The sequence below is a fragment of the Cygnus olor genome, chromosome 27 (assembly GCF_009769625.2).
Source record: "Cygnus olor isolate bCygOlo1 chromosome 27, bCygOlo1.pri.v2, whole genome shotgun sequence".
Lineage (NCBI taxonomy): Eukaryota > Metazoa > Chordata > Aves > Anseriformes > Anatidae > Cygnus > Cygnus olor.
The window spans coordinates 1-279,977 of NC_049195.1; the positions used below are offsets into that span (position 1 = coordinate 1).

General features: G+C 49.9%; 12 protein-coding genes and 1 long non-coding RNA gene across 44 annotated transcripts; 8 read left to right on the forward strand and 5 right to left on the reverse strand.

Annotated features, from left to right (window-relative positions):
• Window positions 1–33,301: 33,301 nt before the first annotated feature.
• On the reverse strand, window positions 33,302–34,925 carry LOC121060613. The gene is made up of 2 exons (XR_005814894.1): window positions 34,563–34,925; window positions 33,302–34,418 (listed from the first exon to the last, which is right to left on the reverse strand). It is a non-coding gene; the product is annotated as an uncharacterized LOC121060613 (long non-coding RNA).
• A 4,594-nt stretch (window positions 34,926–39,519) lies between these two features.
• Window positions 39,520–53,834, reverse strand: LOC121060381 (dynactin subunit 2-like). Of its 11 annotated transcripts, XM_040538104.1 has the most exons (11): window positions 42,856–43,817; window positions 42,334–42,402; window positions 41,747–41,815; window positions 41,009–41,158; window positions 40,872–40,937; window positions 40,749–40,787; window positions 40,566–40,643; window positions 40,264–40,335; window positions 40,041–40,143; window positions 39,853–39,944; window positions 39,520–39,740 (listed from the first exon to the last, which is right to left on the reverse strand). In XM_040538104.1, the coding sequence occupies exons 1-11, from the start codon at window positions 42,889–42,891 to the stop codon at window positions 39,654–39,656; spliced, it is 861 nt and encodes a 286-aa protein (XP_040394038.1). In that variant the 5' UTR covers window positions 42,892–43,817; the 3' UTR covers window positions 39,520–39,653. The 11 variants fall into 11 exon arrangements, with proteins under 11 accessions (XP_040394038.1, XP_040394040.1, XP_040394035.1 ...); XM_040538106.1 differs by lacking the exons at window positions 41,747–41,815; window positions 42,334–42,402; window positions 42,856–43,817 and adding exons at window positions 51,047–51,205; window positions 53,697–53,834; XM_040538101.1 differs by lacking the exons at window positions 41,747–41,815; window positions 42,334–42,402; window positions 42,856–43,817 and adding exons at window positions 51,047–51,205; window positions 53,444–53,670.
• A 73-nt stretch (window positions 53,835–53,907) lies between these two features.
• Window positions 53,908–58,726, forward strand: DUSP11 (dual specificity phosphatase 11). 10 transcript variants are annotated; one of them, XR_005814807.1, is made up of 9 exons: window positions 53,908–54,069; window positions 54,164–54,239; window positions 54,770–54,901; window positions 55,505–55,628; window positions 56,196–56,256; window positions 56,585–56,641; window positions 56,776–56,851; window positions 57,029–57,110; window positions 58,157–58,212. XR_005814807.1 is itself a non-coding variant. In XM_040538112.1 (9 exons), the coding sequence occupies exons 1-9, from the start codon at window positions 54,035–54,037 to the stop codon at window positions 58,413–58,415; spliced, it is 939 nt and encodes a 312-aa protein (XP_040394046.1). In that variant the 5' UTR covers window positions 53,908–54,034; the 3' UTR covers window positions 58,416–58,726. The 10 variants fall into 10 exon arrangements, 9 of the variants coding, with proteins under 9 accessions (XP_040394046.1, XP_040394050.1, XP_040394047.1 ...); XM_040538112.1 differs by lacking the exon at window positions 57,029–57,110 and adding an exon at window positions 57,161–57,289 and having other exon boundaries at window positions 56,585–56,631; window positions 58,157–58,726; XM_040538116.1 differs by having other exon boundaries at window positions 56,585–56,631; window positions 58,157–58,292.
• Window positions 58,727–59,119: 393 nt separating this feature from the next.
• LOC121060379 (STAM binding protein) lies at window positions 59,120–74,408 on the forward strand. 5 transcript variants are annotated; one of them, XM_040538095.1, is made up of 10 exons: window positions 59,120–59,231; window positions 60,608–60,848; window positions 66,992–67,067; window positions 67,697–67,792; window positions 68,527–68,902; window positions 69,537–69,661; window positions 70,615–70,752; window positions 71,894–72,006; window positions 72,412–72,511; window positions 72,974–74,408. In XM_040538095.1, the coding sequence occupies exons 2-10, from the start codon at window positions 60,634–60,636 to the stop codon at window positions 73,028–73,030; spliced, it is 1,296 nt and encodes a 431-aa protein (XP_040394029.1). In that variant the 5' UTR covers window positions 59,120–59,231; window positions 60,608–60,633; the 3' UTR covers window positions 73,031–74,408. The 5 variants fall into 5 exon arrangements, with proteins under 5 accessions (XP_040394029.1, XP_040394031.1, XP_040394032.1 ...); XM_040538097.1 differs by having other exon boundaries at window positions 59,151–59,260; XM_040538098.1 differs by having other exon boundaries at window positions 59,175–59,231; window positions 60,418–60,848.
• ACTG2 (actin gamma 2, smooth muscle) lies at window positions 73,765–80,846 on the forward strand. Its single transcript, XM_040538100.1, has 9 exons — window positions 73,765–77,845; window positions 78,589–78,760; window positions 78,847–78,975; window positions 79,061–79,171; window positions 79,502–79,586; window positions 79,670–79,831; window positions 79,914–80,105; window positions 80,322–80,503; window positions 80,605–80,846. Exons 2-9 carry the CDS (start codon window positions 78,635–78,637, stop codon window positions 80,746–80,748), a joined length of 1,131 nt encoding a protein of 376 aa, XP_040394034.1. The 5' UTR covers window positions 73,765–77,845; window positions 78,589–78,634; the 3' UTR covers window positions 80,749–80,846.
• A 521-nt stretch (window positions 80,847–81,367) lies between these two features.
• Window positions 81,368–83,838, forward strand: DGUOK (deoxyguanosine kinase). Of its 2 annotated transcripts, none has more exons than XM_040538504.1 (7): window positions 81,368–81,469; window positions 81,546–81,655; window positions 81,779–81,945; window positions 82,285–82,432; window positions 82,521–82,636; window positions 82,802–82,901; window positions 83,074–83,838. In XM_040538504.1, the coding sequence occupies exons 1-7, from the start codon at window positions 81,421–81,423 to the stop codon at window positions 83,134–83,136; spliced, it is 753 nt and encodes a 250-aa protein (XP_040394438.1). In that variant the 5' UTR covers window positions 81,368–81,420; the 3' UTR covers window positions 83,137–83,838. The 2 variants fall into 2 exon arrangements, with proteins under 2 accessions (XP_040394438.1, XP_040394439.1); XM_040538505.1 differs by having other exon boundaries at window positions 81,395–81,469; window positions 81,779–81,927.
• A 4,425-nt stretch (window positions 83,839–88,263) lies between these two features.
• TET3 (tet methylcytosine dioxygenase 3) lies at window positions 88,264–111,106 on the forward strand. 4 transcript variants are annotated; one of them, XM_040538146.1, is made up of 10 exons: window positions 88,264–88,331; window positions 100,475–102,488; window positions 105,349–105,439; window positions 105,800–105,893; window positions 106,496–106,704; window positions 106,885–107,035; window positions 107,514–107,603; window positions 107,722–107,859; window positions 108,394–108,730; window positions 109,139–111,106. In XM_040538146.1, exons 2-10 carry the CDS (start codon window positions 100,520–100,522, stop codon window positions 110,899–110,901), a joined length of 4,842 nt encoding a protein of 1,613 aa, XP_040394080.1. In that variant the 5' UTR covers window positions 88,264–88,331; window positions 100,475–100,519; the 3' UTR covers window positions 110,902–111,106. The 4 variants fall into 4 exon arrangements, with proteins under 4 accessions (XP_040394080.1, XP_040394081.1, XP_040394079.1 ...); XM_040538147.1 differs by lacking the exon at window positions 88,264–88,331 and adding an exon at window positions 93,404–93,473; XM_040538145.1 differs by lacking the exon at window positions 88,264–88,331 and adding an exon at window positions 96,870–97,250.
• A 5,690-nt stretch (window positions 111,107–116,796) lies between these two features.
• On the forward strand, window positions 116,797–117,972 carry BOLA3 (bolA family member 3). The gene is made up of 4 exons (XM_040538153.1): window positions 116,797–116,938; window positions 117,043–117,166; window positions 117,367–117,455; window positions 117,813–117,972. Exons 1-4 carry the CDS (start codon window positions 116,903–116,905, stop codon window positions 117,876–117,878), a joined length of 315 nt encoding a protein of 104 aa, XP_040394087.1. The 5' UTR covers window positions 116,797–116,902; the 3' UTR covers window positions 117,879–117,972.
• A 186-nt stretch (window positions 117,973–118,158) lies between these two features.
• Window positions 118,159–123,744, reverse strand: MOB1A (MOB kinase activator 1A). The gene is made up of 6 exons (XM_040538152.1): window positions 123,624–123,744; window positions 122,074–122,240; window positions 121,164–121,257; window positions 119,856–119,989; window positions 119,568–119,731; window positions 118,159–118,968 (listed from the first exon to the last, which is right to left on the reverse strand). The coding sequence occupies exons 1-6, from the start codon at window positions 123,635–123,637 to the stop codon at window positions 118,891–118,893; spliced, it is 651 nt and encodes a 216-aa protein (XP_040394086.1). The 5' UTR covers window positions 123,638–123,744; the 3' UTR covers window positions 118,159–118,890.
• On the forward strand, window positions 123,740–131,142 carry MTHFD2 (methylenetetrahydrofolate dehydrogenase (NADP+ dependent) 2, methenyltetrahydrofolate cyclohydrolase). 2 transcript variants are annotated; one of them, XM_040538150.1, is made up of 8 exons: window positions 123,740–123,916; window positions 125,761–125,945; window positions 126,830–126,952; window positions 127,431–127,583; window positions 127,663–127,770; window positions 128,152–128,244; window positions 129,253–129,378; window positions 130,208–131,142. In XM_040538150.1, exons 1-8 carry the CDS (start codon window positions 123,828–123,830, stop codon window positions 130,345–130,347), a joined length of 1,017 nt encoding a protein of 338 aa, XP_040394084.1. In that variant the 5' UTR covers window positions 123,740–123,827; the 3' UTR covers window positions 130,348–131,142. The 2 variants fall into 2 exon arrangements, with proteins under 2 accessions (XP_040394084.1, XP_040394083.1); XM_040538149.1 differs by lacking the exon at window positions 123,740–123,916 and adding an exon at window positions 123,992–124,113.
• SLC4A5 (solute carrier family 4 member 5) lies at window positions 130,830–154,387 on the reverse strand. Its single transcript, XM_040538154.1, has 23 exons — window positions 154,258–154,387; window positions 151,802–151,962; window positions 151,489–151,644; window positions 149,798–149,893; window positions 149,386–149,441; window positions 145,746–145,903; window positions 145,568–145,655; window positions 145,233–145,387; window positions 144,685–144,828; window positions 144,322–144,496; window positions 143,867–144,000; window positions 143,481–143,752; window positions 140,633–140,694; window positions 140,097–140,297; window positions 139,601–139,714; window positions 138,748–138,909; window positions 137,618–137,796; window positions 137,445–137,517; window positions 137,237–137,305; window positions 136,796–136,969; window positions 136,428–136,589; window positions 134,967–135,034; window positions 130,830–134,146 (listed from the first exon to the last, which is right to left on the reverse strand). The coding sequence occupies exons 1-23, from the start codon at window positions 154,308–154,310 to the stop codon at window positions 133,981–133,983; spliced, it is 3,078 nt and encodes a 1,025-aa protein (XP_040394088.1). The 5' UTR covers window positions 154,311–154,387; the 3' UTR covers window positions 130,830–133,980.
• A 10,353-nt stretch (window positions 154,388–164,740) lies between these two features.
• LOC121060574 (tetraspanin-15-like) lies at window positions 164,741–232,965 on the reverse strand. 4 transcript variants are annotated; one of them, XM_040538483.1, is made up of 10 exons: window positions 232,961–232,965; window positions 226,895–226,899; window positions 217,666–217,878; window positions 210,179–210,364; window positions 194,290–194,364; window positions 191,571–191,666; window positions 185,104–185,217; window positions 177,824–177,877; window positions 177,122–177,238; window positions 164,741–165,248 (listed from the first exon to the last, which is right to left on the reverse strand). In XM_040538483.1, exons 3-10 carry the CDS (start codon window positions 217,750–217,752, stop codon window positions 165,027–165,029), a joined length of 951 nt encoding a protein of 316 aa, XP_040394417.1. In that variant the 5' UTR covers window positions 217,753–217,878; window positions 226,895–226,899; window positions 232,961–232,965; the 3' UTR covers window positions 164,741–165,026. The 4 variants fall into 4 exon arrangements, with proteins under 4 accessions (XP_040394417.1, XP_040394416.1, XP_040394418.1 ...); XM_040538482.1 differs by lacking the exons at window positions 226,895–226,899; window positions 232,961–232,965 and having other exon boundaries at window positions 217,666–217,896; XM_040538484.1 differs by lacking the exons at window positions 185,104–185,217; window positions 226,895–226,899; window positions 232,961–232,965 and having other exon boundaries at window positions 217,666–217,900.
• A 12,151-nt stretch (window positions 232,966–245,116) lies between these two features.
• On the forward strand, window positions 245,117–265,881 carry TACR1 (tachykinin receptor 1). The gene is made up of 5 exons (XM_040538441.1): window positions 245,117–245,966; window positions 259,044–259,238; window positions 263,372–263,522; window positions 263,815–264,011; window positions 264,407–265,881. The coding sequence occupies exons 1-5, from the start codon at window positions 245,566–245,568 to the stop codon at window positions 264,696–264,698; spliced, it is 1,236 nt and encodes a 411-aa protein (XP_040394375.1). The 5' UTR covers window positions 245,117–245,565; the 3' UTR covers window positions 264,699–265,881.
• The last annotated feature ends 14,096 nt before the right edge of the window (window positions 265,882–279,977 follow it).

Consider the following 279,977-nt stretch of genomic DNA (forward strand, 5'->3'; position numbering starts at 1 on the left):
CCCCCGGTGACCCCCGGCAGGCCTCAGTGCGCCCGGAGGACACACCCTGGCGACCACCACCGGGCACCCGGGCGCCGTGGAGGACCCACCAAGGTAACCCACAGCGGGCCCCCGGTCGCTCAGGAGGACCCACCCCGGTGACCCACAGCGGGCCCCCCGGGGCGCCCCGGAGGACCCACCCCGGTGACCCCGACGGGCCTCCGGGCGCCACGGAGGACCCACCCCGGTGACCCACAGCGGTCCCCCGGACCCCCCGGAGGACACACCCGGTGACGCCCGGCGGACCCCCGGACGCCACAGAGGACCACCCCGGTGACGCCCAGCGGGACCCGGTCGCCACAGAGGACCCACCCCGGTGACCCCCGACGGGCCCCCAGGTGCCCCGGAGGACCCACCCGGTGACCCCCGGCGGACCCCCTGGGCGCCCGGAGGACACACCCTGGTGACACCCGGCAGACCCCGGTCGCAGTGGAGGACCCACCCAAATGACCCACAGCGGGCCCCTTGGCCCTCTGGAGGACCCACCCCGGTGACTGCCAGCGGGACCCCGGGCGCCCGGAGGACCCACCCCGGTGACCCACGGAGGGCACCCAGGCGCCCCAGTGAACCTACCCCGGTGACCCCCGGCGGACCTCCCGGCGCCCCGGAGGACCCACCCCGGTGACCCCTGGCGGACCCCGGTCGCCCTGGAGGACGCACCCAAATGACCCACAGGGGGCCCCTTGTCTCTCCGGAGGACCCACCCCGGTGACTGCCGGCGGACCCCGGGGAACCCCGGCGGGCACCCAGGCGCCCCAGAGTACCCACCCCGGTGAGCCCGGCGGGCCCCCGGGCACCGTGGAGGACCCACCAAGGTGACCCCCGGTGGGCCCTCGGGCGCCCCGGAGTACCCACCCCGGTGACCCCCGGCAGTCCCCTGGGCGCCCCAGAGTACCCACCGTGGTGACCCCTGGCGGACCCCCGGGCGCCCCGGAGGACCCACCCCGGTGACCCACGGCGGGCCCTGGGGCGCCCCGGGGGACACACCCCTGTGACCTCCGGCAGGTGCACAAGCGCCACGGTGGACATACCCCGGTGACCACCGACGAGCCTCCAGGCACCCTGGAGGACCCACCCCGGTGACTCACAGCGGGCCCACGGGCTCCCCGGAGGACCCACCCCGGTGACCCGCGGCGGACCCCCGGACGCCCCGGAGGACCCACCTCGGTGTCCCCCTAAGGGCAACCTGTGACCCCGGAGGACCGACCCCGGTGACCCCGGCAGGGCCACGGGCGCCCTGGAGGACCCACCCCAGTGACCCCCGGCAGGTGCACGGGCGCCCCGGAGGACCCACCCCGGTGACCCCCTGGAGGACCCACCCCAGTGCCCCTGGGCGCCCCGGAGGACCCACCACGGTGACTCACAGCGGGCCCACGGGCTCCCCGGAGGACCCACCCCGGTGACCCCCAGCGGACCTCCGGACCCCCCGGAGAACCTACCCCGGTGACCACCGGCGGACCACCGGACGCCCCAGAGGATCCACCCCGGTGACCCCCAGCGGGACCCCCGGACCCCCCGAGGGACCCACCCCGGTGTCCACCGATGGACCCCCGGACGCCCCGGAAGATCCACCCCGGTGACCCCTGGCGGGTCTCCGGACACCCTGGACGACCCACCCCGGCGACCCCCAGAGGGCCCCCGGACCCCCCGGAGGACACACCCCGGTGATGCCCGGCGGACCCCCGGACGCCACAGAGGACACCCCGGTGACCCCTAGCGGGACCCTGTCGCCCCGGAGGACCGACCCCGGTGACCCCCGGCAGGTGCACAGGCGCCCCAGAGGACACACCCCGGTGACCCCGGCAGGTGCACAGGCGCCCCAGAAGACCCAACCCGGTAACCCCCCGACGGGTTCCCGGTCGCCCAGGAGGACCCACCCTGGTGATAGCCGGCAGGACCCAGTGCGTCCCAGAGCACAAACCACGGTGGCCCCCGACGGGCCCCGGGTCGCCCCGGAAGACCCAACCCTGTGACCCCCGGCAGGTGGATGGGCGACCCAGAGGAACCACACCGGAGACCTACAGCGGGTCCACGGGCTCCCAGGAGGAGCCACCCTGGTGAACCACAGCGGGCCCACGGGCTGCCCGGAGGACCCACGCCGGTGACCCCCGACGGTTTTCCGGGGGCCCCGGAGGACCCATCCCAGTAACACCCAGTAGTCGCACGGGCGCCCAGGAGGACCCACACCAGTGAGCCACAGCGGGCCCAATTGGCGCCCGGGAGGACCCCGGGTCGCCCCGGATCACTGACCACGGTGACCCCCGGCGGGAACCCGGGCGCCCCGGAAGACCCACCCGGGTAACACCCGACGAGCCCCCGGACGCCCCGCAGGACACACCCCGCTGATCCCCGATGGCTGCACGGGCGCCACGGAGGACCCAAACCGGTGACCCACAGCGGGTCCACGGGCTCCCAGGAGGAGCCACCCCGGTGAACCACAGCGGGCCCAAGGGCTGCCCGGGGGATCCAACCTGGTGACACCCGACGAACCCCCCCAAATGCCCCGGAGGACCCAACCCGGTGACCCCCGGCAGGAGGACGGGTGCCCCGGAGGACCCACCCCGGTGAACACCGACAAGCCCCAGGGAGCTCCGGAGTATCCACCCCGGTGACCCCCGACGGGTCCCCGGGCGCCCCAGAGGACCCACCCTGGTGACACCCAGCGGACTCCCGGTCCCCCCGGAGGATCCACCCCGGTGACCCACAGCGGGCCCCCGGGCGCCTCGGAGGACCGAACCTGGTGACCCCCAGCAGGTGCATGGGTGCCCCAGAGGACCCAAGCCGGTGACGCCCGTGCGCCACGGAGGATCCACCCTGGTGACCCCCGGCGGGCCCCTGGGCGCCCCGGAGGACCCACCCCTATGACGGCCAGCAGGCCCATGAGCGCCCCGGAGGACCAACCCGGTGACCCCCGGTGGGCCCTAGGGCGCCCCGGACGACCCACTCTGGTGACCCCAGGCGGGCCCCTGGTCGCCCTGAAGGACCCACCCCGGTGACCACCGGCAGGTGAACGGCCGCCCTGGAGGACCCACCCCGGTGACCACCGGCGCGCCCCCGGTTGCTAAGGAGGACCCACCAAGTTGACCCCCCGGCAGGTGCACCGGCGCCACGGAGGACCCACCCTAGTAACCCAGAGCGAGCCCCCGGTCGCCCCAGAGGACACACCCCAGTGACCCCCGGCAGGTGAACGGGCGCCCCGGAGGACCCACCCCGGTGACCCCCGACGAGCCCTAGGGAGCTCCGGAGTATCCACCCCGGTGACCCCCGACGGGTCCCCGGGCGCCCCAGAGGACCCACCCTGGTGACACCCAGCGGACTCCCGGTCGCCCCGGAGGATCCACCCCGGTGACCCACAGCGGGCCCACGGGCGCCCTGGTGGAAACGCCCGCTGTCCCCCGGCGTTCCCCCGGGCGCCCCGGAGGAAGCAACCCGGTGACACCCGACGAGCCCCCGGACGCCCCACAGGAAGCAACCCGGTGACCCCCGGTAGGGGCACGGGCAACTCGGAGGAACCACCCACGTGACCCACAGCAGGTCCCCGGCCTCCCCGTGGGACTCACCAATGTGAACCCCGGTGGGCCTTCGGGCACCCTGGAGGACCCACCCCGGTGACCCCCAACGGTTTTCCGGGGACCCCGGAGGACCCATCCAAGTAACACCCAGTAGTCGCACGGGCGCCCAGGAGGACCCACACCGGTGAGCCACAGCGGGCCCAATTGGCGCCCGGGAGGACCCACCCCGGTGACCCCCGACAGGTTCCCCGTCGCCCAGGAGGACCCACCCCGGTGACCCCCGACGGGTTCCCGGTCACCCCGGAAGACCCACCCCGGTGACCCCCGGCGGACCCCCCCGGGCGCCCCGCAGCACCCACAACCGTGATCCCCAAAGGTACTCCCGGCGCACAGGAAGACCGACCCCGTTGATTCCCGGCGGTTCCCCGGGCGCCCCGGAAGACCCAGCGCGGTGACACCCAACGAGCCCCCTAATGCCCCGCAGGACCCAACCCGGTGACCCCCGGAAGGTGCACGGGCGCCCCAGAGGACCCAAACCGGTGACCCCTGGCAGGCGCCCGGGAGGACCCATCCCATTGACCCCCGGATGGTGTACGGCCGCCCCAGAAGGGTCACACCGCAGACTCCCGGCAGTCCCCAGTGCGTCCCGGAGCACAAACCATGGTGACCCCCGACGGGCCCCAGGTCACCCCGGAGGACCGACCCCGGTGACTCTCGACGGGTTCCCGGTCGCCCCGGACGACCCACCCCGGTGACCCCCGATGGTTCCCCGGGCGCCCCGTAGGACCCACCCCGGTGACCCCCGGCGGGCACCCGGTCGCCCTGGAGGACCCACCCCGGTAACCCCCGGCAGGCCTCCGGGCGCCCTGGAGGACCCATCCCGGTGACTCCCGGCGGGTGGACCGGTGCCCCGGAGGACCCACCCCGGTGACCCCCGGCGGACACCCTCCCCGTTTGCCCCGCAGCACCCACAACCGTGATCCCTGACGATACACCGGGCGCACGGGAAGACCGACCCCGGTGACTCCCGGCGGGAACCCGGGCGCCCCGGAGGAACCTCCCCGGTGACTCCCGGCAGGTGCTCGCGCGCCCCAGAGGACCCAAACCGGTGACCCCTGGCAGGTCCCCGGGCGCCCCGGAGGACCCATCCCATTGACCCCCGGCTGGTGCACGGCCGCCCCAGAACGGTCACGCCGGAGACCCCCGGCAGGCCCCAGTGCGTCCCGGAGCAAAAATCATGGTGACCCCCGACAGACCCCGGGTCGCCCCGGATCACTGACCACGGTCACCCCCGGCGGGAACCCGGGCGCCCCGGAAGACCCACCCGGGTGACACCCGACGAGCCCCCAGACGCCCCGCAGGACACACCCCGCTGATCCCCGACGGGTGCATGGGCGCCACGGAGGACCCAAACCGGTGACCCACAGCGGGTCCACGGGCTCCCAGGAGGAGCCACCCCGGTGAACCACAGCAGGCCCAAGGGCTGCCCGGAGGATCCAACCCGGTGACACCCGACGAACCCCCCCAAACGCCCCGGAGGACACAACCCAGTGACCCCCGGCAGGTGGACGGGCGCCCCGGAGGACCCATCCCGGTGAACCCCGGCGGACACTCGGGCGCCCCGGAGGACACACCCCAGTGACCCGCGGCAGGTGAACGGGCGCCACGGAGGACCCACCCCGGTGACCCCCGGCAGGTGAACGGGCGCCCCGGAGGACCCACCCCGGTGACCCCCGACGAGCCCCAGGGAGCTCCGGAGTATCCACCCCGGTGACCCCCGATGGGTCCCCGGGCGCCCCAGAGGACCCACCCTGGTGACACCCAGCGGTCTCCCGGTCGCCCCGGAGGATCCACCCCGGTGACCCATAGCGGGCCCACGGGCGCCCTGGTGGAAACGCCCGCTGTCCCCCGGCGTTCCCCCGGGCGCCCTGGTGGACCAACCCCGGTGACCCCCAGCGGACTCCCGGGCGCCCAGGAGGACCCACCCCGGTGACCCACAGCGGGCCCCCGGGCGCCTCGGAGGACTGAACCTGGTGACCCCCGGCAGGTGCACGGGCGCCCCGGAGGACCCATCCCAGTGACCCCCGGCGGGCGTCAGGGCGCCCAGAGGACCCACACCGGATAGCCCCGGCGTCCCCACGGGCGCTCCAGAGGACCCACCTCGGTGATCCTCGGCAGACCCCCGGACGCCCCGGAGGACCCACGCCGGTGACCCCCGACGGGCCCCCGGGCGCCCTGGAGGACACACCCAGGAGACCCCCAGCAGGTGCACGGGCGCCACGGAGGACCCACCCCAGTGACTCTTAGCGGGCCCCTGTCGCCCCGGAGGACCCACACCGCTGACCCCCGGCGGGCGTCAGTGCGCCCAGGAGGAACCAACCCGGTGACCCCCGGCGGGCCCCCTGTCGCCCCGGAGGACCCATCCCAGTGATACCCGGCGGACCCCCGGTCGCCCTGAGAGGACCCACCCCGGTGACCCTCCGCGGGCCTCCGGGCGCCCCGGAGGACCCACCCCGGTGGTCCCCGGCGGAAGTCCGGGCGCCCCGGAGGGCCCACCCCGGTGAACCCTGGCGGGCCCCCGGGCGCCCCGGAGGACCCACCCCAGTGACCGCCAGCAGGCCCATGAGCGCCCCGGAGGACCAACCCGGTGACCCCCGGTGGGCCCTAGGGCGCCCCGGAGGACCCACCCCGGTGACTCCCGAAGGGCCCCCGGCGCCGCAGAGGACCCACCCAGGTGATCCCCCACGGATCCACAGGCTCCCCGGAAGACCCAACCCGGTGACCCCCCGGCAGGTGGACCGGCGGCCCAGAGGACCCACCTCGGTGACACCCGGCGGACCCCCGTGTGCCCAGGACCAACCACAACCGTGATTCCCAACGGTACTCCGGGCGCACGGGAAGACCGACCCCGGTGATCCCCGGCGGTTCCCCAGGCGCCCCGGAGGACCCAGCCCGGTGACTCCCGGCGGGAACCCGGGCGCCCCTGGAAGACCCACCCCGGTGACACCCGACGAGCCCCCGGACGCCCCGGAGGAAGCAACCCGGTGACCCCCGGTAGGGCGGTCACAGGCGACTCGGAGGAACCACCCACGTGACCCACAGCAGGTCCCCGGCCTCCCCGTGGGACTCACCAATGTGAACCCCGGTGGGCCTTCGGGCACCCTGGAGGACCCACCCCGGTGACCCCCGACGGTTTTCCGGGGACCCCGGAGGACCCATCCCAGTAACACCCAGTAGTCGCACGGGCGCCCAGGAGGACCCACCCCGGTGAGCCACAGCAGGCCCAATTGGCGCCCAGGAGGACCCACCCCGGTGACCCCCGGCAGACCCCCCCGGGCGCCCCGCATCACCCACAACCGTGATCCCCAAAGGTACTCCCAGCGCACGGGAAGACCGACCCCGTTGATTCCCGGCGGTTCCCCGGGCGCCCCGGAAGACCCACCGCGGTGACACCCGACGAGCCCCCTAATGCCCCGCAGGACCCAACCCGGTGACCCCCGGAAGGTGCACAGGCGCCCCAGAGGACCCACGCCGGTGACCCCTGGCAGGCCCCCGGGTGGCGCAGAGGACCCACCCCGGTGACCCCCGCCAGGTGCACAGGCGCCCCAGAGGACACACCCCGGTGACCCCCAGCAGGTGCACGGGCGCCCCAGAGGACCCAACCCGGTAACCCCCGACGGGTTCCCGGTCGCCCAGGAGGACCTACCCCGGTGATAGCCGGCAGGACCCAGTGCGTCCCGGAGCACAAACCATGGTGGCCCCCGACGGGCCCCGGGTCGCCCCGGAAGACCCAACCCGGTGACCCCCGGCAGGTGGATGGGCGACCCAGAGGAACCACACCGGAGACCTACAGCCGGTCCACAGGCTCCCAGGAGGAGCCATCCCAGTGAACCACAGCGGGCCCACGGGCTGCCCGGAGGACACACGCCGGTGACCCCCGACGGTTTTCCGGGGGCCCCGGAGGACCCATCCCAGTAACACCCAGAAGTCGCACGGGCGCCCAGGAGGACCCACACCGGTGAGCCACAGCGGGCGCAATTGGCGCCCGGGAGGACCCACCCCGGTGATCCCCAGCGGGCCCACGGGCGCTCCAGATGACCCACCCCGGTGACCCCCGGCAGGTGCACAGGCGCCCCAGAGGACCCAAACCGGTGACCCCTGGCAGGCGCCCGGGAGGACCCATCCCATTGACCCCCGGATGGTGTACGGCCGCCCCAGAAGGGTCACACCGCAGACTCCCGGCAGTCCCCAGTGCGTCCCGGAGCACAAACCATGGTGACCCCCGACGGGCCCCAGGTCACCCCGGAGGACCGACCCCGGTGACCCCCGGCGGGCACCCGGTCGCCCCGTAGGACCCACCCCGGTAACCCCCGGCAGGCCTCCGGGCGGCCCCGAGGACCCACCCGGTGACCCCCGGCGGGCACCCGGTCGCCCTGGAGGACCCACCCCGGTAACCCCCGGCAGGCCTCTGGGCGCCCTGGAGGACCCATCCCGGTGACTCCCGGCAGGTGGACCGGCACCCCGGAGGACCCACCCCGGTGACCCCCGGCGGACCCCCCCCGTGCGCCCCGCAGCACCCACAACCATGATCCCTGACGATACACCGGGCGCACGGGAAGACCGACCCCGGTGACTCCTGGCAGGAACCCGGGCGCCCCGGAAGAGCCACCCCGGTGACTCCCGGCAGGTGCACGGCCGCCCCAGAACGGTCACGCCGGAGACCCCCGGCAGGCCCCAGTGCGTCCCGGAGCAAAAAACATGGTGACCCCCGACAGACCCCGGGTCGCCCCGGATCACTGACCATGGTGACCCCCGGTGGGAACCCGGGCGCCCCGGAAGACCCACCCGGGTGACACCCGACGAGCCCCCGGACGCCCCGCAGGACACACCCCGCTGATCCCCGACAGGTGCACGGGCGCCATGGAGGACCCAAACCGGTGACCCACAGCGGGTCCACGGGCTCCCAGGAGGAGCCACCCCGGTGAACCACAGCGGGCCCAAGGGCTGCCCGGAGAATCCAACCCGGTGACACCCGACGAACCCCCCCAAACGCCCCGGAGGACCCAACCCGGTGACCCCCGGTAGGGGCACGGGCGCCCCGGAGGACCCAACCCGGTGAACCCCGGCGGACACTCGGGCGCCCCGGAGGACACACCCCAGTGACCCGCGGCAGGTGAACGGGCGCCACGGAGGACCCACCCCCGTGACCCCTGGCTACCCCACGTGCGCCCCGGAGGACCGACCCTGGTGACCCTGGCAGGTGCACGGGGGCCCCAGAGGACCCACCCCGGTGACTCCCGGCAGGTGCACGGGCGCCACGGAGGACCCAACCCGGTGACCCCCGGCAGGTGAACGGGCGCCCCGGAGGACCCATCCCGGTGACCCCCGACGAGCCCCAGGGAGCTCCGGAGTATCCACCCCGGTGATCCCCGATGGGTCCCCGGGCGCCCCAGAGGACCCACCCTGGTGACACCCAGCGGACTCCCGGTCGCCCCGGAGGATCCACCCCGGTGACCAACAGCGGGCCCCCGGGCGCCTCGGAGGACCGAACCTGGTGACCCCCAGCAGGTGCACGGGTGCCCCGGAGGACCCAAGCCGGTGACACACGGCGGGCCCCCGGGTGCCCCGGACGACGCACCCCGGTAATCCTCGGCAGACCCCCGGACGCCCCGGAGGACCCACGCCGGTGACCCCCGACAGGCCCCCGGGCGCCCTGGAGGACACACCCAGGAGATCCCCAGCAGGTGCAAGGGCGCCATGGAGGACCCACCCCAGTGACTCTTAGCGGGCCCCTGTCGCCCCGGAGGACCCACACCGCTGACCCCCGGCGGGCGTCAGTGCGCCCAGGAGGACCCAACCCGGTGACCCCAGGCGGGCCCCCTGTCGCCCCGGAGGACCCATCCCAGTGATACCCGGCGGACCCCCGGTCGCCCTGGGAGGACCCACCCCGGTGACCCTCCGCGGGCCTCCGGGCGCCCCGGAGGACCCACCCCGGTGGTCCCCGGCGGAAGTCTGGGCGCCCCGGAGGACCCACCCCGGTGAACCCTGGCGGGCCCCCGGGCGCCCCGGAGGACCCACCCCAGTGACCGCCAGCAGGCCCATGAGCGCCCCGGAGGACCAACCCGGTGACCCCCGGTGGGCCCTAGGGCACCCCGGAGGACCCACCCCGGTGACTCCCGAAGGGCCCCCGGCGCCGCAGAGGACCCACCCAGGTGATCCCCCACGGATCCACGGGCTCCCCGGAAGACCCACTCCGGTGACCCCCCCGGCAGGTGGACCGACGGCCCGGAGGACCCACCTCGGTGACACCCGACGGTTTTCCGGGGGCCCCGGAGGACCCACCCCAGTCATACCCGGCGGGCCTCATTGCGCCCGAAGGGGCCACCCTGGCGACCCCTAGTGGGCCCCCGGGCGCCCCGGAGTACCCACCCCAGTGACCCCTGGCAGGACCCAGTGAGTCCCGGAGCACAAACCATGGTGGCCCCCGACGGCCCCCGGGTCGCCGCAGAATCCCCACCCCGGTGGCCCCCTGCTGGAAACCGGGCGCCTCGGAAGACCCACTCCGGTGACCCCCGACGGGTGCACGGGGGCCCCGGAAGACCCAACCTGGTGACCCCCCGGCAGGTGGACCGGCGGCCCAGAGGACCCACCTCGGTGACACCCGGCGGACCCCCGTGTGCCCAGGACCAACCACAACCGTGATTCCCAACGGTACTCCGGGCGCACGGGAAGACCGACCCCGGTGAACCCCGACGGCTTCCCGGGCGCCCCGGAGGACCCACCCCGGTGACCCCCGGCAGGTGCACGGGCGCCCCAGAGGACCCACCCCGGTGACCCCCCGCAGGTGCACAGGCGCCCCAGAGGACCCAACCCGGTAACCCCCGACGGGTTCCCGGTCGCCCAGGAGGACCTACCCCGGTGATAGCCGGCAGGACCCAGTGCGTCCCGGAGCACAAACCATGGTGGCCCCCGACGGGCCCCGGGTCGCCCCGGAAGACCCAACCCGGTGACCCCCAGCAGGTGGATGGGCGATCCAGAGGAACCACACCGGAGACCTACAGCGGGTCCACGGGCTCGCAGGAGGAGCCACCCCGGTGAACCACAGCAGGCCCACGGGCTGCCCGGAGGATTCACTCCGGTGACCCCCGGCGGGCCCCCGGTAGCCCCGGAGGACCCACCCCGTTGACCCCCGGCAGGTGCACGGGCGCCCCAGAGGACACATCCCGGTGACCCACAGCGGGCCCACGGGCTCCCCGGAGGACCCACCCCGGTGGCCCCCGGCGGACGTCCGGGCACCCCGGAGGACCCACCCCGGTGACCCCCGACGGGTCCCCGGGCGCCCCAGAGGACCCACCCTGGTGACACCCAGCGGACTCCCGGTCGCCCCGGAGGACCCACCCCCGTGACCCACAGCGGGCCCACGGGCGCCCCGGAGGACTAACCCCGGTGACCCCCAGCGGACCCCTGGGCGCCCAGGAGGACCCACCCCCGTGACCCCCGGCAGGTGCACGGGCGCCCCGGTGGACCCACCCCAGTGACCACAGCGGGCACCCGGGCGCCACGGAGGACCCACGCCGGTGACGCCCGGCATACCCCCGGGCGCCCCGGAGGACCCACCCTGGTGACCCCCAGCGGGCGCATGGGCGCCCCGGAGCACCCACCCCGGTGACCCCTGGCGGACCCCCAGGCGCCCCGGAGGACCCACCCCGGTGACCCCCGGCGGACGCACGGGCTCCCTGGAGGACCCAGCCTGGTGGCCCCCGGCGGACGTCCGGGTGCCATGGAGGACCCACCCCGGTGACACCCGGCGGACCCCCGTGGGCCCCGGAGGACCCGCCCTGGTGACCCCCGGCGGGCCCCCGGGCGCTCCGGTGGACCCACCCCGGTGACCCCCGGCAGGTGCACGGGCGCCCCCGATGACCCACCCCGGTGACCCCCGGCAGGTGCACGGGCGCCCCGGAGGACCCACCCCAGTGACACACAGCGGGCCCCCGGGCACGCCGGAGAACCCACCCCGGTAACCACGGGCGGGCCTCCGGGCACCCTGAAGGAACCGCCCCCGTGACCCCCGGCCGGTGCACGGACTCCCCGGAGGACCCACCCCGGTGACACACAGCGGGCCCCCAGGCGCGCCGGAGGATTCACCCCGGTGACCCCCGGCGGGCCCGCGGTAACCCCGGAGGACCCACCCCGTTGACCCCCGGTGGGCCCCCCGGCCACCCCGGACGACCCACCCCGATGACCCCCAACGGGCCCCCGGTCGCCCTGGAGGACCCACCCTGGTGACCCCCGGCGGGCGGAGCGGCGCCACGGAGGACCCACCCTAGTGACCCAGAGCGAGCCCCCGGTCGCCCCAGAGGACCCACCACGGTTACGCCCGGCATACCCCCAGGCGCCCCAGAGGACCCACCACAGTGACCCACAGCGGGCCGCCGGGTGCCCTGAAGGACCCACCACGGTGACCCCCGGCCGGAGCACGGACGCCCCGGAGGACTCACCCCGGTGACCCACAGCAGGTCCCCAGTCGCCCCGGAGGACCCACCCCAGTGACCCCTGGCGGACTCCCGGTCACCCCGGAGGACCCACCCCGGTGACCCCCGGCGGGCCCCCTGGCGCCCCGGAGGACCCACCCCGTTGACCCCCGGTGGGCCCCCCGGCCACCCCGGACGACCCACCCCGGTGACCCCCGACGGGCCCCCGGGCGCCCCGGACGACCCACCCCGGTGACCCACGGCAGGTGCACCGGCGCCACGGAGGACCTATCCCGGTGACCCCCGGCAGGCCCCCGGTCGCCCCGGAGGTCCCACCCCGTTGACCCCTGGCAGGTGTACGGGCGCCCCGGAGGACCTACCCCGGTGACCCCCGGCAGGTGCCTGGGTGCCGCAGAGGACCCACCCCGGTGACCCCCTGCGGGCCCCGGGCGCCCCGTAGGACCCACACCGGTGACCCCCGGCTGGCCACCGGGCGCCCTGAAGGACCCACCCCGGTGACCCCCGGCGGGTCACCGGGCGCCCTGGAGGACCCACTCCGGTGACGCCAGGCATACCCCCGGGCGCCCCGGAGGACCCCCCCGGTGACCCCTGGCGGACCCCCAGGCGCTCCGGAGGACCCACAGCGGTTATACCCCGCGGACACCCAGGCGGCCCCGGAGGACCCCCCCCGGTGTCCCCCGGCGGTAACCCGGGCGCTCCGGAGGACCCAACCCGGTGACCACCGGTAGGGCCCCTGGGCGCCCCGGAGGACCCACCCCGGTGACCCCCGGCGGGCCCCAGGGCGACCCGGAGGACCCACCCCGGTGACACCCGGCGCACCCCCAGCAGCCCCGGAGGACCCACCCCGGTGACCCCCAGCGGGACCCTATCGCCCCGGAGGACCCACCCCGGTGACCCCAGGCAGGCCCCTGGGCGCCCCGGAGGACCCACCCCGGTGACCCCCGGTGGGGCCCCGGTCGCCCTGGAGGACCAACCCCGGTGACCCCCAGCGGACTCCCGGTCGCCCCGGAGGACCCACCCAGGTGACCCTCGGCGGGCCCCTGGTCACCCTCGAGGACCCACCCCGGTGACCCCCGGTGTGCCCCGGAGGACCCACCCCGGTGACCCCCGGCGGGCCCCCGGTCGCCCTGGAGGACCCACCCCAGTGACCCCCGGCGGGCGCAGCGGCGCCACGGAGGACCCACCCTAGTGACCCAGAGCGAGCCCCCGGTCGCCCCAGAGGACCCACCACGGTGACCCACTGCGGGCCCACGGGCGCCCCGGAGGACCCACCCCGGTTACGCCCGGCATACCCCCAGGCGCCCCAGAGGACCCACCCCAGTGACCCACAGCGGGCCGCCGGGCGCCCTGAAGGACCCACCACGGTGACCCCCGGCCGGAGCACAGACGCCCCGGAGGACTCACCCCGGTGACCCAGAGCAGGTCCCCAGTCGCCCCGGAGGACCCACCCCAGTGACCCCCGGCGGACTCCCGGTCACCCCGGAGGACCCACCCCGGTGACCACCGGCGGGCCCCCTGGCGCCCCGGAGGACCCACCCCGGTGACACCCAGCAGGCCCCCGGGCACCGCGGAGGACCCACCCCGGTGACCCACAGCGGGCCCCCAGGCTCCTCGGAGGACCGACCCTGGTGACCCTGGCAGGTGCACGGGCGCCCTGGAGGACCCACCCCGGTGACCCCCGGCGGGCCCCCGGGCGCCCCGGAGGACCCACCCCGGTGACACCCGGCGCACCCCCGGCCGCCCCGGAGGACCAACCCGGTGACCCCCGGTGGGCCCTAGGGCGCCCCGGACGACCCACCCCGGTGACCCCCGGCAGGTGCACCGGCGCCACGGAGGACCCATCCCGGTGACCCCCGGCGGGACCCCGGGCGCCCCGGAGGTCCCACCCCGTTGACCCCCGGCAGGTGCACGGGCGCCCCGGAGGACACACCCTGGTGACACACAGCGGGCCCACGGTCTCCCCGGAGGACCCACCCCGGTGACCCCCGGCAGGTGCCCGGGCGCCGCAGAGGACCCACCCCAGTGACCCCCTGCGGATCATCGGGAGCCCTGGAGGACCCACCCCGGTGACCCCCAGCAGGCCCACGGGCTCCCCGGACGACCCACCCCGGTGACCCCCAGCAGGCCCCAGTGCGTCCCAGATCACACACCCCGGTGACCCCCGACGGGCCCCTGAGCGGCCCAGAGGACCCACCCCGGTGACCCCCGGCAGGTGCACGGGCGACCCGGAGGAGCCACCCCGGTGACCCCCGGCGGGACCCCGGGCGCCCCGGAGGACGCACCCCGGTGACACCCGGCAGGTGCACGGGAGCCCCGCAGGACCCAACTAGGTGACCCCCCCAAGGGTGCACTGGCGCCCTGGAGGACCCACCCCGGTGACACCCGGCGGGCCCCCGGGCGCCCCGGAGGACCCATCCCGGTGACCCCCGGCGGGTCACCGGGCGCCCTGGAGGACCCACTCCGGTGACCCACGACAGACCACCGGGCGCCCCGGAGGACCCCCCCCGGTGACCCCTGGCGGACCCCCAGGCGCTCCGGAGGACCCACCCTGGTGATACCCCGCGGACACCCAGGCGGCCCGGGAGGACCCCCCCCGGTGTCCCCCGGCGGTACCCCGGGCGCTCCGGAGGACCCAGCCCGGTGGCCAGCGGAGGGCCCCGGGTCGCCCCGGAGGACCCACCCCGGTGACCCCCGGCGGGCCCCCGGGCGCCCCGGAGGACCCACCCCGGTGACACCTGGCGGGCCCCCGGGCGCCCCGGAGGACCCACCCCGGTGACCCCAGGCGGAACCCCTGGCGCCCTGGAGGACCCACCCCGGTGACCCCAGGCGGGCCCCTGGGCGCCCCGGAGGACCACCCCGGTGACCCCCGGTGGGCCCCCGGTCGCCCCGGAGGACCCACACCGGTGACCCCCAGCGGACTCCCGGTCGCCCCGGAGGACCCACCCCGGTGACCCTCGGCGGGCCCCTGGTCGCCCTGGAGGAACCACCCCGTTGAAACCCAGCCGGTGCACGGACGCCCCGGAGGACTCACCCCGGTGACCCCCAGCGGGTCCCCGGTCGCCCCGGAGGACCCACCCCAGTGACCCCCGGCGGACTCCCGGTAGCCCCGGAGGACCCACCCCGGTGCACTCGGCGGACCCTGGTCGCCCCGGAGGACCCACCCCGGTGACGCCCGGTGGGCCCCCGGTCGCCCCGGAGGACCCACACGGGTGACCCCCAGCGGACTCCCTGTCGCCCCAGAGGACCCACCCTGGTGACCCTTGGCGGGCCCCCGGTCGTCCTGAAGGACCCACCCCGGTGACCACCGGCAGGCCCCCAGGCGGCCCAGAGGACCCACCCTGGTGATTCCCAGCGGGCGCACGGGCGCCCAGGAGGACCCACCCTGGTGACAACCGGCAGACCCCGGTCACCCCGGAGGACCCACCCCAGTGACGCCCGGCATACCCCCGGGCGCCCCGGAGGACCCACCCCGGTGACCCCCCGTGGACAACTAGTCGCCCTGGAGGACCCACCCCGGTGAACCTCAGCGGACCCCCGGGCGCTCTGGAGGACCCACCCCAGTGACCTCCGGTGGGCTCCCGGGTGTCCTGGAAGACCTACCCAGGTTACCCCGGCTGGCCCACGGACGTCCCGGAGGACCCACCCCGTGACGCCCGGCGGGCCCCAGAGCGCTCCGGAGGACCCAACCCAGTGACCCCGGTGGGCCCCGTGTCACCCCGGAGGACCCACCCCGGTAACCTCCGGCGGGACCCCAGGTGCCCCGGAGGACCCACCCCGATGACCCCCGGCGGTCCCCCGGTCGCCCCGGAGGACCCACCCCGGTGACCCCCAGCGGGCCCCCGGTCGCACTGGAGGACCCACCCCTGTGACCCCAGGCGGGCCACAGGGCGCCCCGGAGAACCCAACCCGGTGACCCCCGGCGGACCCCGGGCGCCCCGGAGGACCCACCCCGGTGACCCCCGGCGGGCCACAGGGCGCCCCAGACGACCCAACGCGGTGAGGCCCGGCATACCGCTGGGTGCCCTGGAGGACCCACCCCGGTGACCCGCAACAGGCCCCCGGGTGCCCCGGAGGACCCACCCGCTGACCCCCAGTGGACCCCTGGGCGCCCCGGAGGACCCACCCACGTGACCCCTGGCGGGCCCCCGGGCACCCTGGAGGACCCTCCTGGTGACCCCCGGCGGGCCCCCCAGCGCCCCAGAGTACCCTAACGGGTGACCACCTGCGGACCCCGGGCGCACCTAAGGACCAACCCAGGTGAGCCCCGGCAGGCCCCCGGGCACCCTGGACGACCCACCCCGGTGATCCCTGGCGGGCCCCCGGTCGCCCCGGAGGACCCACCACGGTGAGCCCCGGCGGGCCCCTGGGAGGTCCGGAGGACCCAGCCCGGTAACCCCCGGCGGGCCCCGGGGCGCCCCAGAGGACCCACCCCAGTGACCCCCGGCAGGACCCCGGGCGCCCCGGAGGACCCACCCCGGTGACACCCGGTGAGCCACCGGTCTCCCCGGAGGACCCACCCCAGTGACCCCCGGTGGGCCCCTGAGCGCCCCAGAGGACCCACCCAGGTGTCCCCCAGCGGGCCCCCCGGGCGCCCCGGAGGATCCACCCTGGTTACCCCCACCGGGTCACGGCATGCCCCGGAGGACCACTCCAGTAGGACCCATCGAGGATGCCCTCTGGAACAGGCTCCCCATGTAAGGAGTCACTGCACCAATCCTGTCTGAATTTAATAAGTGTTTCAACTCTGCGCTTAGTCACACGGTCTGAATTTTGGGGTTGACTTGTGTGGTGCCAGGAGTTGGACTCGATGATCCTTACAGGACCATTCCAACTCAGGCTATTCTGTGATTCTATACCCGCCTTTTGTTTCACTGAGAATTCAGGCCCTCACAACTGAAGTTTCTTCTGGATGGTGTTTCTTCTGAATACGATAATTTCATTTCCCTTTTGAAGAGTTACAAGGATGTAGTAACAAAATCAATGGCCTAAAACAGTACCTGACGCATAGGCTACTTTTCAGCCTGCAGCAGACTATAGGTATGATATTATCATTTCAGACAAATGTGATCTATGTAATGCGAAGTGTTGTCTTTCTACCTTGTCAGCTGCTGGCAGACCTAGAGAAAGAAAAAACAAAAGTTGTTAAAATTAAAAAGTAATGCTTTTTTAGGACATTTTACCGAATATGTAATATTGAGTAGTAACCAGACAACAAATGAAAGGGAAGATGAAACAGTAGAAGGTACTTGCATGGCCTTAATTTACATGGCAATTGACAACAACCTCAATCTGCAATGATTTATAAGTGCCTTACACCATTCACCCTTGAGACAGAAAAATGGGATTCCCATATTATGTAAGGGGAATGCAATCCCTCTCAAAATACGAGAGTCTGGGCTACGCGACTGAGTACTGAAAATCTTAAGACTAGGCAGCACCGAAGTCAACTGAGAAGGGAGGATGAGTCTCTCTGGATGTTCACGTAACAGAAAGGAAACTCAGATTTTAGCCCTAAGCAGCTATTTTTAGAGACTGGCTGGGAAGCAGTTCTTTTCAAGCCAGGGACCATTTCAGCATACTCAAAGGTAAAAAACAGTTGACAACTCTGTCGAATCGTGTTCCTGGCGAAAAAATTCTGGGGACCAGATCTGGGGACTATCTAGTTTCAACCCCCCTGCTCTGGGCAGGGTTGCCAACCACTAGAGCAGGCTGCCCAGAGTCACATCAAGCCTGGCCTTGAATGCCTCCAGGAATGGGGCATCCACAACCTCCTTGGGCAACCCATTCCAGTGCCTCACCACCCTCTGAGTGAAAAACTTTCTCCTAATTTCCAACCTAAATCTCTCCTGTCTTAGTTTAAAAACATTCCCCTTGCCCTATCACTACCAACATACGTAAACAGGCATTCCCCCTCCTGTTTATACGCTCCCTTCAAGTACTGGAGGGACGCAATGAGGTCTCCCTGGAGCCTTCTCTTCTCCAAGCTAAACAAGCCCAGTTGCCTCAACATTTCTGCATAGAAGAGGTGCTCCAGCCCTCTGATCATCTTAGTGGCCCTCCTCTGGACCTATTCCAAGAGCTCCACATCCTTCTTGTGCTGGGGGCCCCAGGCCTGCACACAGTATTACAGGTGGGGTCTCACAAGAGCAGAGTAGAGGGGGAAAATCACCTCCCTCTCCCTGCTGGCCACCCCTTTTTTAATGCAGTCCAAAAAAAGAAAATTACTCAGAAAGAGTAGTCAGGCATTGGAACAGGTTGCCCAGGAAGGTGGTGGAGTCACCATCCCTGCAAGTGTTTAAGGTTGGACATGGTGCTTAGGGACATGGTTTAATGGGTGATATTGGTGGTAGGGGCACGGTTGGATCAGATGATCTTGGAAGTCTTGTCCAACCTTAATGGTTCTGTTATTCTATGATTCTGACTTTCCTGAGGACAGTCATAAGCTGTGAGTAGGAGCTCAGAGCCATTGCCAATGGGTTTTCATTTTCCAGGGCTGGCAGGGGGCAGGAGATAGGCCTTATCTTGGCCCATCTCCTGCCAGGAGACAGGCCTGGTCCTTGTACCAGGCCTGGTCCCCAATACGAACTTTTGAATCATAGAATCATAGAATAAGCTGTGTTGGAAGGCACCTACTAGGATCACTGAGTCCATCTTTGGCTGTGTTTAGCTCCACTCATGCTCTTGGGCCAGCCCACATATTTCTCTCTGGTCACAGCCCCCAAGTCCTACCAGAGATGTCTTCCAAGACTGTGGAGTAAAAGGTCAAAGGGACCTCTCTGGTCTCATCTCTGGGATGGGAAACAGAGCAAGTGTGGCGTAGAGACTGTAATGGGTAAAGCTTTGTTTGTTCATTAAATGTTGCTGATAGGGGGGTTTCAACGGTTGACTGCTTATACCCCCAATATCCTGTTGAAGGAAAAAAACAAGTATGGGAACTTCCTGTTATGTTAACAATTGCAATAGAAACCAGCTCCAAATAAGGGCAAAATGGCATTCCTCCTTGCATGGGAACACACACACCGCAGCAAAGTCATGACCCCAACGCAGAGGAAGACGACAATCTTCATCCCCACGACCACCAGAGGACTGATGAAGACCCCCTAGCAACAGGCCGCGCAGTTGTAGAAGACACCAGGATGTGCTACTAAACCCAGAACTACTAGGCTATAAATCGAGACTCTGGCGGGCTTAGGTGTGCGCTGTTGGCGGAGCAGGAGACTCCCCAGCCGCCCATTGCTGTTTTACTTATCGCTGCTTGCCGAATTGCTCAAATAAATTGAAATTCGATCTACCCTACCCACGATGTGTCAGGAATGATTTCTACGAGAGGCAGGCACTGAGTGCTGACCAGCCAGGGGGGTCTGGCTGCCCCTCCAGCTCCTGGAGTCCTTGTCTGTGGGTCCTGCATATGCCAGCAGGACCCTCCCATACGTTGTTTTTTGTTTGAGCTGGAGCCCAAACCGTGGAGGAGAGTGCTGTGACCATGGTAAGGCAGATGATGAGATGGACAGATAGACTCATTGTGCTGAAACCCATCTAGGACCGGCTCCTGTTGAAACACAAGCACAACCTTGGCCCCAGGTTATTAGAGAGTAGGGCCATTCCCATTGATTGGTGCTTAGATTTTTACCATGACTTGTGCCCTTTCTTTAAATGAGTTTAAGGTATTATGATTTAAATGTTTGTGAATTGGAGGACCTTCCTCTGTCCATCGATTTAAAAAAATAAGAACATAGCATGCTTTAGCTATCTTTTCCTGGGGGGTCATACCCCATACACCCCCTTTTTTGTTTTTGAAGCATGGCTTTTAGGGTACCATGGGCCTGTTCAATAATTGCTTGACCCATGGGAGAATGGGCTATACCCATCAGATGTTAGATACCCCACTGCTGAAAAAAAGTGGGTTGCGTGGGCCACATGTCCTGGCCCATTATCTGTTTTAATTATTTTTTGCATTCCCAATGTCACAAATACTGACAGAAGATGTTTACACACATCCTTTGCCTTTTCTCCTGCATGGACAGATGCAAAAATACAGGCAGAAAAGGTATCAATTGAAACATAAACATAGCAAAGTTTTTTGAATTCTGGCAAATGTGTAACATAAAAAACAGTCCTTTAAGTCTATTACTGTCAATGTCCATGACTGGGGGAGCATAGCTGGAGATGGCAATCCTGGTTGAAGTGCTCCCATATCTTCCATGACTTCGTTAATTTTTCTCAAATCATTTAACAGTCTCCATTTTCCATTCCTTTTCTTGATTACAAACACCAGCAAGTTTCAGGAGCTAGTCATGGGAACAATATGTCTCGCTTTAAGTTGTTAAGCAACTCAGCCTTCAGGCCCTATGTATCCTATTCCTCCCGGATCGAAGGGAAACAGATCCGGCTCCTTTTCTGGGGAGCCCGATGGTGTAGCAGGTGGATCAGTGGACGAGCCCCCACTGTCTGGCAAACCACATGTTTCTGACTGTGGTCCCACATGGCTCTTCAAGGCCTCAGAGACTGCTCGCCAGATGCCGAGCAATCCAGGTGCAACCTTGTCGTTTTTAGTAGCAGAGTCCCACAGCTTGACCTCAATTTGGTCCCACATTTCAGGATCGTAAACTGTCTGATTAAAGGGAATAAACTGGAAGGTTACCAGGACATTCTTTGGTTCTAAGGACATATGGTTCCCATAGCACGCAACTGCTTACCTTCGGTCAGTGAGGGGCAGTTGTGTGCATGTGTTGTGGTTTAGCCCGGCTGGCAGCTAAACACCACACAGCCGTTCGCTCACCCTCCCCCCTCCCTCTCTGGGATGGGGGAGAGAAACGGGAAAGTGAAGCCTGTGAGTTGAGATAAAGACAGTTTATTAAGACAGGAAAAATAATAACAATAATAATAATAATAATAATAATAATAATAATAATAGTATTAATAATAATAAAGTGTACGAAATAAGTGATGCACAATGCAATTGCGCACCACCCACTGACCAATGCCCAGCCTATCCCCGAGCAGCTGGCCCCCCCCCACCCCTGCTAGCCACCCCTATATATTGTTCAGCATGACGTCAGATGGTAAGGAATACCCCTTTGGCCAGTTTGGGTCAGCTGTCCTGGGTCTGTCCCCTCCCAGCTCCTGCTGCATCCCTAGCCTGCTCACTAGCTTGACAGAGCGAGAAGCTGAAAAGTCCTTGGCTTAGTGCAAGCACTGCTCTACAACAATTAAAACATCAGCGTGTTATCAGCACTCTTCTCATCCTAATCCAAAACATAGCACCCTACCAGCTACTAGGAGGAAAATTAACTCTGTTCTAACTGAAACCAGGACAGCATGGGTCCGCTTCTCTCAGCTTGAGCTTCCTTTCAGCTCAGGTGCACTTCTTTTCAGCGACTTTCAGCATTAGCTTCCCCTCAGCTCAGGTGAGCTTCCTTTCAGCGACTTTCTGTAAGAGCTTCCTTCCAGCTCGGGTGCGCTTCCTTTAGGCGACTTTCAGGATGAGCTTCCTTCCAGCTCAGGTGAAGTAAGAAATGGATGCTAAAGGGATTTCTATAGGTACTGTAAATTAATCAGGACTGAGACAGGAGGGCTCTGGGAGATAAGGGATTTCTATAGGTATTGTGAACTAATCGGGACAGGACTGAAACAATGGAAATGATTTCCCGGAACTCATTGTAATAAAGACCACCCTTTTGAGGTGAGGTTATGAACATGTATAGGCGATCCCTTACCTGTGTAACCCCTACTGTATAAATACAAGATGAACTACTGTGGTGGGTGCACACGATTGTGGTGGGACTACCCCCTGTGCTGCCCAGCACTGAATAAACATACCTACTTTACAACTTTACAGGTTGTGGAGTCTGTTTTCCGCAAGTCACAGGTGCACTTCCTTTCAGCAACTTTCTGTAAGAGCTTCCTTCCAGCTCAGGTGTGCTTCCTTTCAGCGACTTTCAGTATGAGCTTCTCTGAGCGGTTTGCTGAGTTCAGCCGAACCTATCTTCATGAGGCGATCAGTGTCCCTGTTCCTGTCCTGGTCCCTGTTCTGTTAGCCTGTCCCTGTTTCTGTTCTTCACGCCCCTGTTCAGGTGCCATTTGTGGCGTAAAACCCACACGGACACCAGGGTTCTTTTAGGATCAGTAACTGCTACTACTTTATTGATGACATAACTTCATCTCCTGAATCACCCTTCTTTGTTCCTTCTAAACTCTTTACATTCCTCCTGGCCTCATCGTTAAGAGTCCGATGTTATCACCAACCATGGGGCTTGTTGACCCCCATGGCCACATTCCCACAAGCAAGTGCCTGGCCCTGCACTCCAGCCCACTGCTGACATTTTATGGGCAGGGTACAAGGCAGGTGGCACCATCCCTGTAACCACAGACACATGCCTGCACCCCATGTCCTGTCATGCTCCCAAGGTAGCGGCTCCCCCTTTGCTGTGGCTCCTGACCCAGGTGCAGGCACAATTGGATAGAGGATGATGAGTTCCAGGACTCACTGGCAGGTTTATTAACCACAGGAGTTCCATCCAGTACAACGAGCAGTGACATGAGGGAATAATTTGGGGTGCAAAGGGAAGGGGGAGGCCTGTGCCCGAACAAGTGAATGCTGAGCTGCAATTTCAAGTTCTGGCTCCATATCAAGGTGTACTACTGATGCACCCCTCTCCCATCCCACAGCCCACCCCACCCCACCAACCCTTTCGTATTTCAGTGCATGACTGGCTGTGAGCTGCACCCATGACAGCTCCTACACAAATTCTACAATCTAGCTTACAACACTCACAACTTTTTCAGCTTTGATGTGGACAGCAGCCACTGGAAGAGGTGGCAGGAGAGCTAGCTGGTGGTGTAGGTTGAGAGGGAGTTCAACAGCTTCACTGACTTTCCTGCAACACTGCACCACCGCAGCACCTCGTCAACATCATCTGCATTGACCACATGAAGAGATTCCTTGAGTATAGCAGGGCGGCTCTGGAGAGATGAGGTGAGAACACCCAGACCACACCAAGGCCCACTTCAAAGTCCCCCACTGCAGCTCCCCCAAACCCTTCACTCTTGCCCCCCAGAGCCTTTGCCCACATGCGCGACCCAGCTCGGCTCCTGCTAGTCTGTCGCGTCACTGGCTTGTACCTATGGACCAACAGTGTTGTCTGGTTATGGAGTGGCCAGGAGGTGCCACCAAGACCGGCACTCAACACCAGCACTATCCTGCCCATTGCCAACCTCACCTACCAGCTCCACAGCATCCTGGCCATGGCCTCTGGCAATGGGCACACTGATGCTTGCCACATGTGCCACTGCAGCACAGGCTGATCTGGAGAGTACACAGAGTTGGGAACATGGGGATCAGGCAGAACCTGAAGGCAGTCTGTGCTGTGCCTCTGGAGACTGCTGGCCTTTTAGAGGCTTCACTTGGTTCATCTGGGAGTGCTCATAGTCTAGCACCTTTTCTGACAGTTCTTGCCTTGGATTTACTGACATGGAACCCTTCCTTAGCTCTCTGCTAGGAGTCAGTGCTCATGCAGAATTGCTGGTTGTTTGTGCTCACTGCTGTCTCTCCATTCCTTTTTTTTTTCCCCAGGAAATTCTGCACTTGACAAGGGATGCAATTAAAAAGGTGCTTTAAAACTACATTTGGATGCCTGACTGGGCTCTGAAATCCATAGGTCTGCAGACAGACGGTTCACTGCATTCAGCTTGTGTCTGACACTCCCCAAAGCAACAAGCTCTTCATTCAGCCTGAGAAACACATCATAATTCACTGCTTCTGCTAATCTCTGGCCTGTCCTAGTGAACTTCTTTCCATATTCATTTCAGGTGCCACAACTGATGTGGAGAGGACATCCAAGAGTTATGGTGGGCAACACAGGAAGAACTGGTGGCTTTTTCAACTCTTCTTTTCTTCTGTAAAACATCCAGAGACTATATTGCAGGTATTGCAAGAGAAATTTTGACAGCTGGTTTACTTTCTTGCTTTCTGGATGGGAGACCAAGCACAAAAGAATTCCCTTTTGCCCAGTTGTATCACTCAGCCCCACAGTCTTCACCACATTATTGACACCTGCCATTGCTCCCAGCACTGTGCTCCCATCAGGAAGGGGACTGAGCAGAACCCAGTATGCTGAGGAATTTTGTCCTTGGCAGCCCCACTGGCACACCTTATCTCTGGTCTCTTTCTAGTGTGGGTGGGAGTAATGTGGGTGTGCCGAGCTACGGAAGCTGCTAGAGATGTTCTCTGGTCCCCCAGCACTGATCTGGGCAACCAAATCAACCTGAAGAATTCCTGAAATGCATTCACAGCTCCAGCTCAGTTTTTGAAGGGTGATGGAGTGACATACACTAGGGAGACCACCCTGACTCTGTAGGCATTGAGAAGGCAGAACTGGATTGGGAAAGGCAATTGAGCCTAGACACTGTCTCAAAACTTGTGCAACCTTCTGTTCATAGACTAGTGTTTACTTACGAGATGAATTGCGACCTATAGAGAAGGCAAGGTCTGTAGCTCCCTGCTGAACAGCCAGATCTGTTGGCTCTCTGACTGCCTTGCCACTGACGGCCACTGGCTTTCTCATTTCAGGCCAGTATTTCCCCAAGCGGCTGCTGGGCCTTCCGAGGATCTCAAGGCCACATGGTCATACGGTTGCCAGTGAAAATCTGGCCAACAGCTTCCCCATCTGGCCTATCTCCAAGGCAGTCTCTCCTTCCAGGGAAGACAGCAGCACCCCATAAGAATTTGCTGTCTAAGTCTCTACCTGGCATTTCTTTTTGGGAGGCCCTGGCCCCGAGGACTAACTGTGCCAGAGAGGTCCTTCTGGTGGTGTGTTCCCTCAGAGATCTGTGGATTGGTTGCTACTGAGCACCGCATCCTACCAAGGGGCACTGAAGACGCTTGAGCATGGTTATACACATCTGGAGGCTGCTTCTGTGCTTCTCAGCCAAGAATCTGTGAGCAACTGCTCCAAGTGCCCTAACTTGGGTTCACCTTCACTTGTACTAAAATACTACTAGAGCCAACAGAGGTGGGAGGGGGTTCCCAGCTTTAGCCTCAGCATATTCCTTTTTTGACGGCCTGCTTGAGCCTGACCTGCTCCCGTCATCTCTCGTCTTTGAGGGAGTGGATGAGGACAAAGCAGAAACTCTCCTTGAGCTATTTGTCTATGACATGGACAGAATGAGTGCTCAGACCTTCCATGTGTGGGCATGGCAAGTGTGTGTGGGCAGGATGGCAGGGAGGAAGGACCAGTTTTCTGCAAGTATCTGGAAGAAAGAGTTCAGATGATCACTCAAGTCACCCTCTGCTTTCCCATATGGCTAGCTGCTGCTGGGAAGATGAGGCAGTTAGCCCACCTTTGGAAGTGCTTTCCTTTTCTTTCTGGTAGAGGAGAAAAAAGGGAACTAGTCCCCCTTAGGGTGAGGAGGGAGAAGTGGTCTCATGGAGGCCTTGTTAGTGTTAGGTCAGAGGTTGGACTAGGTAATCTTGGAGGTCTCTTCCAACCTAGATGATTCTGTGATTCTCTGAGAATTGCTGGTGGGAAGGAAGACTGCAGACATCTGTCTCCATCAGCAGGACTGTCCCAGTGTCCCAAGGCAGCCTAGGGAGCAGAGCAACTTTGGTTTCCACAACTCTCCTCAGCAAGCCTCTGAGTCCAGGGCTTTGCTTTCTAAGCACAGAGGGTGCCGCTATGGCCCTGGTGAGAAAGGGCCTTCTGGTTTCCCTTGCTTCCTCTTCTGTCAGGGCTGCCATTTGATTCACAGCAAGGGGGTGCTAGCAAAGGGAGATACATGGATGTGGTGTGGCTCTTCCCACCTGAGTAATGATGCCTCCCCCCATTTTCTTTTCAGAAGGAGCCTCCCAGAACTTTCCATCATATTAAATTGCAAGTGCGAAGCAACTGGGGAAACCCAGAATACACCTGCATCTATCGAGTGCAGGTTCATGGGCAGACAGCAAAGCCAAAAGAGTTTCTTAAACAAGAATAATTACATTAAAAAGATGTGGCAACTCAGTTTCATGTGTTTCAGCCAGCCTTGAGGGTGATATCTGAAGCAGTGTACTGGGTTTATGTGACAAGGCATTGGTAGCTGGAGGGGGCTGCAGGGATGTTTTGATGATCCCAATGGTTGTGATCATTAAAATCACAGCTGTGTCTCCACCAATTAATAAGACAGAAACAAGCTTTCTTAGGCATTGTGGGTTTTTGGTGAATTCATATTCCAAATTACAGTCTGACTGTAAGTCTATCCAGTCAATCACGGAACGGGGCCTATGTGGCAAGTTTTTGGGGGTGTGGGGATAGAGGCTGCAGGGGTGGCTTCTGTGAGCAGAGCCCAGCAGCCGCTGGCTAGATCCAAGGCAGCAAGTGATGCTGATTGGGCCTCTGTGAGAGCATATTTAAGAAAGGGGTGTGGGGGGGCGGGGGTGGAAACAACTGCTGTGCAACAGCAGCTGGGAGAGCAAGGAGTGAGAAACGGCCCTGCAGACACCAAGGTCCATGCAGAAGGAGGGCAGGAGGTGCTCCGGGCGCCGGAGCTGAAGTTCCCCCGTGGCCCATGGAGAGGCCCCTGCTGTACCCATGGTGTACCACAGTGGAGCAGATTTCCACGCTGCAGCCTGTGGAGGAGCCCACAGCAGAGCAGGTGGATCTGACCTCAAGGAGGCTCTAGCATGTGGGGAGCCCACACAGGAGCAGACTCTGGGCTGGACTGCAGCCCCTGGAGAGGAGGCCACAGTGGAGCATGGAGCTGCCGCTTGTGGAGGGCCTATGTGCGAGCAGTCCACTCCTGTAGGACTACATCCCATGGTACGGATGCATATTGGAAAAGTACTTGTAGAACTGCAGCCTGTGGGAAGCCCACCTAGGTTCAGTTTGGGAAGGATATCCTTGTCTACAAACTGGAGAGACGTGGATTTGACATATGGACCACTACCATATGGTAGATAAGGAATTATCTGAACAGTCACATTCAGAAAGTTGTAGTCCAGCTGGACTCAATGTCCAGGTAGAGTGGTGTTCCTCAGAATACTGGAACCAGTACTATTTGACATCTTTGTTAGTGACATGGACAGTGGGATTGAGTGTGCATGTCATCAAGTTTGCAGATGGCACTATTGGGTTTTAGCCCCGGCAGGCAACTAAATACCACACATTTACTCACTCACTCTACCCAGGTGGAATGGAAGAGAGAATCGGAAAAGTAAAAGTGTGAGAAATCATGGGTTGAGATAAAGACAGTTTGCTAGGTAAAGCAAAAGCTGCACATGTAAGCAACGCAAAACAAGGAATTCATTTGCTGCTTCCCGTCGGCAGCAAATGTTCAGCCTGTCCCAGTCTCCTCATGCATAATGGTTTCCTGGGAAGGCAAATGACATCACTCCAAATATCCATTTCTCCCCCACCCCCCTACTTTCCTCCTCCATTACCCTAGCTTTTATTCCTGAGCATGACTTCATATGGTATGGAATATCCCTTTGGCCGATTTGGGTCAGCTTTCCTGGTTCCATTGCCTCTTAGCTTTTTGTGCACCCCCAGCCTCCTCACTGGCAGGGTGGTATGAGAAGACGAAAAGTCCTTGACTTAGTGTAAGCATTGCTCTGCAACAACTACAACATGTTCATGAAAAATCCCAAACACAGCATCATATGAGCCTCTATGAAGAAAATTAACTCTGTCCCAGCCAAAACCATGACAATATCCACCCCCTATTCCATACCATTTCTATCATGCTCAGCTCTCACACTTTCCAATCCTACCTCATTAATCACTGTCCTCCAATTAATGAATACACAGGTATCATTCCCTTAGTCTATGGACCATCCCTGTAAAATGTCCATAAAAAATCCACTCAGTTCTTTTACTCCAAGACTTACCTTGCATCTGTTATGATGGTCACTCACAACAGGAGAGGTGGTGTGCTGTCTGAAGTTACTGGATGCTGAAGCCAGCTCAGATCAGGTCACTGCTTTTCTTACACTGCTTCTTGTGAGGCATCCTCCATTGGCTCAAGTGGTTACTGCTATAGGACTTCCTCAAATCATATGTTAGAACAGTATAAAGGCATATCCATCACAATCTCCACCCCTTGTCCTTCTGGACCAGGCCATAGGGTTAAACATTGCAGTGAACTCCTCCCCTCACCCCTGCTCCAGCTTGGCCTTTTCCATTGACCGCAGTCTTGTCAGAGGTCCCTTCAAATATCTGCTGTGTCGTGGTCTTATCCTTGGCCACAGATGCTTCAAGGTATTCTGGCATGGCATTGTCCAAGGACACAGACACTGCAAGGTGTACCTGCTGTGGCATGGAGTTCTTCACAGCTACAGATGTTTTGAGGTGTACTTGCTCTGGAGCTGACTTATCTGTGGCCACGGACACTTTGGGGTGTATGTGCTCCCATGTGGACTTGTCCACAGGTCACAGTCCCTCTGGCTTGAGTTCATTCTGGAGTTCCAGCCTGTCCAGTACAGCAGCAAAGGGACGGTGGCAATGCCCTGGCCATCTGCCAGCCCAGATAGGATGTAGTTGTTATCAAAATGTTCCCAGGCAAACCAAGACAATAAGGAGTACAGAAAATGGCAGCAGCAAAAGTAGCCACTAACAAGCAGTGGACTCTAACATACAGTAAGGAAAGCTAGCCCTGTGTTGAACACAGGAGCCTGCCAATTAGCAGCTAAACAACTATAACATCTATAAATTTGGCCTGGATTTCCACGCTCCAATCAAATCTGTCATCACCTTGAACCCCTTGTGCCCCATATTGTTCACCAGAAAGGACTGTTTTAGCTTGTTGTGGTTTAACCTGGCAGGCAGCCAAGCACCACACAGCCATTCACATATTCATTCGCCTGCACTGTTCCTCCTGCTCTCTCCCTTTCCCCCTCCTCTGCCCGCCCTCCTCCTCCTAGTGGGATGAGATGGGGGAGAGAATTGGAATTAAAAAAAAAAAAAGTAAAAGCTCATAGGTAGAGATCAACACAGTTTTAATAGGAAGGAAAAGGAAGGGAAAAATAATAATGATAACAATCCCACTACTACCACTGCTAACAGTAACAATAATAATAACAATAATAGAATATACAAAGCACAAAATACACAATGCAATTGCTCAGTAGCCATTCACACACACACACACACACACACCGGCCTAGTTCTAATTCTGAGAAGTGCCATGTGTAGTGCCTGATACCAATACATATTGGTTTCTTGACAGATTTTAGCAATCTGTTGTTTTATCAAATGATTCATTTTTTCCACTTGGCCACTCGCCTGTGGCCTATACAGAGTGTGCAGTTGCCATTCAATCCCTAGCATTTTGCGGACTTGTTGGGTTATTTCTGCAGTGAAGTGTGGTCCCGTCAGATGACATTACACCAAATCTCGGTATAATTTCATTCAGCTATACTTTGGACACTTCTCTAGCTTTATTAGTTCTACACGGGAATGCTTCTGGCCATCTGGAAATGATGTCTGTTAGTACCAATAGGCATCTAAACCCCCCTTTTCTTGGTAGTTCGGAAATATCAATTTGCCACTGTTCCCCAGGAACATTTCCCTTCCCTATTGTTCCCATTTGGGGTTTCATAGAATCATAGAATCATAGAATATCCCGAGTTGGAAGGAACCCGTAAGGATCATTGAGTCCAACTCCTGGCACCACACAGGTCTACCCCAAAATTCAGACCATGTGACTAAGTGCACAGTCCAAATGCTTCTTAAACTCTGACAGGCTTGGTGCCGTGACTATATCACTGGGGAACCTGTTCCAGTGTGCAACTACCCTCTCGGTGAAGAGACATCTTCCTGATGTCTAGCCTAAACCTCCCTTGCCTCAGCTTGACACCATTGCCGCGGGTCCTATCACTGGTGATTAAGGAGAATAGGTCAGCGCCTGCCCCTCCACTCCCCCTCGTGAGGAAGTTGTAGACTGCGATGAGGTCTCCCCTCAGCCTCCTCTTCTCCAGGCTGAACAGGCCAAGTGACCGCAGCCGCTCCTCATACGTCTTCCTCTCTAGGCCCTTCACCATCTTCGTCGCCCTCCTCTGGACACTCTCCAACAGTTTTACATCCTTTTTGTACTGTGGTGCCCAGAACTGCACACAGTACTCGAGGTGAGGCCACACCAGCGCAGAGTAGAGCAGGACAATCACTTCCCTCAACCGACTAGCAATGCCGTGCTTGATGCATCCCAGGATACAGTTGGCCCTCCCGGCTGCCAGGGCACACTGCTGGCTCATATTCAACTTGCCATCTACCACAACCTCCAGATCCCTCTCTGCGAGGCTGCTCTCCAGCGTCTCATCACCCAGTCTGTACATATAGCCAGGGTTGTCCCATCCCAGGTGCAGGACCCGGCACTTGCTCTTGTTAAACTTCCTGCGGCTGGTGATCGCCCAGCTCTCCCATCTGTCCAGATCTCTCTGGAAGGCCTTTTCACCCTCAGCCAAGTCTACAACTCCTCCAAGTTTGCTGTCGTCACCAAATTTGCTCAAAACACCTTCTAGTCCTACATCCACATCATTTATAAAAACATTGAAAAGGACTGGCCCTAAAATGGAGCCTTCAGGGAGTGATCATCCGCCAGCCTGATGTGGCCCCATTTACCACAACCCTTTGAGCCCTGCCTGTCAGCCAATTGCTCACCCATTGTATGATGTTTTTGTTTAGTTGTATGCTGGACATTTTGTCCAGTAGGATCCTATGGGAAACCTGTCTGTGGGTTATTTTTAAGACATATGATACATTGTTTCAATACCTGTCTGACAAGGGTATAGAAATCATGTACTATCCATTTTCTACTCAAAAACTGATATAGTATTTCAGCTCCCCAGCATGTTTTATTATGTTCTTCAATTACCATCTGATATAATAGTTTGGAGGGTATCATTTATTTGTGCTAAACCTGTAGGTAATATTTTCCATTTACATCTTCAGTTAATTGCTTATTGATCTTAGAATATTCTATTTCATTCTCTAAAGCTGTTGTTAATGCTTGGTTTTCTGTTCCCAGCACTCGCACCAAAATTTGACTCTCAGATGCCCGTTCTGCCACCCCTTTGTCTTCTGCATCAGCCAATCTATTTCCTCTTTCAATATCAGTATCTCCTGTTTGATGTCCTTTACAGTGCATAATGACAAATTTAGTAGGCAGGTATTCTGCTTGGAGTAACTTCAGTATCTCTTCTGCATGTTTAATTGGTTTCCCCTAGGATTCCCTTGGGATTCCCCAAGAGTCCTCTCTCTTTCCAAATTGCCCCATGTGCATGCAGACCAAAGGCATATTTTGAATCTGTCCAAATGTTAATTCTCTTTCCTTTTGCCAGCTCACAAGCTCTTATCAAGGCAATGATTTCTGCCTTTTGGGCTGATGTTCTGGGGAAAGGGGCTTCGCCTCAATTTACCTTATTAAATGTTGTTACCGCATACCCTCCAAGGCAAACTCCCTGGCAGATGAAGCTGCTGCCATCTATATACCAATATACCAATATAACATCTTCTAGGGGTGTGTCCTTTAAGTCTGGTTTGCTGGAGTATACTGTTTCCACGGTCTTGATGCAGTCATGAATGGGTGATCTGGAAACTTAGTTACTGAAGAAAGATGCTGGGTTTACAGTACAAGTGACAAAAAATATATATATTAAACTAATAGTCCATTCTACACATTCCTTTTCTTCAGTAGCTATCAACAGGTCATGTACGTGTTGCAACAATGTCCCCCTTCCTGAAGGGGTTTTCCAAGCTTCAAGATCACAGGCTAGTTGGTTCCCAAATACGGTGGAGCTATTCTTAAACCCCTGTGGTAACACAGTCCAAGTAAACTGAGTTTTTCGTCCTGTATTGGGATTTTCCCATTCAAAGGCAAAGAGTTTCTGGCTTTCAGTCACCACAGGCAGACAGAAAAAGGCATCCTTTACATCTAGTACCATCAACCAAACTTGACTGTTTTCTAATTTTGTCAAAAGGTTATAAGGGTTGGCTTCTACAGGGTATAAATCTTTTGTGATCCTATTGACAGCCCTTAAGGCCTGGACTATACAATAGGTAGGTTCCATCTGTCTTTCTAACTGGGAGGATAGGTGTACTATATTCCGACTCACATTCTACTAATAGTCCATATTTAAGAAAGTTATTGATTATTCTTTCCATTCCCCTTCTGTCTTCCACCTTTAGTGGGTATTGCTTTTGGCATACCTTGTAAGTGTTTTCCTTTAAATCAATTTTTACAGGTACTGCATTCTTCGCTCTCCCAGGTATTCCTGTAGCCCAAACTCCTGGATACACCTGGTTCATAATTATATCCATCCAGGGAGTCCTGTACGGAAATTTCTCTGGACTCGCCAGGGATAGACTTAAGATTTTAATATGTTCATCATCCTTAACTTTTATTTCCATTTTCCCTTGTTCAAAAGAAATTTTTGCATCCAATTTTTCCAGCGAGTCCCTTCCTAACAAGGGCCTTGGTGAATTGGGTAAGTATAAAAATCAATGTATTCCAGTCATTTTTCCCAATTTAAATTTCAAGGGTTTCAAAAAGAACAACTTTTCCTGTCGGCCAGTTGCTCCTCTTACATTTACAGACTCAGCGCTTTCTAGAATCAATTTTTTGTTTATCACAGAGAAAGAAGCTCCGGTATCGAACAACAACAAAAAAATCCATGCTTCTCTTCATTCCCTAGCTTTATTTCAGCCAGCGGATCCACTAGGGTAGAGCCCCAGGTCCCCATCATCCCTGCTCTGTGAGGGCAACTGTTGCAAGTTTATCCTGCAACCTAGGGCAATCTTTTTACCCAAGTCCTTCCTTCTTGCAGTACACACACTGGTTCTGTCCTAATGTTCCTCTAAACCCTCCTAACATCCTTTCTTTACCTTTTTCAGTTCCCCCTTGCCCCCTCCCCCTTCTCTCTTTCTGATCTAGTACAGCCACTGTTTGCCGTAGCTATCACCTTAGATAACTTCCGTCCTTCGCATCTTCCCTATTCCTAAATACTTTCCATGCTGCATTCAATATCCTTTCTGGGTCTCCCAAGACTTGTCTCTCCAATTTCTGTAATTTCTTTCCGATATCAGGGGCTGGTTGCCCTAGAAAGAGGCTAGCAAATTGCCTCTGTTCATCTTCTAAGCCAGATCCAGATTGGTATGTTTTTTCATTGTATTTTGAAGTTGGTCCAAAAATTCCGTAGGGGTTTCTTTCAGACCTTGTTGGATACTATATAGGGTGGAATGATTAATAGCTTTTGGAACAGTGTTCTCAATTCCCAGTTTAATCAGATTTTCATATTTACATAACTGTTCATAATTTCCAGGGTGATTAGGGTCCCAGTGGGGGTCAGTCAGGGGAATGCAATCGTCTACACTTCCCTGAGTGGTCCCATTGGCAATCTGAGCTTGCACATGAATTCAGGCTGTTTTAAGAATTAGCTTCTTTTCTGTTTCCATCATCTCCCCCAACATTAGATCAATGTCTCCCCAGTCTGGATCCTGATTTTTTTTTTTTCTCTCTATTAAGTCTACCATTGGTTACAACACTTAATTAAGGCCTTACGATTAACATTTCCTCCAGGTGGCCGGCCAATGCTCTTCCAATGGGCCAAGATACAACCCAGAGGTGTCTTTTTATCAATAGTACTCGAAGTTGCTCCCATTATGATGTCTTTTCTCAATATCTTACACTTCATTCATCTCCAGCCACATTCCTCACAGAATAGCGGAACCGCGGATCAGGACTCCTCACTTGCTTCACAGTGATGCTGCGTGTCACTCACACAGCATAATTACACAATCACACAAAGAGGCCCTTTACACTTTTCACTCAAGGAACACAAAACAATAATCACTATATAAATAGTAACACACTTATTACAAGAAATTTCCCAGCATGAATCGTGATCCGTTAAGCGTATTCCGTTATTCAATGTCAAGAACATATTCAAAGTGCCAGAACAAATCCAAAACTAAAACAAAGTTAAAACAGCATACCAACTAAATCACATGTACTTCAAATGACTAGTAGTACGGCACCCAATGCAGAAGGTCTACAAAACAAGGTACTAACTAAATCACATGGACTCCCAGTGACAAATGGTATGGCACACAACATAGAACGTCTACAAAACAACGTACTAACTAAATCACATGGACTCCAAGTGACTAGTAGTACAGCACCCAACAAAGAATGTCTTGTATGCTTTATGGGTACCTTCCAAAACAACGGTATACTGACCAAACCGAATTCCAAAAAGAATACCTTTGCAAAAGATGGTCCTTGTCTGTCCCCACGGTGAGCCAGCTGAGGTGAGGAGTCCCTCCAAGAACCTCCCGGGGTGCATCTAGAGAGTCCCACATCTCAGCAGCTCTGGCAGACGGACAGAGAGGGTCCTATCTGGGTCGCCAAACTGATGCAGTGAAAATTCAATAACCAGTTATTAAGCAAGTATTCTTTATTATAGTGCCAGGTGTGGGGGGGATCACTCCACCTAACACACACACCAAGGGTTACTGGCAGTGTGCTTATATTAGTGGGATATATACATATTCACCTAATTTCCTGTAAGTCTCTTGCATATTCATTAGGTCTCTGAAGAATCATTAACATAGATTCCCACCCCTATTCACATGTGTACTGGAGTCCTTGGGTGGTCATCCATCATACTCTGATGGTCTTTTGATGAAGGCCAGAAGTCTTCCTCGCTGCTAAACTTCTGACCTTTCCTTTCTTTAACAGACTTCAGCAATCCAAGCAAGTTCTTGCTGGTTCCATTATCTATGCATACAGTCTTTCACTCCCTTATCTTTGGGGTCTTCCTGCCTTTTGGTCAACATACAATTGTGTTTGCTAAGACCTACAGAATCAACATCCTTTGTCTTGTTCCCTGTCTCAGTGCTGTGTTTTGGATTTAGGATGAGAATAAGGTTGATAACATGCTGATGTTTCAGTTGTTGCAGAGCAGTGCTTACACAGAGCCAAGGTATTTTCAGCTTCTCATGCTGCCCTGCCAGCGAGGAGGCTGGGGGTGTACAAGACTCTGGGAGGGGACAGAACCAGGACAGCTGGCCAAAAAGATATTCTGTACCATATGACATCATGCTGAACAATAAAAGTGGAGAGAGTTGGCAGGGGGGTCTGCCATTGCTCAGGGACTGGCTGGCCATTGTTTGGCAGATGGTGAGCAATTGCATTGTACATTACTTGTTTTGCATATACTATTATTATTGTTATTATCATTATCATTATTAAGTATTATTTTCACTTCCTTTTCTGTCCTATTAAACTGTCTTTATCTCACCATATGAGTTTTACCTTTTTCCAGTTCTCTGTCCCGTCCCACTGGAGCAGGGGAGGGTGAGTGAGCAAATGACCATGTGGTGCTGAGCTGCCTACCAGGTTAAACCACAACAGACACCAAGCTGTGTGGTGTGGTTGAAACACTGGAGGGAAGGCATGCCGTACAGTGGGATTTGGACAGGCCTGAGAAGTGGGCCTGGCAAACATCATGAGGTTCAACAAGGTCAGGTGGAATGTCCTGCACCTGGCTTGGGGCAATCCCAAGCACAAATACAGGCTTGGTGGAGAATGGATTGAGAGCTGCGTTGAGGAGAGGGACCTGGTGGGACTGGTTGATGAGAAGCTCAACATGAGCTGGCAGTGTGTGCTTGCAACTGTTGTAGTTTAGCCCCGGCTGACAGACAAGTACCACACGGCCACTCACTCATTCTCCCCAGGTTGGAGGGGGAAGAGAATCAGTGCAAGAACTCATGGGCTGAGATAAAGACAGTTTGCTAGGTAAAGCAAAAACCATGCACGTAAGCAAAGCAAACCAAGGAATTCATTCGCTGCTTCCCATTGACAGGCAGATGTTCAGCCACTTCCAGGAAAGCAGGGCTCATCACGCATAACAGTTTTTGCGAAGATAAACACCATCACTCTAAATGTCCCCTCCTTCCTTCCTCTTTACCCCAGCTTTTATTGCTGAGCATGATGCTGTGTGGTGTGGAATATCTCTCTGGTCATCCAGGGTCGGCTGTCTTGGCTCTGTCCCTTCACAGCTTCTTGTGCACCCCCCACCTCTTTGCTTTCAGGGCAGTATGAGAAGCAGAAAAGTCATTGGTTCTATGCAAACACTGCTCTGCAACAACTGAAAACATCAGTACGTTATCACCACTATTTTCATCAAAAAGCCAAAATACAGCATTGTGTGAGTTTCTATGAAGAAAATTAACTCTATCCCAGCCAAAACCATGACAGCAGCCCAGAAAGGCAACCGTATCTTGGGCTGCATCAAAAGCAGCATGGCCAGCAGGTTGAGGGAGGTGATTCTCCCCCTCTACTCTGCTCTCATGAGACCCCACCTGGAGTACTGCATTCAGCTCTGGAGCCTCCAGCACAAGAAGGACATGGAACTGTTGGAGTGAATCCAGAGGAGGGCCACGAGGATGATCAGAGTCTGAAAGAGGTGGGGATGTTCATCCTGGAGAAGAGAAGTCTCTGGGGAGACCTTATAACAACCTTCTAATACCTAAAGGAGTCCTACAGGAAGGCTGAGGAGGGGCTCTTCATCAAGAAATGTAGCGATAGGACAATGAGTAATGGTTTGAAACTAAACAAGAGAAGATTTAGATTAGGAAGAAATTCTTCACTATGAGAGTGGTGAGGCACTGGAACAGCTTTCCCAGAAAAGCTGTGAATGAATACCCCATCCCTGAAAGTGTTCAAGGCCAGGCTTGATGGGGCTTTAAACAACTTGGTCTAGTGGGAGGTGTCCCTGCCCATGGCAGGGGTCTTGAAACTAGATGGTCTTTAAGGTCCCAACCCAACCCATCCTAGGATTCTGAGATTCTATTTAAACCCGCATAAGAGAGGAGATGATTGGAGGGCAAGTTATTTCCCCCTAACATAAAAGCATGATGAAAGGTGGTTCTACAGCCCCACAAAGTAAGGAGGGCAATGGGGAGAGTTATTTCCCCCTCCAAAGGAAGGACAGGAATGCAGGGAATTATTTACCCCCTCAAGGGGGGGCAGGACGATGGGGGGAGTTATTCCTCCCCAACTCCCCAAAAGGGGCAAAGGTCAACAGAGGAAGTTATTTCCCCCATCCTGAAAAGAGATCAAGGCCATGGGCGGAGCTTTGTTCCGCTTTAAAAGGGAGGAAGAGAATAACAAAGGGTTGAGAAGGGACATTTTTTCCCCACTCCAACAGAAAATGAGTGCTGGGGTGATTTATATCCCCCAAATGGAAGAGGTCTCATTCCTCCCCCTGAAGAGAGGAGGGCAATGGTGGAGTTCTTTCTGCCTTGGCAAAGGGAAGGGGCAATGCGTGAGTTATTTCCCCACCTAAAAATAGCTGGGCAGTGCATCTCTCTCTCTCTCTTGCTCTGTGTGTGAGAGAGAGAAGCCCCCACAAAGGAAGTAGGGTGAACGTGTGGAGTTTTTCTTGGTCAAAACGAAAGAGGCAGTTGGGGGGAGGTTATGTACTCCCCCTCCAAAATGAGGAGAGAAAAAGGGGAAGATATGGTGGAGTTCTTTCCCACTCAGCAAAGGGAAGAGGATGATGGGGGGGCAGTGTCCTATCCCCTCCTCCCCCCCCCCCCACCAGATGTGAGTAAGGTGATAGTGACAGTCAGGGGGGTCAGATGTGGCGGGTCAGGTATGTATTTACCCCTGGGGAAGGGGACAGAGAGCATTTGCCCCAGTGCAGCAGGAGGGGATTACCCCCCTTTGGGTGCTGGACGGAGGGGTGTTTGTCCCTGGGATGAAAGTCAGTTGCCCCCAGGGCAAGGCAAGACAGGGCAGAGGAAGAGTAGCTGCCCCTGGCAGGAAGGTGAGGCATTTAGGTGCTGCCGGGGCACTGCAGAGCAGTATCTTTGCCCCAGGACCCCACTGGGCACCATGCTGCTGGGGGAGTGGGGCCTGGGGGAACTTGGGCAGTGATGGTGGGACATACCGAAATGGGGAGAGCAGGGCTGGGGTGCTCTGGGGCCATGCCACTTGCTGAGGGGCAGTGGGTGCCCCTTGAACCCAGGTCATGTCCTGCCTTTTGTGGCTCCAAGTCCAGATCCACTCAGGGTTAGTTTAGCGTGAGATTCCTGCTCACCTAACAGCATGTGTGTTCCCCATCCTGTCCCCTTGTACCAGAACTAATCATTGCTAACAGACTGGGGGAGCACATGAGACCCCATCTGGGCTGTCTCCAAGCACATGGGTGCCTCCCATTCTCACAGCCACACTATATCCTGCCCCATGAGTGGTGTAGTGGTTTTACCCAGCTGGGCAGCCGAGCTCCACCACAACCTCTCACTCACTCCCCCATCCTCAAAGGGAAAGGGGAGAAAATACGATGAAAAGGGCTCAAGGGTTGAGATAAGGACAGGGAGATCACTCAACATCTACCCTCATGGGCAAAACAGACTCAGAATAGGGAGATGAATGTAATTTATTACCTAACAAGCTAAAGCAGTGAGAAACTTTAAATAAAGAAGTAAATAAATAAAAACACATTTTCCCCATCCACCCTCTTCTATGACCTCATCCTGAGTGGTGCAGGGGAATGGGGAATGGGAGCTGCAGTCAGCCCATAACACTTTGTCTCTGCCACTCCTTCACAATCACTCTCTTCCTCTGCTCCACATGGGGTCCCTCCCATGGCATGCCATCCTTCCCAAACTGATCCTGCGTGCGCTTCCCACAGGCAGCAGCTCTTCAAGAACTGCTCCAGATATGGGTCTGTACCACAGGGTCCACCTGTCAGGGGCACACTGCTCCGACATGGGTCCCCCACAGGTGGCAGCTCCCCCCACGTCTGCTCCTGTGGGGGTTCTCCACAGGCCGCAGCCTCCTTCAGGGCACATCCACCTGCTCCGCTGTGGGCTCCTCCACGGGCTGCAGCGTGGAAATCTGCTCCGCCGTGGGACCCATGGGCTGCAGGGGGACAGCCTGCTCCACCAGGGGCCTCTCCACACGCCGCAGGGGAACTTCAGCTCCGGCGCCCGGAGCACCTCCTGCCCTCCTTCTGCACGGACCTTGGTGGCTGCAGAGAGCTTTCTCACTTCTCGCTCTCCCAGCTGCTGTTGCACAGCAGTTTTTTCCCCTTTGTTAAATATCCCCTCACAGAGGCACAAACAGCATCACTTTTTGGCTTGGCTCCGGTCAGCACCATGTCCCTTTGGAACCGGCTGCAACTGGCTCATATCTAACATGGGGCAGCTTCCGGACTCCTCACAGAGGCCACCCCTGCAGCCCACTGCTACCAATACCTTGCCATATAAACCCAATAAAAGTCGCCAAGTGGAGACAATGCCCCTGGGAGCTGCAGCTTTCTGGCAGAGCCACTGGATTGAATGGAACCAGGAGGCTGTGATGGGTAGTGCTTGGGCTGCAGTGGGGGTGCTTGGTGGGGGAGGGTGTTGTATGCACCTACAATTCAAAGATACATTTAAAACCCCGCAACTAGGCCCTGCTCACATCCCACAATCCTAAGTAAATGTCAACACCAAAATGTCTTGAGCCAGAAAAGTTTGTGGTTTTTTGGAGGGGGGGAGAGGGAGGGGAGGACACAGAGAAGGAGCCTCTTTGGGTGGGAAGGATCCCAAGGAATCCAGGCAGCAGGAATGCTCAGGGGGGCTCTGGGGTGCTGTCACTTCTGCAGCTTCCTGATGCTAGCTTCTGTCTCAGCAACGTTTCCCTCTACAAAGGCCAAGAATTCTTTCATTGTCTTCTGGACCTGCAGGGTTGAGTAGGGAAGGGGGTGAGTGGAGAGTGTGGGGGGAGAATATGGGGATTCCTTCCCACATCCAGGCCCAGGTCCAGGTCCAGCAGATGCTGGTGGGACTCACCACCTCCAGCAGAAAAGTGTTGACCTGGAGAGCATCAGCTATCTCCTTCTGCATGGTTTCCATGTCCTCAAGGACCTGCCCAACCTGTGTGGCTGGAGGGAGACAAAAACTCATCAATAGCAGTAGCCTCCACAGAAGTCCTCTGTCATGCCACGCTGCTGTCCCCAGCATCCCCTCCAGCCCCTCACCTTCCTCGTGCAGGTCCCTGAGGGTCAGCAGATACTGCACCACATCAGGCAGGCTGCTGGCTATGGGGTCCCAGTGCTGCACTAACTCATATGTCTGGTGGATCTGGAACAAGGGGTGGAAAGCAAGGAAGGTGGGTGTAAGCACAGTCTGCAGGAGGGCTCTGAATAACCTCCTCACCCCTCCTGGGTTGCTTTTGCTAGGGTCCACCCTATTTGCTCTTACCTTGCTCTGGCTGTTGGCGCATTGCACCATTGCTTCATGCTCGGCAATCTCATTCACCTTCCCCAGGATGCTCTGGGAAGTAGAGAGCTGTGAGAACCCAAACCTAGCACTGTCCACCCACAATTTCATGGCTGTCGCCAGTGTGGACCTGTGGCTGTCCTATGACCCTGTGCCACCCACCAGTGGAGCCAGTGTACACAGCGCTGGTGGGGGGCCGTAGGGCTCACCCCCTCCCTCCCTTCCTCCCTTCCTCCCTTTCTCCCTCCCTCCCTCCCCATGTCTTTCCCTCCATCCCAGCCCACCTTCAGCCGGGCCTCTATTTGGTCCAGCATGACCTCATCCAAAATGTTCACCTTGGCCTGCAGGATCTGCGCAGTCTCCTGGGGATAGAAAGCAGGATGGTGGGGGGCAGGCTAGTGCCCTGGGCTGCCAAGTGCCTTGGGAAGGGCATGAGTGAAATGCCCCCAACTCTGCTTCCAACTCACCAGGAGGCTGGAACCCATCGGCTCAACCAGAAGCAGATTCTGGTGTGGAGGAAAGTGGGGCGTCAGTGGGGAGGAATGGGGGGGTGGAAGAGAGTGGCAGGGCAGGAGTGCCTGTCTCCCTACCTGGCTGATGGGCTTGCACTGCACTGTGGCTTCCAGCTGTGCCAGCCGCTTCTCCAGCTCCATTATCTGAGAAATGAGGGGTGAGAAAACAAGACAGCACATTTTGGGCACAGTGCTCTCTACCTCCCCACACTCACCTTGGCATCCAGGGCAAACTGGTCTTGCCCTGGCCTCCAGTACACCTCAAACGTGACCGTGTCTCTGATGGATGTCAGGGCCTTGGCAGGGCTCTTCACTGGTGCTTCTTTCCTGCATTTTGCCAATTCTTCAGCTGCTGCTGCAGGCAGCTGGGTGAGGGGAAAAGGGGGGCACAGTTCCTTGGCACTGCCCCACGGGGATGCTGGCATCCTCCCTCTGCTGCCCCCCACTTGCCAAGCTGCAGCCACAGTATCCTAGGATCACACTCACTTGGCCAGCAACGGGCACACAGGGATGGGCGCAGCAACCAGACCCCATGAAGGCTGTGTGTGGGAAGCCAGTCCCCCAGAGAAGCCAAGGGGATGGAAGGGGCTGGCCAGATCTGCCTGCTTCTGCTGCCCTTGCAGTGCTACCTAGGACAAGGATCCTGGGGATGGTGACCAGTTCTTGCAGACCCCAAGAATGGGGAGAGGGATGCCACCCAGCATGGGCATGGTGCTGTGCCCTACTCTCGCTCCTTACTTCCCCGCAGCAATGGCAGGCTGACAAATGGCTGGTGGGCATGCTTCCCTGAGGCATGGAGCCATGAGGGGACGCAGCACTGAGGAGACACATGCAGGGACAGGAGCCACTTCCCTGTCCTGGTGATGCTCCCACTGAGCCAGATGCCTGTGGGATGGGGACACCAGCACCCCGGCTCAATCCTGCCCTGTGGCACAGCCCTGGCAAAGCCTTACCGCCTCCAACTGGGCCTGGTCGCCTTTGAGCATGTCACCGGTCTCATAGACCTCTGGTTCGTTCCATGCCTGGGGCACAAACAGGCTCAGCTATTCAATGTCTATTTCTCATCAAATACCCCCCAAACTGCCCCAAACACCTTCACATGGTGCCTCTGCCCACACACACCCTGGCATTTCCTTGGCCTAACATGCCCCAACTCCCCAGGGACTCCTCAGCTCTTATGGACACCCCTGATGTCCCCAAGCCCCTACTTCCTGCCCCTGTGCCCCCAACACCCCCCCCATGCCTGGGTGCCTGACAGGCACCCCCACACCTGCAGCCACCCCAACCCCCCTGCAAGTCCCAGTGCCCTGGGGTGTACAGTCGGGGGAAAATGGGGGGTGGGGGGGGAAGGGGAATATGGTGGGTGCAGATCAGGGTGAGGGACATGGGGCTGCACATGGGGGGATACATGCGAGTAAAAATGGGGGGGGCACACAGGGGGGCATGGGGGTTTCTCTTCTTGGGGAGCCTGTTGGTTGTGCTCCCAGATTGCTGCCCTTGCTTGTCCCTGCCCTGTGGCATAGCCCCGGCAAAGCCTTACCGCCTCCAGCTCAGCCTGGTGACCCTCAGGTGTGTTGCTGGTCTCATAAACCTCTGGTTCATTCCATGCCTGGGGCACAGTTTCAGCTGTCTATTTTTGCCATCAAACACCTCCAAACAACTTTGGATGGTGCCTCTGCCCTCACACAGCCTGGCAGTTCCCTGGCCCCCCACACCCCATCTCCCCAGGGACTCCTCAGCTTTTCTGGACACCTCCGATGTGCCCAAGCCCCCACCTCCTTCCCCCGTGCCCCCAACACCCCCCCATGCCCTGGTGCCCGACAGGCACCCCCACACCCACAGCCGCCCCAACCCCCCTGCAAGTCCCAGTGCCCAGACTCCGACAGCCCCAACTACTCCCCTCTTCCCAAACACTCCACTTACTGCCCAGCTGCCTCAGATCCTCCCAGGCAGCTGATTCCCCCAGCTCCCCCCTGACCCTGGCATCCCCAGTCTCTCCACAGGCCCCACGTCCTCTCCCCTGACCCCCTCCGGACACCCCAAGGCCCAGCCCCGCACGCACGATGCCGGGCAGGTCAGCAAACTTGGGTGCAGCCATGGCTGGGGGGGGTCGCTGAGGGGCCCGGTTCTGGGGCAGTGCAGGGGGTGCCAATGGGGCCGGCTCCGGGCTGGTGTCGGACAGGGCCGGCAGCTGCTCACAGCCGGGGCTGGCACGAGGCAGAGCTGAGCCAGGGCAGGGGTGGCTGGGTGGAGCCACTCTGGGAGGTTCTGCGCTTCAGGGCATGCTGGGAGGGGTGGGGGACGCGAGCAGACACACGGGGCTGCTTCTGGGCAGGCTGGTGGCCTCAGGCAGCGGAGTAGCTAGGCCAGACATTTGTGCCAGGATGTGGTGGAGGGGGGTGGGCTGGGTGTCATTTTCCTGTGCCTGTCCCTGTGAGTCTCCAGGTCTCCCTGTGCCTTGGGGTGGTGGGGGAACTGGACGGCATGGCCCCAGGGCCAAATTCTGATTGCTCGCACAATTAAGGGTTTACTTTCACCAAACCCTCAATTGTGTACTGTCTTTGGGGTTACAAAGGCACTGCATTGCTATTTGAATTTATGATTGATAGAGTGATATGCATTGATTGCAAAGGATAAGAAGACTCTCTCCCACAAATATTTGAAAGTATACCAACTCAGCCTCCCATTAGTCTTAACTCCTTCCATCTTCAACACATGTCCTTACATAATTAAAAATGTGGGACAACAACGGGTTCTCTTTAACCCTAGTTGGTTTCTAAAAAGGGTAGAGCTAGCGCTGCACATTAATATCTCAGAAATCAACTCAAAATGTACCACCTTTTTGAGAACTGCCCACACCAGCTGGTTAGCAGAGTTACATGGATGTTCTCTGAAACAAACTTGACACATGCCACAAGATGCCACTGGGTTATTGGGAACAGGCTTGGGTATATTAAATAGCATTGATGCCAACATCCTAATGAGTAGAATAACTGCTACTACAGACGACCTAAGGAAATTGGAAGGACCAATAAGATCATCCTTATAGGCCTTAGGAGCAAGTCAATGACTTCTATGTGACATTTTACCCCATTGGGAACAAATTGCAGAAAATGATCATCAATTAATTGTAAATGCCCCTGGAAAAACTCAAGGTGATACTTCCCTTGCCTTGAGCTGCATCTAAGCACAGTTATGGATACAGTCTGTAGCAGCAGCTATTATTAGAGAGGGAGAAGGAGGAAACTTACCCCCTGAAATTTGGAAATTGATTTGGGATAATGCTTCAGAATTTGAAAAGGAGTTTCAAGTATGGTGGCAATTAGTCAACTTTACCTATTATGCAGAAAGTGATAAATTATTGCCTTTATACTTAACATAAGTAATGCCACCGTACACAATGTATATCTGATCATTGCATTAGGACTCAATCATAATGGAACTCTACTTTATCCTAAGGAGCATAATGTATGGGCCCATAAAAAGGGAGGAGTGGCAGACATCAATGATGTAAATGCATGCATTGTGCACGAACAAAAAGGCTTCATTTGTGAAAGTAACATGCTCGAAGCCCAAGACATTTGTCTTGACACTGAACAAAATATTTGTCACTTCAAGATACATCCCAGTGAAACCCCTGAAACTGTACTTGTATATATTGGGAAAGGCTGCGTTTGCATGAGAACCTACTGTGATTCTATAGTCGTAGATAATACTACTGCAGATACAAGTAATCACTCCAATGTTTCTGTTTGTATATTTACCAAAATTCTAGGACATGATTTTAGTTACTCAGTTCCTGTCACCTCTTACCAACTTATTACATGCAAGTATACTCTACTTCATGACTTGCTGCTTACTCCAATTGGAATGTATGTTGCACTGGTGAAGAAATTACTGTTACATGAAGATTTAAGCATTTGGTGAAACAAGTTCAAGAAAATGGACAAAAGACTCTGATTACTGTCCACCATGATATAAAGGAAAAACACTGCATGTTGGAAAGAGTAAAGAAGGATGAAAAACACCTCTGGTGGGACATTTTGTTTGGATGGTGGCCAACCGCCACAGGAATTTTCAACAAGGTGCTTCACCCTGTTACTGTTTTATTAATACTCATAGCATTACGTTTTATACTATCACTAACTTTGTATGTTAAACTTTGGATTTTGATGAACTATTTAGTATCCCTACAAGACGTACATGTACTCAATAATCCTCATCCCAAGAACATATGTGATACACCCGATACATTCCAAATGTCGTGAAGCTTGAGTGACTATAGTCACAGGGTGGATTACATGGAATAATTGCCTGAGGTAACTTGGAAATTAAACTGATATTCACATTTTAAAGAAAAGGTACAGTATTGAAGAAGCTTCCAGGGTTGAGTGTAGCTGCTCTACATAAAAGTTCCCTAGGCCTCCAACCTTATGTGATGTTGATCACACTGGGGGAACCTACCCCTTCTCCAAGTCTTCCAGTTCACCAATAACTTGGGGAATATTGACCATGGAACTGACCCAAACTTGTGAGGCTATATGGAAAATGCAGAATTGTACCAATCTAACATGGCACACTGAGGAAGGGAAGTGTGTCCTGCAGTGGACTCTTAAGAAAAATGAAACCATAGATAATTGCAGTATCACTAAGCCACCACTAAAGTTTAAGGTTGGTGGTGAAACAGCTGTGACAATTTATAGTCCTTCTGGGGAAACACCATACCATGAGGAATGCATATTCCTAGGGTGTGGGGAGCACCATAGCATGGTGACTGGTATTACATACAGACTACTGTCTGGTGTATTAATTGTGATGAGACCATTGGATTACTGGACACTCCCATACAGGTCAATATCCAATATGCAAACTTTAATATTTCTCATTCAGATAGCCCAAAATATTGAAGTTGGAATTGTACTAAAGTTTATAATTGCAGCATTTGAGAGGCTGAAATTCAGATTCTGGGCCTGGTAGCTCAAGTCTCCCGAATAGGTTGTATTTGTTGTAGCTATACCACCTCAGTTAATGACACTTGGTCTCATTTGACTAACAATGATACTTGGTTTGATCTAATTTGTTCAGAACTCACTATACCCTCTATGGGACACGCTCTGTGTGTTAATAGTGATGGAACATGGACTACAGACTTACCTGTGGGAGGTCAGGAACACCAACACATGTTGGGGCTCTTAACCCTTTGTCCCCTCTGGAGATAACAACCCCTTCATCCTTGGGGATGAAGCAAAAGGGAATCAAAAGACCCTTGGCAATACCCCAAGACAGGGACTGTAGTTGGATGGGCCCTGGAATCAATTTTCACGCCTCAAGTCACAGCATTCCAGAATTGAAGGATGTTGTATAACTTCACCAGACAGACTGAAGCACTGGCTAGTGCAGCTCCTGTTGGGTTGGAAGAATTAAATGTGCAACTACAGGCCACATCAAACATGGCACTACAGAATAAACTGGTGTTAGATTTGTTATTGTTGCATGAAAATGGAACGTGTGGTACTTGCATTTGGCCAACAATACTTGCTGTATCCATATACCAAATGTAACACAAGACCCTAATGAACAACTATACAGTATGAGGCATGTGGCAAAAGTGAGAAGAGACCCTTAGAGAAAGCATGGAAGGAGGATGGTTGAACAAACTTTTGCATGGATCAGAATTCCCACTATCAGGATGTCTTGCTTCTTTATTGCAATCTTCATTGACACTAATCATTGTAACTATTATGTTTTGTTTACTATTATCTTGTATCAAATCTATGCTAATGAGGGTGTTGAATCATCAAGTGCACATGGTGGCTGGATGAATCAATTTAGAGGTGCAGCCAGGTGGAGACAAAAAAAAAAAAAAACTAACATAAGGGGATACCCCTAGGATTGACTTTATCATAGAATCATAGAATGGTTTGGGTTGGAAAGGACCTTAAAGATCATCTAATTCCAATCCCACTGCCATGGGCCTGGACACCTACCACTACACCAGGTTCCTCAAAGCCCCATCCAACCTGGCCTTAAACACTTCCAGGGATGGGACATGCACTACTTCTCTGGGCAATCCAATGCATTGCCTGAAAGAATCCCTCTCCGTCTGTCTTGTAGGCCCTCCTTAGGTATTGGAAAGCAATTATAAGGTCTCCCCAGAGCCTTCTCTTCTCCCGGCTGAACAAGCCCAACTCCCTCAGCTTGTCATCGTAGGAGAGGTGCTCCAGTCCCTTGATCATCTTTGTGGCCCTCTAGAATCATTCTAATACTTCCATGTCCTTCTTGTGCTGGGGGCCCAGGAGCTGAACGCAGGGCTCCAGGTAGGGTCTAATGAGAGCAGAGTAGAGGGAGAGAATCACTGCCCTCGACTTGCTGGCCACACTGCTTTTGATGCAGCCCAGGGTATGGTTGGCTTTCTGGGCTGCAAGTGCATATTGCTGGCTCATGTCAAGCCTCTCGTCAAGCAACACCCCTAGGTCCTTCTCATCAGGGCTGCTCTCAATCCATTCTCTGCTCAGCCTGTATTTGTGCTTGGGATTGCCCTGGCTCAGTGCAGAACCTTGCATTTGGCCTTGCTGAACCTCATGAGGTTTGCACAGGCCCACTTCTCAGGCCTGTCCAGGTCCCTCTGGATGGCATCCCTTCCCTCCAGCATGTTGACCACACCATACAGCTTGGTGTCATTGGCAAACTTGCTGAGGGTGTACTTGATCCCACTGTCCATGTCACCGACAAAGATGTTGAACAGCACCGGTCCCAGTACTGACCCCTGAGGAACACCACTCGTTACTGATCACCTGGACTGTTTGGCCTCAGCAATTTGAGTGTGACCATCCAGCCAATTCCTTATGCAATGAGTCATCCATCCATCGAACTCATGTCTCTCCAATTTAGAGACAAGGATATAATGGGGGCCAGTGTCAAATGCTTTGCACAAGTCCAGGTAGATGATGTCAGTTGCTCTTCTATCCACCAATGCTGTAACCCAATGTTACCAATGCTGTACAATGCCACCAGATTTGTCAGGCTTGATCTTCCCTTGGTGAGGCCATGTTGTCTGTCACAAATCACCTCCTTATTTTCCATGTGCCATGTGCTGCTGTGCATTGATTGGAGAGGAGCAATGGCGGCAACCCTTACAAAAGGCAGTCTTAGGGAGTGCTAGTGAGCAGGAGTGCAGCAACCAATGCACATAGCATGGACAATAAATAGGAAGAATTAGAGATCTGTGTGCAGTTGCAGGGCTTTGATCTCACTGCAATTACAGAAACATGGTGGGATAGCTCACATGACTGGAATGTTATCGTGGATGTCTATGTGCTTTTTAAGAAAGACAAGCCAGTAGGGCAAGGTTGCAGAGTTGCTCTTTATGTGAGAGACCAACTGGAATGTATGGGGCTCTGCCTTAGGGTAGATGACAATAAGCGGGTCGAGAGCTTATAGGTAAGGCTAAAAGGGCTGGCTAACATGGGTGATGCTGCTGTGGGTATTTACTACACATCACCTGATCAGGAAAAGGAAATTGCCGAGATGTACAGACAGCTGGAAGTAGTCTCACGATCACAGGCCCTGGTTCTCATGTGGAACTTCAACCACCCTGACATGTGCTGGAAAGGCAACACAGGTAGGCACAAACAGTCCAGGAGGTTCTTGCAGAGCACTGATGACAACTTTTTGACACAGGTAGTGTATGAGCCAATGAAGAGAGGTATGTTGCTAGACCTTGTACTAACAAAGGACTGATTGGAGACACAAAGGTCGGCAGAAGCCTTGGCTGCAGTGACCATGTGATGATGGAGTTCAGATCCTGCATGGAGGAAGCAGGGCAATAAGTAGGATTGCAAACTTAGCCTTCAGGAGAGCAAAATTTGGCCTCTTCGGGGACCTGCCAGGAGGAATCCTATGGCTTAGGGCCCTAGAAGGAAGGTGTGTCAGTATTCAAGCATCACTTCCTCCAAGCTCAAACTGGTGCATCCCAATGGGTAAGAAGTCAAGCTAAGTGGGCAGGAGACCTGCATGGATGAGCAAGGAGCTCCTGACAAAACTCAAATAGAAGAAATTGTACAGAATGTGGAAAAAGGGACAAGCTGCTTGGAAGGAATATAGGAACATTGTCAGAAAATGCAGGGATGTGACAAGGAAGGCTAAGGCCCATTTGGAATTAAGTCTGACAGGGGATGTCAAGGACAACAAGTAGGGCTTCTTCAAATACATCAATAGCAAGATAAAAACTAGGGAAAATGTGGGCCCGTTGCTGAATGGGGGTAAGTGCACTTGTGATGAAGGATACAGAGAAGGAAGAGTTATTGAGTGCCCTCTTTACTTCAGTCTTCACTGCTAAGGCTAGCCTTCAGGAATCCCAGACTCTAAAAACAAGAGAGAATGTCTGGAGAAAAGGAGACTTTCGCTTGGTTGAGAAGGATTTGGTTAGAGAAAGATGTAGAGCAAGGGGGACAGGAGACCTGTGTGGATGGGCAAGGAGCTCTTGGGAAAACTTAAACAGAAGAAAGCATACATGATGTGGAAGAAGGGACAGACCACTTGGTGGAATATAAGAACATTGTCAGAGAACGCAGAGATGCATTGAGGAAGGCCAAAGCCTGGTTAGAATCAAATTTAGCAAGAGATATCAAGGATAACAAAAAGGGCTTCTTCAAATATATAAGCAGCAAAAGGAAGACTAAGGAAAATGTAAGTGCACTGCTAAATGAGGCAGGTGCCTTGGTGATGATGGATACAGAGAAGGTGGAGTTACTGAATGCCTTCTTTGCTTCAGTCTTCACTGCTAAGGCTAGCCCCCACACACTACCGAGCCCAGAAACAAGAGAGAAAACCTGGAGAGAGGAAGACTTTCCCCTGGTTGATAAGGATTGGGTTAGAGGTTATTTAGGCAAGCTATACACCCACAAATCTATGGGCCCCGATGGAATGCACCCAAGGGTGCTGAGGGAACTGGTGAGCATTATTGCTAAGCCCCTCTCTCTCTATCATCTTTGAAAGGTCTTGGAGAACAGGAGAGGTGCCTGAGGACTGGAAGAAAGCCAACATTACTCCAGTCTTCAGGAAGGGCAAGAAGGAAGACCCAGGAAACTACAGGCCAGTCAGCCTCACCTCCATTCCTGGAAAGGTGATGGAGCAGCTCATCCTTGACGCCATCTCTAAGCACATGGAGGAAAAGAATATGATCAGAAGCAGTCAACACGGATTCATCAGGGGAAGCCATGTTTAACCAACCTGATAGCTTTCTACAATGAGATGACCGGATGGATGGATGAGGGGAGAGCAGTGGATGTTGTCTACCTTGACTTCAGCAAGGCTTTCAACATTGTCTCCCATAACATCCTCCTGGGCAAGCTCTGGAAGTGTGGGATCCATGAGTGGACAGTGGGGTGGATCAAGAACGAGCTAGATGGCAGAGCTCAGAGGGTTGTACTCAACAGTGCCAAATCTAGTTGGAGGCCAGCAGCTAGCAGTGCCCCCCAGGGGTCAGTACTGGGTCCAGTGCTATTCAACTTACTCATCAGTGACTGAGATGAAGGGACAGAGTGCACCCTCAGCAAGTTTGCAGATGATACAAAGCTTGGCGGAGTGGCTGACACACCAGAGACCTGTGCGGCCATTCAGAGAGAGCTGGACAGGCTGGAGAGCTGGGCAGAGAGGAACCTTATGAGGTTCAACAAGGACAAGTGCAGGGTCCTGCACCTGGGGAGGAATAAATCCAAGCACCAATACAGGTTGAGGACTGACCTGCTGGAGAGCAGCTCTGCGGAGAGGGACCTGGGGGTTGTGGTGAACAAGTTAACCATGAGCCAGCAGTGTGCCCTTGTGGCCAAGAAGGCCAACGGGATCCTAGCCTGCATCAAGAGGAGTGCGGACAGCAGGTTGAGAGAGGTGATCTTCCTCCTCTACTCAGCACTGGTGGTTAGGCATTGGAACATGCTGCCCAGGGAAGTGGTGGAGTCACCATCCCTGGAGGTATTTAAGAGATGTGCAGACGTGGCATTTAGGGACATGGTTTAGTGGTGGACTTGTAGTGTTAGGTGATGGTTGGACTTAATGAACTTAAGGGTCTTTTCGAACCTAAATGGTTAAACAATTCTATGATTCTATGATAAAATACCTATGTCAGGTTATGTACCTATGTATCTGTCACTGATACCAAATGCATCAAACTGGTTGCAGAAGTGGGGGTGGAGGTCCTACTGACCTCAAAGGGTCTAATTAAGGAAACTGATCTCAGAGAGACTGGTACGCACCCACTCCTCCCTGGAAAGAGTCCAGACAGGGGACCAGAGTGACGGGCAGAGTCTCACTACAAAGCTTGTCCCTGTCACAGCAAGGTGGAGCATCGCAGAGTTGAGGAGCTGCTGCTGCAGCATCACAGAGTTGACCCGGCATTCCAGCAAGGCTTCAGCCTGTTGAAGGAGGAAAAAGTCATCATCATGGTCATCACTGAGGGAAAAGAGCATCTGCAGCACGGGACGTTTCTGAGAGAAAAGCCCCGTTTGGGGTAAAAAAAAAAAAAAAAAAACAGGCTCTTTTTATATCATTAAGCCGGAAAAGGACATAGGCACTGCCACTTCAGGTAACAAAGAGATGCTGTGCAGTTCTATCATCCTCCTGAGACAGCCAGTAGGTGATGATGCCATTTTCACTAAACAGTTTTCTTTCACACATCAATTCTCAATTTCTCAGGCCACTTTCCTCTTTCTTTTTTTCCACCTTCTCAGGTGAAAAGTTGTTCCCTGGTTTCTCAGTTTGCCCTTATTGACAGCATCTTCAGGATGTCTCTGGTCCTCAGGTGCCCAGCTGCCTTTCCAGGATACTGGAGCCCTCAAGGAGGTCCCTGATTCCGAGGCCAAATTCCCAGGTTGCAGAGGCCAAGTCCCACCTGGGTTTCCAGACTGGGGTTCCAGGCTGGGAGGCATTTTCTCCTGTCAGGGTGGAGCAGCCATGGAATGTAAGGACTTGCTCATTGCAGTCAGGCTACCTGCAGAGCTGCTCCATAACCATCCCAACAATTTCCCATCTCAGTGATGGTTCCCCATCCCAACACAGTATCTAGAGTACTGCATTCAGCTCTGGGGCCCCCAACATAAGAAGGACATGGACCTTGCATGTCCATGGTGCAAGTCGTTGCAGGACATGGTGCAGGTCCAGAAGAGGGCCATGAGGATGCTCAGAGCACCTCTCCTACGAAGAAATGCTGAGGGAGCTGGGTTTGTTCAGCCTGTAGAATTGAAGGCTTCAGGGAGACCTTACAGTGGCCTTCCAGTACCTAAAGGGGGCCTACAGGAAAGATGGGGAAGGACTCTTTGTCAGGCAATGCTGTGATAGAACAAGGGGTAACGGCTTTAAACTAAAAGGGATTAGGTTTAGATTAGATATTAGGAAGAAATTCTTCACTATGTGGGTTGTGAGGCACTGGAACAGATTGCCCAGAGAATTCATGGATGCCCCATCCCTGGAAATGCTCAAGGCCAGGCTGGATGGGGCTTTGGGCATGGGATGGGGCTTTGGGGAACCTGATCTAGTGGAAGGAATGGAACTAGATGATCTTTAAGGTCCTTTCCAACCAAAACCAGTCTATGATTCTACAGTGTCATATCCTTACAAATTTCCATCCCAACAATGATTTCCTATCCCATGATTTCCCGTCCTAATGGTTTTCTCTCCCCACCATGACTTCCCATCCCAGTGATGATTTCATATCCCAACAACAACATCCAGTTTCCAGTCCCAACGTTTTCCTGTCTCAACAGTGAATTCCCAACGCCCCATCCATCCATCCTCTCCCATAGCAGCCATCCCCACACCAATTCACAGGGTGGGCATGAGGAGCAGCAGCGGGCTACGTTCAATCCTCCCTCTATATCCCACTTCACGAACGACTTCAGGCAGAGCCTTTACGAAGTGAACACCTACCACAGAATAATTTAATAAACAAAGCAATGACTAAGAGAAATGACAATTAATAAGAAATAATTTTCCAATCCAAGCCATTTGCCACCCCAACAAGCAGTTCTGATCCCCCAAATTTCCCATCTAGTTACCTGAACAGCTTCATGTCTCAATAATTGTTTGTGATCCAACCCCCATTTCCCATCTCCGAAATCACCCAACCCAACACATCCCCGTGCCAACAATTGCTAACCCCCATTAGGATTTTTGGGGAGGGGTGACTTTTGGAGGGGAAGGGATGGGGCCAGGGGTGGCAGCCCTGGGACACTGGCGTTTGTGCTGCCCCATCCTGCCCTGCGGGTGGGCGTGGAGGGGCTCGGGGCTGTTTCGCCCTCCTGCTCTGCGCCCCAGGGATGCCCGTGCAGCTCCCAGCTGTGCTGCAGGCAGGGCCGTGGCAGCAGCACCAGGCCGTGGTGAGAGAGGAAGTTAGAAGAATCTTAGCAAATAGATAGAGCGCTGACAGTTAAACTAGTGGATGCTACTTAGTGTCTTTGCTAACTGTGGTGCATTGTGCAAATTAACTAAAGCAAGAAGCCTCGGGCCCCTTACCAAGGTTAGTCCTCTGATAAGAGTGTGAGCCTGTCTTAAGAAACTGGCAGAACCTGGTCCTGCGGATGGACAAGAGCCAAGGCGCAACGGAGTCTGCGCAGAGACAAGAGGTCAACTAGCGGTGAGGAGGAAGAGTCACCAACCTTCATCCCCACGACCCCTGACGACCACCACCAGGAGACACTGCGCAAGCGCAGACGGCAGGAGCTCATGGAAACGACTTCTTGAACTAATTTCAATATGAAGCGGGGACGAGTCACGTGTATGTATAGGCGCATTGTGAAACGTCACGCACGTGTAACCCTTTGCTGCGTATAACCAAGGCAAGTTGCCGCGTCGCATGCGCACGACTTTGGCGGGACTACCCCCGTGCTGCCCCGCGCTGAGTGAGCGTACCTGCTGTACAATCTAACTGCCTGTGGAGCCCATTTTCCGCACGGCAGTGGGTGCCCAGGCGGTGCCGGGGGAGGCGGGCGGGAGGCGTCCCGCTGCTCTGGGGGTGCTGGCAGCCAGTGACGTCGCTGCCGCGGGCGGTGACGTCACGCCGGTACCCTGGCAGTGACGTCAGTGCTGGGAGCGCCGTGCCGGCGGGTGCCGCTCCGTGCCGCCAGGGGGCGCTGTAGCCGCGGCCGGACTGCGGCCTCCCGGTGCCGTGCGAACGGCGGCCGCGCGGTGTCGGGGCGGCGGAAGCGGAAGCGGTGGCTCCGCCGCCGTTGGGCCGCGCGGTTGTCGCCATGCCGGGCCGCGGGGGTTGCCGCGTACCGGAGCGGTGGGTGCCGCCCCCGGGGCACCCCGTCCCTTCCGGCAGGGGCTCGGCGGGAGCGGGGCCCCGGTGGTTGATGTTCCTCTGCTTCCCTTTTCAGGTGGACCGACTACGTCCCGCTGGGCCGGAGGCTGCCGGGTACCCGCTTCATCGCCTTCAAGGTCCCCCTGAGGCAGGTGAGCGCGGGCAGGGGGTCGAGGGCGGCCCCAGGCGGTTGCCGACGTGGCCGGTGCCGCAGCAGGCCCCACGGCGGCGCCCGAGCTCTGGTGCCCCCCCGTCTCCGAGGGCTGGCGCTCGCTCGTGGGTGGCCCCGCAGGGGCAGTGGAGCTGGTGGCAGTGTGCGGTGCTGCCTGTGCACCTCCACGGGAACCGGGCCCATTTTAAAGCCCTCGCCAAACTCGAGCTTGTTCCTCAGCATGTTTGCTGCCCTGTAATGTTTTGTCGTAGTCCTTAGTCGCTCCTGGAATACCTTAGCAGAACAGTCCCAAAACGGTAATGGTCCAGAGCTTGTTCTGGTTTGGCACAATGCAACACAGACATGGGTCTGTGCTTGATTTTGGCCATTTGTGTCTTTTTCCTTTTTTTTTTTTTTTTTTCCCCAAAAGGATGATCTTCAGGAGGTTGGCAGTGCAAGCCTCCTCCCTCCATTCACCAGTCGCAGTGCACCTACATTTAATGTCTGTCATTGAATGTTATTTTCCCTCAGAGTTTTGATCACAAGCTTCATCCAGAGGAGAGATTTTCACCTCGTGACCTCATTAAGAAAATTAAAGAGCAAAGGGAAGAGCTGGGCTTGATCATTGACCTGACATACACAACTCGCTACTACAGGCCAGAGGTCAGTCTTGGTCGCATTGTTGGGAAAGTAAAGTTCTCTTAAAGCCCTAATATTGCTAATAAATGAGAAGAAGTTTCTTGTAAGAAGGTGACTTTAAAGAGCATGTGGCACTCAAATCCTCTGGAAAAGGGATGAGGTTGAGCATTGCAGCGACATTGGGATGCAGTTTTCATCCTTGATCAAGTGCAAGACTGTGGTCTTCAACTCTTCTCTTTTTACAACCATCACAGGTTTGGAGGTACTGTAAAGATGTTTTTTTACAGGCTCTCCTGAATTAAAAGCTGATTACAAATATTTTTTGGCTTGTGGTATCGCATGTGTGGATATTAGTTGGCAAAGTTGTTCCAGCTTCTGTGTGTGCTTTGTGCTTCCAAGGAAGGAAGGAGCAAAGGCACAGGGAACAAAAATGCAAATAGGTTGCTCTGGAGTATTGATAAAGTTTAAAGAAATGAAAGAGATTTTTTCTTACCTAAAACTGTGTTGCCAGTCTTCTGGGCTTAGTTGGAAGACTTGTCTTCTTGTATCTTCTGTCACAGGGTTCTCTAATTAGTGAGAATCTTCGCACTTTTTTATAAAATTATTGTCCTTCTTTGTTTCTTGTAGGAGCTACCAGCCACACTCTGCTACTCAAAGATCTTGACAATGGGACATGAAATACCAAATAATCAGACCATTTTTCAATTCAAGAGTGTTGTAAAAAATTTCTTGAGAGACAATAAAGACAACGGTAAGTGTGGATTTTCCTTTACGTTAACAAGTGCTGTTGATGGGAAGGGCACGGAAGACTTGGGGTTGGCAATGTTCTTCATTAACCTTTGTGCACAACATGAATTTCCCTTCCTCATCTTGGCATGTATATGTCGAGGCAGTAGTGAGACCAGTTTCTTGTAGTAAAGGAGTTCATGCTGGCTCGATGATAATTAGCAGCGAGTCAAGCGTTAATTGAAATTGAGACTGTGTCTAGTCTGCCCATAAATACTGATCCTGTTTTGGTAACAGGAAGCTGTTAGTGCTCAGGAAATGCAGGCCAGCCTTTCGTAGAGCTTTTAAATATACCTTCCATGCAGTGAGCTGTGTGACCATGCAGATGAGGCCACAGAATTAAATGAGCTAATGAACTAAAATCAGGGGTGATAATTAGACACAAAGGTGGTGCTTTTGTTACACGATCAGTTCAGTTTATCTGTGCTGGTGTCCCTGTTGAAGGACAAATGTAAAATGGGCTTCTTTTGCTCTGATTTGGTTTTGGAAAAAGAACACTTCAAAAATATAAACTGATTACCGTGTGTTACAGATAAACTTATTGGAGTGCATTGCACACATGGCTTGAACAGAACTGGCTACCTGGTTTGTAGGTGAGTTGTCCTTGGTCAAACTGAATTAGGTGGTGGTATTGCCGGCTTCATGTTGCTCGAGAAGGAAATGTTTTACTGCTGCAACAAGAGTCAAGTGACCTGTGTAATCCCCAACTGGCAAGAATATGAAGCTTTTAAGTTTAGAGAAGGTTTTGTTGTTAGGGGTTTGCTAAAATCAGGGATAAGAAACTACAAAATACTGCTACTAGATTCTGGCTTGTAAACGAGCTCTAAAAACTTCCCACCACTGTATTTTTGAATTGTGTCTGATCTGTCAATATCTCTGTAGTTAACTGTGTTATTAGAGCTTTCTCGTTAATCTGTTCAGGTACCTGATTGATGTTGAAGGCATGGAGCCAAATGCTGCAATAGAGTGTACGTACATGTATGTTCTTCTTGTCAAGATGCAAAATGTTATCATGGGCTTGTGATTTTAGATGGCTTCGGGCTTGTGATTTTAGATGGCTTCAGGCTTTTTCCAGTGAAATGTTGTTATAACTCAGACTTTTCTCTCTTCAGTGTTCAACAGAGCTCGAGGGCATCCTATTGAGAGAATGAACTATATTGAAGATCTTCAGAAAAGATCTGGAAAGAAGTAAGCCTTTTGTGTGCCTGAGTGCACACACAAAGTGAGAACTGCTGTCAGGATATAGATAGATTTTAAACTTGCCTAGCTCCTGCTGATGGAGGTCAAGTGGAGCCGGTGAATAAGGAGGAAAGCGGGCAGTTGGGACACTGGGAGCTAAAGATCTCCTATGTGGCCTTTTCACAGGCTTGCTGCCGTCCTAGGGAGGAAGAATGTGAAGGGGAGTTGATTTACATGTAAAAGAGCTGTTATGATCACTTGACAAATGGTATGTAGGCCCAGTTATGACATAGAGATTTATTTAGAGATCTATTTAAGGAATTGCGGACTAAAGAATTTGGGCTTGGACCTCCTCAAGGGAAAAGCAGACGCTACATCAAACACGAGAAAGCAGATGGTTGAACATCACCCGCACCATTCAGAACAATTCCCGTTAGCAATGCCGAGGTAGGTTTTTTTGCTTCTTGCCTCTATACATACAGTATAGCTGAGCAGAGAGAACAAAAAAGGCTGTTTACTTATTTTTAAGAAACTTAAACTTGTGGTTTTACAAGTCTAGATGCAACTCTGCTACATACGTGACAGCATCTGTTGCCCTGCCATTTTTGGGAGCGAGTGAAGATGGGAATCTCGCTCAAGCTTGTTAATGTTGAAGTGTTCATTGTGCCTGCAGCAGCATGTGCAAAGCTCTTTGCCTCTGAATAATGTGCTTGTACCTATAGATTTGTAATAACATCGCTGACAATGGTGGTGCTGGTTCCTGTTAAGGCTGCAATATTCTCAAGCTAAGATACTTCAGGGGCAAGAGCACTTTTCTTTGAGTCTCGTGCTGAGCAAGGCAGTTCTTCACCTCAAGTGAAACAGAGGCTCTTTTTCTGTCATCCTATCTGGAAGAACGATGGGGGAGCAATAAATGCCGTTAAAGAGCTTCCTCTTTGCTTGGGGCATGAGCTAGGCTGGGCTTCACTGGGTGGTGTGGGAGCTGCAAGAGCATCTCAGGAGCAGATGTAGCCAGTGCCTGTTGCTGGTGGGACAGTGGTTTATTCAGCCCTTATTTTATGGGGCATACAAGATGCTTTCTTTCGGAAACTTCCCTTCCTGTGGCACAGCTGTAAGAAAGCAGCTTGTAGGAGATGAGCTGACAGCTGGCTGTTCTTCCCGGCTGTCACATCTTTCAAGCTGGGGCAAAAGGGACTGGGTAAACCCAGAGGGCTGAAGACGTTCTGAACTTTTCAGCCTTTTCAGTCTCTGCGTACACAGAGCGACTGAAGGGGATTGAATTCTCCTCATACTGACTTCCAAATCTTCTTTCAGAAACTCTGGCTGTACCAAGAAGAACCGCAAGCAAGGTCACAAGGCACCCACACAACACCAGGAACTTGTGCACAAACACAGGGTGGCTGAGCAAAGGTGGCCTTGCAGTTTGGGACCAAGAAACTGTCCGGTTTCGTTGCCTTACAACATGCAGCACAACAGACTGTGCTTCCCAGCTCCGAGTTCCCAGCACCAATCACAGGAAATGCACATGGCCAGGAAACGCAGGCGGTGGCGTAGGAAACCTGTGACAGTGTAGAAACATACACCAAAAGCCAGAGCTGTTTTTTTCACCCAGGAGGAGCTCTGCGGCTGGTTGAATGAGTGAGTTTGCTGTGGCATCCACCAGCTGCTGAGCTGGATGTTGGGAACTGCAAGTGAAGGTGTTCGTAAGACCAGTACAGCTCTCCTTTTTTTCCTTCCTTTTTCTTTTTTTTCTCTTTTTTTTTTACCCTTTCTCTGGGTACTTTTTACAACTGACATAGAATTTTTGAAATCCTGTGTTCAAATACCAGCCTCCTCAGTTTATCGAGAGATGCAGAGAATAAATGGAATTGGATTGGTCGTAAAGAAATGTCCTTGGGAACATGTCTGTAACTTTCAACAGCGAGGGCTTTTCTTGACGATTTACTTGACAACGTGAAGAAACAGGACCTGGCCTGTCACTAGGTGATTTCTTTTCTTCTCATCCACTTTTGATAAATTTCTGCAGCGCGTACGGTTTTTGTGCTGGCTCAGTTCGTCCAGCTCGACGGCAGAGAGGAGCCCAGCGGGCCTTGTGCTGAGGGCTCTTGGGAGGGAGCGGCCCCTTTAAGGTCCGGGCCGCTCTGCTGACGTCATGAAGCCGGACTTCCGCCCGGCCCGCCCCGCACACACACCCCCCACGTAGCGGTGATACGGGACAGGAAGCGGTGGCCGGGCCGGGCGGAAGGCGGCTGCGACGTGTGCGGATGCGGTGGCGGCTCGTGATTGGCTGCTGAGAACGAGGCGGGGAGGGCAGGGCCAGGCGCCAACCCGGAAGCGCGGAGGGAGGGACTGAGGAGGCGGCGGCGGCGACGGCTCCGTCCCGGCGCAGGTCGGGCTCGGGCCGGGGCCCCCCCGCAGGTGGCCGTGGGGGCTGGGGGTGGCCTCTCCCCGCCCCCTCCTCGTCCGGGGGGCGGCGGTTGGGGGGGCCGGTAGCTGGTTGGGAAGTGTCTTTCCTCTCCCTTGGGGGAAGCGGGGGGGGGGAGCCGCGAGGGGACCGCGCCCCCCCCGGGGGGCCAGCGGCTGCGGGGAGGCGGCGCTGGCCGGGGGCACGGCGGCGTCCCACGCTCCCCGGGATAGGGGAGGCCGGGTCCCGCCCGCAGCCGCGGCCCTGTCGGGTGCCGTAAGGGAGCGGCTGGGGGCAGCGGTTGCCGGCTGGACCCTGTCCCGCAGGCCTTATTTAGGGAAAGAGCGCCCCTCCCCTCTGAGGTGAGGCCTGAGAAGCACCAGCCCGCTGCAGCGAAAAAGGGCTTTTCCTCCGAGGTAACCCCAGAAAGGCAATGCGTCCGCTGCTTGGGGTCGCTGGGCAGCGTTTCGCTGTGGCTGGGACCTTTCCCCCATTTAGGAAGAAGCTGTGGGGAAGCCTCACATAGCCGGAAGGTTTAGAAGGCGCTCTGGTTTCAGCAGCGTGATTTCATAGGAAATTTAACCCTTGCGATGATCTGAGGGGGCTTTTCCAGGGGAGCTGAGCTTTCAGTGTAAGGGAGAGTGCTGAGGAGACTTTTGGGGCTCTCTGCCCAGGTGATTTCAGCATTTCCTTGGCTTCAAGTTTGTTGGCTTGTGCCGTGGCTTAGGAGGTGTTTGTAGGAGCTAGGCAGAAGGTAGATACGCAGATCAGGTTGAGGTGCATTCGTGGCGTGATGGCAGTGCCTCCCACAGCACAGGGAACAGAGGGATAGTGCCTGTGCCTGGGCAAGAGCAATGTGGGCTCGAGCTTGATGGGTAGGGACAGTTCTGCTGAGCAGCAGCGCCCAGAAGCATGGCCTGCAGCCCTCATCACTGCTGTATAAGTGAAGCAGTGGGTGCTGCCATGCAAAAACCCTGCGCAAAGCTTCTGCTGCTCAAGTCCAAAGGAAATGCTTTTGCCAGTTTGCCCCAAATTAGCGCGTGGCACTGGTGGTGTTACATGGAGAGACAATTAGCAAGGAAGAGCCATTTTGGGTAGGATTCAAATTGGTCAAACCCTGGGCTGAACTCAATTGCCGAGGACTGATCTTGAATTTGTGGCTGTCTTTCAGGTTGCAAAGGTAAATATCCAAGTGCTGTGTCCAAAAAGAGCCTAGCTTCCCCCAGATTTTTCTCTCAGAACTACCTGACCTGGGTATTAAGTGCTTTTCTGCTGGAGGATGGGCTTCTTTAAAGGAAACTGGACGAGATACCTGGTCTACTACAGTGGTTTTGACACACTTGACTTTCCTCCCACTGCAGAGTAAGTCAGTGCTGCAGCAGCGTTGATGTGCCTCATTATGCCTGACCATGCCAATGTCAGCCTCCCGCCAGAGGAGCGTGTCCGAAGCCTGATCCAGATGGGGAGCGCTGTTGAAGTGAATGAGGATGTCCCACCGCGACGCTACTACCGCTCTGGCGTGGAAATCCTCCGCATGGCGACGATTTACTCAGAGGAGGGAAATATTGAGCATGCCTTCATTTTGTACAATAAGTACATCACGTAAGAGCAGCTCTGCTTCATTTGCAAGCAACCTGTGTTGGTGCAAGGGGCTGTGGGTTTTATGTTGCGTGTTTTGAGTGTGTACAAACATGGTGAGGTCTTGCGAAGCTCGAAGAACCAGGTTCTGTCCAGAGTTTTGCTGCTTTGAATTGCAGAGGCAAAGATACAACCAGCCTGGTTCAAGTGACCAGGAAATGTTGCAAAGGTGTGAGGTAGAAGCACAAAAAAACACTGTTCACTGCTTTGCAGGATGTAGGTAGAAATTCTCTTTAAAATCAGGCTTGCCTTGTATTCCTCTTTCCCAGAGCAACTCCTCTCCAGCGAGAGAGGTGTTGGCTCCCTGTGGCTAGGTTGATCTCGATAGCCATGATGTCATGTAGATTAGCAAGGATAAGTGGCCAAAGATCTCGGTATCAGGTAGCTCTCTGGAGCAGATACAGGCTGGTTCCATGGTCCTTTGATAAACCAGTTTTGGAGGAGAAGCCTGCTTTATGTCTAAGCTACTACAACCTTTTACAGCAGGCAGCAAATTCCTACTTCAGTGCAGAAATCAGTTATGTAGCATTCAAGGTTTAGTTCTACTTCTTGGAAATAATATAATTCCATCCCTGTTATGCATGTACGTAGGCACCCACACCTTTTTGAGGAATGATGTGAGGAAGAGTACTGAGTTTGAAGAACCTGACACCGGTCAACTGGCTTGAACAGTGCGTGAGATCCATGGGTCCTGAGTACCCTTCTAGAAAGCCCCAGGTTAAATATAAACCCATCCAAGACCCTGTATGGTATCATAGCTGCTGGGTCTCCAGCTCAGGGGCTGTACATGTGGACAAGTGCACAGACATTCTTGCTGCCACCTCTGCAGCTGGCCAGGAACAAGCCATCTTGGGTCTGAAAGCCACGCTGCTGAGCATACACCGTGCCAACGTGGTGACGTGGTATCGGGTCTGGCTTCTGTCTGAGCAGCTCAGAGTAAGAGAGAAGCAAACGCATGCCTCTAGATGCACCTGCCTGTGCTCACAGGGCTGAAAGTTGTGACCCTCGGAAAATATCTCAATGGCACCGAGTATTCCGTTCCTTTAGGCTTTTTGGCCAAAATCCTCAAATCCTCCCATCTTTACCCAGTTTCACTCAATGGCCAAAGGGCTGAGTCTGCTCTCTGCTTCGCTACCTCCTTATCCAGAAAGAGCTTGGCATCTCCATGGGCATTTTCCTGCCCTGCGTCTGTGCACAGGGTTCCTGCCTCAGCCTCTTTAAACCCAACACATTTTTCTTCGATTAGCGTTGCTTCCCACATTGCACTTCCTAAGCTTTTATGGTCATAGTAGCGAGCGCCCCAGGAGGCTGCACAGGGAGCTGGGAAGTGTAAAACCCGCGGGAAGTTTTCCAGGCTGGTTACGTAGCTGGGGCTGAAGGAGAAACTCTTCTCTAACTAAACAAATGAACTAAACGTGCCTTCGCTGTTTCATTACAGCAGTAAGTGCAAGTGTGTTTTCTCTCCAGTAGCTTTCAAATACTTGCGGCATTTACGTTAGCCTGGCTGCTGGGCTGCAGGAAAGGTGAAAAACTGGAAAGTCACTATTAGGTCTCCCCAGAGCCTTCTCTACAGGCTGAACAACCCCAGCTCCCTCAGCCTGTTTCCATATGAGAAGTGCTCCAGCCCCTTGATCATCTTCATGGCCCTCCTCTGGACACATTCTAATACTTCCAGGTCCTCCTTGTGCTGGGGGCCCCAGAGCTGAACACGGGGCTCCAGGTGGGGTCTCACGAGAGCGGAGCAGAGGGGGGACCTCATGAGGTTCGCCCAGGCCTGCCTCCCAGGCCTGTCCAGGTCCCTCTGGATGGCATCCCTTCCCTCCAGCATGTCAACCATACCACCACACAGCTTGGTGTCATTGGCAAACTTGCTGAGGGTGCACTTGATCCCACTGTCCATGTCACTGACAAAGATGTTGAACAGCACCGGTCCCAGTACTGACCCCTGAGGAATGCCACTCGTTACTGATCTCCACCTGGACATTGAGCTGTTTGACCACAACTCTTTGAGTGTGACCATCCAGCCAATTCCTTATGCAATGAGTCATCCATCCATCAAATTCGTGTCTCTGCAATTTAGAGACAAGGACATAATGGGGGTCAGTGTCAAATGCTTTGCACAAGTCCAGGTAGATGATGTCAGTTGCTCTTCCTCTATCAACCAGTGCTGTAAAATGCCACCAGATTTGTCAGGCATGATCTTCCCTTGGTGAAGCCATGTTTTCTGTAGTTCCCTGGGTCTTCCTTTCTTCCCTTTTTAAAACAGGGATTGTTTCACCTCTTCCAGCCAGCAGGAACATCACTAGACTGCCACGACTTCTGAAATATCGTGGACAATGTCTTAGCAATTACATCCGCGGGTCCTGAGGAAACTGGCAGAGGTATCTCATCAGGCCCCATTGATGTGTGCACATTCAGGTTCTTTGGATGGTCTCAGACCTGATCTTCTCCTACAATGGGTGGCTCTTCGTTCCCTCAGTCCCTGCCTTTGCCTTCTGGGGCCCAGGCCATGTGGCTGGAGCTCTTGCCAGTGAAGACTGAGGCAAAAAATTCATTGAGTACCTCAGCAGCCTCCATATCCTGGGTGACCAGGTCTCCCATTTCTTACAAGAAAGGGCCCTCAATTTCCTTAGTCCTCCTTTTATCACTGATGTACCTATAGAAGCCTTTCTTGTTGCCCATGACATCCCGGGCCAAGTTTCATTCTAAAAGGACTTTGGCTTTCTGTACTTGATTCCTGGCTGTCGCGTTAAGGGGTGTAGCTGATTAACCGTTCCAGGTCCGGTCAGATTCAGGGTACTGAACTATCGTCATGGATTCACCAACAGTGTAACACGCCCGTCCTCTAGTCACGTTCAATGAGATCACGGCTAGGAACAATGCAATTAAGTGCAATTTATTACAGCAACAGGTACACAGGGTACACAGGTTCTTTGGATTGCCAGTGATAATTTACTGTCTGCAAAAGCAAGCTAGCATGCCTGAAATGCACAGGTGCACAGCCTGGAAATTAACACATTAAAAGGCACAAAGACTCTAAAGATTTCTAAGTTTCCACGGAGACACCTCGTATGACCAAGCGTTCAAATCTCACCCAAAGGCATCTCGGGGGGGGGGGGAGGGGGGGGAAGGGAGGCTCAGCCTGTCGACTGATCCCAGAAGTCAGGAGGCCCTCATGATGCTATATTCCCTCGTGATGGTATATTTCCTTGTTATGGTATCTTCCCTAACATCCCCTTTCTCTTAAGCCAATTTATATTATTTTCTGTCTTTTAGGTGGAGCTTGAGTGACTCTAGTCAGGCATACCTCAGTTACGATTGGTGCAAAGTTTTCTCACTTTCGTTTAAAGGTGTAGGCTCCGAGAAATTCAGAGCGCGTGCTCAGTGAGGGGTGGTCGCGCCTTGGAGGCGGGTAGCTTTTGGGATGGAGGTGTGTTTTGGTATTATAATGATATTATAATGAGCAAAAGTTCACTGGAGTACAGCATTTTGTCAAAAACATGACAGGTCGTTGGCTCAGGGTAGCAAAAGTGCAATCTATCGGTCTCGGTGACCGATACAAGAACGGTCGAGTCCCCCTCTTGTCACAGAGCCTAGCCACGGTGTCTCCGCTCTGCTCTACACTCCGTACTGTGCCTTAGAGCCAGCACACCAGGTTCCCCCAGTGCGGTAACATCTAAGGTTGGAAGCGCAGGGAATGCTCAGGTAATGCAGCTATGCTCTAGCCTGAAAGCCTCTTCAATGCTGTACGTTTTCTTTAAAATGTGAGTAGTAGTTTAATTTTCCTAGTCACTTTAGGCAATTACTCCCCACTGGCTGCTCAGACAATGTCTCTGTATCCCTCCCAGGCTATCTGTCCTTGCTTCCATGCTCTCTAGGCCTCCTTTTCTTGCTTGAGTTTGGCCAGGAGCCCCTTGTTCCTCCATGCAGGTCTCCTGGTGTTTTTGCCCGAATTCCTCTTTGTTGGGATGCATTGCTCCTGAGCTTAGAGGAGGTGATCCCTGAATATTAACCAGCTTTTTCAGGCCCCACCCATGGTACTCTACCAAGCAGTAGAATTTCCTGTGGTATTTGGACTCCTGGTTTGCCTGTGTGGCTGTGAGCTGCTAGGATTGGCTCCAAGAGTTTGTGTGGGGTGTTAAAGGACTTGAGAGACACTGACTTGGCACGTGTACCATAGTAGTGCTTAAAAATAGCCTGTAATGTGGCTACTCAGTGCCAAGCAGCTGCTGCTCATAGTGGACTTGGGAGCAGTCAGAGGTTTGAACAAGCCCAAAACTTCTGGCGATGGGAGCTGCAGGTTTAAGTCCCGCCAAGCCTCAGCTGGGCTGTGGACAGGAGTCATGAAGCATTCTTGCCCTTCCTCTGCCTCCTTCCTCAGCCTACTGCTGCATGGTCTTGCCTCAAAGTCTTCCTCTGGCTGCCCAAAGCCCTTGCTGTGTCCTGCTATCCGTGTTTCCCCCCGTTCGTGACGTGTGGGAAGCCAGCTGCCTCTGCTGTTTTTTCCATCCTCTCCAATCCAGCCTCTGCTCTTAATCCTTTGCAATTACTCCCTTCCATTTTAATCTGCAATCTCTTGGCAGTGATCACAGCCTTGTTTTGTCCTCTTGACACAGTGACCTACTTTGCAACCACCAGCTAGGAGCAGGGACCTCACCAGTGGTTTTGGATGGAGTAGCAGCTTCTCTGTGGTGTGACGTGTTTGTGCCAATCCTATGGTGTCTGGCAAGAGCATCCTCACGCCCTCTGTGGCAACCAGGAGCCGGCTTTGCAAGAAGTCCTCACTTTTCCCAGAGGACTGGGGTTTTAAAGGAGCTGGGTTTATTGCACACACAGAGACCTCGCAGTGTGAGGAACATTCTCACTCTGTTCCTGCTGAGTCTTTCCCACTTGCCTCTGCTTGGTTTGTTCATGCTGCTCCCTGAGGCACAGTCTAGTCCTCTCTACCCTTCTTCCTTGCGTACGTGCATGAGGCTGCTTTCTACTTATTGCTGTAGCTGAAGGAGCTGGGGGACATCCTCCTTCAGATGCTGGAGCGTTGTAGCAAAGAGCCAGGAAGCAGGGCAGGTGTTTTTGCATTGTATCCAAAGCTTTGCAGGTGCTTTGTCTCCTAGCCAAGCCCTTGTCTCCTGATAAGCTTGCTGTGACCTCACTCTGAGCACACGGTTTAGTGCACCACTGGGTGCAACACCGGGTTTAGTGCTCACAGAGATAACTTAAGGATGCCTCAGGCCTGGGGAACTCTACAGAGCTGAGCAGGAGTGAACCTCTCCGTGTCTATGGGCTTTTCACCTTGCTGGTGTGCTTGCAGTGCTCTTTCTCCGTGTCTTCACCTTTGTGTCCTGAGTTGCTCCCTGGAAGTTGGTGGGAGCTGTTATCCTGGCTACTGAGAAACCTGTTCATAGCTGTGCTGGGAGCAAGGTGATGTTGAGCTCAGTCTTGAAGTCTTAGAACCAGCCCTGCTGCACAGAAAGGTCTGAAATACTGCCCTGTCTTCCCGGGATTGTCATGCAACAGAGCCAAAAGACTTCTGATATAGCAGCTGAGGATGTTGTGAACTTGCTTTTAGCCTACCTGCAGGTTTTCTTTTCACGGTCTGAGTTAATTTTCCCATCTCTTGCAGAAACTGTTTTCTTCCCCCATGCAGAAGGATGGTGTGAGCAATGAGTCAGCTGAATCCTTGAGTTTGCCTGTTCTCCCCTTGGGTGCTCACAGAGGTGTAGGCAGGTGCCCAAGGACCTTCCTGAATCACTGCCAGTGTCCTTGGTGTTTTAGACTGGTTTATCAATGTTTCTGTTTAAAACAAACGTATTTATTCCTGAGGATCATCCCCAAGCCTGGGTGGAAGAAAAATCCTGTGCAAGGTGCTATCCTAGGATTGAACAAGATTCCCTGTGTGTCATGAAGAGCTCAGAAGCGATGGGGGGTTTCATGTAGAAAGGCAGACAGCCATCCTGACTGCAGGAGCAAAGCGCCCAGGGAAGTGGCGGAGGAGGGATACTGCGCTGGAAGGGAATGAACTGTACCCCCCAAAATCCCACTTACTGTGTCGTGCTTGCCCCTTTCTGCTGGGATTCAAAAATGCAGTTTCTCTCCTGTGTTTACAGGCTCTTCATTGAGAAGCTGCCAAGGCATCGTGATTACAAAACCGCTGTCATACCTGAAAAGAAGGAAACAGTGAAAGTAAGTAGTAATGTTGCCAAGTGTTTAGTGGCTGCTGTTGGAAGTGATTTAGGGTTGTAGATCGTGGGTTTTGGTGGCTCTGGGAACTGCACAAAGTCTGAGAAGCCTTGGCTTGCCCAGGCAGCCATGACCCCTTGGGAGTTATAGTTTGGGCTCTTACTCCATCGTGCTTGTGCAGGGCTGGCTGTGGTTGTATCCATCCAATTTACTTTCTGTTGAGCGCTGGGGCTTCCTTTCTTTCATGTTAAACTCTTTGCTTTTTAAACACTGTGTGGCTTTTCCCTTTGTGGTAGCTGGGTGCAGTGGTCCTAAAGAGACTTACCAGGGGATCCTTGGAGATTGCTCACAGCCACAAGAAGCTACTGCTCCTCTGCTCAGCATTGACTAGAAGAACAAAGGACTGCACTGCCTAAGCACTTGCTCTGTGTTGGCTGGTGGTGGTGCTGTCTGTGCCACACTGCTACAATGTGCCTATCTGCATACTCTCAGCCCATGTGCCAGTGGCGCTGGAGCTGCTCAGGATCTTCCTGCCTTGTGAAAAAGAACAAGGTTTAATTCTTGCATCCATTCTGGTCCTGTTTTTCTTGTCCTGGGGCTGTTGCACTTATGATTGTATTTTCTTCCTTCAGAAACTGAAAGAAGTAGCCTTCCCCAGAGCTGAAGAGCTCAAGAAGGAGCTGTTAAAGAGGTACGCCAAGGACTATGCTAAGTACAACGAGCAGAAGGTGAGTGAGAGTAGACTGGAGGCTTGTCAGAAAACCCAGAAAACCCTCAGCCACAAAGAGCTTGGAAGAAAGCAGGGCTCCAGGGCTCCCTGGGTGCTAGAGAATGTGAATTCTGGGTGGCCTGAGCTTACAGGGTACTTCTTCATCACCTATGGCACAAGGCTGTCCCAGTCATGTCTCTGCTGTCATTATGTAGGTGAACCTGTCATAGCATCCCTATATGTCATTTCATAGCACGTTTTGGAGGCAGTCTAAGCTGGGACTGTTACTTGTTTTTTTCTCTTTGTCCCAGTGTGAGGTCTGGGTCTGAGTCATAACTCAGAAACTCAGCTCATAGCAGCATGAGTGAGGACATGGGGTTCTGTGTGCAAAGCAGAAAACTCTGCAGTCAGTTTTACTGTGATTTTTCTATCTCCGAAATAGCACTTTCCCAATCTGGAATTATAATCGCACACAAGGGGGTAGGTAAGGCAACAGTTTACTGCTCTGGTCTAGCAGGCTTTGCTGATGGAAGTGCTGATTTCTGTTTTGCAAGGTGAAGATTCTGCGCAGGAAGTACTTTCTGTTGGTTACCTTCTGCAGACTCTTTAGAAGTAGTCTTGCTGTGATTGCTGAGGGTCTACAGGCAGCAGGTTCAAAGCTACAGCTCTAAAGGAATGGCATAGGCTCCATATTCTACCTTGGTCTACTGTTCCCCTATCTGGTGGTGTCCTTTGGCATATTTCTCCTTACAGAAAGAGGAGGAAGAGGAATTTGCACGCAACTTGGCTTTGCAGCAGCAACTGGAAGAGGAGAGAAATCGTGTAGCCCTGATGAAGCAGCAGCAGGCAGAGCAAGAGCAGTTTCATGTCTTTGAGGAGATGATTCGACGGCAGGAGCTGGAGAAGGAACGTCTGAGGATAGTGCAGGAATATGGAAAGCCAGAGCCAAGTCCAGAGTCTCTGGATGGACCCCTCATCCCTGACATGGAAAAGCCCCCAACTGATTTAATCCCAAAGGTTCCTGCCTCTCCAGTTCACCCTGCAAGTCCATCAGTGGAGATTGTCTCACCCAAACCTCCTGTTGTGGACAGATCTTTGAAACCTAGTGCTTTGGGGAACACAGAAAACAGTTAGTACATATCAGTGCACCCTTCTCCCTTTCTGGGTCTGAGCCAAACGCAGCTGAGGAGCTGAGCTTCTTGTCTGGCTTTTGGAAGTATCTCATCGGAGCTCCATCCCTTCTGGGGATTTGGTGTTCCAAGTTACTGGATGTTCTCCTGCTGTCCAGCAAAGGTTTGCAGGGCTGGGAAGAACTGTCTCCTGTTGCTAATTGGGCCCCAGTCTCGCTACTGATCAAAAATCTACAGTCTGTTTGGCTTTTGGTCTTCCTAGTAGCTTGACCAAATTCTCTTCTTTTTCCAAACATGATTCTGAAATACTGATTCAGATGTTTCCAGGTGACTGGTTCTTGACCAGAGAAACATCTTTAAATGACATTTTTTGAGCATTTGTGTTTTCATTTTTTTTTAACGAAATGCTGCTTTTGGCAGACTTCTAAACATCGTTCTGTGTATCTCTTACCCTATTTTGAAAGAGGTATTAATGGTTAACTTTATCTGTGGCTGCCACTGTAATTGTAAACATTAAAATAGTTTGTTTGCAGGCTGAAGTTTTTCGGTCTAGTCCCTTTAGTTACTGACCTGAGGGAATATCCCTCTGGTGTCCCCAGCTATCATTGCTCATTGTGTTCCTAATTCCCACAGTTGCAAGCATGGATGCCCTTCGCCAGGTCATTGTCCCTCGGGAGCTGTGCCAGAAATTCCTCCAGCTGGCTGATACCAACACAGTCCGAGGAGTGGAGACATGTGGGATCCTCTGCGGTAAGCTGGTAAGGTGGTAATACTAATTAAGAGCCTTTAAGTGGTGCAGAGGCCTTTTCTTAAAGTGTAATAGCTTTGGAAGTGGCTAGAGGACCCTGACTTTGCTGTGAAAGGACATAGTGCAGTTTCACTGATGACGAGGATTTCATATGAGTGTTAGGGCTGGTCTGCCTCTCCTTTTCCTCCTTTTTATGTGAGGATTTCCTCAGGCTGTATGTGAGGAGTGTATGTCAATGTGAGGTGACAGCTACCAGGTCCCTATTGATGTTCTGCTTCCTTTCTCACTTCGATGGCTCTGCTGATTACCTGCCTCAAGTGCTCCTTTGTTGGCCATGACAGGCAGCTCAGTGAGTTGTCCTTTTGGTACCAGCAGGACTGGGGTCCCAGTTGTGAGCTAGGACGCTCACCAAGACGAGGCTGTGCAAGCACAGGCTGAAGACAATTCTTCCTCAGAGAGTTTGCCCGCACAGGTTCATATTGGCAGCTCCAGCCTATGCCCCGTCAACTGGGGCTGTTACGCTTAGAGAAATTTGCTTTCAAATTAAATAGCTTGGTGTAGCAACTTTCTGCAATCCAGCTGCTTGCAGATGCTTGGTGACTATTTAAATATGAGTCATCAGCTCTTACTGAGTGAGGAGATTTCCTTTGGTTGGGTGTCCAGGGCTTCTCTGAGTTCTTATGGGTATTCTGCATGGCAAAGCCATGGCCAGCTCATACTGAAAATCTAGGACTCCTTTGTCAGTAGCCTGCAGTACCATTTCTGTGACCTGCACAAGGATGGTAGATGCACTCGTGGGCTTTTTTCTAGAGCTGCTATTTCCCTCGCTGGACCCCTGAGTGATGAATGCAGAAATGCCTCATTCCCAAAGCTTAGGAAATTACCTTGCACCAGTGGACCGTAATAGTGTTTCCTCTTTGGGGGGTGTCTGGAGGGTAACAGCCTCCCTGTGCTGCCTTGCAGATGAGGAATGAGTTCACGATAACCCACGTCATCATTCCCAAGCAGTATGGAGGCCCTGATTATTGCAACACAGAGAATGAGGAGGAACTTTTCCTGATCCAGGACCAGCATGGCCTCGTTACACTTGGCTGGATCCATGTGAGTCTCTCATCTTCACATCCAGACTGGCCTTGTATTCAGCTGTGGAGAAAAGGGGTGCAGGAAGGTGGGTTGGTGAAGGAGGATTTACTGGAGGAGAAAGCGTGGAGCTGGCAGCATCTTTTTAGTTGGATTTCTCTCTCTAGTGCAGTCTCTGTCACAACTCACACTGCTGGAGAAATCCAGGCCTGTTTTAAGTTCAGATCCCTTCCTAAAGCATCAGTCCCTTTGGAAATTAGATGTTGGGCTTGAAGTTCATGCAGCTAAAATCAGAACATTGCAGCCTCCTACATGGAGCTCCTGCTGTCAGTGCCTGGACTCTCCAATGATGCGTCCCTGTGGGAGCACAGCTTTTTGCAGACAGCTGTGTGCTGCTCTGCTGCGGGATGTGCCAGCTCCAGATTCCTCCACTGGCTCCAGTGCTGCCCTGCTGCCTGTCCCCACAGAGCCTTTGGCAGTCGGATCGATGCCAAGCAAAACGTTTGGTGCTGCTGAGTAATCTCTCGAAAGCAGCAGCTGCCTCAAAGGTTCTGACAAATAAATGCCTGCTGGATGTGCCTGATATGTGTAGGGTGTCTGCTTCCAGTGTTAACTCTTCAGTGATAGCCCTGTAACATCCAGGGACCCTCAAGAATACCTTTGACCTAGTCTTGGCAGCAAAAACCTAACAAGCAAAAGGAGAAAAGGGGAAAAACGTTTCTGCAGGAGTTAGGCTATAAAATCTAGCTCTCAGCCAGAGCTGGGGAAGTTGGATGTTGCCTGTGATTGTACAACTCTTGACCATCTTGGTGCAATGGGTTATCTTGAAGTTTCATGGCAGTATTATATGCATCTGGTGCCTTAGACGTAGCTGCACTGCAGAAGCATGTGAAGTGACTGACTTGCATTTAAAGCAAGGAAAGTGTTGTGCATTAAAATATGAATTTGCATAGGACGTTGCCAGAAATGTAGAGTATCTGCTGTACTTTTTCCAAATGGGAAGGAGGAACAGATGTTTTGGGGCAATCCAAAGCCACTTTAAGTGTGCACGCAGGTCCGCTGTGCCTCTTCTCCATTAGGACCTCCACTTGGCAGCCGCAGTCTGTTTGAACTAGTTCTCCAACCCTGCTGTAATTTCCTCTCATCTTGTCATGTGTTTCAGACTCACCCCACGCAAACAGCTTTCCTCTCCAGTGTGGACCTGCACACACACTGCTCCTATCAGATGATGTTGCCGGAGTCCATTGCTATTGTGTGTTCTCCAAAATACCAGGAGTAAGTATGGTTATGGGGAAGGACAAGGCTTTCCCTCTGCCTGTGGCTGGACAGGAGGTCTCTTCAGCAAGTTTTGAACAGCTGTTCACCATCACCTTTTTTCTGTTGGATTCCTGGTGTAGGAATAAAATGTTAAGTGATGTGATAAAAGTTTTACCAGAAGAGGCTGAAAGAGTGTATGATCCAATGGCTCTTCTGAGCTGGTTCAGGGAGGGTCATATCTGATTGCCCACCCCTGAAAGGAGGCCAGTCTGCAGCCACAGACTCGGAGAGGAGCATGCTGCAGCATGTGTTGTACCTTGTGCTTGAGACAAGCAGACTCAAACATGCTCTTTCAAACACAGAAGCAGCTGCTTCTATTTGCAGAGGCTTGAGTTGTACAGAGCATGTGTTTATTTGCTCTAGGACAGGGTTTTTCAAGCTGACAGAGCATGGCCTGGAGGAGATCTCTTCCTGCCGGCAGAAAGGATTCCACCCGCACTCCAAAGACCCTCCTCTCTTCACTGTAAGTCACCCCACAGGGCACCTGGGGCTGTAGTACTGTATGTTAGCATATTGGACACTTCCCTTGAGTTTATATCTGTATCGAGATGCTATGCTATGGCCCAGGACAGGAGAGATTCTGTCAGGGATTTGCTTCTCACTAGAGTTGAGGTGCAAAAGATTTCTGATTTGATAGCGTGTGTTGGAGGTGTGATGCAGAGCACTTATCCGTAGAAACAGATCCAGGCAGTAGCAAAGGTTTGTATTTGAGGGAGAGATTTGTATTTGTATCCTGCAATGATCTCTTCATTGTACTGGGCGGGGTGCTAGTTTTGGTCTGTCTTGGTTTCTTCCCTGCAAAGAGAGAGCAGTCCTGTGAAATCCACTGGGTGCAGGTTGCCTCAGGAGGTTGAGGAGACTCACCTGAGCTGTGGAAATATCTGAATAACACCCTGTCCCTTCTTTCTTCTCCTCTCTCTTCCAGACCTGCAATCACGTGTCAGTAGTCGAGAGAGATGTGGTACTGATGGATCTCCGATAGGCCTCTTGCCTTAACCGTTTACTGTAAAACCATCTTACCTTCCTTCTATGCCTAGGGAAGTTTTTCTTTCCTCCTGTAGCAGATGATTTCTACTGTGTAATGACCCCCCTTCCTTCCTGAGTAGTCACAGTGAAATCAGTTCCCTGACCTCAGTGGGAGCATGTGAAATCTTGTTGCCTGGTGTTGGACTGGTGAAGTGGTGTTGAGGTTCAAGGTGTAGGGAAAAGCTAACTGGAAATTCAGACAGAAGCTAACACTGAAGCAATTGCTTAATCTGTGGCTTGACCAGCATCTTGGGGGGTTCCCTGTGAATTGCTGCAACCTTGAGGTGTGAAATCACTTCAAGTGCTTTCTGAAGTGGGACTTGCCCAAATTAACCCATACTTCGCTTTGCCTCTCTTTCTGGGTTGATAAATTGTGGCCTGAGTGTGGCTGGTTGGGAGTAGATGAATCTTTGCTGTAGTTTAAAATCAAACCTTCCTAACACCTCTCACCCCAGTCAAGAGCCCATCCTTGCTGACCAGTCTTCTGAGCTAGAACATGTCCTGCTTGCTGGTGCTGCAAGGTTTCTGCCCAGTGAAGCAAGAAGGGGCCCAACCATTGTGCTTTCCCCTTCCTTTGGGAAACACCTATTTCGGTGTTTTCGGGGAGAACGTACCTGGATGCAGCACTGCTTAGTTCTAGCAATGTTGAGGAGTGAGTGTCTCCTTACTTTATTCCTTTTCCTGTATGGAGCATTCGCTCCAGCTGTTGCACTGGGCTGCCCGGTGGGGGCTTGGGTTTGGCTTGTGCTGGCAATCCAGTGGAGGAGGTTCTCCCATCTCTTGGCTGCGCTGTTGGTGGACTCCACGACTGATACACACCCCAGGACTCAGCTGCTTGCCCAGGCTTGTGGACAGGTTGTGCTCCTTCAGTCCTCAAACACTACCACTCCCAACTGCCTCTTCAGTTCTCAAAGTCTCTCCTTGCCAAAACAAGTGCTCCGTGACATCACTGTTATGCAGTACCCCAGCTGGGGACCTTCTCTGAATTACTCATATCAGATGACAAGCAATGATTTTGCTTCCCTTTGCTGTCTGTGCCGAGCTTCCACCCTCACTTATGCTGGTTTTGAAAGGGAAAAAGTAGTATTGAAAGGTGGAAAGTTATCTTGCCTCAGAGGACTGAGCATGATGTACAGCCTTTCCACATTCTTTGGCAGGATGCTCTGATGATCAGCACGTGTCCATGTGAGTAAGGGAAGAAAAGCAGGAGCTGCCTTTCCACCTGGGATACGTACATACATGTTATATAGGTCGTGTCCATGTACTTCTAAATACAAAATGGCAAACAAAATTTGTTGGTGTACAGCTTAATACAGAGGGATTGTATTATCTCCTATGGACTTCTCTTCTTGCTTGTTTTCTTTGAGCTAACTTGTTGGGCTGGCAAGGTGTAGGGAGTTTCTGAGAGTGGTGAGGGAATCAATTTATTTATGTTTTTTGTTTATTTGCAACAGCCACCTCCTTGACTCTTGTGTGACAAACTGCTGCCGCAATCATTTTTGCAGTTTTGGAAACAGACTCCTTGTGGCAGCAGGAGGGAAGCGGTGGGATTTCATGGCATCCTTAGGAACTAACTGTGAGACCTAGTTTATTTTAACTGTTCTCTGAGGTGGGTTATGCTGCCTTGACGTAGGGGTATTCATCTCACAGCTGTACATGGAAGGGAGCAGTCCGCTCTCCAGCCTGATGTCTCCTGAAGCAGCAATCCATTCAATTTCATGGTGCATATCACAATAAATTTGTCTTAAGTCCTTATCCCTGAAGGTCTTGATTTTTGAGCTGACCCCAGCATCAACCAGAGAGAGCCAGGGAGAGGAGCTGGTGGCAAATCACTGCTTCCTTTGTAAGCTGTCCCAGTGACCAATAAACCCTGCTGGAGAATTTTTCAAATTCCTTGCAGTGTGGCCCCACGCAGGAGCTGCGCTTCTCATGTCAGTGGCTGGCTGCTGCCTCACACCCTGCCCTGCTCTCAGAGCTGTTTTGTGTGTTTTTTTTTTGTTTGTTTTTAATTGCATTTTTGCACTTAGGGTCACTGAGTCATCATTTTTTTGCTTTGGAATGAATTCTGAAATCCCGAGTCCCACCAAGCCATCCCATCTGTCCAGCTATGGCAGGGCTGCTAGTGTTTGAGCAGATGTGACTCTGTTATACCTTAAGATCACTCAAAATGGGGTTGAATTTGGTATGAGCTAAGCCTAAATGAAACCATGATTTGCAGGAATTTTTGTTTTCTGCAACAATGAGGGCTGAATGTTTTGGGGGGCTTACCCGCAGGCAGGGAGCAATGCTTTTCTCAGCCTTGGGCACTGGAGCAGACTCAAATCCATGTTAGAGCTCCCATTGCCGGCTTCTCTATCCTCAGAGAGGCGGCTGGAGTAGTTTAAAGCACAAATGTTACCCATATACGGAGGTGCTGAGGGTTGGCAGTGCGCAGGGAGGTCTGAAATCTCCCGGCCAAGTTCAGCGGCTGGCTTGTGTGCCCCCCCACCCCCCCCGCTTCCCACGTTCATCGTAGCCAGGCCAGCCTTATGTGCACCGTGGGATGCTTTGCGTTCCTGTGAGCATCCCGGGGCAGCCGGCGTCTCCCCCTGCAGCTGCGGGACAGCCAAACGCCAGCAGGGCTGGCGGCTGGATTGGCTGCGGTGGCCGAATCTTTCCTTTTTAGGCTGTGCGCCTGCTCCAGCTCAGAGCTTTGCCGCAGCAGTCCTGACTTTAAACCCCTTGTGCTGAGGCTTTGGGATGGTTCAGGTCCTGGTGTGGGGAGTATTGCAACGTGGAGACAACCTGCATGTCCCTGGGAAAAAGGAGGGATTGAGACAGCTGGGAATTGTCTCCAGCTGTCAGGGGCACAGCGGGTTTGTGGCCCCACGGTTTGCACCCCCCACACATGGAAACGGCTTGGTGGCTTTGGGCACAGTCCCCCATTTTCCCATGGTGGGACACAGTCATGCAACCAGCTCCATGGGGCTGTGGTCCCCCACCTCCACAGGCTGCATGTATGGGCACACTGGGGCCTGGCATCTGTGCTGCCTTCATCCAGCTTTTTTTTTTCCTCACTCTGCTGTATGGTTGTGGGGTTTTTTTTTTCGTGTGTGTGTGTGTTTTTTTGGTGTTTTTTTTTTTCCAAAATGTCATATATGGCAACCTTTTGCCTCAGTGACCTCATGCTTGGCAGTAGGCCAGGGGACCCAGGCTAGGATGTGAAGCTGCAGTGGGCTCCCTACTTGAGCTGGGAACACGCAGTGAGAACACTAACAAGTGCACAGCCAGGGTCCAGGGGAAAAATCCAGCCCAAATGAGCTGAGGTTTCCCCCAGTGAAGGGGGATTACCAGGGCAGAGCCACTGATGTGGGACATTGTTAGAGGTGTGGGTGAGGTGGCCGTGCCAGGGAGCCACTGCGTCCCCATTCTGGCCCATGCAGTGACAGCTCTGAGGCCAGAGGGACTGTCAGGACTCCTGTGTCCGTTTTGGAAGAGTGACTCCGCAGCTCTTGAGTCCTTATTGCTGCATCAACATCTCAGCGTTCCTGCCCTGAGCATGGGTTGGGACCTGATGACACAAAGCGAGAGGCAGCACCTGCCTTGACTGCCCTGTGCATCAGTTTCACCATTTCCAACCCCATAACTCTTGGAGGCAGTTCTAGGGTGTCTCCACTGCCTCCTCCCAGCCCCAGGAGCTCGGGGAGAGGCCCCAGTATGGGACTGCTGCCCTTAAAAAGGCACCAGGGAGTTTAGCAAACACTGGTGGGGCGGGGTGGGAGGCAGGGGCTCATTGCCTGCCCCAGGGGCAGCCCCTGTGCTGCAAAGGGGCAGGAGACGCAGGGACAGCACCCACACACACACCCCACCCCACCCCTAGGGTGGGCTGTGCTCATCCTGCTTCTAAACCCTCCTGGGGTGGCTGTGAGGGCTCAGTACACCAAAGGTGTGGGGCTAGGCTTTGAAGAACAGCATCAGGCTCAACGACAAAGGGATTTGTGGCCAGGACGTGCAGTGCCAGAGGAACTTTTTAACTACTGGGACGTGGGCAATGCTACCAGCAAGCTGGTAGATGCTACCCTGAGCATCTTTGGCTTTGCACAGAGCTGAGCCTCCCTCCCCCCAGCCGCTATGGGGCACTGGCACCCCAAAAGCCCAAAGATGGGAGCAAAAAGAGTGGGAAAAGTCTCAGGGAGGAACATCTCCCTGGCATGGGATGCTGAGGGTGCAAGGGACCAAGTCCAGTGCCTCCTTGGAGGCTGCAATACACCAGCCCCATCACCTGGTGTGGTTTTGGTGTCTCAGGCATGCTAAATGCACAGCACAACCCCTCCCCCTCCCCCCCCCCCCCCCAGCCACCTCCCTCCCAGGCAGGGTTGGTCCCACCAGGGTCAGAGAGGGCCAAAGGCCATCAGACGTTGCCCCATGAACTGGAGGTAATTCCATTTCAGTTTTGCTGGAACGTCACTTATAAGGACTTGTGTCTGGCTTGTTTATCAAAGCATAGCATAAAAGGAACAGACTCACCAATGGGTTATTGCCTCCCAAGCATCCCCACATAGATTTTTTTTTTTTTATAATAATTAACTGTGCTGGGTCCTACCATCAGCCCAAGGTCAATTTAATGCAATAAAACACCTTATATGGCCATATGGCTAACACACCATCACTTAGCCTATTTAGGGTCTTTGTTTAGAGAGGATCCGCCTCTGAGGTTTCACGGGCTCGCTGGTATTTATACCAACGGCACATCGGGACTTGGTCCCAGAGGAAAGGAGCTCTTGCGTCCGTGGTGAGTATTGCCCAGAACTGATTTCTCTTTGCTTGCAGGAACAGGAAGGAAAAAAATGCCCTGTTTCCCCCAGGGGCTTTGGGGTGCCCTAGGGCTTCTGGAGTAGCCTCAGCTCAGTTTGCACAGCACAGGGAGGTGCAAAACCCAGCACGACCCCTCCGGCCAGGGTCTTCCGCAGAGCTGAAGAAAGCTGGGCTGCAGCCAAAGTGGGTCATGCATTTCCAGTCATGGAAAATCCCCACTTTTTTTTTTCTTTAATATATTTTTGGGCTATTTGCCTGCTTTCCTCCAGTCTGGAGAGTGCATCCGAACGTTTTTTCCCATTTTGGGGAAAGGCTGCAAGGGGCCCTGCTGCCACTGAGATGGGATCGGCAGCCACTGGACAAGAGGGCATTGCCTGCCTCCCTGCTGCCCGCTTGGGGGGCACTGGCTTGGGACAGCAACACCGGAGCTCCCTGGCAACAAGCCAATGGCATTGAGGCTTTGGAACCAATTTTGGTCGTCGGATGGCACAGGAGGAAGAAGTAGCACTGGCACTGGGGTTGGCCATCGCCCCGCTCTGAGCATCGTGGCCTGTGGAGGATTTTGCAGAGCCATGCATCCCCACAGCTGAAGCTTCCCCTGCAGCAAAAGGACTCAAACCCTCAAATTACCGAAAGCCCAACCTAGTAGCACAGCGTAACCCTGTCTCTCCCTCTCCTCACCACCGCATTTAATGCTTTTTCCCTCCACCCCCACCCCAGCTTTTCCCCCAGGTCCCCCTGAACACCAGCCTCTCCCGACCCCACCATGTGCGAGGAGGAGACCACTGCTCTGGTCTGTGACAACGGCTCCGGGCTCTGCAAAGCTGGCTTTGCCGGTGATGACGCCCCTCGAGCCGTCTTCCCCTCCATCGTGGGGCGGCCTCGGCACCAGGTGGGTACCTGGGGGTCTCTCAGCTCTGCTCCTTCCTTTAGTGGCTTAAATAAGGCTAATGCGGCTGTCTCTCCTGGTGGTGTTAGGGTGTCATGGTAGGCATGGGGCAGAAAGACAGCTACGTGGGTGATGAGGCGCAGAGCAAGAGGGGCATCCTCACGCTCAAGTACCCCATCGAGCACGGCATCATCACCAACTGGGATGACATGGAGAAGGTGAGAACCTCCACGGGACAGGGAGCTGGCAATGGCTCCAGGTTCATCCCATGGGAAGACCCAACTTGTTCTCTGCCTGCCATAGATCTGGCACCACTCCTTCTACAATGAACTACGTGTGGCCCCTGAGGAGCACCCCACACTGCTGACCGAGGCACCCCTCAACCCCAAGGCCAACCGTGAGAAGATGACCCAGGTATGGTGCTGTGCCTGCCACGGGGCGGCCCCTCCACCCAGCTGCCCCATGAGGGTTTTGGGGGGGGGGGGGAGTTGCTGAGCATGGGGGGGACCCGTTCAGGGAAGTGATGGGGGTGACAGGAGCAGGCAGGGGTTAAAGCTTTGTGCTGCAATAAGGGCAGAGATCTCCACAGTTAGCTCACAGGCCATGCACAGGCTCAAATGTCCACACTGTGCACTGACCCACGTGTTTTTCAGTGCAGTGCACAGCCTCACGGTTTTTGGTGTAATGCAATGTGGAAACCCATGTCCCCAGCTAACTCACTGCCTTTTGCACCCTTCCTCGCAGATCATGTTCGAGACCTTTAATGTCCCTGCCATGTATGTTGCCATCCAAGCTGTGCTTTCCCTCTATGCATCTGGCCGCACAACTGGTGAGTACCATGTGTGGTATCTGCCAGCTGGGACAATTTGAGATGCTGTTGAGCCCCATCCCTTGCCACTCTCCCCTTCCCAGGCATCGTCCTTGATTCTGGGGATGGAGTCACCCACAATGTGCCCATCTATGAGGGCTATGCTCTGCCCCATGCCATTATGCGTCTCGACTTGGCTGGCCGTGACCTCACCGACTACCTCATGAAGATCCTCACTGAGCGGGGCTACTCCTTCGTCACCACCGGTATGGGGATGGGGAAGGGGGTGCTGGGGTTGGGGGCCACCACTGAATGTGCACTGAAACCACCTGCCACTGTCTTTTGCAGCCGAGCGGGAAATTGTGCGCGACATCAAGGAGAAGCTCTGCTATGTGGCCCTGGACTTCGAGAATGAAATGGCCACAGCTGCCTCCTCCTCCTCACTGGAGAAGAGCTATGAGCTCCCTGACGGGCAGGTCATCACCATCGGGAACGAGCGCTTCCGCTGCCCTGAGACCCTCTTCCAGCCCTCCTTCATTGGTGAGCCCACCCAGTATTACCCCACCACAACAGCAAGCAGGTGGTGATTTTCCAGTGGTGCTCCGCAGCAGTGTTTCAGGGTGTCCCTGCAGTGCATGCACCCCAAATGCACCCAAACTGTGGGATGAACCCACGGGCAGCTCTTCTGGGGAACGCTGAGGGGTAGAGGGGGGGAAAGGGGAATGCTGGAGAGCTGACAGCCACCTTCTTCTCCAGGCATGGAGTCCGCTGGCATCCATGAGACCACCTACAACTCCATCATGAAGTGTGACATTGACATCCGCAAGGACCTGTATGCCAACAACGTCCTGTCTGGTGGCACTACCATGTACCCTGGCATCGCTGACCGCATGCAGAAGGAAATCACAGCACTGGCCCCTAGCACCATGAAGATCAAAGTAGGTGGGGGGGAACATTCAACCCCCAACCCTCCCCACTTTGGGGCAGTCTGGGGGGTGCGGTGGACTCCATCCCGCGCTAACGGCCTATGTCTTGCCAGATCATCGCCCCACCGGAGCGGAAGTACTCGGTGTGGATTGGCGGCTCCATCCTGGCGTCCCTCTCCACCTTTCAGCAGATGTGGATCAGCAAACCCGAGTACGACGAGGCCGGGCCCTCCATTGTCCACAGAAAATGCTTTTAAGCACCCCCTGCCCGGTGCCTGGGCTGGGGCGCCCTGCTCCTCCTCTGCCCCCGCTGCTCCTCCCTGCCGCCCACTGCGCAATAAAACCTTTTCTCCAGGCTCTGCCCCTTTTCTGAGAGATTTTGGGTTGTGTGTTGTGGGGTGGGAGGGATTGGGATGGGAGGCAGGGGTAGTGGGGGAGGAGCAGAGGAGCCCTGACCCCCGCTCCTCTATTGGCGCCCCCGGACTCATGTTCATGCCCTCAATCTCTTGGTGGTGCCCTCAACCCTATGGGGTCGCCCCCAACTTGATGTCGATGCCCCCAGCCCCGCGCTGCTGCCCCGAACCCCACGGCGATGCCTCAACCCCCCCCCCCACGGTGGCAGAGCCCTATTGATCCCCTATCGATCCCCTATCGATGCCCTCAGCCCGCGGGGGCGGCCCCTTCTCTCAGGAGGCGCCCCAAACCTGACGCTGGAGCACCCCGGCCCCGTGGAGGGGCCCCAACCCGCTACCAGCGCCCCCGCCGCTGCCCCCTCCCCGCCTCGGGGCCGGGTCCGGGGCCGGAGCCGCCCCCTTCCGCCCTCCTCTCCCCCCCCCCCGGGCGCCGCCGGGCCTTTAGAACGTCCTCGGTGCGTCCCCAGGACGTCATCAGCCGGCGGCCGTGACGTGCGGGGCGGGAGCGGCGGCGGGATGGGGCGGTGCGGGGCAGCGCTGCGCCTGGCGCTGGAGGGGAATATCGGTACCGGGCGGCGGGGGCAGGGGAGGGGGGGGGCGCCTCTCCGTGCGCGCGTGACCGCGCCTCTCCCTCCCCGCAGCCGTGGGCAAGTCCACGTTCCTGCGGCTGCTGGGCAGGGCGTTCCCCGAGTGGCACCTGGTGGCCGAGCCGGTGGCCCAGTGGCAGAAGGTGGCAGCGGGTGCCGAGGAGGTGAGGGGCCCCGCGCCGCGCTGCGGGTCGCGGAGAGGGGGGAAGCGGGGGCTGGGGGAGACGGCCCCGCGTGCTGCCGTGGGGTCGTGCCATCGCCTGCCCCCGCCCCCCCCCCTTCGGCAGGCTCCCGGCTTCGGCAACCTCCTGCAGCGGCTGTACCAGGAGCCGTCCCGCTGGTCCTTCACCTTCCAGACCTTCTCCTGCCTGGGCCGGCTGAAGGCGCAGCTGGAGAGGCCGGCGGGGCCGGCATTTCCCGTGCAGGTGTTCGAGAGGTCTGTGTACAGCGACAGGTGCGGCGCCCCACAGCCACCCCTCGCGTCCCTTACGGTGTCCGGTGTGACGGGAGCAGCCCCGCCGTTGCTTCTGTGTTGGCCGTCACAGCCTGGCCGCTGTCCGGCAGTAGCACTGCTGGGGCTTTGCGTGATGCCACGTACCCTTGGGTGCTTCGGGCGATGCCGCACTGATGCTCAGGTGCTTGCTGAATAGAGCCCGTTTCTTCGTGCTACAGCGTGGAGATGCCGATGTGTTCGCCATGCTCCTGGGCTCATGGGTTCCATGCTGGCCATCATCGTGCCACGCGTACTGCCTTCCCTGCGGCTTGCCACCCTGTCCTCTCTGTCCCTCCCTAGGTATGTCTTCGCAAAGAATCTCTTTGAGACCGGCCACCTGGACATGCTGGAGTGGGCCATCTACCAGGAGTGGCACTCCTTCCTCCTGCAGGAGCTGGGTGACCGTGCCACCCTGCATGGCTTTCTCTACCTGCGGGCCACCCCACAGGTGACAGAGCCCTTGGAAGGAGAGGGATACGGGACGTGTTTTCTATTCGTGGGGTTTTTCAGGTGCCTGAACTGTGTTCGCCTTGCAGAGGTGCCTGGAGCGGCTGTGGCGGAGGGCGAGGGTGGAGGAGCGGGGCGTGCAGCTGCTGTACCTGCAGCAGCTCCACACGCAGCACGAGCGCTGGCTGCTGGAAAGGAGCACCAAGTGAGTCCTGGTGGGGATGGCACAGGGCTGCCGTGACATCCAGCTCCTCCAAACCCATGAATATCGGGGGGTTTGGGGGACTGCATTGCTCTATCCTCTTGAGGCAATGCCATCGGGCACCCAGCCCTGGATATCCCTTATTTTTGACCTCCTCCTCTTGTACAGGGTGCATTTTGCAGACATGAGGCACATGCCCATCCTGGTGCTGGACGTCAACGGGGACTTTGAGCAGGATGCAGCCATGCAGGACATCCTGATGGTGCAGGTGTGTGGAGTGCATGTTGGGGCTCTTTTGTGGCTGGAGTTGGAGTCAGCATCGTGCTGACCTCCAAGCTTCTTCTGTAGAAGAAGCAAAGCCGGTGACAGACCAGGGATGCTCTGTCTGGTTGCCATCACAACGTCCTTTCCCTCTTTTCAACTTTTTTTTTTTTTTTCAGGTAGAGTCTTTTGTGAAGTCACTGCAAACCCAAACTGTGCCACCACACCCTGACCCCTGCTGAGCCCCACACCCCCAGAGCTACCAAACCCTACTGCAAGGACAAGGGAACAAACCTGGGTACTGCTCCATTTGGGGGCTAGAGGAATATTTATTCCACCAGTGGCATGGAATGCTTTTAAAAGAGTATTGGGAGGTGCAATGTGACACACTGGGAGACCCATTCCCTGCAGCACTGCTGTCTCCAACACATCTGTTGCTGCTCAGCAGGGATCCACAGCTGCTCTGCAGCATGGGTTGAACGTGCTGGTTCCATTCCAAAGGAAAGAATCTTCGTGCTTTTATATGTGTTTCGGTTACATCAAAACCCTGTTACTTTTTTGTTTGTTTTTTTTCCCCCCCCCCACATAAATTAAAACCAAAGCTCTTCTGTGCTTTGAACCAGGGAGGGGCATGGGGGGGAACTTGCTCCCTGCACTGGTCTGGAAGTTGAGGCTTGAGTGGGGGTCACCCCCCTAGTGCCACCCACTGAGGACAAAGTCACCCAGGGAGGGTGTTGGCCCCATCTCTCCCTTTCCTTGCAGCCCCCTTCTGGGGGATGGTGCCAGGATTGCTTTTCTGGGGAAAATGTTTGGAAAGTTGCACGTGGGGGGGAGTCTTCAGTCTCTTAAATCCCCTTTCTCCAGGGCCAGGTGAATTTTCCCCCTAAGTGGCTTTTAGGGCCAGGAATAGCTCATGCATCAATAAATAATAATAATTATTCAAAGGGGCGTTGTTTCTCCTATTTTTATTCTTCCTGAGCATTTGTGGCTGATGAGAGTTAGGGACCCCAAATTGCTAATTGGCATGGGGGCAGAAGGTGCCCAGATGTGTTTTCTGGGGCTGTGCTGGTCTGGGGAGAAAATAGGGATTTGATGCCTTCTCAGTGGATGATGCCCAAGCGGTGGGTGCCCCTTTATGGGGGCCCCTTGGGTTGTGGGGGCCTCTCCCAACACCAATGGGATGCGAGGCCCACTTGAGGGTGGCTGCAGTGGTGTGGGCGACCCTACATAAAGAGGGATGGGGTGGGCCTGAGCAAGTGGGATGGGGCACCGGGCCTCACAGCATTTGGGGGGTAAGGCAGGGTATGGTGGGACAGGAGGTGCAGTGCCAGGATTGGGGAGGCCACAGCAGCCAGGTTGCTAACCCCAGGGTTTTCTTGAGCAACCCCATGATAACAGTGGAGCAGGACCTGCACAGACCCCACTACCAACCCTTCAGTAACCCCTGAGTGCACACTGACGTGGACCCACACCTGACAACCATTACAGCCAGTACAACCCTGCAGTATCGATCTGGCACAGCCCAGTGGTGGACAACCGTACAATAACAACAGAGTGGCGATGCCAATGCGGACCCAGAGCTGACAACCTTACAAGAATAACCTGGTGCAACCCCACAACTGACAACCTTACAATAGCAACCTGCTGCAGCCCTATGACCGATGACCCTACAACAACAAACCGGTGCAGCTCCATGGCTGACAACCCTACAATAACCTAGCGCTGACCCACAGCCAACAAGACTACAGGAACAATTTAGCACTGACTGACAGCTGACAACCCTACAGTAACACCAGAGTGGGGGAAGCTGACACACCCACTGTCAACAATACTACAATAACAACCCTCTACAGACCCCCACCAACACCCCCCCCATTCCCATGCATCCCCCACAACACCACTAGTGTGCCCAGCCTCTGGGAGGGCCATCCCCTAGACTCCCAAGGCTTCAAGGGGCTGGGTCCCTCCCTCGCCCCCAGCAGAGCCCAGAGTGGGAGCTGCAGAACAAAGGATGCGGCAGCAGCAGTGTACATCTCCTTGCTGCGGGGCCCAACCGGGGCACCTTGCATCCCTTCCCTGGCCCGCTCCTCAGCCATGCACTTTGCTCTGCACCAAACCTCCCACTTTTGGGGCATGCTCTGTGCCACCCCCCCTTTTATTTTTTCCAGGTAACACTCAATATACCAAGGGGGGCATGGATGGATGGACATAAAGTTGCTGCTGTGCTGCAGGCTGAAGTTGCACGGCTGAGGAAGGCTGAAGTTTTGCAAGGATTGGTGCCGCAAGAAATAAAAAAAAAAGTGGGGAGGAGGGATGGAGGAATTGGGAAAAGCTGAGGGTTTGCAGGGGTGCCAGCACCCGGCTTTGCAAAAAGTTTGAGGGTGCAGATGCTGTCTGGTTGAAATTGTGGCTTGCTGTCTGGAAATCAAAGTTGGGCCCTTGGCAGGGTCACATCGCTCCAGAGCTTCCCCCTGTCCCTGAAGAAGCCACAGCAGTGGGGGTGAAGTGAGGTATCCCCCCCCCCCCCCCACCTCACTGGCTGTGGAGAGGGGTGGGAGATGGGGACAAATTTGACACCAGCGGCTTGGTGTGATGAAGATGTGAGGAGCAGGGAAGGAAGCTGCCACTGCTTCACTTGGAGGTGAGTGCTGCCCTGTCCTCCCCACCATGTACATTTGGGGTGATCAGGGGCAATTCATGCTGCCGGTGGGGACTTGTCACTGCGAGAAAGCGCAACTGGCAGGGGAGGGCAGGGGAGGAACCTTTCTGGTGTTTTTGTTGTTGTCATTGTTTTTTAAGGTGTTTGCATACAAGATAATGGTGTTCCCTTAAAGGCAGCTGGGATTGCTTATTCTGCCCCCAAAATCTCAGCTGGTCCTTGGGGTGTCATCACAGCACCACCACATGGCAGGTGACAGTGGAGGTGTGTCACAAGGCAATGAGAAGTCTCCTGCACTTCAACTTTATTCTTCTTCAAAATTTGCTTATTCTGTCAAGTATTGGTGTTAAAAGGGTAAAACACTGTGCCACCCCACTCACCCATGTCGTTGGGGGACCTTGTGAGAAGGGGACAGCCCTGTCCCTAGGCCTCCCCAACCGGACAAGCATCCCAGGCACCGACTGCTAAGCCAACAAGTTGCGGCAGTTTCTGTACCTGCATACCAGACCAAGATCACAGCACTTTTCTCCCTCAGTTCTAGTTTTACTGGTTGGGGTGGGTGCAGTGAGATGATTTATTATATAGCATATATGGTTCTTAACCACAGGGGATGACAAAGAGTGGCCCTTCCTGGTCCCTTGTGTACGGTTTTGGGGGAGTTCCTGGCTTTTTTGGTTATTCAGAGTGGAGTTTTTGCTCCTAGCAAAGCTTTAAGCCAAGAGGTAGGGATGGGGCAGTGCTCCCTGCTTGGCTTTTTAGGTCTCAAAAAGTATTCCTCCTTTGCTTTTCAGGGCCTCACTGCTGCTGCAGGTGGATGAGCAGCTGCCCAAACTGGCAGGATTTTACCTTAAAACTGCAGGCAACATGCCAGCTGAAGTGGCTGAGAGCAGCCGAACTTGAGGACCCCCAAGTCCCGCCCAGCACACTTTCTGTCCCCGCATTGTAAATCAGACCTTTCGCCTCCCAGCAGGAAGGGCTTTGCCCTTTTGAAAAAGCCATCTGTGAAAAATACATCTGTGAGCCTGGACTTTGGGGCTGCCTTTCTCCATCGCTGCAACTTAAAAGGTGGCTTGGGAAGATGCTGCAGGGGCCAGTAGTAGCAGCGGAGGGGCTTCCTCAGGGTCTCCCTGCGCCATGGGGCAAGAATTGCTGGTGGGTCCCTGCGCGCCCCAGGCTCGTCCTCATGGCCTCAGGGATGTGCCTCTGTTCCCATGTCCTCCCACTTCTCCCGGGGGTTTGGCGGCACCGGGACCGGTTCTGCCCGTTCCTCCAGACACGCTGCCTGGTGTTGCCAGCTGGTTGTTGAACCTCCCTGTGCTCAGCATCATTGCCCCTCAAACAGTCGAGCTGCTGCACTTGTTCCTTTTCCTTTGGGGCTTCTTCGAGCCCCAAATATTTTTGCAAAGGAAGATGCTGGAGGCCAAAATTTAGCTTCACTCAGTGGGCTGGCAATGATGCCTTCCCCAAATGGTTCTCCCATCTTCTCACTCCATTGCCATAAATAATGAGCATCTCACCAACAGCTCATTACCAACACCAAAAAACACACAGCAAAGCCCTGCTTGGGTGATTCCTACCAGCTCTGGGGGAGCAAACCCCAGTGGGAAACCCTGGTGCCAAGGGGAATGGGTGCACCAACCCACAAAACATTTTTATGGTGCCAGTGGGCCAAGTTGCAACCAAAGCGCCTAAATGAATTTGGCAGTCTTTCTCCATGCCAAAAGTTGCAGAATAGGCATAATCTCATTGAAAGCATTACTAAAAAAAAGTTTCTGAATTTGTCTTCTGGGCAAGGGAGTTTCCCTGGTTTGTGTTTGCTAGCAGAAAAAGCTGTGAAATTGCCCCAAACTGGGACGAGAAGGGTGGCATTGCTGAAAACACGTTGGGGTGATGGCTGGGAGCAGCCAGGGCACAGCACCAAGGCTCATCCCATTTTCAGCCATGCTGTCATCCACAGGACATTAAGACGTCCTTGTTTGACATGGTGCAACGTTCACCCGTGTCACTACTCCCACCCTGAAAATATTCCAGATTTAGGCTGTTGATGTGATCGGCTGGGCACCGGAGGAAGAGGGTGGGAGGAAGGAGGCATCTGCACTGACTAAATCCACTTGTAATCTCACAGGGCAGCAAGCAAAACAAACGGTGGCAGGACCTGTTGCATGGACTGGCAGCTGAGGTGGGTACAACTTCAGCCACTTCGGAGGTGGCTGCAGGGCCATCAGCCACGCTGCACCTTGCGAGGTGCAAACAGGAGGGCCCCAGCCCCACGCACGGGTCCATCCACGCTCCCATTTATTTTAGCCAAGGTGCGGGCGAGCCGCCGCCATTTCAACAGGGCCCGGCCCCGTGCAGCCCTAGCAGAGACGCCAGCAAAGAGCTCGGGGCCGGGCACGCCGCCCCCGGCTTCGCACCTTCGGGGTTCGGCACCCGCGGCTCGCTTCCAGCGCGTCGCTCGGTCGCGAACCGCTTTGTACTGCCCAAACCCTCTCCTCCCGCTGCGCTCGCCCCGGCTGGGCCCCGAGAAAGACGCTCCCGGCGCCTCGCGGAGGGGCTCCGCGGGGAGCTCCTCGCCCAGCCGCCCCTCCCCGGGGCGCGGCGCTGCCGGCGGAGGGCGCGGGGGCCGCGCCACCGGAGCTCCATCCCGGCCGAGGCCGCGCGGCGGGGCGGAGGCGGGGCCCCCGCCCCCCCCCTCCCCCCCCCCCCCTCCGCGCCGGGGCGGGCGCAGCGCCGCACAAGATGGCCGCCTCGTAGCGGCAGGGGCAGCGGCGGGGCGAGGTAGGGAGCGGCCGGGGCCCGCCGAGGTCGGGGCGGGGGCGGCGCGGCTGCGGCCGGGGGGCAGCGCGGGGCGGGGGCGGGCACCCCCGCGTCGGCTGCCTCCCGCGTGGCCCCCACGTGCGTGGTCTGCCCCGGTCTCCCCCCCCCCCCCCCGTCCCCGGAAAAATAACGATTTTCTGCTTTTTATTTATTTATTTATTTTAATTATTCCCCCCCCCCCCCCCCCGAGTCCATCCGCGAGCTCGGCCGGCGGTGGCAACAAGGGCTGGGAGCTGGGGGCTGGTGTGACGTCACGCCGCCGTCACGCCGCCGGTGGCTGCTGTCAGCCCTCGCCGTGAGGGGCCGGGGGTCCGGCCTCGCCTCCCCCGCCGCGGGGCTGCCGGGGGGGGCAGGACGGAGGTGGGGAGCAAAACGTGGGTTTCCCTCCGCCGCCCCTCGGGTCATCCCGGCGCCGGCAGCAGCGCTGGCTCCGACTGGCCCCGGGGAGGTGGTGGGGTCACCATCCCTGGTGGGCTTCCAAAGACGGAGAGCTGAGCGATGTGGTTTAGCGGAGCGCTTGGTAGCGTTAGGTCAGAGGTTGGACCGGGTGGCCTTGGAGGTCTCTTCCAACCTAAGCGACGCTGTGTGATTCTGTGGCAGCAGATGCTGGTGGTGCTGGGGGACAGCCCCCAGTGGGGCTGCCCAAGCCTCCAGTCCCCGCCGGTGAGCGCCATCAGCACCATGTGCTGGGACGGTCTGCATCAGTGCCCGTGGGCACCCGGTGGGTGCTGGTGTGGTCGTGTTGTGCTGGGGAAGGAAGGGCAGCCTAGGGGCAGAGTCCTCGCAGGTGGTTGTGGTGGCCCCATAAACATCCTCAGTGCTGCCCTTTGGAACCTAATTCACTGTGACATGGCTTTTTTTTTTTTTTTTTTCCTCCTGGATTCTCTACCTGGAGCCGTTATTGCAGGTAACTAAGGGGAGAGGTGACTCAGAGGAGGAGCTGCTGGGACCTTGGGAAATCAAAATGTACACCAGCACCTCCCCTGTTAGGCATTGTTAGGTTGGGCTTTCCCAGCCCTGCCAGGTACAGGGGTGGTGGGGCATCGGCATGGTGCATCTAGGACATGTGGTTGTGCTGTGGTCTGCACCCTAAAGAGCCTTTCGTGGGCTGTCCCTGGCACACTGGGAGCAATCTTTCCCCATGGCTGGGGGTCCTGGTTCCTGGTCCCCTGCCTGCATGAGGTGGGGTTCCTGGTCCCTGTCACTGTAGCATCAGGATCCCCAGTCCCCAGCCTGCGTTTGCTGGGCTCTCTGGTCCCTAGACCCACGGCATTGAGATCCCTGCTCCCTATCCCCACAGCACTGGTGTTCCAATCCCTTTTTGATGTGTGCCAGAGTTCCCTGGTTCCCATCCCCACTGCATCAGTGTCCTTGGTCACCTGGTTGTGTGCACTGGTGTCTCCATCCCTATGGCATTGTTGTCCCTTGTTGCCTGACTCTGCATGCCAGGATCCCTGCTCGCCATTTCTGTAGCATCAGGGTCCCCGGTCCCCAGCCCTATGGCATAGAATCATTAAGGTTGGAAAAGCCCTCCAAGATCATCTGGTCCAACCATCCCCCTACCACCAATGTCACCCACTAAACCATGTTGCTAAGTGCCACGTCCAACCTTTCCTTGAACAACCCCAGGGACGGTGACTCCACCACCTTCATGGGCAGCCCGTCCCACTGCCTGACTGCTCTTTCTGAGAAGAAATGTCTCCTCATTTCCAACCAGAACCTCCCCTAGCGCAACTTGAGGCCATTCCCTCTAGTCCTGCCACTAGTTATCTGCAAGAAGAGGCTGACCCCCAGCTCCCCACAGCTTCCTTTCAGGTAGTTGGAGAGAGCAATAAGGTCTGCCCTGAGCCTCTCTTCTCCAGACTAAACAACCCCAGTTCCCTCAGGCGTCAGGGTCCCTAGTCCACTGCCCACGTGTACCGTGTACCCACGTGTACGTGTACCTCAGTCCTCCTGCCTGTGTGTGTGTGCTGAGGTCCCCCCATACCCGCAGCACCGGAATCTCCATTCCCTGCCCATGCATGCTGTGGTCCCTGTCCATTGCATCCCAGTTCCTTGTTCCTTGTGCACTTTTCTAGTGGGACAACAGTGCCAATGCTTTCTGTCATGGTCCATGCACTGTCCCCACTGCAGTCTGGGTGACTGACGGGGGCACTCCAAGTGCCACCCCTTCCGTGCCACTCTTGGGGCTCTGTTGCCTCTTTCATCTCTGCTTTGAGATTGGTGCAAGAGGGTGTCAGACCCCCCCCCTTCTTTTTTTTTTTTTTTTTTTAGAGGATAAAAGAATTTCTGTGCCCCCCCCCCCTTCCCTGGGCTAGGATCCAAGGGGAGATGAGGAGATGAAATGAAATGGGAAGAGGCTGGAGGTGAAACAACTGTGAGCGGCTCTGTCCCTGCTACACATCTGCCTGTCACGCCGGTGCCAGCACTGAGAGCCGCGCTTTCCCAGCCACAGCCCCATCCCTGCATGGGTGAGGGATGCACAGCAATGGGACCACAGGTGCATTTCTGCTGTGATGTCATAGGTGATCCTGTCCTGGCAACGATGCAGTGTGTTTGTTTGCTTCAGCTAAAATGGCAGTTCTTAGGAAAAAAAAAAAAAAAAAAGCTCTTCTGCAAATCTACTCACTGCATCTTTTTGATTAAATGAGGTTTTGCTGTCGAATGGTGGAGTTGGAGACTGGGAGCTCCCAACGCTGCAATTTCCAATGCAGCCAAATGAGGGAGAGGGGGGGTTGGGGGGAGCGGGGTGTGGGGGGGAGACCAACCCACTCCAAGCCCTCCAAACGCTGTAAAAAATTGATTGGAGCAAGTTCTAATTACTGCAGTCATCAGCGTGGAGGCTTGGGGATGCTGTGTAATGTCTGGAAGGCTCAGCTCCAGCTCACCAGGCTGCAGTGCTTGTGACTGCTGGTGGCATGGCCACAGCCACCATGGTCCCCAGAGCAGCTCGTCACTCCCGTATGGGCAGAGGGAGCAGGAAGCCGTAGGCCAACACAAATCCTGTGCCAGAAGGCAATGGGGTGCAGGAGGAGGTCGAGAGGCAAGAGGGCAAAATGCTTTAAAGACCCCAAGCCTCTTCGAAGCCCCGTCTGGCATTGCAATTAGAGCGCTTGCATTTAAAGCCTCTGCATTTAAATTTGTTGCAATCAAACCTATCACAATTAAAGCCATCGCGGTGGGAGAGTGGGGCTAACTCTCCTCTTGACAGATGCATGCACAGAGGCACCTGCTGCCCCTTTCTTGCCTGTCCCCAGGCTCCTCGCCTGCAGCCTCAGCCTCTCCGAGCCGCTGGCAGACGGTGCTCCCGGCCAGAGCACGCTGCCTGCCCGCACATGGCTTTTTTTAGGTTTACAAACATTACAGCCCCGTGCACACGTTGCTTTCCCCCTCCCTTCCCGTGAGTCATCAGCACCGTCACCAGCGCCAGGGAGCGCAGGCCAGTGAATCTGGAGGCGGCGTCTGCGCTTCCCCCTTGGTGCTGATGACCCCAGCAGAGGAAAAAAAAATAGAAATTTGGTATTTTTTTCCCTTCCCTTTTTCGGTGGTGGAAAAGGATGACCAAGATGAGGAAAGCTCAGTGGCGGCTGTGATGCCACATCTGTTTACCCCCACTTAGGCATCATCCGCGATGGGGTGTTTTTGAAGAGGATGGCAGCCCCAGCCTCCAGATCATGGGACTGCACACGTGCAATGCCAAACCTTGTGATTTTGGACCTGGGCAAAGTTTCTCCCAGCTGAAATGCGAGTGCTGGTGTCACCTGCCTGGCTGTGGTCAGAGCCACATGTTCTGCCTGTCGTGGGACAGAGTGTTGGCCGCTCCAACAGCGTGCACAGAGATGCTGGAGCCCCCGCAGCTGAGCTCATTGCTGGCTGATGTGGCAGTGGTGACTCAGCAGTGTCGGTGCTGACTCAGCAGCACTGCAGACCCCAGGAGGCAGCCGGGGTGGGAGGGGGCTGACATTTTTTGGTAGGAAAAAAGGGGCTTTTGTGCAGCATGCTGCAAAAGAGTTGTGCCAGTGCTGATCGGGAGCGGACAGAAAGAACGTGATGCAAATGCGTTCTTGTATGGAGAGGCTGCGCTTCAGGGTGCTTCTCCACTCCTGCTTGCCTTTCACAAGTGATCTTGCTTCAACATTGCTTTTAGGAGAGATACGTCGGGTCTGACTCTGAGCACATGCCTGAGCCCATACATAGGGCAGAGAAGGGGCTCAGTCTGCTAGACCCTAATTAACCTTTTGGTGGGAGGTTTTATTCCTTCCCCTGTCTGGGGACTCATCTGTGCAGTGGTGCTGGCTCCCGTCCGCCATGCTGGGGTGAGTATGGGGAAATACTACTCGTCAGCCTTGGCTAGGGAGGATGGTTTGTGAAGGGATGTGGCCATCGTGATGTCCCCTTTGGGGGTGGCAGCTGCCCTGCACTACTGGGCTTTGCTTTGGCTGTGTGCGCTACAGGGGTTGGAGCCAAACAGGAAAACGCAGAGCCTCTTTCTGTGCTTCCACCCCATGCTTTCAAGAAGGAGGATTTCAGCCTGAAGCTGGGGCGGGTGGTGAAAGGGGAAGCGGCTGTCCCCGTGTCCCCGCACCAGCAGGCGGAGCAGGATGCGACCCCAAGAGGCTCTTCCTGGACGTGACTTGGTCCCCGTCACATCCGCTCCAGGGTTTCGGGACCCCCCTGGCCCCAGTGGGGCACCCAGGGCAGCCTCGGTGTCATTTCAGGGTGAGTCACAGGGGCTGGAGAAGTGGCTTGAAGGAAGCGGGGCACTGCAGATGCACTGCGCTGGGTGATGCCGAGCCTGCCCCAGACTCAGTTTCTCCCCAGGTACTTTTCCCCGTCGGGGACTGGTCGCAGCAGTGAAACCGGCTGGTGGAGCCGGCGCTTTCCCTGCGCCCAGACTGGGCAGGGCCAGGCTCCCACTCGTCTCCTGGCTCCTGCCCGCCAGCCATCAACGCTGCCGACATGTTTGAGCTTGCCACACACATGTTCCTCCTCCTCCTCCTCCTCCTCCTTCTCCTCCTCCTCCTCTTCCTCCTCTGCTGAAAGCTCAGGCTGCTGACTGGTTTCACGGAGCAAGGAGCAGGGCCGGGGCTGTGCATCCCCCAGGTACGGTGGGACAGGGTGGGATATGGGGAGCCAAGCGCCAACAGCACAGTGCAGGACCCCCTGCTCCAAACAGCCTGCAGAGCCCTGACAATATGGGTGCAGGGCAGCTTCGCACTGAGACTACCAGTTCTTGAAAGCTGGCCAGTTTCTGCACCCTGCTTGCAATGCAAAGTAATTGGGCAAGGGGGAAATTTCCCCACTGGGTTGTTGGTGGTAGGGCGTGGGAGGGCACTGATCCCCGTCCTGCCACAGACAGTGGCACTGATGAACGGCAGCAAAAAGTCACCCAGCCCCACGTGGGTGGCTTGGGTGGGATGGCAAAGTGCTGTTAGCATGGGCAAGACACTCAGCTGGGCCCAAGGCACTTCTGCGTTTCTGCTTACCCCTTCCCCTTCCCTCTTCCCCTTTCCCTTCCCTATTGGAGCACTGCTTGCCGCCAGCCAGCGTTTTGGCATTGCCTGGCCAGACCCGGTGCCAATCTGGTAGCTGAACGCCTGCACGAGAGGAGTCAGCTGTGTTGGAGCAAAGATGCTCCAAGAAACAAAAATAGCGCTGTTTTTTTTTTTTTTCCCTCTTTTTCTCTTTAAAGAGCTCTTCTCCCCTCCCTCCCTCCCCGCCGGCCAGAGCAGCCTGACGCAGCCTGGCAAACCATTCCCCCTCCCTTTGCCATATGCTTGCTCCTGGCTCAAGGCTGTGATGGGAACGCTAGCCATGGCTTAACCCTGCAGCTCCTGGAAAGCTGATATGCTGCTGTGCCAAGCATCCTTGCGGTGGGGCCGAGCATCCTGTCCTGGGGCTGAGCATCCCACACCGTTATATCAGGGCTTGGTGCCACGCTGCAGGTGTCCCCCGTTGCCTGGCTGGAGTGGGACCCTGGGCTGCTTGCGTGCAGGGGTATGAATTTTCCATCCCAGCTTTGAAAGGCATCCAGGGTGGATTAACAACAGATGTTGGCGTGCAGCCATTCCTGGTTGGGGTGATTTTGGAGGAGCTGCTGCATCCGAGCAATCACCTCTCCCTTGCTCCACACATTAAGGATGCTGCAGCTGGGCAGCTCCTGCTCCAAAATAGCCACTTTTTCACATCTTTCCCTTTTGCTTTGGAAGGCCATGGTGCTTTCCCATTGGTCATAGTTTGGCTCAGCTGGGAAAACCCTTTTCCTGGAGCCCCAACGGGGAGGATGGGGAAATTTCCACGTGGAAAAAAATCCCCCATCTCCATTGCAAGCTCCTGAAGCCGATGCAGCAGGAGCCAGGAGTGAATATATTGCATTGATTTGGCTTTTTCCCCCTGTGAGATGGAGAAGGGGGGGAACGGTTGTCCCTGTGCCATCTAGAGCAGGATTGCGGCTCTGGGGGTTCCCAAGGGGATCATACAAAGCAGGGATGGGCTCTAATGTGGCTTCCTGTGGCACAAATCAGCCCCGTGCCCCCAGCCTCGGCGCAGCTCTGGCTTTCCTCTGGGCTAAATGAGGACAGGAGTGAGCAGCTCAAACCCAGCGCTGGGGTCAGACGGGGCCATGGAAACAGCTTGGAAAACAAGCAAGCCGGTGCTGGGAGTACGCCGGGAGGGGCTCCCACGGGCACAGCACGGCTCTGTGAGCTCGCCAATTTGCTTTTCCTGGGAGTGTTGCATCCGCTTAGGGCATCCACGCCACTGGGCTCCTCTCCAGCATCCCCCACTGGTAGCACGGTGGCATTCAGTGACTTTCTGCGTCCGGCAGAGCAGCACAGGTCTCCAGCAAGTCTCTCCCCAGGGTGTAACTTCAGCAGCATGCCCTTCCCTGAGGGTGCTCGTGGGTCTGCAGCTGTGCCATGCAAACAGAGGAAAGCCCTTTAGTGACAGCAGCCATGTGCTTTGTTATTGTAGGGTTGCCTGCGCTCAGGGATGCTCACCCACCCTGGGCTTCACCATCACATGGGGGCCCCCACGGTGCCCCTGAGCCCAGAGGATCCCAGGGCTGGCTGCCAGTGGAGGAAAACCATGAGCGCAGCACAGGGCTGGCAGCCAAGCAGCCGCCTGCCTCTTGGCCGGCCCTGGCTGCTGTCTCTTGGCGGCTCCCACTGACCTCCCAAAAACCCCGCTGTGCCCTGGCTGATGGTGATTTCAGTGTTGCATTTCCCCCCTGCACTGATGCACCCTTGGCATCCAGGTCACCCACATCTCCATCTCCTAAATCCTCCACTTACAATAGAGTAATTTGCAGTGGGACGAAGCAAAGCGTGCACTGAGCTGCTCCAGTCTCTCCCCAACTAAGCCCAGCCCTTGCAAAATACGTTGAGGCAAGGGGGATTTAATAAATACCCAAAATATCCATATAGAGGATTACTACTTCAGCACAAATTCAGGGGTTGGATGGGCCCTATGGATGTTTTTCAAGCGCAAGGGATTTAAAACCGGTTCTTTGCCTGTTGTTGGGTTGTTGTTTTTTTCCTAAACATGTGGTTTGGAGGTGGCAGCGCGTGATTTAGGACAAGCAGGAACATGGCAGGAAGGCCTGCCTGCTTGTTTGGGGTGCTTTCATTTAATTTTTCTTATAAGGCCGTGGGGATGTTTAAAATAATATTTTGAAAAAGAGGGAGGATTAAAAAAAAAAAATAAAGAAGAAGGAGAAAAAGCAGTTTTGAAGCAGCTCTGGCTTTGCCAGGGCAGGCAGGATAGGTAGAGGGATCGCTGTCTGTCCCTCCGGACAGGCAGATCCTGGCTTGTCCCCTGAGATGGCTGGGGTGGCAGGGTGATGGGGCAGCACCATCCAACTGTGGACAGATGTTGCCTGTGACATTCCCTGCTGGGACAGATCCTGCCAACATGTGCCAAATCTGCCCTGGGATGGCTATGCTTCTGTCCCGCACAGTGGCTATAGCACTGCACCTGGTCACCTTGTCCCTGTAAGAAGTTGCTGGATATATGGGGCTGTTGGGTGTATAGGGTTGCTGCATGTATATATATATATAAATATTTTTTTTTTTTTGCAAGACATACAGATTTGCAGGATGTATAGGGCTGCTGGATGTGTAGGCTTGTCGGATATGTAAGTCTGCTGGATATATAGCTTTCTGGATATAACAAGTTGCTGGATATATAGGGTTGCCTGATATATAGGGGTGGAGGTCACATAGGGCTGCAAGACCTGTAGTGTTGCTGAATATATAGGGTTGCAGGTTATACAGGTCCACAGATTGTATAGGTTGTTGAATATGTTGAACAATTCGCCGTACGTATAAGGTTGCTGGATGTGTAGGGTTGCCAGATATAAAGGTCTGCTGGATATGCATATTGCTGGATATAACAATTTGCTGAATATACAAGGTTGCAGGATACATGGGAGTGCTGGATGTAAAAGGTTGCTGATCACATCGTGTCACTTGATATATAGGGGGCTGCAGGGTCGATAGGGCTGCAGGACCTATAAGATGGCTGGATATACAGGGCTGAAGGATGTGCAGGGCTGCAGGATATACATAGATTGCTGAATGTATGGGTGACTGCATGTGTTGGGCTGCAGGATCTCTAGAGGGGCTGGAGGGGTGGGACCCCCCCCTACCAAGGCACCCTTTGGGCCCAGGCCAAGATGTCGGGGTGCTTTCGGGCGAACGCGCAGCCCTCCGCCATCCGTCCGTCCGTCCGTCCGTACGTGCGCGCGGCGCTGGGGCTAATGGCTCCTCCAGCTGTTTGCAGGGGGCGGGGAGGGCTGGGGCGGCTGAGGCTGAAAAACTCGTTGCGCCTTCCCTCCCTGGTGCCATCGCTGCTGCCGGCCTCACCGCCCGCCCCGCAGACGTAAGTGCCTTGTGCCCCGGCCGTGCCAGCCCTGCTCGCCGGCACCGTGCCCCCGCGGCGCGGGTACCGATGGCTGCAGACCAGTCCTAGGGAGCACAGCCCAGGCTGGAAAGCATCCAAGCAGGGCTCTGTGTGTGTTGTGTGGTGTGGTTGCCGCTGCTTTTTGTTGTTGTTGTTTTCTTCCCCCCCCCCCCCCCCCTCCGTTGAAGGCATTTAAAACAGAAGGAAAAAATTAAAAAAGGGGGAAAAACAAAACAAAACAAAAGATAATTATTTTCTTCCTCAAAGGGGTTTTCCCCCTTTTACAAAACACCGAGGATCCAAGACGGACTGTGCAGTAGCCAAACAACTGAGCTAATCTGAACCAAAAGGCTTGCTTTTCTCTTTATTTTAATCCCCCCCCTCCCCCCCCAGCTTTTATTATTTCCCGGGGCAGGCGGATGGAGGTTTGGGCAGGCATTGCTTTCCGTGGGGAAGTGGGCAGTGTGGCAGAGGAATAGGTGCAAACAGCGCTGATGAATGGATGGATTTCCTCGTCTGCTGCTGGAGTGAGTTGGGGCTGGGTTGTTGTTGGTGGTTTTCGGGATGAAAATCCCATGGGGCCATAAATGCAGCTCCCACTGTGCTTGCCCTCCACCCTGGTGGCGCTGGGAACAAAAGGAGCCGTGTGGGAGAGCCAGGAAAAAAAATGTATTTTTTCCCCATGGATTTGGGGATGGTGGCAGCTCTTGGATTAACCCTTTGGGAGCACCACAGGATGCAGCACTGGCTCAGCGCTGACAGGATGGGTTTTGCCATGCATTTGCAGGATGAACTTTTTTTCCTGCATCCCCAGCCTGATTCAAGAACCTGATTTATTGGATGGAGCAGTGTAGTGGCAGGGACAGTGTGAGGGCAGCCCAAGCTGCTGTCCCATCCTGACCCAGTGGCTTTGCTGTGGTGTTTACACCAAGGGGTATGAGCGTCCTGCCAGCTTTGGGGCAGGTGGAGGTGATGCCTGAGGGATGCATGCAGGGGGAAAAGATTCTGAAGCTCCATCTGGATGAGGGCAGGTTTGAGACAGGGCTTCCCTGTGAAACCAGTTATAGAGGAGGATTTGGCAAGGTCTGGGGATCCAGGCAGGGTGGGGAAGCTCCTTATCTCTCTTTGCGGCTGGCCCTGATGCCTTGGGAGGTTTACCCCAAGGCTGGTGCCTTCGCTCACTGATGTAGTGACGGATGTAGTGCATGGCTGGCGACAGTAGCTTCAGGGACATCCACATTTGGGGTGCATTAGAAGCGTCCCCAGCTGTTTTCTGGGGCTTCCCGTGCCCACATCCACCTGGTACCCCCAGAAAACCCTTGGGGCCAACGTTCGCTCCACGCCCAGAGCTAAACAGGTTTTACACCATTTCTGCGGGCTGGCGTCACCAGGGACGCTTCAGGGCATGAGCGTTCCCGCTTTGAGGGGGTTTCATAACATTTTCTCCCTGCCACTGTGTACTGCTTGGGAAAAACCTTGGCTGGGGCGGCAGCGTGGGAAGGACGGACAAGGCTGTGTCTTCCTCGCACCATGTTACTTGGCACGGGGCGTGGAGGCAGCATGTCCCCACCCTGCAAATGAGCAGCAATGCATTTGCTCCCTGACCTGACGGACCGGTCCCTTTGCTCATGGCTCCAAGCTCCAAGTCCCCATCACCAGCGAGGAGACGGCACTAGAGCCCCTTGAAAGCAGTGGCAGCCTGGGGGTATGCCCCATGCCAAGAGAGGGGCAGCACCAATTTGCACTCACACTGTGCTGGTTTGTGCTGCCCATGAGTTTTGCCCCCCAGGTTTTCTCCCTGGGGGGGATTTTTGGGGCAGCGAAGTCTTGAATCGTGCAGGGAGTGGTTGCTCTTTGGTTTTGCTGCAGTCAGCAGTGTTCTTATCTGTGTCGAAACCAGCCATGCTTACGCGCACATGTTGCTCTTCATCTCTCCCTGTAGACTGCTCATGTGAAAGCTACAGGGCTGGCATTGGAAGGGTTAAACGAAGCTCCTCACCACTGACAGCTTGTTCACACACCAGAGCTGTACTTTGGGGTCTCCTGGAGCATCAGGGCTGTAGGTCCTTCCTGTGGAGCCAGTGCTGGAGGCAAGAAGTTCTGCCTGAAGCCTTTGCTTAGTTTGTCCATTTTTTTTTCCTAGTGAGCTTTGCTGTATTTTTAACTTACAGGAAGCTTTCCCGTTACCAGCAAACTGCTAAACGTACTGCACCCAGTCCTCCCTGGCATTAACTGAGGGGGGAGAAACCACCAAGTGCAGAAATGCCTCCCTGCTTCTTGCAAAGCCCTTGTAGGGTCTTAACCAGGATGTGTGAGCCCTGGCACCAGGAAGATGGGCTCCCTGGATGTGGCTGGTTTGTCTCCGGGTGGGCATCTCTGACAGGTGGCACAGGGGTGGTTTTCTGGATGCTGGTGCTGTTGCTCCATGTTGCTGGGGTCTGGCCAGCTGTGCTGACATGGGTTTGGGTTATTCGAGGTGAAATCATCCCCATGCTGCCCCTGCCGCTGGCACAGACAACTTGGCGGCTTCTTTCTGTGGCGGAGGACGGCTTCTCCAGGTGAAACGCTCCCAGACAGGATATTTGCCCAGTTTCCCCCAACCTTCTCTCCATGATGCATCCTTCAGCAGTACTCGGGCTCAGTGCCCCATTGCTAACTTCATTGCTGAGCCCTGGAGCTGCAGTGACCTTATCCAATGCTCAGTGCTACATTTGCAGGGGATGAAGGAGCTCATCCTGAGCCTGATGGTCTTTGCTCCGTCTGGATGCAAGCAGAGCAAAATGCTTTGCAACAGCTTCATCCCCACTGTAAGGAGTGGGTAAAGTGAGGTGAAGCCCCACGATCCCATGGCGCTGAGAAGGGGGTCCCAAGGAATGCATCAGCAGGGCTGGACCTCCTGAAAACAGAGCTGGGAGCGGGATGCCCTCCCATACACCCTGTCTCATCACACACTCCGCAGGTGGTGGAAATACCGAAACATCCCATGAGCAATTTTGAAACTGGGTGGCGGGTGGTGGGAGACGTGGGTGGCATGGGGCCGGGAGGGGTGCGTGGGGGGTGAAAAGAGGCGGCTGCATTTCAAGCTGTGGGGCTCTGTGGTAAAATGGGTGAAAGACAAAAGTTGCAGGGGTGGGAGGGGGAAATTGGGCGCATGTTGACTGTTGCAAGTGCTGCTTACAGCTCTCCACTCTCCCCATTCTCAGACAGGTTCGGGGGGCGACCCAGTTGATGGCCCCAGAAGAGGCCAAATGGAAGAAGGGCTGATTAACTATGTCGAAGAAAGAAAGCTGAATGAGGGCAACGGGCTCAGCCTGGAGAATGGGGGCCAGCCAGAGGTGGGGGGCAGCACGCTGATGGAGCCGAGCAGCTGGCTGCCTGGCCAGCCGGCCACTGCTGGCAAAGCCCATCTGGAGGATGCCAGAAACCTGGTGGCCTTCTCGGCAGTGGCTGAGGCTGTGTCCTCCTACCGGCTGCCTCCCCTGGACTCTCCCTCGCTGCTGTACAAGAAGTTTGACACCGAGATGAGCAGGGGAGGGCTGAGTGAGGTGCTGGCGCCGCAGGACGGTATGCCACGGGGAGAGGACCTGCATGCCCTCAAGGCTGCCCTTGCCTTGGCCAAGCATGGCATGAAGCCCCCCAACTGCAACTGTGATGGCCCTGAGTGCCCCGACTACCTGGAGTGGCTGGAGCAGAAGATCAAGTCGGCTCTGGGCGAGGAGCCGGTGCCGGTCTCCCCACCACCCCCTGAGAAAGGTGCTATTGTTCCCCAACCGGTGCTTGAGACCGCTGAGCCATGCCCATCGGACGGCCTCCCCTTTTCCCAAAGTGCACTGAACATCGCCAAGGAGAAGAACATCAGCCTGCAAACAGCCATTGCCATCGAAGCCCTAACGCAGCTCTCAGCCGCGCTCCCGCAACCCAGTGGTGATGGGCAACCCCCAGCCCCGCCGCCCCCTGGGCCCCTTGTCCCACCAGAGCCGGGGCCCCGCTTCCTCACGCAGCCCGGTGCCTCACCAGAGCCACTTTTTGGCACGGTGCCTCCGGCAGGGACCGGAGACCCCATGGCAGAGCTGGAGCAGCTTCTGGGAAATACTGACTACATCAAGGCAGCTTTCAAGCAGTCCGAGGCTGGCAAAGCCCCCGCAACAGTGGCGTTGAAGCCCCCCGAACGAGCGCTTGCCAAGGACGCGGCAAGCGGCCCCCGCGTGCCACCACTGCCGCAGGAGCCCAATTTGCACAAGAAGACGCAGCTGGTCCTGCAGCAGCATCTCCATCACAAGCGCAGCCTTTTCCTTGAGCAGAGCCTAGCCGTGGCCCCCCCAGAGCGGCCGCCTGGCTGGTGGGCACCCGGTGCTCTGGCTGGGCCACCCAAACCCTTTGAAAAGCAGGCCAAAGAGAAAAAGAAGAAAACGCAGCCCGAAAAGCCAGCCCGCAAGCAAGTGCAGATCAAGAAGCCCAAGCAGAAAGACTCACAGCCGCTCTTCCTGCCCCTTTGGCAAATCAGCCTGGAGGGGTTTCGGGCACCTGCTGAGCCCCCAGCTGAAGAGATGCAAACCGAGCCGCCACCACCTGCCTTCCCGCTCCAGCAGTCTCTTGCACTACCCCTGCCCACCACTCCCAATTCTCAGGAAAGGGGTGCCCCTGGGGGGGGCCCCCAAAGCCACCTGCCGATGACACCGAGCTCGTCTGGCTCAGAAGAAGCGCTGTCTGCCCCACCAGCCCCCATTGTAGTGGATGACAAGCTGGAAGAGCTCATCCGGCAGTTTGAGGCTGAATTTGGGGAGAACTTCAACCTGCAGCCTCCTGGGACAGCTGAGCTGCGGGGGGGTCCGGCACCAGCCTCACAAGTGCCCCCCACTGCCAGCACCACCACCTTGGCCTCTGGCAGCTCTCCCCAACCTGTCTCCAAAAGCTTTTCACTTTCACCAGGGAAGGGACCGCTTTTGGAGCATACCTTTTCTGCACGGTCCCCCAAGCAGATCAAAATTGAGTCTTCTGGTGCTATCACCGTGGTGTCAACCACGTGCTTTTACTCTGAGGAGAGCCAAAACACTGATGAGGCAGAGGGGACACCCACCAAGGATGAGGTGCCACTGACGCCAACCCTCAGCGGTTTCCTGGAGTCACCACTGAAATACCTGGACACGCCAACCAAGAGCCTGTTGGACACCCCAGCCAAGCGCGCACAGGCAGAGTTCCCCACTTGTGACTGTGTCGGTGAGCAAGCAGCTGTGCTGGGGGGCTTGGGGCAATGGCAAGCATGGTTCAAGCTGTCCAGAGTGGGATTTGGGGTTTGCAGGGTGGGATTCCCCTGGATAGGTAACAGAGTGATGCCACAATGCCAGGAAAACAGTGGGTTTTTTTGTTAAGGGTTGGGGATGTCACTCTTTTTGGCTTTGTGCTTGTTCCTGCTCCTGTTTTGCACCACCTGTTTTGTCCTAGGATCAACATACCCACACAGACAGTATCTTGGGGTCCAAATTTGAAAAAAAAACGCACCAAGATTTGCTCCTGGGTTTGCTCCCAAATGGGAGATGGGTATTTTGGTCTCAACAGTATCTGTGATTGGGGAGGACTGAGACTGCTTTGCAGCTTTGTGTGGATTTTGTTTTTACAGCAAAACCCCGAGGCTGCAGAGACCTCATGCGTTGGTTGTGGGGTACGTTTGGTCTTTCTCTTCTTCTCTCTTATTTTTATGGTGAGGTGGCCAAAGCCAAGTGAGCGTGGCATTACTGTGGTGGTGTCTGACTTGGTTGTGCTGGCGCAGGCTGGAAGAGCAGCAAAACCAAAGCCTTGTTGATTTTACCTGTGCTTAGTCGCTCAGCTAAATCCCATAAAGGGGCACATGCTTGCCCCAGCACCACCAACCTGCCTAGAACCTTGCCTTGTTCTTACTGCTATTTTAAGCTGAATTAGCTGGAGTGGGTTACTCAAAATAAGAGCGTCTCTTCTTGGCTTGTGCTGTTTTAGGGGCCATATTTGCCGCCAGGACGCTGTTTCTTTCGGTTGCTGTCCCTGCCAGGATGTGTTGAAAGACACAAAACTCTGGGTTTGGTGTTGTTTTTTTTTTTTTTTTTTTTTGCTGGCATTTGTTAGACTTTGCAGGAAGTGTTGGAGAGTTCCCGCTTGGTCTCTGCAGTCCATCTCCTTCCACTGTCCCCTTCTCCACAAGTGCAGGGAGCTGGATCTTCTCCCTCCAAATTTAAACTGGGAGGAGCAAGGCAAGGATTTGGGGTCAGTGAGTGCGGGAAAACCAAGCCCCTGTGCTACTGAGAGAGGTGGCCTCGGGCCAAGCACAAGCTGCACTTTATTAGCGAGGCATATGATTATTTATTTATTTGCTTGTAAATGGCAGCAGTAATTAGCCCAAATGACACTGAGCAAATGAAAGGCTTTTCTGGAGCTGCTCAAACTTAACTTGGAGTTTTACTTCCATTGCCAGGAAATGTTTGCGTTGCTTTTCTTTTTCAGTGTGGTTTAGAGGTCTGGGGGGTGGGGGGGATTTCCCGCCTCTACCTTTCCCCATTTTCTCAAGGAAAAGCTGTGAGAGAAAGCAATTAAGTAGGAGTCGGGGCTTGGTGCTTTATTAGGTGTCTGTGCTGTTAGACACTGTAATAAAATCAGCTTTCGCTGCGTGTCCTGTATTGATCTCTGTCTGGACAGCTGCAGCCCAGCTGAGCCCTGCTTTCTCCTAGCCCTGGCGCCAAGCCAGTTAGACATGACAGGAATGAAAATCATGGGGCTGAGAGCCAAGGGATGGAAAGACAGACCAGCCCCAGCCCGCCGTGCCGGATGCATCTGACCCAGTGGTGCTGGAGCATCCCTGTGCTCTGGGGACTGACCCTTGTGCTGCTGCAGCTGCCCGGAGCATCCTTTAGTTCCCCATCTGGCACCTCCATGCCCTAAAAGCCCTGAGGGGGTTTGCTGCTGGGGCTATGTTGCTTGCGGGCTGTAGCCCAAGCATCCTTCTGCGGTAGTGTGAGCTTGCTTCTGCCTCTCCCCTGTTGAGCAGCTCCTGCCTTGCACAGGCTCAGCCAACTCAGAGCATCCCCACATCCTCCAGGCAGTCCAGACAGCAGGCGGCAGCAGTTTTCAGCCCTAAAATTACCTTGGGGTGGTTTCGATAGCATCCGGCTGGTCCAGTTGCAGTGTGCGGGGCCAGGTGGGTGAACATCATGGGAGCAGGTGGGCAGTGAGCAGAGAGGGTCCGAGGGTTTGTGTGCCGAAGTGGCCGCTGCAGCTCATCACTTCTCTTCAGAACGCAGCGTGCTCGGGTGGCCCAAGCAAATCCCCCGTGCCAGGGGGCAGCAGGGAGAGACGTGGTGGTGGGAAACACCTGGGCAATTAAGTGGTTTGCCCTACAAGGCTTCAAAAATCAGATCATGTTGAAATCCTGCCACCATTTCAGCCCTCCCGTGTGTGATGAAACCTCCCTCCTGCCTGTCCTCCCTCCCCACATGTCTCAGCCCCTGCTGCAGGGAAAACCCTGCATGGTGGAAAGCTCGGCTCCTTTGCCTGCTTTGAAAGAAGGGTCAGAAATGGAGACTCACTCCTCTCTCATTAAAAACAAGTTTATCCATTAACTATGCAGGATTCTTGTAGTTTTTGGCCTCTCTCAGGGCTTCACCCCTCGCTGTTGTATGCATTAGCTCAAGTTGCTCCTTGCTGGGGGATGGAGCATAACTGGGGCTGTCCCCAAATGGGTTTTGCAGTGATTTTCACCCCAAAAGGAAGGACCCCATTGTCCTCCTCTTCTGCTGCAGAAGCACCTATAAGGAGGAGGAGTATGGAGGTTTTGGCACCAGTGCTTGCCAACATCGCGGGCTGCCTTGGGGGTGCAGAGGAGCTATAAATCCAGACTAAAACTTCCCCAGTCCTAAAACACTCAATGCCATATATTGCAATTGCAAGCAAGGGTGCCTGCTTAGGCTCCCTTAGTGGGGAAATGCTTGATTTTTGGTGCAGAAGTGCTTCATATGAGTGAATTTGGCATCCATGGGGTCAGAGCGCCCTGTGGACATGCAAACCCCAAAATCTCTGTCTCCCCCTCCCCCTCCCCTCTTCCCTTTTCCTGCAGAGCAAATTGTGGAGAAGGATGAGGGGCCGTACTACACCCACCTGGGCTCGGGGCCCACTGTGGCATCCATCCGGGAGCTGATGGAGGAGCGGTAAGGGCCCCGTCCCACCCCAACCCCTTGCAGACAAAGGGGAGCTCTGATGTTGAGGACCCGGAGCCATCAGAGAGGGCTTTGGGGGTTTCCTGAGGGCAAGGGGAGGGCTCGAGAAGGTGTGTGGGGCCTTGTGAGGGTGCATGGGGCTCTGTGGGCACACATGTGTCCTCATGAGGTCATGTGCATGCTTGTAGGTGCTGGTGGGAGCCCGTGTAGGCATGTGGGTACTCATGACGGTAGGAGTCCCCTTGGTGGATTACATGGGGGTGAGCAGGGCCTGTGAGGTTGCATGTGGCCCTGTGAGTGCCTCTTGGTCCTCGCCAGGGTGTGTGCAGCTAATGTGCGTCTCCCTGGCAGGTACGGTGAGAAGGGCAAGGCCATCCGCATTGAGAAGGTCATCTACACTGGGAAGGAGGGGAAGAGCTCCCGGGGCTGCCCCATCGCCAAGTGGGTGAGTGCCTATGGCCCCTAGGCCTCCTCAAGGCACCAGTGTAGCAGAAGGGGTGCCTGGATGGCACCACCTAATGTTGTCTTAGGGGTCCCTGGGCCTGTGCGTCACACTTCATCAGTGCCACTAAATCAAATCCATGTCTGGGGGACTGTTAAAAAAAAAGAGGAGTTTTTTAAAGCCATTACTACTTGTCCTATCACTACACTCACTGTTTCTCCCTTTCTGTCCCCTCTCTGCCTGGGGACAAGGAGGTCCCCCCTGGTGGTGGCCATGGGAGGCCAGGGCAGGATGCTCGAGCTGCAGCAGCCAAAGAGAAAGGAAAAGCTGCAGCCACCCCCAGGAAAACTCTGCAGGGCTTCCCGCACTTGCCCAGTGGCACGCACTGAATGGCACATCCTCAGGGTCAGGCTGGCAGCATGTCCCCCTGGCACCCCAAAACCCATGGGGAGGATGTAACCATGGGAGCACTCACAGCTCTGCTGCCCAAATCCCTGAGGGATGATACAAAGGTAGCTGGCACCCACTTTTGGGGGCCTTCTTGCCCCCCATCCTGGGAAACATATCCTCTCAGGGCAGTCTGATTCGGCCTGGCTGTTTTCCAGGTGATCCGGAGACACAACCAAGAGGAGAAGCTGCTGTGCTTGGTGCGTCACCGGGCCGGCCACCACTGCCAGAATGCCGTAATCATCATCTTGATCCTGGCCTGGGAGGGCATTCCCCGCACTCTGGGTGACACACTATACCAGGAGCTCACTGACACCCTCACCAAGTATGGCAACCCCACCAGCCGTCGCTGCGGCTTGAACGATGAGTAAGTGCCACCATGCCGGCTTGGGGAAGTGGGTGGAATGGCGACAGAGGTGTCCCTCCCCTATTTCTAAAACCAGTGGAGGAACTGCCTACACTCCACCCAGGCTCGTGTCGCGTTCCCAGAAGGGGCTGCCCTCACTGTGCCAGCAGCTGACGCTCCTTCTCAATGTCCCTCCTGCAGCCGGACTTGTGCGTGCCAAGGCAAAGACCCCAATACCTGCGGCGCTTCCTTCTCCTTCGGCTGCTCTTGGAGCATGTATTTTAATGGCTGCAAATATGCCCGAAGCAAAACTCCGCGGAAATTCAGGCTGGTGGGGGACAATCCCAAAGAGGTGGGTGACACAGGCATAGTGGAGCAGTAGTGGAGGGTAGGGAGAGCGGGTTCCTTTTAACCCTGGCTCCAAATTTGGCAAGGAGAAAGCATGAAAACAGGGTACCTTGTGGTATTTTTGATGAAATTGTGGGGAAAAGAAAGTCAGTCTGACCTGGTAAGGCTCTCACTGACGTCCCAGGACTTTGCTGCCAAGAGCCGTTACAGGGTGACACAAATGGGGTCTCCCTAGAAACCCCAGGGAGATGGCAGAGGGCTCTTGGGCTGAGCAAGCAAAAGCACAAGAGACTTTGGTTGGAGGTTGAACAGCCAAGATGTCACCGGAAATTTGGGCTGTGCTCTTTACGTGATGGCAGACGTAGCAGAAAGAGTTGGACACAAGGTGGTGTACAGGGGCTCCACCCCTAATTGCATCCCCACTGCTGAAACCCTTGAGTGATGTCCTCCTGTGCATCAATGCTTTCTCTTCCCTCTTGTAGGAAGAGCTGCTCCGGAAAAGCTTTCAGGATTTGGCCACTGAGGTTGCTCCACTTTACAAAAGGCTGGCACCACAGGCCTACCAAAACCAGGTATCTGGCCACTTACTCATCCTCTTGTGGTCTCCACAACCTGTCAGTCATCAGAAACAGGAGTGGGGTGGTGGTGCACAGATTTCAGGCAACTGGAGCCCTTTCCTTCTTTCTCTAGGTTACCAACGAGGATGTCGCAATAGATTGCCGGCTGGGCTTGAAGGAGGGGAGGCCATTTTCAGGGGTGACAGCATGCATGGACTTCTGTGCTCATGCTCACAAAGATCAGCATAACCTCTACAATGGCTGCACAGTGGTAAGCAGGCGCTGGCATTGGTTTTCGGGATGGTTCCCCATTCATTGCTGCCTTTTTGAGCTGCTCGACATCCAGCTGGACCCCGCAGGGAGTGCTTCGGAGTGGAGATATCTGAGCCTCTGTCACCCCCCTTCCTAACTGCATGATTCTGGTGGCTGGTCGTCGGTGTTTGCACTCATGGAGCAATGCCCTTTTTGATGCTGAAATTGCTTAAGAAAGCAGAAAGGACCCTCAAATGAAAACACTCACATCTGTGGGGTGCTGAAGCTATCCCTGCTAGATGAAAGCAAAGCACTAATCAGAACTGTGTGTTTGCTCTTGTCTGACCCAAACCCCATGGGAGGTTTCCAATCAGCATCTGGGGAGTGGTGTGGGCTGGGGGGGGTGCACCAGTGGAAGCCTGGGAAGCCATCAGGCTGGTATGGATTTGTGTTGAGGAGGGGATTTTGCCCTTGTCCCCCCTTGGGCTGCATTCATTAGCATCTCAAGGGTTTGGCAGTCCTGGACACTCATGGCACCCTGCGCTCCCCCCAGGTCTGCACGCTGACAAAAGAAGACAATCGCGTGGTAGGGAAGATCCCCGAAGATGAACAGCTGCACGTCCTCCCCCTCTACAAGATGTCCAGCACAGACGAGTTTGGCAGCGAGGAGAACCAAAACGCAAAGGTGGGCAGCGGGGCCATCCAGGTGCTCACATCTTTCCCCCGTGAGGTCCGCAAGCTACCTGAACCTGCCAAGTCCTGTCGGCAGAGGCAGCTGGAGGCAAAGAAAGCTGCCGCAGAGAAGAAGAAGCTGCAGAAAGAGAAGCTGATGACACCAGAGAAGATCAAGCAGGAAGCGCTCGAACTTCCCACACTCCAACAAAATGCAGGTAATGGGAACAGAGCTGAGGTCCCATGGCCCTAAGCTGTCCAGAAAGCATGTGAGGGGATGTTCCCCTGTGGCTTCTGGGGGGTAGTGGTTGGAGGCTTTCTTGGGCCAGAGGTTGCATGAGCGGCACTGAGTGCGGGCTGGCATTACTGGCTCATACTGTGGTGCCTGCATTTGCACCATGGCTTTTGGGGTACCTGCACTCTTGCTGCAGCTCAGCTCATGGGTATGAATTGCTGCCAGCACACTGAGTGATGCTAGTTGCAGCTGAGCTCTGTGCTTGGCCAGCAAGCCCATTGGTGTTGGATTTTTGAGACTGACTTATTTTTCTGGGGCCTGGGGTCCTTGGTCCCTGCTGATGGCCTCCTCGGCCAGCTGGTCACAGTGGCTGTGTGTGCTGTGCCCGCAGGTATGGCGTTGAAAAGTGGGATCCCCCCACAGCCGCTGAAACCTTCCATCAAGGTGGAGCCGCAGAGCCATTACAACGCTTTCAAGTACAACGGCAATGCGGTGGTGGAGAGCTACTCGGTGCTGGGGAGCTGCCGGCCCTCCGACCCTTACAGCATGAACAGTGTTTACTCTTACCATTCCTACTATGCACAGCCCAATCTGCCTTCTGTGAATGGGTTTCACTCAAAGTTCACGCTTCCTTCCTTCGGGTATTATGGTTTTTCCAGCAACCACGTGTTCCCCTCGCAGTTTCTGAATTATGGGGCAACTGAGAGGAGTGAGAGCTGGGTGAACAACACCTATGAGAAGAAGCCCAACATCCAGGCATTGCAGGAGAACCTCAACCACACCTACAGGAACACAGATTTCCCTGAGCCCATCCCACACAGTGTCCGGAGTAAAAACCATCACCAGCGCACCTACGAGCGGGCTAGCCGGTATGCCAGCCAGCAGAAGGCAGTGGCTGGGGTGCACAGGACTAGCACGGGCTCAGAGGAGGCACCGCCATTTGCACAGAACTGTTTTGGCAGCAGGGCCATCAAGCAGGAGCCCTTGGACCCCCCACCCAGCATTGAGCCCTTTCCCAGTGCAGCAGCGGCTGTATCCAGCACTGGCCTGGCCCTACCAGCTGTCCCTGTGCCAGCTTGTGGCGGGGGCCCAGAGCAGCATTGGAGCCCATACAAAGTGTCCCGAGGTGCATCTTCTCCCGAGAGGACTAGTACGGCAGAGAGCTCGTGGAGCAGCCTGGTGCCAGGTGCCAGCCCCGCAGGCTCAGGTGGACGAGAGAAGCTGAGCGCCTTTGATGCTGCCGTGCGCTTGCCGCTGCCAGAGAAGCAGTGGCCCGATGTCCTGTCAGGAGAAGCAGCAGCAGCATGTGGATCTAGCTTGCTGCCAAAACCATGGAGCCCCTGCAAGCTGGGCGAGGCAGTGCTGGCGAGTGCAGGCACCCCAACCCTGCGGGACAAGGGCTGGGAGCTGGGGCCGCTGGGCTTCAGCTCGGCCCTGCCAGGGCTGCCCAGCTTCCCCGAGGAACCATGGGGCTCAGCCAAGGTGGAGGAGCAGAGGACACCGGCGCCCATCCCAGGGCTGCCTGAAAAGGCGTGGGAGGCGGCAATGCGTGAGAAGGGTGCGGTGGGGTCCCGACAGGAGAAGCCGTGGGATCCTTTTGGCCTGGAGGAGGGCATCGAGGAGCTGCCAGAGAAGGTGGTGAAGGAGGAGGAAGAGGAGGAAGAAGAGGAAGAGGAGGAGGAGTGGTCAGACAGTGAGCACAACTTCCTGGATGAGAACATTGGCGGTGTGGCTGTGGCGCCTGCCCATGGCTCCATCCTCATCGAATGCGCCCGCCGTGAGCTGCACGCCACCACTCCGCTGAAGAAGCCCAATCGATGCCACCCCACCCGCATCTCCCTGGTTTTCTACCAACACAAGAACTTGAACCAGCCCAACCACGGCTTGGCACTGTGGGAGGCCAAGATGAAGCAGCTGGCTGAGCGCGCCCGTGCCCGGCAGGAGGAGGCTGCACGCCTCGGTCTCCAGCAGGACGCCAAGGCCTTTGCCAAAAAGCGCAAGTGGGGTGGCGCATTGGCAGCAGAGGCGCCCAGCAAGGAGAGGAGGGACTTGGTCCCCACGCGGCAGGCGGTGGCTATCCCCACCAACTCCGCCATCACTGTGTCCTCCTATGCCTACACCAAGGTGACAGGCCCCTACAGCCGCTGGATCTGAGGCGGAGGCAGCTGCTGCAGCCCATCTTACCTCAAAGTCAGCAGCACTGGAGCACCGGTGTTGCTTCGTGGTGCTTTCTCCTCAGGCATGGGGGAGAAGAAAAAAAAAAAAAACACAAAAAAGCAAAATAAACCCAACACATGCTTGGAAAAAATGAAACCAACTCGGGTGCAAGCCATTGGAAAGCTGCACTTGGTGAGGAGTAGGGAAAAAACAAAGGAACAATGCTCTTTGGCATTTTTTGGTAATCTAATATTTATATCTCTGTGTTTTTTTAATCTATCCTTGTGCACTGCAAGAATGGAGAGAGAAGTTTATAGCGTCCTTTCACAAAGGAGAAGTTTTTAATTCCACTTAAAACATATTTATTGGATTTTTTTTGTTTTACTCCAACAACAACGACAAAGGTGATCTTCAAAAAAGAAGCAAACATAAACAAACAACAACAAAAAAATACCCAGGAAACAACCCAAACACCAAACCAGCTTAACAAAGCAAGAGGTGAATCTCTCCAGCTCCCACGCATGGAGACTAGCAGGGATTGCATCTGAGAGTCACCTGGAAACGTGTGCTTTAACATCAGCTGGACACACTGAACATCTGATTTTATTTTTTTTCCAAGGACCTACAATACTTATTTTGCAACTCGAGGAGTTCTTTCTTACAGAGACGGGAGGCCCACTCGCAGGCAGTACGTCCTGGAATGGTGCGCTCACGTCTGGCTTTTTGCTGCTGGCGAGCTTGGCTCTGCCAGGATGGCGCTTTTCCTGGCACTGGAGACTTCAGGACACCTCTGGGCTCAGAGCACCGAGGTGAGGACGCTGCTCCCAGGGAGCTACGCTTATGCTCAGATCTGGGGGCTCCTTTGCCAGTGGCCCCAAGGAGAAGAGGAGCAGCTCAGCGGTGGCTGCACCTCCAAGGAGCCAATTGGAATAAAAAACAAACAAACAAACAAAAAAACAGAAAAAAAAAAAACCACAGAACTGTGAATAGCTAGTGTTGCTCTCTGTACATCACTGTTGCTAAAGTCTGGTGCTTTCACTCTCTGGGGGACTTTCTCCATGCGATCGGCTCTGGGAAGAGTGAATCCAAGACTTGACTCTCCAAACGTGCCAGTCTCATTGTGCATGCAAGTGGCCTCTCTGAGCGAGCCAGCTTGGTGGCAAGCACTGCTTGAGCGTGGCACTATTCTCTCCCCAGGTGCCATCATCTCTCCTTCCTATGGATCACCGTTCTTCCCGCAAAAACAAACAAACAAACAAAAAAAAACAGAACAAAAAACCAACAGCAACAAAAAACCAACAACAACCACGTGGTGCTTTTCAAACAATCTCACTTGAGGCTTTTCGCCTGCCTCTGTCTCCCAAAGCTGTGCTGGGGCAGGCGAGCTCTCATGCGGCTCTCCAGGCAGGTGGTGTGGCAGGAGCTGGGGCCCCACCAAGACCGAAGCTGGGTGTCAGTGTCCCCAGTCATTGCTTTTGCACTTTCAGGTGCCTTTTGGAGAGCGGGTGAGCGAAAGCCAATGCCATCACCGTGCAGAAATCACCTTGTGTTTACTGAAACCCTTGTTCCTTCCGCACTGGCACAGATTAGCAGGATCTTGGTAAAACGGCCTGAACATTTATGTAGTCTGATTTTAAACCTGTAAATAGGGAAAGAATTTTTTTAAAAGCACTTTCACCTAGATGTAAAAATGAAAGCAAAACTGAAAAAAAAAAAAAGCAAATTCCCTCTCCCCCTCCCAACAACTTGAAAGCAGTATGTTTTAAACAAGATTATTGTGGGAGAACTGTAAATACTGGCAGAATATTTAACATGCTTTGTCCGTCCTTCATAGTTTTTTTTTTTTTAACCGTAATCTGTAAAGTTGCATATATTTGACAAGGAAACTCAATGAGCTATTATCGCTTTTCTTATAAGTACCCAATAGCATATCAGGATTGTAGAGTTTATGGCAAGTCAGATTTTAGGGAAGCCCATGGACAGGTTTGTGTGTCCTGGGGCTGTGTACCATGGTGCTTGGCTGTGGCATGGTGGTGGTGATGTTCACAGGGCAAAAAAAGGGGTCGGATTCGGGTGCCGGCCTCGGTTTGTTTCGCCCAGGTCTCGTCTGACTTCCACATTGTAGGTTGTCGCAGGGGTGCCTTGAAAGCTTCACATAGATGATGTTAGCGAGAAATTTGCGGTGTTTGGGAGAAAGGGGTGTGTTTGGAGAATGTTTCAGTCCATACAACCTGTCTAAGTCCTGCTTCCTTGGAGGTTTCTGGTTCGGGGGGCTCACTCCAGCATGGCGTCTCCCTCCCTGCCTCAAAGGGAGGCTCAAACTGGTCCAAACTTGGGGGGGGGGGGGAGGGGGGACCATGGCAGCGGCAGCTGTGCGTGGGTTGGGAGCGAGAACTGCTGCAGTCTCATGTTTTTACACTACATACGTATAACCTACCTCAAATCTCAGTCATTGAAAATTAGCATGCTTCAGACTTCTTATATGAAAACTAGAAAACTATGCACAGCTCTTTATCCCTTGCTGCTGAGAGTCTGTTTTAAGTGAAATCTTTTTCTTTATCCGTACCAGCGCTAGCATTCACGCTTGTCCCACCCGCGCAAAAGCCATGGGGGTTGAAGCATTAAGGGGACGTACTGGCGCGTGGTGGGTGGCGGGACTTGCTGGGGGCAGTGTTTTAATTGCTTTGGGGCTGGGGTGGGGGTGGGGGTGGCGGTGGGGAACACTTTGCAGCAGGTTGCAGCCACACTGGTGCTAGAACACCCACAATGGAAACACGGGGGAGATCTTGACACGGGGAGCCCAACAGGCTCCTTCCACCCACTTCAGCGTTTCAGGCCATGATGCTTCACCTCAGCCTGCGGAGCTGTCTGTGGGGGACAGGGGGCATTTCCGGGGAGCAGCTCCCCCTCTTGGCGCTCTCAGGACGAGGCTCAGGAAGGAGAAAGAAACCAGAATCCCTGAGGTGCCTCAATTGCTGACTTTTCCTTTTAATACTGGAATATGCTTTGTGGGCTCTTTAAGGCATATTTTTTATTAAATGAAATCTTCTAATTAAAATGGTGCTATGGTGTTTTAACAAACTGTATCATGCTTCTGCCTGATTCCATCTTGCTGTGGTGCTACTAATGTATATATGAAACTAGAGAACCAAGAAAAAAAAGCAATGTTGTTGAGAAGGAAGTTTACTTTTCTGGAGCGACAACTCAGAGAGTGACGGGAGCGTGTTGTTTTTATGCAAACAGAGATCGGTGCCCTGCGGAAGTGTTGGAGGCACCTTTGCTTGCAGTGGCTTCATTCTCCTCCAGTACAGGGCCAGGGAGCCAGCAAGAGGGCAGGCAGGTGCAGGTGCAGTTTTCCGATCTGTTATTCAACCACAGTATGTGGATGTGGTGCTCGGGCACTTTGCTCAGCCATGCACCAGGGACATGGTGCTCAGCCAGCGTGCGTGAACGTGGTGCTTGGTCATGGTGCTCGGGTTTGATTCTCAGACACGGTGTGTGGACTTGGTGCTCAGGCAGGATGCATGGACTTGGTGCTCAGCCACGATACGTGACCATGGTGCTTGACTGTGGTGCTCAGTCAGGGCGTGTGAACGTGGTGCTTCACCATGGTCTGTGGGCTTGGTACTCAGACATGGTGCGCGGACTTGGTGCTCAGCCAGGGTGTGTGAACATGGTGCTCAGCTGCAGTGCTCAGGCATAGTGCGTGGACTTGGTGCTCGGTCAGGGTGTGGGAACATGGTGCTCAGCCAAGGTGCTTAGCTGTATGTTCAGACATGGTACATGGGCACCGTGTTCAGCCAGGGTGCACAGCCTGGTCTATGGGTGTGCCGTGTGCACACAGGGCACGGGCATAGTGCTCAGACAGTGCTCGGGCACAGGGCATGGCCATGGTGCTCAGGCACTGGTCACAGTGCTCAGGCATGGTCCACAGACATGGTGCTTGAACAGGATGCATGGATGTTGTAAACAGACATGGTGCTTGGGCACAGCGTGTGGACATGGTGCTCAGGAACAGTTGCTCAGGCACAGCGCTTGCCTGTAGTTAGCTGACTCAGTGCTTGAACATGGTGCTTGGGCATTATGGACATGGTGCTTGGGCATGGTGCTTAGACTTGTTGTTTGCCCACCATGCATGTACATGGTGCTCAGGCACGATGCTCAGGCACAGTGCTTGGACGTGGTGCTTGCCCACTGAGCACAGACATGGTGCTTGGTCCTGGCACACAGACACAGTGCTCGGGCACAGTGCTTGAACGTGGTGCTTGCACCTGGTGCACAGCCACAGTGCAAACGTATGGCGCTTGATCACGTCATATGTGCGCTGTGCTTGGGCACTGCACAACACTGGATGAGGGCATACCCTGGCACAGTACCCTGACACAGTGCCCAGCACCTCCCCATCCCTTGCAGCTCATTTCCCTCCCTGAAACAACAGGGGTTTGCTTACGGGGGAGCCATGGCAAGGGAACAGCTGGGCTTCACACTTTCCCATCTCTTTATTTTCCCTTTTTTCCCTTTGCATTTTGTTGGGTTTCATTGGTGCTACTTTTTTCCTTTGGGTTCCTGTGAGTGGGGGGGGGCAGCAGCTCCCCCACGCCCCAAAACCAAGGCAAATACCTCAACCCCACACACACCCCGCAGTGCCATGGCAGCGAAGGCAAGTGAAACTGGGGCAAATCTTTCCAAAATCAGGGATCCTTTTGCAGCGGTGTTTGTTCCTTTTTTTTTTTTTTTTTTTTCCTTTTGTTATACCTTTCCGCCCAGGCTTTTCCTCATTTTTGCATCCTTCAGGGATTACAAACTGCCGTAGTTTCAGCCTTGTTTTATCCTGGACGCATTTTGGCAGTGGGTTTCGCACTGCAGCGCAGTGAATAGGTAATAAAAGGAAAAAAAAAGCGCCATTTTCTTGGGTTCAGCACTCGGGATTTGATTGGAGGTGTTTTTTTTGTTTGTTTGCTTTGTTTTTGTTTTGTTTGTTCTTTTTTTTTTTTGACATTTTGTTCGGGTTTTGGAGAGCTGATGAGGGAGGTGGGACGGTGGCAGGCGGGGGGGGGGGGGGGGCACCGCGCAAAGTCCTTGTGGCTCCCAAGGACTCACACTTGAAGATTTCTTGGTCGGCTCGGGACTGTGGTTACTTGAAATGAAGTTTTTCCGGGGCGGATCGAGGAACGGTAGATTTTCCCATGTCTCAAGGCAATAGGATTAATGTGTATTAAACTGTAGATACTTCTAGGACAGTAAATTTATGCTGATAATTTTATTTTGTATAATTTTCCCTCTTTCCCTTTTTTTTTTGTGTGGTTTTTGTTTGTTTGTTTTGTTTCTTAATGCCCTATTTTTTCCCCTCACCTCCAGTGTTTTGGTAAATTTATTTTTAGGATGCCTAAGAAGTCCATGTATGGATCCTTCCCCTCCTTTCCCTTTCTTTTTTTTTTTTTAATTTGTATTTTATTCTAAGTTACACGCAGCCGACCAGGCTGCGAAATGTATTATTCCTGATATCTTTAAAATATTGTGGGTGTTTTAATAAATTTTATATTTATTTTTTGCACTCAAACTTGGCCATTCTGTTTGTCTGCCTGGCGGTGAGGTGGGGTTGAGGAGGGGCCCTTGGGGGAGGTGGGGGGGGGCTGTGTGTGTCGCTGGGGGGGGGGGGGGACAAGATGGGGTCGTGGCTGGGGGGGGTGGGGGGGGGGGCTGTGCCTCGGTGGGGGTTTGACGCCCGCTTCGGTGTGGGTGGGAAGGTCGGGGCTGGGTCTGCGGGGGGGTGGTGAGTGGCTCTTCAAGCAGGGCACGGGAAGGGGCCCGGGGGGGGTGCGGACAGGCCGAGATCCTCGTGGGGGGGGGCGCGGCAGGACGGGCCCGCGGCTGCCCCCAGGCCGCGGCCCCGCCGGGGTCCTCCGGGCCGGCAGGGGGCGAAAGGAGGCGGCAGAGGCGCGGCGCGGCTTGTGCCGAGCCCTCCACCGCCAGGCCCCGAGGCCGCCACGGGCCCAAGATGGCCGCCGCGGCGGGGCTGCGGTTCCGCGGGCCTGTGAGTGCCGCGCCCGCCCCGGGCCGTGCGGCGGGGGAGCGGCGCTGCCGGCCCCGCGGAGCGGTGTCACAGCGCCTTTGTTTTGCCCCCCGCCCCCGTCCCAGCTCGTTCTGCGGTGCGGCTCCTGGCGAAGCTTCACCTCCCGGACGGACGGCGAGGCCCGAGTGAGCCGCGTCCTGCGGGAGAAGTTCCCCCGCGCCTCTGCCATCAGGGTGGTGGACATCTCCGGTAAACCGCAAGCTCCCCCTAACCCCCATTCCCAACCCCCCCCCCCGCACCGTGCCGTGCGCTCCGCCACGGCGGGGCTGAGCCCGGCCCGGCCCGGCCCGCGGCGGCTGCCGGGGGGGGGCGGGGGTCTCCTGGGCGGGCGGGCGGGCGGCGGCAGCGCTCTGCCGGGGGCCGCACCGCGGGGCTGCGCTTCCTTGCAGGAGGCTGCGGTGCCATGTACGAGGTCCACATCGAGTCGGAGGAGTTCAGGGAGAAGCGGCCGGTGCAGCAGCACCAGATGGTTAACCAGGTGAGGGCTGCAGCGGCAGGTGCACGGCGCCCGAGATGCACACCCGCACACAGCCAGGCATTGGCACGCTCCTGCGGCACCACGGCCGCACGGTGCGGGCATGCAGCATTTGGCCCTCGTGCTCTGTCACTGCTTAGTTTTGCATCCCGCTTGCATGGGTATGCTGCAGCGCTGCATGCGGTCTGCTTGTGTGCACAGCACTTGCAGTTGACACAGCAGACGCTGCATTTGCACTTGAGCGCTGCATGCATACAGCACTTTGTTAGGAGCTCCACTTTAGCACTTAATACTTGGTGCTTTAAAGCCACCCGCTTTCACATTGCAGTGGGACTTAGTATTTGTGTTTGTCTCTTGCAGGCGCTGAGTGAAGAGATCAAGAGCATGCATGGACTGCGCATCTTCACCTCCACCCCCAAGCCCTGATGCTGGGCTGAGCTCTGTGGTGGGAAGTGGGGGAATGGGGGGGGACTTGTGCAGCTGCCGGGAATGACCCGGTCAATAAAGATGCTGGAGGCTGTGTGTGTGAAGAGGCTCTGGACCAGCCAGAACTGGGGGGCAGAAGCAGGATGCTGCTGCAGCCACCAGCCAGGGGGACTCCCTGCAAGGGAAAACATGCCTTAGGGTTGTTTGTTTTCAACTGGAACACCTGGGTGGGGCTGTGAGGGCACCAGTGCATAGAGCAAGGAGGTACAAGGACAAGACATCCATTAAAAAAGAGAGCAGGAAGAAGAAACTTTATTGCCTTGCCACACATGGTCCCTGCCATTCCCTCTCTGTCGTGTTCCCCCCCCCCCCAGCTGGGGACAGAAAAGCTGCTCTGCACACCAAGGGGACAGGCTCCCCTTGACAGGCACTTTTTTCCTCCTCCCCCCAATGCTGCCATGAGGGGAGCTTAAGGCTCTTGGCCAAAGTGCATCTAAATCCAAAAAAAGCACTTCCAAAAATAAGCTGTGCCACTGCTGGTCTTCCCCAAGGGAAGCACATGCTGGATATAGCCCCAGGCTGGCTGCTTGTAGGCCAGGTTCTGTATCCATGGGATCCAGAGTGAAACTGCTCCAGCACTGAAAACAGCAGTGTGGCACTCTGGAACTTCACCCATGCCTGTGGGAAACAAAGCAACCTGCTACAAGCTCTGTGTCAAGAGTCCCAGACTGCAATTCTTGCCAGACTTGAGTACATAGCTTAGAAAAAAATGTACGAAGTAGCGCTAGTCACCACAGCTCAGCCACCAGTTATAAAACAATGCAGGCTGCCACTGTGCAGTACAAGCACTGTTTTGCCAAAGGCCTGCAAGACTGAGCGAGGCGATGCCAGCCAGCACATCATCCAGCTTCTTGAGGCTTGCACTGCTGAAGGTGAAAGGGAGAACGGCTGGTGTACAAAGCAGAAAGGAACAGCCACAACCAGAAGCTGAATGGGTCCTCCTGGGGAAAGTTTATCTGTCTTTGGAGCCCAGCTTCTCAATCAGTTCCTGCAGTGGAGCCAACTCCCGCCTGTCGATCAAGTTAAATTCCTGGCAGGAAAAAGCATCACAAGAACTAAACACACTGCTGAAAAGAGCCACTAGAAAACACAGGGCTCCAGGTGCAGCCAGCACACACGCCCTGGGAACCAGCTGCATAAATGCGTGCTGGCATAAATTCCCATGCAGACATTACTGCAGCCATCTCTCCCATTTCTCTGCGGAGAGATTCAAGCGTTTTGGGCAAACCATGTTGCATTGCTGAGGCTGCTCAGCACAATAAGTCGCCTGCAGTTACAGGCTGTTAAAAAAATGGGCAACGTGAAAAAGGTGCTGCTGCTACCTCAGAGTCAGTTACTGAGCTACAAAACCCCAGGTTCTCTTTGAAGTCTGGTCCCTTTGTGAGCTTAAAATTAGAGAGGGAAATGGAAGCCTTTATAGCCATCTTGCACAAAAATCAAAACAAACCCCAGATGGTGCTGCTGTATGGTTCACATGGTAAAGAGGGTGAGAGCTGAGCTGTGTTCCATCACAACACTGTTGTAGACCTTCAAAGAGCAAGTAGGCTCTTAAAATCCAACTCCCTTTAAAAGCAATCAGGGAACAAGAAACCCTGGTGGAGGCAGGTGACCAGCTGTTCTGCAACTCACCTGCACAAAGAAGATAAAGTGCTTGAAGGAGGTGTTGAGGTGGGCCTCCTCCTGCAGTCGCATGACAGAATCAAAGTGTTGGTGGTAAATGTGGGCGTACACGCGGAATAGCCGTTTCAGGATGGTCTTGGCCACCGACATGAAGTTCTTGGGAAAAGGGACGCCTGAAAACCACCAATATGCAGGGATAAGTTTCAGTTTGGTAAGAAGCAAAAAGAGACCTTCCGGTGGCGCTGTGGCTCAGTCCTATATACAAGGCATGTTGCATCATGCAACAGTTGCAATTACCAATCTTTGAAGGGAAGAGCGTTTCGTCATCCAGCTGGTCCTGAACCCATGTCATCAAGTAATCAATGTACTTTGGAGCTGAGCACTTAATCGGCTTCTTTATGTTGGTGCCGTCTGCCCAATGGTACTCATATCTGTTGGGAGACCAAAAAAAGAAATTCTTTGCTATACAAGTGAAAGAAATACATTTTCATTGCATTGTGGCTACTCTGGCAACAAGGCACTGCAGCTTCCTCCTTATCTTGGTAAGGTGTGCTCTGCAAAAGAAGCACTCTGTGCAGCGACCCTCACAAGTGATGTTCAACTGGGAATCAACCTCTTCCAACATCAGCATTCCTTTAAATGGGGCATGTGATGGGGCCAAACCCCAGTGCCTGAGTTACTACATATAGAATCATATAGTTTTCAGACATCAACGGAGAATTCAGCACTCCCTCGGGGAGATGCCCACCAGCACGAGACAGCCAAGACCCCATCCTGAGGCCACATGTCAGCCAAAAGCTTTTAAAAGCCACCATCTCAAACTGATACGTGCTTATAAATCCACAGCTCCTCAGACGTGGGGCAGATTTCTGTCAGAACACAACGTAGCATGGAACTCTCCTTTCTCAGAGATCTTTTGCAAAATTGGGCAGTGGGGAAAAAAACATGTTTCAATTGTCATGTCTCAACCACCACCAAGTGAAAATGAACGCTGCACTTTAAACAGGAAGTCGTTACAGGAAACATCCCCAAATATAGAAACAGGAACTTGCAATCTAGATAATTCTGGTTAGAAAAGCAGGGCAGGACTTTACACAGCACCCTACAAATACTGCTCAACAGCCAGACTCCATGCTGCTGTCCCAGATAACAAGCCTCAACCAACCTTACCAACAAGATACGCTGCTGTTGCTTCAACTCAACAAAGTACTTAAGTTCAGAACCATCGTGTATACTCTTCTTCAACCTTTCAATCTTCTTCAATCACTTTCACTCAAAAAAAAACAAGCAATGACCTCTTGGAGCGCTTGCTCTGAGACAACAGATTAAGAGATGACTCGAACAGAAAGATCTGCCACTTCAAAGTTAGACCTCTTATTTTCCTTAAAACAAATCTGCTACTGATACCATGCGGCTTCCCTAATGGACCACATGGCTTCGCATGCAAGTGAGTGACTCTACAGGAGCATGATGCTGTGCCCCAACACCATCCAGACACATCTCATTCCCTTTTTTAGTTTTTCTCGACACACTTGAGTGACCTGAACATCCATCCACTTCCCCAACACATAAATTGCAGCTGCAGGCTGCCATAAAACTTCTTACCTTGGTCCAGCAGACATGACTGGACAGCTGGCCTCTGTGCAAAACTCTGTGATGGTCCCATAGAGCATATTGATTTGGTTGAAGAAATCCACTGCTGTAAAGGAAAAAGTATCAAATTTATCCAAAACGCAAACAGAGCAGACTGCAGCACCAATTTGTTTCCATTCAGCTGACATTGCCTCTGAGGATCACCATCACAGGGGTGAACATACTGCAAAACTCTCCACAAAAACACACACACCATCATGTGGCTGACTTCAAGACCCTTTGACCATCTAGGAACATGAATATCTCAGTCAGCTTTGATTTTTTTTTTTTTAATCTTCTGGCTACTGCCCCTGACTTATTTGTACGGCACGAAGCTGTACATAACCTCCTAACTTCCTGTAACTTTGAAATAACTGCTTTAGTTCCCAGCCTCCTTTTTAAGAAAGAAAATACAACTCCTAAGTTAACAACACAAACCTGGAAAATATGGTTGAAGAATACAGTTCCATTTTTTACCCAAGCTGTTTACTGTCACAGTTTTTGCAGCCAACAGCACTAACTACTGGTTTTATAATTCCAAAATCAATGCTTACTCCTAATTCTAAAAATAACCTTTCACAAACCTAATCATCTTTACAAGTTGGAACTTGAAGAAAATGCACCCCAAAACCACAATAGTATGGATTTGTTTCTTGCTTTTTGCTTGCTTCCAGAGCACAACAGCCCTTTGACTCTTGACTTACTTTCCTTTTATCCCTACCTAGTTAAACAGAATCTGGCCAGGATGTGAACTTCATTTGGGATTTTTGTTATTATTATTTTGTTTGTCTGTTTTCTTTTCTTTTAAGGATGAAACCCAGAGATTCATATTCTTCCCACTCCACCTCCACACATGGATGGATTGCTTTTTCATAGGACTTACTGTTAACTGCGATCCACTCATTAAGGTCCTCTCCCTCTGGCAGCATAACTGCTTGCCTAAGGTTACCACTTCCCAGGGTGGCTTCTGCATGTTTCAGGAGTTCATACTGATGGGAGCCTTCAGGAATATTCTTCTTGGGTTTGAATGTTTTCGAAGATCGACTCCCACTGACAAAAGAGAAACATTTCTAGTTAATCTGTCAGCTGCAATCCCTTCTAAGAAATATTTCCCTCTTGCTACAGCTGAATTACTCCTTGCCATTTGGCACTTTTAGCTGTGGTAACACCAGCCGTTTACCCCTCCCATCCCCCTACCAGGGTGAACGTATCATATGCTCAGGCCAAAGTGTTTCCGACAGCTGTGTGCACACTTCCCTTTTCACATCGCAATAAACATTTGGTGCAAAGGCCTAAAGACTGATCAGCGACAGTTGCATTCAGAGTGGCTCACAAACCAGGAAACAAAACCACCAGCTGACTGGGTCAAGTCTGACAGGGCAATGACAAGACACTCAGACACACTGTAGAAACAATCTGCTCAAAATAGCAATTTAACAGACTCCAGCCCTAAAACACAAATTACCATAGCAGTTGCAATTGTCTCTTGTTGTGTTCTACAACAGCTGTGCCACTGCACAACTCCACGCCCCTACAACAGTGCCGAAGCTGCTCTCTGCAGGGTGCTCAGAGGGACACAGGTCATTGAACTCAGTACTGGCTTTAAACCCACGCACAAAAGCCAATACTGCCAAGAGCCGAAGGAATTTCAATGCCTCTGAACCGCAACATGTTAACTTTCAGACTGTGCAGAGCCCACAGTGTCCTGCTCTCAGCCTTTGCCAAATCTGCTTCAGATTTAGGGTGGCGCAAGCCGAAGCATCGAGGAGGGTACATATGCTTCATCGCTGGTCTGCTGCCTCCCCTAGTCGTACACAACCAGATGTGCTTGGCTTGCGCACGCTTCGCACCAGCTTCCTGGTGCAGCATTACTGCACGGCCTGAGGTCTTCACACACTGCTTCCGCGCAACGTTCTGAGCGGAAATAAGAGACCCTTCAACCCAGCTCACTCTTCAGCCAGGCCACTGCCTCCTGTTACACCACAGGCAGAATACACAGGCCCAGCACGTTGCTGACCGCAGGCAGAGAGCCCCCAAACACAGACCTAGCACACCACCGACCCCAGAAAGAAGGCACCCAGCCCCTCCCCGCACCACAGCCTGCCACCGACCCTTCTGCCACGCTTCCCAGGCTTTAAGAGCTAAAATCTTTCGGAGCGTTCACATCACACGGGTATGCCGCAGCCCGCCCCTAGAGCTGGTTACCGATACTTTTTCGCACCGAAGAGAGCGACAAGTCCGCGAGCCACCTCCCCCCCAAGGCTCCCCCCCGCAACCAACGCTGCGCTCCCCCACCCCGCAGCCTCCCCGGGCCCCTCACGAGGCCCCCGCCGCCCACCCTGCCTCCAGCAGCCTTCCCGTGCCAGCTCCCCGCCTCCCCTCACAACCCGCCCCACGGCTCCTCCTCGGAGCCCCCCGCGGCCGGGCACTCACAAGAGGAAGCTCATGGCGAGCGGCGCCGACCGGCCTGAGGAGAAGCGGCGCCGCTCCCGCCGCGGCCGTGCCCCTCAAGCTCTCGCGAGACCCAGCCCGGGCCGCGGCCTCGAGCGGGGGCGGGCCCTCGGCGCGCTATAAGGGGGCGGGCGGGGGAACCGGGGGCGCCTCTCCTCAGGTGTCGTCGCCGCCGCCGCTGCTGCCATGGCCCCCGCGCTGTGCCCGCTCCGCGCCCTCGGCTGGGTCGCGCTGCGGCCCCCCTGCGGCCGCCGCCTGCACCTCAGCGCGCACAGGTAGGGCCTGGCCGCGGGGGGCCGCGGGGTGGGTGCTGCCGGGGATGAGTGAGGCGGGTCCCCAGCGGTCGTGCTGGGCGCTGCAGGCTGATGAAATCCCGCTGCCGCCTTGCGTGGAGGGTCTGCGGCGGTTCTGCCCCCGGGGGGGGGGGCTCGGCGCCTGTCCGAGAGGTTCGGCTGGGGTGCTGGCTGTTGGGGTGAGGCGCTGAGTGGTTAACGTACCAAGAGAGCCCCATGCTTGCACGGATCCTAGCCTAGGAAAGAAGGGAGCGCTGCACGCCATCCCAGGCGGGGATGTGAGGCTTTGCTGTGCCCCTGCTCCGCGTTGCTCCGGGCCTGGAGCAGCTCCGCTGGGGGCTCCCCTTTGCTGCAGCCGTGCCTGGAGCACGGAGACCCCTCAGGAAGCAGCGCCGGGCTCGTGGGACTCGGGTGGGAGGAGGTCTGCACGTCGGGTAGCTGGGGCTGCTCGGCTCTTGAGAAGGGAACTGCAGCCGGCTGCCTTGTTCCTGTTGGGATGTGTGATGTGGGAGGGTGAAAGCCATCAGGCCCTCTTCTAAGGGGTGGCTGTCTCCTGGATTTCCGTGGCAAGTTGGTGGTGGTGCGTTTTGCTGGCTGGTTGCCTCCGAAATGGGCAGGTCCTGGCTGTGAGCGATGCCTGTTTAGTGACGCTGGGGAGCAGCTCCCTCTGCTCCGTGTGAGGGGCCTGATGGAGGAGCCGAGTACCTGGGTAAATACTTGGGTACGCAAGTGAAGAGCTCATCGTGAGGCCTTGCAGGAGGGGGTTCCAGCGAAGTCTAAAAGTGAATCTTGGGCAGGTTAATCCCTCACAGAGGGACTAGTGAGTGAGAGTCGCATTCTAATGTGAGTGATAGCCATAACCTGAAGGAAAAAAGAACAAATGTGAGCAGTGTGCACAGCCTGTGCTGACTGGGGCTGGCAGCTGTGGCCTCGTTAGCTGTAATCCGTGTCAGCCTTTCTATATGCTGCAGGGTATCCAGTTGCCTGGAATGCATTTGACAGAGACTCTATATTCTTCCTACCAATTTAGACCCGAGAAGTACGTGAGGACCTGTTCTGACATGGTTCAAGCAGACAAATATCCCCTCAACTCCAGCTAAGCGCTGCAGCCTTCTGAAGGGGCTGGAATTGAGTACCCAGCCCAGCTCTCACAATCTAAAGAGTTGACTGAAGTGGTGGCAGCAATTAGTTGAGCAGGGGAGGACATGTGCCAGGTGCATGCTAGGTAGACTGGCGGTATTCCTGAGAAATCTATGGGTGACCGGGCTCTCTAAGAACTGCACTTGGTGCAGCAGTGTGACACCCTTCTTTGCTTGTCAGACATGCCAGAATTGCTTGGTATCTTCTGTAGTGGAAATTCCACTTAAGTGGAATGAGTTCTGCCTCATGTAAGTCATTTATAGTGAAGCTGTCATGCCTTTGAAAGGGAAGGGTGGCTGACTTCTCAGAAGTGGAGGCTAGTCATATAGCTCATGCTTCAAGCTAAAATACGAACAATACATGTGGACTCCCAGCCTTGCAGAGAAGCAGTGTATGGTTTCTTAGGCTTCACAAAAAAAAACAAAACTCTGTCCCACCAGTAGTTTTGCTTGTTAATGGTAGCTTTGGGCAGCAGAGCTGGAAACTTAAGACTGAAATATGCTGCTTAACACAATTTGCAGAAACAAAAAGGGTTTGTAATAAAGGCTTGTACTCAGCTCAGATGAAAGAGACAGTTCTGTCCTGCTTTGTGGTTAGCACCTGTTTCTTGTGCTAGTATTGCACAAAGCTTGGATTTGATGTTCGTAACAATGCTGACTGTTTTGGTAACACTTTTTCCACTGCAGAGGTGATGCAGTTGTGATTTCTGGAAGGAAGCTGGCCCGACAGATCAGACAGGAAGCCCGTCATGAGGTTGAACAGTGGGTAGCAGCTGGAAACAAGAGACCTCACCTCAGCGTTGTTCTAGTTGGTGAAAATCCTGCAAGTCACTCCTATGTATTGAACAAAACCAAAGCAGCTGCTGATGTTGGTAAGTCTTGCACTATGCTCTGAAACTGGAACAAAATGACTGCTTCCTGTTTCGTTGGCTGGGGGGAGTCCTCTATGCTGGAAACTGTGGAAGATCTTAGGATGCATCCACCTGGCTGCTTTTCACCTCAGCTGCGTTGCTGTCCAGGCTTATGGCAGAACTTGCTGTGAGTGCTTTGCCTGCGGTCATAGTAGTGCTGGGATGTAGTTAATAGGCATAGTTTGAATGTGTTATGCCACTTGAATCCTCTAGGGCAACATCAATCTCTGTAGTTTGGATTTGCAGTCTTTGCAGGCCTGTGTGAAACACTGGCAAGGCTTTGATTTGTCTTTTTAAATTAACTATCCAAGCTGCAGTCACATTCAGCAGAGTCTTGCAAGGCAAGGTCCTACTTGGTGTTCAGCCAAAGATTTCCTGAGTGTACTTCTGGGGAAATGTGCTGAAGGGGGTCCAGGGCACACAGTGGTTTAATTTCTTACTGGGTTCTGTGCTGCTGAAGCCTTCTTTGGAACTGACATTTTAGGCTAGCATGCCCTTACTGTGGTGAAGAGGGTTTGCAGGAGGTGCAGTTGCATGTTCATCATAACACATTTCCATTTAGTTTCTCCAAGCCCTCCATGCACTTGGAGGGCCTCTGGTTTCAGCAGACTTTCCCAGGAATGACTGCACAGACTAATGGTCCTTAATCATAACTTGCAAGACTCATGAAGGTCTACAACCTGGAAGGTGTTCATTGTTGTATGAAGCATGCAATCCTTGGTGTATCCATATTGGATTTTGTGCAGAAATGAAACTAGACAGCTTAAATCAGCATGGATTAGGGAAGTTGCTTCCCACTTGTGTACATGCTGTTGTCTAATGCAGCACTCTCAATGACTGCACAGGAATCAGCAGTGAGACGATTCTCAAGCCAGCTTCTATTACTGAGGAAGAACTACTGGATTTGATCGGCAAACTAAATAATGATGCCAATGTGGATGGCCTGTTAGTGCAGCTTCCTTTACCTGGTGAGTAGCTAGATATCAATCTGTTTCATTTTTATATAAATCTAAGTTTATGTGCCAGAAGGAGGTATAGCTCAGGAGTTCTCTTGCCACATGAGAAGTGGCACGCTGATGTAGTTTAAAGAAATTGATCTCACTACTTCATCATACTGCTGCCTGTATGAGTTGAGTTGATGGGGGTCATGGAAATCTATTCTTGTGTGAGGAGTATCAGCTTCCTGAGCCAGGAGCTTAAATTTGGTTGTGACACTGAGGCAGTCTAAAAATACCCTCTGCATTAGCGACACTGTAGTTCCCAAGTGGCTCCAGTCCCCTTCTGCTGGGAGCTCTTAGCCTTGAGCTCACTGCAGGCTTTGAATAACTTCAAGCTTACGAACTTTGAAGGGGTTGAGGGGCTAGTGCAGTGAGTCAGGCCTCCTGTTGACTGCAAAATGCATTTTTTTTGTCTGATCCCTAGTGCTAAAGCTTTTATCTTTTCCAGAACACATTGATGAGCGAAAGATTTGCAATGCTGTGACTCCAGACAAAGATGTTGATGGCTTTCATGTAATAAATGTGGGGCGCATGTGCCTTGACCAGTATTCCATGCTGCCAGCTACCCCCTGGGGTGTGTGGGAGATCATTAAGAGAACTGGTAAGCTGCTGCAGTATTTGGCTGCTGTATGGCACAACTCCAGCTTGTATTTGTCTTAAGACTCTCATATCTACTGCAGGCATCCCAACACTGGGGAAGAATGTGGTGGTGGCTGGCCGGTCAAAGAACGTGGGAATGCCCATAGCCATGTTGCTGCATACAGATGGCAGGCATGAGCGCCCAGGAGGTAGGAGCTTGCTGGTCTTGGAGCCTGTGCACCAGGCAGTTGTGGGAAGAAGCCCTTTGCCTATACCACAGTCCTTGTTAGGCTTTTAAGCAGGTCCTAGGCCTGTCTCAGGGACCATGACATCACATGGGCTGTGGTTGAGGCTGGAGAGTTAACTCTGCACATGGGCAGTCTTGTAACACTTCAGAGCCTTCTTCAGTTAGTCCTTGTCCTTTTCCGTGCAAGATCTCTCCCTCTGACTTTGTAGGCTACTCCCAGTGGTTTGTCCTCAGGCTCCTGTATTCCTCCTACCTTCACAGGTGTCCTCGAAGGTGAAGAGTTAGAAGTTGACAAGTTTAGGTACACTTATGGGTAAAAGGCTTTGTGTAACCCCTTTTGCAGGTGATGCCACAGTAACAATATCACACCGCTACACTCCAAAGGAGCAGCTGAAGCAACACACAATCCGTGCTGACATTGTGGTAGCAGCAGCAGGTAAGGCTGAACTTTCACTACAGGTGAGATGTACAGAGGATGCTGCACTGCAGCTTGTGTGGTGTTTCTGATGGGAATCTTTCCTTGCAGGAGACAGTTCTGTTGGCATATGTTCCAGGGCCTCCCTGTCTGAGGCATCTCTGGGAGCACAGGGATAGTCTGGTATTCTTATGGCTGCTGGCAGCTGTTGTAGGCAAGGGCTGGCTGTTTGAGCCAGCCAGTATATCCTGTGATTAAGCCTAGGAGAGTCTAGCAGAGCTGTTTGTGGCCCTTTGAAATGCAAAATAACATCTGGCAGGAGGGCTTGGTGTGCCAGCAAGCACTTGATCAGACCTAAAGAACAGCTACAAGTAGACATATTCTTCTCCAGGTTGAAGGCGGGATCTTGAGCTATCCCCTTGGCATGGGGGTAGCTCATCAACAGAAAAGTTGATTTGGGGTGTTGATGCTTGGCAGCTGAAGCTTGCTGTAAGCTTGTGGGAGAGGAGAGAAATGTGGGTTAGAAATTGGGTATGAAGAGACAAAAGGTACTGGAAGGATTAGAACTGGTGTTTGAAGGTGGTGTTGCATAAAAGTAGAAATGCTGCTGGCAGGAAGGAAGGCGTGTTCATAGTCAAAGGTGGTCAGTAATCCAGAGAAAGACTTAACTCTTTCATGTGACTCTAAGTGGAAGGTAGGATGAGTTCCTCAGCTGATGCAGTATGTGGTAGAACCAGACAAATGCCCCACCCTGAAAGGGGTGTTCCAGGTTCTTGGCCAGACTTCTTTCTCGGGGATGGATTCTAGTTCTTTATACTGAGACTATAAGTAAAAAAAATCCTTGATTTCTGGGTGAGATGAACCTCTCAAGGAGTGGCACTGGATTTCGCAACTGTGGCTAGATTTGTATTTGTGAGGCAGGAAGGCCTGGGTGGGTCAAAACTTATGGGGCTGGGTGGTGTGAAGATGGGGGTGGGAACAGGGGACTGTTTAGCACCACTATAAGCATGTGGTTCTGTTCTCTTACAGGCATTCCCAACCTGATCACAGCTGATATGATCAAAGAAGGAGCTGCAGTTATTGATGTGGGGATAACTAGAGTGCAGGATCCCATCACTGCCAAATCAAGGCTGGTTGGGGATGTGGATTTTGAAGGTATAAAAGACTATGGCATCTGGTACTTTGAGCATTAAACTCATGCTTAAGCTCATCATTAAACTTCTTAGCGTGCTGAGAAGGGGTGAGAAAGTCCTGGTTCATGTAGTGGAGCAGATGCTGATCCATCCTGAAGCTCTCTTGCTTGTGCATTCAGTGTACAAGGGAAGAGCTTTCCTGTAACATGGCATGGGAACACTGTATTGCAACGTAGAGATTCATCCTGGACCTGTTGGTCTGCTTGTCTCTACTCAAATTTATAGCCCATGCTCCTGCTTTTAAATTTTGTCATATGAAAACACATGGAACTTACCTTTTGGCTTGCTCTTTATTGGCCTTGCTCACCACTTAGCTGCAATAGTGCCCAGGCAGGCTGTTCTGATGAGCTCCGTATCTCCATATACCTTGCAAAAGGTACTGGAAAGTCCTTTTGGAAGAGAGGGCAAATACTCAGACTATTACTTTATTGGAGAGCTTTGCAAGAGCATGCATCAGGCCCATCCACATCTGGTTTCAGATTTGATTTCTGTTGCATAAATCTAGCTATTAGACCTTTCTTTTTTTTCCCCAGCCTGGACTAGAAGGTAAGCTTGCTTAATAGTGGAGATGGTCAGGCTATGGTGTGCTCTGTGTTGCCTTGGATAATGAGGAAGAGAGGGGAGGGATGGGATAACTAACTTGAGATATTCCTAATATTCCTTAGCTGGCAGTCTTGGAGGAATTTCAACAATATTAGATTGATTATGGCTTCTTATCAAGCTGGCTGACTAGTGTATGTCTTACTGCTCTTGACTTTTATGCTAAACTGTAATTCCTCCCCATTCTGCAGGGGTGAAAAAGAAAGCTAGTTACATCACTCCAGTCCCTGGAGGAGTTGGGCCCATGACAGTTGCCATGCTGATGAAGAACACCATCATTGCTGCCAAGAAGCTGTTGAAACCCAAAGCATTGGAAGCCTTAACTGTTTAACATAGGACTGTTTTTAGCACTGAAAACAACATTCCAAAATGACTCCCAGACAGGCCGATAGAAAATGCAATATTTTTATTTATTGTACAGAAGTGGTATTTCCTATTCTGAGGTCATAGATATTTATTTGAAGCTGAAGCATATGTGCATTGCTTATACCAAGGCATAAGCATCTACACTCCTGGCCTATTCATTCAGTACATAACATCTAGCAGAGCTGCTTTTTGAGCTAACACTCTTCTAAGAAGTCAGCCCTGCAGCTTACGCTGTTCTTGCAGGGACAGAGCAGCAGTTGAGATGCTGGGCGTGCAGTTCTCCAGGGAACTTGGTGCAATATTAGCAATCCTGGAGGAAGTGGAGTGGGGCTTCACAGTGCAGAAGTAATGACTTCGGTGCTTCTATTCTCACAAATGCCCAGACTGCTTGCATTTGACCAGCTCTGAAGTATTTTACTCAATGCTAGACGTGTAGTTTGAGTTGAGCTCTTCTGTAGAACCATCTACTTGAAAAAGCCACATCTGTTCTCAGCTTGGCTGGGGCCATAGACAGTGGTAGATCTGTTGTAACATTTTTAGTGTGCAGCTAAGCTTTTTTTTTTTCCTATTTGGATGGTGACTTTTTTAAACCCTTTTTCTCTAACCAAAGAAAATTGGGGGGGGGGTGCTGTTGGTGACTGTACTGGGCCCACAGTAAGCTTCCTGGACTGTAGTGTGAAAGGATTCCAGTGCTTGGTGAATAATCCAGGCTAACTCTGAATAAAGTACGGAAGGGGGGAACCCCACTTGTTTCCTAGAATTACTTTAAGCAAGTTTTGTACTTCGCTGACAAATGAAAACACTTGTACAGTGAGCTTCCCTTGTTCCCTCAGAGCAGGGCTGGGTCTGGCTTTCTCCCTGAGTTTGACCAAGGCATAAGTGCTACATCCATAATTAATTTTGTTCATGCCTGAACAAAAACTGTTCAGCTTTTAGACTCCAGTTGTAAACAAAGCCATCAGCTGTTGCTGATGTTCATAGTGACACTGTAAACATACAGTCCTCTGCTTTTTGCTTGCAAGCTCTGATTATCTAATACCAACCTTACTTTGGAAAATCGTGTGTAGTATTGTTCTGGGGCAGTGAGGTGGGTCTAGACTTCTTCCTCTTCAGCATCTGGCCACATATCCTTGATAAGACTGATCCTACCTTTCTGGGTGCTGGGAAACTTTTTTGTGAAGCTGAAGGTCTGTTGCCATGCTAGAGCCACCTGTTGAGTCATTGCGAACCACACATTTCCCCCATTCCCTTCCAGGGGAGAGCAATGCCTGCTCATAACAATGCTAAACAAGGAACACCTGGAGAGGGAAGGTTCAATGACTAAGATTGCATCAGAAACACACTAAGAGCAGAGACTAATTTAAATGAGATTTATTGGATCGTATCACTGATAAATACAAAATGGCTAAAGAAGTGTTGTAATGGGGGTGACAAATCTGTGACAATCCAGTATTTCCATATGCAAAAAATATAAACCATTTGTAAGACCTGCAAAAAGGACAAATTTAGCTGAAACAAGCAGTGTTCTAGAGGGATCTGAGCTTAGGCTTCAGTTGTGCTCTATGAAACATCTGGAAAGGCTTTGTGGATTCTGGTAGGGGTGCTGTGTAGTAGGTGCTGATGTACTGGTTAAAGCAAATTTACTATCTGGAGTGATTGCAATCGCAGGCCTATCTGTACCATGCTTTAGCTAGCACACGTGAGATTGGTGCAAAACACTAAAAAGTATACACAATGCATCCAAGCTGAAATAGTTCTTAGTGTTAATGTCAAGCTAAGTGGCGCTTGCTTAAGTGGTCACTGGAGTAATACTGTTTTATTAATCTCGCCATGGTTCCTCATAAGGTATACTTGAACCAGAAAAATACTATAAACAGAAAACTGTGTTCATGTCTTTGTTTGATGTGACTATTTACAAAGAACTGGGCTCTGTCCTGCATAAAGGTTCAGATCAGTTGCAATATTTAACCAGTGCGCCCCAGAAGCCCCTCTGTGGCTGGCCTTAGCACAGAACTTATATAAATACCAGGTAGACTGTTTCTGCTTGGGAGATGAGGGGGGGCTTTGTGCTACCTTAAAACCGTGAGAAACGTCCATCTACTGGAGAGAAAGTCAACAAACAAGACTAGTCTTTCTAAACCATAGCCTGCAGGCATGCTGGGAAGGAAAGCCATTTGAAAGCCTCATCCATGCCCCAGCACTGCTGGAAGAAAGTGAGAGCTGGGCAAGCTAAACTGCCTGGTGCCTGAGGTGGCTCCTGACCTGCTCCCTGGTGGGGAAGCAAGTGCAAAGTGTGTGGGGATATGTGGTGAGGGACGTGCTTGCTCTCCCATCAGTGCTTCAAGCTGCTTGCTGTTAAACCACCTGAGTATAATTACAATTGAGGAGCTCAAGGAGGTGCAAAGCCCCTTGTGCAGGGGCTGGATGGGCTCCTTCAGTGTGTCCATGGCAAAAACAAGGTGAGATAATACTCCAGCTCAGCTGGCTTCCGGTTGGCTGCAGCTATTGCTCCAGCCCTGTTATCAGCCTAGGTTTCCGGACAGCACTGGGGGTCCTAGACTGGTTCTGGGAAAGCTGCGCTTTGCTAGGGCTGTGGATGTGTGGATGGGTAAGGCCATGCTTGCCTAATGGGAACTGTGCTCAATTCCCTGCAGAAACCATGACCCGCTGCCTGCAGCAGTAGTGCCTGACAGCCAGCAGAAATCATGCCCTGTTCCCTGCTCTGCTGTTGCTCTCAGGCACTCACAGCCTGCCTGTTGTTACTTGCAAGAAGCAATGGCCTTTGGCCTCAAGGTCTCCTGCTCCAGAGCCTTCGCTCCTCCTGCCAAGTGCCTCTTTGCAACCCTCACTAGCCTGCAATGCATCCTCCTCACCTTCTTATACATCTATGCTGGGGTGAGCACAGCTGAGTCCCCCTGGGGCAGGAGAATCCCACCTGCTGCAGCAGAGAGACCCTGATTGGGTTGCTGGGATGCTGCAGCATGGCTGTGCTGCAAGAGGGGACTCCCACTGCAAGGGGTCAGACTGCTTTTGTTTGCATCCTGCAAACTCAAAGCCTGAGGCTCCCCATGGGAAATGCACTACCCCCTTTGCCAAGTCAGATTTGGCAGGAGTCGCGCTGCGATTTCAGGGCAGGGGGAGCTGGGATACATGCTCCCACTTCCTTCTCAGGTGTGCAAACCTCCTCCCCACCCCAAAATCCCCCTTGAAAGGTTTACCCCAGCACAGTCCCCTGCTCCATAGGCCATGCATGCAGCCAACTGTTCCCTGACATCCATGGCCCTGACTGCCTTTGACTTCTCCATTCCAGCAGCAGTTCTAGGGCAAGTGGAGGCCAAATACACCAACTCCACATTTTTAGCCCCAGCAGTGGGGGCTATTCTGCCACCAGTGCATTCTCCTACCAGCAGTGATGCATTTGCCCAGCAGAAAGGGAGGAAATTCAACAGCATTACACTAAACGCTACTGGAGCAATGGGCCTCTGGGGCCACCTTCTCCTCAGTGTCACATAGAAAAATATGTCCAATTAGCTTTATATATATATATATATGAATATATAAGTATATATATATAAATTAGAGGAAGCACTGCATGGAACTATAGTGTGGTCTCACTGCCCATGTCCCGAGGTGGCTTTTCGGTGTCGGTGTCCTCGTAGTCTGATTCCATCTCTATCTTCACCTGGGGCACAGCGCAAATCGGGTTTCGTGAGTAGTTAAATGCTGGAGACGATGGACATGAAATCTTCAGGTGAAGCGTAATACTGCAGAGGAAGAGGGGGACGTAGGGAGGTAAGCATTTGGCATGGGTACCTGATTAATGCCCCAGAAACCCCAGCAAAGGGCTCCAGATGCTGCTACTGCCATGAAAAAAAGTCATTAAAAAAAAATATCAAATCATACAATATCTCGAGTTGGGAGGGACCCACAAGGACCATCAAGTCCAACGTCTGGTTCCACAGAGGACCACATAAAATCCAACCACATTTCTGAGGCAGTTGTCCAAACACTTCCTGAACTCTGGCAGGAGTGACCACTTCCCTGGGGAGCCAGTTCCAGTGCCCGACCACCTCTCAGTGAAGACCCTTTACCTAATTTCCAGCCTGAACCTCCCCACCGCAGCTCCATCCTGTTCCCTTGGTTCCTTATCACTAGTTACTGATCTTTTGCAATTAGTATGTATAATCTGTAGGTAGAAAATTACATGAAGCTTTCAGAACTCATCTGTACATCTCATCCTAAAAATCTCTGCAGCTTTACCCAGTAGCATCTTATTGTTGTGAGTGCTCTCCCACCAGGCTTGGAACACGTTAGCCAGTTCCCCCCCGCCCAACCTGCTTTGTACAACATGATAGCCATGGCCTGCAAATGAAGGCAGCCAAAATACCATGGGATGCTGTGAAAACATATTCAGATATTTCAAAAATGCCCAAAGACAATGGCAACTGGCTCAAGGTAGTGACAAAAACGATTCCCAGTTGGGACCACTGACTGCCAAACCTAGAAATGTTTCACACCAAGGGCATGGGATCCCTAGGGATGGGTCATGCAGGGAGTGAGTGGTGGAGTCCATTTGGTGCTTACCTGCGATCCAGATCTGAACCATTTGGGGAAGAATCAGAACGCAAAGCTCCAGGTGGAGGACCTCTTTCCTGGGGGGACATGGAGGTGAAACACTTCCCAGATGAGGAAGGAACCCCACAGAAAGCCACTCCCCCACCCCACCTTGCTACCAGGTCTGGTGGACCTCAGGTAGTAGGAGGGGAGGAAAGCTTCTGGGAAATGCTGATTTTGGGAGTGATCAGAGAAAGAGAGGAACCACCAGATTCTGCAAGCAGCAGCTTGGGGACAGTAAATTAATTAGCACGTTAAAAATTGCTGACATCGTGATGCAATCTGGTGCCAAGCTGGAATAAACTCACCCAGATTTACTCCTTTATTTTTTTTATTTTTATTTCTTTTCAGTGGCTGGCCAGCTTTGTGCCAGGTCACTTACAATGCTTTTGGAATGAGGTTGGGCCAAATTGCATGTATCTCTCTGCCCTTTTGCAACCTGAATAACGCTGCCACAAGCTCTTTGCCTCTTGCTTTTAGGGGCTCAAAGACCTTCTACATCTTTTTATTTATTTATTTTATTTTTATATCTCCCTCAGGTTCAGCTCAGGGATGAGATGCAGGAGTCCTGGCTTTTCAGCCACACAGATTTTATTAGCAGCACCAAGTGTGCTGAATCCCATAAAACCTGCTTTAAATACAGCAAATAGCCAACCCTCCCCCTAGCTTTGGCAGGATGAATCCAGGCTGCATCTGCTTTGTTTATCGGGTTAGTGCACTTGGCAGCTGCGCAGGCCCCATTGCTGGGAGTTAGGAAGCAACAGTTAGGATGAGAGAGGATCCTGAGATCTTTACTTACAGCTGAGGCAATGAGGCCATTTTGGGGTGCTGGTGGAAGGGGCTCCATGGGGATCTTTATGACTGAGGGAGATGGGAACTGGGGAAGAAAGCAGGGAGAAGCAGTGAAGGCAGAGAAGGGTTTGTGCTGCAGCTTGAAGCTGCAGCTCACCGAGGAGCCTGGGCAGGCTCCAAGTCTACCCAGAACACCTAAAGGTGTCCAGTCTCTGGGTAAGATTGAGGAACTGTATAAGGATGAGGAGGCTTTGCTTTTGCCTTCCCAAATCAACCCGCAGCACTTCGGCCAGGGAAAGAGCCTGCAGCAGGAGGTTGCACAGGCTAATGAGACTTTGTAGCCATACAGTGGGTGCCTCATCTATGGGATCTGTGGTCTTTTCATTAATTTTCATTTTTGCCATGATTTTTCAGCTTTCAGGATGCTTTGAGCATCTCCTAGAGCCGCTGGTCAACCCCATAGCATCACTTAAAGCCCCTAAATCAGCCAGTCCTATATACACAGAGAAATATCCCCAGAAATCAAAGACGTTCTTCCCAAACCTGGAGGTTTGTTCCAGTGGCACCATTCCCCTCCTAGGTGGGTCCAGCACCCCAGGGTGTCTGTGCTGTTCAGCCCCCCGCCCATTCCACACACACCTCCTCGTCACTGCTGCTGTCCCCTTTGTTGCCTTTTTTCTTCTTCTTCTTGTCATCCTCTTTCTTCTTTTCCTTCTCAGGGATGATGTTGTCAATCCAGGCCAGGTCATGTTGGGAGAAGACAAAATCTAGCAGTCGCCTCACCAGGATCAGGGCTAAAATCTAGGAGGGGAGAGATGCATGATTTAGGACCTGTGGAACACCACCATGGGGCCAGCCACACTCGCCAAAATTTGCTTAAATTTCAAAAGCTTGATGAGGCTGCAATAACAGGACTGCATGTGGAAATCCAGAAAGTTGTGTGGTTTTTTTGGTCAATAAAGCATAAGTGAAAGCAGCCTGGAGGATGCTATTGTGCAGAGCCTTACCATGACAGGGAAGATGATCGCAGCCACGGTGGATTTGAGGATCCAGAGCACAGCCAGGCAGACAATTTGCACCAGAGTGAAGAGGTGGATGCGGCGCAGTGGCACATGCCGAAGGAAGACATAGTCGGGCTGGTGCTTGGCTGGCATGAGGAAGAGCTTGCAGCGGTCCCAAAACTGCGGCAGGGCAAAGCCTGCTGTTAGCTATCAGCTCCATTCCCCCCAGTGCAGGCTCCTGGTCACCCAGATAAACCCTCTTTTAGTGCCCAAAATGGGAGTTTGAGGCTTTTTGATGGTTTATGGAGGGATTTGGATATCTGCTATCTCATGCAGCTGGAAATGCTGGACGCATGCAAGTTCTGGGGTCAAAAATCCCCGTTTCTGCCCAGATGTGAAACCAGATGTGAAACCTCTTCATGGCCAGAGAGGAGGAGAAGTGCTTACCTGGATGCCATTCAGTGATGCAACGCCCATGTACAGAAAGACGCCATACAGCACTGGCATGGGAATGTACTAGGGACATGGAAAAAACACGACACTTACAACAGAAAAGGTAGCAGCTTACTGTTGGGGATAGGGACAAATGCTGGGGGCCATGCAGGGAAAAAAAAAAATTGCCCCAAACATCTGCAGGGCAATGGGGATGTTTTACCTTCAGAATCGGGGCAAGGAAGACGGAAATCCCCGTAAGCACAAATACGATGATGCCTGTCACTCTCTGCTCCCTGGAGTGGCGAAAGAGGCAGGATGAAGCCATGCTGGGTATACCCACTGCTGCATCTGGATCCCCCACCCCGAGGAAGAGAGCAGCCAAGCCTTCCTCACCTGACACCCAGGAACTGGGGCTGCTCCCCTGGGGCACTGGTCTCTGTCTCCATCTTCAAGCTGTCGATGTGAGCGATGGAGATGACGGTGGCTGCCACGTACCAGGGCAGCCCCATGAAGGAGCACACAGCCATGAGGATGCCAACCCAGAACAGGTCGAGGTGGTAACCCGCTGCTTTCTGCAATGTAGTGCCCAGAAGGGTAAGGAGGGGAGATGGGGGGGGACACAAAGAGCTTCCTCTATTCACCACGGAGCCCAGCAAGGCAGAGATTTCCCTCTACAGCACCCTTCAACCCCCAGTGCTCTCCCTGAAGAGCCCAGCATCACCACTGTGTATTACACATTGCTCTCAGCATTACCCATATCCTCAGCACCCTACATTACCACAGCACTCACTGCATCACCTTGAAACAACCTACATTGCTGCAGTGTCCCCCACATCACCCTGGTACACCCAGCATTGCTGCAGAACACCCCACATTGCCATAGCACACCCTGCATTGCTCTCATGAACCCTGCATCACCCTGAAGCAACCTGTATTTCTGCAGAGCAGAATGCAGATGCACCCCATTCTGCCCTGATATAATCTACATCACCCTGTGGCACCCTGCATCATCACAGTGCACCCACATCACACCTACATTACTCTCATGCATACTGCATCATCCTTGTGCACCCTGCGCTGGTGCATTCTGCATAGTCGTGATGCACCCTGCATTGTCCTGCATTGCTGCAGTGCACCCCACATCACCCTGGTATACCCTATACTGCCATCATGCACCCCCACATGCCCCATAGTGCAGCCTGCAACCCCCTATATTGCTCTGGTGCACCTCACATTGCCCTGGTGAATCCTGCATATCCTGCAGTACATCCTGCATCACTCTGGTGCAGCCCAGTACCTACAACATTCAGTGAGTTTAACTCCCTGGAGGCTTTGTCACCCCAAAAATGCAGCTTGCAAAGAAAAGGAAAAGCACCTTCTTTGAACAGTATGCCAAGCTGGAGTGAACACCCCTGGCCTTGTGGCAGCACCAGATCTTCACCCCAAAAGCAGGTGCTTGCAAAGATGCACCTGCTGCCTGAAATGATGCTGTAAACCTGAGTGTGGGGTGAGTCCTGGCTCACCCGTAATTTGTGCTCCTTCCTGTTGACGATGACGGCTGTGATCTGCTGGTCCATGAAGATGAGGATGGTGACGAGAAGGGCAGGCAGCGCGCTTGCAAGGTATATCCACCATGGGTTCTTCCCAAAGGGAAACACGAACCACCCTCGGTCCACACGAGTGGGCTGTTGGTAGAGAGGAGTTTGCATGCTGCAGCCGAACACAGGTCAGGGATGGGGAGGAAACCCAATCCCTGAAATTTCAGGAAGCCCCACTTCACCCCAAATTCCATCCCCTCTGAGCATCATCTTATCCCATGTTCATCCTTGCACCCCATCAACACACATCTGGACCCCAACCACCCCAGCAGCCATGTGCCTCAGCCCCCCATTTTCCCCAGATGCTCATTTGGACTGAGCTCTTCCCGCAAGGACTCCCCATGTCATGACAGTGATATCCCAGGTTGGGGAAGAGATGTTTTCAGCAACACCTCCAGAAAGGGATTTATTGCTTTTTACCTTAAAGTCAGTAGGCACTTGGAGCTTTGGGGTGTTCAGTCCGAAAAGCACATCCAGCCCCACAAACATTAGTATGGACATAAAGATAGAGAAATCACTAATAAGCTTGCGCAGCTGCCAGGAGTGAGGGATAGGAAGAAAAGAGAAAGGGGGGAAAAATAGAAAGAAAGGAAAGGAAAGGAAGAAAAGTCACGGAATTAGAATATTCCTCCAGAAAAGGCAAAGCAGTGTTTCAGAAGGATCCCAGACACCACATTTTCCCCCAAAAGGGAGAAGGGAACTCAATTTTCCCCCAAACCGTTGAGGACCTGGAAGAGAGTGCAGTGGAGAGGCAAGGCCCCTCCCAGTGTGGTCAAACCTTGATGATACTGGGAATATGCAGCTTTGGGGTGTCCAGTCCGAAACAGGCATCCACAGCACAGAACAGCAGGATGGAGAAGACATTGGAAAAATCAGCAATGAAGGCCCTGACCTGGAGGTAGATGGGAAATGGGGGTGGAAAGGGTGATTAATGGGATGGAGGTATTTGCTCCTGCATCTGCATATTTCCCCTCGGCTTTCCAGCTCTGCACACAGGTGGGCATAACTCACAAAAGGCATTTTTTTTCCCTTTGCATTGCACTGTGATAGTTTATACAGAATGCAAGAGATATAGCAGCGTCTCAGTGTTCAGATAGGATTATCCTAATTGATATTAACATCTCCTTTTCCAGCAAATCACCTTACTGAAAATAGAAATATGGATTTATTTTCCCATAGCTTCTTGCATCCAGGAATGAGACCAGCAGCTCCCCTTTTTCCTACCTTTGGAAAAAAAATGGGGCAAGATCCTGCAGAGCTGGTGCTTTTCTTACCTTGGTGGGGAAGTAGCGGCTGAATTTGAATTTCTTCAGGGTCAATGTCATGGAGTAGGTCCCGAAGAAGAGGATGAAGGACATGAGGGCCAGGTCAGGCACAAATTTACAGGATTTCCCCACTAAGCTGCCACCGTACTTGAGACACTCCTTCTTACTCAGCTGAGTCCAATCCAGAGCTGTTAGGTTAATAGTATTGTACTGGGGAGAACCCCCCCCAAAAAAAAAAACCAAAATTAGCATGTTAAGCAATTGCAGCATGCAAGGAAAAGGGGGCTTTGGTGTGCTGCTGCAGCTGGGAGCCACTCCAGCCCTGTAATCATGGGAAAACCCCAGAGCTGCTAAGAATTTGGGCAAAAAGGTGGGGATTTGGTGCTGCTGAGCCAAACCATGAACCCACATTAATGCAAAGCCTGTGTTTCCCCAGAATTCACTCCAAGGCAGCATGCACCATTCCCTGGGTACAATAGTCCCTTGGATGAGCTCCCCTGCTCCCACACCCCAAACTTCCCCACAGAGCAAGCAAACCCACTTACCAGAGAAATGTTAGTGGTGTTTGGTGCTACTGGAGCTGAAGCATCGAACAATGTCATGTTGGCTGCAGAAAAGAAGTTTGTTATAAGATTCTCGGCTAACATAGAGGTTTCTACATTAAAAATGTCCAGGCTTCATCCAGAGAAGAACAGCTCAGCCTTGCGGAGCCCAGATTGGGTGGTGTAAAAGCAAACGTGGGGCTGAGCACATCCTCTGACATCTATGCAGGTGTCAGTGCCCATGAACAAACCAGGATGTGGGGAGCAAAATCTTGTTTCTAACCCCTCAGCAACTTCTCCATAATTAAGCCCATGCACACCCTCCAGAGCTGGCCCAATCCAGAGATACACTGGTGGACAGCACGTCTTCCCCTTTGGCTGCTTATCCCTCTGGGCTGGCAAGTGCCAGCAAGATTTTGGGGAGCTTCCTAGTGTGGGAAGCCACTGGCAAGTGGGGCTGAGCACTCCAGCTTGTGCTGCCACCCATCCTTTCAAACCAAAAAGGTGGAAGGGGGAAGAAGACTGAAAAAGTAGCCTGTCATTTTTGGAGAGTCAGCACCCAATAACGCCCAATTTGTTGGTGGTGACAGGTTTTGTTTTTTTTTTTTTTCATTAATTTTTTGAGGGACATTTTGATTTCTTACTGCAAAACAACTAGTAAAAAGAAACCCACTGGGTTTTCCTCTCTAGCCCCAGAACCTTCTCCTCTGGTGCAAAGAGTGGTTCCACTCGGATCTTCAGGTGATGCAGCTCCGCGGCTTCGGGAACACCCATGCTCCTTGTGGGTGACCTAAGAAGGGTCCGGGACTGCTCTGCCACCCCAGTCCCTCTGGTCCATCCTCTTCCTGCAGCCAGGTGGGGATTTTGGCAACCTGCCACCTCCTTCCCCAGTGCAGAGTATTAATGAAGGAAAAGCGATTGCTGGGCTAGAAGCTGAGAACCCAGGGCTGCTGAAACCAAGCTCCAGGAAATGGTGCTGGCAAACTCAGGCTTCTTTACAGCATTAAAAGCATTTTTTTTTCATAACCTTTTGATATTCCAGAAACTAGAAAATTTGTGATTTCTACAACCCAAGAGATAGTGTAGCATTGGAAGTAACTTAGAAGAGAACCTGTAAAGGCGCTGTATAAACCTTTCTATTGGAGCAGAGAGAAAAGTAAAATACATGATAAAAATAATAACAAAACCTCAATAGGTACGAGTATCAAATATTAAAACAGCTTTAATATTTAGAAGGCGATACTCACTTGAAATTGAAATCAGCCCAAATTGATGTGTGCAGCAGAGACAAATATGGTACAAATCAGTTATAATAATCAAAAATCAGAACCATTAAAAAAAAAAAGAAAAAAAAAAAGGTTGTAGGGGAGAATAATCACAACTTCTCAATATCTAGAGGAATGGAAAAGCTAGCATGGACAACACTGCTTTGGTGTCCAGAGCAGCAAGGGTGAGGAACCAGGGCCGGATTGCCAAGAGGCTGAAGGTTTCAGGGTGCATATGCCTCTCAGCACCCAGACTCATCTCCCTGCCACCACTGGGGTCTGCTCTTGGTTGAGGCCAGGCTGGGGGCTCTGGAAGGCTGGGATGTTTCAGCCCTGGGGGTTGCATCAGGAACCTGGGCTAAGCTTTTCTGCTGGCCAGAGTTGGGAAGGTTTGGGTTTGGAAAGGATGATGTTGTATCCAGGTGCTTCCCACTGCCTGTGGGGCTTCAAAACCCAATGTCATCGGTTCCTTCAGGATATGGTTGATAAACAGGAATTGAGGGGAAAAAAAATAAAAAACCGACAACACACAAAATCAAAACAAATAAGAGACTGAACGTTATTTCCGTCATGGCATGTAAGACAGTTGCAGTGACAGATGTATTAGAGATAGGCAACGTGGTCTTGGTTGCTTTTATTTCTTCACTGTCATACCTCTCTGCCTCCTCCACCTGCAGTTCCCCAAATTGTTATCATTTATACTTTTTAAATAAATTCAGCTCATCTGAGAGAAGGTGGTCGCTGGCATTAGCCCAAAACTGAAGGTCACTGTTCCCTTCCAGGCAGCAGTAGGAGCATCTGAGCTGTGATGTGTATCGAGGCTCATCAGGCACATCTATCCAAGAGCAAAAAAGCAGTGGTGGCAAAAAAGCAGTGGTTTCAGGGCAACTCTGAATTACAGCCCTCTTCAATTGAGCCACCATCAGAAAAGGCTATATCTGGAAAATGCATTGTTTTGCTTCTCTCAAAGGACAGCCTGGTTTAATAAGGGATTACAACTTTTTCCTCTTTTGCCCATAGTAGAAATTGGGTCAAAACCAGGGGAGCTGTCAAAAGACTGTCTTCACAGAAACTTGTGGTCTCTCCTTTTTGAAAAGAAGTAAGAAAGAAGGAAAAAAAAAAGAAAAAACAGTCCAAGGAAGTTTCCACACCCAACTGGAATATTCTGGGCATCCTGGACACTAGAGAGGACAAAATCCCTCCTCTGTATTTTCTGGAGGATAAGTTTCCATTGGTAGCTGGGTGGAGTTAATGATCTTAAAAATCTTCCTTTCTTCTTTCCTTTTTATTCATCCAGGTCTGGTTGCTTCAGGCTGATGTTTTGGCTCTCCAGCACTGTTAACTGCATCCCAGCAAGCACTGACATGCTTGGCTGCAGGGGACAAGGCTCTATTTCCATAATCTTGCCCCAAATCACCCTCAGAGGAGGAAGATGAGGTGTCTCTGCCCCATGCCCACTGGGTAGCTGACTCTTTCAACGTCTTTGGCCAATAATCCAGCAGGTTCTACTTGCAGTGGGACCCTCTGCTAGTGCCCCCCCGCCCCTTCACCATCCCCGTCCAATGCTGGGAAAGATTTGTACTCACCTGGGTCAGGAGCAACACACTCGCACTTGTACATGGTCACATAGTCTGGCTTGAAGTCCGAATTGATGGGGTAGTACTTAAAGGCTCCTATCATCTTCTTGATGGCATCATAGATGAAGATGAAGCTGATGAGGGTGGAGAAGCCTTCCTCTGTGAAGCGTGTGATGTACTTTATAATGAAGCTGGCATCAGTGGCCACCAGGATAAGGCACTGTAGAGCAGAGTGCAAGCCGATCCAGAGGCGAAACTCCATGTAGTCGATGCCGTTGCCTCTGAAAGCAGGCACAAAGCAATAGGGATCCTATGGGAGTGCACGATGGGCTGAGGGTCATCCCCTGTCCGGGTACAGATGGGTCGTGCTCCCCCTGGCATTATCTAGCACCTACTTGCTGAAGTCAAAGAGCAGCTTCTCGAATATGAGGATGGGGCCGGTGCTGCTGAGGATAATGAGTGGCTGCCCAGCGAAGAGACAAAACATGGAGCCCGCCATTGCTGTGCCAAGGAAGCTCTCCATGACGCCCTGGGGACAGATCAAACCCAGGTTTATGGTGGTGCTGTGCCAGGTTACATCCCCATGGACACCCCAGATGGAGATAAGAAGGAAGGACCTCTGCTTGGACCCATATAGGGTTTGGGATCGTGTTCTTTTGCTACTGGTATTGCTGTTGAGATGGGTTTTCCCATCCTCTAAGTATTCAAGGCCAGCCAGTCCCATTTGTGAATGAATTTCCATCCCTAGCATTGAAAATTGACATGGCACAATGGGGGCAGAACCCAGCCCATCCCAGCTCATCCCTGCTTTCCATCACCAGTCCAAAGTGACCCTGTCCTTGGACTTGACCTGGTAGTTGTCCGTAGCATCTCCAAGCAAGCCCCCGAATGTGATGGCATTGGTGATGCAGCCCAGGTAGATGAACAAAATGGCAGAGATGGACTGGATATGAAAACCTTCATAGAAGTCACTTGGGAACCAGGGCAGCTTCCTTTTGATATCCAAATAGAGGCCACCACAAAACCTGTGGAAACACAGCCAAGGACAAGATGCATATGCCCTCAACCAAAATATGTACAGCACTGCACAAAAGACTGTGCCCGTAAGGAGTACACCTCTCTCTGCCCCAGGAGAACATGGGGTGAACCAGCAGGAGATGCTGATGGGTGCCAACTTCCTCCAAGGTTTTTTGGGTGTCTGGGTGATGCTCACCTGCCAGTCCATGCAAGCTCTTCCCCGATTTCATGCACTTCAGGCATCTCTCCATCATCACTGCCTCCTCCACCACTCCCAGCACCTGCCCCACCAGCTGTGCCGTTCATCTGCCCCACTTCGTTCAGTGAGAAAACTGATTTCCTGTGGGAAAGAGTGGCCAGAGTTGGCCGTGCCACCTGCCTTGCCATGCCTGTCTCTGATATGGGGCTGAGGAAAGGACCAAGGCCATGGTGCAGCTCACCACCTGCACTAGGGCTTGGGTTCTGGGGGCAAATTTGGAAAGATAAAGAGCTGGATTTTCTCAGCCCAGAATGGTGGGGGCTGGGGGTAATGCAGATTATGTGGAGTGGAAATGGCTCTTAAGTGATATTGGAGATATCACTATCATTAGGTGATACTGCAGAAAAAGCAGCATTTCTGGAAAATCTGCGGAGAATATATCTAGGGATGAGTGCAAGCAAAGCAGCGGTCTTCCTCCAGCATCTTCAAATGGGAAAGACAGGGACGGCCACAGGGTTGGGCCCAGCCCCATGTCTCCCACTCACCTCTTCTCAGCTGAGGGCACTTTTTTTGGTGGTTCAATCCTAATGTTGGGGTCCCACTCGCCAGGTGGCAGAACGATGACTTCATCCAGAAATTCATCTATGCCGGCAATCAGGTCTTCTCTGTCCCGGGCTTTGTAGGCAACATCGCTGAAGAGCTGGGGGGTCAAGAGATGTGTCAGCTTGGGGGTGGTATCCTGCACATATGCTGCACATTGTTGTGGGCCTTTAAAGCTCATTTATTTGGGCAAAAGGATGAAAATTGCTTTTTTTTTTTTTTTTCCTCAGCTCTGAGCAAGGGAGGTTCCCAGTGAGGGTCAGGTTTTGCATCTACTCACATCATCCACCATGAGGGTTGCAATGGCTCTGCCAATCTCGTTGTAGGATTTGGCTTTTCCTGCAGGGCCCAGGAGAATAAAGAGGAATCTGGGAGAGGAGTGGGACCATGCTGGTAACCTCGCACCACCAGTACCCACATTGCAAAACCAGCTCCAGACCTAAAGGAATTGGGCTCACCTGGTGGGGACGGGCACCTCTGTCACACCTCCTAGCATTGTTGCCTGGAGGAGCCGCACAAAAGCCACAAAGGGTTTCTCTAGGAATTCAACTTCTCCTACCAGCACATTGGAGGCTTCTGCATCCTTGGGGATCTTCTTGATGAACTTGTTCTTCAGCTGTTGGGGAAAATGAAGTGGGGAAGGGGGTGTTTGCTGAAATCTGGCTTTTCCCCCTTTTCCACGCCCTGACTACAAAAGCTAAAGCTGCAGTATCAAGCGCAGACTGCGGACTTCAACCTCTTGCTCTCTGATGTTCCTAGGATCTCCCAGGGAATTTGAGAGCCATATCCATGAATAAAACAGTGAGAATTTGTAAACCTGAATTTCTTCCCTATTCAAAACCACCACTACACCCAAGATTAACTTGAAAGCACATACTCTGGTCTCCCCAGTGCAAGCATGCAACTTGGTGGTTTGCAAAAGGTGCTTTGCTGCACTGGGATCTAAGCAAGGAAAGCCTGTGGCAATCCCCAGCCTGTCCCTGAAGAAAATCTGAGCCAAAAATACTGATCCTGAAGCAAGCCAGCAGCATACCTATAAGCCTGTTTGCAGGCCTGCAGCCCCAGGCTCCCTAAAGGCCCTATATAATGCCGAAACACCGCTTGGCGCTGTGCATGGGTGGCTTAAGCTAATGTTTCTGCAGCTTATTCTCCCACATCCCATTCTTAGAGCAGATAATGCAAGTAGGAAACCTTGATCATGGATTTATTCTCCTGGTCTCTTCTCCCCTGCAGCTCTTTCATTACTAGTCTGAAATGGTTCTATACAAACCCAGGCAGGGTGTTATTATAATCTATATGCCAGCATGAGGGGAGGCATGTGAGTTGGGCAGCAGGCTCTCCCTCTCTAATCCTTTAAACCCCAATGGAAAAAATAATAATAGTAATAAAATAACTCCTCCAACGCAGCTTGGAATAAGCAAGAGCAGGAGTTAACAGTGACTACTCAGCTTTGTGTAACACTGAACAAGTCCCTTTGTAGCATTAAACCCAGCATTCTTCAGTACTAAATGCTTTACATATTTTGTGATTAACCCTCTGTATCCCATTGCTGGAGGTTGGTATTTGGGGTTCGTTACCAGGCAATTTGCTTCCGTTATAGCAGCATTAATTTAGGAAGGTGCTCTGGAAACCTTCTGCCTGCATGTTGCCTCCCGTGTATCGCGGCATCCCTGTCGTGCCCCTCCCAGCCATTGCACCCACTGCCTGGGTTTGGGGATGTGCCACCTGCTGGATGGCAATGGGCAAGTGAAGCAGACAGAGGGGACACGCTCCCTTTCAACACACAATGACGTATTTCAAAGCCAGCCCCAAAGGGTGAGACCAAGCTTGGAGATGTTACCATTTCCTGGGAGCCATGAAGGGAGCATGAGCCCCAGAGCATCATGCTCTGGCAATCAAAGAATATATGAATTTCCATCCAGTGAGGATGTCCCTGAGGGCAAGGCAAACACTTATACCTTACTGTCCTTTTCAACTCTATGCCAGACCCTTCTTGCACTACTGTCTGCGTTTGCTAATTAGCTCCTGACTGCCAGATTTCAGGCATTACCCCTTGAGAGAGAAAAACATCTGGCAGGTGCAAAGGGACTCAACTTGTGCGGTCTCAGCCTTGATGCAGACTTTCCCCTGATCAGCATCTTTTCCAGCTCCAGGAGTTGCATCTCAAACACATCTACCTTTTGGTTCCTCACCAAACGCCTTGTATCAAATGCCTCCATGACTGAAAGCAGTAGGAAAACATCAAAAGTATATCTGAGGACCAAACTGCAAGCTGCATTTCGATTTTCTGTGCATTTCAATTGCACAGAAAGCATGCCTACATGACACATGCTTAATTACTCCATTTCTCTTGCGGACAAGAGAGTTTAAATGCAGAATGAAACCTTTCTGATACATGGTTGTATGAAGTCCCATTCAATTTTTCCTTAGACTTACGCTGAAATCATGCACAAATAGAAACAGAGCAAAAGCCCACATAACACATCAACAGATCCCAGCTAAACAGCCTCGATGCCAGGAGGGGGCCAGGACACCTTGTAAAAGAATGACACAAAAGCTTGCTAATATATTGCATCACCAAGCAGAGATCTGTCAGCAAACTGCCCAGGGCAGCCTGACTGACCTCTTTCCCAGCTCTCCTGTGCAAAACAAACCAATGGGAAAAGCTCCCTACAGACTGTCAGCTAAGGTTTGCATGAAGAAACTCACATTTATCATATTGCAACAGAGGAAAAATTGGAAACTGCCTCTTTATTTACAGATTGTTTTCTTAAGAGCTGTATTCCTGTTTGCAAACACAGGTGCTGGTTGGGATTTACCCCAAGCAAGCTGTTTGTACCCAGCAGTGGTCCTGAGCCAAGATTCTTTCAAGATCCCTGCACTCTGTCAAACACATTTCCTATCCTACTGGTGGATTTTAAATGTGTTTTCTGTATCCCAAGGATCACAGAATCATAGAACCATTTAGGTTGGGAAAGACACTTAAGTTCAAGTCCAACCATCACCTAAGGCTCCAAGTCCACCAATAAACCATGTCCCTTAGTGCTATGTCCACACGTCTCTGAAATGCCTCCAGTGATGACAACCCCACCACTTCCCTGGGAAGCCCGTTCCAATGCCCAACCACTCTTTCCATGTAGAAATTCTTCCTGACGTCTAATCTAAACTTCCCCTGGTGCAACTTGAGGTCAGATCTCAGCTGTATCAGCATCTTTGCAGAGCCCTAATTCTGTGTTCACCTTGCTGGCCCCAGCTCAAGCACAGGTATTGACCTGGAGGTGCTGGTCAAAGGCCAAGGGCATCCTTGCCTGCCTCAGAAATAGTGTGGCCAGTGGATGAGGCAAGTGCTTGGCCCTCTGTGCACAGCACCGAGACCGCACCTTGAGTGCAGCGTTTTGGGACTCTCAGGACAAGAGAGATATTATGTTGCTGAAATGCATTCAGAGAAGAGCAACAGAGGTTGTGAAGGGACTGAAAAACAAGTTGTATGAGGAGCAGCTGAAGGAATGGGGGCTTTTTAGTCTGGAGCAGAGGAGGCTGAGGGGAGACCTCAGCACTCTCTCCAACTATTTGAAAGGAGATTGCGGTGATGTGTGTCGGTCTCTTTTCTCAGGTGAAAAGTGATAGGATGTGAGGCAACAGCCTCAAGTTGCCAGGGAAGATTTAGATTAGATGTCAGGAAGGATTTCCTGATGGTTAAGCCCAGGGAATTGGTGGAGTCCCCATTCCTGCAGGTATTTAAGAGATGTGTGGACGTGGCCCTAAGACACATGGTTTAGTGATGGGACTCGGTAGGTCAGACTGATGGTTGTACTTGATGATCTTGAAGGTTTTTCCAACCTAGATGATTCTATGATTTTATGATTATTTCTGGGACAGCTTCCTCAAGAATTAACAAGGATCAGTATGTGTATTAGTTTCATTAATTAGGAATTTGTGTGTGGTTATTGACTGGGTGAAACTGCACAAGGCTCACATGGACCTTAACTATCACAGAGTCTCTAACACATCATGGTGCATTTGCAAACAGGTCCATAGCAGCCAGTTGTGTTGGAGATGCTCCTCACTGCATCACACAAACGCTTTGGGGATTATTACCTGGTCGGTGCTTGGTGTGTCTGAGATATCATTCATGCTTCGACTTTGTGCATGGCCTGATGGAGACAAGAGAGAGAGAGAGAGAGAGGGTGAGAAAACCACTCTGTGGTATGCAGCTGAATTTCAGCCCCTTGTGCAAGAAGAAAATAGTGCAGGAGGACTTCAGTGCAAATAAAACATTATTTTGTATAGCTGGGCTTGAAAGCTAGGTGCAGTAAGATAAAAGCCCAATAATAAGAGCTCTTCTAGTATCAGTCACCCTGTGGCTGCACAGAACACATCTCATTCACAGCCACAGAGGGGAGGTGTGGTGTGATCTGCTTGCAATCACCCTATGTCACACTGCAACTCATTTTTTTCTCCTACTTCTTTTAGGATTGTTCCAGCCTCCCTGCTGCCCACCCTGGCTTACGCAGGCGTCCGTAGCTTGTGCTCTGCCGCATCCTCAGGTCCTCAGTGGAGCGGTGGAAGGTGGTGCCAGCAGCTGGGCTCCGGACAGGGCTGCGGTCTGGAAAAAAGAGAGGCTAGAGGAGGTGTGGGTACCACAGGGAGCTGCTGGCTGAGTGATGCTAAAGGCAAGTGGCCAGGCTGAAAATCATCTGCCCGGTGCTGATGTGATCTTTCCAGTAATGATATACCTGCAATTTGCTTTTGCCTCCATTCTCATCACTATTATCCCACACATAACAATTCTTCCACTAGCAAAAAATACACTTTCCTGCCTTAACCCATGTCTTTTCTCTGCAGAGGCTTCATGCAAGGAGCCCGTACCACCCCATACCCCATCAACGCTCTCTTTGAGGCCATAAAAGGGTTCGGAAGGTCAAATTCTGTTTCTTAGTAAGACCCAACGCTTTATTTTGTTTTTTAGACCCTTAATTGTACAAAGAAACCAAAATTTAAAATTTGCCATGAACTTCATTATATTTACATTAGCCACTACCAAGCTTCATGTAAACATTTCTTCTCCCTAAGCTGGTTATGATTCCCATTTTTATTCTCATATGCTTTAACTGAATTAGTTAGATATAGAGGCTCTACTTTTTTTCCATGCATTTTCTGTGGTGGACCCAGAATTTTCTCAGGAAACCTCCTGTATTCTCGAAGAGTGTTTGCTTTGAGGAAAACCATCCGGACCATGTTTTGCTCTGCAACTCTGAAACACCAGCTGCAACCACAGCATCCATCCCCATTTTCTTCACAACTCAATATTAAAGCTGCTATAAACGATGATAAAATTTTTAATATGTGTGACCCTGTTTTTCAAAATGCCAGCAGTATTTAGTCTGGTATCACAGAGTTCTGCCGGCAGAAGAAACATGAAGGACCCCTCTGCTGTGCCAACAGCCATCTTTTTAACTTTGGTGCTACTCCTTGCCAGCTTGAAGCAGTGCCATCATCTCAGTGAGGCACTAGAAACAAATGAAAGATTCCCTTATTTTCCATATCTACAGGGAATAATCACAAAAAAATCCAAGTTATTATCCATTTTGAGAGCTTCTGGGCAAATATTAGCTCAAATATCTAGTCCTCAGACATGGATGATGGCTACTTTGAAACCTGGAGATGCCCGATGGGGTGGGAGTATTGTTTATTGACAGTCTCTTGCATGTGCACTTAGGGCTTGGGTGCTGCCGTTTGTGTCTGCCTGGGGAGCAACTGAAGCCTGGAAAATCCTGGGCTCCACCAAATGACCTCCATTTAAACCTAAGTAAATAATCTAGCATGAAAACAAACAAATCTCCTTTTATAAAGGCTCAAAAATAGGCAGGTTTAGCTATGGAGCAGACTGGATTTGCCTGTAGGCTGCTTGCCCCTTGGCCAAGTGACCGCCAATGCAATGTCCATCACACAGTTCTGGTGTCCACTGCACAGTGCCTTTGTCCATCTCAGCAGGCAACTCTGCTTTTCAGTCCAATTATCTGCCACTCTTAGGACCAACAGTGACAAAGCTTTTTGTGTCTTTCCTGCTGCTGTAAATAGTTGTGTGTCCCAAATGGACAGGTTTCCGCCTTTCCTTCTCCTGAGATTGACTGCCCCCTGGGCTTGCTAACTGAAGACTCAAGGATGCAACCGGGTACGGGTTGGACCCCAAGCACTCACTTGTGTTAGAGGAGACAGACTTGCCGATATCAGCCAAGGACCTATGGATTGGCTTCTTGGTTTGGTGACGGTGCTTCCTGAGGAGCACATAGCTTATCTTTTCCCGCAGCTCAGGTTTGAGCAGACCATCCTCAATCTGTTTCTCAATGACATCGTCTGAAAGCACCAAACGAGGGAGACAGTCACCCCATTGAAAAATCTTCCTCCCTCCCAGAAATCTAGGGATGTCAACATTTATTGGACCAATGTAATGGCTCTCAACACCCATTTTCACTTATTCCATTGCAAGTCACTGATATCCGGTGGCTTGTACCTATGATCTGGGGTAAAGAGTAGCCATCTAGGTCCAGGAGCACTGTTCCTGTCTGTAGACAAGTCCGCAGCTCAAACAGGCTGTGCAAAGACAATGTGGACACATGGGGCTTGCTCCACCTTTCCCCGCCTTCCTCAACCTTTTCTTCAAACTTTATCCACCTGAAATGACAGTAGCAGCCATGAAAACAGACATGGAGGTGAACTTTTGTATGAGAAGTAGAAGAGAATTGCATTTCCTGCACACATACAGCGTTTACTTTCTGCAGGCAGCTTTGCAGGCCTGAATTAACTCATTAACTCATCCACTCATCCTGCAAAATTTTTGCATATTATTCAGGATGGGAAAGGAGAAATTAAGTAACATCATCAGACAAGGTGTCACTTGCACAGTTGCAGAACAGAGCAAAATCACTTGTCTCAACCTCTGTGCTCAACCTTGCAGTTTTGACACTCCAGATTGCTCCAGCAAGACTTGGGAGGTTTTCCCATGGAGATGACCTTGCCTTGCCCAAGATCTGTACTTGCATGGACCAGACAGACCTTCTTCATCTCTATGCACACAGGGATGTAAAAACCCAGTGCACTGGAAATATTTTTATAATGTCTTAGCAATGTTCAAACTTCAATATGGGCAATTCATTTCCATGAAGGGAGAGGAGAGGGACTGCAAGCCCTTGTATCTTGGAAACAAGCCCTTCTGCCTTCATTCCTTAATTTTACAAACCAAAGATTTCAGAGCAAATCTGGGAGCAGTGGCTGATTTCTCGCAGCAATCAGTGAGATGTCAACTTGGGGAGGAAAGCTGCTTTTTTTTTTTTTTTTTTTGAAAGGAGGTTTTCAGGCTCCATGGATTAGTCTTGGCAGGGCTTAACCTTGCAACTTTTAACTGGTACAACTTGGATTTGGACTCCCGCCGCTGCAGAGGGCACAAAGAGGATGCAGGAGGAGAAGGGCTTTTGGAAATCTCTGATGGCTCATGAAAGCGGCAGGGGAAGGACGGGGAGAGCTTAAGATTGCAACAGCCGCAGGGTGTGTATTAAAATGTTGTTTTAAGGAGAAAATGCAAGGTGTCTCTATTAAAAACAAACAAACAAACAAAAAACCACAAAATACCACCTGGGAATGTCACGAACGGCATATGCAAAGGACGTAATCCAGAGTATTCAAAAATACAAAGTTTGGCCCTAGTGCCATGGTTCCAAAGATCCCCACTCCTATTTCTTTGCAGAAATCCCTCCTCCAGCCTTTCAAACAACTCGGCTTTTATTGGGAGGAAATTCAAGCTTCTCTCTGGCCCAGCCATAGTACCTGCTAAGCTCTGGTGTTGCTTGCCCAAAGCCGATTAAGTTGGTTTTCATTTTCTTTTGCCCCATTTTCCTGATGAAAGTGGGTTAGCATGCACATGTGGTGGCAGCTTGATGATGAGAGCTCCTCTGGACAGCGTGTGGGACTTGAGGCATGTCTCCAGAGGCACCTTTGCCCTGGGATCAGCACCTTGTAATGCCTTTTCAAAACTCCGTCTCCCTGCTGTGCTCCTCTTCTTTATTTCCTACCTGGGGACTAAATCCCACCATGGGTTTTAGCCACAGGTAGCATTCCCAACACCAAGGAGCTGCCCTTCCACAGCTCAGGAGGTTAAACCTCTCCTTGGTGGAGAGCGGAAATCTGGCAATTGAGAAACCTCCATCCTACTGTGAGGAATTTGTAAACCTGCATGCCAAACTCTTCCTGATGAAAACCCAAATATAAGTGCTGATTTTTTGCACCTCTGAGTTTTTTTGGGGAGTAGGGTGAGGTGTGTATCTAACACAGTCATGCAAGACCAGGGGGAAAAATGTGTATTATCAAGAGCCTCCCTTCTCAGCGTGCTAGAGAGGAGTCATCATTCCATTGATCACCCTTTCAAAATTCCCACTCAGCTCAGACTTCATCATCAATCAAATCCTTCCTGCAATGCTGCCTTTTGAGCAGAGATATTTAGGTTGCTAGGGCAAAAAAAAAAGGTTTTGAGCAAAATGTTGAAGATGCCAACCAGTTATTGAGGAGTGGGGCAGCTCTAGTAAACCTGCCCCAAAATCCCTGTGCAAAGAGATAACGGGATGCTGGAGGAAAGGATGAGTGGAGAGGGGTGTAGCAGCCAGGAGGGAAATATACAGGTGCAACTAGGAATGGGAAAAGCCCCAGCTCTGGGGTTGATACAGCCCAGGGAGATGTGGGAGAAGATGGGAAATCTTCCTCCTCTCCTCCTCTTCAGCAAAGATGTACAAAAGGGCAGCCATGTTCTCTTAATTTCCGTAATTTGGGCATGGCAAAAAGCCAAAAGGACTGAAGCTAACCTCATTAAAAAGATGATTATCCACCAACCCATTGCAAAGGGCAATGTTTCCACCTAGGAGATTTGGGGTGGGGGTCTCTGGCTGATGCATTTTTGATCCGAAGAACTGCTCCTCTCACCTGGCTGACTCTTTCCATTCCATCTCCTCACCATCATGCTGCAGTGTGTCCATCTCTGTGAAGAGTGTGGGGTTGGGAGGCTCATCATCATCACCCAGGATGTAGCGGAGGCGTTCAGCAGCCGGTGACACTGATGGAGAGGAAAAGATTTGCTGAGATGCCCCATGTCAGCCCCATGCAGGAAGCCCCCAGTGAGAAAAGGCGATTTTCATGGCTATTTAGGATGCTAGGGTAACACCCCCACAAAAAAGAAGAAAAAAAAGTGTTGAGCAAAACTCTGAAGGTGCCAACCAGCTATTGAGGAGTAGGGAAACTCTAAGTAATCCTGCCCAAAAATCCCTGTGCAAAGAGACACCGGTTTCTGGAAGAAAGGATGAATGGGGAGGGGTTGTAGCAGCCAGGAAGGGAATATGTAGGTGCCAGCTGTTAATCGGGAATTCAACCACCACTACATGCAATACAATCAAATTCTCCTCACAGGAGCATTTTGCACTCCATGTCTGTGGAATCTCCCACATTCTTCCCACCCACGGAGCTTATCTTTGCCAAGTCAGAGCTGCCTGCCATCATCAACCAAATCCCTGTCTGACGTTACACTTGCACTGTATCATGATGCATGAGTGCTCAGTGCTTTCACTCTGCATCCCAGTAACCCTCTTCAAGGGAAATGATACAAATTTATGATTTCTACAGGAAAATCCACCTTTTTGCCACAAACAGCAGGCCAGGCTGGGGTAGGCTTCCTGTGTGCTTTAGGAAGCTGAGCTACATCACATCAACTGCAAATCTCCACAGCTCAGAACATTTTCAGTTATGATAGGAAAAGATTTTGTCCCTTTGAAGTGTACAGCCTGAGCAGATAGAGGGTGGCCGGGACCGCTCCCTCCCCTCTCTCCAGCTGCCCAGTTACTCAGACAAGAGGTTAATCAGCCCTATTCCAGGCTCCATGGAAATGGCGTATTTTTAATAAAATCTTGGGTCTTAGCCCTCACCTAATACAATAGGAGTTAATCCAGCTATGAAAATGTCTTTGTTAGCAGAATCCTCCTGTTCTCAGACCCATGAATATGAAAGTCGGGTAATACGGTACACAAGGAAGCAACTAATTAAGTTGCCATGTGCGATCAGAGGAAAAGCTTGAGTTACTGCTGGAGCATTGCCTTGTCCTGCCATCAAATCAGCTGAAGCCCAAGCCATGGTGCAGGGAAAGAATAGGATGTCCCTTGCGCTCCAGCTGAGCCTGCTTAACTGCTTAAGCACTTTAAGCCACACCACCAGGTCTAAAGACCTGTTGTCAAGTCCTTGCACTTCCATAAGCTTCATTATTTTGATTTTTAATATTCCTGTTAACTTTAGAGATGGGCTACATGCCTGGACAGCTTCAGACTCTTTACCCTCAGCGCTGTTCAAGTAAGGGGGGAGTGAAATTTGGTGCAACAGCAGCAACAGCCTGACTTCACACTGCCTGCAACTTGGCCCCACTTTGCTCTGCAAAATTTAAATTCACAGCAATCCTTAAACTTTCTGCAAATGCAATGAGTTGGACCACAGCAAAAGGAGTGCTGGAAATGTCCTTCTCAGGTTGCATCTCCATATGAGTTGCAAAAGGGATTTGCAATTTTCCAGGAGCAGGTCAGAGCTGGGCTTAGTTTAGCCAATTGTCACCTGATCATGACTTTGTGATTTAGCTGCACCTAACTGCCCAAATTCCCACCATGTGCTGAAGACAGGGTCCCTCCTGCTTCCACCTGTTGGAGGATTCCCCTATGACTCATTTCAGGGTGTTGGGGCTGTGATGCGTTGTAGCTGCAGGAAATCACAATAGACAAAGGGGAGTTTTTTATTATTATTATTTTTGCTTTTTTGATTGTTTGTTTGTTTTCCCCCATTCTCTCCCAGCTGAAAGAATGAGCTCATCTCTTGACACGCAACGTGTGGTCCTCTCTGGTATGTTGGCAGATCAGTTTGCATAGAGCCACTGAGCCTCCTGGCTGCTCGCTGACCCGAAGAGCTGTATGCTAAACCAACAGCACTGGGGCTTTGCTGTGCCACAAGGGCTGGCAAAAATTCTTGTGATTTATTCACCTGGAGGGCCCATTTATGGCTGGGAAATTGCCATTGGGTTGCAGGTTTTTTCTCCTTCTGGAAACTTGATCTAGCCATGAAATTAATCCTGGAAAGCACCAGATTTTCACTTGGGAGGATATATTGGATAGTGGCATCTTTTTGGAGGATGTGAAAAGGGCAGGGAGCTGCTGTTTGGGTTTATCCCATTTTGCCACTGTTTTCTCCGAGTTTGCTGCTGGTCTTTTTGGTAAAATCACCTGAGGATGGCCACTTGCTGGAGGCCATGGCTGGCATTTGGGAAGCACAAGAGTAAAACTGCTGCAGAGACACACAAAAACCTCTGAGACACCTCCAAACAGCACCTATTTCTCACAAGACATTGTTCAAAGAGGAAAAGGTGAACATAATAGATCCACACCCGTTAAACAATTTTTATGATGGGAAAATACTCACAGATGCTCTGTTCTGATTTACACCCATCAAACCTCTTCTGGCTGCAGTGATTTAAGCCAGAGTGGATCTGAATCAAGCCCACAGCTATAGGATTAGCTCAGCATTAGCACTGGTGATAATAGAGGATAATTATACATACAGAAGAGTTTATATTTCCATGGCTAATTGGACAGGACAGACCAGTTGCACTGATTTATGCCTACAGTGATTTGAGGTTCACAGAGCCCTTCACACCCCAAGTTTGATTAATCAGTGAAGCCTCAGCTACAATGTTTTTACAAACCAAAAATCCCACTCTTGTTTTGGGACTCACTGAGAGGCACAATAAAAAGATGAAATGTCGTCCCATGGGGGAAGGGGGATCATGGTGCTGCATGCAGTTTGCAGTAGGGCTTGGCAGCAGTACCATGCAGCTTCCTTTGCAAACCCTGCTTATCACTACAGCACATTAACCATCTGTTGTCATGGTCCTTCTGAATCCATGACAGCCTTTTCATGGTTCAGCATGGTCCTCCCCCCAAAAAAAAGAAACTGGGGTGCACATCCTATGGGATTAAATGCTCTGTTCCCATTCATTTCAATAAATCAGGTTCCCCCAGGTCTGGGAGACTTTTCTCCTAAGTAGTGTTTGTGCTGCTTCCTTGGTGCTGGGGTGTAGTAGATGGTGATACAGATCCCCCCTGTTCTATCTTTGAGGTGAACTTTGCCCCAGCATTGGAGCTCGGTGCCCCCAGGATCATCCTGGCTAACCAGCCAGCATCACGAGCACTTGAACCAGCCCTGTGCTGGCTCTCATGTTGCTTTTGCCAAGGAGAAGCAAAGCTGAAAATAAATGGAGGCTTTCCTCCCCCTCCCGGTCCCTCTACCGTGGCTGTGAAGGAGAAATAACACGCGGCACTGGCTCCTACCTGGAATTGTTTCCATTTTTTCCCCCATTTCTTCCCGGCGAAACAAACCTTCACTGCACGGCACAAAACCCCCCAAACTTCCTCCTTTATCCACTCAAGCTTGTTAAACTCCCAGGCTTAAGGAGCAGATTATAGAGAATATAAAGCACTTTCCTTTCCCTTCAGCTCTTATGACGGGAAGTTACCAAATCAAGCGAGATGCGTTCAGGAGAGGTGAGCACTTGGGGGCATGTGTGGCAGCGGGATGGAGCAAGAAAGGGGAGGGAGGAGAGATGGGAGAATGGAAATCCAAGGACAGATTTGGGTTTGTTTTGAGGAGGTGTTTTTTTTTTTTCCCCCATCTTGTGTGATGTGGGAAAACAACCCGCAGCATTTCCTCTGAGCTCGGGCAGTTTTGGGGGGGTGGGGTGGAGCGGGGTGGGGGTGGGGGGCTGGGGGGTGGTGGTGATGAAACGCCCAAATAAGGCACACCGGCAGCTCTTCTAGGGAAAAGCAGGGCTGCTGAAGAGGTAAACTTTTCTGGGGTGTTTCTCCTCCATAAAATGACTTTGCCCTGCAAATCAACCCACTGTGTTATATCCCGGTGGCACTTACTGAATGCTGAAAGGAGGGAATGTGGTCCTGCTGGTGAAGCCACAGCGGGCCACCACCTAAGCTGTGAGCAAAGCCCACTGCAAACAAAAAGTTTGACCCCATGAAGAAAATTGGAATAACTTTTCCCTCTCTATGGAAAAGCAAAGCCAAGACCCTGCCCGCACAGCTGAGCCATGACTGCAGTGTGGTAGATTTGACATAAAACCAAACAAATTTCTATAGGGTGGTGGAAAAAAAAAAATCAAGAGATCAACAGCTGTTTTGCTGTGCAAAATATTAATCTTTGCTAAGGAGACCTAATGAGACTGGGTAAAGCCCTAGGCAATAGCCTACTGGGAACAAGGTGTGATGCCTGAGATGTGCCTGCACCTCCAAGACCTCACTGTACCACTCCACTGACAACCTCTTTTTAGCCTACCCATCACATAAGCAGCCCCAAATGCTGTTTCACACACTGTGCACAGCTCTCAGAGACATCCATAGAGAAAAATAAGCCTGGAAAGCATCAGAAAAAGCAATGCTGAAAGCAAAAGCCATACAGGCAATGTGGCTGTGTGCAGGGGCTGATTTAACCCCAGTTTAAATCAAATTGTGCTGCAAAACCCCATCTGCTTTTTTTGGGAAACCTGAGGGCAACTCACTGGTTCTGCTGGCATTGTCATTGCCACTCTCGTAGCAGCCATGGCCACCGTCATCAGTGTCGGAGCGCTCCTGCTGCTCATAGTGCCGCTCACTCTCGCTCGCTCTGTCCCGGCTGGAGGCAGATCGCCGCCGGCGCCGTTTCCTTCGGTAGCCCCGGGGCACTGGCACCCCAATGTAGATGGAGTGGTAATCTGGGGTGAGGGGAGAAGCTTTAGAGAGCAGATCTGAGCATTTCTAACTTTCAAAGAAAAGCCAGGGAGATATATGCCTTCTTCCCACCAGGGTCAAAAGACCTTGTTTCACCCACAGGAGCTTTTTTCATGTTGTGCAGCCCTGAATGCCAGGAGCTCTGATGCACTGATGTCAGAAAGACCCTGCTGGCATATAACAGGATATTGTGCTGCCATTTTGGGGATCCTCATTTTTTCACTCACCTTCTTCATCATCGTATCTCCTCCTTGAGCTGCTGAGACCCCTCTCACTCAGCCCATCCTCATCCTCTAGCATGGTCCTGTTGCTTGCTGAGAGCTGAATGATGGGGTCAAAGGCAGAGAAAAGAGAGAGGTGATTTTAAGGGGTGCTGGGCTGAGGAAAAGACTCTTTGCTCACCTGCTGGGTGTTCCCCGCTATGGGAAACCCTTGTGTGTGTCCCCAGCTAACGCAGAGACCTTCCTGGGAGAATGAGAACATGCTGGGGACTCTCCACCACCTCCTGCAGTGCACTCATCTCGCCTTGCCCACCTGTAGCAGCTGGCTCAGCCTTGCCTCACTCTGTGCCATCACTCCACCTCTGCTCTCCCCACAGTTCAGAAAATTTGGATAAATTTTACCAGGGCAATGTCTCCTGCTGCTTGTAGGAAGGCTCAAGTGGTTATTAGACAGATTTGCCAGTATGATTATGGAGACTCACTCAGGTAACAGAACTGTTGCGATGGGGCTGTGTGCTGGGAGTACACACCCATTTAATTTTGGGGGAGACCTGCACAGCTAATAGGGGTTTTGCAGAAGTAGAGTTTGTTTTTTCCTCTTGTTCTAAGTGCAGCCTGATTTTTCACTGCTCACATCCCCATTTCCAGGTGTCTTCCCCATGTGAGTTTATTTGGATTTTGCCACAGTCACTAATTAATCTCCTGATTATCTGACCTCCAGTGATTGCCTTTCACACTTGACTTGGATGGGAGAATGGTTACTATTAATGGCAGCCCGGTCGATGCCTCCCAAAGTCACTTTGAAAGCAGAGAGCCAGTCCTTCTGCATCCCTTGTTTCAACTGCTTGCATCCATGGCAATATCATATCATTATCCATCTACTGTAAAGAAGAAGAATCTCAGTTCAAGCCAAGTTAGAAATAAAAAGCAAACAGGGTGTGCACCTGAACAGCTGGAAGAGTCCACAACTGGCCAGGTCTGTTCTGCTTGGGTTGCTAAATTATTGACCCATTTTCCCTCAAGGCAGAGACCATCCTGAGACCAATCTGAGCTCAAGCCTAGACCCAGTTGCTATCTGAAGACATCTCTTGATCTAACAGATTTGGGATTTTTGGCTCAACAGTTCTTGTTCAGATGTAGGAAGCAATTTATTTTATGGGCGAACACCTCTAGATGGACAACCATGCTGCAAACCTGTCTACTTTAAGGGATAACACACATCAGTGGTGACCCTTGGCTTCCTGGGTTATTCCTCGGAATAGTCTGCTAATTCTGGGGTTCAGGAGGCTGCTGATGGAAAGAAAAAACAGCATAACACCTACCCAGCTGCAGGCATAAATAATTTTGCTCTAAAATTGACCTGGCACCTTCTAGCAGATGAAGTGTCATGAACCCAACAAAAGATTTCCCCAAGGGTATCAATGTTGGCGTAGCTTCCAGGACACTGCAAAAATGGATGGGGATACACAATTCTCCAGTTGGGTTTACATTTGTAAGAGATATGATTTTTCTACAACCCAAGTTAGCCATCAAGAGCTCTACTGCAGAAGAGCTGTAAAAAATAGAAGAAAAAATAATTTCCTGATAAAAACACACTTTGTTAGATCCACTGATAAATGGAAGGTCCTGATTGATTATGGCTGATGTATTCAAGTCACACCTTGGGATTTTTTCCTCCAATTTTTTACTTAGAAAGTTTTCTTTTTCCCCAAGCTCTTGAATATAAACACAAGCATGACACAGACTAAAACTGTTTGAAAATGTGACTTTAAGTGCAATGAAAATAAGGGGAGAAAAAGAAGAGCACTATAATTTTTGCCAATTAAATCCCACTACCCCTGCCAGCTTTCAATCTCACAAAAGCAAACTTTAGCATTAATAAACTCACCTTTAGCTCCCCAGAAACACTCAGAAATTGGAGGACAGGTCTGTGTGGCTGCGCTCAGTGGAATAAAGTTGTAGGTGCTGGTGGGTGCAGGAGCCCAGACTGCCTTGAGAGAAAACTGCTTTTGCAAACATCGTATCGATGCCTACTGCCAACAGCTCTGTAGCTCCCAGGTTAAAATGTATTTTGGGCAATGCTGATTGACTTTCAGAACAGAAAAGCATCATGGGATGTAAATAGACCTTCAGAGGGGATATGACATTCATGCCAGTTGAAGGCCTAGTCATATGCAGTGATGGTCTCTAGAAATCAAACCATGCACAAATATTGAAGCTTTAAATCCCTAACTTCCATGAACTGTCTCTTCTGTGTTTGTTGCTCTTTTTCCTTCCCTTCCCTTCCCTTCCCTTCCCTTCCCTTTCCCTTCCTTTCCCTTCCTTTCCCTTCCTTTCCCTTCCTTTCCTTTCCTTTCCTTTCCTTTCCTTTCCTTTCCTTTCCTTTCCTTTCCTTTCCTTTCCTTTCCTTTCCTTTCCTTTCCTTTCCTTTCCTTTCCTTTCCTTTCCTTTCCTTTCCTTTCCTTTCCTTTCCTTTCCTTTCCTTTCCTTTCCTTTTTTCTTCTCTTCTCTCTTTCCTTTTCTTTTCTTTTCTTTTCTTTTCTTTTCTTTTCTTTTCTTTTTTCTTTTTTCTTTTCTTCTTTTCTTTTTCTTTTCTTCTTTTCTTTTTCTTTTCTTCTTTTCCTTTCCTTTCTCTTTCCTTTCTCTTTCCTTTTCTCTTTCCTTTTCTCTTTTCTTTTCTCTTCCTCTCCTCTCCTCTCCTCTCCTCTCCTCTCCTCTCCTCTCCTCTCCTCTCCTCTCCTCTCCTCTCCTCTCCTCTCCCTTTTTTTCTTTTCTTTTTTTCATCTTTCCTTCCTCCCTCCCTCCCTCCCTCCCTTCCTTCCACCTGTCCTTCCTTCCATCCGTCCTTCCATCCTTCTTCATCAGTTTTGCTTAGATCACTAGGGACTTGGAAGAGGAATTGCTTTTACTGTTTTGCCCTGTGCAATATTATATAATGGTCGATCTCAAAGAACAGGAGAAAATTATTCAGGAAGGTGCAGAGAAGTACCACCAAGAGTGAGAAAGCTCCTAAAATGAATGGGAATGGAAAGGACCTGACCAAGGACCATCAAATACAGTTCATCAAATAGAGTTTACCTTTTTCTTTCCTTTTTTTTTTTTTTTTTAAATAAGTATTCCACATCAAATTATTTTGCAATTTACATGTTTTGCCTTTAACACACTGAACATCTGTAAATTTGAGTTTGTGAGAACCAGCCTCCTGGTCAGACAGGTGTATGAACATTCTCCCTTGCCTGCCCACATTTCCTGAGCTGTCTGCTGGCACAATCTGAAGTCTCAGCAGAAGTAAAGCAAAGGAAAGCCTGTTTGACACTACCATTTTTTTCTCAGCCTTTGTTTTACTAAAACTGCTCTTCCATGGTTAGCAGGGTCAGGTCTGGAGGAAAGTGCTAAAAACAGCAGCAATTTCAAGATGCAAACTTTAGGGTGAATTACAGCGGGTGGTGGGGGACGGGAATACTATTGGCATCACCTTTTATTGTATCACCCCAAGTTATGAGGTCTATTTTGTAAGTGACGGCCTTTGCTCCTAAAAAGGGCGTTGATGACTGACTTTTAGCATTTCATGCTGCTGCTTAAATCTACCTTCCCAGTATTCCAGGCATTTGCAGACTGACTCCGTGGGAATAGTGCAGCTGGATGCCAAGCCAATGCATGAACTGCTTTCCCCTGCATCTCCCATCACCCACTGCCTGCCAAAAAACATACCTTGTTAGTCCAAGCAGGAAAACCTGCTTGAGTCTGACTTGTTAAATGCTGGAGTCCAGCCTTACCATACTCTGTCCACACAGGAAAATAGTATAAAGATGACAGCAGCTACTTGTCCTGTAACAAAGAAAAGCGAAAAATAAGAGAAACAAACCTTCTTCCTCCAAATATTACATGGAAATCAGACCCAAGGAGCAGACTGAATTTATCAGCTTGTATATATTAACGTTTTACTAAATACCTCCCAGAGAGAGGAGGAAGGAAGGAAAACAAAATCTGCCAAGCTAGCAAGATGCCTGATGAAGGCAGCCACCCTTAAATGATCACGATCACCCAGTTTTCCTGGGCTGGAGGTTTTGACCTTCTCACTTGCAAAAAATCACACAATTTTGGTCACATTGTTTTAAAACTAATCAACCCCGCTACTGGTTCACAGCGCCATTGTCAACATAATGTATGGAAATAAACAGTGAAAAAAGTGCTTTTTCACAGGCTTGTGCTGGGGGAGTGCTTCTTAAAAGGTTAAAGAAAAAAGCATCAAAACAGTCAGAAGAGGGAGACAGAGCCCAGCAGTCGAAATGTGGCACACTGCCTCGGGTACTTGGGCACCAAATCAAAGAAGACAGCTTCTAGGTTCCTAAGTGTCCGTATTTAATAAAAAGGATGTCTAATAAACCCAGCCTTTCTTTGCTTAGCGGTGCTGCAGACATTGCCATTTTTAAGAAAAGAATTTTTCTTTGCATTTTGGTTTTGCAAAGACTTCCCCCACTTGACAGTTGCAGCTACTACTGCTGCCCTGGGTGCTCATAGGAATTGGACATGTTCTGAGAGAAAATAGGTCTCGGATAGCCCATCCTCTGCCTTTGCTGAGCTGCACATTTGACTTCGGGCTGCTGGGGGAAGCTTTGCCATTCATCAGCCTGATGGTAGGTTATTGCTGAGCCTGCCCTGGGGGAGCTCTGCAAAGGCTTTTACTGTTTTGTTTGTTTGTTTGTTTGTGTTTTTTTTTTTTGATAAAAACACACATATTTTTGCAATTCATCTGCCGGAGGCTTCCCTCCATGAGCTTGTTTCCCAGCATGTCTCACTTACCTATTCCAGGGTTGGATGCAACACACACCATCTCTTTAATTCTTATATCCTGAGCAATGCAGATGGGAATTGCTGCCTTGATCACCATGTTACTGTGCTAAAAAGTAAATGTTACAAAATAGAAAATTCCCCTTCTTACTCAATCTTAAGAGGTTGCTGTCTAGAAGAAATGAGTTATCATCATCTCCAGAGGCAACACCTTGCTGCAATAAAGCTGCCTTCAGTATAAAAATTGCTCACCTCTCGTTTTCCTTGCCTGGGGATAAAAGCTTCAGACACCAGGGTTCTCCCCCTGTGCAAGCCCTGCTCAAACAGAAAGTGTGCAGCTTGCTCTAGCAGGCACAGGCTGTGCCTCCCAGGGTATTTTAATCCTTTGGAAAAGCCTTTAGGAAGGATTCCCCAGAGTAAACTTCTCCGCTTCCTTTAGCTATGTCTTTCTGGGGCCTCGGCACATCCAGGAATCTACTATAAAGCCTCTATTATTTAGGATATTGGGCTAAATATAAATATAAAGATACCTCAAAAGTGCTTCTTCCCTCACCAACAACCGGACCAATGTGCACCAAGTATAAATGACTTTGCAAAATAGAACAGAAGTCACATTTATTGTGTAAAAAGAAAATAAAGAAATGTACAAATGCTTCAAAATGCCAAAGTAGGAAAAGGACCCTTGTAAGCTCACACGTCCACACAGTGCATTGCATTTTTATAACCTTCCAATGTTACTTTACAGTTTCCCCCAAGGTATTTCCTGAACCTGAGAAAATAAATCACATTATTTCCGCATTCTACATCAGCTGCCTCTCTAAGAGCTTTGCTCCAAGCTTTGTTTTCCACCACTGCTTTCCGTCTTCTGCCTTCTCACTCTGCTGTGTCAGATGGTGCCTTCTTCCTCCTTATCTTCTTCCTCCATGACATTGATGGGAATATAGCCCCCTTCCTTGGGCAAGCACCAGCACCAGCCTGCACCGCTCAGATCCACTGCCCCAAAGCTGAAATCACGTATCTCCAACATCTTGAAGTCCACGGAGTCCAGCTTGGAATACATCTCATTGAGCTTTTGCCAATACAGCCAAGCCATCACAAGGCCGACCACCTGCAAAATGCATGTGTTAAAGCCACTATGGGCATGCAAAACATTTCTGAAGGTCTTCCCATGCAAGAGGAGCTGTCACTCAAATTTTCAAACCTGGGCACGAGATGGGAGAGAACAAGATGCAGTAACATGAGCTGACAAAGCAGTGGACACATTGCTAAACTTGTTAACAGCTGTGTCCACCTCGTGAATTTGCACATTGGCCCTGACAGTGGAACATGTTGGATGTTGTTGCAAGCACTGCAAAGAGAGTGGCACAGGTCCAGGTTCTTGCTAAAATTAAGATATTGCTGTGAGCACAGTGCCACTTGGGTTATTTCCCAATAACCCAAGCTGGCTGTCAGGGAAAAAAAAAAATCTGATCTTGGGTTTGGGCTTAGATTTGATTTTCAGATCTTTAGGAAGGAAAAGAGAAGCATTTCAAAAAGCACAAGATTTCAAGTCCATTGCTTTGATTTTGCCTGACATTTCCTTTGCAGTGATATTGTGTGGTGGCTATGAACAAAATGCCAGTGAGAGAATGGATTGGATGATAAGCAGTCACAAGACATTATTTGCAGAACAGACACTGATGAGGGGAATGGTGACAATCAGCATGTTCAGCACAAGGTGCCTATTTTGCACTACCCCTTTATCTATCTTAATTTCAGCAAATGGCACTTTCCTTAGAAATAAGGTTTATTCCCTATAGGGAAGATGCTCTGGGATATTGCAGAGGTCAATATCCAGGATACAAACAGTGCAGTTTTACACATGATGTTTTCAATGAACCAGGCTGGGATGGATAAAGACAACATTGTCTTGAGCCCTGGGGCTTTTCTGTTCATTTTTGAGGCTAATAGAATGAGCGCTAACAATGTTTTCTACATAGCAAAGAGTAAATAAATAAGCAAACTGCACTTGTACCATTCATCAACTGGCATCTCCTGCTGTATTGCAAGACATTGCTTTTGGAGCTGAAAAATGTTATCAATCATTTACTGGGTCCTAATTGACCAGTTAAATAGTCTGGAGAGTGGGAACATTAAGAGAAAGATAAATGGGGTTAGCAGCAAAAGGTTGTAATGCATCTTAAATTAGGGATCATTTTATCCCAAAATGAAAAGGTAAACATGTTTGCCAAGAGGAGGCAACCTCCACAGGGGAAAAAGCAAATCACCTAAGTGTCACCTGGTGACCTGAAAGCAAACAGGCAAACATGAACAGCATCGGCATTCATTAATTTGCCTTTCCGAGATGGAGAAATAACCCTGCCATCTCCACTAGCAGCTTGCACCTTGCACAGAAGAAACCTCAAAACCACTCAATATTTGTTTTTCCTTCCCAAATTCACCTGCAGGTCGATCCCGAGGGGACCCCTCCACCCCCAGGACTGACAGTTCTTTTTTCAATGAGAAATGGGGAAAACTATGTCCATTCAGATGCTCTCCCAAGAGGGAAAGGCCTCCCTGCCCTAAGTTTGAGCTTGCCCAATTCCCACTTTCCTAATTGCACTAATCCTCAAAGAACTTCCTGCTTGTTTTACGTTCCACCTAATTATTGCAAGCAAAAGGTATGTTTATTCCCTTGATAACAGGATTAATCACTGAAATAACAGATAGGGTGAAGGAGGCTGATGTGTGGTTAAGGCTAGCAGGGCTTTCTCTGATTGCAGGAATTGCAGAAGTACTGGATTAATGCCATTAGGGTTCTTTGCTGGGAAATAAGACTGCAGAGAGTGAAAGAAAATTTGAACTCTGGAACTCCTTTTCTTGTTCAAATGGCCTGAAATCAGGTTATCTCACAGCCCTGGTAACTTCTGTTTATGTAGCTGTGTAGCTCCCTGCTGCCCTTGAAATATTCACTGCTGTGATGCATTCTATATGTCTATTTCAGCAGGCAACTTCCTCCCAAATACTCTAAGAAATGACTTCAGCCTGCGTAGAGAGATAATATTCATTCCTAATAACATGCACAGCACCAGAATGGTGCTGTGCAACCTTGTGGTTGCCCATGATCCAGCTTTCTTGCGGAGAAGCAAAAATAACAAAATATGACTTTGTCATGGAAACACCAGCAAGGGTGCTGCTTTCCTAACGCATATATGTCCTCCTCTTCAGTCCCTCAGAGCTGCAGAAACCTCTAGGCAGGGGTGCAGGAGGCCATGGCAAGGCTGCATGATGCTTGGAGACAGCTTCATCTATCCAGTAACTTGAGGGAGAGCCCAGAGCAACTGCTCCAACATGAGTTTGGAAAATAAGCTTGTGCTAATTCATATTCAACAGCAGATCTTTTAAGGATTTAAAAAGTTTTAAAATAATATGCAAATTTATGTCTAGCTTTAGCATTATCTACTTCCATTAGCATGCTATCACTGGACAGATTAAAAATGCACTGCTGTGCTGTGAAAGGACCAAGAAAACTGAACCCTTTGAAATGACAAATTTTAAGACTAGGGTGTCATTTTTCCTCCATGAACCAAACAGTAATTCAGAAAAAGATTAGTGTTTACAGTAAGTTTAATGCAAATGGATCCTGTTCTGCAAAACCAGCTAGATTCAGGGACATACTGCTGGAAACATCTCTCTTCCTCCTCTCCTCCTGATGGCAAAGTGACGTTCCAGGTACCATGGGACACAGCATCCTAGTGAAACTGAGGATTTCTTTAAATGAATAAAAATACCCCAAGTCCTCAGTCAGCAGCCTGTATCCCCTAGCCTTTGCTCTCTGCTAAGTTATGAACCAAATTCCATTCCAGCCCAGCTCTAAATATCCTCTTTCACTTATTGAAAATAGAAAAAGCTGTCAGGAATATAGATGCATTCAATATCCCTGGCATCAAGGGCACCATGTTTTCCAGAAGTAAAGAGACTTCTAACGTGAGAGCTGATTTTATTTCATTGCAATATGAAGGAAGGCTTTATTACAGAGGAGCATTTGACCAAAAGGTATGAAGCATCAGGCAAAAAAATAAAAAAATTAAAAGCTGCTCTTCTCCTTGCCTTCCTCCACCTTGTAATGATAACTGCGACTGAACAAGAACAGAACTGCTTGGAAGTTACTGCTTATGGATCACTTAATGTAATAAAATTACACGTTCTTTCTGGCTGGCATTCAGCAAAGTACAGAAACCACTACTGCCTGGGAAGGTCTCTATTCTGCCACTTTTTGAGCTTTTTGCAGGGGGATTCAGATGCACAGGCTCTGCATGGCGTACAATTTCATCAAGTGGGTGCTCTTACAGATACAGCTGTTTGCATGAAATAAATCCAAAGAACTTTGAGGGAATCAATAAGGCATGCAGACCCACTAGGCAGTTGTGATATGATAGAAAAATATCATTTTGCAGTGATTACAATACATTGCAATTTGCATTGATAATGATATTTATGCTTTCATAGAATTATAGAATCATAGAATATCCTGAGTTGGAAGGGACCCACAAGGATCATCGAGTCCAACTCCTGGCACCACACAGGTCTACCCAAAATTCAGACAATATGACTAAGAGCACAATCCAAACACTTCATAAACTCCGACAGGCTTGGTGCCGTAACTACGTCCCTGGGGAGCCTGTTCCAGTGTGTGACAACCCTCAGAGAAGAACCTCTTCCTGATATCCAGCCTGAACCTCCCCTGTCGCAGCCTGACACCATTCCTGCAGGTCCTATTGCTGGTCACTAAAGAGAATAGATCGGCGCCTGCCCCTCCACTCCCCCTCGTGAGGAAGTTGTAGACTGCGACGTCTTCCCTCAGCCTCCTCTTTTCTGGGCTGAACAGGCCAAGTGACCTCAACTGCTCCTTGTATGTCTTCCCCTCTAGGCCCTTCACCATCTTCATCGCCCTCCTCTGGACACTCTCCAATAGTTTCACATCGTTTTTGTTCTGTGCTGCCCAGAACTGCACACAGTACTCGAGGTGAGGCCGCACCAGTGCAGAGTAGAGTGGGACAATCACTTCCCTCGACCGACTAGAAATGCTGTGCTTGATGCACCCCAGGATACAGTTGGCCCTCCTGGCTGCCAGGGCACACTGCTGGCTCATATTCAACTTGCCGTCAACCACAACCTCCAGATCCCTCTCCAGGGGGCTGCTCTCCAGCGTCTCGTACCCCAGTCTGTACATATAGCCAGGGTTGCCCTGTCCCAGGTGCAGGACCCGGCACTTGCTCTTATTAAACTTCCTGCAGCTGGTGATTGCCCAGCTCTCCCATCTGTCCAGATCTCTCTGGAAGGCCCTTCCACCCACAATAGAGTCAACAACTCCTCCCAGTTTAGTATCATCAGCAAATTTACTCAAAACACCTTCTAGTCCTACATTCACATCATTTATAGAAACACTGAAGAGGACTGGCCCTAAAATGGAGCCTTGGGGGACCCCACTGGTGACCAGCCGCCAGCCTGATGCAGACCCATTTACCACAACCCTTTGAGCCTTACCCGTCAGCCAGTTATTCACCCATCGTATGATGTTTTTGTCCAGCTGTATGCTGGACATTTAGTCCAGTAGGATCCTATGGGAAACTGTCAGTTTCAAAAAGCTTTACTGAAATCCAAAAAGATCACATCAGCTGGTTTCCCTTGATTGACTAGATGGGTGATCTTATAATAAAAGGAAATCAAGTTAGTCAAACATGACCAACCCCTCGTGAACCCACATTGGCTGGGACCAATGACTGCATTGTCCCCCAGGTGCGCTTCAATAACTTCAAGGAGAACCTTCTCCGTATTTTTACCAGGCACTGACATGAGACTGACAGGCCTGTAGTTGCCACGGTCCTGTTTCTGGCACTTCTTGAAAATTGGTAGAACATTTGCCAGCTTCCAGTCAGCTTTCCGCAGCACCTAAAACTGGGGATTTTTTGCAGTGACACCTATGGAAAAAACACGCTGCAGATGATATTATTTGAGAATTAGCGCCTTTGTTCCCACCTGAACACTGCAGGAGGAAGCCCACAAAGGCTTGCATGTGCATATCCTTCCTGCACCCCTCCCTTTGCAAGCATTTCTCCACACTGGCATATGCTGCCCATGTTGTCATCTGCTCCCCAGACACCTTGCACCAGAATCAGGACAGGAAACTTTGCCAAATGAAAGCACCACAAAGCAAGGCAAGTCCTTAGGGCCGTGCAGATACCTGGATTATTATATTTTAACCCAGTAGGCACACAACATTGCACCAGAAAGGACATAGCTGGTAGCTTTTTAAAAATAAATAAAGAAATAAATGTCTAAATGCAGAGCAGAACAGAAACAGGGCAGATACCCACTGCCAATTCCCACGTCTCTGCCTCCTCCCAGCTGCAAATGAGTAGCTTTGAGATGATCCAAACCAGCATCTTGCAGCAAAGACCAACCACAGCCAAAGACCTTTTGGGGTTAAACAGTGCTTTGGGACTTGCCTGGAAAGCAACAGATGAACTTTGCCCCAACCACCCGATTTGGGTAGAACAACTTCATCTTCCTTTTGAACCACCAAAATGGAACGGGTGAGTGGGACATCTGCCATCAGCAAGGGCCAGCCATAAACTCTCCCATCCAACCCAAGTAGCTGAAGAAAATTTATGTCTGTCGGAAAGAAAAAACCTAACTGCTTCAAAGCACAAATTCTCAGGGACTTTGTCTCTGGCTGTGGGTGCTGTACAATGACTACAAGCTGCCTGGGAGGATGGAAAGAAGATGGATAGAATTCATTCACCACTTGCTCCTATATTTTTGGCTATCTATTCTGCTCTCTAAGAGCAATTTTACAGCTGTAACAGAAATGTCTCATCCCCCCCCCACCCCGACAAATGAGGACAGGGCTAAAGATGACAAGGGCAGTTTTTTATATCCTCCCACCACACTTAATCAAAAGTCCCCACGACTCTTGGGGAGAGGAACTTCCCTGTTCCAGCACAAACGTGCGGGGACAAGCAGACAGGAAAGGGCAGTCCTTTTTTCTTTTTTTTTTTGGTTTGTTTAACTTGAAGATCCAATTACAAATTCTCATTTAATTCTCATTTAAACCCAAAAGGTTTCCATGAATGTTTGGAAGTTGGTGTGTCTGCCTCGCTCTGAAACACATGTGAATTTTCTCTATGCAAAACAGCAAAAGCTCAGCAAGCAAATTAAAACCATATTATTTTGTCCAGTAATTATATTTCTAGCTAACTTAGAATAGTGACACTAATTATAACTGGGCACTGTATCATGATTAAGCTATGGGTGTCTGCCTGTCTGTCTGAGCAGGGACACCAGGGCACTGTCTGATGATGTTTCCTAATCATTGCTCCAGAAAGTAAATAGCTATTGCACCTGACACAGCGAATGTGTCACTACATTCACTGCTATTACTCCAAGGCATGAAAAGCTGACATATTACAAGAGATAACCAGAAAAAGTTGGAAATCAATGGTCTGGTGGTCTCAGTGCCTGTTCACTACTCGTTTTTCGTTTTTCTGATGGCAGTGAAACATTCTGGTTCTCACTTCAGCGTGATCTGTCACAGATATAACCTAATATTGAGGTTCTTGGGATCAACACATCAACATCTTTCCCCTTGAAGCTGACAGCAGCATTTGGGAAGCTGAGGGGTCCTGCATCTCCCATCACCAACGCTGCCTTCCTTAACCCATTTCAAACAAGATAGCGTCAGTCCTAATTACCAATTTCCTGCCAATATCATAAGACCAAAATTGAATTAATACAGAGGTTTGGGATACTTCAACACAACTAATTATAATTACGTCTCTTCCCACACTAGGGTAAGCTAAATGTATAGAAGTATTTGAGGCTACATGCCAATTCCTGTGGTTCTGGTATGGTACAAAGACCTGAGCTAGACATGAACAATGTATTTCTATCTCCCACGTAGGTGCCATAAGATTTAGAACAAAGTTCTTCGCTGCCCAGCTCCATCCTTGACGAGGTGCAGATTTGCTCACTGTCTCTTGGTGGTTCTACCTGTTCTTTCAGGTAAAACCTTTATGCAGGAAGAATAGGTCTCAACAAGGCAGATATGACTGAAATTTGATTGCTATATCCTCCTTATTTGGAAATACTCATGTATTGATGGCTCATATGCAATCTCTTCCACATCTGGCAAAAGGAAGTGCGCTCCAAGTCAACATCATTTTTGGAAGCAAAGGAAGTGAGGGCTCAGTGCTCATCCTGATATTATACAACAAGAGGTCTGGAAAATTGCAGATGTTTTCCCTTAGGGGTGTACATATTCTTCAGGAGATCAGCAGTTTCATTTGGGGTGGAAAGGTTTTACTGTGGGCCTGTGCAGACCACTCAAAAGGAGCTCAGCTCCTTTAGTTGCTTTTTCCTGGGCAATCAATCATGCAAAGCTCAATGTGGCTTTTGCTCGACAAAGGCAAAAAATAAAGATGGCACATACAAACAAAATGATGCTCAAGGACCCTTGCAGGGCGAGGGACATTAACCATGTCCCACTGCATCACGCTCCTGGTAAAATCAACTCTGGGCATGGAGGAAATAATCCATCAGCCCAATGAGTGTCTTCTGCAAGCAAAATTTTCTGCAAGAAAACACTTTTTCACTCAAAAATTGCTGGCTGCGCAGCTATGAGCCTGGCTATGGAAGTCCTCTCTCATTTGGGTGGCTGTAAATCTGAATGGATCATGCTAAAAAGAATAGCTGAACCATTTCAAGGTGTCCCAGAGTTAATAAAGTAAAAGGCAAATATTTGTCTTTTATTGGCTCTCCCTTTCATGAATTAGTATTTATCAGCAGGGTTCTCACAGAGGTCACAGACTGCAGACAGAAAAATACTTTTTACTCTCCTTTTCCACTTCTTTCAGCATACATCAGTTGCTTGAGAATATATTGCCTTCCAGCCCCTGGAGCAGCTTAGATATTAAAAAGAAAACAAAATACAAAATAATTGAGAATGGGAAAGGGAAGGGGAAGGGAAAAGGGATGGGGAAGAGGAAGGGGAAGGGAAAGGGAAAGGGGGAAGAGGAAGGGGATAAGGAAGTGGAAGGGAAAGAGGATGGGGAAGGGGACGGGGAGGGGAGGGGAAAGGGGAAGATGGAAGGGAAAGGGAAAGGAGAGGAGGGGAGGGGAGGGGAAAGGGGAGGAGAAGGGAGGGAAGGGGAAGCGAGGAATGCTGACTGAGAGAGCATCATGGTACGCAAAGGGGAAAAAGCAAAGCACAAGGTTACTTGGTTTATTTTAACTACAAATGCACACTGTAAACCCCTCGGATAATCTTACTAGAAGCAGGGAAAGTAGGGATGCAGCCACTAAAACAACAAATTTACTTGCTTCACTACACCTTCTGAGAGACCTGGGTTGCTTCATAATTAAACACTAGTAGTACAAGGCCACAATGTGAATTTGCCACTGACTGCCAGCAGCTAAATTAAAACACATTTTTGATACTGATACGAAATGCATCACAGTTTAGTTTCAGTCTGCAGCTTGGCTGAGAAGGGCAAAGAGACAGGATTGTTACTAAAGAATGAAACAGGGAAAAAAGAGAAAACTAAAGGTACTCTCAAAAGCAGAAAAACAATTGAGTTGGTGCATTCATGCTTCACTCTGAATGAAGTAAGAAAAATGAACACAATCATATCCTCACTCTCAAAACAAGCTTGATGTTTCTTGATGGCTTGCTTAAAAAAGGCAGAGACATCCATGATTTAAGAGTGATCTTAAAATTAGAGACTCCCTATCACCTGCACCAGCCAGGAGGGTGGTTGGTGACATTCCCAGGCAAGACTTCTCCCTGCTTTCTCACTTACTTGATCAATTCAGTACCTGTTTTACAGCTTCCCCAAACCCAATTAGATAAACGTTAGAATGTATGAGAAAACAAAGCCAAGCCTTGTGCCATTAGGTCTCTTATGTATAAATTTCAGAAATAAATAAATAAGTAAATTCAAGGACTTCCCCCATTATGGAAAATCAAAATATGGTGGTTTCCCACATCTGAGTAGGATGGAAAGCCTAATTATTACTAACAGCAATAATTGCTCAGACATGCTTTCTATGGGCAATCTACGGCAGCCAAAATTTTTCTTGGGTGCTTCCTTCTGTGTAAGAAGGGCCAGAATATTGCTTACCCCAAATACAAGCACAAATCTTGGCACTTGGGTGACGAACACCAGCCAAGCTCAAAATTCCACCTATGAGCCCTTGAGCTGCTCATCATCACAGGCGAGGCTGAAATTTGTTCCTAAGGAAAGTTACACTTCTAGGAAAATTGGGCAAAACCCAAAGCTGGACTTGGGATGTGGATTTTGGTTCCAACCTTCTTCCTGGCATCCTGCAAGCTTTCCATCAAGGTGGTTTGCAGCTATTTTTGAGATTAACACAAGTGCACAGTGAGGCATATGTCCTGTGCAGAACATGACAAATACCTAATGACCAAAGATGAGACATGCTAACATGTTCATTCAAGCCAAGGTTCAAGACGCTATCACCTCTCCATGTCAGCGGTGCTCTCCCCTTTTCCACTCCAACTGGCAATTCAAGGACAATATTCTCACCCTGGCTTTCCAATGGCAGCTGCTGGGGATGAATCTGTTTCTAGACTGACAGTTCTTGGCAACAGAGATGGCCATTTGTAACTTAATTCCCTCCAAAACTTGACAGCATCAAATCCAATTTATATTTAAAACCTGGAAATCATGAGCAGATGGGAAGAACACAATTCTCCAACTGAAGAGCATTTAACGGCATGCCAGAAAAATCACAATGCTTGCTCGAAAGCACTTGATATTCATCAAGGCTCAGCGATTATTGCCATTTCTGGTTTGTCTCCCTATCCTTCCCAATTAAAAGCGTCATGCTGGGAGGTTAATGGGTAATGCAACAGGAAGCTCCTGTAATGGGCTCTAGACATCCTGCAAGGCAGATGGTAATGGTAACCTCTATTATGGCACATTCTCACCCCATTTCTGTGCCCATTTGTATTGGGTTTATGTGGCAAGGTTCTGGGGGTTGCAGGGGTGGCCTCTGTGAGAAGAGTCCTGAAGCTGCCCCATGTTAGATAAGAGTCAGTTCCAGACAGCTCCAAAGGGACCCGCTGCTGCCCAGAGCCAAGCCAAAAAGCGATGTTGGTTGCACCTGTGTGAGAGCCTACTTAAGTAAAGGAAAAAAACCTGCTGTGCAACAGCAGCAGCTGTGCAGCTGGGAGAGCAAGGAATGAGAAACAGCCCCTGCAGTCCATGGTGTACCACGGCGGAGCAGATTTCCATGCTGCAGCCTATGAAGGAGGCCACAGTGGAGCAGGTGGATCTGCCCTGAAGGAGGCTGTGGCCTGTGGAAAACCCCCACAGGAGCAGGCTCTGGGCTGGAGCTGCAGCCCGTGGAGAGCAGCCCACGCAGGAGCAGGGGACCTGGCAGTAGCTGCTGCCTGTGGGGGACCCAGGTTGGAGCAGTTTGCTCCTGATGAATGGACCCTGTGTTACGGACCCATGTTTGAGCAGTTCTTGAAGAGCTGCTGCCTGTGGGAAGCCCATGCAGGATCAGTTTGGGAAGGATGGCATGCCATGGGAGGGACCCCACGTTGGAGCAGGGGAAGAGAGTGACCAAGAAGGAGCAGCGGAGATGAAGCACTAGGGACTGACCACAGCCCCCGTTTGCCCATTCCCCTGTGCCGCCTGGGGGGAGGACGTTGAAGAGGGTGGATGGGGGGAAGGTGTTTTTAGCTTGTTATTAGTTCCTCACTGCTCTAGCTTGTTAGTAATAGGTAATAAATTTCTCTTATCTCCCTATGCTGAGTCTGTTTTGCCCATGACAATAACTCTGGAGTGATCTCCCTGTCCTTATCTTAGCCCTTGAGCCCTTTCCATCATATTTTCTCCCCCTTTCCATTTGAGGGGGGGAGTGAGAGAGCAGTTGTGGTGGAGCTCAGCTGCCCAGCTGAGTAAAACCACCACACCATTGCATTTCCTGCTGGTAGCACAGTAGAAGTTTCTTGCTCATCTGCACACCGTGGAGGAAGCACTTTACAAATGCAGAGCATTGCAGCTAGGATTGGGCATACACTGAGCCCCTGTCTCCCCTTTTTTTTTTTTTTTTTTTTTTTCTTTCAGGCCATCTGAGACATCAAGGAGAAATCCTTTTCAATCCTTTGAAAAATTAGCTCAGTTTGTCACGTGTTTCCCAAGCAGCTTCTATTTATTCAACCAGTATTCTACATTTCACTGCAAGTAGAAACCCAGGAAAAAAAAAAAATCACTTCCACTTAGATAAAACACCATATCTGATGAAAGCATCACCAAGTACATCCAGTGGCAAACCCAAAGTTACATCCAGGGAGAAAAAAAGAAAGCTTTCACATGCAAGATTTGAAGAAAATGCATATAAAATAAAAATAAATGCAATCAACACCAACACAACAAAGATAATTCTGGAGTTTCACCTCCTTGCTAGCACAGTGGCAACAGCATTGCAAAGGGGTAGCCCCTGCTGTGACCCAAAGTTTCTCTCCATATCCAGCATCCATGATAGAGAGCTTAATGACTTGTGCTGCAAAATTGCCTGGATCATCCGGCATTGTTAATGGCAAATAGCTCAAAAATGGATTTCATGATGTACGGCAAACCTGGCTAAATTTACGATTACTGTTTATTTTTGTTAATATTTATGTTCTATTTGAAGAGAGCTGTAAAAACAAATGTAAAAGGATTTGCTGGGCTAGCATAGACATTCCTTGATTTTAGACACTATTACTTGAACATTAATTAAATTTTATGAGTATATTATTAGAGAGCCAGCATTTTGCTAAAGTTGCTTTAAAAGTGCTGTGACATTTCACACCCAAGACACAGATTTCAGATGTAAAGGTAGTGGCGAAAAATACCTAAAACCAAATTGCTTTCCTCCTCCAGAATGGAGATAGAAGGCAAGATGATGCTGACCAGATTCACCACCTACCTGGGGAAGAAGCATGGAGCAAACGATGCCCAAAGTGGCCTCAAAGTTGTCTTTAAGCCACAGCCCGACGGCATGGATGCAGCCTCGCACGTGGATGACATTAAGCAACTCCAGGCGCTGGAAGCAGATTGAAAAGAAGCACCACCATTTTAATTTAGATGGTGCACTTGGAAGAAGATGCTATTTCTTGTGTTTGCTCCTTCCCGCAAGCCAAAGGAGTGTCATGACAAACATTTGGGAACTGATTTATTGGATTTGATATTTTCCTGGGTTTTCTTGCCAAAACACAGTCCCTTAAAGTTACAGGTCATACTGCAGCTCTCTGCCGTGATACAACCCACAGTCACCCCTGAGGGCCTCAAAAGCAGCTTCTCTGCTACCACCAAGCCTCAAATCACAACTCAGAGCCAGCATTTCCTGGGACTCATCCAGTAGAGAGCTCATTACTCTCAGAAATGCCATACCAAAGCCTGCAGAGACTACATAAATGAGACTGCTCACACTCTGCAAGCCTGTGCAGGGATGCTAGTGAAAAGAAATAAAAATAAATTTATATACAGCTGCAGTAACAGCTGTCCCTGGTGGGGAAGAGATTCCCACTGTGAGGCAGGGTTTCCATGAAGATAACCATTTTTTTTAAATGGTTTCAGGAAGGGTTTCACAAAAAAATACTGTACATAGGAAGGAAAAAGCAAAAGTTACCTCTTTATCGAGTGTCCTGTATCCACATAGCGTGTTTATGACTTCTCCAGGGACCTGTGGACAGAGAATTAGTGCAAACTTAGGTTGGAGGAAACCAAAGGGGACATTAAAAAAAGAAGAAAAATAATAAGAAATAGAAAAGCTTGCCCGGTTGCCTTGACCATTCAGCATAGCACAAGGCAAACAGTTAGCCTCAAACTTCATTTTGTTACCATTTAATCCTTTTTCCTCAAATGCATTGCTGATATTGTGGATGCCAGCTTGGCTTGGGCCAGCAATAAGTTGCTTTTTGAAAAATTATTCTTTTAAACTACTTGTCTCTCTGGTTTCTGCCATTTCAGAGTCTGCTCAGCATTCCCCTATCCAGTGATATGGGAATGTCCAGTGATTTGAGCTGAAAGCAACTCCACGTTGTGTGAGAATTTAGTAAAGTGGTTCTTTAAAATGGTACCTTGATTTTCTCCTTGTTTAATTCCAGCCACTTTTTCTCACATATTCAGTCATGTTTCTCCTTCTTAAAAAAAATGTAATTTCACCAAGATTAAATGTATTTAGTTCTACAGAAATCAAGGGGGAATTTCCCAAAAGTCTCCCAGCACTTTGGGGAGAAACCCAAGGATTTTAGGATCCACAATGCTTAGACCTTTGTTGGCCCCCCAAAAAAAAAAAAAAGCATTTCAAAAGTTGCAGAAATCCCAGCCAAATACTGCTATTCAGTAGCTCTATAAAATTAAATCAAACCAAATTCCTCTGCTTCCATCAGGATGTTAGAGGATACATTTTTGAATTGATTACAACATTTTTTAACACCAGTTACAAAACCCATTCTTGCTCATCCCAGAAAAAGCAAAGCTATGAGGTAGCTCCAGAACACCCTGAGCTAGCTGGGTACTTTGCACCTCTCAGGATTGATCTATCTTTATTTATTTATTTATTTATTTATGGCTTATTTCATGAATAAAACAGCAGCTTCCGTAACACCATGTATTTCTAAAGGGGCCTCATACCCATGAAATAATAACATGCTGAAATTATTACACTTTCAGTAAGATGACTTTGATAACCAGTAAAAGCTCCTGAACAACAAAACAAAAACTTCCTGTGCTTTAGAGGCACAGAGATGAAAAAGAGAAATGTGCACATTTAGGGATAAATTATACTTTCCTGCAAGACACAGCATAAAAGAAATGTGCACCTTCAGACAGACTCCAGCCATAAAGCTGCAGCTTGTTCCTTCCGTAATTGGCAGGGAAATTATTCCAGCAATACACTACCAAGAGCATCTGTACCTCTGTACATTACTGACAGGGCTATCAAAAAAACCCACAAACCACAACCATCTCTCACCACTTCAATACACTATTTATAAACTGGGCATAGTTAAGGAGAATAATTAGTCCTTGTGCATATTAAAGGCTTGTGGGGACATCCAGAGATCAGCAGCAAAATGCCCACTAGAACTTCTGGGGAGGTCTCATGCTACATTGGGACCATGAAACAGGAAGCCCTCAGAATAAGGAGAATTTGCGACATTCCTAAGGCACATGCTGTTGCCAATAGTGGTATAAAGGAATATGCACATGATCCAGGAACCATGTATTTGGTTTTCATTAAAAAAAAAAAAAAAAAAAAAAAAACACCAACAACAAAACAAAACAACCAAACAAAAACAAATAACAAACAAAGAAAAACTAAAGCATTGTTCTTGGCAGCTTTCAGTTATCCTTGCTTTTCAGACTCACTTCCATGGACATCATGGGATCCTTGCTGGTGAAACATCATAGCTTTCTATAGGACTTACCCATTTGAACAACATCTGTCTATGGTGCAAATTCATCACCAATTTTCTTCCTTCTTGCATCAAATAATGAAGGGTTTCTCAACCATCTCCAATTCTGACCATCCACTTGAGTAATTCCCTCAACAGCTTGTATTTGGGTGAAGTGTGGAAAAGTGAGTTTTTAGCCTTGATTTATCTTTGTTATTGTCTTGCATGGAAGTGAAAGTCCGAGCGGAACTGATATTTCTAACATAAAAACCGGCAGATGTCCTTAGTCTTCCCAAGTGAATTTTGATGCCTTCAGAGATCACAAAACAGCAACAAATGCAGACGTTTAAAACCCACCAAGGGCAGAGGACTGCAATGCTTGCACTTTTCTTTTAACCAACAGTTTCCCCCCTACCAAAATCAGATATTTCACGAGGGGTTCAGAGACACTGTGCTTGGCAGAGGCACAGCTACCCTGTGCCTTCCACAGGAGAAGGCCTAACTGCAATGGAAAACCATTTAGAAAAGTATTTAGTGATGAGGATACTGTCTTAGCAACATTTTGTTGCAAAAGAAGAAAAGGGTTTCTTGCCCTACAAACTGGTTTATTTAAACTGGTTGGTACAAGGGTTATTCACAGTGGAGAGACCATTGTGGTTCAGCACAGATAAATTCATAGAATCATAGAAACACGAGGTTGGAAAGGACCTACAAGATCATCTAGTCCAACCGTCCTTCTATCACCAACACTACCCACTAAGCTACTAAATCATATATCATAGCACTTTGTCCAGGCGCTTCCTGAACACTGCCAGGGACAGTGACTCCACCACCTCCCTGGGCAGGCCGTTCCAGCACCTGACCACTCTTTGAGATAATTTTTTTTCCTGATATCTAATCTAAATCTCCCCTGGCTCAACTTGTGGCCATTTCCTTGAGTCCTGTCATTTGTTATCTGGGAGAAGAGGCCAACCCCCTCCTCATCACAACCTCCCTTCAGGAAGTTGTAGAGCGCAATGAGGTCTCCCCGAGCCTCCTCTTTTCCAGACTAAACAATCCCAGCTCCCTCAGCCACTCCTCACAGGACTTGTGCTCCACACTCCTCACCAGTGTTGTTGTCCCTCCCTGGACACGTTCCAAGGCCTTGACATCTTTCTTGTAGTGAGGGGCCCAAAACTGAACACAGTACTCAAGGTGTGGCCTCACCAGAGCTGAGTACAGGGGGATGATCACCTCCCTGGTCCTGCTGGCTGCACTATTCTTGATACAAGCCAGGATACCATTGGCCTTCTTGGCCACCTGGGCACACTGCCGGCTCATGTTCAGTTGAGCATTGATCAACACTCCCAGGTCCCTTTCCTCCTCACAGTCTTCTAGCCACTCTGCCCCAAGCCTACAGTATTGCATGAGGTTATTGCGGCCAAAGTGCAGGACTCAGCACTTGGCCTTGTTGAACCTCATCCCATTCGCCTCAGTCCAGCAGTCAGCCTATCCAGATCCCTCTGAGGGGCCACCCTACCTCAGGCAGATTGACACTACCTCCCAACTTGGTGTCATCTGCAAACTTACTGAAGGTAAACTCAACCCCCTCATCTAGTCATCAATAAAGATATTAAACAAGGCAGGCCCCAGTACCGACCCCTGGGGGATACCACTTGTGACGGGATGCCGGCTGGACTTAACTCCACTAACCACTACCCACTGGGCACAGCCCTCCAGCCAGTTCTTTACCCAGAAAAGAGTATACCAGTCCAGGCCACTGGCAGCCAGTTTCCCCAGGAGAATACTGTGGGAAACATACACATGCCAAGTGTGGCCTTTAGTTATCCCTCCAACTGCAGGGCCAAGGCAAAATCTTCTCTTCAGCCTTTAAGTAGCATATTTTGGAGGAAAGGATTTTGAATAGGGTTTGTACATTGCTCAGAACAACATGGTATGTCCAGAGCATCATAGACAGGTACCGTCTTCATCCTGAGGTGCTTTTCCCATCTTCTCAGCCTGCAAGGAAAACCTCCACAACAACTTTGCAATTTCAGGTAACAACTATACTGAGACTTGCAATAGCAATTATGCAATTATTATTATAATGCAATTATGCACTTATTATTAACATGCAAATATGTTTTTTATTATTTTTTATTTTTATTATTTTTTATTCTGTTGTTAAAAATATTTTTATTAGCTTGTTCTGTGCCACAGAGAGTGAAAAATTTCCAAGGGATCTTGCTCTCCTGACCCATTTAATATACTATTGATATTGTATAGCGATGGATTCTTAAACAAAAGCAGTGCCAAAAAAACAAATAAATGAAGAAAGAGGCCACATCTATCTACCTGGTTACTGCTCTTGCCAAGAAAGAGTTTCATTCCATGTGGAGATTTAGATTCATTTGGCAAGGTCTCACTTTCAATAAAACCTCTCTGGCAGTCAGAGACACATTCACAGGCTTTAACTCTGGAAAAAAATGTACAGAATTTGCCATCAACATTCCCTCCCAGGGGCTGGAGTCCTTTGCTAGAGCATCCTCCAGACATGGCTCATTAAAATGTGAAGCCAGAAAGTCGCCTTATTTCTTATCCCACTATATTACACATCTGTGATTTTTATAACTTGAACAGTGCCTGTCAGGCAAAGGTGTTCTGTTTCCCACATTGTTCCAACACACCACGGGGAGTGTAAAAATAATGAAAAATGCACCTGACTTTCTCCAACACATACTCACTACCAATAGAAAAGGACAACATATGAATTTCTAATTCAACTTCAGGAGCTGACAAAGATCCTTAATCAACACCCTGATTAGAGATAAAAATTATTTTTGCAGATGATTTGCATGTCATGCTTAGACCGATAATAAAACACCCCACAGTTCCTCTTTTTCCTTTAAAAAAATAAAAAAGCTAACAACAATAAGAGATTTATGCTATATTTTCCTTGTGGAATTCATAAAGCTTGGGGAATGGCCAGGTTTCAGAGGTAATGCTGCCTGTTGCTCTTAATTCCAAGGAGGTTTTGCCACTGGGATCATAGAATAATAGAGTATCATGAATTGGAAAGGACCCACAAATATCATTGACTCCAACTTCTGGCTCCACACAGGAGCACACAAAATTCAACCGTATTTGTAAGACCATTGTCCAAACACTTCTTGAACTCCAGCAGGAGTGACCACTTACCTGTTTCAGTGCCCGACCACCCTCCCGGTGAAGAACCTTTTCCTAATATCCAGCCTGAACCTCCCCTGCCACAGCTCCACGCCGTTCCCTCGGGTCCCATCGCTGTCACCAGAGAGCAGGGAGCAGCACCTGCCCCCCGCCTCGCTCCCCTTGAGAGGAAGCTGCAGGCCGCCCTCCGTCTCCTCTTCTCTGGGCTGAAGAAATCAAGTGATCTCAGCCACTCCTCCTCCATCTTCTCCTCTAGGCTTTTCACCATTTTTGTTGCCTTCCTTTGCATGCTCTCTCATAGTTTGATGTCCTTCTTTTACACTGGCACCCCAAACTGTGCACGGTGCTTGAGGTGAGGCTTCACCAGCACAGAGCAGAGCGGGACAGCCACTTCCTTGAGCAGCTGGCAGTGCTGTGCCTAAAGCAGCCCAGGGTACGGTCAGCCCGTTTGGCTGCCAGGGCACACTGCTGGCTCGTGTTCAACTTGCCGTCAACCAGAACCCCCAGATCCCTCTCCAGGGGGCTGCTCTCCAGCCTCCCGTCCCCCAGTCTGTATGCATAGCCAGGGTCACCCCGTCCCAGGTGCAGAATCCAGCGCTTGCTCTTGTTAAACTTCCTGCGGTTGGTGATTCATCAAGATCTCTCTGCAAGGCCTCTCTGCCCTCAAGGGAGTCAGCGGCTCCTCCTAATTTAGTATCAGTTGCAAGCTTACTTAGCATGCATTCCAGTCCTGCATCCAGATCATGTATAAAACACTGAAGAGAACTGGCCCCAAAATGGAGCCCTGGGGAACTCCATTAGTCCCCATTAGACACCAGCCCAATGTAACCCAATTTACCCTTTAAGCCCAGCCTGTCAGCCAGTTGTTCACCCTTTGTAGCATGTATTTTTCTAGCTGTATGCTGGACATTTTGTCCAGAAGGATACTGAAAGAAACAGCATCAAGAGCTTTGCTGACTTCCAAAAAGTTCACATTTACTGGTTTCCCTTGGTCAGCTACGTGGGTAACGTTGTTGTAAAAGGAAATTTGGTTAGTTAAACAGGACTTTCCTTGTAAGCCCATGTTGGCTGTGACAAATGACTGTGTTGTCTTTCAGGTGGTTTTCAGTAGCTTCCAGAATACTCTTCTCCATAATTTTGCCAGGCACTGATATGAGCTGACAGGCCTGTAATTACCAGGGCCTTCTTTCTTAGCCTTCTTGGAAACTGGGACAACATTTGCAAGCTTCCAGTCAACTGGGATCACTCCAGATTCCCAAGGCCATTGAAAAATAACTGAGAGGGGTCTAGTGGTGACATCAGCCAGCTCTTCTTGATGAATCCCATCAGACTAATGTGCATCTAGCTGGAGCAGGAAATCCTTCACAAGTTCAGAGTTGGCTGAGAATTTATTGTTCCCCAGTCATGGTCCTCCAACTCAGGGCTCTTGGACTCCCAGGGCCCATCACTAGTGTTAAAGTCAGGATTATGCTAGTAACTCATTTTTAGCACCATGGATATCATTTTTAGGCACAGTAGCCAGGGATATTTGCACTTTTTTACCCAGCCTTGGCTGAGCTTTTCTGTTTTCCCTCAGTATGAGTTAGACTGATTGCAACAAGGCAGACCATTGTATTAAGCAAAACAGTGTGAGAGCACTTAGCTTAGTCTCAGCAGCACTACATAGGAGAATCTTGGCTTGCAGCTCTGAAAATCAGTTTAATAAACCTTCATGGTCATGCAGTGGCAAACACACCCAACCTTCCCTCCAAGGGGAGACCTTGTCCCAGTTCACAGCATGTCAGAAATGCAGCCTTGGAGTTGCATTTGCTCACAAGACTTTTTTTATTCAATTGCACAAGGGTGCAAATTGAACTCCTCTCCTGGCTCCACTTACATCAAAACCCTCAAAACCTCCTTGTTACAAGCAGATGCCAGCAAACATGAACCCCATTCTGCTAAACCTTGTGGCAGCTGGCTGAGAAATGTATGCTCTTGCAGAGGAAAACAAAGGACAACAGCTAACTTGGATCCACGTTGTGATACAGCCAAGCATTTAAGTCTTTGCAAAACCATCCTCCAAAGCATTACATCCCATAGTAGGTAGAGAGATGGGAACTCAGCATTTCTAACAACTCCTTGGCACAATACAAATGCAATTAATATCCCAGTTCTTTGTTATTTATGCTGCATTAAAACAGCAGACCATACTAAAATGCAGTGCAACCCATATATACGTATATTTTAGTTTCTTTAGCATGAAATGCTGATGCTGTCTCAAACCACTTTTCAAAATGGCAACACAATTCATACGAAACTCAAGTACAGAAACAAGAAGTAAAAACTTTCCATGCCTTGGCTGCTTTACCTTCCTGATACAGCACGTGTAGGGCACCCCACATGCAAGTGGCCCACTGCCATTGCACGAGTGGTATAGGTTAACCTCCCAGTCTCGGTATTCATCACCACCACAGCAAGAAAACTGCAAAAGAAAAGGAAAGAGTGAGACATGCAGATGAGCAAACCTCAACATTTCCAACTCACTGATGCATCTCCTCTCCAGCCTTGTACTGAATCTTCAGTGCTGTTTTGCAATGCTACTATAAAGAGATCCACAGTTATTTCTTACTTTCCAGGAAGCTGAAGACTCTGCATTAAAAACTAACAAACACACAAACAAAAAGCTAAAGCAGATGTTTAGCCTGGTTTAGCCCCATTTTAGAAGTGTGTAGCAGGTATAGAGATGTGCATGCATGTGTAGGAGGCATCCTGGCTTTCACAGGACCAGGAAAGATCAGGCTCATTCATGCTTTCTTCCAGATGATTTAATTATAGGTAACTAATCCATCCTATTCTTGGGGTGTGCAGGAGAGATGGCTATTTCAGCACCTTGAATAAATGTATTTCTTTGCTCAACTAGTTGGTGTTATTCAACAGTATGCTAATAATACTCTGCAGTCTAACAGGGATTTCTCTTCCCATTAAGTTAAATTAGAGATCAAATGCTGCAGCTACAAATGAAAAAAGCTTCTTTTTTTCTACTTCTTGTATAATGGGAAAAAAAAAAGTTTAATGAAAGTCATTTTCTGTTCTCTGTGGAATAAAACTGGGCTTATTACATATCAAATCATCCCTTCTCTTGCTAAACAAGCTTGAATCTTTACATTTCCCCCCAGAAAGAAAAGCTTGAAGTGGGCAGGAGAGCTGTGTGTGTGCTTGACAAGACAGAAAATTCCAGGTTTTCCCCATTTCTGTAAGCACCAGTGTCTCCAAGGAGCAGTTTTCAGGACAAGTTTAATTAATACCCCATGAGTATCTGTTCCATCTCCTGCTCATAGATTGGTGGCAATACTTGACAAAAAGGAGCAGGAAAAGCCATCAGCTCCTTGGGTCCTCATGGCCTCCTCCCATGCCCAAATGGGCAGATATGGCCAGGAGCTGCCAGCCCACAAATTGAAAACTAATTACTAACTTCCTACCTTTAATTCCTCTATTACTTTTAATCCCATCTGTATCAGCGAGGGAGACAAGCTTGCAAAACTTGTCCGGAAAGAGGAGAGAAAAACCCGTAAAGGGATATTGGATATTCCTACCCTGCTCTGTATTCCCGTGCTGCAAAGAAGTTTCTTCCATTTGCTTTTATAATTCTGCAAAAATTGGTACAAAATCATTGTAATGAGTGTTACTAACTGCTGGGAAGCCTCACCAGGGTGTTTTCTTCTCTGCAAAGAGAGGTTTAGGCTGAACTGCTGTTGTGCCTGGATTTATTTTTCATAAGTGGAGACAGATCTGGGTCTGTGTTTTACTTTCATATTGGTTCCCAGACCTCAGAGAGGGCTAACACACAGGAGGAAAAAAAAAAAAAAGTCCAAGAAGTGCTATGCATCAAGTACTGCTGCTACAACCCCTGACATGCAGGCTTATTATGGCTAATGACCATAGCCCTGTACAGTGGCCTCAAAGCAATGCACTAAAACGAGCCACACTGGTGGAAGCTGCCTTTATTCTACCTGAAGAATAAAGATGCAGGTTTGCAAGCATAACACCTTCAGCTCTCCAAGCCTTACTCTGAGGTTGGAGCTGCTCAGCACTGCACTCAGCAGTGCACTCACCTGCACTCAGCAAACCATTCAAAAGACACAAAGCAAGGAGCAGCACAGAGCTGCAGTTAGAGATTTTCAGCAAACTGAGTCATTTTAGTCTCCAGCCTTGCATCCATGGGGTACAAAGGGCAGTAGTTCAGCAAAAACAAATAATATAAAAGTGTAAATATTATTTTTAAGGCATATTTATTTCAATATCTTCCTGTTCACAGGCAGCAAGACCAAATAGGTGTTAGCAGGTAAAACCACCTTATTTGTGCCATAATCAGGGTAATGTAATAACTACTGTCTGGCATTTCTATGTACATCTGTTATTTAGGAAAGGACCATAATTACTTATTTTAATGTATGATACTGGTTTATATGTTTGGAAGCAGTCAGCTGTAATTCAAAGCATTGCTTGAGAGAGGGTTTAAGCAAAATTTAATACCTAAGGGCCGTAGCATGGTTTTGCCTGAGCTAAATGAGCTGTGTGCCAGGTAACCAATGAATAGACAAGATTTTTACCCCCAAAATGGCAATAATAAGCACTAAATGGTGATAATACGGTGCTCTGAGCCTGTTTTTGACAAAACAAAAAAAAACAAACAAACAAAACCCACCAAGCCTGGGTGCAATCCTTCCAGACTGGATGCAAATTTTCATCCCTCCAAGGTGGTCCGGGCTGCTCAGGTCTTGTAAAAGCCCCACAGGAGCCAAGTCCAAGTCATTATGAGACCACTGGCATCAGCAACTTCACCATTTTTTTATCTAATCCAAGTGTTGCTGAGCATAATGCCTAGAACAGCAAGAATGCAAGAATGCTGCGATTTTCTCTCTTAAAAGAAGTTATGCTTCTGCACTGCTTCTCCCCACTCCTATCTCAGTAGGATGCATTTCAATTGCTGATGTTGCTGTTGTTCCTGGCTTGCAAATTATACTCTAATACAAAAACCTGGCTTGCAAATTATACTCTAATACAAAAACTCACAGCAATGAGCTGCAAGTTCTTGCAAAGCTCCTTCTCTTGCTACAAAAGAAAATATGCGGATGCTAAAAACTTACCGGCAATATTAGAAGTAGCCATAACTTCTAAGTACAGAGGGAGACACTATGAGATGAATATCTCCCCCTGAAAACTTAAACAAAAACTCGAGTGAGGAAGTAGACAGGAAAATATCATAAAAAGGGGGTAGGATTATATGATAAGTGCCTAGTCCTTGCTTGTTTGGAGATACAGAAACCTTCCCGCAAACAGATCTGCTTTATCTGGAGATCTGTGGTCTAACCTCCTTGCCAGGGCTCATCGAGGATGGCTCCCACATGTATTTGTGTTGGCTCGTGGCAGCATCCATTTATCATTCATACAGAGAGGACTGAATTACAGCACCTTTTTAGAGAGTTTGGAGCCAAACTTTAAAAAAAGATTAAGATTAAAAAAAGATTAAGATCTTTCTTGAGATCAGTCAAGTCTTGAAACCTTTAGAGCTCTCCCAGTTTTATTAATGCATTTGGTTCAGTAATGACAACTCCAAGAGTCAGAAGTAGGTATTTAAAAAGAGAGGGGAGTGTGGAGGTCACCACCAGCCTTAAATTTCAACTACATCAAAGAGGAAGGAGCTTCTTGGTCTCCTTCAAAGCTAGAGATAAGATTCATATATTTATGATGCTCCAACCCACAATGAAAGGAGAGAAATCAACCTGAGGTGAGAGAAAGCAGCTCTGAAAAGCAGCTCTGCTGGCAAAACCAAGCTGTGAGCATGCAGCTTGGATGTGATTTCTCCCTTTTACCTCTCCTAGATCTTGAGGTTTTGCTTTTTCCACTTTGTTTTTTTTTTTTTTTCCTCAAAGACTTCATCAAATGCTTTGAGCCGAGTGTTTCCTTTCACAATAACACAAATAACAGTCAAACTTCATATCCTCGCTCAAAACAGGAGCAAATCTACTTTCCCTTAATTCCCAGGAGCAGCTCCTCACTTTACTGGAAAAACATATAATATGTTAGAGCCAACCATACTTGTCCAAACTGGCCATACTCTTAATGGTGTGGACAAATCTTCAAGTTTGACTTTAAATTAGGTCTGCAAGCTCTCTGCTGAATGCATGTGTGATACGAAGTGTGTCCTAAACTATACTGCAGCAAAAAAGCTTCTCAGAGAATGGTTAGCAAGGCAGAGTTTCATCAATAACCTATTGCTGGCAACACGACTCAATCTCTCGCCTTAATCCTGTGTATAAATTAGGGATTTTGTTTCTGAGTGGTACCACATCACGGATTATTCCCTCAGTCTGGCTTTTCAGTGTACTTGGAGGGATGCATCATTGCTTTGCTGAAGCATGATTACCTGGGGTTTTGTGAGATGGAAGGGAAGGGGCTTGTCGGAAACATCTAGCTGGAGGTAGAGGGCAGTAATTAGGAAGGCATTTTAATTTAATAAAAAGCAGGACTAGCAACCACAGGCAACTCAAAAAACTACGCAGTGCATGAAATACGAGGCAACAGTGGCAGAGGCATATCAAAAGTTTGGTTAAAAAAAGACAGCTGCAAGGTGAATAGTTTATCGAACTGCAGGTTGGCTTGAGAAAATTGCCAAGCCCCAACACCAGATAAGGTGCGGACTAGCACCTCTCTCACCAGTCCATGGGGCAGCTTGCAGTGCTGCCCATGGAAAGCTAGGCGCTCTCCTCACAGCTACCATGTGGAAACACATTATCAGCAATCAGTGAAGTGCTTGCCTGGCTGCAGATGACATGTCCCAGAAAAGAAAGTTATCTAAGGTGGCCTAAGGGTTACCACATTCCCAAAGCAGCTTTTGCACATACTATTTCATTCCTACACCTACTGTTTCCATGCAGTTTGTGATAGCAATAAAAAAAATCAGGCAGTTTTCAACCAGGAATGGGAAATATAAATAAATGGGTGGGGTCTCCTTGTCTGTGCTCCATTACAGAACTGAACATGCTCTTCATAGTTCTCACAAGAGCACAGGCTGGCCAAAACCACCTGTGGAATAGGCTTGGAGAGCAGCACAGTGCAAAGCCAGGCAAAAAGAGCAATTCAAATGAAGATATGAATCACCTTGCTAAGAGAGATATTATGATGGTTCAGCATTTGGCTGATGGATTGGGCTCAAAGTGTTACAGTCAGGGTTACATCGGGCTGATGGCCAGTCACTAAAGGGGTTCCCCAGGGCTCCATTTTGGGGCCAGTTCTCTTCAATGTTTTATACATGATCTGGATGCAGGACTGGAATGCATACTAAGTAAGCTTGCAGCTGATACTAAATTAGGAGGAGCTGCTGACTCCCTTGAGAGCAGAGAGGCCTTGCAGAGAGATCTTGACGAATTGGAGGGCTGGGCAATCACCAACCGCAGGAAGTTTAACAAGAGCAAGCGCTGGATTCTGCACCTGGGACGGGGTGACCCTGGCTATGCATACAGACTGGGGGACGAGAGGCTGGAGAGCAGCCCCCCGGAGAGGGATCTGGGGGTTCTGGTTGACGGCAAGTTGAACATGAGCCAGCAGTGTGCCCTGGCAGCCAAACGGGCTGACCGTACCCTGGGCTGCTTTAGGCACAGCACTGCCAGCTGCTCAAGGGAAGTGGCTGTCCCACTCTGCTCTGTGCTGGTGAGGCCTCACCTCAAGCACCGTGCACAGTTTGGGGTGCCAGTGTAAAAGAAGGACATCAAACTATGAGAGAGCATGCAAAGGAAGGCAACAAAAATGGTGAAAAGCCTAGAGGAGAAGATGGAGGAGGAGTGGCTGAGATCACTTGATTTCTTCAGCCCAGAGAAGAGGAGACGGAGGGCGGCCTGCAGCTTCCTCTCAAGGGGAGCGAGGCGGGGGGCAGGCGCTGCTCCCTGCTCTCTGGTGACAGCGATGGGACCCGAGGGAACGGCGTGGAGCTGTGGCAGGGGAGGTTCAGGCTGGATATTAGGAAAAGGTTCTTCACCGGGAGGGTGGTTGGGCACTGAAACAGGTAAGTGGTCACTCCTGCTGGAGTTCAAGAAGTGTTTGGACAATGGTCTTACAAATATGGTTGAATTTTGTGTGCTCCTGTGTGGAGCCAGGACTTGGACTCCACCTAGAATGAAACATGACCTAGAGTACTGTGTTCAGCTCTGGGGCCCCCAACATCAGAAAGACATGGACCTGTTGGAGTGGGTCCAGAGGAGAGCCACAAAAGATGTTCAGAGCCTATGAAGTCAGGCTAAGAGAGTTGGGGTTGTTCAACCTGGAGAAAAGGGAGACCTTTGAGCAGCCTTCCAATATGTAAAGTGGGCTAGGGCATGTAGTGATAGGACAAGGAGTAATGGTTTTAAACTAAAACATACATATTTATATTAGATATAAGGAAGAAACTCTTTCCTGTGTGGGTGGTGAGGCACTGGAACAGGTTGTCCAGAGAAGCTGTGGATGCCCCACCCTTGAAAGTGTTCAAGGCCAGGCTGGATGGGGCTTTGGGCAACTTGGTCTAGTGATATGTGTCAGGGTTGGAATGAGACGATCTTTAAGGTTCTTTCCAACCCAAACCACTCTATGATTCTATGACCTGATGATCAGTCCCTTCCAACGTGGGATATTCAACGATTTTAAGAAATAAAATCTAAAAGAGCAGTGAAAATTAATGCTTCTGCTTCAATGATGCACAAAGTTAATCACTCATTATGTTTCCCATTCACAGCAGTATAATATGCTTGAAAAACTTCACAGGCAGACCTCCCCAGTGCTGTCCCCTGTGCAAAATCAAACCTTTTCTTGTACAAAATCCAAGATATTCTTGAAGTCGAGGTCATCATAATAGTGTCGGATGCCCTCTTGGATGTTGGAGTGGAATACTGCATTCATCTGGGGACAGAAAAAGCAAAATCACAGTTCACATATGGAACAGACTATGTGAAAATATTACAAACCATGAAAAAGATGCAGAGAAATCTTTTCATAGCAAGCTTTACCAGCTGTTACCAGAATAAGAATCTAACTCATATGATGTCACAACTCTATTTCTTAGTGCAAAATTCATCATTTTTGAGCTCTCTTGGTTAGCAGCATCTCATAGCATCTCTCTGTTGCCTGCATGCTGCAATTAATCCGGCAAAGCGATCCTTTACTCATTTGACTTTTCCTATATGCTGCATATTAAATCGAATTTTTAGGGTGACTTCTTTGGGAGCTCCCTAAAGCCCTCAAATCCCATCCACCGACATAACTGTAACCCCTCACAAGCATTAGGAGCAGCTGTAATAGGCAAAATGTCTCGTGATAGCCAACTCCACCAGCTGCGTGGTGGTATTTCCCTCAGATGAGCTGTACACAGGAGCAGAGACCTCATAAGAGCCCTCAATCACTGCTAATCCCAACAAATCATCCAGCAATTCAATTGTGCCTGGAGAGGCAGCAGCACAACTGGTCTGGGTTCTCCCTGATGCTCTCTGTGCTGTATCTCTGAGGACACTTTGACACATCAGGCATTTCGAATGAAAGACTAACTGAATGAAAAATGCATTTCACAGATGAATGGAAAGCTTATTAGTGAGCTGGAAGCAGAGCCTCAAAGTGTCTTATGCAAAGCCAAAGCACAGCACAGGTTTGCCATTTGGTTCCTGACAAAGCACCAGGCAGATATATTAATGAAGGAAAAGGGAACCTTTTCTGAGTTAGAAGCAGGGGGAAAGAAGGGGGGAGAAAACATTGTTCTTCATAATTCACTCTGACATGAAAATTAGCGGTTGGGCAAACTGGGAACAGGAAGAAGAACATTGGGGAAAAAAAAATGAAGGCATATCAGAGTAGAAAACAAAGCCTGCCAACAGCAAGAGATCAGGGAAGGGGAACTTAAAAAGCCTTTAAGAAATTGCTCATGTGGAAGTTTATTAAAATGTTAATTTCTGTTTTTCCCACTGCTACAACCATCACAACAGGCAATGCCTGAGCTTTACTGTTCCCTGCTTTTTTCCCCCAGGTAGGCTCACCCTGCAATCTTGTCACCCTCCAAGAAGACATCAGTCTAGAGGGCAGTGTCTCAAATTAAATCTTGACTTCAAGTTTGGAGCTAAACATTGCAGGGTTAAATCATTAAGTTCTGGTTATGAGACATCTCCACTCACTTTGCTTCAAGGACACCAAACCAGTTATCTTCAATAATCTCAAAAAAAAATAAAATTGCATATCAACAGGGTATATTTCAATATTCAATGGCTACAAGGCCACCAAATTAATTCCTCATTGCCCCCTCCCCCCCATCTTATTTAATACTAAAACCAATTAAATCTTTCTAACAAGTTTAATAAACAAACATTGTTGCAAATGCAGATTTGCGCCTCCTAACAATTTTAGGTCAAATGGATTCATAACTCGTATCTCTCTTTTCTCTCTCCTTCATTGTTTGATTTTTAATTGGGTTTTGATATTGCCTGTTAAATTTAAATTAAGGGACAATTTACACACCAATGGTTTTACTGTATCCTTGAGCTTAATCACAAAGCTGTGATCCCCTCTCTGTATGGATTCCATGCAACATGTCTGAAGCACAAGATGGTGCTGAACACCCATACTGGCGGACAAAGGTAGATAGTTGGAGCAAAGCAGAGGATTTCATGCCAATTTTCATGAAAATAAAGCCACTGTGTGCCAACACATATTGATTTTCTATACATGGGAAAGACTCAAGTGCTGATTTTCCTTAGAGAATCATGTCTCCCTGCTGGTGACCCAATACCCTTCATTTTCCCAGGACTGGAGAGTTTTGGAGAGCTCTCAAAATCTGCTGGACAAAGTTTGATGCAGCATCCAAAAGGCAATGTCCTCCTCCTTTGCCTCTCTTCCACTTTGGGAATCACCAAGTACCTAAATCCTCAAACTATCCATAGCCAACCAACCTTTACAGGTTTGAAAGCATCAAGCTGTTTGTGCAAAAGTGAATTGATTTTTATAGTCCCTAAGTACATATTTCAGATGGTGCTCTCCTGGTCTGCACATTCTTTGAGCCAGCAGAAACTGAGATTTGATATTTCATCATTTGATCAATTACAATGCTAAAATAAAATTGAAAATGGCAGAGTTTCTTCAGCAGAATGTGGACAGACAGAAAGGACATGCATTGGAAGTGTTCACCAATGTTACTTAGTTCATCTGTAACTCAATCCTGTCCTTGCAAATACAAGCCAGCAGTTAACAAAAGTGAGGTGAGGAACTTAATGAGTCCTCTCAAAAAAAAAAAAAAAAAGAATTTTTGGCTGCATGGGAGCTGCCACTGTGGCAGGAGCTCTGGGTGGTGCTGTAGGTCCACTGCAGCTCCAGAGTGCAAGGCACAGCCCAAGAAGAGCAAGAAAAATGAAAATCTTCCAGTTTCAGGACATACATGGACACATACTCGAGGTGAGAAGGAAATTTTCCCTGATGACATGCAGGGCTGCAGTATGCTGCCACACTAAACAAATGTGCAGCTCTCCAGCCTCCTGATCGCACTCACCTTGTTTTCAAAGATGATTTCAATGCATATCAGCAGCAGCTCCATGAGAAAGATCACCAGAAGAACCCAGAAGAACTGAAAAAAAAAAGAAAAAAAAAAAGAGAAGGATTAGCCCTGCTCCAAGCAAGGCTGTGCTGGCTACCAGTCAACTTTGAAGAGGGAGACCTGGAAACCATGAGGTGCTTAGAAACACTTAGAAATCAGACCAGTTCATTACGATTGCTCCAGAGAGCTGCAAATCTCTTCTGAAGATCTCTGTCCTAAGCTTGCTCCCATGTAGAATGAGTGGCAGGAAGCAAGTATGAATTAAAAAAAAAGAAACCAAATGCAATCTGGATGGCCAAATTCTGCATGGGGACACGGGTAAAACAGATGCAGTGGAGGCAATTGTTATCTTTGAGTGGATATAGGTGTCCACAGAAAAGTCAACACCTTTTGTGATGGAATGCCAGTGGTTGTTTGAACACTGATGTTTCCAAGTCAGACATCCAATGTAGGGTCAGCCATCTCCAGAGTACAGGCAGTAACTCATATCTCTGCCAGAACTCATTGTGGCAACAAATTTAGGCTGGCAATCAATGTGCTGATGGAGCAAACAACTTAAACTAGGAGGTCTGGTATTCCTGCAGCCTACACCCATCAGTCTCGTAAAGCTTCAGTCCCTATTTGAGATGTCCCATATGGGGTTGCATCCAACTTTGCAGAGGATAGACAGCAAAGCTTCGCTTGGCTCACATACGTCTCCCCAAGGCTACCTCCATCTGTGACTTTGGACGCTCACCAGAAAAAGGAAGGTGGAAAGTTACCATGGTAACTAGCTAAAAATCTAAAAGCAAGTTAAAAAAATAAATTGGGGGGAGGTAATTTATTACCATGATATTCACTTTGACCACTGGCTTATCAGCAGAGCCTGTTTACAAAGCACACCCAGAAATTATTTCCCAAGTTTGGCAAAACCAAAGCAACACTGCAGCAGCACGCCACTTAATGTGCCAAACCCAGAACTGCAGGGGGTTTAATTAGCTGTCCCTGGCTGAGTTTTGCACTACATTCGTTTGCTAAGAGCCAACTAGTGTAATCCCACTGCAGAAGCAGCACCACTTTCATCACCATCTAAATCAGTTTATCTTGACCAGATTTAACTGGGAAGGGAATCTCATAATTAAGCAATACAATTGACCAAGTACCCATTCTCTCGTAGGCAGAGACAATACGCAAGAAGTGCACACATCTATACTGGTTTAATAAGAGGTTGATTTGGTAAGAAGCCCAAGGTGACGTGGCTGATAGTTTTACCAAACAGGGCATGTATAGATCATGCAATGCTACAGCAAGGTGGCAAGCAGTGAGACAGAGAGGAAATCACCTTTTGGAAACATTTTTCTGCTTTTTCAGTATTTTCAACTTTAGCTAAACTCTAAAAAAATGAGCGCTTTGTACCCCATTTACCAGAAAAAAAAGGAAAAAAAAAAGGTGTGAACTCTTATCAATACTTCTACTGTGAGAAAAGAGAAAACTTTTTGATTTTTGGGCTGCTAACCAACCTCTTTCCAGTGTTTTGGCCATTGCACACTGATTTCTTTGTTCAACACTCTATTTCCTTCTTGTGGTCTGTGTTTCTGCTGTACAGCTTGTCAAGTCAAGATATAAAAAGAAAGATTTATGTAATACAATTCAGCCTGCTCCACGCATATTGAAATCAAGGCTAATATTTAATATCCAGGAGTCTCATTTGGTTTACAAACAAATGTGGGCATATTTTGCATATGTCCATGGGATGCTGGCTGTACCTGGCTATTGGAAAAATGACTGCTTTCAAATACTTCATCAGATGAGGTTCACAGCCAGAAAAATCCACAGTTTCCAAGAGAAAACCTGAAGAAAGAGCATAGCTCACGGTCTTTGTAAGTGGATGAAAAGTGCTAGCACTACTTGGGAAGACAGACATGGAAAGGGATAAGCTGGCTGAGGTTTACTGCAATTCCTTACAAGCGCTAAACTGCCAACCTGGGAAGTCACACAGGTGATGCCCAGCTCTCCCTGGACCATGCAATATGTAACCTTGCCTCCAGAAAGGACACAATTTCCCCTAATTTAAGGAGGATTTAAAAGAATAGTGACTACAACCCCAGTCTCCAGTGTAAGCCTTGCAAAAGTGCAGCCTGAATGAACACTGGCTGTTCTTATTCCAAATAATGGCTGAATGGAGCATGCGAACCCCCACTGGCTGCATAGACACAGCAGAAAGTGGCATTTTGCTTTGCTTTTCCAAGGACTGCAGCAACCGCTGGTAACTGGAACACATGTAAGGGCAAAACTGCTGGCAACATCTGTGATTATCTCTTTAACAAGTGCATTGCAGTCCTTGATGTCTGTCAGACTGCACATGGATAAATTAGCATTTTTTTTCCTTAAAAAGACTCCAGCAGCATAAATTAAAGAACAAAAATCCACATTAAACAGCATTTAATCCTGCCTTGAGCTGCTGCAGGTTTGCAACAAGCTAAAAAAATCACAAAAAAAGTTTTTTTAAAAAAATAAAACAATACGCCAAGAAGCTGTTTTTCCCCCCATTCTTGCAAAAATATTCCCTGTGCACTGAAGCAATTGCACAGGGCAAGCAAGTGGCTGTGCTTCCTCAATATTAATGGTTGGACTTGATGATCTTAAAGGTCTTTTCCAACCTAAGTGATTCTATGATTCGAATATGACCTTCCAGCCAGGCTTTGCTGCTGATGTTGCTGAAATGTGGGAAATACTGCAGTGGAGGGATGGGGAAGATGCCTGAGGATCTCACCCATTACCCAGTGTGAAGCAAAACACAGCTTCATGCAGAGAAAATAGCCAATAAAAAACCCTCAGCTGCTGATTCATCTTGCTCAAGATGGCTGGCATGGGCAAAAAATTCTCAATTCTTAACAAATTAACACTTGCCACAGCCAGTTCCATTTAAACAGCCCATCAATCTAAAATTTCACAATAAATTATACTGCTTAATTTCCTCAAATACTTTGACAAAAAGGTTAATCACCCCTATTCCTGTGATCAGCAGAGCTCTGAGCTGCTCCTTTCCTCCTCCAACAGTCTCCAGCTCTGTTTTGTTCATCATTAATCTCTCTGGAAGCCAAACCAAGAGTGGGAGGAGAGATCCCAGGGGCCGTGCTCTGCATCTTCACCCTGACTATCCCAGAGCAAAGGTGCTCCTCACGCCCTTGGCCATCTATGAATCCTGACCTGAATTAACCCTAGCTTAAAGACAGGTCTCCTTCCAGTTTGGGGAGCAACCTTATTCATTAGCATTACTTTGCATAAGCAATATATAGGCTGTCTGGTGCAGTCCCTTCCCATACATCCTCTAGGACGGCACCTCTGTATATGAGATAGAATGTCTTGCTGCGAAGTTTATTCTCCCAGAAGCTTAAAAAAACACCTGAAATACTTAGCTGGTACATAACAAACAATTCTAGACATGGGTTTTGGCTGATACAGGAGTGCAAACCTGCTGGTGTTTCATTTCCAGACCATGAGCAGCATGCAGCTGCCTCAAATTTCCAGCTTAAACATGTTCACGTGAGGCCGAAAGGATCACCATGAATTAGGGTGTAGGTAGGAACCATGGGAAGGTTGGATGCACTAGTTTGAATGATGATTCAGGGGTTTATTCAGGAGTCAGTCCATGCAAGGAGCCTGCAGCCACAGAGGGAGCTGCAGGCTCCTTGCATGGATCTGCTCGACCCTGAGCACAGGTGCCCTCAAGACACTTATGGTCATGGGAGGCTCACATGTGTTCAGCCCAAGTGTGACCCTACTGGGATTTGGGATGGTAGAAGGATGCTCTTTTTGCCAGGGATGAGCAGGGGAAAGGATGCAGCTGCAAGGATGGAAGAGAGCTCATAGAATGACATAAAAGCACAAGAGAAATCTGTGATGTTTATTTAATACAAGACTCCTTGTAGATTATTTTTTCCTTTCTACAGGCACCATTAAAAACCCTATTGGAATAGGTCTGTTATGCCTTCACGCAAATAACTCTCCAAATTTTATTTTTATACATTTCTATGGCTTGTTCTCAAGGGAAGGAGCTAAGTCAGCCTACTGATGCCAATACAAGAAAAGGTTTTGGACCTATTAACACCAACAAGAGGTAGTCAAAGGATGGAAAATCTGGACTACCCATTGCCAAGATGAAAAAAAAACCCAAGCAGTTTAATTTCTCTTCCTTCTCCTCTCTTCCATGTTTTGCAAGCACAGGAGTTTGCAGTAAGGCAATCCTCAAGTTTTGCCATATTCCTGGGTATCCAGAGAAGGAATTGGTCATCCTCCCGTGATAAAGGAGAACAGCTCAAAAGTGTAGCCGTGTGAAACGTACCTGACATGCTTGCAAAGGGACAATGCAGAGGCATGTAAAAAATAAACCTTTCACTCTGCCTAGGAGGCCTCTAAGTCATGCCCTTTGCAAGAGCCTGCCATATCTTCTGCCTTCATCCAGACCAGCCATGAAGGCATCCCCCATTTTACATAAGCACAGAAGTCCACATCCAGCTAGTTTAATCACAGATTCAGTTTTATGTGGTGCTTTTAAAGAGATATTACTTCATAATGATGTGTTAAAGCTTTCTCCTACATAGAATGGCTCTCTTTATTTTTTTTTTTCCTGAACGGCACTTGCATGCAGCCCTTCCTCTGAAAACTCAAACACTTGTTTATTCCAACATTGGAAAAGAACTTTCAAATATGCTTTGAAGAAATAAAAAAATCTCAGAAGATCTCTCAGAAATGCCTCCCCTACACAGATTAAATGAAAACAATAAAGCCCACATGAGGAGACAATGAGACTTTGCAGAGCACCTTCTTTATTAAGCATGGTGTTTTATTTCTGCAGCACGCAACACACCCCTCCTGCCCATCCTCCCAGGCTGAGACTCATAACTACACCTACTTGGGTTTCACACAAGTATTTGCCAAGCTTTGAGTCAAAATACACATTTCCTTTACACTTCATGATCTAAATAAACAAGAAACCTGTTTTTATTCCCAAAATGGCTGGTAGTCCTGTAAATAATTGTCTGGGACTACCCAAGAGCTCCTTCCTCCACACAACAGCTCTGCCTCCACCCAGTCCCATAGATGCCAGCTCTGCCCTTCTGAATACCAGTTGCCCCTTTCTGCTCCCCTCACATGACAGAAAACAATTTTTCCCTCATTCAGGCTTTTATAGACTTTCAGCTATGAGACTGCTGTTAACCCTTCCTTAGCTATAGCCCTGCTACTCTCTGCTCCTATCTTGAGACCAAGACAGATGCTGCAGTGCACCAGGTTGAGCTACAACACATTCATCCTCCCCCAAAAAAAACAGAGGAGTTTTTTTATGAATAGGGGTGGATAGTGCTTCCTACGGCCCTGTCCATACAGTTCCATGACTGATGGCTGTCTGCAAATCTAACTTATTTCAGAGTTTGAGGGCCGAGCAACCAAATTTCACCTCTTTCCAAAGATGTATGTACCCGTTGCTTTCCCCCCCAATCAGAAAAAAATATTTCTATGGCACAATCAGCTCAATCCTCTAGAAAGCATCAGGCAATGCACTGCAACCTCCTAATACAGATCAAACCACTTGGATGCTATTAATACCATCTCAGACTTTGCAAAAAGAAAACTTCTGAACTTCATCCAATGCTCACCAGCATCTCATCATCACACAATAGGTAGCATCAACTTTGAAGGATGCTAGGGCACCACTGACAGTTCTCTTTAGGCAGTGAAAATACAGCATAGGCTATAACTATTATTTAAAAAATAATACATAAAAAAATCATACTGAAAAGGATAGTAACTCTGAAGATGCTTGTTGGCATCTAGTCATGCCAACTCCAAACAATACTTCCACTGAAATGTCCACGTTGATTTTGCCATCTGGTGAAAGAGGTTTTTAATATGTTCTGGATAAAGGAGGTGTTCTGCAATGCAGGTGGGTAACATCCCAGAGCAATGACCCTGCAATTCCACCTGTGAGAAACCAGAACCACAAACACCTGGTTGTCCATGTCCATAAATAATCCACACTTGAAGGATTTTTGGAAGGACTTTATAAAATCAGTATTTACTGGGCTTTCCAGAAGGTGTGAAGCCCCACTAATTCACTGCAAGGATGGCTGTTATTACTGTAATGACTAATGTAGTTCTGCGATTAAAAAAAAAAAAAAAAGAAGAAAAAAAAAGAGCAAGCACAAAATAAAGGAATGCAACAGCTGGGAGTTTGCTGGTGATACTTAGCATATTCAGCTTGGGAAGAATAAAGTATGTTTTTTGTTGCTTGCAAAACCTTCCCAACCTGCTCCTAGAAAGACAGTGAATGGGGTCACAGCAAGAAATTCAATGTGAAAGTGCAAATAAATAATGTGACAAACACCTACAGGGCTCCAGCTCCCTCTTCGCCCCTGGAGCCAAACCTGAGTCAAATGAATCCCCATTTAAAGCATGTTGCAGTGATTAAAAAGCCCCAGCCAAGAGGTGACTAACCCTTAATGGAGGAGATCAGCTACTACTCCTTGCAGAAAGCTCCTCTTGCTGCTCCGGGGCTCCTACTTTGTCTCAGTCAAATTAAATAATAATTACTATATATGAAAAAAAAAATAGATTTAAAGGAGAACAAATTAGATGCAGAGAGCTTTTTCTGACTGTATTTTTCTGGGATTTTGATGTTTGAGCAATTGTAGATCTGTCCCACGAATGAGAGGGCTGCAGATGCTTAGTCCAGTTCATAGAGGAGCTCCTTAGGCAAACACAGAGTGCAAAAGGCTACCTGTGAGGAGCATCGCTACCTGCCTGGCCCAAAGCCCTGTCACAGCAGATCCAGGCTCTGCTCCTTTCACTCCAAGCGTTTGCTCCAGAGCTAATGAAGTGCTCAGCTCCCCTAGCAATCCTGAACACTTGCTGCTGCACAAATATCAGGCTTGCTCATTTATTGACCCCTCTGTGTAGCAAAGCAGAAAAACCAAGAAAGTGGTGGTTTTGTTTAGAGAGCTTCTAATCAGAGAACTATATAATCAGCGGGCTTAACAAGAAAAAGAAATATATGCATATCCCTAAGCAAACCTCTGTGGGAAAGAGTTTCTTACATTGCTTTCTCGAGAGGATCCTATTTGTGTGCTAATTACCAGAAATTTGCTTTCGGGGGATTTAAACCAGTACTGCTGAAACCTGCTGATATTGACATCCAGAGGAAACCCTCTGCTGCTGCTGCAAGGAGCTGAGCCCCACAGGGCAGCAAGCCTCAGACCCAAGCAAGCAAAGAGAGACCCTCAGGCTGCAAAGAGCAATTGGGGGTTTGCAGTGATGCTTTGCACAAACCATCCTCCAATTAACCTTCACCTACCTTGAAAGCAAAGAAAAGTGAATGGAAAAATGTCTGGTGACCTCCCTTGCACCAGCAAGGTAATAACTCATCCAGACGACCCTGGTTGAGTTCAGATGCAGTAATGTGGTTGCATTTCTGATGCAATGCTGTAACCAGGAGACTTTGTTTACCAAGTTTTCCTCTTCACTCAGTGGGCACTGCAGGCCCACTGAGAACTGCCACCCCAGTGACCACATTTGTTTATTGGTTATAATGTCCTGAATTATAACACGTGGTTTGGAGAACGTCATGTACACCTGACCTCCAAAACCTTCATCTTTTGAAATCAAAACCTGAAATCACTTCTCCAAAATGGAGAAGTGCCCTGGATCTTGTCCTCACTAACAAGGAGGGACTGGTTGAAGCTGTGAAGGTTGAGGGCAGCATTGGTTGCAGCGACCATGAGATGGTGGGGTTCAGGATCTCATGTAGCAGGAACAGAATACCAAGCAGAATCGTAACCCTGTTGGACCCAGTAGGGCCAACTTTGGCCTTTTCAAACAATTGTTAGGGGAAATCCCATGGGACAGGGTACTTGAAGGTAAAGGAGCCCAAGACAGTTGGTTAGCATTCAAGGACGGCTTCTTCCAAGCTCAAGATCAGAGCATCCCAACAGGTAGGAAGTCAAGAAAGGGAGCCAGGAGACCTGCATGGTTAAACAGGGAACTGCTGGGCAAACTCAAGTGGAAGAGGAGAGTCTACAGATCATGGAAGGATGGGCTGGCCACTCTGGAGGAATATAAGGCTGTTGTCAGTGGATACAGGGAGGCAACTAGGAAAGCTAAGGCCTCCTCAGAATTAAACATTGCAAGAGGGCTCAAGGACAACAGAAAGGGCTTCTTCAAATACATTGCAGATAAAACTAACACTAGAGGCAATGTAGGCCCACTGATGAATGAGGTGGGTGTCCTGGTGACAGAAGATAAAGAGAAGGCAGAGTTACCGAATGCTTTCTTTGTCTATAATGCCGGAGGCTGTCCTGAGGAGCCCCGTATCCCTGTGGCCCCAGAGGAAGTCAGGATAAAGGAGGAGTTTGCCTCTGTTGATCAGGCCTGGATTAAGGACCAATTAAGCAATTTGGACATCCATAAATCCATGGGTCCTGATGGGATGCACCCGCAGATGCTGAGGGAGCTGGTGGAAGTCATTGCTAGGCCACTCTCCATCATCTTTGGTAAGTCATGTGCATCAGGAGAGGTGCTTGAGGACTGGAGGAAAGCAAATGTCACTCCAGTCTTCAAAAAGGGCAAGAAGGAGGACCCGGGTAACTATAGACTGGTCAGCCTCACCTCCATGCCTGGTAAGGTGATGGAACAACTTGTCCTTGGCTCTGTCTCTAGTCATATCAAGGATAAGAGGGTCATTAGGGGCAGTCAATATGGCTTCACCAAGGGGAAGTCATGCTTAATCAACCTGATAGCCTTTTATGAAGACATAACCGGATGATGGTAAAGCAGTGGATGTTTCTATCTTAATTTCAGTAAAGCCTTTGACACCGTCTCCCACAGCATCCTCACAGCTAAACTGAGGAAGTGGGGTCTGGACGATTGGGTAGTGAGGTGGACTGTGAACCGCCTGAAGGAAAGAAGCCAGAGGGTTGTGGTCAATGGGATGGATTCGAGTTGGAGGGCTGTATCTAGTGGAGTCCCTCAAGGGTCAGTACTGGGACCAGTGCTATTCGATATAGTATCAACTACTAATATATCAACTTGAATGAGGGAATGGAGTGCACCATCAGCAAGTTTGCTGATGACACTAAACTGGGAGGAGTGGCTGACATGCCAGAAGGCTGTGCTGCCATCCAGTGAGACCTAGACAGGCTGCAGAGTTGGGTGGGGAGAAATTTAATGAAATATAATGAGGCAAGAGTAGAGTCCTGCATCTGGGCAAGAACAACTCAAGGTACCAGTATAAGTTGGGGACTGACCTGTTGGAGAGCAGCATAGGGGAAAGGGACCTGGGGGTCCTGGTGGACAGCCGGATGACCATGAGCCAGCACTGTGCCCTTGTGCCCAAGAAGGCCGATGGTATCCTGGGGTGTATCAGAAGAGTGTGATTAGTAGGTCGAGAGTGGTTCTCCTCCCCTTCTACTCTGCCCTGGTGAGACCACATCTAGAATACTGCATCCAGTTCTGGGCCCCTCAGATCAAGAAGGACAGGGAACTGCTTCAGAGAGCCCAGCACAGAGCCACGAGGATGATTAAGGGAGTGGAGCATCTCCCTTACGAGGAAAGGCTGAGGGAGCTGGGTCTCTTTAGCTTGGAGGAGACTGAGGGGTGACCTTATTCATGTTTATAAATCTGTAAAGGGCGAGTGTCAGGAGGATGGAGCCAGGCTCTGCTGGCTGACATCCAGTCATAGGACAAGGGGCAATGGGTGCAAGCTGGAACATAGGAGGTTCCACTTAAATATGAGACAAAACTTTTTTACGGTAAGAGTGACAGAACTCTGGAACAGGCTGCCCAGGGGGGTTGTGGAGTCGTCTTCTCTGGAGACATTCAAAACCCGCCTGGATGTGTTCCTGTGTGACCTGATCTGGGTGTTCCTGCTCTGGCAGGGGGATTGGACCAGATGGTCTTTCAAGGTCCCTTCCAATCCCTAACATTCTGTGATTCTGTTAAATCCACATCTCCCCTGCTTGGAGCAGCAGTTGATGGGAAAATACAAGTGGTAGGGTCTCTTGCTGTGTCTAGAGCAGAAGGGGCAACTCTTTTGCCTTGTTCATTCCCCAGAAGGGCAGAAATAGCTGAAAAACAGCCTAAAGGAGATGCTGCTCAAATCCCACTGCCGTTGGAAGTTGCTTTAATTTTTTTTCTGTAAGGGAATTTCCATATTGCCCATAAATACCCCATTTTGTTTCTGCAGATTGGGATGCTGCCTCCTCAATTGCCTGTTTCTCCTTCATTCATTTTGCAGGGGCAGTAAAAACTACCTCCAGCCATCAGCTGCAAACTTTGCAAACCCAGAATAGCCCAAATTCTCACCAAACTCCTCAAGCCACGGATGTTGCCACACGTGGGTTGTCATGATGAGACTTTCATTTTAAGCCATTGCTAGCATGGCACAGGGATGATGCCTGTTCCAAACCCTGTGCCTCAGGAGTTTGTCTCTTTACTGCTGATATTCAAGGGAGTGTTTCTTTTTGCTGGCCTGGAGTTGAGCATTCCATGGTAAATGGGTGAACTGGATACCCCTTGCAAATGCTCTGCTTTCAACCAAGACGTTTTCCAGAACCTTGAAAAAAAGAGGAATTAGTCCGAATCAAGTATCTGAGTGGGTTAAGGGCAAGCAATGCACCTGGAAACACTAGTTCTTTAAATAGTTTCACACAATGTTTCCAGGCATGGAAGAAAACTAAGTGAAAGGTGCTACTTACTGGTATTTTTTAAATCCCCTGGCTTAAAACTGATTTTAGGTTGTTGCTCTTGGGTAATAATTAGGGCTAGTGATGGGGCAGAGGGATGCTCTGCACAGCTCTGCTGTAACATAGGTTTTCTGTGTAATTTTTGCCCCTTTATCCATGCAATTGGGAACAAAACCAGCTGCTTGGACCAGCTCAGACCTCAAAGTGCTCCTCCACACGTGTTCTTCTGATTGCTTTCATTCAGAAATGGCAAGGGCTGCAAAGCTTCAAATCACTGTAGTATCTGACTGTCCTCAAGGTGAAATTTGTCTTGCTGGGAGAAGGACACTTCTCCATTCACACAATAGCTCTGTGATTGCCACCCATTTCCCCACAGCCATATTCGCTCCCCTCTCCAAACCTGACAAATATGACATTTTCTAGCATTTAGTCTCTCTATTTACATGTGCAATCAGAAGCTGTAGAAAAGGCACACTTCAAGCTCTGCTTGGGAAGTCATGTCACGGCCTGACCTTGAGAGAAAAAATATAAGAATTGCAAATAAAACAAACGGCAAAGCTTCTGGTGGTTGCCAGAGTTTGCTTTTCACATCTCGGCATTACTGTCTTTTGGAAACAGCAGTACAGCCAAATATATATATATATATATATATGTACGTATATATACATATATACAACTTCCAAAAGGCCAAAAGAGTTGGTGCAGTGGTCTATCTCTCGCTTTCACAGACCAAAGGTCAAATTCTGCCCCATGTGATGAATTTGGGCCAATCCAGGGCAGAAAGGGAAGAACCCAAGAAGCTCACCAAACAGACACACACAAAAAAAGCAAAGCTGGTTTTCTTGTCTGACCTGGACTCTCATCTCTTTGCTGTTCTACATAAAACAAATGCAACTCTACAGAAACTGCCTCTGCAAATTCAGGGGTTTAGTAACTTTTTGGAAGGCAAAACATACATGGGATGAATACATGGGAACCAAGCACCCAGGCAAGAGTTGCTGAGTATGATACACTTTTTTGTCAAAAAGAACTCTAAAAACACTATGAAGAAGAGTCAATTTGGATGTAATCAAGTGCAAAAACTGCATGGAGCCACCTGTTCCATAGTGTTTCCAGATCTTAAACCAAATCAACCCAGCTCCCCCCACCACCACACACACCCCTCAGCCATCTAATTGAGTAAGAGAAATACTTATTTTACAATCCATTTGCTAAATCACCCTGAACTTCCTGAAAACAGAGGCAAGCTGTCTTCATCAGACAATTTACAGTTATTCAAGCCTTGTACATTTTAATGGTGAGCAAACAGCAACTTAAAACTTGATTCCCAAGCAGAAGCTCCTAGCCCACCTATTAAGCACAGGTCTTTGTAACACCAATTACTTCTATCAGCAGCTAAAATCCCTAGGTCTTGACTGTAATTTTTCTAATATACTTGAGCTGAGAACTGCAAGCAGATGGAGGCTTTATTGAATAGTCTGTGCTCTGGATATTAGAGAAGTAACTAAAGAAGTGATAATCTGGTTTACACATGGGTAAGAGGTGTGTGCATGTTTATGGCAATTACAGGTAATGTCTTGAGAGAATAAGATAAGAAAAGATTAATACCAAAATCTAATTTCAGCTGTAGTAATCTTGCAGGGGGGATATTAGAATAATACATCAAGAATCAGAGTTAGAAGTTTGGTGGCTTTCATAACTGTTTTGCCCAAGAGAAACATTGGTAGAGTTTTGTCCACGAGGCTGTGAAAAACAATAATCCTTTTAATAGCAGTAAATGACTGGGATGAATGAGGATGTAACAAGTATGCACACGCCCACACCCACACTTACAATACTTTGTAAAAGTTGGTTATTAATGTCAAGTGCTAGTTGATGGATTTTTGTAGGGCACTGAAATATTTTTTTCCTAAATAGGAGGAATTTACTGTCTGCTTTCCAAGTTAGCAAGACGTATTTTTAGATGAAGAGACGATTCAATTTTTATTATTGATTTGAAGTTTAGGGAATTTTTTTACTCATCATTATTAGTGTGGTTTCGCGGAAAATGACATGTACGGATGTTCAAGCCAATGTAACTATGAGCAGGTAAAAGCACATAAAGGCATCAAGTAATCCAGTGCCATAAAACCATGCTGGCAGCAATGGTCTTTCCAGTGCAGCCCAGTCTCCCTGGGGACTTGTTTTGGGCTACTGGGATAAAGTGCACTTCACCTCAGAAAGACTGCTGTCATGTTCTCCTCTTTGTGCTGATGCCCATCAAAATGAACATATCCATGGGGGAAACTGTTACAGCTCAAAGACTGCGAATTAGGCTGGATCCGTTATTAGAAATATCACTTCCCCTATCTGCTGCTAGAAAATAGATAATGAATTTGTGGCAATCCGCAGCCAAATGTGAGTGACCAAGAAGCCCGGAGTACCTCTGAAAAATAAAAACACAATGTATTTTGACACAAGAGACCAGCATCCCCTTTCTTGTAACCTATCAAAAAGGGATGCAAGGGTTTTTGTGCTTGATGACTTGCACGTGTATTGTTTTATTTATTCCACATGGCAGGCGTGAAGCTGGTTATATCTACAGGGAGAAAAGAAAAAAACAACAATCCAAATAGGCAGGATTATTTCTTTTTCTCAGCTATGCCCATCACAGAATTGATTTGACTGACAACCTGTGAAATGCAGTTAATCAGCTTGGGTTTCTGTTGCCCTGGGTTGCCATGAGGATGAGATTTCTTACTCTCTGATGTGTCAATTTTCCACTTCCAAAGCCAGCCAAAGAAAAAGAGTATTAGCCACGAATCCTAAGTATTAGCACAGAAAGGAAAATATTATGAAAAATTTGATGTGATTATCCTTCTTTGGAAATAATCCTAGATAGAATGAACACAATACTGTATAGCTTTAAAGGTAGACAGAGGAAAAAGATATAAAGTTCTCCACAGGTGACATAACTTCAGTTTTGGCAGAAAAATATCATCTGGGCTTATGTCATGAAGAAACATGGAGCTCTTCAAATTGCTTTTATGGACAGCAAAAAGGTGGTAATATACTAGAGATATAATTCAGTCCAGGCAAATGCCCACTGGGATAACTCAGAACCCAGAGAGAAAGAAAAAAAGTCAGTTGATAGAGAAATCGTTTGTTTGTTTGCTTGTTTATCAAGCTATCAGGGCTATTTAAATACCACAAGTGTCACCTGGACAGGACTTCTCTGACCTCTCATTTAGAGACTTCTCCAAACACTCACAGTCAGGAGACAGCTTATTCTGAGCTCTTGAATGGACCAGGTGGTATCACACCTCAACAGCGCACAGTTTTGATCCTAGTCACCTTAAATGCAATGTAAAAACCACCTATCACAGGTGGCATGGAACAAGATGTATTGGAAAACAACAATAATTTCATCCAGTAATGCAGGAGCAAAGATAATATTGTCTTTCTGATCTGGGCTCTCATCTGTGTTAGTTCAAAATGCAAGCCAACTGTATGAAGTTCAACAAGGCCAAGTGTCGGGTCCTGCACCTGGGGCACAACCACCCCAAGCAGCGCTACAGTATGGGAGATGAGTGGTTAGAAAGCTGCCTGGCAGAGAAGGACCTGGGAGTATTGGTTGATAGCTGAATATGAGCCAGCAGTGTGCTCAGGTGGCCAAGAAGGGCTAGTGAAGTGATTGTCCCCCTGTACTTGGCTCTGGTGAGGCTGCACCTCGAGTACTGTGTTCAGTTTTGGCCCCCTCACTACAAGAAGGACATCGAGGTGCTCAAGCGAGTCTGGAGAAGGGCAACAAAGCTGGTGAGGGGTCTGGAGAACAAGTCTTATGAGGAGCGGCTGGGGGAGCTGGGATTGTTCAGCCTGGAGAAGAGGAGGCTCAGGGGCGACCTTATCGCACTCTACAGGTACCTTAAAGGAAGCTGTAGCGAGGTGGGGGTTGGTCTATTCTCCTACGTGCCTGGTGATAGGATGAGGGGGAATGGGCTAAAGTTGCGTCAGAGGAGGTTTAGGTTGGATATTAGGAAGAACTTCTTTACTGAAAGGGTTGTTAGGCATTGGAATGGGCTGCCCAGGGAAGTGGTTGAGTCACGATCCCTGGAGGTCTTTAAAAGACGTTTAGATTTATGGCTTAGTGATATGGTTTAGTGGAGGTCTCGTTACTGTTAGGTCAGAGGTTGGACTAGGTGATCTTGGAGGTCTCTTCCAACCTAGATGATTCTGTGTGATTCTCCGCGTGTGAAATGCTGAGCAATTTTTAAAGGAATATTGCAAGCCAGTGGAAGTGAGAGCTAGCTAACTACCCTGTGTTTGATTTTAATAAACCTATCAACTCAAACTAGTAGGAGAGGAAGGTGTTATGTGAACCATTAGTATGCAAGGCATGCATGTGCCAGCAGGAAGGCTCTGCGGACTGGCACAGATTATTGATCTGAAAGCAACTTCGTCACTGAGGGAGTGTCAGTCACAGCTGTAAAACCAACAGAGCTAGCACTGAGCTTGTCACTGGATATCAGCCCTGGCTGAGCGTGATGGAGGAGCTTCGTCAACGCCCTATAATTCAGTTTATAACCCCCTTCAGTCTCATGCTTCTCACTGGAGGCAGAGATGTCACCCCAAGAGCATAGGGGAGAACATGTGGCTGGATGCTGCAATTCTAACACAACCCTTGGGAAACAGGTTAGGAGTGAACAGTTTTGCAACAGTGTCCTGGATTTCTTTCAGTTTGGCTTCAAAGGCCATTTTCCTCTCTACTAATACTTCCATGGAAAAGGAAACAAAGTTACTTTCTATTGGCATCATTGCAACTAAAATAAAATTAAGCAGAGCCTTACCTCCACCAGAGACAGGATCTAAGCCCTTAATTCACTTGTTGCCCCAGGTGGAAGGCAGCAATGCCTCCTGCAGATGCTGGGCAGCATTCAACTGAGGATAACAGGGTGCTGGCTCTGCAATTTATATATATCCTCTCCCTGTTACTCCTCCACTGGCTCCACGGCTAAGCTAAAAACATCAAGCAGCACCTAAAGCCAGTAAGGGGCACACACTTCCAGTATGTGATGGTGGTGACTCATTAGGATACATTAATTTTCCTCCTTGAAATCATCCAGAAAACCCGGCGGTGGCACCAGCCTTACCGTCTTTAGCAGTGTCCGGTTGTCCCTGAGGCTCCCCACCATGCCTATGAAGGAGACACAGAACATGGTGAAGCCCAGCAGAAGCAGGACAATAGCTGGAGCGAGGAAGATTCCTTCTAAGGTTTTGTGCTTCTGCCTCTCCACTTCAGCATAAATCCCGATGCAAAGGATCATGAGGCCAAGGATCTGGAAGGGAAGTATGAGATGGGGATCAGGTGCCAATGGGAAAAAGCAGAGGCTTTGAGGGAAAGGTGAAGGTGGAAGAGGCCCCAGGGACAACTTGTGTGGGATTTGCTGCTCCAGCTAGATGCACATTAGTCTGATGGGATTCATCAAGAAGAGCTGACTGATGTCACCACTAGACCCCTCTCAGTTATTTTTCAATGGCCTTGGGAATCTGGAGTGATCCCAGTTGACTGGAAGCTTGCAAATGTTGTCCCAGTTTCCAAGAAGGCTAAGAAAGAAGGCCCTGGTAATTACAGGCCTGTCAGCTCATATCAGTGCCTGGCAAAATTATGGAGAAGAGTATTCTGGAAGCTACTGAAAACCACCTGAAAGACAACACAGTCATTTGTCACAGCCAACATGGGCTTACAAGGAAAGTCCTGTTTAACTAACCAAATTTCCTTTTACAACAACGTTACCCACGTAGCTGACCAAGGGAAACCAGTAAATGTGAACTTTTTGGAAGTCAGCAAAGCTCTTGATGCTGTTTCTTACAGTATCCTTCTGGACAAAATGTCCAGCATACAGCTAGAAAAATACATGCTACAAAGGGTGAACAACTGGCTGACAGGCTGGGCTTAAAGGGTAAATTGGGTTACATTGGGCTGGTGTCTAATGGGGACTAATGGAGTTCCCCAGGGCTCCATTTTGGGGCCAGTTCTCTTCAGTGTTTTATACATGATCTGGATGCAGGACTGGAATGCATGCTAAGTAAGCTTGCAACTGATACTAAATTAGGAGGAGCCGCTGACTCCCTTGAGGGCAGAGAGGCCTTGCAGAGAGATCTTGATGAATCACCAACCGCAGGAAGTTTAACAAGAGCAAGCGCTGGATTCTGCACCTGGGACGGGGTGACCCTGGCTATGCATACAGACTGGGGGACGGGAGGCTGGAGAGCAGCCCCCCGGAGAGGGATCTGGGGGTTCTGGTTGACGGCAAGTTGAACACGAGCCAGCAGTGTGCCCTGGCAGCCAAACAGGCTGACCGTACCCTGGGCTGCTTTAGGCACAGCACTGCTAGCCGCTCAAGGAAGTGGCTGTCCCGCTCTGCTCTGTGCTGGTGAGGCCTCACCTCAATCACCATGCACAAAAATGGTGAAAAGTCTGGAGGAGAAGATGTAGGAGGAGTGGCTGAGGTCACTTGATTTTTTCAGCCCAGAGAAGAGGAGACAGAGGGGAGGCCTCATGGTAGCCTGCAGCTTCCTCTCAAGGGGAGCGAGGCGGGGGGCAGGCACTACTCATTCCACTACTCATTCCACTACAGCACGTGGCTTGAGTACCAAATTGCTCTGAAACTCATAGAGAGCCACTAGATCTCAGACATCATAAAGAGTAGCAATGGACTGCACAAACTTCCTCCCTCCTCCCCCCCTTCAGTGGAACAGCCATAAGTGAAGAAAGAGCCCAGCGGTGCTGGGATAAAACAGGTCTCCAAAAAGGCCTGTTTTCATCCTTTCAGCTCCTGCAAATCAAAGCCAGCAAGGTGACTCCAAGTGCTCGGTGCTGTTGGGCGCCATTTGTCAAATGGCTGGTACTGAGTCGACACCTAGAAAGTTCAGTGAGGAAAGTGAGGAGCATCCTGAGCGATTTTCATGCTGCTTTTTGCAGCTCTCTCCACACCAAATATCAGTGGAAAACTCCTTCAGGAAAGATGCTGGCTGCAGGTGCCCGTGTTTGAAATGCTGTACTGCCAAAGAGGAGAAAAACTCCTTTTCTTGTTCCATTTCCATTGCTTTCACCTTCCTAAGGGGCTACATTGCTCCTCATGAGTTTGCTCAAAGCCTTCCTGCTAATTTGCACTGACACTTCAATCCTTCATTTTCTCACACAATCTATGCTCTTTTGGGGAGATTATTTATTTTCTTCTCTACTCTGGTAGGACACTATTTGTGGAGAGTTATTGTAGCTAGTTTATGTCCATCCACCACTATCCACTTCCAAGCTACATCTCTTCTATAGAGGAACTGAAATCTCTCAAAAAATCAAGCTTAGACCTGTGATATTTTACAAACTGTTAGCGATTTGAAACTAAACACACAGGCCTATTTCTGACAACTGACTTTTAATCACACTTTTACCTTTATCCTCTATTTTAAGCATCAGCTCAGTGTGTTGGGATTAGGCTTGATTTAATGTTTCTCTCTTACACTGCGACCCAGCAAATACACTTGGATTTGAAGGTAGGGGGTAGATATTAACACACATCATGCATCGCCTGCTAATAATCCCCAATGTCCCTCCTGCGTGCCAATCAGAAACACTTTCTCCATTTTAATTAATGATATGTGATGTGAATGAAGGAAGAGATTTTGGAAAGTGCATGAAGGAAATCTGGAAGTGAGGCTGAGGGCTGGAGACTCGGGCTGATGAAACATCTTGCACAGGCTGGTCTTCAGCTGCTACCAAGGGAGCAAAACCAAGGAGGGTTTTCAGGATGCAGTGCTTAAAAATAGCTTTTCCTGGGCTGAAATGATCCTCAAAACATTTAAAGCATGTGGCATGCAGGAGGCTGTGCTGGTCCTTCCTCCCAGCATCACTGCAGCCCCAGACCCTGCTCTGAGTGCCCGGACAGTGCTGTGCACACCTCAAACTCTTCCCTTCCCCAGGACTAACAAGCAAATTGGAAGAAGCAAAGTTGGCAAATACTGTCTTGATCTGCTTGATTTTTTTAGCTTTCTCTGCTCAACTCCTACTTTAAGAAGTCACTCAGCACTTCGCAGACTGCTTGGCTTAGAGTTATCACTGTAGGCTGGACCCCAGCCCATCTCCACATCCTGCCTGCTAAAAAGCACCCTCAAATTAAAAAAAGTGAATTGCTGCCACTCAAAGCACCTTCAAGCACAAGAAAGGACCTCACAGAGCAACACATACCCCACAGAAGGGAATGGATGAATCAGTATGTCTCCTACCAAAGGGAGATTGCAAAGGAAATCTCACTGGGCTTGTCTGGGGGGGGGGGGGGGCGGGGAACGGGAGTGGGGATGTTATTGCCATACAAATTCAGTCAAAGCAGATGTTTTTGATTTCTAGTGTCACTACCACTGTCTACTACCCACACTTCGTGGCATGATAAGACACATAATGAAGCCTGCCGGTAAATCTTCTGTAGTTATATTATCAACTGCCCAATGATCACCTTAATGCAGCGCAAACACCAGGACAGTCAGCAGCTGGTAATTACAAGTGCTCTGCAATGCATCCAAGAGAAAAAGCAAATCTGCACTTGCTCTGTAATGATAGGATGATTATCCCATTTCTGTATACTAACCATGTGATCAAACCATCACTGCAGGGAAAGACAGTGTTCCAACTAATAGCAAAGAAATGAGCTGAGGGCTGTGGGGTCCTGAGAGGGAGCAAACCTAAGGGGAGTTTGGTGAAAATCTCACTGATTGAGGGGTCACTTAGAGCCCTTGGAGGTCACTAATGCCAAGAAATGGAACGAAAGGACATTAATGCACAGACAAGGTAAAACACAGCTCTGATGATGCTGGCAGTGCTCAGGAGTGCCAAATGGAAGGCATGACCTTGCAGCTAACCCACAGGTGGTACAGGGAGTTTGCAAAGTTGTCTCTGAGCCACGGATTCTCTGATTCTTGGTGTTGCTTCTACATCCTTGTATGACTTGGCTTTTGCAAAGAGGCAGCTAACCAATGCTAACCAGAGACACACATGGTCCTACCCTCTCCTAAAAATCCCATTACTACCTAAGAGGTGCCACATTCTCCTTTTCCAAGAGTCAAAAGACCTGAGTAATGGGAGCCACTCTCAGCCACAGGCAGAGCAAACAGGTCCCGCAAATCCCAGGGGATGTAAACATGGTCAAAGCAGTGCAACCTCAAAGTCTGCCAAGGGCCAAGCAGCAGACATGGCTTGTTCCAGGGCAGGCAGCATTAATTTGATGACTCAATGCTAATGCCAGGCAGTAATTGCTCCTTATTTGGGAACACGAAAAAGTCATGACAATGGTGGCTTCAAGCCCACACAGACCCAGGCGGACAGATTATGTGAGTCAGAGGACTGGTCCATAGAGGAGAGGAGGGAATAGGGCATCGCTTTGCTATCCATCCAGCTGACCAGAGGTGCAAAACTTGACGTAAAACTCCAAATCTTGTTCTTCATATACCTGGCTCACAATAAAATCAAGTTTTCCAGTTTTTGAAGACCTGTCAGCCTTCAAATTAGCAGACAGGGCACTTCTTTTCCTCTTTGAAAAGTCAAAATGTTTTGCCATAATGTAAAGGTGAGAAAACATGATAAAGAAAGCACTGAGTACTTTTAATCATTAAAGGATAGAATCATGGGATTAATAATACTGTGGTTAACTACATCATATAATGCCTAACTGCTGATAGTATGTGGGATTGTAAAAACTATGTTTTTATGATGGCCAATTAAAATAGCAGTTTTTAAATGTATGAAAAAAGTAATAATATGAAAAAAGCATTTATCTGAAAAAAATCAATTTATGCTCAGCTGAAACCTTGACAACATTTTCCTTGCAAAATGTGGGAAAGTTACTCATGAAACAGAATATTTTACTAAAACGGAAATGTTAGATGCAAAACTTTCCTGTGCTGTTGGATTATTCCAGCAATCTCAGTTTAGGGGACAAAGGAGTTTGAAAACAAGTCTGTGGCACCAAGCAATTTTCCTTTTCTAAGTCAGGTCACAAACTGAGTTGCTCCGACAAGAAAAAAGGATGATAAATTGTATTAAATTTGCCTGGATAAAACCAGCAAGGAGAGCTATCGCACACCTTCTGTTTCTTGCCTTGTAAACATGAACATCCAATGCACAGCAGAGGCACTGCACAAAAAATAAAAGTCATAGCTATCTGCAGGATAGCAGATTTTTTTTTTCTCCTTTTCTTGGGGCAGACCAGATCTCCAGGAGTTTGGGAGATGATGAGACCTTCAAGAGAGAAAATATAATGGGCTACAGTGATGTCAGCTGTGATTTGTGGTAAGTGGCAACAAGCTGCTGGTCCAACCTGTGATGCTCAAACCTCTAGGCAATTTGCTCCATGTGTGGTTTAGAACCACTCTCAGAGTTATCCCACACTTCTTTACTGTTTTTCCCACCTATAAATATTTGCTTTCATTACAGGAAAGTGCTGGAAAGAATCCAGTGGTGTTATTCTCTCTATTCAACCAATTTGCTGCAGGCTGGGACACCCAATGCTAGGAAGCTGTGATGCATCTCACCCCAAACCTCTTCAGTCCTTCCCAGTGAATCACATCTTTTCCACTGTTCCCCGCCCCTCCCCCCCCCCCCATGGGGGTTGCATTTTCAAGGCCTTCACTCAGTGCAAGCAAGAAGTTTCTGTACAATAATTATTATCAAGTGCATATGGCCGCAGTGAAGCCTGGCTCCAGTCACATCTGGTTAGTGAGACTGAACAGTCCAGGACAGCCACTGAATTAATACAAAGGTGACATGTGCAAATGAGGCCAGAAGTAGGTCAGGGGAGTGAAAAGGATGCCAGAGCCATGCAATCCATATGGACTCAGTGTTCAACATACATGTACAAGGACCACCACAGGACCAATAATGAGCAAATACATCCCCCTAGGTTGAAGCCAGGCTGGGTCAGAGCCAAACAAAATAGCCTTTTTTGCCAGTCTCTGGGGAATTATGGAGTTTCTGCTTGCTCATGGATGAGCACACAGCAGTGTGCTCCTCCATCCTGAGCTCTGTCCCACAACGTGCCCAGCAATCCATCAGCGTCTGGCATCATGACTGTGCTCATGCATCCCCTCATTAATCTGCATTTGCAAAGTGCAGCCAAGACCTAGGTTCAAACTGACTGGAAGAAAAAAAAAAATTGCACCTCTTCCCTCATCCCCATGCTGCTTAAATGCATTTTTAGGAAACCACAAACTGAGCAAAACTCAGAGTTTTAGAGAAAACAAAACCATGGTAACAGGTTTTCCCAGAGATTAATTTTGCAAGCAAAAATATTGCACTATCCCTTACAAAAAACTCCAGGCAGCTTCACTCAAGCCAGAGGCACAAAAGTTTTACAAATTCCAGGTTTCTGGCTCTCACTGGGTGCAGCAGGAGTCCCACAGGGGTTCTGGATGCCCTCAAGGGATACTTGACATCTCTTTTCCCACCAGGAGCCTTCCTGCCCCAAAGGCCACAGGAACCTGAGGAGATATTCTGCAAAAGAAAAGCCTTTTTTTTTTTTCTTGTTCTCATTCATGCCCTGAGGCAGACACAAGTTTGTTTTGATGTGGTGAGATGACACACTTCACCATCCCCAGCTAGCAAGGATGAGTGTTGCTCTCCAAGAAGCTCACTGATAATAATAAAATGAAATAAAATAAAATGAAATAAAATAAAAAAAAAAAAAAATGGGAAAAAAGCATTTTCAAACTTTGCTTGCAACCCTGTTTTCTGTTCAGCCTGCCTGGGAACACCACAGATATTTGTGCAATCAATTGCACCAATTAGATATGCATACCACTATACACACCCAGCCTGCAGCAATGCATGGGGCAAATATGATTAATTAGACGTCAGGAGGAAATATCTGTGAATATTATGGACTGCATTATGCAAGATTAACCCAGGGAAGGTGCTAAGTTCACATCCAATGTGTTAACTGTGGATGCACTGTCCCTAATGGAAGAGGAATTTCCTGCCAGCTTCCCTGGCCCTGACATGTGCTTGCACCCTCCCAGGTGCCAGGGAGGCTTCACCCTGACCATATCTGAGTCAAAACTGCTTAAAAACAAGCTTCATTGTTTCCTCTAAAAATGAATACCCTAGCCAAATACCCACAACTGCCACATCCATGCTAATGGGCATTGCTGGCTGCTTCTATGCTCAGCTTCAACCTCATCCCTATCAAACCACATAAAGGTAACAGCTGAGATAGGCAATGCTGTTGTCCAATAACTTCTTGCACCATAAAAATGTGAAATTTCCGTTAAATTTCTACGTTTGTGATCCACGTGTCTTGAAACTCAGTTTGCTGCTACAGGGGATTTGCAGGAGCAGCTCTGGGGATGGACAGTCTGAGGATGATGGTCTTAAATCCATCAAAACCTGCAGTTTCACCCAGTATTGTCCTTTTTAGACCCAGCTAGTTCAAAGCACAAGGGACTTTGCAACACTCATGGCACCAGATTTTACCACAGGGGCTTGATGCCTTGAAAGAGGAAATTTTGACACTGGAAAGTCAAATCGAACCCATGGGGGTGGCACCGTGGGGCCGATGCCAGGAAGGACAGCAAAGCAAACCCGAGCACCTACCGAAAAGAGGGTAGCATAGGTGGACAGAGCAAATTTGACGCTGTAGTAATAGAGGAGGGAGTTTCGGCACTCGGAAGCTTGTGCCATCCCTGCAGCTCCGGCTGGGGGGGGTTGCCCGCTGCCTGCCAGCCCCTCCCTGCCCCGGCTGCCCTCCACCACCGCCCGAGGAGCGCCGACATGCACCGCACCGCTCCGTGCGCAGCCAGCCTTCAACTTGAACTGCTTCCGCCTGGCAGGGACCCAGCGTGAAAGAGGGAAGGCAGAAGCATGAGCAGCTGGCGTTAACCCCTTACTGCCTTTGCTGCGTGGCTTTCTTGCTGAGATCGACGGCAAACCTCTGTTCAAGCAGGTTTACTGCAAAACGTGTTCCAAAAATCGGTGTCTGAGTAGGTCTGTGGAAATTTTTTTACAGCAAATGTGTTGCAATCAGGGCTTCCTGTCCTTCCCAGAGTGCTGGAAGAGCCCAGTGCACTCCTGCAGTGAGAAACCCCAATACCCAGTGAAAGGCTGAGCAGGAGACATTTCGGGAGATGCACTTAATTAAGAGTGACATTTAAGAGAACAATTCATTACAAAATTTGGCTTTATCCTAGGTTTTACGAGTAGTTTCAGGGTGACTCTCATCCCCACGGAATCACAGGCAAACCTGAAACCTCTGGTACAATAAATCAGGCCAGAATGCTGCAAGCACATTGCAGACTTGTTCCCAGCATCATTTCCCCATCAGCCAGGTAAATAACCACCTATATTCTACAAATGGCAAATTATGCCATATAACTCTTTTCTAAAAATCAGATTTGTGCAGCATGGATGGGAAAAGTGATAAAACTCTCTGATTACTTCTATATGACAATGTTTATGGAGAATTTTCTGTCTGATGCACTCCAGAAAGGAGAGATTTCCTTATACAGTGCTGATTTTCACTGTTACTCAGACCTTGGGCTCTGGGGAACTCTCATGTGCCTCAGAAATGATTTTTTTTTCTCCTTGAAAAAATAAAATCATTTGCACGCCTGCAAAAGCAGTGTCAAGACCCTCTCCACACTCCTTGCATAGCCTTTTCCCTAGCAAGCTGAACACCCTTTACCAGATGGACAGAGATCTTTAAATTTAATTGTTTTTTTCCTTCAACTGAATAAAATTTATACCATGCTTTCTTTTCTGTAAAATATAGACAATAAGGAACAAGCACTCTTCTGGCTGCACAAATGCACACAGATGCTTTGCCACTTGCATCTATAGAGCATTCAGAGATGAGGAGATAGAAACCAACCTTAAATCATCCATTTATTTATTACTAACATTACCATAATGGATAGATAATGCACAAGCTGTGCTGGACACAATGGAGATGCAGGCAGAGCTTTTAGAAAGCTTAACATTGAGTTGAATAATTCTTAAGTCCACATTTATGCAAGACTTGAAACTTTATTTAAGGTCGCTTATGTGTGATGTTCTCAGAGTACAGAGGGAGCAGGGAAAGGGGACAGGAAAGCAGCCCATCAATAGGGAAAGCAACTTGGGGTCACTGAGTTTTATTCCTGAATCTTTTTCCCCTCTGGAGATACTGGTGATGAAAGACTAACAAATAAAATAAGATCACAGGGTGAGTCACCAAGAAAGGACAGTAAGATCTTGCACAAAACAAACAAACAAACAACAAAAGACAGACAGACCTAGGACTAGACACCAGGAATCCACACTTGGCTATATGATATAAAGATACCCAAGCTGCGTCCCTAAGATGAACTCAGCTCATTATGTGAAAACCACACCTCCTGAAGAGGAAGTCCCCTCCTCATAAAAAAATTACTCCTCACTTAAGACCACCCCTTATAGCACATGCATAGTAGATTAAAATGTTACTGTACGTAACATTTAATGTTAAAATGTTAATTAGAAATATAGAAACTAACTTCTATTCACCAATTGTAATAATTAACTGATAATAAGGAAATAGGCATAAAAAACCGTGATTGGGAGGATCAGTGTGGTAGCTTTGTGAAATTACTACTAACACCCATCTTTGCACAGACACGAAATAAACATCTCAGCTCTGTGTGTTGATTGGCTCTTTGCACACTGGTGAAGAACCCAGTTTTGGGACAACACTAGCACATGCTGCTGGAGCCAGGTGAAGGACCCAGAGAGGCTTCACACATGTGGAACAAGCTAGCTTTTAATGGCTTTTAATCATTAACGTGGCACCATTCCTGGTAGAATCAAGCCCAGGCAATCATTAACTGCAGGAAGAAATGCCTCAGCTGGCATTTAACGCTCAGGACCAGCAAGGACTATAGAAACTGCTGGATATCAACCAGCGGTCAAAATTTGGGGTTTTGCAGTCATTTGAGGAGGCAATGCTGCTACTGGGGGGAGATTTTCCACCAACAGAGCCCTGTCCCCCTTCAACGCCCAGGGATGGGGATTTCCCATCCACCCCACATATCACCCCGGGCTTTACAGGCAAAAAGTTTCCTCTAATAGTTCTGCAGAGCCAAAACCGAGTCCACAGGAAAATGTGCTCAGCCTTCTGAGGGACCATCTTGTGGTATTGATGTGCTCTCCACAGTGCTCTGCATGCAGGTGGCATAACAAGAAACTTCAATAAAGATGCTGCTTCTTCCCTTGAGTGGGGTTCCCTAGCATATTAAATCACAAATCATTGGCATGATGAGTTTGACAAGCCTAGGTATGTGGCTGCCTCCTCCAACGTTGCCAGCTTTACCTTTACCATAAGTTTTTCCCCCAGCTTCAGCCCAGAAGTACAGAGAGGTCCTTACGCAGGATTTTTGGTGCTCTTGGGGCAAGGAGGGGACCTGTTTGACCTGGCTGCTTGTGCCTCTACTAGGTGTAAGGCGAGCCCTGTGCAAGCAGACAGAACTGGGGAAAAGGGTCTTTGGGAGCTTTTGTTATGGGTCTGGGGGTCAAAAACTAGATCCGTGGCCTTTTGGAGCTCTGCAATGATTTTGCTGAGCTGCCAGATGGGAGCAGAGGTGCTGTGCACTGCTTGCAGCTGCAGCTCTTGGGTTTTGTTAGCTGCACATGGGATAGGGTCAGCCAAAATCCTCCTTATTAGCCCCAATATTTAAGTGGTATGGGAACAGCTGGCTTACCACTAGAGGTGGGAAGGGAGCAAGCAGTCAGCATTTGCTAATTCCATGACTGGGTTCACTGCCTTAATTGCACCTGTTGAATAAATTAATTAGTGAGTATTTTCACAGGATCCTATTGCAATTCCCTACAGCCAAGTTAGAGCTGGAAAGTGCTAATTTAAAGCTTAGCACTTCAGCCCAGGCAAGGTCAAGTCTTTGCACACAGGCCTGGTGCAGTGATGGGATCCGTCCTGCTCTGTCTGAGCTGGGGAAGCAGCAGCTACCACAGTCTCTCTCAATCCTTCTTCAGACAGCCACAACAGCACCTAAATTATGGTTCCTCCCAACCAGATTAACATTTAATTGCATGAAAAGTGGTGCTGCTACTGCTCTTACTTGCACTTCTTTTGCAAGCCAGACACACTGAACTGCGAGGAAGAAGCACAAAACAAATGATGCAGAGCATTGATCTCCTTTCTGACTGTGTGGATGCACTTGCAGCTATTTCACATTTCACAATGCCACCTAATTGAAGACAAATTGCAACCAAATTATCAAAAAAAAAAAAGTGTCAAAAACAGGGAATGAGTTTTGAATTACTGTTACTCCCAGCACCTCTCTTCAGCTGCTGCCTGGAAAGATGGGAAGGCTCCCAGCACCCTCCGCACAGCATTGCTGCTTCACAGATGGGTTTTCACCTTGTCTAAAACATGGGTGAAGGAAAGTTTTACTACAAGCTCCAAAGGAAGGGACAAATCGCGGGCAAGTTATCCACAGTGAAGGGCTTTGCAAAAAGGAGCAAGAGGCAGGAAAAAAAGTTGTTGGATGCCCTGCAGCATTTAGAGATTCATCCTGCAAGGGAGAACGTTTGAAGCCAAACAGCATAACGGGCTTAAACTGGAAGCTACCTCCTCTTTTCCTAGCTGCCAAACCCTACTAAGACCCCATTTGCTGATTCAGAGTTTGATTTTGCTCCCTGTCATCCCAGAGCTGCAGAAAGCAACTTTCACTTGTCCCTGTGATTTTATTCACTAATATTTGTGCTGATCTTATCCCCATTTGCAAACTTTGATGTGGAATTTCTAAAACAGTGGCATTCGGCTAATGCTTTATTTGACCTTTTAATGCTCCATGCTCTTGAGTCACATGCAGGTGTATTTTTTTTTTTTTAATTGGGCAATGAATACACCAAGATGCATGTTTCTAAATGAAACCCTGTGTGTTGCATTCTTCAAACCTAAGCTACATTTAACCACAAGCTCCCAAATTACATACTGCCCGTCCCCATCCTGAACTGTTACCTTGGCTTCACTATACCTTCCTGCAGCAGATGAAAGCACCAACCTGTTTAATAAACACATCATCAAATGAAGAGACCTTCCATGGTGCAATAGTATTACTGAAGTGATGACTTAACCTGTATTTTCCCAGGCAGGCAGTGATTAAAGTAGAAACATTTTGCCTCTGCAAACCATGGCACAGCTGGCTCAGTACAATCATGAGTGCAGCAGCTATAAAGAATAAAGTGAACCATGGGGGGGGAAGAGAAATAGCTCTGAGGGGTTAAGATAATAAGCAAGCAATGTTGTATGATAAAGAGCAGGAATAAAACTGAAGCATTAATGTGCAATTTTCTGATTTGTAAAACACTCTGATTACAAGAGGAGGAAAAAGAGCAGGGCTTGGGAGTGCCAGGATCAGCATCACACTGCAGACACTGTGCCCATGCCAGTGGCAAAAGCGATGCGGAGCAGAGGCATTTCTGGGTCCTATGGCTCAGTTGTACTCAAGCATCCTCCTCGGTTAGCACTGGTCTGCAGAGCATCACTTCTAATTGCACAGGATGGAGCAGTCCTCCATAAATCTGCATTATCCCCTCAGGAAACAACTGATGCTTCCAGCCTCAACAGCCTGAAGCCCTGCAACTTTATTAGAGAAGGCAGGAGAGCATCCCCTTTTTGCTCTCTATTTTCAAGGCTTGTATGTGCCAGGAGTTTCTGCTTTCTTCCTTGTAGCTCCTACAGGCCCCGTTCACTGGGTCCATTTTTTTTCCCTCTTTTCTCTTACTTTTTAGACATTTTGGTGTGTTCCCCTCTGGCAAGTTGCTCTGCTGAGAATCATTGCACCAGTGCTGGAGCTGAGCGGGTAGGTGCAGGTGCACAGAGCTCAGGTTCAAAACCAACAAAAACACATACATGATGGGACATCTGACAGATACTGCTTCGTCAAAATATTGCTTATAATTTGGGGCTAGTTGTACTGGGTCTGGCTGGGATGGAGTTAACTTTCCCTGCAGTAGCCCATACAGTGCTGTGCTCTGCATGTGTAGCTAGAACAGCACTGGTATCACACCAGTGTGGTGTCCACTGCTGAGCAGTACTGGCACAGCATCAGGACTCCCTCCAAGCCCCCCAGGAGTCAGCAGGCTGGGGGTGGGCAAAAGGTGAGGAAGGAACATCACCAGGGCAGCTGACCTAAACCAACCAAAGGGATATTCCGTACCATCTGATGTCACACTCAGCAGTAAAAGGTGGAAAAAGGAAGAATAGGGGAGGAGTGGGCTCCTGTTGTGAAAAAGTCTGTCCTCCCGAACAACGGCTACATGCGCCGAGGCCCTGTTTCAAGGACGTGGTCAAGCATTGCTCGTTTGTGGGAAGTAGAGAGTAATTTCTTTCCTCTGCACTTCCACACAGCCTTTGCTTGTTGCTTTTTTCCTCTTTTCCCCTTTCCCTTTTTTTCCCTTTAGTTAAATTGTTTAATTAATAATAATTTTTCCTTAATTATTTTTTCCTTTAAATTATCCTTATCTCAACCCGTGAGTTGTTTCTTTCCTTGTCTTCTTCCCCTCCTCTTCTGAGGAGGGGGAGTGAGAGAGTGGTTGTGGTGGAGCTGCCTAGAAAGGTAAAACCACCACACTAGTATGTTGCAAAGAGTACAGAGATAGCCAGACATATATATATATATATATATAAATAAACAATATAATAAAAAAATAATCAGGGTTTGCCAACAGAGAAGCTATGATTGCAAAACTAAGGTGAATTTGTAGCTCATAGCTGGCAGCTTTGAATTTTTTTTTAAAGATGTTTTATTATTTCATAAACCACAGGAAAAGAGGATTTTTTTTCTATTTTCTATGCAAATTATGTTCTCTGTGTGCTGTCTGCACAGTCTGAAAGACTCAGCTCCAAAGCCCTGAGTCACTGCAGTTCTCTCTCTTCAATAAAATGCTTCACTAATTAACCAACAGCAAATCACAAACTCATGACATGGGTTACCAAACTAGAAATAACTAAAAACATTCCCTCTGATCCCCAACCCCACAATGTGTTGAGGGGTGCAGACCTGTCTCCACCTGGGAAACATTGATGGAGATGGTGCAGTTTTCCTGCTATACCTATTTCTCATTCCTGTGCTGAGATTTAGTCTCTTCCATGGGTATTTAATACATGACCAAGAAATACGTGCCTAAATGTGCTAAATAATAAAACCATGGGGCTACAGAAATTATACAGCATCTTGGGCTCTAGTTTCGAGAAGGAATTCCCCTCCCTCCCATTTTCAGAAGAAGTCAAATGGATTTAATTATACACAGATTTTTCTGAACATGTATTTTCCATGTTTTTTTTTTTTCTTAATTGAGAATATTTTCTTTTAAAAAATCAAAACCTTATTGGAAGTCCCCAAGCTTGTTATGATTTGCCCATAATGACAATGCAATCAGACATCTGTAATTTCATCCCTAGCAAACATTCCTCCTGCAATTTGCTTGGCTTTTTCAAGGAATTACTCCATGGTGGCAGGATCAAATGTGCCATCAAGACTACTGAAAAGTGATGGGTGAGAGAGACCTGATGTCCGTCAGTGTAACAGATAGAGCTGCAGCTTTCTGCAGTATCTGCTGTGATGTGCTGTCAAGTTATTTTGCAGCTTAGATGCTTGATGCACCATTAAACCAGTAATGCATAACCTGGGCACTGATGACAATGTTGCTGCCTCTCTTACTCAGCTGCGTGTAGCAGAGGCACGAGTTCTTCCCAGACTCTTTCCCACCAACATCAATGTGCAACTCTGGGCCAACACACTCCATTCCTATGGCAATAGAGAAAACCAAAGCCTCTAACACAACAAAAGCTTTCACTTTGCAGATGTTATCACCAGAGTGGCTTCTGTTTTTTTTTTTTTTTCCCCACTCACGTAAGCCCAGATTAGAGCCCTGACAATAAAATAAGCATTCCCCAGTCCAGCTGTACAATCCTGCTCTCATTCCCATGCCTTCAAGAAAGTAGGAACCTGAACAGTACCCTCCTGGGTACATCAGAGTCTAGGTAGTTTGGTGTTAGTGCCCATCGCCAGCAACAAGGACTTCCTTCCCAAAACCACTAACAATGGTGGAGGATACTATATAAGGAGAGGAAGCATCTAGAGGGGTAAAAGAAAAATAATAAAAAATGACTACTCTGCATGCTCAATCATCCTTGCCCTTGCTTGCTGAAGATCTTGAAGAAGAACATGGAAACTGGCCTTCTCCCTCTTGAAAAACACATGCCAGAACAGGAGGCTGGGTTGAGCAGATCCCTGTGATTTGCCCATTCAGTGATCTTCTACTCACCCAGGGTTTCAGGATTGTCTTTTCCTCATATTGTTTCCTTGAGACCCTATAGTTTCAGGGATATGATGCATAGCCCTTCAGGCTATAACTACAGAACAAATTCCTTTATGTTCTTGTAGTAATGCAGCTCAGCTTTATCACTCTCTCACCCCAAAAGTCTCCTAGGCTTAGCCATTTCTACTACTTCAGACCTGAAGCAGAAATGCCACTGTGATACAGGCTTCTTGCGTCTTATCCACCTTGTGGAGCTGAGTCTTATGCCTTGGATATGATGATGAAAACTCATCTGCAATGATGGACAGTAAAAAAAAAAAACAGAGCTGAACTATATATCAGTCCTTACAGAGCCCTAGAGCAAAAGCTGAAACACACAATGGCTGAAATCAACTCATCACCAACAATTCTCATCCAAAATTGTGCATTTTATGTGGAATTTAAAAGCTTTTATACCCCATGCCATCACAATATGATCATTAAGGGAAGAAAAAAAAACACCTTGCAGTACAAAGCCTTTCTACGCTTTTAAGCCAACACTAGATCCTTTAGTGTACCTTAGAGGAGCATCTGAAGCCACCAGAAACAAATATGATTAATGGGGAGGAAAAGCAGTCCCTGTACTAAGTTGTCCTAAAGACTAAAAAGCCAAACATCAATCTGAGCAGCACTGAAAGCAACTGTAATGTTCTGCAGCTGCAGCATTAACCACTCTGCTCAACTACACTGTGGAGAGAAAAGCCAACATCTCAAGGTAGAAAATAATCCTGGCCACAAGCAGGACCAAATTTTGGTTTGATGCCATTGTGCCAAACTTGCAGTTTGTCTCCATACCTCTGGTTAAAAACCAGCACAAAGCCAGGTGATACCAGTTCCCAACAGCTATTGCTTGCACCGAGCACTAGCAGGATCCATTTGTTGGATATCCCAGGGAGAGAAAATATTTACAGTCATGTGACATAACATATGGATTTGTGGGAACATAAGAAATAAAAAATATATCAGCGTAAATAAGAGAATCTCTCTGTTGGCCAAATAAACTGATTTATTACACTTCCAAAATGTTGCTTTTGCTTTTGCTTTTTAAACCAAAACCTACAACTCGGAGACAGCAGAGCAGTAAAGATGTGCAGTAAAGGATCACCTCACTTCTCAGTGTCCTTCAACTCCTATCTAGTGTAGATCACATCCATTTTGAAGCCCTAACAAGTAAAAGGAGGGCCCTGAGGGGCCACTGTAAGGTACATTTATGTATACTGTAGCCCCAAGTAAACAACTGCATTGTGTTTACCACCATACGTACTTGGGAGATGAGTAAAGAAAGCAGAAAGCACACAAATCCAGTCCTCTGACACCTACACATTGAGTAGAGGTTAACAACCAACTCCAATTTCTCTATGGCAAATATATAGAATTTTTTTAATCCTTTGGTTGTTGCTTCCTTAGATGTGGCAGTCACACTACATGTTATTTTAAGGTCAAGCATGCAGAAAGAAGAATTGAATAACTTATTGCCAAAAATAGTCACCTTCCCTTGAAAGTCACCTTCCTGCTGCCTCTGCCTTGCACAGGCTCCATGGAGGAAAAGCCCCCCAAATTGTACAAATTTGCTATTTAAAAGCCATTTTGCATGCAACAACAACAGGTTTAATTTAGCTGCTTGCTAAATCTCCAAAGGGCACCAGTTCCTATTTCGGACTGAAGTTCATGCAGGAGAGAAGCACACATTCTCTGACCACCTTCTGCAGAGACATTTAGGTGGGCTCACACACAGGCTGTGGAGAGTCTTTGTCAGAGGATAATATACAAATGAAGTAACAAGACCCCCCCACACACACACATTTATCCTACTGGCAAGTCCTTTCACCCTGAAACCTCTGCAAGTTCCGTACCTAGTGGAAAAGGTGGAACTGCAAGAGCTCAGGCCACTTTCCATGCCTTACAGCTCTTGAATTTCCCCCAAGCCTGAATTTTAACTCTGAGAAACTAAACTGCATTTCACTTCTTCAAGACTTTTTTTTCCTCTCAAATCCCAAAATAACTGTGCCGACTGCTTTAGCAATAGCTTCACCACTCTATCCTTGCAGTGGTTGGTGATGTGGGATCAACATGTACAGACCTCACACAGCTGAACTCAGAGCAGCTGGGAAAATACGGACTGAGTAATTTGCAGGTAGAGCTTGAGAAACGTTTGCAACGCAAGACAGCAGCACCAAGTGCCAAGCAAGTGGCTCAAGTGGCCTTTCCACTAGTGCTCCCCATTGTGACCTGGTACAAATCATTGGCACCTGTAGCAAGAGCTGCTTTCTCTATTTGGTCTTTTGTTAGTAAAAACACTGATGGTTTAAAAATCCCTAGTGCTTACATAAGCCAAGAGACATCAGATTCTGATAAGCCTCTGGACAAACACACTGAACATATGCTTTGCCATATTGACGTAGATTGAATCCCCAAGAAGAAAAATTGGTTCTAGATAGAGAAATACTGTTCAGTGTCAAATAGTGAAGTTTTATCTGTTGAGAAATGCAATCAGTTCCTAGAGCCAGTATTAAATGTCATTAATGGCCAGCCAGATGCAAGCTCTGGCTACTAAGATAGATTGGAGTGGCAAGTCATCTATGTCAGTGCTAACCAAGCCCTACTGGGTAAAACACAGCTGCTGAGTTCAGCAGTGCACAACTATAGCTTCCTTCCCTAATTCTGAACAGGTGCTAGATCAGATGGTCTGGCGGTCCTTTCCCTTTGCCATAATATTTTACGCTAAATGCACTTTCTTCAGCACCAGTCTCAACATGAACTCACTGCATGAATGACTCATCTCTGCTGCAGGAAAACCAGCATCCACAGGGAGGAACTCCAATTAAACAACAACAATAATAATAATAATAAAAAACAACAACACAAAAATAATCACATATAAGTAAAAGAAATAAAGACAGTTTTACCAAGGACAGGGCATCTCTGCCGGCCCGAAACCCCAGCACAGCTCAGAGACATTCCAAATAAAAATGCAATAAGCATCACGTGTGCTTCCTCAGAAGTCAAAATTAAGTGCAAAGCAAACTGATGACCACATCTGTATACAGATCAACCCCTACCCCTCCCTCCAGCCCCTTTCGCCACTCCTTTGATCCTTACCCATCCCCGTGGCCTTTTCCCATGTTCAAAAACCAGAGAAATAATTAAGGTCTTTTCTGTCTCTTGCCTTTATCTGTCCTGACAGCTGTTGGAGCCACTCATGGTACAATTATCTAATCAAGTCCTTCCTCCAGCAGCATGTGGTGAGGGAGAGGAGGCAAATCCCTCACATTTCTGGGGTGGGGTGGCACAAAAAATCCGGTGGGTTCCCTTTGCCATCACCCTACCCTGAAACAGCTGCACGCAAGCCACCTTGTGCTTTCCTCCATAGTATTTTGGTACAGAGCCAAATACAAGTCATGTGCAAGCCAGAAAGGTCCCAGAGCACAAGGGTTTTGCAAGTTTGTGGATTAAAACCATTTTTCTTCCATCTGTGCTGGCCGCAAGCTTCTTCCAGAGACACAGTCTCTTCCCTTGGACTCATCGTCATCCTAGAAGAAACATGGCTGAAGATACAAACTCACCCACAGGTATCTTTGCTGTTCCCAGTCCTGGGGTCAGGATCTTCAAGGCCAGCATCTCCGCACTGCTTTTCGGCCTCTCAGAGAAAGCAGATACCTTTTCTTTTAGGAGCAAGGAACATTAAAGCACAATCTTCCAGGAAATATTGAGGCATGTCTGACAAGACCCAGCACATTCAAACTTGGCAATTTCTCAGATGCCCTCAGGAAATGCTTTTAAGGAGGGAATCCCAAGCTTTAGCTGAACCAGTCAACTATTTATAACCACATTTTCTGGCATCCCCAAAAAGCAACCATGCTGCAGGAAGCCTTAACTAACCTAAGAGTTTTTTTTATAGGAACCCAGCACTGGCATGCTTCAGACAGGATATTGGCCAGCTGCAAGCAAATCTCATCCAGCTGAATTTCCAGAATGTTTCTACTCATCTCAAACAATGGTTGCTACTAAACCACGTGATGCAATTGCTACATTTCTAGGAATGGAAGTGCAAAGTGTTTGGGAAGATTTGCATGGAGCCAGGATGCTGAATCCCCACATTACCCCCGAACCTCCCTTGCAGCAAGGCAAGGAGACTCTGCAGCCCCCCACCAACTCCTTGTCATTTCCCTTCTGTCCCCATCACCAAGCCAAGTTGAGACACATCCTCTAACAGGCTTTTAATTACTCTGAAACATGCCCTATCTTGGGCATTTGCTTGCAAACGTGCAAGTCAGGACCAAAAAAACAGGAGGAGTAAAGAAGAGAGGTAACTTGAGCAAGATGTATTTGGGTTTAAATTGCTTAGAGCAATCATCCAATTTAGCTGACTTCATTTCATTTGTGCACAGCCTTGCAAGCGGGACTGTTTGCGTTACGTATAATCTCCGCTCTTCATTTAGAGCGCTTTTGGCAGACATTGCTGGGTGGAAATAAAGCCATCATTTAATAAATAAAAGGCCAACACTTGGAAATGCATGGCACTCCTGCCATAACAAAGAGTTATGTTGAGAGGAAAAGCAGCAGAAGCGTATGGCTATTTCTTTGTGTGCTGCTGGCAAAGCACCAAAGAAGCTAAAAACAAACCAGAGAGCATTTTTCCTCCTGTTAATGCTTAAGGCAGGAGTTTGCAAGGTGCAGTAACTTCCTGGTAAAAATGCCATCATTAGAGAGGATGAGCTTGCACTGCATTCCATTTTTGAACCCTTTTAAGTCTTCTTTCTGGGTCTTGTTCAGGTCTGTTGCTGCCCTGCCTCTGCGGTGGTTCAAAACAGCTGCCGAGTGACCCTGCCAATATGTTTCTGAGAAACTCGGAGCAGCTTTGCTAAAATTGCAACAATCCTCCCCAAATTCCACAGATCACTTTCTCCATCACTTGCTTTCCAGCATTCCCTGGGCACTTGGTACAGGGCACATCAATAAATTCATCCTCAGCCTTGGATTTTATTGCCAAGATGACATGGCTTAATATTTCTTTTTAAGAAAAACAAAAAAAAAAGAAGAAATCTTCTTCAATTACTCCTTCTCTTTAGTCTCCAGTGCTGCTGTACACTAGCACAGAAATTGTGACCAGCAATGCTTCAAGCTTTTCAAAAGGGCCTGACACTTTCCTATCAGAAATGCCCTCATGAAATAAAAACAGAGATTAAATGATTCTCAGAAGCAGAGATTTAATAGCTACATCCACCTCAAGCAAGAGTAACTGAACCTTAGGACCACTGCATCTTGCAGATTTGATTAAGAGCTTGCTTCCAGGAATAGGGGCTCCACCCCCCCACCCCCCACCCCCGGTCCATAAGCATGATAACAGCTAAGAAGATAACAGGTCTTAAAAGTTCCCACTGCTAAGAAACCCATGGCTTGCAGGAGGAGAACAGGGGAGAAAAAGAAAGGTAAAAATTTAGATAAAAATACAGTTGTAAAAATACATTTAATATTCTTTCATTTGTTTTACCAGCTTTTTCTCTTCTCACCCAAGACAAAGTAAATATCCTGCAAGTCTTCTGGCTAATTTGCCAAAGAAATGTTGTCCCAGCAGGCTGACTCACCTAACTGAACTCCATTTTAACTGGATTTGTTCCTTCAGTGGGCTCAATTCCTGAGGGATTAACCCAGCCCAGGATGGCTTCAGCAAGCACTGCTCTGCTGCTGAACTAGGTGCCAAACTCAACAAAAGCCAGGTGACAAACTCAAAAAAGGCTGCTTGGTATGTTCTAAACCCCTGAAATACTGCAAGTTTGGCATGGTCAGATCTGCTGTTCATGAACAGAGAAGGACTGGTGGGAGATGTGGTGGCCGGGAGCTGTCTTGGGCAGAGAGACCATGAAATGGTAGAGTTCTCTATTCTTAGCGAAGTCAGGAGGGAGATCAGTAAAACTGCTACCTTGGACTTCCAGAGGGCGGACTTTGAATTGTTCAGGACACTGGTAGGGAGGGTCCCTCGGGAGTCAGTCCTGAAGGGCAGAGGGGTCCAGGAAGGCTGGACACTCCTCGAGAAGGAAGTCTTCAAGGTGCAGGAGTAGGCTGTCCCCTTGTAAGGTCACCCGTAAAGTGACACAGCAGGGAAGAAGACTCGTGTGGCTGAACAGGGAACTTTTGCTGAGTCTCCAGGAGAAAAAGGAAATTTATGTCCGGTGGGAAGAAGGGACAGACAACTTGGGGAGGGTACAAGGAAGCTGACAGCATATGCAGAGAAAAAATCAGGAAGGCCAAAGCCCAGCACGAGCTCAACCTGGCCACAATGGTAAAGGGTAACACACAATGTATTTACAAATAGATTAACAGTAAGAGGAGGGTCAAGGAGACTCTTCATTCTTTACTGGTTGCAGGGGGGAACATGACTATTGAGGATAAGGAGAAGGCTGAGGTTCTCAATGCCTTCTTTACATTGGTCTTTTCTAAGACCGCTTATCCTTGGGGTACTCAGCCTCCCGACCAGGAAGTCTGGGACAGGGAGCAAAAGAAACCCCCCACAGTTCAGATGGAAACAGTCAGAGACCTGCTGCTCCACCTGGACTATCACAAGTCCATGGGGCCAGATGGGATCCACCCGAGGGAGTTGAGGGAGCTGGCAGATGTGATTGTCGAGCCGCTTTTCATCATCAATCAGTGGTCATGGTCATCCGGAGAGATCACGGATGACTGGAGACTGGCTAACATGATGTCCATCTATAAGAAGGGTCATAAGGAGGATCTGTGGAACCACAGGCCTGTCAGCCTGACCTCAGTGCCAGGAAAAGTGATGGAACAGGTCATCTTGAATGCAATCACATGGCATGTGCAAGACAACCAGGGGATCAGGCCCAGTCAGCATGGGTTCATGAAAGGCAAGTCCTGCCTGAACAACCTCATCTCCTTCTATGACCAGGTGACCTGCTTGGTGGATGAGGGAAAGCTTGTTGACGTAGTCTACCTAGACTTCAGCAAGGCCTTTGACATGGTCTCCCATAGTATTCTCCTGGAGAAACTGGCAGCCCATGGCTTGGACAGGTACGCTCTTTGCTGGGTTAAAAACTGGCTGAACATCTGGGCCCAGAGAGTGGTGGTGAATGAAGGGAAATCCAGCTGGTGACCGGTCATAAGTGGTGTTCCCCAGGGGTCAGTGTTGGGGCCCATCCTCTTTAATATCTTTATTGGTGGTTTGGACAACGGAATTGAGTGCACCTTCAGTAAGTCTGCAGATGACACCAAGTTGGGGGGTAGTGTCGATCTGCTGGAGAATAGGGTGGCCCTGCAGAGGGACCTAGACAGGATGGGTCGATGGGCTGAGGCGAATGGGATGAGGTTCAACATGGCTAAGTGCTGGGTCCTGCACTTTGTCCACAACCACCCCAAGCAGCGCTACAGGCTTGGGACAGAGTGGCTGGAAAGCTGTACAGAGGAAAAGGCTCTGGGGGTGTTGGTTGATGCTCACCTGAACATGAGCTGGCAGTGTGCCCAGGTGGCCAAGAAGGCCAATGGCATCCTGGCTTGTATCAGAAATAGTGCAGCCAGCAGGACCAGGGAGGAGACCGTCCACCTGTACTCTGCTCTGGTGAGGCCACACCTCGAGTGCTGTGTTCAGCTTTGGGCCCCTCACTGCAAGAAGACATTGGGGCCCTGGAGCTTGTCCAGAGAAGGGCTACGAAGCTGGTGAAGAGCCTGGAACACAAGTCCTGTGAGGAGCAGCTGAGGGAACTGTGGTTGTTTTGTCTGGAGAAGAGGAGACTCAGGGGAGACCTTATTGCTCTCTGCAACTACCTGAAAAGAAGCTGTGGGGAGCTGGGGGTCGGCCTCTTCTTGCAGATAACTACTGATAGGACAAGAGGGAATGGCCTCAAGTTGCGCCAGGGGAGGTTCAGGTTGGAAATGAGGAGACATTTCTTCTCAGAAAGAGTAGTCAGGCATTGGAACAGGTTGCCCAAGGAGGTGGTGGAGTCACAGTCCCTGGGGGTGTTCAAGGAAAGCTTGGATGTGGTGCTTAGGGACATGGTTTAGTGGGTGATGTTGGTGTTAGAGGGATGGTTGGACCAGATGATCTTGGAGGTCTTTTCCAACCTTGATGATTCTATGATGATTCTATAGCATAAACACTAAAAAGCATTTCTCTGCAGGCAACAGCAACAACAGTAAAGCCTTCAGCAGCATTTTGCTCAATCCTTTCTGCCCCATTGCTCAAGCCTAGTCCGTGACCATAACAAATCCTACTTACCCGTGGTGCAATTGTTTGGTCATTGTATGAAGCTTCATGCTTGGAAAGCATTTTCTTCTGGTTCTCAGCATAAAATCTTAATTAATTGGGGCAGGCAGCACAGATACAACAGAGCACACATTTCTGGACACCAGAAGCAAGCAGCTGTAGAAGAATCAGCAGTGGAACTGTTCCCTCCAGCTACTGAGCACTGCTTTATACGTTTAATTAAATAGTGGTAAACACTGATATGGGCTATATAGTTTTTTCCTTAATTCATTTACTGCACCGGACCTTTCCACCTTTAAAGCATCACCTCAATTTCCTTCTTTCTTCCAAGAAGTGATTTTGGAAAACAAACAAACAAACAAACCAAAACCATAATTTGATTTCCAGTAGCAAAAGTCCACTTGATTTTCCTGCTCAAGACATTTCTGCCCTGTAGTGGCTCCTCACCTTTCATATTGCCAATTCAAGTGCTAACACCTCCCTCCCCATCAGCTGCCGTCAGGAATTATTCTTTTTTTCTTCTTTCACTGACTGAAGAACTGTAACACTAGAGCTTTCATACCCAAACCTCTCAACTCTCATTTGATTTGGCCAACACATCTCTAGATGTGTTTATAAAAACGTTAACCAAATTCGAGGCTGGAGCTATTTATAGTCACCAACATGAATTGTATTTTGGGAAGGGGCACAGGAAAGAAGAGAACAACTGCAGCTGAAATAGATTTTTTACTTCCTGGGCTTCCTTTCTGAAACCAGCAGGAGGGCAGGGGATAGTTTAGTGTATGCTAAGCACTTTGGGTAACTTTTCTTTATGGAAAAGTTTCTATCCACTTCACACTCAGCTGGATAGAAAGGCTTTCCCATGCATGTGTACCTTTTGCTACCAGTCCAATCCAAATCATGATAGCACAGAGCTTTGCCCCCAACCCTGCCAGCTGCTGCATCTGTCTTTAGACTAAGAATGTTGCAGGTTTGTGTGGTTGTTTTACCTTTCTAGGCAGCTCCACCACAACCGCTCTCTCACTCCCCCTCCTCAGAAGAGGAGGGGAAGAAGACAAGGAAAGAAACAACTCACGGGTTGAGATAAGGATAATTTAATTAAAGGAAAAAATAATTAAGGAAAAATTATTATTAATTAAACAATTTAACTAAAGGGAAAAAAAGGGAAAGGGGAAAAGAGGAAAAAAGCAACAAGCAAAGGCTGTGTGGAAGTGCAGAGGAAAGAAATTACTCTCTACTTCCCACAAACGAGCAATGCTTGACCACGTCCTTGAAACAGGGCCTCGGCGCATGTAGCCGTTGTTCGGGAGGACAGACTTTTTCACAACAGGAGCCCACCCCTCCCCTATTCTTCCTTTTTCCACCTTTTACTGCTGAGTGTGACATCAGATGGTACGGAATATCCCTTTGGTTGGTTTAGGTCAGCTGCCCTGATGATGTTCCTTCCTCACCTTTTGCCCACCCCCAGCCTGCTGACTCCTGGGGGGCTTGGAGGGAGTCCTGATGCTGTGCCAGTACTGCTCAGCAGTGGACACCACACTGGTGTGATACCAGTGCTGTTCTAGCTACACATGCAGAGCACAGCACTGTATGGGCTACTGCAGGGAAAGTTAACTCCATCCCAGTCAGACCAAGTACAACCTCCACCCCTTATTCCATAACATTTGTGTCACTCTCAGGTCCCACATACTTTAGCATATAAGTATTCTCATCACCATTGATCCTTGCCCTTTAACAGATTGATAGGTAGGTACATCTTTTCATTCTATAGGTCCTTCTCAAAAACATTCATAAGAACTGGTGATGATTTAGTCTTTATCTGCCAGAGTGGTCACTCAGGGCAGGCAGAGTTGGATTTCTGGACGCCAACACCAGCTTAGCTCGAGTCGTTGCTGCACTTGCCTGGTTCCTTGCAAAGTTGACCTGTCGTTGATCCTGCAGTGTCTTCCTACAACATATAACTTAGACTACAGATTAGTTTTCTCCCATGGTTAAATCTCCTTGAGGCACGCACCTGATATCCCCATTCTTTTGCATGACCCCCCAGGTATACCCCGGTCCTTGGGGGAAGACAATCCCACAAGTGGGTTTGCCTTTTCCCGAGGCAGGAGCAACCCACATTGCCTTCCCCATCCACTTCCCTACATGCACTACAGGGACTTTAGCTCCTCTCACCATGTGTAGGGGTTTTGTTTCAGCAGGACCAGGATGGTTGTCAGACCCTCTGTTGTTAACTAGCCAAGTGGCTTCTGGTAGATTTATGTCCTATTGTTTCTATGTCCCAGCACCCAATGCTTGTAACATGGTTTTTAACAGTCCATTGTACCTCTCAGCCTTCCCAGAGGCTTGTGGGTGATAAGGGATGTGATACACCCACTCAATGCCATGCCTCTTGGCCCAGGAAGTAACAAGATTGTTTTGGAAATGACTCCCATTGTCGGACTCAGTTCTCTCTGGTGTACCATTATGCCACAGCACTTGCCTTTCCAGGCCCAAGATAGTATTTTGGGCGGTGGCATGGTTTACGGGGTGTGTTTCCAGCCACCCAGTAGTTGCTTCTACCATAGTATGTACCATTTGCCTTGGCAGGTTTGTGGGAGTGGTCTAATATAGTCAATTTGCCAGGCCTCACCATATCAAAACCTTAGCCACCTCCCCCTATTCCAGGGAGATTTTACCCTCATGGCTCTCTTGATCGCTGCACAGGTTTCACACTCATGGATAACCTGTGTGATGGCCTCAATGGTCAGGTCCACCCCTCAATCACGAACCCATCTGTATGTGACATCCCTCCCCAGATGTCCTGATGTTTCATGGGCCTATTGAGCTACAAGCAGCTCACCCTTACGTCCCCAGTCCAGGACCACCTGAGCCACTTCAATTTTCAAAGCTCGATCCACCTCTCCGTTGTTCTGATGTTCTTCAGTAGTGTGACTCTTGGACATGCGAGCATCTACCCTTACATCCAGGTTTTCTACCCGGGCAGCAGTATCTTGGGTTACAGGGTTACAGCCCAGATAGGTTTACCTCTGCGCTGACAGTTGCTCTGTTTCCATTGCTGCAGCCACCCCCACAGGGCATTTGCCACCATCCACAAGTCAATGTAGAGGTAGAATACTGGCCATTTTTCTCTTTTGGCAATCTCTAGGGCCAGTTGTATAGCTTTCACTTCTGCATACTGACTCGACTCGCCTTCCCTTCCATGGCCTCCACAACTCATCGTGTGGGACTCCACACAGCAGCTTTCCATTTCCGATGGCTTCCTACCACATGGCAGGATCCATCAGTGAACAACACATACTGCTTTCTGTCTTCTGGCAACTCATTATATGGTGGTGCCTCTTTGGCACGAGTTACCTCTTCCGTTGGTACTCCGAAACCTCTGCCTTCTGGCCAGTCCATGATCGCTTCCAGGATTCCTGGGCGGTTAGGTTTTCCCATTTGAGCCTGCTGCGTAATTAACACTAGCCACTTACTCCACATAGCATCAGTTGCATGGTGTGTAGTGGGAATTTTCCCTTTGAACATCCAATGTAACACAGGTAGCTGTGGTGCCAAGAGGAGCTGTGCTTCTGTACCCACAACTTCTGAAGCAGCTTGAACTCCCTCATATGCTGTTAGTAACTCCTTTTCAGTTGGGGTGTAATGGGCTTCTGATCCTCGATAGCCCCAGCTCCAGAACCCCAGAGGTCGACCTCGAGTTTCTCCATTTTTTTTTTTTATTTTTATTTTTTTGCCAGAGGCTGCAGGTGAGGCCATGCTCCCCAGCTGCACAGTAAAGTATGTTTTGCACAGCTGGTCTGGTACGGACATGCAGCAGCCCAGTACAGTTTGCTAAAAGCTTCAGTGCTCCTTGCACATCAGAAGCACCAGGCTCCATTAAAAGGAAACAAGAGGGGAAAATATTCCTTTGGGAAAGTGTACTCAGTATTTTCCTGCAGGATAGTAACAGAACACAAATAATAATACACCTGGGTGCCAAAATACTCCCTGAGCAATTAGAGGCTCCACAATACAAACCCACCCAAAGCTCTGACCCTCCTTGAGCCCCAGTGTCTGAAGATGCTTAGCCTTAATTTCTGGACAGCATCCTTAAGACACACATTCTCAGATCACCTATTACCTCCAGTACTGAAGATGAACACACCAAAAATCCCCTTTTTAGCAGCTCTGCACAGAAAACACACTTTATCTGCTGGAAGGTTGTTTTCCAGCAGCTTTAATATTTCCACTACAAAATAAGAGAGAGAAATCCCAGCTAGGCAAGTGAGTTTGAAACAAAATACATGTGGGGAAGGGATCTGCCAAGGAAGAGGACTTTTTCCAGTTGTTTTGGGGTAGAACAATACCAGACAATTAAATCACAAGAAGCCCAGCCTTTAAAAAACAGTCAGTGGTTTATATACAAAAGAGACCATGAGAAAGAGCAGTATTCCTCAGCTAAAAGCATCTCGTGCAACTTTTATTAGCACAGCTCACTCTCTGGCCCCTGGGGTTGGAAGGCTGAAGTTTTGAACAGAAATAGCCTTCTGCAAGGAAGCATCTCTCAAGTGCTCTGACAAAAGCCAATTTGAATCTCACTTAATATTGTATCCTTGCAAATAGAATGAATTAAGTGGTTCTGGGAACTGAAAATAGTTTAATTAGCTACTGTTTGGTTTATGGCCAGATCATTAATTCATTGACAGCTAGGGACAGCAGCTAGCAAAGCAGATTTCACTGGAGGAGATGATCTTCTGTAGCCACAGATATCACGAAGACAGCACCATTGCAATAACCAAGAGGCATTTGCAGACCAAACTCCTCTGCAGCCGTCATCTAGATTGGGCTTGCCAAGGCTCACCAGCCCCAGGGACATTAATAATAAACTTTACATATAAATAAACAGGGACATTATTGATAAACTTTACAACCCTACAGTTAAATTCACCCAGTTTACAAGATCAATCAGAGCCAAACTAGCAGCAAGCCACAAGACTTGCATTAAACTCTTTCCATTCAGGATTGCAAGCATTCGTTCTCAGTTTACCTTCCTGTACCTCCCCGGCTAGGTGTTGCTGTTTCCACGTCAGCAAGGAAAAAAAAAAATATCTTTTTTTTCCCCCCCCTCAGCTTTCTTCTCCACATGTACGCTGTCAGTCTCAACCTGAGCCTTCATCCCTACCACCTACTTCAAAGCTTCACAGGCAGGTTTCCTGCAAAAACAAAGCACTTTGGGCTGCCGGTGGGCCACTGCATGAAGCCCCCAGCCCAGGAGCAACCTTCAGGCATCATGACATGCTGGCAGGTAGCTTGATGGCAAAGCAGCAAAGAGGGAAAAATCCAATGGGGTATTATGGTTTTCCCCCACTCCTCTCCCAGGTAACATGAGTGTGCTCAAACAGGGACCCAGTGCGGTGGGGAACTGCTGTCCTTGAAGACGCTCAAAGCCACTAAGACAGGGACCTGACCATCCAATAGCCCAGCTTCAGGACCTTCAGGGACTTTCCCACCCAAACAGTTAGCAATCATCCTAGGGAAAAACTGGAAATGGCTTCCCTGGAGGTATTTTTACATAATTCACATTGTTGTTCATCCACTTAATGATGCATGTCTGAACAGGTCCTCCAAGGCCCTTTCAGTTGTTCTCCTATGGAAAAGGAAGAGCACCTCTGGTACAGCAAACCTGGAGGAACTACCCCCATGCTGCATTTGAGCTTGGCCTTAGGAAAGAAACCTGGGTGCAGGGGGAGGAAGAGGGTGAGAAAACACAGGATTTTGAACCATCCAGAAAGCCAACAGTTCCCAGCTTTTAAATGCAAAACAGAACAACCAGGATCCAATGCCATGGGAAAACACCCAAGAGAAGACAATTACAAAGGGCCCGTAGACAGCACAGCAAGCAGATACTGACTTTGGTTTCATCTATCATTGGCCACCCATTACTCCTCACCTGCCCTGATTCACAACCATGGTGGCTAGTCTCTTCTAAAGTCCAAAACCCCATGTTCAAGACCCACATGAATTGTGACTATCACTGCAGTCCATTTCCCAAGGGTGGAGAGGCAAAGCCAGATATGTTTTGAATACAACATGACAGAGGTGGGAAAAAAAACAAACCTACCAGTTCCCAGAAGATTTTGGGGAAGAAAGAAGAGGAAATGCATCTCCCCCAGGGTTGAAGCATACCTCCAGGACAGGTCCACTCTGGGGTACCCACAGCCACGGTTTGCATGCTTTGCTTATCAGCATCCACCCCTTGCAAGGTGAGGAGGAGCGTTGCTAGGACACCTGTACCAGGCTTCAGCAATTTCAGGCTGATGATGTGTCAGAGAGCCGCAGGAGGCTCTGAGAAGGAGAGGCAGAAATTAAGAAGCAAGGTGCTGGGGAGAGGCACAACCTGCCTGGAGGAGCCCAGCACCCAGGGCCATACAAATGCTGGTTCCACTTCTTTCCACAGGGAAATTGCCTTTTCAATTTGGGACAAAAGACCCAGAAGCAGGCTGGCCAGGCTTTGCATACTGGGTCATCTGCAAAAGCAGCACCAGCTCCACCTTCCTCACCCCGCAAACCGCATGCAGACTATTTTTGATCCCGCTTTTCCCTTGAACGATGTCACCAGCAAACAGAGAAGGGTGAGGGGCAAGCCTTCCGTCCTCTCCTTCCCCTGTGGATTTCTCTCCATAACTCACTAATACAGTGAGATAATGTTACAACTTTCATAGCTAATAGTCCCTCCAAAATGAGTCAGCTCCTTTGATGCAAGGCTGGTAGGAGTTAGCCCCGGGCATGAGTAAATGCTTCACACCCTAAATCCTGCCTGGAGTCAAAGTCCTGCAGTCCCACGCAACTGCTGCCAGCTCCAAAGTTCAAAGCAGAGACATTTTGCCTTGGGCAAAGGAAAAGGCTTTTGAACTTCCACAAAGACTTTTTGAAGAACACAAAGCTGGATTATTCACCCACATTCCCACATCCAAAGCTTGCTTAGGTTGGACGTGTCAACCCTGAAATAATAATTAATATTAAGGCTGGGTTTGAACCTTCTTTCACCTGACATGGAAAATAAAGAAAAAAGGCAAATGACGAGCTGGAGATGAATGAACCCTGCAGCATACCACCCCCAGCATCTTTTAGGGATGTGGGAAGCTAAATTGAAAAGAAGCTCCAGCAGGAAACACTTTAGGTATTTCTGGTGAGGTCCTGAATTTAAATTAAATAGCAAAATGACACATGCTGGATTAAGCCAGCAAATAATTGCCAGCAGCTGGGAGAGGTCTGCTCAGCAGCCCCCAGGTAGATGGCATTTCAGTAACGGCATTCACAGATAAAGCAAGCCTCATCAGTATCAGTTTCGGATGGCTCTTCCAGTAACCTGTTACCAGTACCCCCCTAGACAGCACAGCCTTCTCCTCCTTCTGCTTATCTCAGTGTCACATACTGCATAGCAGCAAATAAAGCCTTGTAATTTATTTTGCTATTGTTTTTTCTTTTGTTGTTTTGTATAATTCCAGTTATTTTCTCCTCTTCCTCTCCAGAATTGAGGACTACTGCAGGCAGCTTTAGAGTCAGTGGTATGGGTGGGTTGACTACATCATAAGGTAGGGTTTTAAAACTGTCCCCTGCTGCTTAGCCCTGGGCACATCTTTGACTCCTCAGGATGTTTTCTTACCTGGCCACTGCTCCCCTGGTTCATGACTTTCTATGCTGGCCATTTCCCCATACTTGTGTTTGTTAAGGCTCTGATTTTGGTGGCTGTACAAAGCTCGAGCATGGTTTGGTGTGTTTTGTCCATCACTACAGCCTCTGGGCTCCTCAGTGACCTTACACGGAACTCTAAGAATACACCACCACCCCATCTTTCCTTTTCTTGTCTTGCTTCTGAAGCCTGGAGATATTGCAGTTGCACAAAGACTCTGTTGCAATGGAAATGATGCAATGCAGCAGCTTTAAGTACTTTTAAAGCCCATGTAGGGGCTTAAATCCACAAGCAAGAGCTCCGCTGGCCTGGGAGGCTATGGAAGCTCCAGCAGCAGCCAAATAGCACAGATCACTTCTTATTCACCTGCTTAAGAGCTACGTTGCTGATTGCCACTGTGCAATGCAGCTCTAGCAGAGGCAGGCGGTGACTTAGCCCACAAGCATCCCAAAACATCCCCAGAATCCTCATGTCTAAGGATACCATTTAACACTCTAATTCTGTAAAGTCAGGAAACGTAAAAAACTGCTCTGAAGAGCTTTTAGAACATTTCATGTTTCTGCAATGCTGCCTTAAACGGACCCACACCCAGTTCACCTCACCCAAGCACAGTCTTTCATCTCCAGGGGAATAAATCCGCTCTCCCCCAGCTAAAGCCACTCCAAACAAATAGGCTTCACACACGCCCTACTAAAAAAAATAATAAAATAAAACTTACATTTAGCAAAGGCTCCATCCACCCCTATTCTTTAGCCTCCAAGGCGTTAAGCACAGAGCTATCTAGGTGCAGGAAGAGCACTCATTAAACAAAACAAAGAAAAGCCCCAGCCTGGGAAACACCAACCATTTGCAAAATGTGGCCTCAAAAATACAGAGGGAGCTGTGCTCAATTTAAAGCCAAGGCAACATTATCATGGGTAACGTAGGGAAACTGGAGAAGAGCTCACTTGCTCACATACATATGTGCAAACCACTTGCAGGAAGCAGCTTGTTTGTGAGGCTTTTAGATGGTAAGATCTCCAAACTAAACTAAAGTAGTTAAACTACTTTTAACTACTAAAGTAGTTAAACTACTGAAGTAGTTGCTTGGCAAAGTGAGTTATTTCTGCTGAGGGACAGCTGAGTATCCAGCCACCACTTGGTGCCACGGAAAATGGCTTGTGCAGCTCCTTGCTGCTTCCTCTGTGTGCACATTGGCTTAAGGATGAGACACATTCCTCCACTGCTTGAGGGATAAACCAGGGCTGATGTTCCCTTCTAAATCCAGATGTTTTAGGAAAAGATGTTACTGCCTTGCTGGGTGCAAGCTTGCTATCCCCCACTGGTGCCATACCCAAAATCTAAAACACAGCTTGATCTGCCTGCACTTTTTTTAACCCAAGCAAGAAACCATGCAAACGCCTCTGTCAGCAGCCTGCAATTTGCTGCCCAGTTTGGTGCTTAGGACCACCAGCCATGTTTCTGGGAGAGAGCAAGTCTTGAATCTGCCACTGGTGTCACTTGCGCCTGGCTTTGTACAATGGGGAGACAGGTCCAACCCCTTGGCCAGGGTGCGTGGAGGAGCTGAAACTGTAGAGGCTGCAAAAAGACCAACTCTGGTGGTTTCCTTAATGATGAGGCTAGTTTTTCCTCCCAGATAACTGCGCTTTGTATGTGAGCAACATTGTTATGCTGGCCCAGGGGACTCTGCTGGGAAACCTATAGTCAAGGAGATTCCTGTCCTCCTGAAAAACATAACAGGAAAAGTCAAGGTTTTCTCCACCAGACAATTACAAAGCCCTTTTCTTTGCGCTGAAAGGGCCGGAAACATGTGAAGGTAGACATGGTTTCATGGGAAAAGGAAGGAGGGGGCTTGTTGGAATAGTCCAGTACATTCACACCAAGAATAGCGCTGGCTTCTTCACAGGGACCTGCAAGCATTAATTAGTTGTCACAAGTTTGCAATATTCTGTTTGTTCTTGCCAAGTAATAAATTCATCTGCTCTCCCTCATGTGGGTTTTCTTTTTTTTTTTTTTTCCCCCCCCGTTGCAATGTCTTCTGGAAGAAAGAGAGAAAATCCCCCAGTGGCCTGAACATTTCAATACACACATGCCCCTTCCACAGCCTGCTTTAGTCAAGATGTCAGGTTGCATTTCAATTCCTTGCATGGCAGCAGCACAAGAAAAATTAGCAAGTTCTTTCCAACATGAATGTGCAAAGGCATTGCCCTCTTTTTCCTAATGGGAAAGCTGAGGAAGCGACATGGATGTGATCTCTCTCTGTTCTGCAGTGGTCTTTGGGGTAATGCTACCATCTTGGAGCAGGTAAGGGGATTGGAAGGGGTTGGAAAGGGTCTCCTGGAATGGGAAAGGGTTTGCTAAGGTGGGCTGAGATGACTTCTAACATTGTCGCCTCCTGCCAGGGCGCCCCCTCCTCGGGTTTAGGCATATTCACAGCAATGCACTTTGGTGAAGGGGAGGGTTGGAATGCAAATGAAGGGAAGGGTTGGAAATACCATCGCTAGCCAGCCTTCCCAGGCCCTGACAAGTTGCTCACCCATTCCTCTGCTGCAGTTTTAAGCAATGCTGCCATCGAGTGGTCCATGAGCATCCAGATACAAGAAGATCGCTTTGCTGCACTGGACTCCACTGTGGTCTCTCAGGCAGCCCCTGCTCCCAGGGCTGCTGGAAATGCAGAGGCCCTGGTTGAAATATATCTCCCCATTCACCCATCCTAGAGTTAAAAAGCTCAGTCCCACTTAATCTACTTACCTGGTGTTAAGGACTAAATATTTTCAGAATCACAGAATGGCTTGGGTTGGAAGGGACCTCAAAGATCATCTAGTTCCAACCCCAAGTCCTTTGTGCTTACTCTTGCTTAAGAGCCGTGCATCCTCCCTTGACATGTACAGAGCTCTGTTGTGCAATTCAAACCCATTTTTTCCCAGTGTTTGGTGAGTAGCAGCTTTACCTGGGAGTGGTTCCTCAACTGGACATGTCCAACTCAGCGTTCCTCATCCACCAATTTTGGAGTCTGCATCCTGAAAATGCAAGCTGGGAGGATCCTTTAGCAAACCAGGACGTGCTCAGCTTTCATAAGGGATTTTTCTCTTCATTGCATTGGTGCATCCCGAGGGAAAGACAGATCTTCTAGCAGGCAACAACACCATTGTTTTTTTGCCCATACTAGGCAATAACACAATACTGGATGAGTGAGTTAAAATCACCCTTCTGGTGGCTATCACAAACCTGGACTATAGGAGGGTGTGAATCTGTTTGCAGCTTAATTGGATTCCAACTACAAAAGACTCCTTTGCACAGAAGGCTTTGCCAGCCTGACAGAAGCTGTATTTACTTGCTTTGCAGCTGTATTAGGGACGGGGCACAAAATGAAACATCCCGTTTGCAGTGGGAGGAAGCTGTTAGTGCCTTTTCCTAGAAAGAAGTCAAGCATTTGCTTTTCTCGTAGGGGATGCAAAGCATTCACCAACCACAGCATAGAACTGATCGGGCAAACACCGCAGCTGTAATATGGGAAAGGCTGCATGCAAGCTTAACGCCTCAAGGCACGTTTAAAACTCCGAGCGACTTTTTAGAGACGAACCGCAGCTCGCTTCAGGCAGGCTCGACCCAAACGCCCGTCAGCCCCTCAGCACGAACCCAAAAGCGGGGGGATTCAGGGGGCAAAGCAGCTGCAGAGAGGCTGCGAGAAACCTGGGCGGAGCGGGGGGGGGGGGCCGGGGGAGGGCTCTGGGCTCCGGCTCCGGCTCCGGCTCCGGCTCCGGCTCCGCTCAGCGCTCGCTGGCGCCGCCCGCGCCGCCCATAAAAGCTGGGGCCGCGCCTCGGCTCCGCCGCAGCGGCTGCGGCCGGGAGGGGGGCGCCGCGGCACGGGAGGAGACCCGCGTCGCCGGCCGAGCCTCTGCCGACCCCAGGGAGCTTGCGGAGGTAGAGGCTGCATGGCCGCTGTGCCCCGAAAGCGGCGTCGCCCTGACGTGGCCGGCCGCCCCGCTGCAGCCGCACCCGGAGGCGGGAGGGAGCCGCAGCCTCAACCAGCTGCGCACCCCAAAGCAACCGCGCGCGGAGCCGGGAGGGTCCTCAACCCCAAAGTGGCTGCGCTATGAACCAGGAGGCGCTTGCACCCTGAACGTGCTGCATTCCCTGATCTGCGGTGGCCTAACCAGGAGAGACCTGTGCCCCGAAGCATACTCGCGCCCTGAGCTACTGCACCCTAAAGCAGGAGGGTGCTGTGCCTCAAGGCGTCCCTTGCCTGGTCTGGCCGCACCACATCGCAATGGATAACGTTGTGCCGCTGGAAGCAGAGCTGAAGCACCAGCGGCTGTTCAACACCACGCTGAATGATTCTTTTGCCAACCAGTTCATTCAGCCCCCGTGGCAGGTGGCTCTGTGGGCTGTTGCCTACACCCTCATCGTGGTGGTGTCAGTGGTGGGGAACGTGGTGGTGATGTGGATCATCCTGGCTCACAAGAGGATGCGCACTGTCACCAACTACTTCTTGGTGAACCTGGCTTTTGCTGAAGCCTCCATGTCTGCCTTCAACACAGTGGTGAATTTCACCTACGCCATCCACAATGAGTGGTACTACGGTCTGCTATACTGCAAGTTTCACAACTTCTTCCCCATTGCTGCTGTCTTTGCCAGCATCTACTCCATGACAGCCATTGCCCTGGACAGGTGAGCTCTGAGCATCAAACCCCAAACCCTCCCTGCACCCTGCAGGGTGCTGCTCTCCAGATCTGCCTCTACCTGGGTGCTGTGCTCAGCTCCGGCTGATCTCTGGCTGTAGGAGAACACTGCAATTAAAATACAACTCATTTTGGTAAAGGTGCTTGAAAAAAGCACTCTCCTCATCCTGTCCCCAGGTGGCTTAGGGAATCCTTTGTCTGCTCTGCAAAAGGAGCTCAAGAGAAGGCTTTTTAATTCCGAGCATGTTGGTAGTGTGTAATTGGGTGTGCATTTGTAGCATTGCTCTGTCCTTTCCCTTCCCTTCCCAGCTTCTCTCCAGAGCTGTCCATTCTTTCCCCAACATTCTCATTTAAAAGCAAACTTGATATTTAGCACAAAAAGACATCACCTCGGGACACTAAATACACGTGTTGAACTTGTGCCACTGTACTGCAGGAGGTGTTTCCCATTGCTTGATCTTGGTTGCCTAAGGAGCCTCTGAGAGATGCTTGAGCTCGGGAAAGATGCCTCAACTTGGCAGATGTGTATTGTTGCATTGCCTGTCAGCATGTTCCCCCCCAGCTGCAGAATCTTGCAAAACTGCTTTGATTTTGTTACTGTGAGTCAAAGGGGAGGGAGATGCCACGGATTCACCTCATTTGGCTGTAGCCAGCATATTTAGTTGCTTTTTCTTTTACTGACACCTGTCTGGGTGCTGCTGACTGGCTGGGGACTGCTGGTAGAGCGAGATCCCACTTGCAGTTTTACAGGATAGAAAGTTCAGCAGCACTTGGTAGGGTGCAGTGGCACACGGGATGTTGCATTTCTCACCTCAAAGGGAAGGGGCAGAGGTTGACAGACATGAAGTAGCCATGCCAAGGTCCTTCCTCCAAGCATCTCTGGTATGCAACTCCCTCACTTCCTCCACCCAATCTCCCAATCTTTATGGCTTTTTCATATTAGCACTAGTTATAAACTGATAATCCAAGCAGCTTTGCAATTCCCTCTTGAACACCAGCACAACACATTTTCCAGTGCAGCATATTTCCCTGAAGACAGCTCTGCTCTGCAATACCTCCTTTTGGTACTTCTTTCTAGGGAGTAAAACACATTTTGGCTTTGGAGTGTGGGGGGGATTTGCACTACCATATGCCAGCACATTTTGAGCTGAAGTGTAAGTACTGCACAAGCTGGCACAGATATATCCCAGCAAGAAACTACAGTGCTGCCTTAAGTCACACACTAACAGCTTGGAAAATGGAGCTTGAGATGGATGATGGTCATTAAAAACAGGCTCAGGTTTTGTTTTGCTGTGGCGTGGTTATAAGCCTGTGAGCCTACCTCTCCCCAAAATCAGTTGGACATAGCAAAGCTCTGGTACTGGAGATATGAGGAAAACAAAAGCAGTGATAAATAAAAAGAGGAATGCTACCAGAATGGCTCTGTTCCCACCTGATGGTGTTGCTGGCTCTGTTTCAGGACCGTCTGTTTTAAGGATGTTGGGGATCAGTGGGCAAATTCCCTTTCAGGTTAGGATGAATTAGGCAGATGATTTTTTCATTTTTTATTATTTATTTATTTTTATTTTCAGCTTGCCTTTAGCTTTCAGTCTGCGCCCCTGAACAACTGCAAAAGCAAATATAACAAGGGAAGCTGGGGGACAATGAGGAAAATGGTGAGCAAAGGCAGGTCCGGGAGCCCGGGGCTGAATTTTGGGGAGAATTGGCATTTCCAGGTTTCTCCTTACATGTGCAATCCCTTAACAGAGGCTGGGTTTTCCCGTGGGTGGACTGCAAAACTCGTGCATGCAGGCCTGGCTCACCTGCCAAGTAGGAGCCAAACGAAGCTGCAGCCTTGGTGTACAAATACTGTCCCATCTGCCTGCACAGAGCTCCCTCCTGCATTTCTTGGCCCCAGATTTTGAGGGAGGTGGGAAATTTGGGAATGGAGGCAGCAAAGCCTGTTTTCTGACCCTTAGGCATGGAGCATGCAGCATCTCTAAGTGCTGGAAAATGGCCTGTTTTCCTGTGCCTGAGACCTGACAATAGTAATTAAATGCGTTAGATGCAGGAACTTGTTCCAGGAACCCAAAAAGAAAAAAAAATAACATGGCAAGCAACAAAAGTGGTGTGGTAACATGGAAAGCAAGTGCTTCACTTCAGCACTCTCTGTAAGAGCAACAAAAATAACACGGCAAGCAACAAAAGTGGTGTGGTAACATGGAAAGCAAGTGCTTCACTTCAGCACTCTCTGTAAGAGCAACAGAGCCACGAAGGCTCAGCAAAATGAGTTATATGCACAGTATCTGAAATGACTGGGGTTCTGATTTTCACCAAAAAATAGAAGTACAGAACTGAATGTGCTTTATGTTTCCCAAAGTGTATTAAGCCATCTATCACAGCAGCTGAATACGTAACCTGAAGGCTCAGAGGAGCATCAGCTGCAGATTGCTCACCTAAATCATCTCCACTTTTGCTTTCTGCAAGCAGTTTCCAGAATGTCCTCACCAGAAGGTACAAAATCACCTTTGAAAGACTCAGCACAGCTGTAACAGCATCTGTGAGAGAACAAGAAGGGAAGTGGGTTTGATTCTCCCAGTGGCTTTTTTGGAAGGCCTGCCATGGATTTGTGCAAGAAAAAGGCTTTTCCTTGAACCTAGGACTGCTCTTTTACTGGGACCTATTTCAGACTGGGCACAACCACTCAGGGGAAAAAAATAATATAAAATTAATTTATACCAAGCACTATTCTGAACCCTGCAACAATGGCAGGAAATTCAGAAGTCAAGGTTGGCAGCTGGTATTGTGTGCTCAGGAAAAACCATGATGCTGTGTCTCAGCATCCTGCAGAACTGGAGGCCAGGCAGCTTGATTTGGCACTAGACAGTATGCCACGTACTTTGCTGTCAAGCATATCAATGCACTCAGGTCCTTGAGTAAAAGCAATCCCACGGATGGGTTTGCCTTTGCCTGAGGTTTGAATAACCCAGGCTGTCTTCCTCAGCACATCCTTTATGTGCACCACAGGGACTTTATCTCCTTCTACAGTACATAAGAGGTGGGACTGGGCAGGGCCAGCTGGGTTGGCAGCTCCCCTTCTGTTGACTAACAAGGTGGCTTTTGCTAAATGTGTAGAGTGGACCCTCTCTTTGAACATCCGGCCCAGCACCGGCAGGTGGGTTGCCAAGAGGAGCTGTGCTTCAGTACCAGCCGCTTCCAAAGCAGCTTGAACCCCTTCATGTGCTGCTTTTTCACTTGGAGGATAGCAGGCCTCAGCTCCTCTGTATCCCCAACTCCAAAACCCTAGGAGTCAACCTGGAGTCTCCTTCTGGCTTACCCCCAGCGGTTCCAGCTGGGGCCATTCTCTGCAGCTGTGGTGTAGAGCTCATTGTTTGCATCTCCTCCTGCCAGAACTGGCCCAAGGGCTACTGCATGAACAGTCTCCCATTTAATTTGTTCAAAGGCTTGTTATTGCTCAGGGCCTCACTTAAAATCCTTCTTCTTCTGGATCACTTCATAGACAGGGATTACAATCAGACAGTAATTTGGAATTACAAAAACCCACAACACCTAAAAAGCTTGTGTTTCCTTTTTGCTCTTGGTGGATACATAGCTGTTCTTTTGTTGATCACATCCATGGGATCTGACCATGCCCATCATCCATTTTATTCCTAAAAACTGGATCTCCTATGCAGGTCCCTTGACCTTACTTTGTTTTATGGCAAAACCATCTTTCAGAAGGACTTGGACTCTCTTACTTCCCTTTTTGAAAAACTTTCTCTGCTGAGCTGCCCCTCAAAATAATGCCATCTATGTATTGCAGCTGTTCAGGAGCTTCCCCGTGTTCTGGTACGGTCTGGATCGCTCCATGGCAAATGGTAGGGCTGTGTTTCCACCCCTGGAACAATCGATTCCAGGTGGACTGGACGCCCCTGCAAGTGAAAGCAAACTGGGGCCTGCACTCTGCTGCCAAAGGGATGGAGAAAAATGCATTAGCAATATTGGTTGTGGCATCCCACAGGGCTGCCTTTGACTCCAGTTTGTATGGAAGTTCTAGCATGTCTGGCATGGCAGCACTCAGCTGTGGCGTGACTTCATTCAAGTAACGATAGTCTCCCGTTAGTCTCCACTCTTCATTGGCCATATGGGAAGGATAAAGAGTGAGTGAGTCTTGCTGATCACTCCTTGGCTCTCCAGTCAATGACTCAGCTTATGGATTGCAATCAGGGAGTCTCAGTTCGTGTGATATTGCCGCTGGTGCAGCATTGTGATAGCAGTCAGCATCTGCTGTTCTTCGAGCCTCAGCAACCCCACACGAAGGGGTGTTCCCCCACACATGGGGAAGACCCCCACGTCTTCCTTGAAGGGATCCCCTTCCTTCACACCTGACAGGAGCCGCCTGCAGAGGCTGAGGGCTTGTGCCCCGTTTCCAATGGCTTTCTCAATGCCCCCTTCCCTAGAGAGGGATCCCAGCTGCTTGGCTTCCCTGACCTCTGATTCCAGGCTACCAGCCCTAAAATCCCAGCATTGCAGCAGCCAGGGGACAACGTGCTTGCCTGCACAATGGCTGGAAAGTCTTTGCATATATCGCAGCTCACCCAGGGATAGGGATTGGGTGGTTACTGCTGGTTTTCTTTCTCTTCATCCTCCTGTTCCCTGTGATGGCCCTATGCTGGGGTAGCCTGCCTCATTGTCTTCTTCCTTCTCCCCTATTTGAGTAGGAGTTCCTTTCCTTTCTAAATGACCTGACTTCCTCATCCATTGTTTTGTTTTGCATATGGGGTGACTGACACTGGCACAGGGTGGTTCTCTGGCCCAGCCATGGGGCACATCACAGGGGTTGGAGTGGTGTTGATTACGGCTTGGTAAGTGTAGGCCAAGCCCCAGCACGTTGCAGTGATTTGTGTCCCTTTGGAATTGTCAGGGTGATGACACACCTTTTTCAAGCATTTTGTCAGTTTTCTAGGATTCTGCACTTGGTCAGGTGTGAAGTTCCAAAGCACTAGAGGTGCCTGCTGTTATAGGTGCCTGCCCATATCCTCCCGCCCTCCCTGCCACTCATAACTGTCCTGCCCCGGGCCAGATCTCTGGATGGAATTCTTACGTGGTTGTTTAACCTTAAACAAAACCTGAAATACATTCAGGAGATGTAACAATAGGAACATGCTGGTTTGAACATCCCAAGGATATTCAGAGTTTTGAAGAGCTATTGTAACTATCCTGGAGAAAAAGGGGAAGGTGAAAGAAAGGGAGAGGGAAGAAGTGGGGAAAAATGTCCTCTCTGTCCCCCTCATAGATTGGCTCCCTCAGTAGAAAAAGTGTAATTATTAGCAGTTTTCGAAAGGTGGTTTCTGAAGTCTGAAGGTGATGGCAATGCTGAGTACCAATACCAAATTAGTTTCATGACCAGTAAACACCACACAGCCATTTGCTCACCTCCCCCATCACCCCCCCAGTGGGATGAGGGAGAGAGCTGGGAGGGGAAAAAAGTAAAAGCTAATGGGTTGAGATAAAGACGGTTTGATAGGACAGAAAAAGGAAGAGAAATAATAATAATGATGATGATAATAATAATAGTAGAATGTACAAAGCATGTGATGCCCAACACAATTGCTCACCACCTGCTGACCAATGCCTAGCTCATCCTCAAGCAGTGGTCTTCCCCACCCCAGCCAGCCACCCCATATTAATTGTCCCACATGACATGGTCTGGTATGGAATATCTGTTTGGTAGTTTGGGCCAGCTGTCCTGGCTGTGTCCCCTCCCAGCTTCTTGTGCATCCCCATTCTTCTCACTGGCAGGGTGGTAGGAGAAGCAGAAAAGTCCTTACCTTAGTGTAAGCACTGCCCTGCAACAGCTAGAACATCACTGCATTATCAACATTATGTTGCTCCTAAATCCAAGACACAGCACATAGAATCATAGAATATCCTGAGTTGGAAGGGACCCACAAGGATCATCGAGTCCAACTCCTGGCACCACACAGGTCTACCCAAAATTTTAGACCATGTGACTAAGTGCACAGTCCAAATGCTTCTTAAACTCTGACAGGCTTGGTGCCGTGACTACTTCACTGGGGAACCTGTTCCAGTGTGCGACAACCCTCTCAGTGAAGAACCTCTTCCTGATGTCCAGCCTGAACCTCCCCTGCCTCAGCTTGACACCATTCCCTCGGGTCCTATCACTGGGGACTAAAGAGAATAGGTCGGCACCTGCACCTCCACTCCCCCTCGTGAGGAAGCTGTTGACTGCGATGAGGCCTCCCCTCAGCCTCCTCTTCTCCAGGCTGAACAGGCCAAGTGACCTCAGCTGCTCCTCATACATCTTCCCCTCTAGGCCCTTCACCATCTTAGTAGCCCACGTACCAGCTACTGGGAAGAAAACAAGCTCTGTTCCAGGAGAAACTAGGAAAAGTGCCCATGCTGAGTCCAAGCTAATTTGCTGCCACACATTGAAAAAACAAAAACAAACAAAAAAAACACCTCCGGACATCCCTAAGAGGCTGTTGAAATATCTATGGAGAATAGAAGGGAGCAACATTAGACAAACAGTTCATGTTTTCTCTCTCCGTGGAACCCAGATTAATTTCGGAGCACCACCATTTGCCTGCACTGTTAGCAAACTTCTTAAGGAGGAATGAGTTTCCTTGATGACAGATGACCAGGAATACAGCAGAAGGTTAGAATCCTGGATTGTCTGCAGAATCAGAAAAAAAATCATCTCTAGTCTCAAAGATTTAAGTGAGCATAAACAAAAACACTGCAGATGGAACACACAGTGCCTGGGAATGGACAATGAGAAGGGTGACAGCTATGCCACGAACTCCGAGTTTGGACAGGGCAGCAGTTGAGGTAGTTAATACAAAGCAATTTCCCTTCTTCTGCAAAGTGTCTTCACTCTAAACCAGCTATAAAAATGACATACAGTCGGACCAACCTCCTGTAGCTCCTCAGCCAAGTTGCTGCTTTTGCTCACTGAGATACCCCCCTCTCCTACATTCACCAGCACTAATGCTGCCAGACCAGCAAGCAGGGCTAGGCCATCAAACTGGAATCTTATTTACATTCCCCTCCCTCTCCCCCCACTGTTTTTTTTCTTCTCCAAATGGCTTAAATTACATTAGGCATCTCAAGATCCATCAATTTGCCAGCAGGAGCTGCAGAGTAAGTATCAAATCTGCAAACCTTCATTCACTCATTCACCTCTGTGGCTACTAAAATTGCTAGCCTGCAGCTGAGACCTGTTAATATCTCCCCAACCCCATATTATTTGCAGCAGAAAAATTGGCTCAGAAAATTATTTACAGCTTGCAAGCTTGAACTCCCAGGTTGGATGAACCAGCTGAATACCAGGAATATATTCGCCAGCTCAGTGACCCAGTGCCTTCCCTAAGAGGCGATTAATGCAGAAAGAAACCCTCTGGAGAGGACAAATTACATCAGTGCACAGACAGATTAATTAGTCATTTACACCCTAATATAGCATGTGGTTATTTTTTAATCTTGACTTAATGGTCTTCTGGGGGGGGTGCAGGGCAGAACTTTGATTTGTGCCTGACAATGTGTAATCTTGCTCTGCTGGGATGTAATTTGGAAGATGAAGAGCAAGGGGGAGTGAAGTGGGCCTGAAGGGGCAAGCTGGGGCCAGCCCTGCAGCAGCTGCCCTGTGCCATTTCCTACATGCCAGCTAGCAATAACAGAAGCAGCTTATTGCATTCTCAAAAAATCAAGCACAGTTGAACACTACAAAAACTCTACAAAGCCACTGGAGACCCAGCACAGGGCTGGCTTGAAGCCTTGATTTCCCAGCCGGGGCTAGAAAGCAGGGGGCTGGGGATGGACAAGGTTAAGGGTCACTCAGCAAAGATGCTTTATGTCCCTGCTCCCAGACGTAGTCTCTGGTCTGACAGAATTAATTCCCCATTGCTCATTAGATATTAATTCAGCCTGTCAAAAAATAAATTACATCCGTCTTTGGAAAGAGAAGGGGGCTTAAAATCCCTGTGGCAATAAATGTGTAACTGTGATGAAACAGCAGCAGTTTGAACAGTTTGGTAGCTGGGAGGTGTAGGAGACTCAGGTTTTTAGACATGCCTCTGAGGTGATCACAGTGCTCATCTGCAGGGTGGGTGCTGGCACAAGCTACCGTAGGAGTTTGAGGGCCTTGGGTAAGATATTTCACTTATTTGATAGATTTCTTAATTTATTCTTAACACTTCAGTGGCGCAGTGAGACTCACACATGCAGTAAGTGCAACAGCTCTCACGGGTCATTAACCCTGTATTTCCCACCTTCATTCCCCAGCTATAAACCAGTGCCAGGACTAATTGCTTTCTTTAGGCAGTAGTTAATGAGGTCCTACAGATGCTTCAAATAACAGCACCTGCACAAATTCTCCCAACAGGGCCAGGCTGTGCTTCGGGTCCTCCTCTTCTATCCTACCCTGGCACTATCAGCAAATGTGATGAATGCAGGAGGGAGCCTTTTGCCTCCTTACTAGCCTTATGCAAATAACTGGGGGTTGATCCTGTTTTGTCTGCATTTGGCTTTTCAAACCAAACATGGGCATGGCATTTGAATCGTGAGGAGTGCTGTTTGGAAAGGCATGGGAGATCGCAAAGCTGCTGGCGTAATTCAGGTCACTGTTTGCCTGTGGCTAACTTGTCCTTTTTAATAGTGCTTGAAGGAAACATGGAATTGCTGTCAAAATACAAAGCTGCTGTGCTGTATTGGTGCTGCGGGGAAATGCCTGTGAGAAACCTGCAGCCTCCTGCTTGATGAAGATACTTTCCAGAGTGTTGAGCATCGCTTGGGTCTGAGGACAGGCTAGCATCCTCAGACATCATCCAGATATGTGGCATTTGAGGCCAGAATGACAAGATGAGACAGATGGGCTGGGTTTTGCTGTCTAAACCTGCTGGAGGAGTGGCATTTTTGCATTCATGCTGTTGTGATGCAGTCCTCACATAAAGCATGGTTAGGCACTGGAGCGGGTTGCCCAGGGAGGTGGTGGAATTACCATCCCTGGGGACGTTTAACGGAAGGTTGGATGTGGTGGTACTTAGAGGCACGTTTTAGTGGGCAATATTGATGGTAGGGGCATGGTTGGACCAGATGATCTTGGAGGTCTTTTCCAACCTTAATGATTCTATGGTAAAAGCAGTTTTTTCTCACTGAGAAATTTTTTTGTTTCTAGGGTAAGAGGGACCCATTCCATGCCCAGAGTGTCATCCTGCAGGCAAAAATCTGATCTCAAGGCAACTGCTTTCAAGTATTTGACCCAATTCAGTCCAGGGCATCTACTTTGACTAGGCTGCATGCCCCTCTCTAGACTGACACTGCACTAAAACGCTCTTTATTCAGGATGGGAAACTGCTGGGCAGTAAAACACGGCATAAATTCTGCATCCCATGGGTTACTCATCTCTTATCTGTTGTATCCTTATTACTTAATGAAGAAGATAAGGAAACTCTGGGATGAAAAATGCCTCATAAATTTTTGCTATTATTTAGTCACATCTCCTTGAGGGTGGAAAGAATTGTGTAATGTTAGTTATCCAGGCAGACTGCAGATTTCCAGATGCGATGAATAGTACATTTGAGGCAGTGTAGCCACCTGTATATTTAATGACTGATACACTCAGAGTTACCCTGGTATAACATTGTACTCAAATGCTATTGCATCATCATTGTAACAACCCCCCCTCCAAAATGCAATACAATATTTAAACAACAGCAAATGGCATTGCCTATGTCATTGAGCAGAAAAAAGGAAAGTATCTGGCATAAAGTTGTGTTCTTTAGGGCCAGGCCAATTAAATGGGGTGGATTTATTAAGCTGCTGACAAATGGAGCCATCACCAGCCCCACTGCGGAGTGGTGGCCATTTTGGGGGAAAGGAGCAAGGGATGTGCTGCTGCACAGCCTTGGGTCTCTCCTGCAATAAGCTGAGCGGCACTGGGCTTGCAAAACCTGCAGTTTTTTACTTGAATGCAGGGGACTCCCATCCAAAAGGTGAGCAACAGCAGGTCACTTTATCTTGAAGAACAGGTACCATTAAGTCTTCCTGACCCAACATCTTCTGCAGCCTAATACAAGGCAAACACCCCTGTTTCTGGTGCTTCATACCATGCACCACCTGCAGAGCACCAGGAAATAAACCTTTCCCTAATGTATGAAATCTGCCCTTAAATCCTCAACTAAGAGCCCATTCCCCACGAAGAATTGGGACTTCAAGAGCCCATGGTGTTTCTTTACCTGCTGCATGCTGCAGTGGCGAGGGCAGGATACTCATACAAGAGTGTCCCCCCTCTTTCTTGCCTCCTGAGAATGATTGCTCCCCAGCAAGCTGCAACACCCAGTTCCTTTACAGTCAAGAAAACCACCCTCTCGGATGGTGGAGAAAGAAATATATCTCTCTAATAGGATACAGGGAGATGGACGAGGCGGGGCCACAGAGACACTTTGTGAGGAGAAATATGAGCTAATAAACCCATTAGCCTGCTTTTGAGAGCCCGCTTCTCACTGGTGTGGCTGGGACCTGTGGGGTCGAGCTGAGGAGGGCATAGCTCCCTGGCACTTAAGCTCTGATTGATGCCTTAAAGTCCAATACTGAAAACCACCTGCCCACAACTGCACGTGGGGCCAAACGGCCACTAGCATCTTGCAGATACTCTGGGCGTTGCAGCTGCATTCGCAGAAATGCACACACAGGAACACGCAGACTTACAGGGTAGAGAAATGTGTAAAGTCTAACTCATCAGCAAGAAAATGAAAGTTATTAGAGATGGACAGACCCAGCACTGGAGGAAAGCAAAAGAAGCTGGTTTACTCCCCATATTGATGCTTTTCCACCCCAATATAAGCAAGCCAGTGACTGTCATCTGAGCTAAAGAGGCCATAAAATCATATTCTCTGCTCCCCCCTTCTCCACACTTTAATCTTGCATTAAATGTTCTTGTCAAGGAAAAGATAAAACCAAGAAGGAAACAGTTCCTAAAATGTTAGAACAATTTTCTGCTTAGTGATACAATTATCATATAATTCTATGATATCTTAATATGAAATAATGGTCTAATTATTTTCAGCATGTTTGTACATTTTCATCTATCTCCAGCATTTTTGTGGTCCATAATACCAGCTCATTCAAGGAGCCCAGACCCTTTTTATTATATTTTTTAATTCCCTGTCAAAGCCCCTGTCTGTGAGAACTGGTATTATTTCCATTTTTATTCCTGATAGACGGCTGAAGCCCAGAGCATCCCTGAGGGACTATTTCAGATGTCACTTAGGAGTGGCAGTTTGGGAATTGCTGCCAAAAAATAATATTTAGGGGCAGTTTTACCCAAAACACCACTAGTTCACTCCCTCCTGCTCCCTGACCCTGTCCTTGCAATGCTGGTGCATTTCTTTTCTTCCTTGGCTCTTCGGTGTGATGGTCTTATTAATTTTGCTGTCTTCTCACCATCAAGAATGCAAGAGCAGGTAGCATTGCAGACAAGTCGATGGCAGTTGGAAAGGTTTCTATGTAATGTGCTTGCGGTTTAGTTCATCATTTCAGCAATTATTTGGACATTTTATCACCTACAAGGGCTTGTGCAGCCATAAAGTGCTTTATACTGATGAGTAAAGTCCTCCAAAGTTCATAGGTAGAAATTAGGTCAGAGACGTAAGAGCATTTCTGGCTGGTTGCAATCAGGTGCTGGTTTGCTTTCCAGAGGTTTCAATTTCAGATGTTTTTCCAGGCAAATATTTCAACAGAAATGGCCCAACTTTCTCAGAAATCCCTCATTTTCCACCTTTCACATTTTTGAACTTGAACTGTTGGATTGAGCACAGCTGCAAACTTGGGTGCAATGACACCTTGCTTCTCGGGAGCAGACACAAAGGATAAAACGCTTGGAACCCTGTGCTAAAACCCAACCAAACCTCATCCAGTTCTGACTGTGGTCCAATGAGGGGAAAATGAGCAATGTGGATGCAGAAACCAGGAGGCCTCATAGACCCTTAAGTGCATTGCTGGCCACTGTGTCAGAGCAGTGCTAACACCCATTGCCTTCACTCTTCCTAACCAGCTTCCGTTTCAGGTACCAAAACAGCCGGTGGAGATTACAGAGGGATAATTATCTGGTGAATTTTCAGCTGAACAAAGCTGATAAGGTTTGGTACCCCAGGGCAGAGGAAGAGCTGATGGCAGTGCCTCCTGCATATGTCAATATTAAGCCCTGAACCTTTGTCTCAGCAGATGGACACAAAAAAATGCAACACAGGGAGTACTTTTCATCTATGAAAAAATTAAAAGAAAAAACTGTCCATCATCTGAAAGGAGTTGGGGTGAGGAGAGAAATAGAGAAGGCTGCATATGCCCTGGGTGGTAACACATGCAGAACAATGCAGTGTGTCGCCTTGTTATATGATAGTGGCTCTTTCTGAAGCTTGTCATGGGGGAGGGAAATAAATTTCCAACATGCTCACTTCATCCTTCCAGCACTGCTGTCAGCTTTGCAAAACCAGATTTGCAGAAGGATAAATTCAATCTGCCCTGTCACTGCTGGAGTCTGCCTCATGTATGACAACTAATGTTCAGGGTGAAAGATCCCATAGGCCAGGCAGGCAAAGGTGACAGCTTGGATTGCCTCACCTGTGCCACTCCTGTATACTTATTTTCAGTTCTCCTGTTTATAATACTTGGCATTGTGATCTACCGTATAGATGCGATTTTGCTTGGGTGCAAAACTATTGGGTGCTGCCAAAGCAGGTGCTGCCAGATGGCAGCATCGCACATGGCGTTGTACAAATTGGTCTTTGCAGAAGCAGCTGGTTGCTGGTTGTGTTAGTGAAGCTGTTTTTCAGCTTAAAGCCAATGAGTGTCTCAAATGGGACTCAAATCTCAAGGTGAGGCTGCTGAAAGAGAATTGGCTGAGAACCCCTCCCAGAAGGGATTCTTTGATGTTTTTTGTGTGGTGGGGGGGGCTGCCAGGATGCGCAAAGGGGGTGTCAAAAGTACAACCCACACATGGGAGAGTTGAGACAGTAGCTGCAATGTAGGGACTTTGAAGCCTTGATTTCTCCTCTTCCCCCCCTTGCAGGTACATGGCTATCATCCACCCACTGCAACCCCGGCTCTCAGCCACTGCCACCAAGGTGGTCATTGGTGTCATCTGGCTCCTGGCATTCCTGCTGGCCTTCCCCCAGGGTTACTACTCAGTGATGGAGAAGCTGCCAGGCCGGCTGGTGTGTCTGGTGGCATGGCCAGAGCACAGCACCGATGTGTATGGAAAAACGTGAGTGGACTTTCCCAGCATCAGTGACAAGTCAATGTATAAAAATATATTAAAAAAAAAAAAAAAAGAAGTGGGAAGGGTGGGAAGGGCTGAAGGACCCCTGTGATGAAGAAATCCTCTCCCTACCCTAGGTAAAGCTGGTGCTACCTGGTGGACAGTAGCAAAATCTCCATCCATGACATCTTGGGGTGTATTAAGGTTAATTAAAATGAGTTTGATGCTGCTTGTAGTCCAAACATTGCCTCATGCTCTGCCACACTTCCAGCACTTCTGGGATGCTAATCCTTGAGTAAAAGGATTTACTCGTGTAAAACTGCTGAGATGCAATATTTTGGCTGTGGGATGTAGTCTTCATTGCCCCGGAGGCTTAGTCACACACACAGACATGGCTCTCTTTTTTGCATCACTTTTTCTGCAACCTGTGTCTCTAAAGGCTTCCTGGAGGTGCGAGTTATTCCTGCAAGAATCGAACAGGGTTTTGTCAGGTGTATCTTGGCCAGACAATAACAGAGAAATCTGTTTTGGGATGTGCTGAGTCCAAATGCCCCCAAAATCACTAAGCTGCTTAAAAAACAAGCTCTGAAAAGAGGCTCTACACAGTGTCAGCTCAGGCTGGAAGGTGAGTGTTTGGCTAGGAGGGCTCAGCAAGCACCTTTCCTACACAATAATGTACCACCTAATTAAATCTGGCATTTCCAATGGGTCTGGGCAACCCCACTGGACTGCCAGCATGCAGTCCTTCATGGTTTGCTCTTTGAAGTCTGTGAGTCATGCAGTGAGTTAAATGAGTCATGAGTTAAGGAAAAAGAAGAAAGAAAAAAAAGAAAAAAGGCATTTGTGATCTCCAGTTCCATGGACCAATGAAATAGTGTTGTGAAATTGTACTGGAGCCAAAGCAGGGGACACACATGCATGAAGAGGTGTTCAAAGCCAACCTGAGCCTGGCAAAGGTCTCTCTGCAAGGCAGGAAATAAGCTGGCCCAGCTGACCTCCAGAGGTGTCTTCATCCTTAATTATTCTGGACCAGTGCAAGAAACTCAGCTCATGTGGCCAGGATGGGGCTGAGCCCCCAGGTTCTCCAGACTGAAGCAGTGACCAGTGCAAGCTCAGAGCAATACTTTGACAGATCATTTGCTGTTCAGCCATATGACATGGTTTAGTGGGTGATATTGGTGGCAGGGGGATGGTTGGAGCAGATGATCTCGAACGTCTTTTCCAACCTTTATGATTCTATGACAGGACCATCACCTTTTCAAGAGCTAATTTGAGAGAAAAATGCCACTATTAACCCATGAATAATTTGCTGCTGGAATCTGGGTGCCACTTCAAAGCCTGAGCATCCCATGCTCTTTGGTGAGCTGGAGGCTCTGCAGGCAGTTGAGGGCAGCCAGGAAAGCAGATGCTAAGCTTAATCTTTTTAACAGACAAAGTCTGAATATTTGGTGGGGATGGAAAATAATTTGCAGCTCAGGCTGAGCACAGCAGAGGCTCTCCAGACCATACAAACTCACACAGTGCAGAGCACAAGATGTTATTTTATTGCCCCAAAATAACTCTGCAGAGATGAGTGTTTGGGCCACTGTCAAACACCCTTCCTGCTTGCATGGCCTTGGTGCAGTTATTTAAGGAAGCAGACAGTAGCAGGAGGTGCCGTATCTGCAACAGGAGCTGGAAACTCAGCTACATTTGATTCTGCAGCTGCTGGCTGCTGCTAACTACTGATTCCCTCTCCCACTTTTGATTTTGAAATAGATGTCTGATCTGTTCCGATCTCATTAGTTGCCATTTTGGTTTGTTAAAGGAAGGGGAAAAGCTGCTCCACTTGCCATCCTCTCTGGGAAATAAGAGCCTGCAGCAACCACCTGGGCTTTGCAAGGCAAAAGAAGATGCCCTCTCCTCTCATGCCCCTGTCCCTTACCTCCTCTGGGCTCCTCCATCCTGTACGAGACCCTAAATCCTCACACTGAAGACTTTTACATTGCAAAATCCAGGATTTTCTAAGTGGTCTGATACCGCAGTCCTTGAAGACAGAACAACAAATAGATGGTTTTCAGCACCCGAAGTACAAAAAACAAAACAAAACAAACAAACAAAAAACACAGCAGAACGCTTTGGAAATCTCTCTCCCCACCATGCCCAGGTAGCTCTGAAAATGAGGGTACCTCTTGCTTGCATTACTCTAATGGCTCTTCTGGTTGCTCTGGGGCTTTTCTGCATCGCCCTCAAGAGTTTGCTTCTGGTTTAAGACCCTGCTTTGCACGGGAAGAACAAAAGCCTTACTGTGGAGCCACAGAGACGCCTCTTTAATTAGCAAAATAGAAAACAGCCCTACAAAATCCAGCTGAAATGCAATTAGTGCTGGGTGGAGAGGAGGCCAAATGAGATTGCAGGTACAAAACAAGGAGGAGATGGCATGGCAGCATGGGTCCGGGGCCAACCCCATCCATGCCAGAGCAGCAGGAGTTTCATCAGGCATGAAGAGCCTGACCCATTCATTACGCTTCGGAGGGATTATTTAATCATAGCTCCTAGGAGGACAAGTGAGTGCAAGGCTACAGAGCCTGAACTGCCTTGAACACATGCAGCACCTTGCATTTGAAATGGGCACATACCCCACTTAGCACTGCTGTAGCTCCCTGAAAATTCTTGCAAGTACCCTGAAGCTGTGGGAAAACTGCAATGCTATCACTTGTCTTTCTGCAGGGAAGAGAGGTTTTTGCAAGCATTGATGGTAGGAAGGAACCTGCAAGGTCAGACCAGCCATTCCCTTCCTGTTTGTTAAAAACAGCATTTAAAGCTTTTTTTTTTTTTTTTTTTTTTTTAAGCGGTTACTATTTAGTACAAATCCTTCCCTGAACCCCCTGTAATCCCAATGGCTATTGCAACCTTTCATGGTTCCCACTGACTTCATAGCAAAACAACCCCAAATCTGTGCTAACTATTTAGTTCAGACTCTCATTTGATTTTATGCTTACTTATCCACGTTATAAAAAGTATGCAAAGATCCTGCCCTTTCCATGAGTCTGGAAAACTAACACAGCTGATGAATTCACAGGAAGGTTTTTAAAAAGCTCTATGACAGGGAAGGGTTTAGGTATAATAATACCACATAAAATTTGTGTGTGACCCAGTGCCTGGCATCCAAGGACCCTAACACATTGCCTTTCTCAACTATATGCACCAAGTTTATGAAAATATTTCTGTCACCCAGTTCTGCCTTCCCTGTGTGCTGACAGTCAGTCTCACTGCACCTGCGAATCCTCCCTTCAAGATGCTACCAGGCTCACAAGTCCAAATGAACCAGTTGGATTGACACTGGGAAGAAATACAGCATGTACCAGTGCTACAATGGATGCAAAGTCTATTTCTACCATATTGTCTTTATGAACCTTACATTAATCTTTTGCTAGCAGGATGTTCCCACAGCTCATGCTGTGGCTTTCTCTAGGTGAGAGCATGAGCTCGTGCAGCCCTGCTCTGAGCTTTGGCTTTGCAATTATAAACTAGGAAAAAAAAAAAGAAAAAAAAAGATAATCGTCGTGTCTTTTGCACACAGCTGTTCAAGCTGTTCACAGCTGTGTTTTTGGCAGACGGGACCAGGATTATGCCTTCTGCTGCCTGAGCCTGGCCAAACCTACAGTGGATCAGGATTCAGGCAAGGTGCATCCAAGACTCAGCATTTGCCATGCAGGGAAATCCTGCATCTCTCTTCAGCTTAATGTTACCATTCTTTAAATGTTAAAAAACAAAACAAAACAAAAATTGCACAGGACTGCTAGATGAAAGGTCTGATAAGAGTGAGCTTTCATCTTTAGGATAAATTGGGGTGTAAGTAGAGTACAAGTGATAGTAGAGCCACATCAGCTAAGGTGTCCTTGCTATACAAAGGTAATACAAGTCCTATCTATCCCATCTCGGGAGGGTGCCAGCATGCCAAAAGCCAGTAGTGAAGGCTTGGAGGAGATTGGGATGAAACTAGGGAGTTCTTCCTAACCCCAAGCTCTGCAGTCAACTTGTCTGCAGGAATCATGCCAAATTCCCTCTGCCCCTGTGAAACTCCGCTTCCAAGATTGGTTTGCAAGAAAAAAACTGAATAGGTAGAGGACACACTCAACATCCATCACTTTTTCTAGGTATCACTTCTGCATGACCGTCCTGATCTACTTTTTGCCGCTCCTGGTGATAGGGTGCGCCTACACTGTGGTCAGCATCACCCTCTGGGCAAGCGAGATACCTGGTGACTCCTCAGACCGCTACCATGAGCAGGTCTCGGCTAAGCGGAAGGTAAGGAACTTCAGGCACAGTAGGAGCTCAGTCCCAAGTAACCACAGCCAAAAAGAGTTTATCAAAGTGGAAACAGGTCACAATTTGTTTCATTGTTTTTGCTAATGGTGCAGGACGTGTCCTGCATATGTGTTCTCCATGACCATACATGGTTTAGTCAAGGTGTTGGCCATGTGTTCCTCACTGGAAAGGTTTCCAAGGCAAGACAAAGTGGCCCCTCTTGGAGTGTGACACCCCACCTCTGGGGTGTCAACAGATGACTTTGCTTCCCTGCCCTCTCTTCTCCTCACAGGTGGTGAAGATGATGATTATCGTGGTGTGCACATTCGCACTCTGCTGGCTACCCTACCACATCTACTTCACCCTGCAGTATTTCAACCGCGAGTGGTACCTGCAGAAGTTCATTCAGCAGGTCTACCTGGCTATCATGTGGCTGGCCATGAGCTCCACCATGTACAACCCCATCATCTACTGCTGCCTCAATGACAGGTGGGTTTGAGTGACTTTCAGCAGCATCTCAGCACAGCAGGGTGTGGAGAGGATGGAAACACAGAGGAGTCTGATGGAGGAGACTTTGAATGGAGAGATTTTCCAGGATAGCTGTGTTCCATACTCTGCTAGGGGCTGCTTGCATTGTGGGGATAATACAAGACTTATCTTAATAAGTCTTTCCTAAAGCCCCTGCAGGATATGAGGCATGTATCAAGACAGCCCTCACACTTAAATGAGATTTATCAGTGTTTTTTTTTTCACCACTTAGTGGAAAGTAGTATTTTTTTCATTGTTTTGCAGTGCTTAGCTCTGGCCTCACACATATAATGGTGTCCTTTCCCCATCCGTACATTCCTCACCTCTGCCTTTCCCCATCTCTTCTGCCCTGGCAGGTTTCGTGTAGGCTTCAAGCATGCATTTCGATGGTGCCCATTTGTCAGCGCTGGTGAGTACGAGGGCCTGGAAATGAAGTCAGCCAGGTACCTGCAGACACAGAGCAGCATGTACAAGGTCAGCCGGATAGAGACCACCGTATCCTTAGCGGTTGGTGCAGCTGAGGAGGAGCTGGAGGAGAGCAACAAGGCCAAACGTCTCTCTGTAGACATGACCTCCAATGGCTCCTCCCGCAGTGACTCCAAAACTGTGTCCGAAAGCTTCAGCTTCTACTCCAACACACTCACCTAATCAGCTCCCAGGCTCCATCAGGCACCCATGAGAGTCCTGCCATACACTTTCCCTCACTGGGATGCTCCAGCGCTTGATCCAACCAGCATCATCACCCTGTTTTGCAGCGTGCCGGCTTTTCTGTGTTGTTTTATCGCCTCTTGCTGTGCTGTTCACTCACCTGCTGTCCTCGGGTGAACCTGAGGGCAAAAGCTTTGGACTGGTCTCATGTGCTCCATTATGGCTCATGTCCAAATGTAAAGAAGGGTTTTCTGGCCTCCACCTTGCTTGCTGCCTGTCCAACCTGCCTTGTGCTGGGTGGGTGGGTAGGATGCAGAAATGGAACATAGCTGGGGGTTTCTCCTAAACCATAAGTACAATGCTGGCAGGCATTTCCTTGCTCTGTGCAAGGCAGCAGGTGTCTCCCAGTGCATTCAGCCTCCACAGAAAAATGAACCAGTATTTCCTGTTCCTACCTTTAATTTAATTCTGTCATTCCTGGTTGAGTATCCATAGGGATATTCAATACAAAAATCCAGCAAAAATGCTGTTTTCAGCTTCAGGAGTTTGTATATCCAAGGTGTACCCTCAGCCACTCAGTGCTTTGTCTCAGAGCCTGGTGTTTTTGCACCAGTCTCAAATCATCTCCAGTACCTGCATTCCTCTGCATGATGCTATTCTGCAGAACACCACTCCACGACACAGCTTTGCATCAAAACAGGGCACTTGAAAGGGATTCAGAACTAAGCCAGACTTTGGTTGCCACTAATCAACCATATGTGCCAAAATCAATCACTGTGATTTCCTAAAAGGCCCAAGGAGGTGTGCCTTGCATAGATTTTGGAAGCCTGTGGAGGTCTAGAGAAGAATTGACTGAATGTACTGAAAAGTTTTTCACAGCTTGGAAATATCTAGAGCCAACCAGAAAGGGGCACAACATAAAAAGTTTGAAGAGTGACATGATTTTTTTTTACTCAAAGGAAGGTTGAAATGATTCACTTTCACTTCCTTGGATTTTTTTGTTTTATCAGGAAAAATTTTATTTTTTCCTCCCCCTACCTTGCGCATAAAACATTAAGTTTATGATGTGTAACTAGGATATATTTTATGTTTTAGTCCTGTTAAGATGGTGCAATATTTCACTGGAGCTGTTCACATCAAGGGCTCCTTTGGTCAGTAAATGTATGTATGAAGATACACTCAAGGGGGGGTGGGGTGGGGTGGGGTGGGTGGAATTAGATAAAATGAGAAGTTGGCAAACTTGGTTTGTTGGGAACTAACCCACAAGTTTGGGGGCTGTTATATTGATTGCTCCTTCCTGCTCAGGAGCTGCTGGTATAATCTCGCACTTTTTGGTGCAGAAATCAGACTCCTAAGGTGGGTTAACTGCAAAACAGAAATGATGCAAAAATGCGTGACTGATTTGCACAGAGCAAGGAAATGCCTCATTCATTTTAAAGTAGCCAAACATCAGACCCTGCTGAGAACACAGCAATTTTTGGAAGTAAAGCAGAGATATAGAGAATAAAGCAGAGATTTGGAGCTTTTCAACAATTCAGCCTCCAAACTGTCTCTTGGAAGATACAGTTATTAATAAATCCCCAGCTTGAGTAGTTTTTGGAGATAAAATACACATAGTCAAGCAATTTCACCAACAGAAATTAAATGAATGGAGCTGCAAAGGATTGACAGGAATCACCATCTTCACCTTTACCCTAAATCCTCACAAGGGCCACCTGTGAGGAACAGCTCTTCCAGCCACTTCCATGCTCTTCCCAACCACTGCAACTATGCAGCATTACAAACTGCTGTGTGTTTTGTGCACGTGCTGGAATATGCTTTATTTATTTATTTTTTCCAGCTTAAACTTCCACTTCTGGCTGTTCTTGTTGCCTTAAGACAAATTCCCTTGCCACTGCCTCCTGTAACCCTGTGACTTAGAACAGGGGAAAGGCACAGGACTGCCTGGGGATTTGGTTTTGCAAAGAACACAAGCCCCAGGTAGCAGTGATCAGAGGTATGGGTGATGCCAACGGTTTTAACTCAAGGGTTGGACTATAAAACTTTCCCACAAACACCACAGGAGCTGTACTGCCAATACATGAGTAGGTGCTACAAACCTGAGCCAAACTCTGATTTTCTCCCAGCTGCTAACCCAAACTCAAAGTCAAGGCAAAACCAAATGTCTTGAAGTGCACTAGAGAGCCAAGTAAGGCAAGCGGAGATCTGGTCTATACATGCCATCCATGCACACACGAGTTTGTATCAGCCTGTGAGCCTACAGAAGTCAGCATTCAAATATAATATGTAGAAGAATAACCATTTTGCCCTTTTCTCTTCCATGTCTGATGTCCCAAGGATGCAGTGATCATGAGATGTGCAGAGAAATGATAACTGTCTTCTCACAAGCAATGCACAGCTTGAAACATGGGAAAAAAAACAAGAGTGTGCACATAGACCTCAATTCAAGTTGACAGTACACAGCCTGAAATGCTTCTTGTGCATCCTGTAAAGTATCTCTTGAAAAAAAGTGGGCAGAATTCCCACCTGTAATAAACAGTGCCATTGACCACAGTGGAGCCAGCCTGGTGGGAACATGTCCAGGGGATGCTTTTACCAGATGGAGGCCAATGCAGGAAAACCAAAATGCTCTGGGTAAATGGGTACAACATGTCCAAGCCAAGAGTTTCTCCCCCCCTTCAAATGCCAAGTTGTTTTATTGGTGAGGGCAGGAACAGGGATGAGTATTTTCACATCTAGGATCTAGTCCAACCTGTGAGATGGGATGTTTGGGCCAGGTCTGTGTCCATGCTTATGAGATGCATCAGGAACACACTTACGACATGCTCGTTACACCAATCTTGGGATGTTCTCTCTGCGCAAAAGTCACAGAAAAGTCTTATGAATACTGAAAAGCCCAGAAAGAGACAGCCCTGCCTGGACTTGGGGGTGGGACATCTACGCATATCATGAGCCAAGTCTCTGCAATATTTCCAGCTTTCCCTTCAAACAGGCCAGCTATAATACAGAGACTTTTGCTATTTTATTAAGCTTGTTTTTCTGTTTTGCTTTCAGATCTTTGATTAGAAATTCAATTGCAAAGCCAGAGAGTTTCTTTGTCTCTTTCCTGACTCTCTGAAATGCAAAATAACAGCATCTGGAGAGAATCACTCACCAGGTCTGCACACATCCTCTGCTATCTCCTACTTGGAGGCATACAGATAGATAATTCCTGCCATCATTAAGGGGAACTGCAAAAACCCAGTTACAGTGCACTCCAAGCCAAAACCATTGCAGAACGGAGTTCTGAAAGCCATTACCTTCCCCCTCCCTGCTTCCCCTTCCCCCCCATCCCCCAGGATTGAAATAAACTCAGGTTTCCTTTCTTGCCTCCTTACATACCTTGATGTCTACTCAATTGCTCCAAAATACATCACTAACACACTGTTCCCTGTGTAACCATTTCTATCCCACCAGCCTGAAATAAAAAACAGCAAAAGCCATGCTAGATTCTGCTTGCCAGAAAAATTAGACAGCTTTTGAAATGTGGAAGTCAAAGCAAAGCAGCTGATATAAATCCTTGTTGTTTGTAGTGCTTGCAACAGGATACACAGCAGACAAGCAAAAGGCTGCCCATCCACTACTTATCTTTCTTAGTATTTTTATTTTGCCATCCCTCAAGGGATGCAGTCACTGCTTGGCCTATCCAACCACACCACATCTGCCAATGGGTAGCGACTGGGATGGAAGCACAGCGTCTGCTATTTGATGTGTATTTATGCAGGGTGTTATGTAATTTTTTTAAGCTTCCTGTGCCCTAGCCAGAGCACCCCTGAAAGACCACACAACCAAAGTACCCAGCACAAGAGCTCCTACCTTTTGCCTGCTATTAAAAATAATAATTACCCCCCTCCCAATAAAAAGAAAACAAACAAACAACAAAAACAAAACAAAACCAAAAACACACCTTTCAGGCTTCAGGAATCTGTTAATACTCTGCTAATTGGGCAATCACCAACCACATGAAGTTTAACAAGAGTAAGTGCTGTATTCTGCACCTGGGACGGGGCGACCCTGGCTATACGTATGGACTGGGGGACGAGACACTGGAGAGCAGCCCCACGGAGAAGGACCTGGGGGTTCTGGTTGATAGCAAGCTGAACATGAGCCAGCAGTGTGCCCTGGCAGCCAGGAGGGCCAACTGTATCCTGGGGTGCATCAAGCACGGCATTGCTAGTTGGTTGAGGGAAGTGATTGTCCCGCACTGCTCTGGTGCAGCCTCACCTTGAGCACTGTGTGCAGTTCTGGGCACCACAGTACAAAAACGATGTGAAACTATTGGAGAGTGTCCAGAGGAGGGTGACGAAGATGGTGAAGGGCCTAGAGGGGAAGATGTATGAGGAGCAGCTGAGGTCACTTGGCCTGTTCAGCCTGGAGAAGAGGAGGCTGAGGGGAGGCCTCATCGCAGTCAACAGCTTCCTCACGAGGGGGAGTGGAGGTGCAGGTGCCGACCTATTCTCTTTAGTCCCCAGTGATAGGACCCGAGGGAATGGTGTCAAGCTGAGGCAGGGGAGGTTCAGGCTGGACATCAGGAAGAGGTTCTTCACTGAGAGGGTTGTCGCACACTGGAACAGGTTCCCCAGTGAAGTAGTCACGGCACCAAGCCTGTCAGAGTTTAAGAAGCATTGGACTGTGCACTTAGTCACATGGTCTAAAATTTTGGGTAGACCTGTGTGGTGCCAGGAGTTGGACTCGATGATCCTTGTGGGTCCCTTCCAACTCAGGATATTCTATGATTCCATTATTCTAATCATACCATCCTGCCCCTCAAACATGTCTCCAGCTGCATAATTAACACAGCAGTTTTAATGAAAAGCTTAACACCCAAATAGCCCCTTTTCTCACGGCTTATCCATTCAAAATAACATCTCTGTTGAAGGCTAAATCACACATCAGTTAAATGTGATCGTTGTGGCACCCCAGAGAAGGGACAGTGAATCCCAACAGCTGCTGAGGGTAAGAGATGACTCTCGGGTGTCTCTGCTCTTAAACTTTCCATTGCAGAAAATACGCCTCTGGTTTCAGTGCAATACGATATGTCTGGGCCCAGGAAAGGAGAGAAGGGACAAGCTGGACTGCAATGTGCATAGGGTTTTCGGTATTTGGTGTGCGGTGTAACTAATAGGAGCTTTGTGTGAGGTTCTTCCTATAGTAGCATCTCTATAAAGAAAAGTCCAGTCCTCCTGTACCAAAAGGTCTCTCTCTGATCATTGGGTTTAAGTCCAACTGGATTTTCATAAATACATGTTTCTTTTGTGAGACTTGAAACTGGTAAATGCATCCACAGTTATGGAAGGCAGCGACTAGCATTGTGGGAGCAGAAGGAGAAAGGGCAAAGTGTATCAAAGCCAAAAATAGGTAAAAGCCAGCCAGTAGGTGTAGAAGGAGCTTCAGTGTTAGGGGTGTGCTCAGAAATTTCTAAACTACAGCAAGAAAAAGGACAGCATTCAAATACCAGTCATCCAGAAAGCCAGGACCAGCCACATGTCACTGATAGCCAAAGCAGGGGAAAGGTTTAATTTGCTCCTTGAAGCAAGGACTCACTGGCTGCTCACTGCTCTGTGTGGGGCTGAAACAGGCACGTGACATAAGCATGGTGCACCAGCACTTCTACCTATTCAGCTGGCTGTGACACAGAGCAATTCCCTTGACAAAGCAGATAACGTGCTTGGCTCAACGTTCTAGTTTTGATTTCCCAAACCCACAGGGGCAGCACAGTTCTCAACTTCCCAAGGACTCACCACCCTGGTGGGAGAGAAAGTGTGAAGGTAAGAAACAACCAAGCATGCTTCACCTCCCAGAGCAAAACCCCCAAACCAGCTAACCTTTGCTATCAGCTCTAGTTAGCTGAAATCTGCAGTTTTTAATCTCTAAGAATTGTCAAGGCACAGCTGACTGACATTGCTACCAAAGGCCCTGCCCCATATGCCTTTTAAGCCCTGTTTATTTTCATGGATTATTTTATCATGAAAAAGGGAGAGAAAGAACAAACAGTGTGATGTGCTGCTGCTGTGCTGTGCTTTGTGCAGGCATCTGCTCTCAGCCAAGCTTCCCCATAGCAGGAACCCGAGAGCAAATCCCAATTTTCAGTGAGATTCAGTTTGTTTGATTCGAACAAGAGGTCAGCATCAGTGCATCACCTTTCCCAGAAAGCTTCATGCCAGTACCTAAATGCACTTGCACAGACTATATGGGAATGTGCTTGGTTATAAAATATTCTCATTTTAGCAGTGATCTGCTGCAGAAATCATATGGGCAAATCCAAATTTCTCATGCCCTGGTCTGTCCCAGTTTGCTCATTTCTTCCCCCTGCAATCAGATATGGAAAAAAATAAATTAAAAAAAAATAAAAAAATCAGAAGTTACCTAGTGGGTTTGTGTCAGGGTCAAGACTCTGGGGAGAATTTAAGATAGCTATTTTAAAAAGGAGTAGAGGAGACAGATAAAGGGATTGTTACCTGCATTTGAAGCCTGGCAAAATACTGCAGAGCTCTTCTCTATCAGTACCCTTCTTCCCCAGTTGAGGCCTCTGCCACTTGTTGCATGCCATCACATTCTCACACAGCAAGCAAAACACATTGGCAGAGTCGATGCTACGCCTGCGAAACCTTCTGGTCTCTCTGTCAGGTCAAAAACCCAGATCTGCAGCTGAGACAAGACAGGTCAAGCCAAGATACACCAGTGAAAGCAGGACCAAGCAAGAGCACACTGAAGTGGATACCCATCTCGTTCTGACCTCTGTGCTTGTGTCTTTTTATAGCTGTTGACAGCCACCACGACAGGTTTTGCAGACTTCAGTGAAACCATCAATCTGATTATTTGCTATGGCAAAGACACAAGATAAACTTAATTAACATTTATGCATTCCACACTGCTTTGCATAAATGTTTGCTTAATACATGAGTCAAAAATATTCCCAGAAAATGAAAATTAAGGATAGTTAATTGCTTGCAGCTATGAACCAATATGTAAACTAGGGTTTCAATAGAATCAGTCTAACAGATCTAACATCATTATGACAAAGTTAGAGCTTAATGAGAAGCAAGTTAAGTTTCAAGTACATGAAGGAAAGTGGGTTCTTTGTGTTTTTCATCTGACTTAGTGATCAACTTCTGTGCAGACTGCAGTAAATTTTGGTTTCCCTGCCACAAATGGGGCTACTTGGTGCAGAATTACAGACACTGCCTCGATGTGGCCTGGTTGTTTAGATAAGCAATTACTTTTTATTACTGAACTAAATGAATCAAGCACTAGCTAATGAAATATTTAAGAACCTGCAGTGCTAATTCAAAAATCAACCCAATCCAATTGCAAGTGTGAAATGAGGATTAACAGCAGTTTTCATATTCTTGGTGCATTTGGGGCAGCCAAGTAAACACATCGAAAGGACTTTGCATCAGCAAGACACAAACACCTGAGAAGGGATGGGAGTGGGTGAGAGCAATTATTGCTAAATAGGATGTTCAAGTGTCGTGATGACTCTAATGTATTTGATTAAAAGTCAAATATTATTAATTTGAGCAATTTGATAGGCAGGGAAGTGTCACAAAAGGGTCTAGGATGTCCTGGTGGGACCTCTGGTCTCACTGTGTGAGATCAGGTTGCTCAGGACTTCATCCTGGGAGATCTCCCAGGGTCAAGATCCCCACTAGGAACAGCTTCCCATGCCACAACTTGTGTACCACAGGGTATGCTGATCCTACTTTCCCCTCTTCCTTTTCCTATAAGCTTTTCCTATAAGCTGCTTTCCAACAACAAAAAAATACTCTGGTTACAGAAGACTGAAGTGTCAAGCCCTTCCTGAGGGCACAGTCGTTCTGAATAGCAGCATTTCAGGCTCTTAAGAGCATTACCATGCAAAGCACTTCCAAAAACATTATTCCTGTTTATTGTTGTGCTGTCCAGACTGATTAAAAAGGTTTCAGGGAGGAAATGAGAGCAATTTTAAAGAGAGGTGAAAGGAGAAAGAGGGAAAAGATGTCTTGTTCTGAACCACTCTTCTTTTTGTGGAAGCACACAGCCATGATATCACAACAGCAGATAATATCTGTATTGAGGGATACACAGTTGATTATCACAAGCTGTTGACAGTACAAAAGCTTCTCTGATGCACAGCTTAATCAAATGCCTTAATCAATTTGCATTTAAATTGAGGAATTTAGGAATCCATAACCCAAAGAGGAGTTGGTCTCCTTGGATGACATTTCTGGTACCTCAGCCTTGAGAAGAAAACAAAAATTGTGTGTGATATAAAAAAAAAAACAAACCTGTCCTGCTGCCTTCCAGCAAGACACACAAATCTGAAAGGGCTGCAACTGATGCCCGTGTCTAAATCGTACCATAGCTATAACTTTTCAGCCTCACCTCCAGAGATAAGTCCCCGTTAGAGGGGGTTGTGTTACGACTTTGTCTTGCAGCACTAACATTATCAGTGTTACCACCTCTCCCTCCAAATCCCCCAGGTAAAGCATTTTTTGACACCCAGACAGTGGTGGCAGACACTATCCACACCAGGATTTCATCAGAAACACAAAAAAGGCAGCAGAGGCACACTGGGCACATGTCCAGGGACATCTGCGTCACACAGCATGCTCAGGGGATGGAGTACACAGAGGTAATGCTCTCCAGAGCAGCTCTGGTCAGAGACCTGTTAACAAAGTCCTCCCTGAGGACTGCACCATGCTCTGTGCATGCCAAGAAGAGTGGCAAAGTGAGCTCTCCTGCTCTTCAAACTATCTTCTTTTCTTCCCTGCTCTGTAAAGGCACAGGCCACCCATAGCACCTTCCAGGGCATTACTGCCTCTGAAAACACCAGTACAGCTGGCAACCTATGCAAGGACTTACTGTTTTTGCCTGGGTTGTGGCAAATCACTGAGTTTGCCCACTCAGATTCAGATCATGTGTATACACCAGGCCTATACTGTTCTTCCCCATGCAAACAAAGCTGTGGGAGCTCAGCACTGCTGTAACCCCTCATTTACAACCAGCAACCTAGATTTAAATGATTGTTTGAAGCTGCTAAGACTCCTACATTACAAAATAAATTGAGGTGAATTAACAAGCCTCCATCCCAGCCAGTCCGTCATGGGCACTAGCATATCCATAGCAGGTTCCTGTGATCAGAAATGATCACTGCTGCAACTCCTGGGGGCTGTAGCTGGTGGTTGTATCTGGACCGGCATGCACATTTCTTTCCCTTTGATTGTAAGAGAAAGCTGTCAAGAACAACATGAGGCGCGTGTGGGCACAGCCAGCCACCTCCACCATGCCTTGCTAACATGGCTGCTGCTGTCTTCAACAGTCTCAGAGGATTTACAGCCCATAACATCCCTCAAATCCTTCCAACCCTGCAATCTTACCTTGATTGCTGTTGGGACCTTGAGGACTTTTCCACAGCTGGAAGCACGAGTCCATGCTGTGGCTGTACTATAAGTGATTTACACATTGCTGCATTTGAGGAGTTATTTTTATATTTGATTTTGCAGTCATTACAGGGTCCATGAAATCCTGGATTTTATAGTGCAAACTCTATACCTAGTGATAAAACACGAGAGATGAGAGTATGAAAGGTCAGATCATTACTGCTCAAAACAAATGAGCCAGGTGTCTGCAAAGGGAGATGTCAGCAGAGCCATCCCGAGCTCTGAAACCCTGCTGGATGATCCTTTGCCCTCTGCCCCCCCTGCTCAGAGCTGCACTTGCTAACCAGGGTCCAAGGGGAAAAAAGATATCCAACCTGTGTCAGTGCAATCTGTGTTACAGCCTTTCCAGACAGACTGCTGAGCTGCGGCCCAGAAAGGCTGCTCAGGAACAGGCCTTCCCAACAAGACCGTAGAGAAATCAAACCATTTACCTCTTCCAAGGTTTAAATCTCTTCCTTTTGCCCCCAGGTATGAGAAAGGCCAAACAAAAGTAGCTCTGCAGCAATAACAAACCAGGCTAAAGGCAGACAGCATATTCTGGAAGGACAAAGCAGAGAGGCTGAGCCTTGCCTGTCTCCAAAAAGAATCTGCAATGAAAACCCAAACCAAGCACCTTCCTAGTTACTGTCAGAAGCTGAGCAGGTATTAAATCACTTTTTATTACTAAGAAAAACTACACTTGTTTGCATAAGAATAGTACCAGTGAGCTAATAAATGTTCCTGTAGTATCTGCAGTGGCATGCAGAAACTACCAGATAATTTTTAATTTAAGGGTCATTTGTCCATCGAGTAGAGACCCTGATTGTGCTGCATCAACCATCTTAGCCACTGCAGCAGGGTCCCCAGACACTTGGTGACCGCACATGCATGCAGAAAAGCCCACATGGAAACCTGGCAAACCCACTGCCATGGGTGAGCCCACCGAGTCGAGCCTAGGTGTGAGGCTTGCGGCCAGCCAGCGTGCAGGGAGCAGCAGTACCAGCAACCCCAGAAAACTGTGAGCTCAGTACTCCCCAGCTCTATTTTTAACCTTGCAGCCAGGGAAGATCCCTGTTGCTATGCCACCCGTGTTGTAGGTCCGGAGCAGTCAGCACATCCCACCCGGAAACCTGCTGAGCAGCTCAGCAGTCCTGTGGACATGACCAATGAGGTTTCAAGTCCATCATGGCAGCTGCAGCACTCAAATAGGAATGCTTCCCTTTCTACTCTTCTCAACTTTCCACCCATCTCCAGCACTTGCTTGCAGCTCAGAGACATCCCCCATGTTTGGAAGCTTCACGTCGAAGCTTCCCACAGCCCTGGCGCTGTGCACACAGGCAGGTGGAAAAGCACTGGCTGTGCAGCAGGCAGCTGCTGGCATGTGGGTGGGCGACCAGCTTTCTTTTGTAAGTAATTTTTCCCATCTCCCTAATAAGATCGTCTAGTATTCTTCCAGGAGAAGAAAAATCCCAGCACACCTTCATCTACCAGGGAACTTTTTGGGAATGCATCCTCTGGCAAATGCCCACCAGCAGTCATAAATCAAGTTTCCCAATGTCCTGTCAGTGATTTAGTAGTTTGGGAGTTGATCGAATGGGGAACAGCCATTTGTAAAAGTTCCTGTCACCAAATGATGCATTATCTTAATTTCCAGTTAAATACAAAGCATAAAGATCTGTCCTTGCCAACATCACTAATAGCTGAGGATAATCAAATGCTCCACACATTGCTATTGCCATAGCAGTAATAATTCATTTGGATGTTAAAAATCCGCATGGTTCCTTCTGCCTCCTTCATTTTGGACATATAGCTGGAAGTACTGATTTGTTTACAGCAGTCATTAAAGCTTTGTTATGAGGCTTTTGCTGCTAGGAATACACATCATGGAGCATGACTCGACTTTTACAGCCTCTCCATTTTAGTCTGGCCCAGCTGGAGCCAATGAAGAAGAGGGTAAGACTCCTTTGCTCCAGATCCTGAGTTATTTTGGGACAAAAAAGCCCTACAGGGTTTTTACCGCCTGCAAAAGTCACTTACTCCCTCAAGATTGTTGTTTTTACAAGTGCCCTGGGCCTCCAGGGTACTACAGCTGTGCTTATGAATAGACGCCAGTCTCCAGAAGTTTATTCTTTTGCCATTTTTGGGGTGGTTGGAGTCAGTGCAGAAAACAGCTGATGGCATGGCAGTTCCACAGCTGCTCTGTCTGGGGAGCAGGGGACTGCTGCCACGGTTGGCTCAGCAGGGTCCTACCCCAATGTTGCTTCTGAGGAATGCAGTTGCAATCAAACCACATCTTTTCCTCCTGCTCCATCCAGTGGCTGAGGCTGGAACTCCACTTTCATATCAGTAAGAACTCAGGCCTTAAACTGTAGAAACTTTGCTGTTACTGGTAACTAAATCGCCCAAGAAGGATTGGGGCAGCTGCTGCTTTTCCCGTGTCAGGGAATGATGACTGGAACGCTGGACAGGTAGGGCTGAAAAAGTTTCTTGTCCAAACGGTGGCACTGGAGAGAGGCTGCTCTTCCCATCAGCTACAGGGTCATGATGATGGTGGGAGGGAGGAGCAGATCCAGGCCATCTAACTGGCTTTCTGCTAATACTTCTATAGCACAGGGCATGCTACAAAAACAAAACACTCAGCTTTACGTCCTCCATTGCTGAGCCTTTCCTCAGGCACACAGCACATCCCTCAGTCCTGCTCTCTGTACCAAAATGAGGAGCATGTCTCCTTTGCCCAACCGCTGCGATCAGGTGCGTGAGGCCTCTAAAGCTGAAAGGTGTCACCCAGCAGTTTGATTTTGCTGAAAGCACTGCCTTACCAGGCCCTAGCTCTGCTGGGAAAGGGAAATTTGAGGTGCAACAGCTTTCCCTGGAAAATTCCCTGCAAGTAAGTGTAGGGAAACCAAAGCAATGCAAACAACACAGCCTCAGTTGCTGAGAAGTGGGGAGACAGGTGAAAAGCTGTGGTGGAGATGTTGCAGGGAGCCTTCCTGCCTTCACAGGGTCCTGCACACAAGCACAGGCTGCCTTGGGTAACACCAAGAGCAGGAACTTAAGGAAACCCTGTTCTTCACTTACCAGTCCCTCTGCCTCCAGCACTGCAGCAAAAACATGAGCTACCATCCTCTTTGGGCCAGACTGGGAGAGACAGTGCCGTATTGGTCAGGAGGGAGGGCTTGTGAGGAAAAGACAGACAGTTGGCCCAAATGAAGTGCCTCTACACAAATACAACATGGGTAAACAAACAGGAAGAGCTGGTAGCCACTGCCCAGCTGGAAAACTATGATTTGATTACCATCACAGAAACTTGGTGGCATGAATCAAAATGATTGGAGTGCTGTAATCAATGTATATAAACTATTCAGGAGGGACAGGCAAGGATGGAAAGGTGGGAGAGTTGTCCTCTTGTGGTGGTTTTACTCAGGTGGGCAGCCGAGCTCCACCACAGCCGCTCTCTCACGCCCCCTCCTCAAAGGGGAAGGGGGAGAAAATACAATGCAGAGGGCTCAAGGGCTGAGATATGGATGGGGAGAACGCTCAACAATTATCGTGATGGGCAAAACAGACTCAGAGTAGGGAGATGGTAAGATTTATTGCCTATTACTAACAAGCTAGAGAAGTGAGAAACAAAGGAAACAAAAAAAAACAAAAACACCTTCCCCCCATCCACCCTCTTCCACCTCCTCCCCTCAAGTGACGCAGGGGAATGGGGGAGTGGGGGCTGCAGTCAGTCCATAACACTTTGTCTCCGCTGCTCCTTCTCGGTCACTCTCTTCCCCTGCTCCAAACTGGGGTCCCTCCCACAGGATACAGTCCTTCCCTACCTGATCCTGCATGGGCTTTCCACAGGCAGCAGCTCTTCAAGAACTGCTCCAAATAGGGGTGTGTGCCATGGGGTCCATCCAGCAGGAGCACACGGCTCCAACCTGCGTCCCCCATGGGCAGCATCTCCTGCCAGGTCCCCTGCTCCTGCGTGGGCTCCTCTCCACGGGCTGCAGCTTAAGCCTGGAGTCTGCTCTGGCAGGGGTCCTCCACAGGCCGCAGCCTCCTTCAGGGCAGATCCACCTGTTCCGCCGTGGGCTCCTCCATGGGCTGCAGTGTGGAAATCTGCTCCGCTGTGGTGCACCATGGGCTGTGGGGGGACAGCCTGCTCCACCAGAGGCCTCTCCATAGGCCACATGGGTCCTTCAGCTCTGGCGCCCGGAGCACCTCTCCCCCTCCTTTTTCACCAACCTTGGCATCTGCAAGGCTGTTTCTCACTCCCCTCTCTCCCCCAGCTGCTGTTCCTCAGCAGTTTTTTTTCCTTTGTTAAATATGCTCTCACACAGGGGCAAACAACATCACTTATTGGCCTAGCTCTGGCCATTATCTAACATGGGGCAGCTTCTGGATTCTTCTCGCAGAAGCCACCCCTATGGGGGGACCTTGCCGCATAAACCTACTACAGTTACACACAGAAAACGGGCTTGATTGTATAGACCTGTCTTTGAAGAACAGCAATGAACACATTGAGGGCTTATGGATGAAAATTAGAGACCAAGCTGATAAAGGAAACTTTGTGGTTGGAGTCTACTTCAGGCCACACAATCAAGGAGAGGATGTGAATGAAGGGTTCTTTCTTCAACTGCAGAAAACAACACACTTGCAGGCTTCTGGTCCTTCTAGCTGATTTCAACTACCCAAACATTCACTGGAAAAGCAGCACAGCAAGCTGCAAGCAGTCCAGGACACTGCTGGAGCGTGTAAAGGATAGCTTCCTAGTACAGGTGGTAAAGAGCCTGACTAGAGGAAATGTGTTGCTGGATCTGTTCCTTACCAATATGGAAGATTTTCTTGTAGAGATCAAGACTGGACGTCGCCCGGGCTGTAGCGATCATGCCCTGGTACAATTCTCAATCTTGAAGGGTACAGGATTGATAAAAGGTAGAATCAAGATCCTAAACCTCAGAAAAGCAAACTTTTGGGTGTTTAGGGCACTAGTGTATGAGGATGCTTGGGAAACTGCCCTTAGAGATAAAGGCACAAACAAGAGTTGTAAAACATTTAAAGACATTTTTCTGAGGGCATCAGAGCTCTCAATCGCGACATGCAGGAAGTCAGGCAGGGGAGGCAGGAGACCAGCTTGGCTAAGTCAAGACCTCTTAGCCAAACTAAGGCACAAAACCAAAATTCATAGGCAGTGGATGCAGGGATATTCCCACTGGGAAGATTACAGGGATATGACCTGGGAGTGCAGGGAGGGGATCAGGAAAGCCAAAGCACAGTTGTAGCTGTCCTGGTTTCAGTTAGGATAGAGTTTATTTTCCTCCTAGTAGCTGGTAGGGTGCTATGTTTTGGATTAGGATGAGAAGAGCGCTGATAACATGCTGATGTTTTAATTGTTGTAGAGCAGTGCTTGCACTAAGCCAAGGACTTTTCAGCTTCTCGTTCTGTCCTGCCAGCGGGCAGGCTGGGGGTGCAGCAAGAGCTGGGAGGGGACAGACCCAGGACAGCTGACCCAAACTGGCCAAAGGGGTATTCCATACCATCTGACGTCATGCTAAACAATATATAGGGGTAGCTAGCCGGGGTGGGGGGGCCGGCTGCTCGGGGATAGGCTGGGCATCGGTCAGCGGGTGGTGAGCAATCACATTGTGCATCACTTGTTTCATACACATTATTATTAGTAGTACTATTATCATTATTATTATTATTATTATTTTCCTGTCTTAATAAACTCTCTTTATCTCAACTCACAGGCTTCACTTTCCCGTTTCTCTCCCCCATCCCAGAGAGGGAGGGGGGAGGGTGAGCGAACGGCTGTGTGGTGTTCAGCTGCCGGCCGGGTTAAACCACAGCA

Bases quoted from the DNA above. Each gene is read 5' to 3' on its own strand.
- ACTG2 (XM_040538100.1), top strand. From the start codon at position 78,635: ATGTGCGAGGAGGAGACCACTGCTCTGGTCTGTGACAACGGCTCCGGG. The intron at 78,761-78,846 runs GTGGGTACCTGG...TGGTGGTGTTAG, and splicing joins TGGGGCGGCCTCGGCACCAG to GGTGTCATGGTAGGCATGGG. The intron at 79,832-79,913 runs GTATGGGGATGG...TGTCTTTTGCAG, and splicing joins CTACTCCTTCGTCACCACCG to CCGAGCGGGAAATTGTGCGC.
- TET3 (XM_040538145.1), top strand. From the start codon at position 96,951: ATGGGTGACTGCATGTGTTGGGCTGCAGGATCTCTAGAGGGGCTGGAG. The intron at 107,604-107,721 runs GTATCTGGCCAC...TTCTTTCTCTAG, and splicing joins CACAGGCCTACCAAAACCAG to GTTACCAACGAGGATGTCGC. The intron at 108,731-109,138 runs GTAATGGGAACA...CTGTGCCCGCAG, and splicing joins CACACTCCAACAAAATGCAG to GTATGGCGTTGAAAAGTGGG.
- DUSP11 (XM_040538112.1), top strand. From the start codon at position 54,035: ATGCCGGGCCGCGGGGGTTGCCGCGTACCGGAGCG. The intron at 54,902-55,504 runs GTCAGTCTTGGT...TGTTTCTTGTAG, and splicing joins CTCGCTACTACAGGCCAGAG to GAGCTACCAGCCACACTCTG. The intron at 55,629-56,195 runs GTAAGTGTGGAT...CGTGTGTTACAG, and splicing joins GAGAGACAATAAAGACAACG to ATAAACTTATTGGAGTGCAT.
- LOC121060379 (XM_040538095.1), top strand. From the start codon at position 60,634: ATGTGCCTCATTATGCCTGACCATGCCAATGTCAGCCTCCCGCCAGAG. The intron at 60,849-66,991 runs GTAAGAGCAGCT...CTGTGTTTACAG, and splicing joins TTGTACAATAAGTACATCAC to GCTCTTCATTGAGAAGCTGC. The intron at 69,662-70,614 runs GTAAGGTGGTAA...GCTGCCTTGCAG, and splicing joins GGATCCTCTGCGGTAAGCTG to ATGAGGAATGAGTTCACGAT.
- MTHFD2 (XM_040538149.1), top strand. From the start codon at position 124,007: ATGAAATCCCGCTGCCGCCTTGCGTGGAGGGTCTGCGGCGGTTCTGCC. The intron at 124,114-125,760 runs GTGAGGCGCTGA...TTTCCACTGCAG, and splicing joins CTGGGGTGCTGGCTGTTGGG to AGGTGATGCAGTTGTGATTT. The intron at 129,379-130,207 runs GTATAAAAGACT...CCCATTCTGCAG, and splicing joins TGGGGATGTGGATTTTGAAG to GGGTGAAAAAGAAAGCTAGT.
- TACR1 (XM_040538441.1), top strand. From the start codon at position 245,566: ATGGATAACGTTGTGCCGCTGGAAGCAGAGCTGAAGCACCAGCGGCTG. The intron at 245,967-259,043 runs GTGAGCTCTGAG...CCCCCCTTGCAG, and splicing joins ACAGCCATTGCCCTGGACAG to GTACATGGCTATCATCCACC. The intron at 259,239-263,371 runs GTGAGTGGACTT...CACTTTTTCTAG, and splicing joins ACCGATGTGTATGGAAAAAC to GTATCACTTCTGCATGACCG.
- DGUOK (XM_040538504.1), top strand. From the start codon at position 81,421: ATGGGGCGGTGCGGGGCAGCGCTGCGCCTGGCGCTGGAGGGGAATATC. The intron at 82,637-82,801 runs GTGAGTCCTGGT...CCTCTTGTACAG, and splicing joins CTGCTGGAAAGGAGCACCAA to GGTGCATTTTGCAGACATGA. The intron at 82,902-83,073 runs GTGTGTGGAGTG...TTTTTTTTTCAG, and splicing joins AGGACATCCTGATGGTGCAG to GTAGAGTCTTTTGTGAAGTC.
- SLC4A5 (XM_040538154.1), bottom strand. From the start codon at position 154,310: ATGGACACACTGCAGCATGATGGTGAGGAGATGGAATGGAAAGAGTCA. The intron at 149,894-151,488 runs GTGAGTGCTTGG...TCTTTTTTCCAG, and splicing joins GTCTGTCTCCTCTAACACAA to ACCGCAGCCCTGTCCGGAGC. The intron at 149,442-149,797 runs GTAAGCCAGGGT...TGTCTCCATCAG, and splicing joins CACAAGCTACGGACGCCTGC to GCCATGCACAAAGTCGAAGC.
- LOC121060574 (XM_040538483.1), bottom strand. From the start codon at position 217,752: ATGGCACAAGCTTCCGAGTGCCGAAACTCCCTCCTCTATTACTACAGC. The intron at 191,667-194,289 runs GTGAGTGCGATC...TTCTGTCCCCAG, and splicing joins AAATCATCTTTGAAAACAAG to ATGAATGCAGTATTCCACTC. The intron at 177,239-177,823 runs GTAACTTTTGCT...ATCTGCTTCCAG, and splicing joins ACAGGACACTCGATAAAGAG to CGCCTGGAGTTGCTTAATGT.
- BOLA3 (XM_040538153.1), top strand. From the start codon at position 116,903: ATGGCCGCCGCGGCGGGGCTGCGGTTCCGCGGGCCT. The intron at 116,939-117,042 runs GTGAGTGCCGCG...CCCCCGTCCCAG, and splicing joins GGCTGCGGTTCCGCGGGCCT to CTCGTTCTGCGGTGCGGCTC. The intron at 117,456-117,812 runs GTGAGGGCTGCA...TGTCTCTTGCAG, and splicing joins AGCACCAGATGGTTAACCAG to GCGCTGAGTGAAGAGATCAA.
- MOB1A (XM_040538152.1), bottom strand. The intron at 121,258-122,073 runs GTAAGTCCTATG...TTTCCTTTACAG, and splicing joins TGAGTGGATCGCAGTTAACA to CAGTGGATTTCTTCAACCAA. The intron at 118,969-119,567 runs GTGAGTTGCAGA...TTTTCCTGCCAG, and splicing joins ACTTTATCTTCTTTGTGCAG to GAATTTAACTTGATCGACAG.
- LOC121060381 (XM_040538101.1), bottom strand. From the start codon at position 53,578: ATGCGCCTATACATACACGTGACTCGTCCCCGCTTCATATTGAAATTA. The intron at 51,206-53,443 runs GTTGGTGACTCT...CTCCTTCAACAG, and splicing joins CAGGGGTCGTGGGGATGAAG to GCTGAAGCCTTGCTGGAATG. The intron at 40,938-41,008 runs GTGAGTGTGGGG...CTCATTTCTCAG, and splicing joins AGTTTGCCCTGGATGCCAAG to ATAATGGAGCTGGAGAAGCG.